The sequence below is a fragment of the Lontra canadensis genome, unplaced genomic scaffold (genome assembly GCF_010015895.1).
Source record: "Lontra canadensis isolate GAN:19392208 unplaced genomic scaffold, GSC_riverotter_1.0 scaffold134, whole genome shotgun sequence".
In the NCBI taxonomy this organism is placed as follows: domain Eukaryota; kingdom Metazoa; phylum Chordata; class Mammalia; order Carnivora; family Mustelidae; genus Lontra; species Lontra canadensis.
Window position 1 is genome coordinate 473,165 of NW_022631128.1, and position 288,358 is coordinate 761,522.

General features: G+C 43.6%; 3 protein-coding genes, 2 long non-coding RNA genes, 1 other non-coding gene and 1 pseudogene across 8 annotated transcripts; 3 read left to right on the forward strand and 4 right to left on the reverse strand.

Moving 5' to 3' along the window:
* The first annotated feature begins 21,075 nt into the window (after positions 1 to 21,075).
* On the forward strand, positions 21,076 to 42,047 carry LOC116858255. Its single transcript, XR_004380883.1, has 3 exons — positions 21,076 to 21,629; positions 31,974 to 31,979; positions 42,030 to 42,047. It is a non-coding gene; the product is annotated as an uncharacterized LOC116858255 (long non-coding RNA).
* A 20,173-nt stretch (positions 42,048 to 62,220) lies between these two features.
* On the forward strand, positions 62,221 to 89,067 carry CHST7 (carbohydrate sulfotransferase 7). 2 transcript variants are annotated; one of them, XM_032842917.1, is made up of 2 exons: positions 62,221 to 63,842; positions 88,630 to 89,067. In XM_032842917.1, the coding sequence occupies exon 1, from the start codon at positions 62,343 to 62,345 to the stop codon at positions 63,804 to 63,806; it is 1,464 nt and encodes a 487-aa protein (XP_032698808.1). In that variant the 5' UTR covers positions 62,221 to 62,342; the 3' UTR covers positions 63,807 to 63,842; positions 88,630 to 89,067. The 2 variants fall into 2 exon arrangements, with proteins under 2 accessions (XP_032698808.1, XP_032698809.1); XM_032842918.1 differs by lacking the exon at positions 88,630 to 89,067 and adding an exon at positions 70,446 to 71,225.
* LOC116858244 lies at positions 85,313 to 85,484 on the reverse strand (annotated as a pseudogene).
* A 5,489-nt stretch (positions 89,068 to 94,556) lies between the features above and the next one.
* Positions 94,557 to 228,220, reverse strand: SLC9A7 (solute carrier family 9 member A7). 2 transcript variants are annotated; one of them, XM_032842965.1, is made up of 17 exons: positions 227,833 to 228,220; positions 164,958 to 165,157; positions 161,965 to 162,042; positions 156,556 to 156,632; positions 153,661 to 153,773; positions 144,391 to 144,496; positions 143,957 to 144,098; positions 142,132 to 142,237; positions 140,760 to 140,848; positions 140,554 to 140,667; positions 137,622 to 137,733; positions 133,583 to 133,736; positions 124,001 to 124,060; positions 119,855 to 119,918; positions 111,278 to 111,360; positions 100,149 to 100,254; positions 94,557 to 96,160 (listed from the first exon to the last, which is right to left on the reverse strand). In XM_032842965.1, exons 1-17 carry the CDS (start codon positions 228,155 to 228,157, stop codon positions 95,909 to 95,911), a joined length of 2,181 nt encoding a protein of 726 aa, XP_032698856.1. In that variant the 5' UTR covers positions 228,158 to 228,220; the 3' UTR covers positions 94,557 to 95,908. The 2 variants fall into 2 exon arrangements, with proteins under 2 accessions (XP_032698856.1, XP_032698857.1); XM_032842966.1 differs by lacking the exon at positions 124,001 to 124,060 and having other exon boundaries at positions 227,833 to 228,219.
* A 15,477-nt stretch (positions 228,221 to 243,697) lies between these two features.
* On the forward strand, positions 243,698 to 247,343 carry LOC116858264. Its single transcript, XR_004380884.1, has 3 exons — positions 243,698 to 243,851; positions 245,314 to 245,447; positions 247,224 to 247,343. It is a non-coding gene; the product is annotated as an uncharacterized LOC116858264 (long non-coding RNA).
* Positions 247,344 to 249,878: 2,535 nt separating this feature from the next.
* LOC116858263 (methylsterol monooxygenase 1-like) lies at positions 249,879 to 251,629 on the reverse strand. Its single transcript, XM_032842967.1, has one exon. The coding sequence runs from the start codon at positions 251,574 to 251,576 to the stop codon at positions 250,695 to 250,697; it is 882 nt and encodes a 293-aa protein (XP_032698858.1). The 5' UTR covers positions 251,577 to 251,629; the 3' UTR covers positions 249,879 to 250,694.
* Positions 251,630 to 277,465: 25,836 nt separating this feature from the next.
* On the reverse strand, positions 277,466 to 277,569 carry LOC116858334. Its single transcript, XR_004380893.1, has one exon. It is a non-coding gene; the product is annotated as a U6 spliceosomal RNA (small nuclear RNA).
* Positions 277,570 to 288,358: the final 10,789 nt, after the last annotated feature.

Genomic DNA, 288,358 nt, shown 5'->3' on the forward strand with positions numbered 1-288,358 from the left:
TTGGCTCAGATCTGGGAACTGAGCAAGGGACCCTTACTTTTTAATAAAGCAATTGCCCTTGGACTCCTGCTCTTTGAATTTTGCCCTTTTCTGATCATAATGTTAAACAACATTCCTACTGACTGTTTTACGCCTAGGGATTCCAGGCTTATCAGCAGAGTCAATGCAGACGAGGAGAACTTAATGAGCTTGAGGGAACGTGTTTAGGTTTTTGCCATTTAATAGGATGTTGGCTGTGGGTTTTTGTAGATGTCTATTTAAAGATTTTATTTTTAAATTATCTCTACACCCAGTGTGGGGCTGGAACCTGCAACCCCAAGATCAAGAGTCATATGTTCCACTGCCTGAGCCAGCCAGGCCCCTCTGGAGATGTCTTTTAATAGATTGGGGAAGTTCCTTTCTACTTCTAGTTTACTGAGGGTTGTTTTTTTTTTTATCATGACTGTGTATTAATTTTACCATGTTATTTTCCTATAACCACTGAGATGATGTCTTCCCTCTATTGTTAATGTATTTAGTTAAATTGAATTCTGAATGTTAAACTTGCGTTCATTTTCATGTTTTCTTGGATTCCAGCTGCTAATATTTTAAGTGTTTTTGCACCAGTCTTCATGAGGGTTATTAGTCTTTCTTTTCCTGTAATTTCTTGGTCTGATTCTGGTGTCAGAGTAATGCTGGTGTGAAAAATTCACTGGGAATTATTTCTTCCTTATTTTTCTTCAAGAGTTTGTATAGGATTGATACTCTATCACTATAAAGGTCTTGGAGGACAGTCTTCATGAGACCACCCTTACTTCTGATGCTAGTTGAAAGATCAGGGGTCCCCAGAGTCATTGAACACCGAAGTTCAATAATTATCTAGAAGGACTCACAGAATTCACTAAAGTTATTATACTTACGACTATGGTTTAGCATAGCTAAGGGAAACAGACTAAGATCAGCCGAGGGAAGAGATACAGAGGGCAAAGTCCAGGGAAGTACAAAATGTGGGGCTTCCAGTTGTCTCCCCATGGAGTCCTGGACAGTGTTTCTTTCTTGGCATTGACACCTAGCAATGCGCACAGAGTACCGCCATCCAGGGGACTTCCCTGAGCCTTGGTGTCCACAGCTCTACTGGGGCTCTGTCACATGAGCTTAGTTCACTGTCCACATGGCCAGTGTCCAGGCCCTCAGGAGGTTTAGCTTATACATGACCCAAAGGCCACACCCTAAAACATGTTGTTGGTGTGACCCAAAGCTCCTACCCTAAATCATGGTGTTACTATCTGCCTGGCCCAAGGTACCCAAACAAATGAAAGCAGGCCTATCGGGCATGACAAGCCAAGAGCTTAGAGATTACCTCCCAGGAGGCAAGGGCACAGCCTAGACCTTTCTTTGGGCAAGATTCAATTATTTACTGTATGATCATCCTTAAATGTGAGCTAAGATTCACCACAGAAATTACCTGGGCCCTGAAGTTTTCCTAGTAGGAAGATTTAAACTTACAAAGCCAAATTCTTTACTAGATATAGGGCTATTCAGATTTCCTATTTCTTTTTGGGAAAATCTGATACTTTATATCTTCTTGATAACTTGTCCATTTCTTATAAATTGTCTAATTTATTGACACAATTGTTCACATTTCATGGTTTTCTTATACATTTAGTATGTCTCTAAGATGTGTGTACTTCTTTCATTTGTTATATTGGTAACTTGTATCTTTCCCCCTTTTTCATCAGCCATCCGGCTAGAAGTTTATGAAGTTTACTGCATCAGGACGCCTGGGTGGCTCAGCTGATTAAATGTCTGCCTTCAACTCAGGTCATGATGCCGGAGTCCTGGGATCGAGTCCCGCATTGCATCGAGCTCCTTGCTCAGCGGGAGCCTGCTTCTCCCTCTGCCCGCCACTCCCACAGCTTGTACTCTCACGTGCGCTCTCTCTGGCAAAGAAACAAATAAAATCTTTTTAAAGAAAGTTTACTGCATCATTTCCAACATATTTATCTTCCATTCCTTACATCATCATGTTTCCTTTCAGTCCTCGAGTATGTTTGTAATATTTTAACAGGTGTTTTAAAGTCTACATATTTGTCCTTTCTTGGTCTGCTTCCATTATCTGATTATTTTTCTTGGCTATGAATCACATTTTCCTGTATCTTCGCATCTTAATATTTGATTGGGTGCTGGACATAGTAAACTTACACTGCCGAAGGCTAGATTTTGTTATATTGCTTTAAAGGATGCTGGACTTCATTTTGGCCAGCTGTTCAGAGACTTGGAGATCAAATTAATTCTTTCAAGGGTTGTTTTTTTAGCTTTGTTAGGGTAGGTTTATGGTACCCTTTACTCTAGGGCTAATTATCCCCACTGCTAAGACTTGCCCCTGAATCCCCATGTCTCCACTGATTGCTTATTTAACTGGAATTGTCTATTCTGACCTGCCAGAACTCACATATTCCAATCCTGTGTGGCCTGGGAACCCCTCAGCTTCCTAGTTCCCCAGTTGTTCTTTTCCTGGCCTTGTGGGGTTTATATATATTATATATGTGTGTGTGTGTGTGTGTGTGTGTGTGTGTGTGAGAGAGAGAGAGAGAGATAGTATATATTATATATAACATGTTATTATTATATATTATGTTATATTGCATGTATTTTATACATACATATATATTATATATATTATACACACAGCTTAATATCCAGTTAAAACCTGATAGGAACTCCCTATTCCTTCTTTTTTTTAAACAGGAGAAAATGCAATTTAACAGGCCTTAGAATGGGGAATCCACACAGACAGAAAATTCCAAAGATGATGTGGCAACAAGAAGCTTCTATGAGCTAAGGAGAAAGGTAGGGGCCCGAGGACATGAAGGAAAAGAAAGTCATTAGCAAGAAGGTGAAAGGAGATGTCTGGAAAAACAAGATTGTTCTACTATGCAGATGAGTTCCCTCGGTAAAGGGGGCCTCTGTTACTACTCCTTTTCCTGTTGTAGGCTCTCCTCTCCAGCGTAGTTAGGCCATTCTGGGGGAGGCAGAGCACCTTCCCTGACCTGCTGAGTTTTTATTACTTTTAACTGGCACCAAGCTTTATGCCAAAGTGGCACATTTTGGCCTGTCTCATCCTGTACCCAATCAGCTCCCCCATCTGGAACTTTCCAGGAAGTTCACATACAAAGCTAAGCTAGGAAATGGCTGGTCTCATTGAGGCCGTCTCAGTCCTGACAACAGGTCCGTTTAAATTCATTCTGAGAGGGGCACCTGGGTGGTTCAGATGATTAAAGTCTGCCTTCAGCTCAGGTCATGATCCCGGGGTCCTGGGATCAAGCCCCATGTCAGGCTCCTGGCTCAGTGGGGAGCCTGCTTTTGCCCTCTGCTCATTCTCTCTCTCTGGGTGTATCTCTCTTTGTCAAATGAATAAATAAAATCTTTTAAAAAAATTCATTCTGAGAGATGATAATGCAGATATGTTTTCAAAGTTAGGCCTCTGGTTCAAGAAATCAGGAATTAGGGGTGCCTGGCTGGCTCAGTGGGTTAAAGCCTCTGCCTTCGGCTCAGGTCACGATCCCAGGGTCCTGGGATCAAGCCCCGCATCGGGCTCTCTGCTCAGCAAGGAGCCTGCCTCCCCCTCTCTCCCTGCCCGCCTCTCTGCCTACTTGTGATCTCTGTCAAATAAATAAATAAAATCTTTAAAGAAAAAAAAAGAAATCAGGAATTAAACAAGAGGCACTTCTACGGAAACAAAAGAAAACCAATGGTTAATGATCAGTCATAATATAAGTCAGTCTCTGAGTCCTGAGGACAGCTGGTGAAAAAGATTTCTAGCTGTCAAGTTGAAACTTCTTCAGATATACTGAGAGCGGCAGTGGCAAGTCTGACCCATTTCCTGGTTTGCAGTTAAAATGTCTCGAGATCTCTAGATGTCCCACACAGCAACAGGCATGGAGATCGCCCACACACGGACGGTCGTGGTGATTCCTCTTAAGCTTATATCCAGTTGTTCATGTTTCGTTTGCAAGGTTCCAGGAAAAGCCTTCAGCTTTCGTTTTCAAATGAATCCAACTCAAAGGTGGGAGAAAAATAAAAAATGTTGGTTTGGAGAGTTGCAGTCAGGCACTAGAAGAAATCAGGATCTAGTCCAGTCTATAATAAACAGTATTAGTGGGCACCTGGGTGGCTCAGTAGGTCATGATTTCAAAATCGACCCCCTCCTCAGGCTCTGCACTCAGCACAGTCTTGTCACTCTCCCTCTGCTCTCCCCCCGACCCCCTGCATGCCCACTCACTCACTCTCAAATAAATAAATAAGATCTTCGTTAAAAATATATCAGAATCAATTATCATATGGTTTCACTTATTTGTGGAGCAAAACAAATAGCATGGAGGACAAGGGGAGTTAGAGAGGAGAAGGGAGTTGAGGGAAATTGGAAGGGGAGGTGAACCATGAGAGACTATGGACTCTGAAAAACAATCTGAGGGTTTGGAAGGGGCGGGGGGTGGGAGGTTGGGGGGAACCAGGTGGTGGGTATTGGAGAGGGCACGGATTGCATGGAGCACTGGGTGTGGTGCCAAAACAATGAATACTGTTACGCTGAAAATAAATTTGAAAAATTAAATTAAAAAATATATCAGAATCTAATATTTACTCGGGTATGTTACTGAAACATTTTTTTCTCTATAATCACCCTCATTTTTACCAAAGACAGCCAAATTAACATTTGTTTGTAAAATAAGTCTAGTTTTAACAACTTGGCCGAATTATTTACAGAACCTCGGCAGGAATAGTGATTGGCCATATAGGTTCTTTTAAATCTGCTTTGCTGGCATTTTTCATAAGGAATTTCTAGATTGAACTTTGAATAGCCTCTTGAGGCCAGAAGCCAAGCCAAAACATGTACCAAATGCTTGCCAGACTGCCTGCAACACCTACAGATTTGGGTGAATTCCTCTCTTCTCGAGGAGGGGGACTCCCCACTTCTGTTGCTCTTTCTTGTGTGTACTATTATGCCCTGAAACTTTGAGTTGCCTCAGCCTTCTTGAGCACTCATCTCTTTCTCCTCAACTCCATGAACCACCAAACTCTTCTTGGGATCCTCTCCCTACATCGTATTTTGCTAAGTGTCTCCCAGCAGAAAGCCAAGGTGATCCAAGGGCCCACCTCGAGAGTCTTTTCGTTCTCAGCTTTACAATCCTGCATGGCCTTTGCTCACCATATGAAAACTGTTAGCCTTGTAAACTGTATCTAAGATACCTAGTTGTTTATAGTAGGTGGGGAAGGTTAGTCCTGGGTACTCCACCGTACCATTCCATTTCCGGCCATGACGGAGTAACCAGGACTGAACTTCCCCACATGCTGTAAACAACTAGATATCACAGATACACTATACAGGGCTGACAGTTTTCAAATGGTGTGATTTTATTACTCTTCCTTGGGATACCTAGACATTCTTAACTCCATGGCTTGATCTGTTTCATTGGCTTTTGAAAAATTTAACCGCTGTTTCATAAACATTCCTGCTCTAGTTATATGTGTTTTACCTTTTGGCTGTTTCCCAAATGCCTCTCACAATTTACTTACAGTTGTTTGCACTTTTTCCCTCTCTTTGGGACAAGTCTATGGTCCTCGAAGTCACTAATCATGTCTTCTGCTGTGTCTAATCTGCTGTTAAACCCATACACAGTGAGTTCTTAGTTACTGTATTTTTTTTCAGTTGTAGCATACATATTTATCCCTTTTTAAAGATTCCAACAATTTAAATCCTCTTTCACCCATTTTGTCTTCTCCTTGATTTCTGTTACAGTAATGGTCAAAGTGCTTTTTGCTGAGTCCAATATCAAACTCATCTGAATTTTGTGTGTCAGTTCTCTATCGCTACTGAAACAAATTAGCACAAATGGTGGCTTAGAGCAGCACCCATTTATCAATTCATAGTTCTGCAGGTCAGATATCCTGGTGGGCTTAGCTACTTTCCATCTCAGAAAGTGGGACTCAAGGTATAGGCTGGGATGAGTTCTTATCTGGAGGCTGTGGGGAAGAACCTACTTTCGAGTTCATTCGGCTGTTGGCCAAATTCAGTTCCTTAGGGCTGCCGGACCAAGGCCCTCATTTCCTGGCTGGCTGTCAGTCAGGGGCTGCTCTCAGATCCTGCATAATGCTCACAGATCCTTCCCCATGTCAGCAATGGAGAATCTCTCGCGTTGAACCCCTTCCATGACTTCAAATATCTGCCACCCAGCTGGAGGAACCGCCTTTCAAAAGCGCCTATGAAAAGATGAGACCTACTCAAATCATCTCCCTTTGGCCACAGAATGTAACAATACCAGAGAAATGGGATCTCATCACATTCACAGGTCTTACCCACAGTCAAAGGGCCGGGAGGAGGCGGATCACAAAACAGAGGCCATGGGGGTCATTCTTAGAAGCACGCCAACCACAGTCGTTCACTTTAACAACCCCATCTTTCTGCTTTGTCTCATGCCTAGTAATATGTATCAGACACTGTGTATTTAAAAAATGACTGCAGAGTTTGCCTTTTCCTCTATGCAGCAGATAAAGCCTGGGACTGTCACCTCAAACGAATGAGGGTTATACTGCAGTGTGAAGATAGCGCTGTTCCTCAGGCTAGCCCTCCTGCCCTTCTGCCTGAGAGCCTGTCGGGTCTCTCTCTGCCCAGGCCTGAGACTGCTTGAGATTTAGTTCCCCTTCATAGGTACTGAGCTGAGCTCTTCAGCCTCCTTCTCCACCATCGTGCAGGCCTCTGGTTCAGTCTAGACTGTTTCCAAAAGCCATGTGACACCGCACAAGGGCTCACTTTGCCTTCCTGGCCCGGGCCGCTAACCCCCCTACACCAACACAAACTCAGCAAACATCCTATGGACAAAACTCGTCATGCTCCTGGGGCTCTTTTCATTTCCAAGTCAACCCTATATAACCTCTAAAAGCTCTTCCGGACCTCTTTCCCCTTGTAAAGTCTGTCAGCTTGGGCCAAGCCCCATCTTCCACTCATACCCAGAATCGGCAAATGCCTCCAGATAACGGACAGAAGTTGTCTGGTCACCTAGAAAACGCACTTCACTCTCTAGAACTTTAATTCATCTAGTCCTCATTGTTTCCACAGCTCTGCAACAGCTCCAAAATATTTCTTGTACCATTTATCCCCCTTCCCCTCCTAGTTGTTGTGATTGCTAGCCTGGCCAGACCAACTACAATGTCCATGGAAATGCAAGTCTGCTCATTACTTTCTATCAAACATCTAAATCCAAGACAAAAGGGAGACAGTAGTAAATAACCACATACGATGTTCCCACCTTTATTCTGTCGGGTGAGGTCTGGAGGGATGAAGGGCCTCGTGGAAAAGCACACAAATGGGCTTCACAAAGGAGCCACAGACTGTGACTCGGAGTAGGGGGCTAATGCCTGCTATACTGCTTAGTATCTCTGCGTCTTAAACACACTCCTTATGACTGTTTCCTCAAGCTGTAAAACACTAGGATATGTGGTTGGTTGGGGGATGTGGGACTGTCGTTATCCTCCTTGCTTAAGAGTGTTGCTGAGAAGCAGAAAAATCCATTAATGTAACATTTTTATCAAACAAAAAAGCCTTTACTTACGTGGAGAAAGTTTAAATTATGTTTGAACACCTTCCCCACGAGTAATATTTATTTTTTTTAATTTTTTTTAAAAGAATTTATTTATTCATTTGACAGAGAGAGATCACAAGTAGGCAGAGAGGCAGGCAGAGAGAGAGAGAGAGAGAGAGGAGGAAGCAGGCTCCCTGCCAAGTAGAAAGCCCGATGCGGGACTCGATCCCAGGACCCTGAGATCATGACCTGAGCAGAAGGCAGAGGCTTAACCCACTGAGCCACCCAGGCGCCCTCCACGAGTAATATTTAGAGAGTCTTTGCCTTATAGAAACAAAGTCTGAGCCTGGAAAAATGATTTTTCTGAAGGTTGTGAATTCTTGGCCACTTTGATCCTTCCGTGCTTCCTTGTCTGCTAATGCAGTTTGCCACTGAGGTTGGTCTTGGCTTTCCTTGTGGTTGTCTATCCGGTCTCCAACTTGCCGGAATTCTAGGGAAACAAATGCAATCAAACATCATTTCTACTCTATATCGTATTATGGGATAAAATTAATTCATAAAAGCCCTGTTGTGAACCCCTGTCACTAGGGCTTGGCCTGATGCGGATGGGCTGTCCCTGTGCTCCACCACTGCCACCTCCTCCGGCTGCAAATACCGAGAAATGCTGGCTAATATTTAATGAAAATAATTAACACTCAGTCAAGGGCGCCTGGGTAGCTCAGTCGTTAAGCGTCTTGTCTTCCACTCAGGTTAAGATCCCAGGATCCTAGGATCAAGTCCCTCACCAGGCTCCCTCCTTGGCGGGGAGCCTACTTTTCCCTCTCCCTCTGCTGTTCCCCATGCTTGTGCTCTCTCAGTCCTTTTATAAAGTAAATAAATAAATAAAATCTTTTAAAAAAACATCCAGTCAAGCTGGAGATCAATGAAGAATACTGTGACAAAAATCAAGAGGAGATTTAAAGTCAGGAGTGAACAGGAACTGATGCTGTGTGGCTTTGCAGTTGGAGGATTTAAGGCTCTAATTTGTGAGCAGAGTGGGTTCTAGGCCACAGGACACAAATGTACAAAGTACTAGAACTGAGCTACCTCATAAAAGCTAGAAGTCATAAAGCACATTGAAGCTTTTGAAATAGGAACTGGAAAGAGGTCACCCCTCAGGTGATGAAAACAGAAGAATCAGGAGTTACTTACAAGAAATCAGAACCCTGGTCCTGTACCACAGATAGGCATGCATTCTAAATGGACATGTGAAGTATAATATGAAACCTAGAAGCTGAAAAATTCCCCTAACAGTTGGTCCTGTGATATAGCAGCAGAGCACAGAATTAGTATTGTGGAAGTCTGCTCCTATGAGGGATATCCCTGTCAGAATTGTGCTCAGGCGGCCAAGCGGGACAGAATCCTACATAGGACATTGTGATCTCAGGATCCCTAGGGTCACGAAAAGGACAGGGGTGCCTGAGTGCTACAGAGTTTCCAGGCACTGCAGCAGGGAAGCTGGATGCAATCAGCGAACTGAGGAGTGGGCGTTCAGCTTGGTGTTGCCATAAACTGCAGACCATGGCACAGCTGGGAGACTGCTCCCCAGGCAGGGGCCCAGCAAGCAGGAGAATCGCGGTGACACCCCCACGTCCCCCCCTCCCAGGAGTGGGTACACGCCACAGAAGTCTACGGGGTTTGGAGACTCGAAGTGGGGAAGTATGCCTGAGATAGACACGCTCGGTCACAGGCCGGGTGAGCATGGAGTGCGGACACAGACCAGGGAGACAGGAGTGATTCACTGCTTTTCCCTGAGGGTGCCCTCAGGAGTGGGGGGTGCGAACTTTCCTGGGGCTGGAGACTGGGAGGCCGCCATTTTCATTCTCATCCTTTAAGCGGTGTGGAAAAGCAGAAAGCCTTCAGGGAACAAAAATCACAAAGCAGTTCAGAACCCCTTCCTTAGCCCGGATCCCTGGCAAGGGCGGTGCAATTCCACCTGTGGCAAAGACACCTGAGAATCAGCACCTGAGGCCCCTTCCCCAGAAGATCAGCAAAAACATTCAGCTAAGACCAAGTTTACCAGTCACACAGAACTGCAAAACTCAAGCGCTAGAGGAAAATAGTATATAGAATTCATGGGAGTTTTTTTCTCATTATTCTTTAGTCTTTCAATTTTAATTTTTTTCTCTTTCCCTTTGAACCTGTTTCTTTTTTTTTTTTAAGATTTTATTTATTTATTTATTTGACAGACAGAGATCACAAATAGGTAGAGAGGCAGGCAGAGAGAGAGGGGGAAGCAGTCTCCCCGCAGAGCAGAGAACCCATGTGGGGCTCGATCCCAGGACCCTGGGATCATGACCCAAGCCGAAGGCAGAGGCTTAACCCGCTGAGCCACCCAGGTGCCCTGAACCTGTTTCTTATTTTATCAACTCTTTAAGTCTTTTTCAATTTTCATTTTTACAGTTACATTCTATCATTTCCTTGTATTTTATTTTTGTATATATAAATTTTTCTTTCTTTACAATTTTGGGATGCAGTTTCTTCTAGTAAACAGACTAAAATACACCCAGGATCTAGTGTATTATTCTGTTCTCTTCACTTGTCTGATATTCTTTTTTCTTTTTTTTAAGTCTTTTTAAAATTTCATCTTTACAGTTACATTCTATCCTTTCGTTGTATTTAATTTTCTTTTTGTACACATCTAAGTATTGCATCTGTTATAATTTTGGGATACAGTTTTCTAACAACCAGACCAAAATACACACAGGATCCACTGTACTGCCCTGTTGTGTTCACTTGTCTGATTATATTCTCTTTTTTAATTTTAATTTTTTTTTCAGTATCAGGTGTCTTCTGATTTATTACTGTATATTCCTCTGGAGTGGTTGTTGCCATTTTAGTATTTTGTTCTCCTGCTCATCAATTCTTCTCTGGACAGAATGACAAGACAGAAAAACTCACCTCAAAAGAGAGAACAAGAGGTAGTATTGATTGCCAGGGACCTAATCAATATGGAAATCAGTAAGATGCTGGAACTAGAGTTCAGACTAACGATTATAAAGATACAAGTTGGGCTTGAAAAAAACATAGAAGACACTAGGGAATCCATTTCCGGAGAAATAGAAGAACTAAAATCTAATCAAGTTGAAATTTAAAAAGGCTATTAATGAGATGCAATAAAAAATGGAGGCTCTGACTGCTAGGATAAATGAGGCAGAAGAGAGAATTAGTGATACAGAAGACCAAATAATGGAAAATAAAGAAGCCGAGAAAAAGAGAGATAAACAACTACTGGATCACAAGGGAAGAATGTAAGAGATAAGTGATACCACAAAGCAAAACAGTATTAGAGTAACTGGGATCCCAGAAGAAGGAGAGAGAGAGAGAGAAGGTATAATGGAGCAAATTATACTTGTGAACTTCCCTAATCTGGGGATGGAAACAGGCATTCAAGTTTAGGAGGCACAGAAAACCCCCCTCAAAATCAATAAAAATAGGTCAACACCTTGACATATAATAGTGAAGTGTGCAAATCTCAGAGACAAAGAGAAAATCTTGAAAGCAGCTCAGGACAAGAGATCTGTAACCTCCAACAGCAGAACATTAGACTGGTAGCAGACCTATCCACAGAAACCTGGCAGGCCAGAAAAGACTGGCATGATATATTCAGGGTGCTAAATGAGAAAAATATGCAGCCAAGAATACTCTATCCAGCAAGGCTGTCATTCAAAATAGAAGAGATAAAAAGCTTCTAGGATGAACAGAAAATAAAAGAATTTGTGATCACTACACCAGCCCTGCATGAAATATTAAAGAGGATCCTCTAAGCAAAGAGAGAGCCCAAAAGTAACATAGACCAGAAAGGAACAGAGACAATATATAGAAACAGTGACTTTACAGGTAATACAATGGCACTAAATTAGTATCTTTCAATAGTTACTCTAAATTTAAATGGGCTAAATGCACAAATCAAAAGACACAGGGCATCAGACTGGATAAAAAAGCAAGACCCATTGATATGGTGTCTACAAAGGACTCATTTTAGACCAAAGATACCTCCAGATTTAAAGTGAGGGGGTGGAAAACCATTTATCATGCTAATGGACATCCAAAGAAAGCTGGGGTAGCAATCCTCTTATCAGACAAATTAGATTTTAAGCCAAATACTGTCATAAGAGATGAGGAAGGATACTATATGGTAATTAAAGGGTCTATCCAACAAGAAGATCTAATTATAAATATTTATGCCCCTAACATGGGAGCAGCCAATTATACAAGACAATAACAAAATTAAAAACACGTTGATAATAATATAAGAAGAGTACACACCCCACTCACAGCAATGGACAGATCATCTAAGCAGAGATCAACAAGGAAACAAGGGCTTTGAATGACACACTGGCTCAGATGGACTTCACAGATATAGCCGAAGCCCAAGATATAGCCCAAGCCAAGCCCAAAGCAACAGAATACACATTCTTCTCAAGTGCACACGGAGCATTCTCCAGAACAGATCATATACTGGGTCACAAATCAGGTCTCAACTGGTACATAGATTGAGATCATTGCCTGCATATTTTCAGACCACAATGCTTGGAAACTTGAACTCAATCACAGGAGAAAATTTGGAAAGAACTCAAATACATTGAGGCTAGAGAGCATCCTACTAAAGAATAAATGGGTCAACCAGTAAATTAAAGAAGAATTTTAAAAATTCATAGAAACACATGAAAATAAAAACACAATTGTTCAAAACCTTTGGGATGTAGCAAAGGTGATCCGAAGAGGGAAGTATATAGCAATACAGGCATTTCTCAAGAAACAAGAAAGGTCTCAAATATACAACCTAACCTTACACCTAAAGGAGCTGGAGAAAGAACAGGAGATAAAGCCTAAACCAAGCAGGAGATGAGAAATAATAAAGATTAGAGCAGAAACCAATGAAATAGAAACCAAAAAAACAGTAGAACAGATCAATGAAACTAGGAGCTGGTTCTTTGAAAGAATTAATAAGATCAATAAACCCCTGGTCAGACTCACCAAAAAGAAAAGAGAAAGGACCCAAATAAACAAAATCATGAATAAAAGAGGAGAGATCACAACCAATACCAAAGAAATACAAACAATTATAAGAACATATTTTGAGCAACTATATGCCAACAGATTAGGCAATCTGGAAGAAATGGATGCATTCCCAGAAAACACATAAATGACCAAAACTGAACTAGGAAGAAATAGAAAACTCAAACAGACCCTTAATCAGTGAGGAAATGGAAGCAGTAATCAAAAATCTCCCAAAAAATAAGACTCCAGGACCAGATGGCTTCCCAGGGCAATTCTACTAAACATTTAAAGAAGAATTAATAACTATTCTTCTGGAGCTGTTTCAAAAAATTGAAATGGAAGGAAAGGTTTCAAACTCTTTCTATGAGGCCAGCATTACCTTGATCCCCAAACCAGACAAAGACCCCACCAAAATCCCTGATGAACAAAATGAAAAAATTCTCACCAAGACACCAGCCAGTAGGATCCAACAGTACATTAAAAGGATTATTCACTGACCAAGTGGGATTTATTCCCGGACTGCAAGGTTGGTTCAATATCCACAAATCAATCAATGTGATATGCCACATTGATAAAAGACAAGACAAGAGCCATACGATCTCCTTAACAGATGCAGAAAAAGCATTTGACAAAGTACAGCATCCTTTCTTGATTAAAACTCTTCACAGTGTAGGGATAGAGGGAACATACCTCAATATCATAAAAGCCATCCACCAAAAGCCCAGAACGAATATCATTCTCAATGGGGAAAAACTGAGAGCTTTTCCTCTAAGGTCAGGAACACAACAGGGATGTTCACTATCACCACTGTTGTTCAACATAGTACTAGAAGTCACAACCTCAGCAATCGGATAACAACAACAAGAACAAAAAATAAAAGGCATTGAAATTGGCAAAGAAGAAGTTAAATTCTCAATCTTCACAGATGACATGATACTCTATGTGGAAAACACAAAAGACTCTACCCCAAAATTGCTAGAACTCATACAAGAATTCAGCAGAGTGGCAGGATATAAGATCAATACACAATCAGTTGCATTTCTATACACTAACAATGAGAGAGAAGAAAGAGAAATTAAGGAGTCAATCCCACTTACAATTGTACCCAAAACCATAAGATACCTAGGAATAAACCTAACCAAAGAGGCAAAGTACCTATACTCAGAAGACTATAAAACACTCATGAAAGAAACTGAGGAAGACACAAAGAAATGGAAAAACGTTCCATGCTCATGGATTGGAAGAACAAATGTCTATGCTACCTAGAGTAACCTATATATTCAAAGCAATCCCTATCAAAATACCATCAACTTTTTTCACAGAACTGGAACAAATGATCCTAAAATTTGTACGGAACCACAAAAGACCCCAAAGAGCCAGAGGAATGTTGAAAAAGAAAACCAAAGTTGGTGGCATCACAATTCTGGACTTCAAGCTCTATTACAAAGCTGTAATCATCAAGACAGAATGGTCTTGGCACAAAAACACACCCACAGATCAGTGGAACAGAATGGAGATCCCAGAAATGGACCTCAAATATATGATCAACTAAACTTCAACAAAACAGGAAAGAATATCCAATGAAAAAAAGACAGTCGCTTCAACAAAGGGTCTTAGGAAAATTGGACAGCCACATGCAGAAGAATGAAACCAGACCATTTTCTTACACCATACACAAAAAATAGACTCAAAATGGATGAAAGACCTAAATGTGAGACGGGAATCGATCAAAATCCTAGAGGACACAGGCAACAACCTGTGCGTCCTCGGCCGCAGCAACTTCTTGCTAGACATGTCTCCAATGGCAAGGGAAACAAAGGCAAAAGTCAACTATTAGGACTTCAACAAGATAAAAAGCTTTTGCACAGCAAAGGAAACAGTCGACAAAACCAAAAGACAGCTGAGAGAATGGGAGAAGATATTTGCAAGTGACATATCAGATAAATGCCCAGTATCACTATAAAGAACTTATCAAACTGAACACCCAAAGAATAAATAATCCAACCAAGAAATGGGCAGAAGACATGAACAGATATTTCTCCAAAGAAGACCTACAAATGGCCAAAAGATACATAATAAAATGCTCAACATCATTCGGCATCCGGGAAATCAAAACCACAATGTGATACCACCTGACACCAGTCAGAATGGTTAAAATTAACAAATCGGGAAGCAACAGATGTTGTCGAGGATGCGGAGAAAAGGGAACCCTCTTACACTGTTGGTGGAAACACAAGGTGGTGCAGCCACTCTGGAAAACAATATGGAGGATAAAAATTGGAAAACAGACCTACCCTATGACCCAGCAATTGCACTACTGGGTATTTACCACAAAGATACAAATGTAGTGATCTCAAGTAACACCTGCACCCGAAGGTTTATAACAGCAAAGTCCACAATAGCCAAACTATGGAAAGAGCCCAGATGTCCACGGACAGATGAATAAAGAAGATGTGGTATATATATACAGTGGAATAATACTCAGGCATCAAAAAAATGAAATCTTGCCATTTGCAACAACATGGATACAACTAGAGGGCATTAGGCAAAGCAAAATAAGTCAATCAGAGAAAGACAATGATCATATGATCTCACTGATATGAGGAATTTGAGAAACAAGACAGAGGATCATAGAGGAAGGGAGGGAAAAATAAAATAAGATGAAATCAGAGGGAGAGACAAACCATAAGAGACTCTTAATCACAGGAAACAAACTGAGGGTTGCTGGGGGGTAAGGGGGTTGGGGAGGAATGGAGTAACTAGGTGACAGTCATTAAGGAGGAGGGTATCTGATGTAATGAGTACCGGGTATTACATAAGACTGGTGAATCACTGAACTCTACCTCTGAAACTAATAATATGCTATATGTTAATTAATTAAATTGAAATAAAAAATAAACATAAACCTTTACTGAATATGTTTAAAAAACCTTATCATCAAAACAAGTTACTGAAACAAATGGAATTGAGTTTGAAAAAATAGTAATAATAAAAGAATGTTGACCCTTAACTCACAACAGATATAAAAGTTAACTCATTATCAGTCTTAGCTTTATTTTTATTATTATTATTTTTAAAAGAGTCTACCCATTTCTTTGTCAGAGAGAGAGAGAGAGAGAGAGCACAGCAGGGGGAGCAGCAGGCAGAGGAGGAAGCTGGTTCCCTGCCAAGGAAGGAGCCCAACGTGAGTCTCAATCCCAGGACCCAGGGATCATGACCTGAGCTGAAGGCAGACATTCAACCAACTGAGCCATCCAGGCCTCCTTCAGTCATAGCTTTAACTATAAGAACCAAATTATAATCTTCTGTTAGAAAACATATGAGAAAAATCTTTCTTACCATGGTTTAGAAAGAAATTTGATAAATGGGCCACAAATGCATGAGCCATAAGAGAAAAACCTGGTAAATTGGACTTTATCAAAAATAAAACTGTCTTCAAAAGACACAAACAATCCACAACTTGGGAGTAAATGCTGGAAAATGCATAGAAGATAAAGAACTTGCAAATAAAATATATAAAGAAAACAGAGAGACTTATTTAAAGATCTATGTATTTATATATGTATAAAATGATAACAATTATATTATAAAACTGGCAAAAGATTACAATAGACACCTCACCAAAGAGAAACAGATTGCAGACAAGCACATGAAAAGATGCTCAGGATCAACAGTCATTACAAAAATGCAAATTTAAGGGGCACCTGGGTGGCTCAGTCAGTTAAGCATCTGCCTTCAGCTCAGGTCATGATCCCAGGGTCCTGGAATTGAGCCCACATTCGACTCCTTGCTTAGCAGGAGGTCTGCTTCCACCTCTCCATCTCCCCCTCCCACCAGCTCATGCTGTCTCTCAAATAAATAAACAAAATCTTTTAAAAAATGCAAATTTAAGTCACAGTGAGCTACCCATACACACCTACATGAAAAGTGTGTTGTTAGTAGGAAAACAAAATGGTATAGCCATGTTGGAGAACAGTTTTGCAATGTCTTATAAAGTTAAACGTATGCTTACCATATGACCAAGCAACCTCACTACAGATATTTACCCAAAAAATATAAAAGCATATATCCACATAAATAGCTGTACAGAATTTCACAAGTTTCACTGATAATGACCAAAAACCATGAACAATTCAAATGGGAATTAACTGCTCCTAGGATAAACCAAACCGAGGCAGCAGAACCAGAAGACAGCGTACCTCCAGACTACTTGCACATTTTACCAAGGCGAAAAGAAAACAATACAAAAATGTTCTGCACTTTACTCAGACCAGGGGGAGTGTCAAGATTTGTGTAGAGGTGGGTGGGAGGTTCACACTCTAGGGCTGACACAAATCCAGAAACAGCGAATTGGAAAAAAAGGGGCCGTTATGCTGTGCACACAGGCATGTCAGCAGAGAAGACAGTCCTGCGAGGCTGGCAGTGTCACTCGTCACCCTGATCCTGCCCTTGCAGGACGGGGGCAGGCCCCCGGCCTCATGGCACCGTCCCTCCATCCACCTGAACATTTCATCTCTCTCCTCCGATGGGGTCCAACTGCCCACCGTCACAAGGCGGGCATGCTCTCCCTCAGCTGGAGGAGGGACAGAGGCCACTGCAGGTCCAGCTCTTCTTGGACCTGCTCATCCTCTAAGCCTCCACCCCCTGCCCTAGGTCCCCGGTCTGTCCCGGAAGCCTACACCCCCTGCACTGGGTTCTGGCTCTGTCTTGAGTCCCTGCCATTCGGCCCTGAGCTCTGGGATTGTGCTCTGAGGCTCCTCCCTCTGCCCTGGGCTCTGGGTCTGGGCTGAGGCTCCTCCTCTCAGGCCCCTCAGAAGAACTCTCTTGTTCCTAAGGATGCAGGACCTAAGGATTCAGAGACAAACGCGTTTCAGCTGGGACCATCCCTGCCGCACCACATCTGTGCCTCTGACCCAGGCGGACTCACCTTCTGAGGCCTCAGACTGGCTCTTCTGTAGACTCGGAAGCCCAGGTGCAGGTGAGCTGGGACCCGCAGTCCGTGAGCCGTGGTCCCAGTGACGCACCCCGCTCCTGGAAAGAAGGACCACAGAGGAGATGCAATCGGCAACCCCTGGGATGGACTGAAGCTGAGGAAAACTCCGGTGTTTTACTTTATGCGAGGAAGCCCAAGGCCTCATCTGAGTTTGAAGAGCGATGTTTAGTAGGACCCTATTAACACCAGACAAGGAGCTGAGCACTGCCTCTGCAATCAACTCACTGCCTGCTCTGTCGCTTTTATTCGTCCAGTGAAAATGGGGAGGGCCCGCTATGTGCCTAAACTACGCGCTGCAGATCCACCAGGGAACAAACTCGTCAGAGGTCCCCGACCTTGTGGAGCTCTCTTCGAGCAGGGGAGGCAGACAGCAACCACAAACTTGGTCAATTTCGGAAACGTTAGTCAGAAAGGCCAAGCGCTAGGCGGGGGGGGAGGGACAGGCAGAAGGATTCCCCCGGGGTTGCGTAGCTGTGTGACTTGGGACAGGTGTCTGAGCCTTTCTGTTCTTGCTTCCTCGCACTAAAACGAAGATAATCGTAGCACCTGCTCACAGGCCGTCAGGAAGATGAGTGGGGACCGCAAAGGTGCCTCGCACTTTAGGCACTCAGCAAACTCACTGACTGTATCACTCGCCTCCGCCCGCAACCGGATGCCCGCACTCGGCCCGTCGCCCAGTGCCGCGAGCCCGCAGAGGCGCGAACCCACCAACCCCCGCCCTCCCCTGCAGCCCGTGTCCGCTCCGCCTTCCCGTACTTGACTTCCACAACCCGACGGTCGCGGCGGCGAACAACAACCGGCGCGACGGCGCGCCGCCCTCGCGCCAGCGGAGCACTTCCGCTCTTGTCGCCCCGCAGCCCGGGGTCGAAACGCGCGCGGCGCACGCGCACGGAGACGGGGCGAGGGGGCCGGGTCCGCAGTGTCGATGGGCAAGATGGGCCGTGTCGCGGACAGTGATTCTGTCGGGGTTCCTCTGCGGCGCGAAGCGGCGACCAGAGCGTGCGAACATTTTCCGGGACGAGTCGCACATTCAGGCGCGAGACGGGCGGGGACGGGGAGGGAATGGCGCCTCTGGGCGGCGAGGCGCCTGCGGAGGGGTTCAGGGGCTCCACTCCCGCTGCCTCGGAGGCCGAGGCGCTGTGTCCCGCGCCGTTCTGCTGCGCACCGGCCACCCCGCAAAGCCACGCTCTCCGCTTCCTTCAGCTCGTCGGAATAAGAAACGGTAGCGGCTCCCGCGGCCGTCGTCAGCGGCACAGGGGCGCGGCCATCTTGGGGGCGGGGCCGTTCCCCGGGAGCAGTGCGGGTCCCGGGTCCGAAGGAGTTAGAGGGCCGGGGTCAGGCCCTGTCGGGGGTAGAGTCCCGGAGGAGAGCCTGGGCGCGGGGCTGGAGGGCAGCCACACCCACAGACGCGGACGCCTCTGCCCGATTCTCCTGAAAGAAATCGTGCTGCTCCAGTTTCAGGGACCTGTTTCAGGGACCTCCAGTTTCGGGCGTCCTGGGAGAGTGTGGTTTTGCTGACAGCACCGCCTAAAGAAGCAGAGAGTTTTGGTCTCTGGCAGTGGCAGCCACTGGTAGCGTGGCCGCTAATAAGGCCTGTCAGTGCCGTTGAGGAAAGTTTGCTGTTTCCGTCAGGGTGTGGGGAAAAGAGGCCAAGTGTGGGGCGCCCTTGTAGCTGCCTGGGCCCCGAGCAGAACCCTGGGCCGTGCGTGGTCGGGTCTCAGGTCAGATGTGCCCGATTCCTTGTGAGCTCGAGCCACAGGTGCCACGCACTGTGAGGGAAGCCTGTGGCAAAAACCGTCACGCAGTCCCGCGTGCACGTAGGTAAGCTTCCACGGGAACATACTGCTTTCTCCCGGTCTTTCCTTTTGCCTTCGAGGAGCGAACTAAGGTTCCCCGGTGGTTTGGGGGATTCCTAGCCCGGATCTACAGCGCAGAGTTCTGGGAAGTGACGGCCCAAGCCTTTAGGATCCCAGGGGAAGAGCCCGCTGTCCCTGAGGCGCGTGAGTGGGTACTGCTGCCCGCTGTGAGTGCATTCCGTGTGCGTTTGTAAGTGACGGCCGGGCTTGGAGACGCCGCCTGTTTATTTCTAGAGAAGAGACCTGCTGTCCTTCTTTTGGGCCGTCACCGTGGGGAGGCAGGAAAGGTTTAGCAGAGTTGGTATGCTAGTGCCCCGAGCACAGCTGAGAAAGCCCCAGCTGCAGAAGTCCCTGGTGCTGGGCCCTGGTCAGACTCTCCCGGATCCTCGTAAGACACGGGCAGGTGCTCGCACAGAAAGACTAGACCGAGCGGTTGGCGGGGGGCCTGGGGAAGGACACGTGTGTGTTACTCAGGCAACGGTAGCATTTCTAGTGTGGCTTCGCCATTTCAGACCCGGGAAGCATGCAAGGTGTTCCTCCGGTGGGGCCTCTGCCCGGGATATTCGGATAGATCAGTCCATAGGGGAATAGGCTCGTCTCCAGCACTTTCTGGCCCCTTGGGTCACAGCTGAGGACCACCTGCCTCAAGGGCTGTTGTGACTGACGTAGGGCGCATCTTAGAGCCCCAAGCCCAGGATTGAGCCCACGTCAGGCTCCTGGTTTGTGCTGGCGGTTTACGTCCTCTCGCACACACTCGGTAGCCTGTTGGTGCCGTTGCTGTACCTTCCCATAGCGTGGGCTTCCCCTTTGCTGCCTTCTTGCACAGTCGTGCCCGTGCCCGGTTCCATCCTTACCCAGGGTCACCACTCATACTCACCTGAAAACATTTTTTCCTGTCGGCCACTAGACTTCTAATGAAGTGAAAATTAATTGTAAGGGGTAAACCCAGGAGGCCCGGATTGCTCGAGGCCCGTACATTCCACAGAAAATCCTGTTGCAGGAGCACTGGTCGTTGTCTGGCTCCTGGGAGACCACCGCTAAGCCCCTGTCACATTCTGCCTAGTGAGACTGTTTGTAGTGTGAGCATCGCCGTTCCATGGTGGCCCGAGAGCGTGTGCAGACAGTGTGACTCAGGCTGAGGGTCTGGGTTTGCCTGCGTGAGGCCCTGGGCCGTGCTGTATTAGTTTGGCCTCTGAGGGCGGTAGCCTGAGTAGCTACCCTCAGTCACAGGAATGCCGCCTGCCAGCACAACCTCCTGGCAAGGCTCCGGCCCCCAAGGCTGGAGCGAGCTTCCCTGGCTGGCCGTGCGTGGCAGGTTTTGTCACACACATCGTTCCTGGGAGAATGAATCGGTGACCTTGGGACTCCTTTGGGGGGCAATCACTGCCATGTCATGCCTGGCTGCTAATGGGCCTCACCCCTACCCCTTTTCCCTTTGCTCTTCTACTCCGCACGCTTTCCCTGCAGTAAGTTCTAACCACGCATCAAACAGCTCAGGAGGCCTTGCAGGCTTCTGAGAAGCAGAACAGCGTTTCTGAGTCCCGAGTTCTAGGGCATCATGGGGCCTGAGGGGGGCCTTGGAGACCCGTGTCACACCGTTGCTGCAAATGTTCGGATGGGTACTCTTTAGTGTGTTTTTGCCATCCCAGGACGTGGACCTTCTGAACCCAGTTTGAGTCTGCCCTCAGCAACACGCGGGTCGCAGCAGCGGCATCTGGAAGGCCTGGAAGGTGCGGCAGTGCTTTTCCATGGCTGAGGAGCAGAGGGCCTGGTGCCGTGTTCTGCCGAGAGTCCCTGGTACCTTCCTCTTCCTGGTGTTCTTCCCCACAATGGCCAAGGTGACGGGCCCATCATACAATGCTTTGATGGTACTCTGCTCTTTGAACTGCATGAGTTTCTGTCAAGAATGGAAGGCCAATGTCAGGTTTCTCTTGGCTGGACCGCACTGCCCTCTCTCCGGCCGACCCTATGGATTGCCACAGGCAGGAGCGGACAGGAGTGAGGGGCGCTACTATAGTCAGAAATGAAGGTCTTTGGGGCCAGTCCCTGCAGTAACCTGTGCTTTAGAGTCCCCTCCTCCGTTGAAGTCACTGTCTTCTGTGACTTTATCAGTTATTTTGGCCAGTTATCTTTTCAGTAGGTAACTTTTGGTGTATTACTGGTTCATACAAGAAAATTATTGTCTACAATCAAAGAGATTTTAACATTTCTGCCCACTTTGGTTATCTCTATATGGATTTCCTATTGGTTAATTATGTTGAAGCACAAAACAAAATTCTTTTTTTTTTTTTTAAGATTTTATTTATTTGTCAGAGAGAGAGAGAGCGAGCACAGGCAGACAGAATGGCAGGCAGAGGCAGAGGGAGAAGCAGGCTCCCCGCCGAGCAAGGAGCCCGATGTGGGACTCGATCCCAGGACGCTGGGATCATGACCTGAGCCGAAGGCAGCTGCTTAACCAACTGAGCCACCCAGGTGTCCCACAAAACAAAATTCTTAATGTCCATCTCTACAATGAATTTCCCATATCTAAGCCAGGGATGACCCATGAATTACAATTATTTAAATTTCATTTTGTTGTCTATAGTAAATTATCTGATGATGAATAAAGTATGAGCTGTGGGTAAAAGAATGTACCCTAGGTTCGTATTATCTCTATTTTATATGAATTCGCTGATGCTGAGTAGGAGTTGAACACATTCCTTCCTATCTTCATTCATTACATTCATAGGGATTTCTCTGAGATGAATTGTCTCATGCTTGCCAACAGTGCAGCCATATCTGTATTTGGGATTTCCCAAATATAATACATTTGCAGGGTTCTCCCCAGGAAGAATTATGTCACATTGACAAGGGTAAAGTCATGTCTAAAGGCCTTTCCTCATTCAGATCATTTATATGTTTATATATATTTATTTCATTTATATTCATTTCAGTATGAATGCTGTGATGTTGAGTAAGATGTGAGGATTGGTGAATTCAACACATTTGCAGGATTTCTCTCCAATATGAATTCTCTTATGTTGAGTAATGTGTAGGTATTGGCTAAGGTTTTTCCATGTTCCTAACGTTTTTTTAAAAGATTTTATTTATTTATTTGACAGAGAGAGTGAGCAGAAGCAGGGGGAGTGGCAGGTGGAGGGAGAAGCAGAGCTCGAACCCAGGACCTGAGGACCGTGACCCAAGCTGAAGGCAGACCCCCAACCAACTGAGCCACCCAGGCACCCCTCCGTGTTCCTAACTTTAACAAGGTTTCTATTCAGTATGAATTTTCTAATGCTGAATAAGTTATAATCCAGAGCTAAATGCATTTGCAAATTGATTTAAATTGTAGGCTTTTCTCTGCACTTTCTGCATTCTCTGATATTACATAAAGTCTAAGCATTACATAAAAGTCTGTCTTTTTTTTTTTCCAAAAGACAGCCTCTGTCCTTGAACAAATGAGTAGAATTCTTTTCATGTCCATTTCATTTCATGGGGTTTCTTTTGCGTAAGCAACTTGCTTTATTGTAACTAAATTTATTTGGAAATTTTTAATCATACATATAATATTGTGGTTCTCTAATTTCTTTTGTGAAAGTGCTCTTGTTCAACAACCACTGACTTCAAATGGAAACCTTGACCAGTTACATTTGTTTCTTCTTTTGTGTGTTTTTCTTTGGTATAGATAACACTCTTTTACTTGAAATGCCTCCCCTTTCCCCTCTGCATCTCAAAGCAACCTTTGCATTGTCACTTTATTTTCTGAAATGAAAATTGTATCATTCTCAGTATGCAGGGACCTCCTAGCTGGATACCAACTAGGGACTTTATAGAATCTAGCTTAGCCACCATGTGTGTGTCAGTGATAACTAGTAAAATACATAACCTAGGAAGAATGATACACATCAAAAAGCAAAAATACAACTCTAAATAAAGCTAAGACGATTGCACATTATCTGTATAAAAGAAAATAAACTGTATTCCCGAATATAAATGCAGTACTATAAAAACCCAATTGCACATAAACCTAATCCACGAACTTCAGGCAATTGGACTCATTATATTTTTAAAAAAATTTTTATTTTAATTAACATATAATGTATTATTTGTTTCACAGGTACAGGTCTGTGATTCTTCAGTCTTACGCAATTCACAGCACTCACCATAGCACATACCCTCCCCAATGTCCATCATCCAGCCACCCCATCCCTCCCACCCCTCCCCTCCAGCAACCTTCTGTTTCCTGAGATTAAGAGACTCTTAAGGTTTGTCTCCCTCTCTGGTTTCTTCTTGTTTCATTTTTCCCTCCCTTCCCCTATGATCCTCTGTCTTATATCTCAAATTCCTCACATCAGTGAGATCATATGATAATTGTCTTTCTCTGATTGACATATTTCACTTAGCATTAATATACTCTAGTTCCAGCCACGTCATTGCAAATGGCAAAAATTGGGGGGGTTTTGAAGGCTGCATAATATTCCATTGTATATATACACCATATCATCTTTATCCATTCATCTGTTGATGGACATCTAGGCTCTTTCCATAGTTTGGTGATTATGGACATCGCTGCTATAAACATTGGGGTGCACGGGCCCCTTCGGATCACTACATTTGTATCTTTGGGGTAAATCCCCAGTAGTGCAATTGCTGGGTCATAGGAATATCTCTATTTTCAACTTTCTGAGGAACCTTCATTCTGTTTTCCAGAGTGGCTGCACCAGCTTGCATTCCCAACAGCAGTGTAGGAGGGTGAATCATTATCTTCAGTAGGCTCAGGGGCCTGTAGTTCAATTCTTCATTTTAATTGGCAGGGAAAAAATATATATGAAAACAGCCAAGGGTATTCTGATGATAGTTGTAATAAGTGAGGACTTATACTCCATTATAAACTTCACTAAATAAAACGTGGCACACACAAAATTTAAAAAAATAATAAAATATGGTATAGAGCAGTTTTAAAAGAGATCACTAAAACAGAGTAAGAAATCAGAATCAAGGGTGCCTGGGTAGCTCAGTCATTAAGTGTCTGCCTTCGGCTCAGGTCATGATTCCAGGGTCCTGGGATCGAGCCCTGCATTGGGCTCCCTGCTTGGTGGGAAGCCTGCTTTACCCTCTCCCACTCCACCTGCTTGTGTTCCCTCTCTCATGATCTCTCTTTGTCAAATAAATAAAAGCTTTAAAAAAATCGGAATCAAGTATATGAAACACTAAATGTCTAAAGTTTCGTCAAAAGAGTATGAAAAAATTGAGAGGGGAATTTGATTTACTGTATATTAAGTTTCTATAAATTTAATGCTAGGTTATAATGGTTGACGAAAAAGTAGAAGTGGTCTAGTATATATTCATGCATATATGGAAAATAATATATAATAAAAGTGTTGTGTAAACAAAACCAACCCGGAAGCCATAAAGTAAATCCTAGACTTCATTAAAACATCTTTAAGGGATGCTTGGGTGGTTAGTTGGTTAAGCGTCTGCCTTTGGCTCAGGTCATGATCCCGGGGTCCTGGGATCAAGCCCCGCATTGGGCTCCTTGCTCAGCGGGGAGTCTGCTTCTCCCTCTGCCTGCTACTTCCCCTGCTTGTGCGTGCTCTCTCTCTCTCTGACAAATAAATAAAACCTTTTAAGAAATAAATAAAAATAAAACATCTATAAAATCCAAAAGAGGCACCTAGCAGGTTTAGGAGAACATCTGACTCTTGATCTTGGGGTCGTGAGTTTGAGCACCATGTTAAGTGTAGAGATTACTTAAAAAAAGTTTTAAAAATAGACATGGATATTTCTGATATCCCAGTAGAATAAACATTATAAAAATACAAAAGAGAATATATGCCATGAAAAAATCAAGAGACAAACTGTACATCTGGGAAAATATTTGCAATATTTGTGACAAAGAGTTAATATCCCTGATAAATAATGTCCCCACAAACTCTTATGTAAAAGAGAATGTACAAATAGAAAAATGGATGAAAAATGTGAAGACCAAATCACAGAACAAGAAAAAAGTTGTCATTATTTTGAAATTAATTTTGTTTTTCTTTTGAATGGTACACTGTGTGGTTATAGTTTCAAAGGTGGAAGAAAGGAAATTCATGTTGAGGGGGAAGTGTGAAGAATCTCATATCCGTATCTATAACTCTGACTTTTTTCTAAGCTCTAATTCTACATTTCCAGCTACCTACTGCCCTTAATGCTTGGAAATCAAATTCACCTCAAATCTATTAAGACCCAAACTCGTCATCATACTTTTAATCCCACGGTAACATACAATCATTGCATTAAAATTACTGAGAAGAGGGCACCTGGGTGGCTCATTCGGTTAAGTGTCTGCCTTCAGCTCAGGTCATGATCCCAGGGTCCTGGGATCAAGTCTTCAATTGGGCTCCCTGCTTGCGGGGAGGGAGTCTGCTTCTCCCTCTACCCCTCCCCCTGCTTGTGCTCTCTCTCTCATACTCTTTCTCACATTTTCTTTCAAATAAATAAAATTACTGAGAAGAAACTGGAACCCTCCTATTTCGCTGGTGGGAATGTCAAAAGATACAGCCATGTTGGAAAACAGTTTGGCAGTTCCTCAAAAAGTTAAACATAGAGATACCATAGGGCCCAGCAGTTTCACTCCCAGGTGTATACCCAGAGAATTGAAAACATATATTCAGGGACGCCTGGGTGGCTCAGTTGGTTAAGCAGCTGCCTTCGGCTCAGGTCATGATCCCAGCGTCCTGGGATCGAGTCCCACATCGGGCTCCTTGCTCATCAGGGAGCCTGCTTCTCCCTCTGCCTCTGCCTGCCATTCTGTCTGCCTGTGCTCGCTCTCTCTCCCTCTCTCTGACAAATAAATAAATAAAATCTTTAAAAAAAAAAAAAAAAAGAAAACATATATTCACACAAAGAAAAAAAACTTGTACATGAATGTCCATAGCTGCATTATTCCTGATAACCAAAAGTGGAAATAAGCCAAATGTCAGTCAAGTGATGAATAAACAAATTGTGGTATATCCATACAATAAAATAGTACTTAACCATAAAAAGGAATGAAGTACTGATAAAATAAACAGTTGTGGATGAACCTTGAAAACATTGCAAGCAAAAAAAGGCTGACACAAGAAGCCATGTATTCTGATTCCATTTATAAGAAATATCCAGAATAAGGGTGCCTGGGTGGCTCAGTCCATTGAGCGCCCTACTCTTTGTTTTGGCTCAGGTCATGATTTCATGGATCACGGAGTCCAGCCCCACATTGGGCTTTATGCTCAGCAGGGAGTCTGCTTGAAGACTCTCTCCCTGTGCCCCACCCCCAACACTCGAATGCAAGCACATGTGCTCACTCGCTCGCTCGCTCTCTCTCAAATAAATCTTAAAGAAATACCCAGAATAGACAAATCCTTAAAGACATGGTGTAGATGAGTGGTTGCCTGTGGCTGAGGGGAAGGGGAAATGGAGTAACTGTTAATGGTTGATTAGCTTGCTAAGGCTGCCATAACAAATTGTCACAACTAGATGGCTTAAACAACAGAAATGTATTGTCTCACACACACACAAAAATATTGTCTCATGGTTCTGAAGACTAGAAATCTGAGATCAAGGTGTCACCAGGGCCCATGCTCCCTCTGAAGGTACTAGGGAAGGATTCGTTCCAGACTTCTCTCCTAGTTTCTGGTAGTTCCTTGGCTTGTAGCAACATAAATATAATCTTCACTAGTGTTCTCCCTGTGTGTGTGTGTGTCTGTTTCAGTGTCCAAATTTCCCTTTTTAGAAGGGTATCAGTCATATTGTCTTGGAGACCCACCCTACTCCTGTGTGACTTCATCTTAACTAGTTCCATCTGCGTGACCCTATTTCCAAGTAAGGTTGAATTCGGGGGGTTGGGGCCTTAAACATGAAATCTGGGGGACAGACACAATTCAGCATGTAACAGATGGGTGTGGAGTTTCTTTTGAGAGTGATGAAAATTTTCTCAGAGTTAAAAGAGTGGTGATGGTTGCACAACATTGTGAATATATTAAAAACCACTGAGTTGGAGACTTTGTAATGACAAACTTCATGTTATGTGAATTAAATTTTAATTTAACAATTACAAAAACGCACCTTAAATCCTCTGGTAAGGTCATCTTTTGCAAGCATGGATATGCTGTTATTCACCACTTCTATAAATATAAGCTCCCATGAGGACAGGGATTTTTGTATATTTTTGTACCTCAGTGCCTAGAATACTGTTGGGAACATAATAGATGCTCAAAATGTGTTTGTTGAATGACTAGATAAATGAATGGGAGGTTTTGTACCTTGTCTTAAGTTTGTGCATTTGAGAGATAATATCTTAAATATGTAACCCTTAAAATTAATCTGCTTTCAAACCGATACTTTGTCTTCTCACAGCAGAAATCTGATTATGACCTTAATAGACAGGGGTGACAGGTCTAATTCAGACTAATAACTGCACAGATAGCCTTTTTAATGAAAAATAGGAGAAAAGTAGCAGAACTCATCATCCCTAAAAAATTTCTCCAAGATGGAATTTCTGACTATCTTACGTGTTCCTACTCTAATACTTGTTTTTGGATTCCCACTTTCTCAACTGCTCTCCTGCCTTCCATGTAACCTCTCTGGATGGTTCCCCCATTGGCTGAATCCAACTAGAAGCGAGAAGGCAAGAGAGCCTGGTAGATGTAGAGGCCAGCCTCCTAAGACACAGAGGCAGGATAGAGAAGGTGGTGAGTGGGTCTGTAGAAGCAAAGAGAAATATCCAACTCTGACATAAGGGGATAAAATTTTCTGAATTGAATTGTCAAGATTTGGAACCCTGTGTTAATTGGTGAATTGTGCAAAGTCTTCATGGATTTGGAAATGCCCTTCAGTATTATCCCTAACTGAGGCAAAGGTGCCAGGACTTGAACTCCATATCTACCAGTTACTGGATACGGACTGCCCTTGGAGATGGGGCATAACTTTGGTCAGTAACTTTCTTCATCCTAGGGCAATGCCTGGACAGAGATTCGCATGAGTTATTAGCTGCCAAACCTCTAAGCAGCCGAGAGAACGAGTTACTTCGTTCTCAAGGGGGAGACATCTAAGAGGCACACTGCTGCGTATACTGTGTTTTATTACGTTTCTTATCAAGGCTGTATGATACTTTCAAAACAGAGGGAATGGATGACGGTAGGAAGTAATAAAACTTGAACTGGAGTGAGGGCCAAGGGAATGATGGAAAAGGGAAGGCAAGAAGAGTCAAAGACTAAAGAACAAATGACGGGTTCTGCCGGGGTCCAGCCTCGGCAGGTCCAGAGGTCCCCAAAGGATGGATGGTGTTGGCAAAAGGAATGAGAGAGCCGCTCGACAGGTTCAGCAATCGGGCATCTCTAGTTTATTTGATCGGTACGCTTCCTATGTAGGTAGTGTCTAGGGTTACATCAGTTCAGAAGGTTTTTTACAGTGAGTAATGGAATAAAAGGGAACAAACAGATTAGTAATAAGTAGTTATATATAGAGGAAGGGTAGCACTAATCAATTGTTTTTAACCTTTAGTAGTACAATAGGAAATAATTTATATCTAAGGCACACTACATTCTGATGTGGCCATAAAATGGGTAAGGACTCAGTGGTCTGATTACAAGATACGAGTAAGTCCTTGGGGTCCTGAGAAGGCAGAAACATGATGTTTTTCTTTGAGGTTTTCTAGTCTTTGTTGTGTGCAGTCCGGAGACTCCACGTCTCTGGACGTGGGAAGATAGGGAGCCCCCTATCTCCAGTCCGGAGATAACTGATGATTTTTTCCAGGCTTGTTCATGCGGAGCCATTGCCCTGCAGTTTTTAATGCCCCCAAGTCTCTAGCCCAGGACAGTGGGTCAGAAGTATCTAGTCTAAGGGAGAGATATCATCAGGTCAGCAGAGATGGCAGGAGCTGTGCAAACCATGCCGTAACCCTGAGAGGCTTGGCCATCTATCAGGGCCTCAGTGGCCCCCAACAGGGTTCTTTAGATTTTCAGTGATCAATGAGATCTTTCCCTTACAGTAACCTCCTATGAGTGAAAACGGTGTGTTCCTATCCTTCACTGGAGTACATGGGCTCTGTTGTGAGTCTGGATAAACATATAAGAAGAAAATCCTGTGAAAAGAACTTGAAGGAGAGTTTTCTCCTAAGGCAAGTTTTGTTTTATTTTGTTTTGTTGTGTTCTCGTCAATCCCTGTCATATCATTGTCAAATGCCTCCTTCATCTAACACAAGTCAAGCCCTGGTCAAAAGGATGAGTTCCTAAAAAAAAAAAAAAAAAAAAAAAAGATGAATTCCTAGTTTGCTAAGAACTTTTATCATAAATGGATGTTGAGTGTTTTCAAATTTGTTTTGCATCAATTGATCGTATCAAGTCATTTTTTTAAGAATGTTAATAGGACACATTACATTGCCAGATTTCTCCAAATATCAAACCTTCCTTGCATTCCTGGAATAAGACATTTGTTTATATATTATTGGATTCAGTTTGCTAATATTTAGTTGTGGGTTTCTGCATCCCTTGTTCATGAGAGATACTGGTCTGTACTTTTCTTTCTTTTTAAAGATTTTTTTAAAGATTTTATTTGAGAGAGTGAGCACAAGTGTAAATGAGGGGAGAGGCAGAGGGGGAAGAAGAGGGAAAGAGAGAATCTTGAGCAGACTACCAGCTGAGTGCAGAGCCTGATGTGGGGCTCAATTTCACAACCCTGAGATCATGACCCGAGCCAAAATCAAGAGTCAGGCACTTAACTGACTGAGCCACCCAGGTGCCCCTGAAGATTTTATTTTTAAGTAATCTCTGTACCTGATATGGGGCACAAACTTACAACTGCAAGATCAAGAGTCACCAGCCAGGCACCCCTGTACTTTATTTATAATTAATTCAATTGCCTGGGTTGTAGCACTCACATCTTATATTTCCTTTCTAGGAGTTCCCAACATCCTTGCAGTGTTATCTCAAAGCAACTTCACGTCTCTTGCCCAGTTCCAAAGCTGTTAGACCAACAAAATATACCTGTCTCTAGATTTCCATGACAATTAGCCTTGTGAAAAGGGAAAGCTAATTAAATGCTTCACTCAAAATGAATTTTCTCAAAACCAATACATAAAAAGTAGGAAATACTTTCCACTAGATTTTTTAAAATTTTTATTTGACAGACAGAGATCACAAGTAGGCAAAGAGGCAGGCAGAGAGAGAGGAGGAAGCAGGCTCCCTGTTGAGCAGAGAGCCCAATGTGGGGCTCGATCCCAGGACCCTGGGATCATGACCTGAGCCGAAGGCAGAGGGTGAACCCACTGAGCCACCCAGGCGCCCCTCAACTAGATTTATAAAAGATCTATCTGACCCATATTCCCTTTTCTCCCTATCACGTGTGTATAATCAGTAAACAAAGCATTTATAAGGACCATATTAACAATGCTTATTCATGACACTGACAATATCTAGCCCAACTACCAACCTCACTGGTATACAGGCAAGGATTGTATTCATTTTCTTCTTCCATCAGTCTCTGTATTTCTCAGATCTGAGGGGTATTCTTCCATCGTGGTGATCTGGTCCTGTCTCAGTCAGACTGCAGTGAGTTCCTTGTCTTCCTGAAAGTCATCGTGGCACAGTGTTTAAAAACATGTGTTCTGGGGGTGCCTGGGTGGCTCAGTTGGTTAAGCGGCTGCCTTCAGCTCGGGTCGTGATTCCAGGGTCCTGGGATCGAGCCCCGCATCGGGCTCCCTGATCAGCAGAGAGCCTGCTTCTCTCTCTCCCCCTCTCCCTGCCGCTCTGCTTACTTGTGCTCTCTCTCTAGCTCTCTGTCAAATAAACAAAATATTAAAAAAAAAAAAAAAAGACATGTGCTCTGGAGACGAACTGCCTGAGTTCGAAGCCTGCCTCTGCTACTTACTAGCTGTGTGGTCTTAGGCAAGTTAATTAAACTATCTGGGCTTCAGCTTTCTCATTTGTACTCTTATAGGAATAATAAGTATACCTACTTAGCGCTACTGAGGGGACTAACTGGAACGAATACCAAGAAAGTATTTAGAACAGTGCCTTATCTGTATTTAGATATTTATCTAAATAAATCAGTGCCTATTTGTATTCATGTACAGAATAAGCACCATATAAATGTTAGCTATTATTGTCAGTATTTCAAAGTGCATTTGTCTATGATGTTCACTGACATTTTCCAGTTCTGGTTTCTCTTCATAGTAAACTTTTCTTCTGCCTTCCCAGTCCCCTGCCAAAAACAAAATTGTTGGGACAGGCAGTATCATCTTTCAGTCTTTTGACTCCCACGTGGCCATGTAAGGATGGGTCTTGGGCCTGGACTACTGCCTTACCAAGAGATGAAGAGCCCATGCAGCCTGTGCTCATGTGACTATCTTTCCCTGTTGCAAGTTCAATGTATGTGCCTTTGTTCTGCTTAAGTGTGTATGTCATATGACACCTGGCCAACCCCACTGCTGGCCAACGAGGGGAAGGGACAGGGTTCTTCTACTGTGGCAGAAGAAGGGTGTGCCTAGGCAAATTGCCCTGGTTCAGCCGTGGAGATATGGCCAAGATTTGGGTGGGACCAGCACCCGCTATTGAAGATGATCTTACTCTGTCTTTTATCTATGGAAATAACATGCTGTTCCATCCAGTGGTTGACTGCATTGTGATTTCTTTTCCTTGGTGACTCCAGTACCAAGATGTGGTGGGCAGAAGTATTGGATTCTCTCCTGAGGTGCTAACTGGTGCACAGTGTTCTGCTCGACAAAAGCAAAGCAAAACAAAACAAAGCAGCCCTCTCAGGAAGTTCATTTTCAAGAAAGACAGGTAGGCCTTGGAGACTCTGGTGTCATCAACTCCAGGCTTTAGTTCTAGCCCATGCCAACAGGAATTAAGTCACCCTGTCTGTCACTGACTCTCCTTAAAGGTACTCTCTGGTGTGGGAAAACCTAAAGAGCAAAGGTAGGAATACATGTCTCTGGGTCTGAACAAATGTTAACTCACAAAACAAGCAAAAATTCATACACCCATGTCCTTTTTGGAAATGTTTCTTTGGAAATGAGGATTTTCTGCAGAGTTATTGAGAGTTTTCTGGCTGGTATCTTGAATCCAGCCAGAGTCCTTGTAGGATTGACCCTCACAACTGCAGTAGGAGAGGAATTCTGTTATATTTTCTTGGTGGTTAGCTCAGGGTATTGAATTAATATTTATTGAGTGAGCATACACCTCTACTACACTACTGGGCCAGGTACTAGGACAGACATTAAATGGGGGGCGCCTGGGTGGCTCAGTAGGTTAAGCCTCTGCCTTCAGCTCAGGTCATGATCCCCGGGTCCTGGGATCGAGCCCTGCATTGGGCTCTCTGCTCAGCGGGGAGCCTGCTTCCCCCTCTCTCTCTGCCTGCTGCTCTGCCTACTTGTGATCTCTGTCTGTCAAATAAATAAATAAAATCTTAAAAAAAAAAAAAAACAGACCATGGGCTGTTAAGCATAAGACAACACTCTTGGCACAGAGAGGCTTTCAGTAGAGCCGAGGGACTGGAACCTGTCTAATTTCAACAATGCTACATAAGCAGGAGGATAATAAATGCATTTCGGGGACTTTAGAAGAACTAGAGAGAATTTCCAAATGACAATGGAAAAGGCTTCCTAGAGGAAGTGGCATTTGAGCGGGTCATTGAAGAGTGGCCAAGGTTTAGCATTCAGAGATGGAAACAAAGGTAAGAGGAGAGAAAGATACTGCAGGCAAAGGAAATAGCTTAACCAAAGTACAGAGACAGAAAATGAATAAAGGGCATATGTGTAGGAAACACTGAATTCGTATCAAAGGAATGGGTATTAAAGGGATAGGATGGAAGATGCCTTTGACCAGCCAGATTTGACAGTACTTAAATGCTGGACTAACGTGGATTTTGGTTTTAAGATATTGGCTACAGGGTTGTCTGGGTGGCTCGGTTGGTAGAGTGTCTGCTGCTTTCTCGAGTCGTGATCCCAGGATCCTGGGATCGAGTCCCACATCGGGTTCCTTGCTCAGGAGGGAGCCTGCTTCTCCTTCTGCCTGCTCTGCCTGCTACTCCCCCTGCTCATGCGCTTTCTCTCACACACACATAAATAAATAGATAAAATCTTTTTTAAAATATTGGCTACAACCAATGGATTAAGAAATGGCAGGCCAGGTTGAGTGTTGCACTTTAAAAAGTTAATAAGCTGGGGCGCCTGGGTGGCTCAGTGGGTTAAGCCGCTGCCTTCGGCTCAGGTCATGATCTCAGGGTCCTGGGATCGAGCCCCACATCGGGCTCTCTGCTCAGCAGGGAGCCTGCTTCCCTCTCTCTGTCTCTGCCTGCCTCTCTGTCTGCTTGTGATCTCTCTCTGTCAAATAAATAAATAAAATCTTTAAAAAAAAAAGTTAATAAGCTGACAAGGGATTCATTTTAGACCTAAAGACATCTGCAGTTTGAAAGTGAGGGGATGGAGAACCATCTGTCATGCTAATGGACATCAGAACAAAGCTAGAATAGCCACACTTAAATCAGACAAACTAGATTTTAAAACAAAGACTATAACAAGAGATGAAGAAGGGCACTATATCATAATTAAGGGGTTTATCTATCAAGATGATGTAACAATTATGAATATGCCCCCAACTTGGGAGCACCCAGTTATATAAATCAATTAATAATAAACATAGGGGTGCCTGGGTGGCTCAGTGGGTTAAAGCCTCTGCCTTCAGCTCGGGTCATGATCCCAGGGTCCTGGGATTGAGCCCCATATCGGGCTCTCTGCTCAGCAGGGAGCCTGCCTCCCCCTCTGTCTGTGCCTGCCTCTCTGCCTACTTGTGATTTCTGTCAAATAAATAAAATCTTTAAAAATAATAATAAACATAAACTCATTGATAATAATATAGTAACAGTAGACTTTAACACCCAATTACAGCAATGGACAGGTCCTCTATGCAGAAAATCAACAAGGAAAGAAGGGTTTTGAATGGCACACTGGACCAGAAGGACTTAAAAGATAATGTCAGAGGAGCCTGCATGCTGTTTTCCAGAGTGGCTGCACCAGTTTGCATTCCCACCAACAATATAAGAAGGTTCATAGGCAGCCTATGAAATGGAAGAAGATATTTGCAAAGGACATATCTGATAAAGAGTTAATATCCAAAATCTATAAAGAACTTACCAAACTCAACACCCAAAAAACAAATAGTCCAGTTAAGAAATGGACAGAAGACATGAATAGACACTTTTCCAAAGAAGACATCCAGATGGCCAACAAACACTTGAAAAGATGCTCAACATCACTCATCATCAGGGAAATATGAATCAAAACCACAATGAGACACCACCTCACACCTGTGAGAATGGCTAAAATTGACCACACAAGAGGATGCTAAGAAAGCAGAATGCAAACTGGTGCAGCCACTCTGGAAAACAGCATGGAGTTTCCCCAAAAAGTTGAAAATAGAGCTACCCTACAATCTAGCAATTGCACTACTAGGTATTTACCCAAAGGATACAATAATACAGATCTGAAGAGGCACATGCACCCCAATGTTTATAGCAGCATTATCAACAATAGCCAAACTATGGAGAGAGCCCAAATGTCCTTTGATGAATGGATAAAGGAGATGTGGTATATATTTACAATGGAATATTACCCAGCCACCAGAAAAAATGAAATCTTGCCATTTGCAATGATGTGGATATAGCTAGAGTGTATTATGCTAAGTGAAATATGTCAGAGCAAGATGAATACCATATGATCTCACTCATGTGGAATTTAAGAAAGAAAACATGAATATATGAGAAGGTGGAAAGAAAAAAAGGAGAGGGAAACAAGCCATAAGAGACTCTTAATGATAGAGAATAAACTGAGGGTTGATGGGGGAGGTAGGTATGGGATGAGCTAGATGGGTGATGGGCACTTGTTGTGATGAGCACTGGGTGTTTTATGTAAGTGATGAATCACTGAATTGTATTCCAGAAACCAATACTGCACTGTATGTTAACTAAAATTTAAATTAAAAAGAAAAGAAAAAATCAGCTGACATGTAGACCAATGGAATAAAGAATCCAGAAATAACCATTTACATTTATGGTTAGTTGATTATCAACAAAGTTTCCAAGACAAGCCAAAGGGGAAAGGAAACTATTCTGAACAAATGGTGCTGGGAAAACTTGTTATCCACATGTGAAAGAATGAAATTGGGTTTGTATCTTATACTATAAACAAAACTCAAAATGATCAAAGCTGAAACATAAAACATAAAATCTTAGAAGAAAACACAATGGGAAAGCTTCATGACATTGAATTTGTCAATGATTTTTGGATATGATGTCAAAAGCACAGGCAGCAAGAAAAATTAATTAGACTACAGCAAATTTTTAAAAAGCTTTTGGGCATCAAAGGACACTCTTTTTTAAAAATTTTTTATTTTTTAATTAACATATAATGTATTATTAGCCCCAAGGGTACAGGTCTGTGTATTACCAGGTTTACACACTTCCCAACACTCACCATAGCACATACCTTCCCCAATGTCCATAACCCAGCCACCCTCTCCCTACCCCCCTCCCCTCGGCAACCCTGAGTTCGTTTTGTGAGATTAAGAGTCTCTTATGGTTTGTCTCCCTCCTCATCCCATCTTGTTTCATTTATTCTTTTCCTACCCCCAAACCCCCCACGTTGCCTCTCAACTTCCTCAAATCAGGGAGATCACATGATAATTGTCTTTCTCTAACTGACTTATTTTGCTTAGCATAATACCATCTAGTTCCATCCACATCGTTGCAAATGGCAAGATTTCATCTTTCTTGATGGCTACATTGTATTCCATTATATTTATATACCCCACATCTCCTTTATCCATTCATCTGTTGATGGACATCTAGTCTCTTTCCATAGTTTGGCTATTGTGGACATTGCTGCTATAAACATTTGGGTGCATGTGCCCCTTCAGATCACTACACTTTTATCTTTAGGGTAAATATCCAGTAGTGCAATTGCTGGGTCATAAGGTAGCTCTATTTTCAACTTTTTGAGGAACCTCCATACTGTTTTCCAGAGTGGCCGCACCAGCTTGCATTCCCACCAGCAGTGTAGGAGCATTCCCCTTTCTCCGCATCCTCGCCAGCATCTGTCATTTCCTGACTTGTTAATTTTAGCCATTCTGACTGGTGTGAGGTGGTATCTCATTGTGGTTTTGATTTGTATCTCCCTGATGCCAAGTGATGTGGAGCACTTTTTCATGTGTCTGTTGGCCATCTGGATGTCTTCTTTGCAGAAATGTCTGTTCATGTCCTCTGCCCATTTCTTGATTGGATTATTTCTTCTTTGGGTGTTGAGTTTGGTAAGTTCTTCATAGATTTTGGATACTAGCCCTTTATCTGGTATGTTGTTTGCAAATATCTTCTCTCATTCTGTCAGTTGTCTTTTGGTTTTGTTAACTGTTTCCTTTGCTGTGCAAAATTCATTTTTGCCCTTGCTTTCAAAGGCCACTATTAACAGAGCAAAAAGACAACCCACAGAATGGAAGAAAATCATTGCAAACAACCCAGTTAATAAATGGACAAGCAGGGCGCCTGGGTGGCTCAGTGGGTTAAGCCACTGCCTTCGGCTCAGGTCATGATCTCGGGGTCCTGGGATCGAGTCCCGCATCGGGCTCTCTGCTAAGCAGGGAGCCTGCTTCCCTCTCTCTCTCTGCCTGCCTCTCTGTCTACTTATGATCTCTCTCTGTCAAATAAATAAATAAAATCTTTAAAAAAAAATAAAAAAAAAATAAATGGACAAGCAGGAGCGCTTAGGTGGCTCAGATAGTTAAGTGGCTGCCTTTGGCTCAGGTCATGATCCTAGGGTCCTGGGATCAAGCCCCACATTGGGCTCCCTGCTCAACAGAGAGCCTACTTCTCCCTCCGCCTCTGCCTGCTGCCCTGCCTACTTGTGCTCTCTATCTCTGTCAAATAAATAAATAAAAATCTTTAAAAAAAAAAAATGGGCAAGGAACTCGAATAGACATTTCTGTAAAGAGGATATACAGAATGTCAATAAGTACATGAAAGTATACTCAATATCCGCAATCAGGTAAATAGAAATCAAAACAAACTACAATGAGATACCACATCATACCTATTAGAATGGCCATTATAAACAAACAAACGAACAAAAAAACAGAAAATAACAAGCATTTGCCAAGAATGTGGAGAAATCAGAACGCTTGTGCATTGTTGATGGGAATCTAAAGTGTTGTGGTTGCTATGGAAAACAGCATGGTGATTTCTCATAAAAAATTAAACATAGAATTACCACATGATCTAGCAGTCCCACTTCTTGGTGTATACACAAAAGAATTGAAAGCAGGGACTCAAACAGACATTTGTATGCCATTGTTCATGACAGCATTATCCACAATAGCCAAAAGGTAGAAACAACCCAAATGTCCCATGAGTAAACAAAATGTGGTATTACACATAATGAAATATTATTCAGCCTTAAAAAGAAATGAAATTCCAGGGTGCCTGGGTGGCTTGGTCATTTAAGCATCTGCCTTTGACTCAGGGTTGGGGGAATCGAGCTCCAGTTCGGGCTCCCTGCTCAGTGGAGAGCCTGTTTCTCCCTCTCTCTCTTCCCCTCCCTGCCCTGCTGGTGCTCGCTCTCTCTCTCTCTCTCTCTCTCCCATTCTCTCTCAAGTAAATAAGTAAAATCTTTAAAAAAATTAAAATTAATGAAATTCTGTCATGTGCTACAATATGGATGAATTTTGAGGACATGATGTTAAGTGGAATAAGCCTGACACAAAAGGATAAATGCTGTATGAATCCACTTATATGAGGCACCTAGAGTAGTCAAATTCATGGAGACACAAAATAGAGAAGTGGTTTCCTAGGACTGAAGGGAGGGCGAAATGAGAAGTTATTGTTTAAGAGGTACAGCATTTCAATTTGGGAAGGTGAACATTTTCTGGAGATGGATGGTTGTGATGGCTGCATAGCAGTGTGAATGTACTTAATGCCCCTAACAATGTACTTAAAATGGTAAATGTTATGTATATTTGAACATAATAAAAAAGTTCAGCAGGCAACAGTGCAGAGAGAAACTTGAGACAAGTAGTTCTGCCAGGAGGAAATGGCCATGCTCCAGATTTGACACAATGCAATCTGGACCAATACTATCTGAAAGCAGAGGGGAACCCTGCAGGCCTGATGGATCAGACTCAGAAGTTCTGTGTTGGCAGATTTTCACTCCCTGTCTCAATCTGAAAACATTTAGACCTGTAATATTTGATCAGTGCCGTCTAGTGAAGAAATAGTCTGAAGTCAACCCACGCATGATTACTTATGCTTCCTGGACTGGGTCTACTTTTTATTTAAACAACTTTGACTCAAAATTCTAAGTGTTATCACTGCAGTAGCAAAAATGTGTTAAGCAGCTTCACTGAGGATGATGTACATACTGTAAAATTCACCTGTGTTAAGTTTACTTCTTCCTTTCCAATCAATATGCCATTTATTTCTTTTTCTTGTCTTATTGCCTTAGCTAAAACATCCAGTACAATGTGGAATGGAAGTGACAAAAGTGAACATCCTTGGGGTGCCTGGGTGGCTCAGTGGGTTAAGCTTCTGCCTTTGGCTCAGGTCATGATCTCAGGGTCCTGAGATGGAGCCCCACATTGGGGGGGGGTCTCTGCTCAGCAGGGAGTCTGCTTCCCTCTCTCTCTCTGCCTGCCTCTCTGCCTACTTCTGATCTCTCTCTCTCTCTCTCTCTGTGTGTGTGTGTGTGTGTCAAATAAATTAAAATAAAAAGAGTGAACATCCTTGTCTTGTTCCCATTTAGGGAGAAAACTCTCAGTCTTTCACCATTGATTTGATGTTCGTTATGGGTTTTTTGTAGATACTTTTTTATCAGGTTGAGGAAGATTCCTTCCATTCCCAGTGTGTTGAATGGTTTTATCATGAAAGGGTGTTGACTGTTGTCAATTTGTATCTACATCTATGGAGATAATCATGTGGTTGTTGGCCTTTTATGGTGTATTCCATTGATTAATTATTGTATGTTAAATCACAAACTTACATTTCTGGGATAAATTCCCACTTGGTCATGACATGTAATCCTCTTTACATGTTGCTTGATTTGCTTTGCTAGTATTTTGTTCCAGGTTTTTGTGTGTGCCTGTGTTTATAAAGAATATTGGTCTATAGTTTTCTTATGTCTCTGTCTGCTTCGGGTATCAGGGTAAAACGAGCCCCATAAAATAAGTTGGGAAGTATACCCTACCCTTCTATTTTTTGGAAGAGTTTGTGAGCTGTTCATTCGCTAAGTGGCAGAATTCACCAGAGAAGCCATTTGGTCCTAGGATTTTCTTTGTGAGAAGTTTTTTATATTAATGTTACTAATTTAATCTCCTTGCCTTTTATAGGTCCCTTCACATTTTCTATTTTTTCTTGAGAAAGTTTCAGAAGGTTGTATCAAAGAATTTATCCATTTCGTATCAGTTATCTAATTTGTTGGCATGTAATTGTTCATATATTCCTTTAAAACCTTCTGTTTCTGTAGGACCAATAGTAAAGTCCCACTTCAATTCCTGATTCAATAATTGAGTTTTCTTTCTTATTTTCTACCTAAAGTTTTGTCACTTTATCGATCATTTCCACAAAGTAACTTTTGGTTTTGTTGCTTTTCTGTAATATGTTTCTGATCTCTATTTTATTTATTCCCCTATTAATGTTTATCATTTCCTTCCTTTTGCTTGCTTTGGGTTTCATGTACTCTTCTTTTTTTAGTTTCTCAAGGTGGAAGGTTAGGTTGCTGATTTGACATTTCTCTGGAGACTTTTTCTCTGACTCATGTGTTATTTAGAAGTGGGTCATTTCATCTACAAATATTTTAGGATTTCCTAGCTATCTCTGTTTTTGGCTTCTAGTTTAATTCCACTATAATCAGAGAGCATGCTTTGCATGATTTCTATTCTTTCCAATAGAGTAGAGTGTGTCTTGAGCCCAGTATATAGTCTATAATGCTGAATGTTCCATGTGAGCTTGAGAAGAGTGTGTATCCTGCTGTTGTTGGATAAATGTCAATTAGATCCAGTTGCTTGATGATGCCATTCATTTCAGTTATATCCTTACTGATTTTTATACTGGCTGGACCTGTCATGTCAAGTATTGATACAGGAGTGTTACAGTCTTCAGTGATAATAGCATATTTATCATTTTCTTGCAGTTTTATCCCTTTTTGCCTCAGGTATTTTGATACTGTGTTGTTAGGTGCATACACATTAAGTATTCTCATTTCTCATTGTTCTGAAGTCCACCTTGTATGAAATGTATATAGCTACTCCAGCTTTCTTTAATTACTCTTAGTGTAGTATATAGTTATTGATTGATTAATTGATTGATTGATTATGTTCAATTAGCCAGCATATAGTATATCATTAGCTTTTGATGTAGTGTTCAACATATCCCTTTATTTTTTAGAAATTTTTTTTTGTGGTAAAATACACAGAACATGTAACACTTGTAACACTTTAACCATTTAAAAGTGTACAAGTGTACAAGTAACTTTTAGTACATTGACAATATGCAAACATCACCACTATCTACTTCCAGAACATTTTCATCACCCAAAAAAGGAAATCCCGTACACACTAATCAGTCACACTCCACTCCACTTTTCTCCCCAGTTCCTAGCAACATCTAATCTTCTTTCTGTCTCTATGGATTTGCCCGTTCTGAGCATTTCATCTAAATGGAACCATATGACATGTGGCATTTTTGTGTCTGGTTCTTTTCGCCTGTTTTCAGTTCTTTTGGGTATGTACTGGTCTTTTCTGCTCAGCTGCCATAACAAAATACTACAAGTGAGATGGCTTAAATAAGAGAAATTTATTTCCTTGCAGTTCTGAAGGCTGAAAGTCTGAGATCAAGGTGTCGACATAGTCATTTTCCGGTGAGAGCTCTTTTCCTGGCTTGTAGATGGCCACCTTCTTACTATATCATCACATGGCCTTTCCTCAGTGCATGAGTATGGGGAGAGAGAGAGCTCTCTGGTTTCTCTTCTTATAAGGTCCCGAATTGTGTCCGATCCCACCCTTATGACCTCATTCAATGCTAATTACCTTCTTAGGGGCCTCATCTCCAAATACAGTGATATGATGGGAGGGGGGTAAGGTTAAAACTTCAACATATTAATTGGTCGGGAGGGAGGTAGGACATGAAGATTCAGTTCAAAACAATGCTCAAGAGTAGAATTGCTGAGTGGTATGGTAATTGTATGTTTAACTTATTGAGAAGCCACCAGACTATTTTTCACAGCAGCCGTAACATTTTCTTTTCTTTTTTTTTTTTTTTTAAAGATTGCATTTATTTATTCAACAGACAGAGATCACAAGTAGGCAGAGAGAGAGAGAGAGAGGAGGAAGCAGGCTCCCCGCAGAGCAGAGAGCCTGATATGGGGCTCGATCCCAGAACCCTGGGATCATGACCTGAGCCAAAGGCAGAGGCCTTAACCCACTGAGCCACCCAGGCGCCCCGTAACATTTTCTATTCCACCAGCAATATATAAGGGTCCCAATTTCTCCACATCCTTACCAGCACTCACTATGTTGTGTTTTTGGTTTTTTTTTAAACTATTAGGGGCACCTGGGTGGCTCAGTGGGTTAAAGCCTCTGCCTTTGGTTCAGGTCATGATCTCAGGCTCCTGGGATCGAGCCCCACATCCGCTCTCTGCTCAGCAGGGGGCCTGTTTCTCTCTCTCTCTCTGCCTACTTGTGATCTCTCTCTGTGTCTAATAAATAATAAAATCTTAAAAAAAAACTATTAGCCATCCTAGTGGATGCTAAGTGGTATCTCATTGTGGTATTTATTTATACTTGCCTAATGACTAATCATGTTGGCATCTATTCAATTGCTTATTGGGAATTTATATATCTTCTTTGAGATATATCTGTTCAGGTACTTTGCCCATTTTTAAAAATATTTTATTTATTTATTTGACAGAGAGAGAGAGAGATATCACAAGTAGGCAGAGAGGCAGGAAGAGAGAGAGGAAGGTAAGCGGTTCTCCAGTGAGCAGAGAGCCCGATGGGGGGCTCAATCCCAGGACCCTGGAACCATGACCTGAGCCAAAAGCAGAGGCTTTAACCCACTGAGCCACCCAGGTGCCCCTCCTTTGCCCATTTTTAATTGGGTTATCTCTTTTTGGCAAAGTTGTAGGAGTTTATATATGTATATAGTGGGTAGGAAAAGTTTATCAGACATATGATTTGAAGTATTTAAAAATATATTCTCCCATTCTGGGGGTTGTCTTTACACTTTCTTGACTGTGTCCTTTGATGCATGAAAGTTTCAAATTTTGATGAAGTCCAATTTATTTTTTGTTTTGTTGCTGTGCTTTGCTATCATACTTATGAAACCGTTACCAAACTGTGATGAGGATTTGCCCCTATGTTTACTTCTAAGAGTTTTATGATTTTACCTCTAATATTTAGGGTTTTTTAAAAAATCCATTTTGAGTTAGTTTTTGTATATGGTGTGAGGCAGAGGCACAGTTTCATTCTTTTGCATGTCAATATCCAGTTGTCCCAGCGCAATTTGTTGAAAAGCCTATTCTTTTCCCCATTGAATGCTCTTGGCACACTTGTCAAAACTCAGTTGGCCAAACAGACACATGAAAAAGTGCTCAACAGCACTCAGCATCAGGGAAATACAAATCAAAACCACAGTGAGATACCACATCACACCAGTCAGGATGGTTAAAACTAACAAGTCAGGAAATGACAGATGCTGGCAAGGATGCAGAGAAAGGGGAACCCTCCTACACTGCTGGTGGGAATGCAAGCTGGTGTGGCCACTCTGGAAAACAGTATGGAGGTTCCTCATAAAGTTGGAAATAGAGCTACACTACGACCCAGCAATCTCACTACTGGGTATTTATCCTAAAGATACAATGTAGTGATCCGAAGGGGCACATGCACCCGAATGTTTATAGCAGCAATGTCCACAATAGCCAAACTATGGAAAGAGCCCAGATGTCCATCAACAAATGAATGGATAAAGAAGATGTGGTATATATATATATATATATATATATATATATATATATTATACAGCCATCAAAAGAAATGAAATCTTGCCATTTGCAACGACATGGATGGAACTAGAGGGTATCATGCTAAGCGAAATAAGGCCATCAGAGAAAGACAATTATCATATGATCTCTCTGATATGAGGAATTTGAGAGGCAGGGTGGGGGAGGGGGTCATGGGGGGTCGGGAAGGGAAAAAAATGAAACAAGATGGGAGTGGGGAGGGAGACAAACCGTAAGAGACTCTTAATCTCAGGAAACAAACTGAGGGTTGCTGGGGGTGGGGTGGGGAGTAGGGATAGGGTGGCTGGGTTATGGACATTGGGAAGGGTATGTTCTATGGTGAGTGCTATGAAATGTGTAAGCCTGATGATTCATAGAACTGTACCCCTGGGGCAAATAATACATTATATATTAATTTAAAAATTCAATTGGCCATAGATGTATGGATTTATTTTGGACTCTCAACCTCATTCTGTTGATCTGTATGTCTATCCTTATCCATAATGTTTTTATTATCATGGCTTTATAGTAAGTTTTGACAGCAGGAAATGTTAGTCCTTCTATATTGTTTCTCTTTTTCAATACTATTTTGGCCATTCATGGTCCCTTCAAATTCCATAAGAATTTTAGGATCAGATTAAAAAGGCCATTGGGATTTTGATAGGGACTGTATTGAATCTATACAAATCTTTGGTTGACTGTTGCCATCTTAACAATATTAAGTCTTTCAAGCCAGGACACGAGACATTTTTCCATTTATTTAGGTCTTCTTTTTTTTTAAGATTTTATTTGTTTGAGAGAGAGAGAGCGAGACATGAGAGAGTATGAATGGGGAGAGTGGCAGAGGCAGAAGGAGAAGCAGACTCCCCACTTATCAGGGAGCCTCACATGGGGCTTGATCCCAGGACCCCAGGAGCACAACCTGAGCAGAAGGCAGATGTTTAACTGACTGAACCACCCAGGTGCTCCTATTGAGGACTTCTTTAATTACTTAAAATGTTTTGTAGTTTTCAGTGTACAAGTCTTTCACCTTTTTGATTAAATTTATTCCTGAGTATTTTATTCTTTTGATGCTACTATAAATGGAATCCTTTGATTTCCTTTTTGTATTCTTCACTGCTAGTATATAAAAATACAACTGATTTTTGCATGCTGATAATGTGCCCTACAGCCTTGCTGATTTTGTTTCTTAGCTCTAATAGCTTTTTTTGTGTGGGGATTCTTTAAGATTTTCTTTATTATAGGCTGATGTCATCTATGATTAGAGATAGTTTTACTTTTTCCTTCCTAATTTAGATGCCTTTTATTTCTTTTTCTTGCCTAATTGCTCTGGCTAGAATTTCCAGGACAGTGTCGAATTGCAGTGACAAAAGGAGACATCCTTGTTTGGTTCCTAATCCTAGAGGGAAAGCTTTTAATATTTCACCATTGAAGATGATGTCAGTTGTGAGTTTTTCATAAATGTTTTTTATTATGTTAAGGAAGTTTTCTTCTATTCCTGGCTTACCATTTTTTTTTTAATCATAAGAGGGTGTTGGGTGATTTAAAATGCTTTTCTGCATCCATTGAGATTATCATGTAGTTTTTCCTTCATTCTATTATTGTGTTGTATTACATTGATTGATTTTCATATGTTGAACCATCCTTACGTCCCTGGGATAAATCCCACTTAGTCATGGTGTATAACCCTTTTAATATGTTGCTGGATTTGGTTTGCTAGTATTTTGTTGAGAATTTTTAATCTATATTCATAAAGGATAATAGTTTATAATTTTCTCTTCTTAGAGTTTCTTATCAGGGTGAATTAGGAGCGTCATGTCCTCTTCTATTTTTGGAAAATTTGGAGAAGGAGTAGCATTAATTCTTTAAATGTTTGGTAGCACTCATCAATGAAGCCATCTGGTCTTTGACTTTTCTTTGATGGAACTTTTTGATTACTGATTCAATCAGCTTACTTGCTATACATCTGTTCAGATTTTTTTTTCTTCTTGAAACCGTTTTGTTAATTTCCGTCACTAGGAATTTGTGCTTTTCATCTAGGTTATCTAACTTTTTGGTACAATTATTTATAGCATTGTTTTATAAAACTTTTTATTTCTGTAAGGTCAGTAGGAATGTCCTCATTTTCATTTCTAATTTTAGTTATTTTCATCTTCTCTCTTTTTTTCTTAAAGTCTAGCTAAAGGTTTGTTAATTTTGTTATTTTCAATGAAACAATCTTTAGTTTTTTTCTCTACTGTTTTCTATTCTTTATTTTATTTATCTCTGATCTAATCTCTAGTATTTCCTTTCTTCTACTAGTTTTGGATTTCACTTGGGGTTTTTTAATGTTTTTATTTAAATGCCACTTAGTTAATATACAGTGTAATATCAATTTCAGGTGTACAATTTAGTGATTCAGCACTTCAGTACAACACCCAGTGCTCATCACAAGTGCACTCCTTAATCCCTATCACCTGTTTCACCCATCCCCCCACCCACCTCCCCTCTGGTAACCATCAGTTTGTTCTGTATATTTAAGAGTCTGTTTCATGGTTTACCTCTCTCTTTTCCCCCTTCACTCATTTGTTTTGTTTCTTAAATTTCACATGTGACTGAAGTCACATGGTATTTGTCTTTAACTAACTTACTTCATTTAGCATAATACTCTCTAGCTCCATCCACATCATTGCAAATGGCAAGATTTTGTTCTTTTTTATGGCTCAGTAATATTCCATTGTGTATATATACCACACCTTCTTTATCCATTCATCAGCCAATGGACACTTGGGCTGTTTCCATAGTTTGGGTGTTGTAGATAATGCTGCTATAAACATTGGGGTGTGGGTATCCCTTTGAATTATTTTCTGTATTCTTTGGGTAATACCTAGTAATGCAATTGCTGGATCATCAGGTAGTTCTATTTTTCACTTTTTGAGGAACCGCCATACTATTTTCCAGAGTGACTGCACCGGTCTGCATTCCCACCAACAGTATAAGTGGGTTCCCCTTTCTCTGCATCCTCACCAACACCTGTTGTGTGTTGTGCTGTTGATTTTAGCCATTCTGACTGGTGTGAGGTGGTAGCTCATTGTAGTTTTGGTATGTATTTCCCTGATGATCAGTGATGTTGAGCATCTTTTCATGTATCTATAGCCATCTGGATGCCTTCCTTGGAAAAATGTCTATTCAAGTCCTCTGCCCATTTTTAATTAGATTATTCTTTTTGGGGTGTTGAGTTTTATAAGTTCATTGTATATTTTAGATACTAACCCTTTATCAGATGTATCATTTACAAATATCTTCTCCCATTCTGCAGGTTGCTTTTTAGTTTGTTTATTGTTTCCTTTGCTGTGCAGAAGCTTTTAGTTTGAAAAGGCATCCAAATTGGCAAGGAAGAAGTAAAACTTTCACTATTTGCAGATGACATGATACTATATAGAAGCCCCAAAAAAGTCCACCAAAAAATTGCTAGAACTGATACACAAATTCAGTAAAGTCATAGGATACATAGTCAATGTACAGAAATCTGTTGTGTTTCTATACACCAATAATGAAGCAGCAGAAAGGGAAATTAAGGAATCAAGCCCATTTACAATTACACCAAAAACCATAAGATACCTAGGAAAAATTTAACCAAAGAGGTGAAAGACTTGTACCCTGAAAACTATAAAACACTGATGAAAATAATTGAAGAGGACACAAAGAAATGGAAAGACATTTCATACTTATGGATCAGATGAAAAAATATTGTTAAAATGTCTATACTACCCAAAGCAATCTACACATTTAATGCTATCCCTAACAAATTACCACAAGCATTTTTCACTGAGCTAGAACAAACAATCCTAACATTTGCATGGAACCACAAAAGACCCTGAATAACCAGAGCAACCTTGAAAAAGAAAAGCAAAGCTGGAGGCATCACAATCCTGGACTTCAAGCTCTATTACAAAGCTGTAATGATCAAGACAGCATGGTACTGGTACAAAAATGGACACATAGATCAATGGAACAGAATAGAAATCCCAGAAATAAACACACAACTAAGCAGGAAAGAATATTCAATGGGAAAAAGGTAGTCTCTTCAACCAATGATGCTGGGAAAATTGGACAGCAACATGCTAAAGCATGAAACTGGACCAACTTTCTTACACCACCCACAAATATAAATTCAGAATGGATGAAAGACCTAACTGTGACACCCGAAACCACAAAAATCCTAGAGGAGAACCCAGGAAGTAACCTCTTTGACATCGACCATAGCAACTTCTTACTAGATCTGTCTCCTGGGGCAAGGGAAACAAAAGGAAAAATAAACTACTGGGACTTCCTCACTTGCTTTTTTTTTTTTTTCCTGGTTTGTTAAGGTATGACGCTCAGTTGATTTGAGATATTTCTTTTTAAATGTAATCATTTACAGGTATAAATTTCCCTCTGAGCCCTGCTTTTGTTGTATCTCATAAAGTTTGAAATGATGTGTTTTTAGCTTCATTTAGCTCAAAATATGTCCTAGTTTTTCTTGTTATTTCTTCTTTGATACATTGGTTGTTAAATTTCCACACATTTGTGAGTTTTTTCAGTTTTCCTTCTGTTATTAATTTCTAGTTTCCTTGTCTTGTGGTTATAAACGATATTTGTATTATTTTAATCTTTTTAAATGTATTGAGATTTGTTTTGTGGCTTAGAATATGGTTTACCCTGGAAAATGTTCCATGGACACTTGAGAAGAATGTGTACTCTGCTGTCAGACGGACTGTTCTTTAGATGTCTGTTGGATCTAGTTGGTTTAAAATGTTAAGTCTCTGTCCTTGCTCCCCATTCTTCTGGCACTTTGAATACATCGTACTTTTGCCTTTGGCCTCCACCGTTGAGAAGTCACTGCGAACCCTCTGTATGTGATGTGGTTTCCTTGTACGTGGTGAGTCATTTTCTCTTGTGGCTTCCAGGATTTTAGCTTTGGCTTTTAATGGTTTGAATATGATGTTTAGGTTCAAAGCTCTTTGTGTTTATCCTACAGGGAATTCATTGAACTTCTTGTGTGTGTAGATGAATGATTTTCATCAAATTTAGCGTGGTTTTAGCCACTATTTCTGAAATGTTATTTCTGCCCCCCTCTCTCTTTCCTCTCCTTCTAGTCAGTGTCCAGAGTCCTGAAGTGGTTGTTTTTGCACCTTTGTCAGTTTTATTCATTGCTTTTTGAGGAAGGGATTTGTTGAGTTTCTCACTAAGGCATTCTGGAAGTCCTGCCTCTACAGTAGCTGATTTTTTTTTCTTTTTATTAACATATGATGTATTATTTGCTCCAGAGGTACAGGTCTGTGAATCATCAGTCTTACACAATTCACAGCACTCACCATAGCACATGCCTTCCCCAATGTCCATCACCCAGCCACCCCATCCCTCCCACCCCCCTACAGTAGCTGATTTTAATACCTAATACTTCCATATTAAGTGCTAACTACAAACACCTCAAAATAGAAGGCAAGTGGTCCTGAGAAATAGTTGTTTGTTAAAGCATTTTAAAGGATACTTGGTCTGAATTGCCTATTGGAGAAAGCATATCTTCGAATACAGTGGTGAGTAATATTTGTCTACGTGATCTGGTAATTCTTCACTGGCTGAACTAGTATAATCATCTTGCTGAAAAAAAAGTTATATAGTTCTAAGTAGTTAATCATGTTGACTAGAAGTAACAGTCACACAACGAAGTTGAATTTTACATATTTTCTTCCTCCAGCAGATGGTGACATTTTATAGAGTATGGATAAATTGTCCGGACGAACCAGAGAGCTAAGTGAGTAAAATAGAATTGTCTTTGTTTCATTTCTCTTTTCTCTATATCTTGAACTCCTTTACCAAAAAAAAGCATTAATCAAGAAGTAACATCTATAAAAGGAAACCAAGAACAATAGAAAAATCATGACTAATACAGACAGTAAAAATTTTCAACTTCTTCAACGCCTAGTAGCATAGTGTTTTTACTAGATATTTTCTCATTTGGCACCAGGTCACATCAACCTGCCTATATGCAAAAAATAGAACAGTGAGAACAAAATTATAAAGAGGGAAGATCTGTCTCTACATAATGTCTCTTTGATTTCTCATCATTCCTTTCTTCCACGTAGCCCACTCATTCTTCTCTGTCCCAAATTAGATCTTTTTTTTAAAAAGATTTTCTTTATCTATTTGACAGACAGAGATCACAAGTAGGTGGAGAGACAGGCAGAGAAGAGGAAGCAGGCTCCCCGCTGAGCAGAAAGCCCGATGCGGGACTCAATCCCAGGACCCCAGGACCACTACCTGAGCTGAAGGCAGAGGCTTTAACCCACTGAGCCACCCAGGCACCCCCCCAAATTAGATCTTTAGAATCATTTCTCCCTTCTTTTAAGTTCAACACATTAATGTTTGCTTCCCTAGTTTCCAACCTAGAATACAGCATCCAATTTAAATTCATTCTTTGGTGTATGTAATCAGTAGTCTCCACTTAATGTGCTAGCTAGACCAGGACTATTAAATTCATGAGTTCAAACCAAACATCAGTTGAACATCTATTATATTTCAAGTTTAATTGCAGAGCTCAGAGTCTGTCTAGTAAGGGAAACAAACTCGGATGATATGGAAGAGGTAGTTCAGTGCAGGTTTGCACAAGGTTCCATGGGAACCCAGAAAATGAACGATTAATTCTGTTGAAGGAACTTTATATGGGGGGCTTCAGCTCTGAGTGGGCTATCACACTGAGATGTGCACAAAGGACGTTTCAGGTAGAAGGAACAACTTGAGTTCAGATTTGGAAGCATCAAACTCTTAGGCATTTTTGCTGAAACTGGAATAGTGCAGCATAAAACACACAGCATGCCAACAGAGCTGGAATGGAGGATGGAAGAGAATAAGGAACGATGTGGGGGGAAGTGAAAACATAGAGATAGGCTGAGGCCAGCCTGAGACCCTTAGAAGGCAAGCTAAGTAGGGACAGCACTATGAAAACCCTTATGAGGTGTGCTGAGTATGGACTTGGTCTTGTGGGCCTCAGAGAGTTGTCTTATAAAGGTATGGAGGTACTAAACATTGGAAATGGAGAGTCCAGTTAAGAGCTAATGGGTCATAGGGCACTTGGGAGGCTCAGTCTTAACCGTCTGCTTTCGGCTCAAGTCATGATTCCAGGGTCCTGGGACTGAGTCCCACATGTGGCTCCTTGTTCAGTGGGGAGCCTGCTTCTCTCTCTGCCTGCTGCTCTGCCTACCTAACTATGTGCTCTCTAGCTCTCTCTCTGTTAGATGGATAAATAAAATCTTTAAAAAAGAGAGAAATGGTGGATCACACAAACCTAGAGAGGAAAACACAGTGTGGATTCATGAATGGTGACATCTTGCAGAAGGAAAAGGCTAATGACGGAGGCATAGTTAAGAGAAATTCACATGGTCGACTGTACAGGCCAGGGTGAATGAATGGATGTGGTGCCGGAGAAGAGGGGAGGCTTGCGCAACGGCCTGTGAGCTGTCTAATGCTGGCACCTAGGTGCGTAATGACTGGATTACTCAAAACAGGAAATTCACGAGGATAGTAGATTTATGGAGGGTTGTAAAGAATTTGGCTTGGGATGAAATGAATTTGAGATGCCTGGGAGGCATCCAGGTGAAGGGGCTGAGACAGAAATGGAAATATAAGATGAGCTGGAACTCAAGAAAGAAATCTGAGGGGCTCGTGGGTGGCTCAGTCAGTTAAGCATCTGACTCTTGGTTTCGGCTCAGGTCGTGATCTCAAGGTCATGAGATCGAGCATGGAATCTGCTTGAGAGTCTCTCTCTGCCCTTCCCCTACTTGCTCTCTCTCTCTCAGATAAATAAATCTTAAAAAAAAGAAGCAACACAGTGTCCAGAAAATGTTTGTTTGCTGATTTATGTTTCTATTAGAAAATACAAAGGGACCGTGAGTCATAATTGGATTTCAACAGAAGTCTCCATTTCTGCCCTTTGGGAGATAGTAAAGAGGACTGAAAACTCTGGTTGTCCCTGCTGTCTGGATGGTGTTGCCCTCCCTTGCCCCTGTCTCTGGGGTTGGCTTGTCTGCCTTTTCACTGTTTTTTGTTTTTTTGTTTTTTGTCTATAGTAAAGCACCTTGTACACTGCCCACCCTCATCCCCACCCTGCAGTCAATTTATCTGTCACTGAAAACGAGGGTGCTCAGGGGCACTTGGGTGGCTCAGTCGGTTAAGCATCTGACTCTTGATTTTGGCTCAGGCCACGATCTCAGGGTCGTGAGATCGAGCCCCAGTCGGGCTCTGTGCTCAGCAGGGAGACTGCTCGAGATTCTCTCTCTCCCTCTGCCCCCCAAGTAAAGAAATAAATCTTAAAAAAAAAAAAAACAACATCAACAAGGCTGCTCTGTTCCAGCCTCTTCTTCTGCCATATCCCTAATGAAATGTGGGGGACCTCCCTGAAAAAAAAAAATCTTTGAAAATGTCAGAGTGTGGTGGATACTGTCCAGATTCTCCTTCAGGAATAAAGGAAATGTTCCCCAGCTGCTGGGAGTGGTGCCCACAGAAAGCCCTCAGCTGTCAGCCTCCTCAGGGATTGCCTTACCTGAAGAGAGCAGCGTCACCCAAAGTTCTTTCCCTCTATGGGTCAGCCCGCTTCTAATAACTGAATGACATGGGGCCTGTTCCCTCAACTTGGGACAACTCTGAATAACCATTACCTCTGCAAAGGTCCCCATGTGGTAAACCAAAAGTGTTGCTGGGGTCCTGTTGCAACCCAGCTTCTCCCTCTGCCCATTCCTGCGTCCTTCCCTTCCTTTAACAGGTGTTGATCTCAAGAGCCCTGGCTGCTAATCTCCATCCCAGAGTCTGCTTCCATGGAGACATCAGCCTATAAGATAAAAAAGGGGGGGGAGGGGATTCCCTCAGTATCTCTTCAGACAGGAGGGCCCCTGGATTTTGTGATATGTATGAGGAAAAAATCTTCACTACACCCAGGCAAGACACAGTGCAAACAGCCACTCTCCACTATGGTCTTTGGGGATAGTAACATAATTCACCTCAGACAACTGCTTCCGAGGGTTGAGCACTGGCTCGAGCATTTAGTTTCTCAAGGTAGTGGTGGGGGCGGGGGCCAGGGCTGCGATGATTCTCTGCATTATTCACAGCCCTCTGGACTCTTCACGGCAGATGATCATGTGGCAGACTCTGAAATGGATTTCATCCTGCTGGCGTTTTATGAAGGATCCCCTCTTAGGACCAGCACCTGTGGAAGGAAGGGGATGGGAAGGTAGTCGGTTTGGGCCAAGACACAGGTGGAGCCATGATGCTGTCTCAGGGGAGGCCTTGGCTGATCCTGAAGGGCGCTCTGAAGATGGGATGGCCATTTAGAGCTGTCTGAAGCGGAAGGGAGAGGCCTGGGGTCTTGCAAGCCTGCATTCATCAGTCACTGGGTGTGGGCCTCCCTGAGCGGAAGCGTGACTTTAGGCAAGGCAGGTCCTTCAACGTAGGCAATCCCAACACGGGCTGATACCTGAGGGCACTCCTAGCAGCTGAAGTAAAAAGTGGCCTGAAGGGGGGATCTGAGTGCCTCCTTATTATACCCACCACACTGTTTAAAAAGGGAGTAACCACAGCAATCCCCTTTATAAAGCAAAAGTTGCAAGAGATGCAAAGAGAAATTGGTGTCGATACATTAATGATAGGAAGCTTTGAACATACCACTTTCAACACAAGACAGATCAAATGGACAGGAAGTAAATAAGAATACAAAGGACCTAAGTGGCAAATTAATAAGGTATATAATTACAGATACATCAAGCTTTGCACCATGATAACTGAGAACACAACTTCTCCAGTGCACATGACAGTCACAGACATTGATCGTACAGTAAGTCACAAAGGGAGTACCAGTAAGTTGCATAAGGTAGAACTATTACAACCGACGCTCTCTGATCATAATGCAATAAAACCAAAAATTCTACCTGGAAATTTAAAAATCTGTTAAAGAATTCTTGGGAGGAAGGGAAATAAAAATGAAATTAGGCAATTTAAAAAAATAATGCTAATGAAAACACTACATATCAGAAATTATTGGATATAAATAAAGAAGTGATTAGACACTGAAAAAAAATTTTTTTAAAAGAAAAAAAGATTTAAAAAAGAGGTGATTGGAGGAAACTCCATACCTTTAGGCATTGTCAACAAATGTCAATAAATAAATAATATCAGTAAAGATGAAAAAATAACAAAATAAAATTGTATGAACTAAATTCCCAACTCAACGCCAGAAAGAACAACAGAGTAAATAAAAGCATGGAGAGGAAAGAATAAAGTTAAAAGCAGAAATTAATGAGATAAAAAAGAAAAAAACTGTACATGTTTTTACACTGAATTAGTAAATCAGAGTCCTGTTTTCCTGAAAAAATTAATGAAATAGAGAAACCACTATTGTACTGACTACTATCCCCAGTTTAACATTAAGTAGTTGTGGAGATAATGGATGTACTTACCTTGTTCCTGATCTTAGCAGAAATTTCTCTAATGTTTTAAGAATTAAAAAGGGTGACAGGCATATACAAAATCATAAATGACATGAGGGAAAGAATCATTGAGACACAAGAAAAATCTCAAGTCATGAGACCTTTTGTAGACTTCGATGCAAATAAATTTGAAAACATAGATGAAATGGACAATTCCCTAGGAAAACACACTTGCTAAAATTGACCCATTAGAGAGAAACAAATCAATTTCTTTGAAGTTATAAAAGGATTATCTCACAAAAAAGCAGTTGGCCCATATGGTTCCACAGGAGAAATTTGCCAAACATTTACAGACAAGATTGTCCAAATAGTATATAAGTTATTCCACGGCATGGAAAATTAAGGAAAACCTTTATTTTCTTTTAAGGGAACAAGTATAATCTTGAAAACAAATCTTTAAACCTTAAAAAGACAGCCTGAGGGGTGTCTGGGTGGCTCAGTTGGTTAAGCCTCTGAGTCCTGATTTCTGGTCATGATCTCAGGGTTGCAAGGCTGAGCCCCATGTCAGGCTCTGCGCTCAGTGGGGCGTCTTCCTGAGATTCTCTCTCCCTCTCCCTCTGCCCCTGTCCCACTTGCATACTTTCTCTCTCTCAAATAAATAAATAAATACATCTCAAAACCAAAACGAAAACAAAGATAGCACAAAAAAGGAAATTGCAAACTATGCCCCTCTGCCCCTCTCCCATTGTGAATAGTGGTGCAAAAATACTAAATACAAAGTAAGCAGACAGAATCCAGCAATACATTAAGTAAATGATACTCCACAACTAATTGGGATTTGCTCCTGAAATGGAAGGTTGGCTCAATATTATGAAATTTGTTAACATAATATACCGTATTAATATATCTGAGGAGAAAAATCATATGATTATCTTAAAACACAACTTCTCCAGTGCACATGACAGTCACAGACATTGATCGTACAGTAAGTGCTTAAAAAAAAGGCTTTGACAAAATTTAACTCTCTTCACTAATGTTAAAAACATGCAAGAAGGGAGGGCACCTGGGTGGCTCAGTGGGTTAAGCCTCTGCCTTCAGCTCAGGTCATGATCTCGGGGTCCTGGGATCGAGCCCCACATCGGGCTCTCTGCTCAGCAGGGAGCCTCTTTCCTCCTCTCTCTCTGCCTGCCTCTCTGTCTACTTGTGATCTCTCTCTGTCAAATAAATAAATAAAATCTTTTTAAAAATGCAAGAAAATAGAAATTGATGGATACTTCCTTCATGTGATAAAATATGTGTCTGTGTGTGTGTGTGTGTGTGTGTGTGTGCATGTGAGTGTATACACCTTAATCCTAACCCTAGCCTCTGCCATAATGAGAATCACTAGGAGAATTTTTGCTAAGATCAGGAACAAGGTAAGGATACCCATTTTGTCAGTGACTATTTACCATTAAACTGAAGGTATTAGCCAATAGAATGAGACAAAAGAGATTAATTCGTGACATAAGAACTTGAAAAACAGAAGTAAAACCATTTCTATTTGCAGGTGACATGATAATACACCTGGAGACCCTTACAGTCGATATTAAAAACTAACTCAAACAATGAAAGAATTCAATAAGTTAGCAGGATACAAAATTAACATACAGGAATCAACTGCCTTATGTATACAATAACCAGGTAGCAGACATGATCTTAGAGAAAAATCCATTTATAATAGCAACCAAGAAGATAAAATACTTAAGAATAAATTGGGGGCGCCTTGGTGGCTCAGTGGGTTGAAGCCGCTGCCTTCGACTCAGGTCATGACCTCAGGGTCCTGGGATCGAGCCCTGCATCGGGCTCTCTGCTCAGCAGGGAGCCTGCTTCTCCCTCTCCCTCCACCTGCCTCTCTGTCTACTTGTGATCTGTCCTGTCAAATAAATAAATAAAATCTTTAAAAAAAAAATAAATTGAACAAGAAATATCCTCATCAAAACCATGAACACCCCTGAAAGGCACAGAAGTAGCCTTAAACTAATGGAAAGGTATTCTTTTATCATGGATAGGGCAAACCAATGTCTTAAAGATAATTCTCCTCCCTAAGTTATTTTAAAAATTTACCATGTTCTCAATAAAAAGACCTATAAGCTCCTATTCTGGATCTAGACAACTTGATACTCAAGTTATATGGAAATGTTAATTGCCAACAATAGCTAACTGGCCTAAGTTTCTTGAACTGGTTAAAGCTGGTCTCCTCTCTTAGGCTGGAAAAGTCTTGAGAGCAGGGACAGGGACTAGTTTTTGTCCCCATGTATCTCCTCAGCCTAGCCCAACCGTAGCACATGATTGCATCTGATGCATATTTTTGAATAAATATCAAGATAAGAAAAAAAATGCAAAGGAAAGTTCCAGCCCCTTTTGAGGAAGTTCGTTGTCCAAGCCCAGGGTTTTTAAAGTATTAAAGATGTGACTTTGTTTATAATGTTCGAAACCTCATGAAAAACAGAAAAGGTACCAGAATAGACGAATCAAACGGAATATTTTTTTTTTCTTTTTCGCAGCCCAAACCCTCACTTTTTTCCCTCAGCCGAGCCTGCAGATCTTGTTTCCCAGGCTCTGTCCATCGCTTCTTTCCTACTGCTGCTGTCCACTTCCGATTCTCTTCTCCATCTGTCCCAAGAGGTCTTCCTGCCTCAAGCCCCATCCACCAGATCACAGCAAGATGGTTTGTGCAAAGTCATTGCTGCTGATATTACTTACTCCCTCAATAAAAATTGTCAGTGGTTTGCTTTCAAAGACCAGAGGTTTAAAAAGGCGCTTTCTCTCAGCAGTCAAACAGGCAACGGATACCTATTGAACATCTACCAGGTGCTCAACACCATCATAAGCTCTTCCATTCAAGATCCCTAATGACTCAATTTATAAGCCTTCATGATTGTCTTTAAGACCAGTTGGAAGCCATGACAGATTCCAAGCCGAGGAGTGACATGACTGAAATAAACCACTGATTCAAAATCAGAGGAGGACAGGGGCGCCTGGGTGGCTCTGTCAGTTAAGTGCCTGGCTTTCGATTTTGGTTCAGGTCCTGACCTCAGGGTCCTGAGATCGAGTTCCGCTCAGCATGGGGCTCCCAGCTCAGCGCAGAGCCTTCTTGAGAGTCTCTCTGCCCCTCCCCACCTCACTCTCTCTCTTCCTAAAATCAATACATAAATTTCAAAATAAAGTCAGAGGAGGGCAGGGTGGAAACAGAGACAGGCTAAGCAGTTTTTAGAGACAGGACAGAGGACGGTCACCTGGGCTAGGGTGGAAATACTGGCGACGGAGGATAAATGAATGGATAAAGGGGACATGATAAGGTAAAACCAAACTGACCAACCTGGGTTGGATTGAGGGAAGGGGGCGGAGGAAGAGGGAGGCGCCAAAACCATTTCCTACATTTCCGAATGCGTAATAGGAGAGATGATGTCCCCCCCCATTCACGCATTAACACTGAAATGACCTTGAGGCCTCCAAGAAGGAATGCCAAGTAGGCAACTGGATTTGGAGGTTCGGAACTCCAAGGAGTGGTCCGGGCAGGAAATGTGAATCTGGGCTTGTTGAAGACACCACAGAGCGAGGAGCAAAAGGGCCGAGGGCTGAACTGGAAGAAATACTTATATTTTAATATCCAGTGCCCGGGGGAGGAGGACGAGCTTGCCACGACAGCAACACTGACAGTAACTCACACTTGAAGTTTACTTCGTCTCATGCACTGTTGTTGGCTCTATCTATCTATACATCTTATAAAATGTAATTCTTCCAATAACCCTACAATAACCCTACTACTAAGATCGCGGTTTTACAGAGCTTGGTCTCCCAAACGCTTTGCTCTGAAGGTGCAGCTCTAAAATGGGAGGAGAACGGGCCCAGTGTGATGTCCCAGAAACTGAAAGAAGAGAATTTGGAGGCGGGAGCTGTCAAGCGTTGGATTCTACTGGAAGGTCAAGTGAGATGAGACAGGAAAACGTCCTCTGGATTCAATAACATGGAAGCCATTGAGAAGCTTAGAAGGGGCTGTTCATGTAGCAATACGGGGCCGGAGTCTAGGCTGGAGCGTGCTGAGTTTGGAGTAGGAGATGAGGGCAGGGAGAGAACGAGTGGAAACAGCCCCAGCAAGAAGCTGGACTGTGAGGTTCCGGCAGAGGGATCCGCGGTCGCAGGGCAGGGGCGCGGCGAAGGGCGGGGCAGAAGGAGGTGAGCCCAGGAGGGAGCCCTGCAGGGCTCCCTCCTGGGCTCCGCATCTGAGCTGTACACTTTGGCCTGGGGATGTGGCCCGAAGGTGGGGGTCCTTTCTTTCAAGGTGGTCAGCCCGTTTTTGAACTTCCTGTGCCTGGAGAGGGCACCTTCTGATTTCTGATTGCATGTGTCAGTAGCAGTTGTATCAAAGGAGGCTGTGATTTTTTTTTTTTTTTTTTAAGAGAGAGGGACATTTAGGGGCGCTTGGGTGGCTCAATCAGTTAAGCGTCTGCCTTGGGCTCAGGTCATGATCTCTGGGTCCTGGGATCAAGCCCTGCATGGGGCCCCCGGCTCAGAACCCAGCTCTGCGGAGGAGTGAGCTTCTCCCTCTCCCTCTGCCTCTCCTCCTGCTTGTGCTCTCTCTCTCTTTCTCAAATGAATAAATTTTAAAAAGTCTTTTAAAAAAAGAGAGAGGGATATTTAACTATGTTTAATTCTCGCATTGGTGAGGATACTCTGGTTGAGAGTGTGTGATTGAATTAACAGGAAGGAGTCATGGTGATGGATAGCAGGGGCCGGGGGCGTACTCTGTTGTCCCAGAAAGTCGGAAAGGGGTAGCAGATCTACTAAATTAGGTGTGATAAAAACCACTTTACAGAAAACACCTTTTTTTCTTTAACTGAAGTACAGATGACACCCAATGTTACATTAGTTTCGGGTGTATGATGTAGTGATTGACAACTTTTATGGTGTGCTATGCTCCCCACAAATGCAGCTACCCTGTGTCACCATACAACGCTGTTACAATACCATTGACTATATCCCCTGTGCTGTGCCTTTCCTCCCCGTGATTGATTCATTCCCAAACTGGAAGCCTTGACCTCTTAGAAAACAACTTTGTGTCTTTTTTTCTTTTCTTTTTTAAAGATTTTATTTATTTATTTGACAGAGAGAGAGACAGTGAGAGAGGGATTACAAGCAGGGGGAGTGGGAGAGGGAGAAGTAAGCTCCCCGCTGAGCAGGGAGCCCAATGGGGGGCTCAATCCCAGGACCCTGAGATCATGACCCGAGCCAAAGGCAGACACTGAACAACAGAGCCACCCAGGCACCCCAGCAGCTTTATTTCTGAGTGAGCTTTCTGCTGGGCTGGCAATTTGCCTAGGTAATTCCTAGGGTTTCTCTACAATTAGGGTTGTATCATAGATCTGGGGTCTTGGGATCATTGGGTTTTGGTCCACATAGCTGCCTCTGAGATGTCACCAACACCGTCTCTGCGACCCTTCTGCTGCCTCCAAGTTGTGTCTGGAGCCAAGGTACGTTTGGGTTAGTGCCTCTGTCAAGGCACCATCTGTCAGATAAACCATATAGCCACTTCTTGAATTCTGCTCTTCCCTGACTCATTGCCAGGAAGAAGTGCTCAGGTGCCCTCTGCTGTGGGGCCCATAGCTTTCACTTTCTCCTCAGCCACCCCCAGCCTGGGGGAGGAGCCAGTGGAGTGCCGCTCTTTCCCCCAGCTTCCCCAGGACACTTCTTCTAAGCCCTAACACCTTCTTTGCATCAGCTAGCTTTTGCTGCGTAACAACCCCCCAACTTAGTATCTTACAGTGCACATCTATTATTGCTCACAATCCTGTGGGTCAGCTGGGCTGGGGTGGGAGAGTGTAGCATCTTTCTGTTCCAAGTGTGGTCCTCAGAAAAGCAGCGTCCAGGAGCTAGTTAGAAATGTAGGTTCTCCGGCCCCACGCTGGGCCTAATGAATGCGTTTCTGCATTTTCACAAGATCCCCAGGTGGTTTGTGTATACATTAATGTTTGAGAAACACTGGTCCTGGCTACCCTCTCTCACCTGCCTGCCAGTTGGCAGCCTGTGTGGTCTGGGGGGGGCCTCAGCTAGGACAGCTTATTCCTGGAGCCACGTGGCTAGCCCAGGCTTCTTCAGCTCGTGATTTCCCGGTTCCCAAGGGCAGCTGGAGGGAATCCCCGTGGTGGAAGCATTTTTCAAGCCCCTGTTTGTGTCATGTTTACTGCTGTCCCACTGGCCCATGCAAGTCACAAGGCCGTCCCAGAGTTAGTGTGGGTAGGCAAACCAAAGGGTGGGGAGAGAGGAGGGGAAAACTTTGCGGTTATTTGAAAAACCAACCACACCCTCCACGACTGGAGTTTTGGCTTTTGGAAAGAAACACCAGCAACTTTTTGCATTCTGCTCAGCCACATCCCCTCCCTTCAGGTGCACAGAGAGCCATCTACTTGCTTTAAAAGAGGACAGGAGGGAAAAGTAAAAACACGGTTTTTAAAGTCATAGCTTTAATACCGGAAAATAATATCCCGGCCCAAAGGAGAAGATGGGTACAGAGGTAAGTGGATATATGGCTCTGACAGTGGAAAGTGAGAAATTGCCTAACAGTTTCATTTTGTCTATGAAGTAGGAGGTAAGTTCATCTGTTGAAAACAGGGAGGCGGATGCAGAGAGGGTTGTCAGAGGTCTGGGGAGAGCAGAGCGGGTTTGAAATTGTCATAATGGAACCCCAGACCGGGAATTGACAGGAAAAGTATAGGATTTCAGGGGCCATTTGAGGTGGATGATGATAACTTTATCTGTCCTGCGGGGAAACTTCCTGCAACAGTGTTTGCAGGCAGGGAGAAACCCCAAAGCAGGGTTTAACAGGGGGATGTTGCCAAATGACTACTGAGAAGACAGAAAGTCAGGGAGTTTAGGTTATTGGCCGAACTGTTATTAAAATAACGGTCTGGGGTCCTTTAGCCAAATATGAAAAATTAAGAACAAAGTGGAGGAAGTGGTCAATAAGGTTGGAGAATAGAGAGGATTTGAACAAATGGCTGAAAGGCCAGGGAATTGTGGACAGAAGGCAGGAGGCTGCAGTGAGTGCTTTCAGGGGTGGGGTAGTTTCTGTGATGAAAAAGACCAGAGATCTTTGGGGTGATGTTCTCACTTTTCCTATTTGAACACCTTCCCCTGGTGGAGATGAGTAGATTTGCTTTCTAGCTTTCGATAACCTTACAACACCTTCTTCCAAGGGGCTGTTCATTATCCTGCTGAAACAGCAACAATTATCCTTTTTCATTCTCTTTTGTATTTCAGGAACTTTATGTTTCATCTGCCTCTATGACTTCCTGTCACTTTTTCATCCATCCTCCAGGACAGATCCCTACTTATGGGTACTTTTCTTTAAACATTGGTCCTGAGAAAGTCCACCATCCTACCACTCTAGTTCTATAAATGTCTCTCTGCTCACGTGTCAGAACAGGCTAGGTTATGCGGTGGTGACAAATGACACCCCCCTCCAAATCTCACAACAAGAGGTACGGAGGTGCTAAAAATTATCTGCATTTTACAAAGGAGTGAAGGGATCTTCACGGTGTCTAGAAATGTGCATAGCCCTCGGCGGGCAAAAACCCTGAAGAACACAACACTTAAAAGTTCGCAAAAGCTGCGTCTTAACGACTAATGGCCCTGCGTGAACGCGTTAGCTCTTCCCATCCCTCCGGTCCACCGCGCAGTGTGCGATTGCGTTATCTTTGTCTTAGCGGAGTTCTCCCATCCAGAGCTCAGTAACACCCACCCCGGGGCTGATGGGGGCGCTGGATGTGGATAGAGGCCAGGAGCCCCGCTCTCAATAGTATGGAGGGCAGTCGGCCAACGACAGAGATGACCGGGCAGGGGACATAAAAACCGGAGAGGCGGTGGAGTTCTCCGGGTGGGGTCCGTGTCCAGTCACTGGGTACATTCCGTCCACACGAGCCCCTCCCTTGCCTGAAGTCAATTCGGGAAGACTTGACTTCACGACGGAGGGGTTGGGGAAAGGTGGGGTCTGGCTCGGTGCGCCCCAGCCATCGTCCCCACCCCGCGGGAACCCCGCCCAGATCTGGCAGAGCTGTGGGCGATCCCGGGCGGGTGAAGAGGCGGGGAGAAGCTGCGAGGCTGAAGGCGGGGCGGGCGGCAGCGGGACCAGCCAATAGGCGGCTTTCCAGCCGCTGAGCCACGAGAGGGCAGGGGCGCCGCCACCGGCACCACCGCCTCCTAAGTTCCCCCTTCTGGATGCGCGGCCCCGGTTGGTTGGTCGCTCCGGTCCGCGCCCCCCCCCCCCCAGCCCCCAGCCGGCGCAGAGGGGCCCAAAGAGGCCGGAGGAGCGGGCAAGGGACGGGATTTCCTAGGAAGGGGAGAGGACGGGCGCCCCACCCGCTCGGAGGGTGGGGGGCTCGGTGAACCATGAAGGGCCGGCGGCGGCGGCGCCGGGAGTACTGCAAGTTCGCGCTGCTGTTGGTGCTGTACACGCTGGTGCTGCTGCTCATCCCCTCCGTGCTGGACGGCGGCCGCGATGGTGACAAGGGCGCTGGGCACTGCCCAGGCGTGCAGCGCAGCCTGGGAGTCTGGAGCTTGGAGGCGGCGGCGGCGGGCGAGCGCGAGCAGGGCGGGGAGGCGCGGCCGGCTGAGGAGGGCGGCGACGCGGGCCGGTCCCCCGGGGTCCCGGGCAACCTCAGCGGCGCCGTCGGGGAGGCGGTGTCGCGCGAGAAGCAGCACATCTACGTGCATGCCACCTGGCGCACCGGCTCGTCGTTCCTGGGCGAGCTCTTTAACCAGCACCCGGACGTTTTCTACTTGTATGAGCCCATGTGGCATCTGTGGCAGGCGCTGTATCCGGGCGACGCCGAAAGCCTGCAGGGCGCGCTGCGCGACATGCTGCGCTCGCTCTTCCGCTGCGACTTCTCGGTGCTGCGGCTGTACGCGCCACCGGGGGACCCGGCCGCGCGCGCCCCGGGCGCGGCCAATCTCACCACGGCCGCCCTCTTTCGCTGGCGGACCAACAAGGTCATCTGCTCGCCGCCGCTGTGCCCCGGCGCCCCGCGTGCCCGCGCTGAGGTCGGCCTCGTCGAGGATGCCGCCTGCGAGCGCAGCTGTCCGCCCGTGGCTCTGCGCGCCCTGGAGGCCGAGTGCCGCAAGTACCCGGTGGTGGTCATCAAGGACGTGCGCCTCCTCGACCTGGGCGTGCTGGTGCCTCTGCTGCGTGACCCCGGCCTCAATCTGAAGGTGGTGCAACTTTTCCGCGACCCGCGGGCCGTGCACAACTCGCGCCTCAAGTCCAGGCAGGGGCTGCTGCGCGAGAGCATCCAGGTGCTGCGCACCCGCCAGCGGGGCGACCGCTTCCACCGCGTGCTACTGGCGCACGGCGTGGGCGCTCGGCCCGGGGGCCAGTCCCGCGCCCTGCCAGCCGCGCCGCGCGCGGACTTCTTCCTGACCGGCGCGCTCGAGGTGATCTGCGAAGCCTGGCTGCGCGACCTGCTGTTCGCGCGCGGCGCGCCCGCCTGGCTGCGGCGCCGCTACCTGAGGCTGCGCTACGAGGACCTGGTGCGGCAACCCCGTACCCAGCTGCGCCGCCTGCTGCGCTTCTCGGGGCTGCGCGCGCTCGCCGCCCTCGACGCCTTTGCGCTCAACATGACGCGGGGCGCGGCCTACGGCGCCGACCGACCTTTCCACCTGTCCGCGAGGGACGCCCGCGAGGCCGTGCACGCCTGGCGCGAGCGCCTGAGCCGAGAACAGGTTCGCCAGGTGGAGGCGGCCTGCGCTCCAGCCATGCGCCTGCTGGCCTACCCTCGCAGTGGAGAGGAGGGCGACCTGGAGCCGCCCGTGGACGAGGAGGGGCCGCCTGACACCGAGGCCGACGGCGCCACATAGGCTGCTCCCTCACACGCGCCCGCGGGACGGATCCGGGTAAGGTGGCCCCGGGCGGGTTAGGGGCAGGGGAGGGTCTTTGGGGGAGCTCAGACCAGCCTGCAGGGGAAAGGGGCGGTGGTGGGGCGGGGGAAGTGAATGCTGTCGTCCCTGAATAAATCTGAGCGGGTGGGAAAGCACGGCTGGTAGAATTTGGAAGAGACTCTTCGGGGTCTTCAGCTTAGCCACCTGCCCCCTCAGAGGAGGGCCCTGAGACGAGAGGGGTTACGTTTGGCTGAGGCAGAGCCCAGGTCTCCGCACTCTCGGCCCCCGCTATGAAGTAGGAGTTAAGGTTGGTCACCTGTTGAGGTTGGGGCGAGGAGAGGGCGAGAGAAGAGGGCTGGAGGAGGGAAGAGGCCTGGGGAGAGTAAAGAAGGTTTGCAACCGTCATAATGGAACTTGAGACTGGAAATTGACATGAAAACTATCTGATTTCGGGGACTGTTTGAGGTTGATTGATTTTATCTTGACACCAATATGTTCCTTCGGGGAAACATTGCAGCAGTGTTTGCAGGCACGGAGTAAACCCAAAGTGGGGTTTGGTGCAAAGTTATCGACTCTGATCCTCCCTACCCCAACTCTCTTTCATACTTACTCTCTACCTCTGTCTCGGTAAAGCGCAGCTCCGGGCCTTGCCTTCTAAGTTAGCAAGTGTTAGGTGTAGACAAGGCCTTACTCTCAACAGTTTTTGCATACATGTGTGTCTCATGCTGTGGTATAGCCGCCAAGAATGGACTTTGCTTTCCCCTGGCTGGTGGAGCATCTCCCTGCCCACCCCCTCCATGGCTGGCGTTGGCAGGATATTTGACCATACCCCATTCACATCAGGTCACCAAAGCTGCCTAGTCAGCTTCCTCTAGTGCCGACAAGACCTGAGGGCTGGGCTTTCTGCACCCAGCCCTGTCCCTCTGAGAGAGGGAATCTTAGAGTGCCAGTAGCAGCTTTGGCTGTAGAAATACACACCCCCAGGTCCCAGTTTTTTGTGTTCTTTCTCTAAAGATGCTAAGATGAGGAGTAAATGACCTTGGCATGTGTTCAGTGTCTGGGTCCGTGTCTGGCCTGTACATTGTTGGGCCGAGGAAAGAGTTTTGTTCTGCACCATGCTGACCTTAGGAGTCTAGTTGGCGGGATGGGAACGCGTTTCCCCAAACTCTGTGTGACTTGGAAGGGGGCAGGCCTCTGCCCTGTGTAGTCCGGAGGAGGAGGAAAAAAAGCCGGGCCTGGTGGGCGGAAGTGACTTAAGTTTCCATTCATTATTTTATAGTGTAATTCAGTATTCCCCTGAGATGAAGCTCTGAGGAGGAAGTTGAAGATGTTAATGAGGATGGATTTGGTGGTTGTTTCGTAGCCCAGGGTTGCCTGTGCTTACGGAAACTGACTGACTTTTCTCCCAGTAATCAAGGGGTTTTCTCCGTCAGTTTCTGTAATTGGTAGGAAGTCTGTGTTCTTTCCTGATTTCCAGAGCAAAGGAAGGTAAGGCACAGGGTGACTTGTCGCATCTTAACAAAAACATCCTTTCATCTGTTAATCCTGTTTTTGCAGATGTAAGTAACATAATGGCCCCTCCCCTTCCCTCCCAGACCTAGGGAAAGCCTCTCCAGAACTAATTCTGCAGCATTTTATGGCTTTAAGAACTGACGGTTGATCATTGTTTTCATTTTTTACTAGCATTGACTGAGCTCAGACGGGCCGGGCCGAGGTAAGAAAGAGAATAGAGAGGAGGGTAGAGGGTACAATCTGCATCCTTCCTCCAGGAAGTTAGAATCTGGGTGGGGGACGTTGGTGCTGCCTTCCCCTCCCGAAGGCCAGGGAGGCTTCCTTTGTAGGGCTGCAGGGACATCTGGGAGCAAGCTCTAGGCTCCTCCATACTTTGGTGACTGAGCCCTTCTTCCCACACTTCTGCTAGAATTATTGGGCTCTTACCACATCGCCACCAACCAGTGGATTCGTTATAATGTGTGTATTCCTGATTCCTAGAAAGATAACCTTCCTGATCCACCGAGAAGTTGCCAGAAAATCTGCCCCACTCTCCTCTGGGGAAGGGGATGGACCCCCTCCCCGCCCCCCCCCACCATGCCGTGCATCAAGCTAGGCTTTGTACAGGTGTCATTATTTTGACTGATTTATCAGTTTTACAGATGAGGAATCTGGGACTCAGAGCTCTAAGTCAGGTAACCGGCCCAAAGTCACACCTGGCCTGGCGAGCGTGAGGGGAAACCGCATGGGAGTTAGAGCCCCAAGCTCAGCGTCACTCCTTACCTGGCCCCCTTAGAGTCCCCTGGCAGCACCTGTGGCACCTGGGCCAGGCTAAGAGGCTAGGCTGGGGTGGGAAACACACTTAGCCTTTTTTTTTTTTGAAGATTTTATTTATTTATTTGACAGAGAGAAAGCTAGAGAGAGAGAGCACAAGCAGGGTGAGTGGGAGAGGGAGAAACAGGCTTTCCGAGGAGCAGGGAGCCCGACGTGGAGCTCCATCCCAGGACCCTGGGATCACGACCTGAGACGAAAGCGGCCGTTTAAGGACTAAACCACCCAGACGCCCCACACTTAGCTTTATTATGAATAAGTTCAAGCTGCTGAACAACTCCTATAAAATACCCCTGAGCTGCCGACAGCACCTGCACAGGAAAGCCGGCGACTCTACAGCCACCCTCCCCCTGGCTGGCCTCCCGCGGGGCATCATCCACATGCGTGTAACTGAGCCAACCTGGAGCTGGACCCTTGGTGAATCACAGATACACCAGGTGGAGTTGTTGCACAAAGGAAACTTTGCACAGATACACCAGGTGGAGTTGTTGCACAAAGGAAACTTTGCATCAAATAACCTGCAAATCCGTGATTCCCCGAGCAAGGGTGAACGGTGAATGGGTTCCTTTTATTTAGGGTTAGGATGAACATTGGGATCACCTGTGGGCCTCCCCCACCAAAACCGCCATAAGGCCGCGCATGCGCTTTAAGGCAACCTGCCGATACGTCTGCTCTGTAAAGGAGGCTTGCGGTCCTCCTTGGACGGAGATTTTAGCGTCACAACGAGGTAAAGGTAGCTGTCGATCATTCTAGAGGTCACTCAGTTGTCTATCTCCACATCGGTGAGTGGGGCTCGGGGGTTATGCTCAAAGTAGTCTGGGCTGGCTGGAGGTCACGTCCAGGTGGTCGCTTTAGTTCGAGGGCGTATTTTAGTTTCCATTTGCCTTAAGAGAAGCTGGGAAGAAGAGCTTAAGGAAAAACCTGGGACAAAGGGTCAGTGAGTACAAGCAGGTGGTAGTAAAGGTCAGGCGTGGGGGTCTAGGTGGTGACAGCCCCTAGCCCAGCAGTGAAGGGGGCTACCGGTGAATTAACCTGAGCAACTTCTGGACGGTCCATACCAGATGGCCAGGATATGGCAGGGAGGCAGGGAGGCAGGGCACCATTTCTCGGGGCTGGGTGGGGACCGCAGCACCCGAAACCAAGGACTTGGGCCCTTTCCTGTCTTTTCTACCTTCTTACCTTTCACTCACCAGCGTCTTCTCTGGCTGTCAAAGATGGTGGCCTCAGCAGCAAGCGTCACTTCCACACACAACTATGCAGGGTTGTTAACATGAAGGGAGGAAGGAAGCTGGTTAGTGAGTGAGGAAGGGGTGGAGGAGTTTTTCCCTCCTGTGTCTTTCCTTCAATCTGGTGATAAAACCTTCCCAAAACACTCACCCTGCGTCCCAGCCGAGGTCCTTTTATGATTCCGCACTGGCTAGCACTTGTTCACCTGCTCGGGCATTGGGGTGGTCTAAAAGCTCCTGAGCTGATTGTGCCTGGACAGCTAAAGTCAAGAACTGTGGACTGGACCCTGGGTCCTGGCCCATCACCCCGGGCCAGGCTGTTTCCCCTGGAACAATATCCAGATGGGGGGCTGGGGGGCTGCGGATGAGCAGCAGAGTGTCTAGCATAGCAATTTATGTAAAGGAACTTGGAGCTGTGAGGCTCCAGGCAGCTGGAGGGTGTAAATATGAAAAGAGAAAAACTGTCTTCAGTTATTCACAGCTCCATTTATCACCCTCTCACATGCCTTCAAATGCTTTGTTGTTCTAGCTTCTTACTAGTAATCCATCAGTGTGCCCACTATCCGCTACTGATCCAAACAGACAGATGACCTGTCCTGTCTTTTTCAGCATGTCTCCCTTTGACCTCTGCCCTGGGGAGGCCCCAAGATTTCATTCCGGTAGGCATTTAAGACACCTTGGTCTTTGTTCTAGACAAGATAGATGGACACTTTGGACACATTCAGGAAAGGAGGTTAAGTTCACTGTAGACTAGTAACCCAATGATCAGAAAGCTTGCTTTCTAAGGAAACCATCCAAACAGAAAAAGACAGGACCAGCTACTACCCTATCCCCACCAAAGCATTTTCAGAGTCATTTCATCTTCATCAGTATACTGTGCCCCAAAGGGCTTAGGCATAAATATCACTCAAAGCCTAAACACAGAACAGGCATTCGTCAAATACTGTCCCCACATAGAATTTCTCATTCAACAAAATCCATTTAACCTCGAAGTCAGGGGCGCCTGGGCGGCTCAGTCAGTTAAGCAACTGCCTTCAGCTCATGATCTCAGGGTCTTGGAATTGAGTTGCGCGTGGGGCTCCCTGCTCACTGGGGAGCCGGCTTCTCCCTCTCCCTCTGCCCCTCCTCCTGCTCACGCGCTCTTGCGCACGTGTGCTCTCCCTCTCTCAAATAAATCTTTAAAAAAACAAACTCACTCCTGATCTAAGTCAAGGCAGGAGCTGTATTCAAGTCAGAGGGCTGGAAATTAGGATGGGGTGTGTGTATGGGCGGGGTACACATGGATGGATATCTGGGTAGCTGACCTGCACAGTAAGATGGAACAGTCTTTCTTAAAACACACCCACATCCAAATCCTTATTTTCTCCTTGCGGGGTTAGTGCTGCCTTTGATTGAGACATAATTGGAGCTCCCCTATGGGGCTGTCTTCCCAGGCAGGACCCCCTCAGTTACTGGTGGATTTGGTGTTTGGGGAAAAATCCAGACTCCTCCAGTCTGGTGTAGGAGGCAGGGGAGGAGGCTGGTCCTACGAAAGTGAGGTGTGGCCACGGGGTAGTTCCAGAGTCATTGCTTCGTGTGTATGAAATCAGCTTTTATGTTAGGGTACGGGAACACAGGTTTGAGGGCCTGGCTCTCCTGGTTACTTCTGATTGACCTGGGGTGAGCCCCTAAACCTTTTTGGCTTTAGTGTTCTTGCCGGTAAGAATGGAGGTTAAGAGGATCTCCAGGGTTCCTCAGAGCTAAGGGGAGGTGACGTTTATTGCATGCCTATCTTGGGCACGGTGTTCCTCACTTCATGTGTGTTGTTAGTCCTCGGGGGCACTTTACGAGGTACGTGGCATCCCCATCTGTGGACAGCGAAACAAGCCCAGAGAGGTTGGATAATTGACAAGGATAACACAGCAGATTGAAATCAGGTGCTATGTTGAGACTAACACCCCCAAGTTTTTTCGAAATCCTATAAGCACATGGTGAAAAAGAGTTCAACAATGCTATCATAGAAAGATATGAAATACCACCCACGAGTCTTACTTTCTAGAAGCAACCACATGTATTTCCTAGAAGAAATACATTTCTTGTGGTATTTGTCTAGAAAACGTTTTCTGCAAGTTCAAACATATTTTGCCCTTTTGGGGGGTAGTTAAGTCTTTTCAATTTTAATTCCTTAAATGTTTTCCATTGAGATAGAACTGACTTAGAACATCATGTTAGTTTCAGGTGCACGGTGTGGTGATTCTGTATTTGTGTATATTGTGAAAGGATCACAGCCTAGTTAACCATGTTTTTCCTTGGGATGAGAACTTTTAAGATCTGTTCTCTTACCAACCTTGAAATATGCCTTATATGTATTATCCTCAAGGTCCATCCAGACTCTCACAAGTGACAAGTTTCCTTCTGGTTTATGGCTGCGTGATATGCCACTGTATAGCGACAAGACACGTTGTCTTTGTGCATTCACACGTTGATGGGTGCTTAGGTGGCTGCTCAGGCCGGGCTCCTGTGAATGACGCTGCAGTGAACATGGGGGAGCAGATATCTTACTGAGTTAGTGTTTATCTTTCCTCTGCATAAGTACCCAGCAGTGGAATTCCCAGATCACAGGGCAGCTCTATTTTTCTTTTCTTTTCTTTTTTTTTTGAGGAACCGCCACACCTTTTTCCATTAAGTGGCCGCACCAACGTCCATTCCCACCATTTGTGGGCAGTTAGCGGTGCCTGGCCGAAACGGGTTTCTGCTCAAGTTCAGAAACCTGACAGCAACGGTGAGATTTTGCAAAACGTGACTTTGAAGAAGACAGTGAAGAGAATTCACAAATTCCAGATTCTCAATCACTATTCGGTTTTTAAAAATATTTTATTTATTTATTTGCCTGAGAGAGAGAGAGAGAGAGAGAGCGCGCGAGCGCTGTGTGCACAAGCAGGGGGAGCAGCCAAAGGAGTGGGAGAAGCAGGCTCCCCGCCCCGACCAACGCAGGGCTGAATCCCAGGACCCTGGGATCATGACCTGAGCCGAAGGCAGATGCTTAGCCGACTGAGCCACCCAGGCGTTCCTAAATCTCTATTTTGGACAGGTACCTGAAGTCAATCAGGCGCTGGAGAAAACACATCTGGGGAACTTGTTTGCTGCTTTCCGCCCACCCTCCCAGCTCCTGGCCAGCAGCCGAGGGCCCGAGCAGCACCCATGTTTGAAGAGTCTGTGGGTGGACTGCATTTAATAACTAATAAGGGCATGTTTTTCTTTCTGTAAACTATGTAGCTGGATTTTTAGGAACTTTTTCCAGTATCTCTGTGCCTGTTAAAGAGGGGAGGGGAGGGGAGGTTGCTTTTCATTCTAAAACTTTAATTTTCAAAAAAAAATGTGGACTTTTTCTAGACTAAAATTGTATATGCTCTTTGGTAATTTGAAAGCCTGAGAATACTGGCTGCTGTTTGTTGCCATCGTCTTCTCACACAATTGTTTTCCATTTTTCTATGGAATGTTCCAGCAGCTAGCAGCGTCTAAAGTGCTGCTGAGTTCATGCATTTATCCTTTAGACGATCCGTAATGTTTTTGGAAAGATGTATGGGCTTGAGCAAGGAGCTTAATGCCAGCTCACTGTAATAAATCTGTACCTATTCATATTAAACATAATGATGAATTATTTAGCTTTTGCTTAGGGGCTTTTCTGATGGTCTTTTATGAATCATCTTTTCTAAGGCATCATTCCCTGGCCTTTTTTGTACCAGTGTTGCAGAAAATCGTGGACTTGATTCCTCTGCTTCCACTAAATCCAGCTGTGACAAAATCTTATTTGTGAGGTACGATCTAAAGGTTACAGAAATAGAGGTGCCTGGGTGGCTCAGTCAGTTAAGCGTCCAACTCTTGATTTTGGCTCAGGTCATGATCTCTGGGTCATGAGATCAAGCCCAACATTGGGCTTCGTGCTTAGCGAGGACTCTGCCTGAGATTCTCTCCCTCTTCCTTCTGCCGTTCCCCGCCCTCCAAAAAATATAAATTAAATAAAACGTACTTAGGTTTTTTTTTTTTTTACATAGAGGTTACAGAAATAAAATAACAAAGCCTAGTTAAACATCATAGGAGTGTATTATAACATATTCAGCTAGTTCCCAGTCCCAACAGTTCATTGCTACATTTTCTGTAGTGTCATGTGCACACATGTAAGTATATCTCTAAGAAAAACATCTACAGTAGGGTGACCTTATGTAGCAAAGGGTGTACACAGTTTGCATTTGGAGAGGTAAAGTTCTTCAAACTTGCACCAGTGTTCACTCCCACCAGCTGTTTCTGGGAGTGTCTGTGTCCCAGATTTTCACCAACATGGATTTTGCCGAATGTTTTCATTCTGGCTAGTGTGGTGGGTGGAAAAACGCTTCCTGCCTGAACCCTGGCTCTCTCTGACCCCACAGTGCATCTCAGATGGTGAAGGAGTGCCTGTCCCTTGGGTTGTGGTGACCTAGATGCCCAGACGAAATCTCCTTCTTAGCCCTCCTGCAGCCCCCATGTATTTGGCAGGCGGCATTTCTGGGATCCTTTGGAAGGACTGGAAATGCTTTGAAATAAAACTGATCACCTTTTGGGGTGCCTGGGTGGCACAGTGGGTTAAGCCTTTGCCTTCGGCTCAGGTCCTGATCTCAGGGTCCTGGGATCGAGCCCCCGCATCGGGCTCTCTGCTCAGTGGGGAGTCTGCTCGCCCCCCAACTTTCTGCCTACTTGTGATCTCTGTCAAATAAACAAAAAAATCTTTAAAAAAACCTGATCACTTTCCTTTAAAAACTGTGTGCAATACTTGACAGAGTGGGAGAGGGAGAAGCCGGCTCCCCCTGCCCAGCAGGGAACCAGATGCTGAGGGGCTTGATCCCAGAGCCCTGGGGTCATGACCTGAGCCGAAGGCAGCTGCTTAACCGACTGAGCCACCCAGACACCCCGGATTTGGCTGATTTCTAAATAAGATTTAACCCTTGCTATGTTTTCTCTGTGCTCCTGAGAGCCCTGTTTGTAGTCTGGGTTGTGGGGGGAGGGGAGAAGTGCCCATTTGCAGTTGTCCAGACAGGATTCAGAGGGTTTTCAAAGAGGTTTTTTTTAGTCTGGGCAGAGATTCTCTTCCCATGAATACAAATGTAATATAAATAGTCCGAGCAATGCTTTTAAAAAACATTTATAAGCAGCTGGCTTAAAATTCCTCAGTCCGCTTTTTCTCAGGCTGCCCTCCGCGTGAACAGCCCAGAGAAGAATAGAAAGTAAAAAAGCCAATCTGGTCTCATTTTTCTGGCCCCACTGTTCCAGCTGAACAAGGTGACTTAGAAATGAACCTCTGTCTGTGAGGTCTCCTGGCTCCTCAGTCTCTTAGTGGAGCTGAAGGAATTTTCTGTTGAAAGAAGCATTTCTGCCTAGGTGCGGTATAGAATAAGAACAGTAAGGACTAAGAACTAGCCCTGGCCCAAGTTCAAGAACACTGGGAAGTGGAGAACCATTTGGGAGCTGAACAGGAAGCAGTTTCAATTGGAGAAAAGTTGCAGAGCTCAGTGATGTCTCCGTGAGAACTGGAACCCTTCAGATTTGCTCCCTGCCCCCCTCCCCAGCCTGCAGGCACCTTGCCAGCAACCCGGTGTGACCTCTGCAGCTGGCCTCGTTCACATTAAAGACCCGTCGGATGCATCAGCTGACAGTGGCTATTTCTCAGGGGTTGAGAGGCGATAAGCACAACCACCATGTTTGCCTTCAAGGATGAATGACCGTGTTCAGAGGGAACAGACTCCGCCCCCCCCCCCCGAAATCAACGTGAGAGGCAAGGAGCTTTGCCACAGAACGACATTCTGGAAACAGTCACTGAGGCAGACGGGGTTGAGGGGGGCAGTTTGTGTGTGGAATGGAAGCGCTTTCTGTTAAGCCCTTAAAGCAGGTGTTAAAAGCCCCAGAAGGCACAGGGAAGTCCCTGGGCCCTGCCAGCAAGAGGCCTCAAATCTGGTCTGACACGCCAGTGTCTCAAGGGCCAGCTTGGAGAGATGAACATTGTGCGATGGGTGTCCTTGGGTCATGGTAACCAGCAGGCGGGAAGCAGAGAAACCAGCCTGAACCGAAAGCCGAAAATAGAACCGGACAGTCACTTGGGAGGTATGGGGAGCTGGTAGGGGCTTGAGACCGTGAGTTCTTTTGTAAAGATGACAAACTGAGGGACGTTAGGAGCAGCCCCCAGCATGAACTTGGGGGGCTAACTGAAGCAGTTCTTCTAGAGCATAGAGATCAGGGTAGCAGTAGGGAAAAAGACCCCAGCGCTTTTGGGGTCACTCCCCGGCCCCATGACTGAGACCAGGCTTTACAAGAAAGGACTCGTCAGTGCTTCAGAGAAATTATGGGAACAGTAAGCGAAAAAGACTAAAACCAAGATAATTTTTTAAAAATAGGACTTCCAGGACTCTAAACTCTAGGAAAGAGAGGGCTGCTGGAGGGGAGGGGGGTGGGGGGATGGGGTAACAGTGGGATGGGCATTAAGGAGCACACAGGTTGGGGTGAGCACCGGGTGTGATTCACAACTGATCATTTAGCGAACACTACACCCGAAAACTAGTGATGTACTATCAGTTGGCTAATTGAATTTAAATTAAAAGAAAAAAGTAAACAAAATAGGACTTCCTTTCACACAGCCTAGAGCTGGCATCTGTTGAATATACGGACTGTAGGAGCAATAAAGTAGAAGCTGTTTCTTGCTCTAGAAAAGGGTATCGCCAACACGGAGGTAATAAAGGAAAATAACGCATTTTTTCAGGTTCTGCAAACAGTTCTTGCCCTCCTGTGCGCTCTGCCCCCTCCCCCCACTTTCCCCAGCTAGGGATGGCAAAGAGGACATGGTTGGCTGAAAATAAACCCACACGAACACACCCTGCCAAAGAACAACAGAATTCCCAGCATTGCTGAGTGCCTTTTAAATTCATTTTATTGGGCGCCTGGGTGGCTCAGTGGGTTAAAGCCTCTGCCTTCAGCTCAGGCCATGGTCCCAGGGTCCTGGGATTGAGGCCCACATCGGGCTCTCTGCTCCGCAGGGAGCCTGCTTCCTCCTCTCTCTCTGCCTGCCTCTCTGCCTACTTGAGATCTCTCTGTCAAATAAATAAATAATAAAAAAAAATCTTTAAAAAAATTCATTTTATTTTTTATTTCTCAACAAAGGGAAAATGAAATAGTTCTGAGCTCAGGAAAAATTTGCATCCTGCTCCTAAATATGGCAGTCTCTGGCAGTCTCTGGCAGTCCTGCGGGCCCGGGGGAGGGCTGGTTTAGCTGCTCCCACATCCTGTGCCAACATGAACCTGCTCTCTGCTGTTAAGCCCTTTGCTTTTATTTTCTTTTTAACTTTTTAAAAGATTTAATTTATTTATTTGACAGAGATCACAAGTAGGCAGAGAGGCAGGCGGAGAAAGAGAGGGAAGTAGGCTCCCCGCTGAGCAGAGAGCCCGATGCGGGGCTCTATCCCAGGACCCCCGAGATCAAGACCTGAGTGGAAGGCAGAGGCTTAACCCACTGAGCCACCCAGGCGCCCCAAGCCCTTTGCTTTTAAAGATTTATTTATTTGGGAGAGAGAGAATGAGCAAATGAACCAGGGGCTGGGAGGGGGGTGGCACGGGCAAAGGGAGATAGAGGGAATCTGGAGCAGACTTCCCAGCTGAATGTGGAGGCCGACCCCCGTGACACCCCCACCCCCACCTTCATCCACTCCATTAACCAATAGCCCCTGTGGAGGCCAGAGGGTTGCCTGAATGACGGACGCCAGCTCCCGTCACTTCCCAGCCCTCGAGCCCCCACTAACCCGGGCTGCCCCCCACTTGGTAGATGACGAACGTGCAGGTGGGCAATCAAATGCTTATTCTAAGCTAATGACTCAGTTCCTTTATTTGAGTCGGGAACGACTTTACTCACAAAAGCAATTATGTATGCCAATTAAAATTATACCTCTGAGCAGCTCAATGAAGGAAAAAAACAAAAGCCGACTAAGCAGACTCAGCTGTTTCCAAGTTTCATAAATACTGGTTTGGAGCGCATTCATTTTGCTCTCCAGTGAGCTCAGAAACGGGACATTTTTCTCTGGGCGTGTGTGGTGGGGGAGCATGATCAAACTAGAAGCACGTTATTATTTTATCCTGTCACTGGTGAGGAAATATAGTGGCCGTTTAGTTCTGCCCTGGCTGACTCTGGGGCTTGACCAGTGAATGCCTCGCATGGCTTGAGGTTTTCCTTGGAATTCTGGAGCGGAGAATGGAGTCTTGTGCTCACTGAGCCACAAGGGGCTGGGGGGCAGCTCATCTCCACCTGTGCTCCCAGCAAGGTGGCTTCTCCCTTAGTTTCTCCCTCTGCTCCCCAGGCAAGAAAGTTTTGTCTGTCTGTCTGTCTGGGTTATGGTTTTGTTTTGTTTGACTCCGTTTTAACCTGAAGTGAGAGTTGTTTAGTATTAAGTATGACTTAGCGCAAATGTACTGGCAACAGCCCCCTCTCCCTGCCACTTTATTTTTCACACTGGAAGTCTGGAAATACTTTATACCATTTAGGCTATTTAAGTACATTTCTAGGCAATTTGGGGGGTGCGGTTGCCTGAGCAAACTAAATGTTTCCTATTACATTTCGCCTGAGAGTCACAGTGAGGGAATGCTTGCACTTTGACATTTCTGGGTTTTCAAGTATTTTCACGTTATCCCCAAGCAACTCCCTTAAACAACAACAACAACAACAACAAAACAAAACACCCCCAACAACTTAATGGCCCTATTGTCGTAAACATTGTCAGTCATTTCCGTTTTCCTTAGCCCTGCATATCACTGATTTGAGGTGAAAACAGGAAGGTTAAGAAAGCTTGGTGGTCGGGGGTGACAGATGATCTTGGGCAGTAACCTCATCCCGAGAGGCGGGGCCCGGGGTGGGATGTTGGCAGAAGCCCCCGCGAGGACCCGTGGCCCCCGAAAAGGATACTAACGCCCGTTCGCGACCCATTTGTCCTGGAGTGGGTCCAGGAGGAAGGCTGTCACAATGGGCTGGAAAGTCATTCGCCTGTGATAACGGCCCGGCTGAATGCCCGGAAATCTGAGCCCAGGCACCAGGGCCCGGCACCGACTCGGAGCATCTGTGAAGCAGCTTGTGGTCGTCCCCCCAGGGTGCCTCACCTGGCACAAGTGTGTGGGCGGGGACGGGAGGCTGGGGGGTGGGGGTGGGGTACCTCCGGAGGCGACGACGCCCAGAAACGCTTGGAAGAAGGGCGGCTGAAAATCTAGAAGTGCAGTTGGAGGAGGGAAGTGAGACGTTCGCGCAAAGCTCGCAGATGTCCTTGGGGGGGCGGGCAGGGGGGCGCGGGTACCTGCCTCCCCGCGGGGTGAGGAGCGCCGCCCAGAGCGGCGGGGCTGCACGATCCTCTGGTTGACTCTTCTCAAACTTGAACGCCAGCAGGAAGTCCGTTCTTCCTCCCTCCCCCTTCCCGGCCTCGAAGGTCGACAAAACTGTGATTAAAATGCTAAGAGCGTCTTCCGTCTTCCTGAGTTGCTCCTCCGCAGCGCCGGGAGCCCCGCCGAGCCAACTGCCCGCCGGACGCGGTCGGGCTCCGCTGCTCCCCTCGATGGCCGCGGGGCCCGTGGGGCAGCCCGCCGCAAGCAGGGCCCGGCTGGTCATTTATAAGACCAGGGCAGCTGCAGCAAAGGAGGTCAAATACACCCAGGTCTTTGGAGTGTGACTTTGAATCTTTAAGCACATGATCTTTCTTTTCTTTCTTTCTTTTCTTCTTTCTTCTTTTTAAGTGCAAGCGAATTTGTGAATTGAGTGGTAAGGAAAGATTTCACACCTCGGTGCAACATATTTTGAGAGCAACCCTATTCGAGTGCTTCACACAATCCAGTATATCACATAGTGATATACTGGAATCTCTAGAATTCTGTAAATTGCACTAAGACAGTTTTACTGTTTTCTGTTATCATACAGGATAGGTCTTTTAAAATATTTTTATTTACTTAGCACAAGCAGGGGGAGGGACAGAGGGAGAGGGTGAAGCAGGCTCCCCTCGGAGCAGAGAGCCCAATGCTTGGCTTGATCCCAGGACCTTGAGATCATGACCTGAGCCCAAGGCAACCATTTAACCCAGAGTCACCCAGGCGCCCCTAATCTTGAGATTCTTGGAGTCTCAGTAGTGTGAAGGGTAAGCCTCCTTCCGTGTCTTGGCTGTTAATGATGCTGCCGTGAACATGGGGATGCGTATGTCTTTGAGTTAGTATTTTCATTTTCTCTGGCTAAATACCCAGAAATGGAACTGTTGGATCATAGGGTTGTTTTTTTAACTTTCTGAGGAACCTCCATACTGTTTTCCACAGTGGCTGCACCTGCTTGCATTCCCACCCACAGTGCACAAGGCTTCCCCTTTCTCTACATCCTCGCCAACACTTACTATTTCTTGTCTTTCGGATACGAGCCAATCTGACCGGTGTGCGGTAGTATCTTCATTGTGGCTTTGTTGCATTTTCCTGGTGGTTGGTGATGTTGAACATCTTTTTTTTTAAAGATTCATTTGTTTATTAGAGAGAGAGAGAGTTTGCAGGGGAGGGGCAAACAGGGAGGGAAAGTCTTAATCCAACTCTGCGCTGAGTGCAAAACCAGACTCGGAGCTTGATCTCAGGACCTAAGAAACCATGACCTGAGTGGAAACCGAGAGTCGCATGCTTAACGGACTGCACCACCCAATCGTCCTTGGAGCATCTTTTCACGTGTCTGTTGGCCATCTTTATGTCTTCTTGGACAAATAGCACTTTTCACAAAACTAGAACAAATAGTCCTGATATCTGTACGGAACTTGAAGAGACCCTGCCGGAACAGTGAGAGCAATCTTGAAGAAGAGTGTACTGCAAAGGGATAGTCATCAAAGAGGTGTGGCTCTGGCACAGAAGCAGACACGCAGATCGGCAGAACAGGACAGAGAGCCCACGAGAGGTCTTGAAATACTTTCATCTTCAGAATATCCAGAAGGGTCTAAACTCATTTCAGGTGCTGGAGGCCGCAGTAAACATTTTTATTTTCCCCAGATTCTAGGTAAATGGGAATCCTTTGAACTAAGAAGTTCAGTAGCTTCAAACTGAATTCTTCATTGTCAAACATCCAACAGGTGAAAAAAAGGGGGGAAGGCAATGCTAGGTACTTGGTCACTGTAGCTTGCTGATAAACCAAGGGTTTGGTTTTTAAATGAGCACATAAAGTTGAATACTTTGTAGCTTCAAATGAATAGGGCCCCAAAGTATTATGAAGAATGAGATCTGGAGTGAATTAAAACCTTAGTCTTTTATCTAGACACCGGGGCTTAAGAATTCGGGAGAAAAGCACATTAAGAATTCATGGAGGGCGCCTGGGTGGCTCAGTGAGTTAGGCCTCTGCCTTCAGCTCAGGTCATGATCTCAGGGTCTTGGGATCGAGGCCCACATCGGGCTCTCTGCTCAGCGGGGAGCCTGCTTCCCCCTCTCTCTCTGCCTCTTCTCTGCCTTCTTGTGATCTCTGTTAAATAAATAAATAAAATCTTTAAAAAAAAAAAGAATTCATGGATATGTTTATGTTTTCAACACAACCCAATGGGCACCTGGGTGGCTTAGGCGGTTAAGCGTCCAACTCTTGATTTCCGGCTCAGGTCATGATCTCAGGGTCGTGAGATTGAGCCCTGCCTCCAGCTTCATGCTCAGCTGGGAGTCTGTTTAAATTCTCTCTCTCTCTCTCCCACGCCCCACTTTGTGCTCGTACTCTCTCTCTCTTTCAAAAACAAGCAAAACATTGGGGCGCCTGGGTGGCTCAGTGGGTTAAAGCCTCTGCCTTCGGCTCAGGTCATGATCCCGGGGTCCTGGGATCGAGCCCCACATCGGGCTCCCTTTTTAGCGGGGAGCCTGCTTCCCTTCCTTTCTCTCTGCCTGCCTCTCTGCCTACTTGTGCTCTCTGTCTGTCAAATAAATAAATAAAATCTTTAAAAAAAGGCAAAACAAAACAACAACAAAGACCCACAACCCAAAATAATGGGAAAATGTTAGGAAATTAACTGAGAGGGGTTTTTTTTAGGTTCTGCTTGGAGGCCGTAGGCTACATGGAGGTAGACGTCAGAACTGGAAGGTGTCTGAGCATCCCTGCCCGGGTTCAGTGACGTTGAGGAACTGTAGGAGGATAGGAACCCATTTGCAGCGCAGAGAAGGAAGGGGCCTCATCAGATTGCTATGGGCACAAAGTGCACTGCCAGCTCAGACTGGCTGGACTCTGGCACAGTTCTTCACGAACCCCAGAGGGGCAGTCACAGAGCTCTCAGAGCTCTTCTCCTCCCACACTATCTGGCCAGTGATTTGATACATTTGATCTTAGCCAAAACGCCGAGAAGTGATGGCCAGTGATTTGATAAAAAAAAAAAAAATCTGAACGTGAGTGGAAAGCAGCTTTCAGGGAGATAAAATGAATTTTTAAAAAATATTTTTAGTTAAAGGATTTAAAGAGTGCTTTGGGGTCCAGGGGTCAGGCCGGTAGTACCTCCATAAATGGGACATTGGTCGGGACATGGGCTCTGACCAGGCAACATTTCGCACTTGGCGAGTGAGTCATTGACAGAAAATTGTCCTGAGTTACTGCCACGTTGTTGCTGGGTCTTTAAAACAACCCAAACAGAGAACTGAACACATTGCACAAAGAAACAGGGGCAGAGGAACTTTTTTTTTAAATTAATAATTACGGACCCCTAGGAAGCTGCAAAACCATTACAGGGAGGTCCGCTGTACCCTTCACCCAGCTTTACCCAGAGTTAACATCTTTTGCGTAGGTCACTATCAGTACCAGGAAGTTGACGTTGGTCTGATCTACAGACCTCAGTTTTAGACAGTTTTTACATGCACTCATTTTGTGTGTGTGTGTGTGTGTGCCCACAGACTGTGTAATCTGGTCACGTATAGATATGTGTGAACACTACCGCAGTCAACATACAGAAGTGTTCTATCAGCATAAAGAAAATCTTCTGGGCCACCCCTTTATAATCATAGACCCCCACCCCATCCCACCTTTCTCTGGCAAACATTAATCTCTTCACCATCTCTATAACTGTGTTACTTCAAGATTGTTAGATAAGTGGAACCATGCACTGTGTGACCTTTTCAGATCGTCTGTTCTCAGCAGAATTCTCTGGAGGGTCACCAGTTGTCCCATGTATCAGTAGTTCATTCCTTTTCGTTGCTGAGTAGTACTCCATGGTGTGGATGTACCACAGTTTGTGTAACCATTAATCCACCGAAGGACATTTGCATTGCTTCCAGTTTTTAACTATTACAAATAAAGCTGCTATGAATATTGGTGCATAGATTTTTGTGCAGACATAACATTTCCTCTCCCTGGATGAATGCCCAGAAGTACAATTGCTAGATCATATGGTAAACACGTGTTTAGTTTTTACAATGAACTACCCCACTGTTTTTGAGAGTGGCTGTACCATTTGACATTCCCACCAGCAGCGTATGAGAGATCAGATTTCTGTGCAGCCTCACCAGCATTTGGTGTTGTTGCTGTGTTGTATTTTAGCCATTCTATTAGGTGTATAGTGATATGTCCTTGTAGTTTCCATTTGCATTTTCCCAACACCTAGTGATACTGAACATCTTTTGGTGTGCGTATTTGCCATCCCTGTCTCCTTTTGGTGAAATGTTGGTTCAGGTGTTTTGCCTGTTTCCTAATTGGATTGTTTATTTTTTACTCTTGAATTTTGAGAGTTATTTATATATTCTAGATAAAAGCCCTTTGGTAGATATGTGGTTGCAAATATTTTCTCCCAGCCTGTGTCTTGTCATGTGTTTTCATCTTCTTAACAAGATCTTTTGCAAATCAAAGGTTCGTAAATTTTGATGAGGTCCAACTTTGCAATTTTTTCTTTTGTGGATTGTGCATTTTCTGCTGTGTCTAAGAACTCTTTGCCTAGCCCCAGGGTCCTGAGGATTATCTCCTATGTTTTCTGATAAACATTTTGTATTTTTTATCCTTCCTTATAAATTTTAGGATAAATTTATATCTACATTTAATTCTATGATTCATTTTGGGTTAGTTTTTGTTTAAAGTGTGAGGTTTAAGTAAAGGGTTAGTTTTTTGCCTGTGGATGTCTAACTGCTCCTGCACCATTTGCTGAAAAGACTATCATTCCTCCAGTAGATTGCTTTTTCCTTTTTTTGGGGGGGGGGTCAAAAATCAGTTTGCCATAAACATATGTAGGTCTGTTTCTGGGCTTTTACTGCTCCATTGACCTATGAGTCTGTCCTTCTACCAATACCACACTGTTCTGATTAATACAGTTATATGTATCTTAACACTGAATAGAATGATTATTCCAACTTTATTCTTTTCCAGAAAGGCTTTAGCTGTTCTAGTTTCTTTGCCTTACTGCATAAATTTTAGAATAAGCTTGTCTAGGGGCACCTGGGTGGCTCAGTGGGTTAAGCCTCTGCCTTCAGCTCAGGTCATGATCTCAGGGTCCTGGGATCGAGCCCCTCATCAGGCTCTCTGCTCAGCGGGGAGCCTGCTTCCTTCTCTCTCTCTGCCTGCCTCTCTGCCTACTTGTGATCTCTGTCTGTCAAATAAATAAACAAAATCTTTATAAAAAAAAAAAGAATAAGATAGTCTATATCTACAAAAAGCATTGATGGAATTTGACAGGAATTTTCTAAAATCTCTATACAGATCAATTTGGGGGGAAATTGACATCTTTTCCTGTTGAGTCCTCTGATAACATGAACATGGTCATGTGTCTCTACTGATTCAGATCTTGTCTGATTTCTTTTACTGGTGTTTTCTAGTTTTCAGCATACAAGTCCTTTACTTATTTTGTTAGATTTATATCTAAGTTTTTCATTTGTTTCAAGTGATTGTATATAGTATGAGTTTTAAAATTCGGTTTTAAAATGTTCATTTCTGGTGTATATAAATCAAATATTTAATATTGATCTTGCATCCTGCAGACTTGCTGAATTCACTTGTTGGGTGTGTGTGTGTGTGTGTGTGTGTGTGTTCCCTGGGATTTTCTATGTATATAATCCCATCACCTGCAAATAGGGACAGTTTTATATCTTTCTTTCTAGTCACTATGGCTTTTATTTCCTTTTCTTGCCTTATTTCATTGGCTAGGACTTCTAGTATTCTGTTGAATAAGAGTGGCAAGTGCAGAGGTCTTTGCCTTGTTCCTGAGGGGGAAGGCATTAAGTCTTTCACCATAAAGAATGAGGTTAGATGTAGTTTTATGTAGAATTTTTTTAAAAAATCAAGTTAAGGTAGTTTCCTTCTATTCCTGGTTTCCTGAACATCATGAAGAGATGTTAAATGCCTTTAATGGATGGTACTGCCTTTTCTGCATCAATTAATGTGATTGTCTGATTTTTCTTCCTTAGTTTGTTAACATGGTGGATTACATGATTGATTATTGAAACTGAACCAGCATCCTGGAATAAACCCCACTCTGTCATGATATATAAATTTTTTCACATCTTATTGGATTTGATTTATTAATACTTCATTGAGGATTTTACATCTAAGTTCATGAGAGATACTGTTTTCTTTTTTGGGTATTTGTCTAGTTTTGGTATCAGGTAATACGGGCCTCATAATTTTGTGGAAGAGGTTGTGTGGAATTAGTGTTAATTCTACTTCAAATATTTGGTAGGATTCTCCATTGAAAGTATATAGGCCTGGAGATTTCTTCTTTGGGAGTCCTTTAATGATTAATTCAATTTTTAAGGTCTGTATAACTTCAAATTATCTACTTCATATTGGATGAATTTTGGTAGTTTGTGCTTTCTGAGGAACTGGTCCATTTCATCTTAGTTGTCAAATTTATGTATGTAGAATTTTTCTTAATGTTTTTTATCCTTTTAATGTCTGTGAGTTCTATAGTGGGATCTCCTATTTCATTGATGATATTAGTAATCTGTGTCTTGTCTTTTTTTTGTTTTTAAACTTGGTAGAGATTTATCCAATTCTTAATCTTTTCAAAGAATCAGTTTTTTGTTTTGTGATTTTTCTCTATTGTTTTTCTGTTTTCAGTTTTACTGACTTCTGCTCTTATTTCCCTCTGCTTGATTTGTGTTTATTTTTATCTTCCCCTAGTTTCTGGAGGTGGGTGTTTAGGTTATTGATTTGAGACCTTACATCATTTATAGTGTAAGCATCTAATACTATAAATTTCCCTCTCAACACTGCTTTGGCTGTGTCTCATAAATTTTGATATGTTGCATATTCATTTAATTCAATGTATTGTTTAATATTCCATGGATTATTTAGAATTCTGTGTGTTCTTTAATTTCCAAGGATCTAGAGAATTTCCTCTTTTTAGATATAGATTCTTAGTTTGATTCCATCATTAGCAAACATATTCTCTCTCTGTTATTATTTCATTATTCAAATCTGTTGAGATTTCATGAAATTTTGTTTCATGAAAAACAGGATATGGCCTATGTTGTGAATGTTTCATGCATGCTTAAAAAAAATGTGTTTCGGGGCGCCTGGGTGGTGCAGTCATTAAGTGCCTTTAGCTCAGGTCATAATCCCAGGGTCCTGGGATTGAGCCCCATGATGGGCTCCCTGCTCAGTGGAGAGCCTGCTTCTCCCTCTCCCTCTGCTGCTCCCCCTGCTTATGTGCTTGCACATGCTCGCTCTCTCTCTCTCTCTCTCTCTCACTGTCTCTCTGTGTCAAATAAATAAATAAATAAATCTTTAAAAAAATCTGTCTTCAGCTCAGGTCATGATCTCAGGGTCCTGGGATTGAGCCCCATTTCAGGCTCATGCTCAGTGGGGGGCCTGCTTCTCCCTCTGCCCCTCCCACCAGTCTGCTTTCTCTGTGTGTCTCTCAAATAAATACAATTTTTTTTTAAGAACGTGTTTCTATTGTTATTAGGTGGAGTGTTGTATAAATGTCAGTTGAGTCTTGTTTGGTTGATGGCATTATTTAGTTCCTTATATCGTTGTTGATTTTCTGTCTAGTCATTCTATCAATTGTTGAGAGAGCGGTATTGAAGTTTCCAAGTATAAACGTGGACAGGTCTGCTTCTCCTTTCTGTTCCTTCAGGTTTGCTTCAGGAAACTGGAAGTTCTGTTGTTTGCTGCATATGTAGACCTTTAGATTACTATGGCTTGTTGGTGGGTTGAACCTTTCACTATTATGTACTGTCTTTTGTTGTTACTGGAAATTTTCTTTTCTCCAAAGTCTATTTTATCTGATAAAACTTATTATTATTATTATTATTATTATTATTATTATTTTAGAGAAAGAGCATGAGGGGTGGGAAGGGGCAGAGTGAGAGGGAGCTCAAGAATCTTAGGTAGGTTTCATGCCCAGCATGGAGCCTGATGCAGGGCTTGATCTCATGACTCTGAGATCATGACCTGAGCCAAAATCAGGAGTTGGATACTCAACTGACTGAGCCCCCCAGGCACCCCTTTTTATCTGATTTTTTTTATTGCAATATATATTCACATACATAGAGTTCACCCTTTAAAGTGTTTGATTCAGTGGCTTTTAGTACATTCAGAAAGTTGTACATTGATCACCACTAATTCCTGTTTTTCTGATTAATATTTTAAGGGAAACCATATAAACCATATAAATATGGTTTCCCTTAAAAATAAAAAAATATATAGTTTACATATATATTGTTTAAATATATATATAGTTTATATATATTATATATATAATGTTCAGCTAGCTAACATATAGTACATCATTAGTTTTTTATGTAGTGTTCCATTCATTAGTTGCATGTAACACCCAGTGCTCATCATAACATGGTGCCCTCCTTCTGCTTATTATCTTAAAATTGGAAAAAACAAAATGCAGTTTTCATTCCATAAATATACTTTGGTCTTTATGAAGTTTTGTTGCAGAAAGTGAAGCCTGTGATTTTAGAATGATGATAGCAATTTATCAACCAAGTAATCAGTTTTTACATAGTCTCAATAATTGTAGCAATTCCTTTGAACTGCCTGTAGAAATTCTGAAATTGTCATTTCAAAGGACTTGTTCTTTATTTACTTGGCCTGAATGATCTGCCACTGTTAGCATCACTGCAACATAAGGACACTTAGTGATCTGCAACTGTTTGAGCTTACAGCCATACCCAGTTTCAATTGCAAACCTGTAAGCTGGTTGTTGACCTCAGACTTAACATATGTCCACAGCTCATTAGACCCGTTCATGGCAAGTGTCCAGGGCTCACACCACCTACTCCTCTTTCAGTTCACGTTTCTATGGTGTATCCTTTTCATCCTTTTACTTTCAACCCACCTATATCGTATTTGAAATGAATTTCTTGTAGACAGCATGTTGTTGGGTCATGTTTTAAAGCCATTCTGCTGGTCTCTTTTTTGTATATTTGTGAATTTAGACCATTTATATTTAATGTAATTATTGATACTATAGGGCTTAAATTTGCCATTTTTAACACTTGATTTCTTTTTTCCCTCTGTTTATTATTCCCATTTCCCTGTTTGTGTTTTCCCGTGAGTTACGTGAATACGTTTAAGAACTTCATTTTATCTGCAGTGTTTTAAAGTTTTTTTCTTTGTATGCTTGTTTTAGTGCTTTCTTTAGATCATCCATATGCAACTAATCACAACCTACTGGTCTCAACATTTCACTACCTCAAGTGAAAGTATACAAACTTCATGTCCATTTAGGTTCCTTTATCCTGTCCCTTTTGTAATTCTCTCTCTCTCTCTATGTATATATAGAAATGCATCATTCAGTGTTATAATTTTTGCTTCAACTATCAAAATAATTCTTTAAACTCAAGAGAATAGTCTGTTAAATTTAGTCCCATTTTCTGCTGTTCTTTCTTCATTTGTGATGCTTCTTTTCCTTCTTTTATCATTTTCTTTCTTTTGGAGGAACTTCCTGTAGTGGTTCTTCTACAGCAGTTCTGTTAGAACACATTCTCTTAGTTTTCCTTCATCTGAGATTGTCTTTATTTCACCTTCATTCCTGAAAGATATTCTCATGGGACACAGACCTCTGCATTGACAGTCATTTTCTTTCAGCCCTTGCACACTATTGTACCACTTCCTCTGGCCTCCATGTTTTCAGATATGAAATCCACTGACATTCGAATCATTGCTTCTGTGAGTAATGCATCAGTTCTCTCTAGCTGCCCTCAAGATTTTTTTATCTTCCTGAACTTGGATTATGCTGTATCTTGGTGTAGCTTTCTTTGTGTTTTGGGGTTCACTCAACTCCTTGAATCTGTAGGTTTACACCTTTTGCCAAATTTGGGCAATTTTCAGCCCCATTTCTTCAAGTACTTTTTTTTGCTTCAATCTCTTGTCCTCCTCTTTCTGGAACCCTGATGAAATGAGTAGGTCAGTTATTGTCATACCACAGGTCCCTGAGGCTCTGTTCATCCTTTTTTGCCCTATTTTCTCTCTGCTGTTCATATTAGATAATTTCTACAGCTCTCTTTTCAGATTTACTAATTCTTTACTCTGTCATCTCTATTCTGCTACTGAGCTCATCCAGTGAGGTTGTAAAATTTTGGTTATTGTACTTCACAGTTCTAAAAATTCCATTTGGTGCTTTCTTTATATATTTCTTTGCCAAGACTTTTTTTTTTTTTAAAGATTTTTTATTTATTTATTTGACAGAGAGAGATCACAAGTAGACAGAGAGGCAGGCAGAGACAGAGAGAGGGAAGCAGGCTCCCTGCTGAACAGAGAGCCCGATGTGGGGCTCGATCCCAGGACCCTGAGATCATGACCTGAGCCGAAGGCAGCGGCTTAACCCACTGAGCCACCCAGGCGCCCCAAGACTTTATTTTTTTATTTGTTTCAAGTGTGTTCCTAATGGCTAACTGAAGCGTACTGATGAGAGAGGATAATTTCAGAATGTGTGTTGTTTCAGTGTTGGCATCTATCACTCATCTTTTCTCATTCAAGCTGAAATTTCCCTGGTTCTTGGTTTGACAAGTGATTTTTTAATGGTGTCCCAAATATTTGGGATACATTTGAATCTCTGAATTTTATTTAGATCTTCTGGTTTAGCAGGCCTCCCCCGACACTGCTGGTGGAGGAGGGGGTGCACCTCCTGGTTACTGGTGGGTGGGGGTGGGATTCTAGAAGTCCTCGCCTCCCACTAGGACTCTGCTGACAGGAAGGGGGGATTTTGTGTGTCTGGCGCTCAGTTTCCGCTTCTAGGCTGACCCTTTCCCTGTCCTCTAGCTAGCGATAACAGGCTTTTCTTGGCGCTTTTTGGTCTGGGACCATGTGCATTTCTGGCCTGCTGGTGTCTTCGGTGTCTATTCCACCGTATGGGGGAAGCAGAAAGAAAATGGAGGGAACTCACTGCTCTGTGTCCCTCATTGCCCGAGGTCTGCAGTCAGTTGCCCTTCTTCTCCCCACCCTTTAGAGTCTTATCTTTGCCATCTGTATCATGTTAGGGGATTTTAGTTACTCTTTGTGGAAGGGATAAGGAGAAAGGCATTTGCTCTGTTTTATCTGGAACCAGAGTTAGCCCTTCTGGAAACTGGTTTTTATTAAACTAAATTATACTGAAATCTGACAATGGCCGGACTTGCCGCTTATATGCAGCTTCCGCTTTACCGAAGAGCTGTCATTGGTGTGATTTCCTTGGCACGTGTGAACCAGTACACAAGTGAAGGAGGGCTGGTTACGCAGTCAGTGCCTGAAGGTACAGCTTCGATCCCAGCTCTTCCCCACCCCCACTCCTCCCCAACTCTGCCCAGCAGGTCTCAGAACGTTCTGTTCACCTCACCGGGTGCCCCCTTCCACCCCCTGGCAGTCATTGCAGAGAGCACAGTCATACTGGCAGAGTTGCCCCCCCTTTCTCCCCATCTTCATCCTCACCAAACCCCTCTTGGGTCACATTTTCTCCCAGCCTGTCCCCAGAGCAGAAATGATAGTTCCTGATTTGGGCTGGATTTCCAGCCCTGGAAGATGCGGCTTAGAGAAGATTATAGGCTTCATGGGGCACCTGGGTGGCTCAGTTGGTTAAGCGTCTGCCTTTGGCTCAGGTCATGATCCCAGGGTCCTGGGATCGAGTCCTGCGTTGGGCTCCTTGCTCAGTGGGAAGTCTGTTTCTCCCACTCCTGCTCCCCCTGCTTGTGTTCCCTCTCTCGCTGTGTCTCTGTCAAAACCTTTAAAAATTTTTAAAAAATGAAGAGGCCTTTTTATCAGCAGAGCTCAACAGGCTTTCTGTCTGGAGCTTTCTGAGTTCTGAGGTTCAAAGTGTCCTTTGTTCCTTCCCTTCTAGGTCAGTCAGCACAAACCGGGGCACTCAGCGTGTCACCCTAGCCCTGGAGGAGCTGCACGGGGGAGGCAGCCTTGCACGCTCCAGAGATGGGGGGACTCAGCCCGTGACCAACTGCCGTGTGGCTGGCAGAGCAGGACTGTCGCAAGCTGTTCCGTGACGACTGACACACTAGTGGAAAGGAAGTTTCCAGTAAAGAAATGACAGTACAGTGTGGGTAATGATGGCCATCCAGTAGGAAGAGCTCTCGTTCCCAGCCGAAACCTGCCTGCCTCTGCTGGAGGTGTTCTCAGAACAGAAGAGACACGATCGAGTACCATTTCCCATCAGCAGCGGGTGTCTGGACAAGATGTCAATGTGAATAAGGGCCCAGTGCAGCCCTGTGTATCTTGATTAAATTACTTGATAGTAAATAAAAGGTCTGAGTGCCGTTGGTTTAAATCTGACTTGTTCAGCTGTTTTTCAAAGAGCTCCCCCTACACTTGCCCCTAAACCAATTTCATAAGAAGTACTTTCTCTCCCGGGGCACCTGGGTGCCTCAGTGCATTAAGCCTCTGCCATCGGCTCAGTTCATGATCCCAGCGTCCTGGCATCGGGCTGTCTGCTCAGCGGGGAGCCTGCTTCCCCCCCCCCCCCCCCCCCCCCCGCCTGCCTCTCTGCCTACTTGTTATCTCTCTCTCTGTCAAATAAATAAATAAAACTTTTTTAAAAAAGAACTTTCTCTCCTTGTGGTGGGAGAACCCTCATGAGCTGAGAGATTTTCTCTTGCTAGTTTTTCTGTCTGGTGGTTTCGTAATTCTACTACGAAATGACTCCGGAGTCAATGTTAACGACAAGACTTGTTTTGTTTTGCCAGGATGCAGATTTTTTGATGAAGTTCAGTTGTTTGTTTTGGGGAAAAGCTAGTCTACATACAAAGGAATTCATGAAGACTATCAAGGAAGCTGTATTGAGTTCTGGGATCGTAGCAGTTATCCAACACTCAGAGTCTGTTTACGACTGTTGTAGCCCAGGAGAAGTCCCAACACAGACCAGATTTAAAGTGTTTCTTTAGGCACATTTAAATCATCTCAGAAGTCTGCTGCTGCGATTTTTAGACCCTATTTTGAAACTCAAGTTTTTCAAGCACCTGAATCAGGGGTTGGCAAAATCCTCTGCTGTAGGAAGTCAGATAGTAAATGCTCCAGGCTTAATGCACAAATCCCTGCTCACTCCTGTCACATACAGCTTTCTGCATGAAAGCTGTCACAGACATTATGCAAATGAAGGAGCCTAGTGTATTCCAATAAAACTTTATTTACAAAAACGGGGGGGGCGATTTGATCCAGAGGGTCTAGCTAGCCTTAATTTGTCAATCCTGGGTCTAGGGGACCTGGAGAGGAATAGCTTCCACCCAGAAAAGAACCCCCCCCCCGCCATGAGGCCAAGAAACAGACTTAAGGATCACACGATACTTTTAAAATGCAAAAGAAGATTAGCTCAGCCAGTTAATCTTTTTATTTTGAGTTTTGTAAAAAAAAAAAAAAAAAAAGCTTTGAGAAAAATGTGTTAAATGTCAGTCAAGGGCAGGAAAACATATAGCTAGCTTTACAATATCAATCTAAACATATATACAAAGGCAAACAAAGTAAAATGCTAGGGAAGGGTAGCACTTTGGGGGCCTAACTGCGGGTTTTCCTTAGCGCACATAAAGGTTGCCGATAACTCCAAGTCTTTACTTTTTCACAGTTCAACATACTTTTATTTCATATAACATGTTTATATAGCATACTATAATGTTAATTTTATAAAAACCACCGGTTTGCTACTGTGAATGGAAACAGAAGACAAAATTCTCCCCAATTACATATGTAAGCTCTCTATAAAAAAGTTCCCCAGAAGGTCATATCCCATGTTAAATTCATCCTATCCTATTTTTAAAAATTGCTTTTCACCTATTAAATGAATCTTGGTGGCCTTACCATGTAATCATTTTATGGGACAGAGTGAAACTTCCTAAGTGAGAAGGACCAGATGTAGTTTATGTAAAAAATAAAAAAACAGCCTAGGCGGAGGGGCTCCTGCTCGGAAGTTGCTCTTTGAACAAGTGATTTCAGGGATAAATTCCAAATCCACAGACTTAACACCCCCCACACCCAGAAATCATTCCTCCACTTCCCCAAAGCCCACCCCCAGATGTCCAAGTGGTGGGACAGACACCCAGTTGCCCTGGGGCCTTACCCGCTTTCCACGCGGTCAACAGCACGGCTCGAGTTCCTCTTCCCATGTACAAGGCCCCTTCAGTCTGAGTTCCTCCCACATCCACAGGCCCCCGACCGCTGACCCTGACCTGTGGCAATTCCGTTAACCCTTATTTCAAAGGCGGCCGTCCTAAAGAGAAGGTGGCCTCTCTCAGGGGCTCCCTGTGCGTTTCAGGGCTTTTCAAAATCTGGCCAGACAGGGGGGTCTGCCTTCTCTTCTCCCAGACTCATGTGGCAGACAACTGGCTGCCTGGGTGTTCCGTGTGGGTCCTGGCTCTACCCTGCCTTACAAAAATACAACGAACATCAAAAACTTTGGTTTTTGTGAGTTCTGCTCACAATGGGCGGCGAGACATGTTTGTTAGCTTAAAAACAAAATAAAAGCCCTACTTAGGAGCATTGAAACTGGGAAAAAGGGGCTGATTCCTAGGTTTGGTTTTGAAAAGATTGTCAAAGAGCCTACTTGCTTTTCCTAGTTAGAGACTAGCAAAGCTTTCTGTATATTGTCCTTATTGGGTTTTAGAAAGGCGGAAGGGCCCTTCCGGGTACCAGAGTGAAAGCAGCATTCGGATGGGTTGTTTCTAACTCTTGGCCATTAGATTTCCTTCAGCGCTACTGTAGCAGAGAACCGCATCTGACACTTGAACAGAGACCAACAGAAGGGACGGGAGCTCAGCAGTGTCCCTTTAACGCAAGTGACAGACTCCCTCCTACACGAGCTCATCCACAGAATCAGCATCAAGAGGCCTGCATGAAACTCAAGTTCCCCATTTCCCTCGCGGGTGAGAAGTCACGCACTTATTGAATCAGCAAGCTGGCTTTCCCGAAGCCCTCATTCCGGATGACCTCTTACAACAGATGGGGAAAGCAGCGTGCCGAGACACCTCTCAGAACTCACGATGGGTACCAAGCTCGGGGCCTGAGGGGTTGAGTCTCCCCTCTGTTGAGCGGCTCAGCAGCCCTGTCTGCCAGTCCGTCTCCCCTCAGGGCATCAGTGGTGTTTCTACATTTGGAAACTGTTCTGTTCATATTAAAGTATCTGACACCTTAATATGACCTTGATTTCCCCAGCAGACACAGAGGAGGAGCAAGAGAACTGGGGGTGGGGGTTGTGAACGTGTGTGTCATGAAACAGCCCCTCTACTTTGGAAGGAAATCGCCCTCGACTGAAATGCTCGTGGCCAGCTGAGAGAACGTTTCTTGCGTTTTTTTAAGAGACTTCATTTGTCCCCCCAACCACAGAGGACAAATGTCCTCTGGTCTAGAGAGCACAGCACAACCTGAAAGCTCCTTGCTGTTTGCCTGATGAGACATGTGATGTCGCAGTGAGGGTTTGGGGCTGCAGGGCGTGGGGGCTGGTTCGGCTGCGCCAGGGATGGGCAGAGGCCATGTGATCCCATCTGCCCTCCTCCTGCACGGCAGCCTCATTTCAAGGGCAGATTTCCTTCTCCGGGAGACAAAGCTCAGGTCTCCTCTAGTCCCCAAAGCGAGTACAACCAGGCACCGCTGGAGTGCACAGCCCCTGTCTGCCGGCGCGGACAGGAGTCCGCCGACACCATGGCCTCGTGACTTCCAGGCCGTCCCGAGCTTCCCCCCACCCCGCGGCCTGCACTCTGCGCATGAAATGGGCCCACGCCTCTGCTGAGGAGTCCAGCAGGGATTTGGGCCTGGGGACAAGCCAGGTGTGACAAGAAAGCAAGCTGACTAGACTGCAAAGGGGACTCCGAGTAATCGCAGGCTATACTGAAGAGACGACTTCTCCAAAGCCTTCACACCTGATAGCTACTCTGTGAAGACCGAACCCCTTTCTTTCCACGGAAGGGGGCAAAGACGACAGGTTTTTAACCACCCCCACCCACCCAGTCCATCCGCTCAAGTCCCCCATCACTCCTTTCCCTGCACTAAGGTGTTCAAAGGTGACATTTAGCGTTGTGCTTCACGGAGTGCATTCAGGAGTTCGGCACAGACAATGTGCACAAAATCCCTTTGCACCTGTCTGGGCTGTATTAATTGATCGACACTAGGTTTGTTCCAGAGGACTAGCAACAAGAGGAAACTCAGTCTGCTAGACCATTCTTCAAGGTTCCAAAAAGGTGCCGCGGCAAGTTCTCGACTAAAAGGCTCTCAAGCCTGGCTGCCCAGGAGAACCCCTGAAGATCTACACTAAGCACGGAAGCCAGGCCCTGCTCCAAGCCTGCTGGCTATGAATCTCTGAGCACAGGGCCCTTGCACTGATACTTAAAAAAAGAAAAAAAAACTAGCCAGATAATTCTGCATGTGCAGCCAGGGTTGAGAACCTGTGCTCTAGGACACCCAGCTCTGTGGAACTGTCACACCCCCCCCAACCCAGAACAAATATGTTTATAAGAGGTTAAACCAGATGCACTCAGCAGTTTCAATCTGATTTATGCCAGACTGGCAGCAGAGAGTCGGTCTTGAGCTAGATGGTTTTGGGGCTTTGTGGCACCCACTTTTCTCCTCTCGGCATAGGCATAAAGCTTCTAGAAGGTGGAAGCATTTTGATGAACAGGCTCCTTTCCCAGGACCCCTGATAAGGTCAGGATTATTCTCCACATCTTGCAAACAAAAATTAGGGCCACAGGTCATTGACTTACTCTAATCCACTGAATAAAAAATCCAACCAAATAACTACAACCCTAGCAAAATTTTGATCTTGGCAAATCTCCATTTACTTATAGTAGGTCCAAATAAAACGTTTGCAGTCAAGACTATAAGACCTTTTTTGGGGGAAACACAACAATCTATGGATTGACTTAGAACTAGGCTGGAGAACTCTGGTTACCTTCCCTCCTTATGAGGGCAATTTCTTATTGATTTGCTGAAAGCTTCCTGGAAAACCAGAATGACAACAAAGGCTTGACTTGAATGAACAGAGAAGGAGTTCTACCTGGTTGGCTCTTTTCAAGAACCTTATCAGGGTTTTTCCGGTAGCTTCTTCCCTCCAAAATGAAATAAGTAAGCAACGTAAGAGGCAAGCAAGGCTTTATAAAGACCCGTCCAAAGAGCGGACCAGCCTCTCTCTCCACCTCCACAAACAACACACACACAGGAAAGCCTCCTCACCTTCCGAGTTTATAGGCATGACTGGTCGTTACTGAGATAACTACTGAATAAAACCTGTGCTGGGTTTGGGCACACAAGCCAAGCCTGGGAGCTGCTTCCAACACTCTGACCCCACGACACAGATGACCTCCAGGGGCTCTGGAAAAAACCTGTTTCTCTGACTCTGACGCAGAGGTTTTCTCAAATCCTTCACTAGCGTGGGTACTTTGGAGCCTTACAGGGTTAGATGGTTTAGCTCGTTTTTTAAGCCCATGGAGGCATGAGAAAACCAAAATGGACTGTAAGGTACATAGAAAGGAAGGAGGGGAATAAAAATCATTTAACTCTATTATATCGAACCATATGAAACTGCCACTTCTGACTTTGAAAAATGGGTCAATATCAGCAACTTCATATGGCTCAACTTAGTAATTTTTTGCCTGTTTTGCACAAATTATCAATTCAAAAAGCAAAGCATTAATGTCTTATCTAAATATTAGCCATTAAAAATGTGAGTTAAGAAGATTAAATGGCTGGTTTCATTATGGGTGTACTTGACTGGGCTGCCATTTTGTCTGCCACAATAAGAAAAATGGCCACATTTTATGAAAGCATTTTTTAAAGAGACTGGATTTTCTTTCTAAGAGACCAGCACTGAAGCATAGAGACCCAGGGAAAATCTCAAATGTGGTTTCCAAGAGCTCTTTCAGTATTTTAGTTACCACGCAGAACAGCTCATCCACAAAGAACCCAAACTAAACACTTAGATTTCAAACCATACTCACACATTAAGCTGGTACAAGCCTCCCCAGATACCAAGAAGATGACCCTTCTCTACATGGCACTCGGTGTTAAGACATCTAGATTCTTAACCTTAAAGCAGACTAAGTGTCCACTGGACTGAATGATGCTCAATTTTCCATTGACTTGCCTCTCATTCTTCACCCAGCCACTGACATCCCATGCATTTAGTAGCTCAAAGTTTGGACTTCTACTCTGTCTTTAGAACAGCATCTTGTCTTTTATGGTCAACTTTTCTCGCAGTGTGTTCCCCCTGCCCCAACTCTGAAGACTAGCCTATTGCCTCCTAGGCTCCTTGCTGCTCTCTCGTCCCCAGAGAGAAGCATCCCACACATTTTGGTGTTATTCCTAAACCCCACAGTAGACACCTCGGTGGTGGCCCTGAAGAAGTGACTGATTTTCGTTCATCAGTCTCTAAACAGTTTCTTCTGTCCTCGGATTAATTCCAAAAACCCAACAGTACAACACAATTTTGCCTTTGGTTTTCAACATTTCAGTAGCTACTTCTTTCTGGAGATTTCCAGAGAAGGAATTCCAATTCTTTCCCCATGTTGAAATGTTCACGGATAGAGTTCCGATCTTCAGTCTACAGGAAACCCAGGTAGCACAAAAAGTACAGAAGCCTGACATGAGTTCACAGTCCCGCAGCCATCCGCGCTAGGGCTGCCGCACCGACTGCTTCCTCCTGAGCTCTGTCCCATTGACCACTGGCTTCCCATGACCTTTAGAGGTCCGGTCTCGGTGGCCTTCCTTCGGGACCGTTCTTCCAGCCTGCTCTCACCCTGCCTGGCTACTCCTGCAGCCAGCTCACCTTGCGCTGCTGCGTACGGACCCAAAGCCTCTCCTGGGAGGCCTCCCCACACCTGCCGCGCCTGGCTTGGATTCCGCAGGTGAATGAGTTGGACCGTTAAAGCATGCTATTTGTTTGACTCGGAACAGCACACTACTATGTGAGAAAGTGGGAATGGGTCTGCATTTGTCTTGATGTAGACACACTTAAGCCCCACTGTCTGCATCTTGGGTTAAATTTTAAATGTTAAGAGAGCTTCAGACCTCAATAAAACAGAAGCATTAGTTCCACTGAGTCAGTGCCCTGGCTCAGACAAGCCTGGGCTTGCAGCCATCCTCACCGCACGGGTGGGCTGCCCCATCGCTGCAGGCTGGGGGTGGGGGGGCAGTCACGCATTATCTTCCAGGGGGAACACTAGGCGCGTGCCCCGACTGGACACCGGCTGGTCTCCTATTCCCAGGGCTCGGTCCAGTACCTCCTCCGAGCTGCTCTTGGTTCTCCGACTGCCCTCGAGGCTCGTGGAGGCTGTGTGGGAGCCCGAGGAGCCATTTGCAGTCACTGTGCTGTCCCCATACGTCAAGGTGAGGTCACCCTCGGTCAGGATGAAATCTGAGTCTTCCTCTCTCAGCGGCTCTTGGTTCTGAAAAGTGCAACGAATGAAAACAGCAAATGGGAGACTGATCTCTGCTCGGGTTGGAGCCAACCTCAACCACTCTTCTGAAAACTGGGGCTTGTGAAACTTGCCTGCCTTGAGCCTCTGGTGTGGCTACTGGATGCCAACTGTCGAGTGCTATTCAAGGTAGGGCACCATTGCCCGAACCAGGGCTTTTTTTTTTTTAAACAGACTCTTTTTTTTTTTAAGATTTTATTTATTTATTTGACAGACGGAGATCACAAGTAGGCAGAGAAGCAGGGAGAGAGAGAGGAGGAAGCAGGCTCCCTGCTGAGCAGAGAGCCCAATGCAGGGCTCGATCCCAAGGCCCTGGGATCATGACCTGAGCTGAAGGCAGAGGCTTTAACCCACTGAGCCACCCAGGTGCCCCCCGAACGAGGGCTTTGAAGCCTAGGAAGCACTTCCAATTTTTAAACGCCTGACAGCTCAGGGTTAGTGCCAAAAGGGAAAAAAAGGAGGCCAGCCTGGGCCTTCAGCTTCCCAACCCACAAAAAAAAGGAGGGCGAAAGTCACTGGGCAAAGGTGCAAAGAGGTTTGGGGGTCCCTCTCTTCTCTGGACAGGTCTTCTGAGGGGGCTTCCCGCCCCACACAAACCACCCTAAATGTACCTGGTTTGCATCTGAACTACTCTTTGTCTTAGCCACTGAGGGGCCTAGACAGAGCCCAACTAGGATTGTCTTCCAGTCCCCATAGAAGAACCCCTTCCCCACAGCCCACCCCCTTCCAGCCCTGACAGGAAGGCCTCTGATGGATGCGGTGGAGATGGAAGGAGCATTTTCTTGAGCATGTATTTCAGGCCTGCCAGGGAGGCCACTTGAGCTCTCCTCCGACCCTTACCCCTCCCTGCCTGGGAAGGGCAGGAACACTCCTGTCTCCAAGGAGACCGGAGCTAAGAGAACCTATGGAATTAACCCCAGGTGGTCCAGCTGATAGGAAGCAGGGGTGGGATTTCTGAGGCCTCCAGACTGGCTCGGGGGCCCCCAGAGAGGATGGGTCTGTCCGGAAGCGGCCCCGCCGGTAGCTGATGCTGAGCTGCTGTCGCTGCAGAGCAGATCAGGACGCCAGACTGGGCAGGAGACAAATGGCAGCCTCTCAGAACTCCCAGCCCACGGGGAGGGCTCGGGAAGCAGCGCCGGGTCAGACACAATCCTTCACCCTCTAATGGGTTTCACCAGCAAAAGGAGGGGCGCTTCGGTCCCCTGCTGCCCCCATGGCACATCTGTCAAACACAGTTCTGGAATGCTTTGGCTAAACTGTTCTCGCTCTCTTAGTTCCCAACTGTTCTTCAAAGGGCATCTGGAGCCCCTGCATTGTCTCAGCCACAGGGTGTCCTGGATGCAGGACATGGGACCCGCATCCCTGACAGACTCCTGTGGGGATCCCCAGGACGCTCCCCCACCAGTCACGCTGCCCAAGGCCATGGGCACATTCTCCCTGGCAAGCCTGCACTCCCCCACCCTTCTTGGTGCCCTTCCCTGAGGCACAGAAGCCACAGCAGGAGCTAGAGGAGCACCTGGTTAATGCATTCCGCCCCCAGGAGTGCCGGCTGCCTCCTCCAGTCCCAGCGTCTGCGTGCGCTCGCTGGGGACAAGCACAAGCCAGCTTTCCGCATTGCACCCCAGTGATGTCAACTTCTCCGACTTCTCCACGCTCCACAGCATGACTCCACTAAAATCAATGCTTCGGCTTTGACAGGCAAGCATGCGACTCTTCTTGCTTGCAGCCCCAAATGCTCACGGAATGAGGCAGAGTGCAAATGTGCAACCGAGTAAGAATCCTCTACTCAGGCAGAACGTACTCCCAAAACTCACTCCAAACTCCCCATATTCCTCCTCGCCATCAGGGTTTAGAAAGTCCCAAAGCTCCATCTGTCCTGCCATAGTCTTCCTAACAAGAAATGAGCTCACGCTCCCTGTTTTAGCACGTTCCATTCCTCCCATGCCTGTGAGTGCTAAGTAATATTTTCATTCATCTCTGTCAAAATACTGCAGCCGAAGCTCTTGGCTCCCCGTTTTCAGGGGGAGCCTCTCCTGGCACGCATTTTACTCTTTCGAGGACAGAGAGGAATGCCAAGCAACAGTACGGAGGGAAATGCCACAAATGCAGCCTCGCCCCCTACCACAGCCCGGGCCAAGCACGCCTGCCCCCAGACACCAGCCCCTGTGTGGCCCCATGCTGACCCCTGGCAGGGGGAAGCTGTGCTTAGATTCACCAACAGGAGAAAGCAAGATTGGCTGTTGACCCATTCCATTACGGAACTCACAAGCCTGGACAAAGAGTACCCAAAACAAGGACATTGTAAAACCCAGTGGACAGGGATTTCCAAATCAGAGCTTTAATGAACGTGATGCGTGGATGATGAAACCAATCCACTTCCTTGAATTCTAGATGTTAAACTGGAGGTCTGTATAACCACGCAACCAGCTGTCTACTGCAGGCTGCCATGAGAATGCTGTTGAAGAACCCTGCAAACACTTGTGCTACAGGATCATGCCCATTTTAAACCATCAGCGGTCAACTTCATGAACGGCAGAACCCTGTTTTCTAGGTGGATATCCAACCTGAGTGGTTTAGAGTAAGTGCAAATAGTGAATGAGGGATGTCTTCAACACCCCCCAATGAAACCAAAAGTACCAACGCTCTGTAGGTGACAGGTGAGGACTACGGTGTGTCAAACAGCCACTCGAGAGCGGCCCTGCCCGAGACCCTCACTGGGCTCCAAACTCCACAGAGGGCCCTTCCCCTCTCTCGCCTTGGACTTCCTCAATTAATTTTCAAAGACTCTATGCTCCCACTTTCGACAATAGCAAGCCTCACTGTGTGTGCAGCTGAGAACCGCTCGGGACCCCAGCCCCAAGCAGCAGGGACAGTATGGGGGATTCTTGCTTCTTGACCAAGTTGCTCCATCTCTGAGGAGGCTGCTCCTTAGCATACCAGACCCCAGCGCCCCCCACCACCCAGCTATGCCTCCCAACTCTCTGTAGCACCCGAATGCCAACAATCATTCCCAAGCCCACTGCCCCACCCCATTAGAACCGACCTGGTCAGGGGCCTTCTCTCTCAGATCTGAGCTTTGCATTCTGCTTTCTCAACGCTAATCAAGTCAATTGCAGGTTATTTACAAATTCTCTGAAACCTGCATTAGGGTCTCAGCTGGGCCAATTACTAATCCTGGGACCTGTAACCCTGTAGTAGCAGCTTACTTACAGTATGGCCAAGAGAATAAACTTGGCCTTTGTGAGCTATAAAGTTCTACACAAACTTAAGGAGTCCTTCTCTCCTAGGGTAGAATGGTTGTGTTCATGACCAGCTGATTGGGGAGGCAGAGTAGAGAGGAAGAAGGGCCTGTCCCCTCTCCTCTAGTCCTTTTATGTGGAGAGCTGCTTGCTCTCCCCACCTCTCTGCCCAGCAACCCACAGGAAGAGCTCACAAGTCAGCCCCAGAGCTCAGATGTCCACCAGTGTGGATATTCTTTTTGTACTGTGCTAAGTCTGAATCTGAAAACGAAAAGGACCTAACCACATCAATGTAAATAAAGCATACACAAAAAAGAATCCTCACATCTGCTAAAGACTTTGTGGTTCACAGTGTTTTTCTGTATCTTAGCCTTTAATCTCACAGCCAGCCTGTGCAACTGGGCCCACTTTATGGATAGGAAAACCAAGGCACAGAATATTTAAATGGCCTCGGGGCTTGGCTTCAAATCTAGTTGTTCTGATTCCAGATTGAGTGCTCTTTCTACTACACCATGGCTGTGACGTGATGGGGCCCCATGGCCCAGGTAAAAGATTTCTCTGTTACTGTGCAAAACAGATCAACATAAGTTGGCCATTTCTAATCATCTTATTTAGAGAAGCAAAACCAGTGGATCTGGAGGCAAGAGATTTCCTCTTCTTGGAGAAAACACTCCCCGGGGGCAGCGAACAGGAAAACCCGCTTCACGTGCTGTACTTACGTCGTACACCTGGGGACTGGTCAGACACCGAGCAAGCAGGCCACACCAGGCTGGGAGCGTGGTGGTCAGTGGGGGGCCGCTGTGTGTGAGGATGGGCTTCAGATAACTTTAAAAAGAGAATTAAGGAAAAAATGTCTGCAAAGAAGACCCACACCCCACACAACGTGTTTAGAAATCCCCCAGAGAAAATCATCTGGATTTCTACCCACAAAAGGCCTCTCCCCACCCTCCTATGCCCCATTTAACCAGTACGCTCAGAAAATCCTTGGCATCTACAATAGTCTGAATCAAAGATTAAACCATCCTCTGTCAGCCCGAAGCGTTCACTGGTAACTCTCGGGTTGGCAGTTCCTGCTTCTCAAGCAATAAGAATATTTGAGGTTCATTCAAGCATCCTTCTCACTTCCTTGTTATGTTGAATGAGAATTTTGGTTTCAATCAGCATTCCAGCTTTGGACACACCACCAGCTCATGCCTTGGAAACAGGAGACAGTGTATCAGCTTCTCCACCCGGACACTAGGGGGCCGTCCCACCCTGTAGAACACCAGGCCGCACCCCTGGCCTCTACCTACTACTACCCTTCTCCTAGGCACGACAACAAAAGTATCTCTAGACGTGGCTGAATGTCCCGAGAGCTCCGGGTTGGTCAGTCCAATGGACATCTGTGCCACCAAACGTGTGAGCCCATGTGGGGAGCCCCACGAAGCACGCGTCATCTCATGACAGTGCCTGGGCTGTTTCTGGTATCCACAGCCCCAGCACTCTGGAGAAGGCAGAGACTCACATGGCCACGGCCATGGCCACAGCAGGAATGGCCGAGAGAACTCAAAGGAAGGCGAGGAGGTATCCTAGTCGTCTGTACCCCAGGATCTGGGGGATCCTTCTCGGAGAGAGTCACTCCCAGGAGGACAAGGTGTGGGCTCTGCTACAGCTTTTCAAGAAACCAAACCAGCCCCATCTGACCACTGCCCTCCAACCACGTTTCTGGGAATGGCCCCTGCTGGCCTGTCAGCTACTTTGAGTCTGGCTGCAAAGCTGACAGCAGGGCTGGACTGTGGAAGGAGTAATGGAGACACACACAGGAACCCCAAGGCTACCTTTCAGTCTCCTGCCTGGGGTAGTTCAAAGCCAACTTCTCACGTCCCCAAATATAAAAGGCCCTCTAACAACTTCTTTAAAAGAGGAAAAAAAGCTATTTACATATAGATTTTTAAATATGCAGATTCTTTGAAGGGCAAAAATGAAATATCAAGTCTCTGTCCCCACCAGTTTTTCTGGTAATTACCATTACAACTTCACCGAAGACCTTTTTTTTTTTTTTTTAAACTGAGGTATAACTGACATACAATATTATTTTCATTTCAGGTATATAATATGGTGATTTGGCCTTTGTATCTGTTGTAAAATTATCACCTCAATAAATGTGGTTACCATCTGTCACCATAGTCATCATACAAAATACAATATTATTGACTATATTCCCCATGCTGTACATTATATCCCTTTGACTTTATTTTGCAACTGGAAGTTTGTATTTCTTTTTTAAGATTTTATTTATTTGAGAGAGAGAGAGAGAGCATAAGGGGGAGTACAGAGGGAAAGGGAGAAGCAGACTTGCTGTGGAGCAGGGAGCACGACACAGGCCTCAATCTGAGGACCCTGGGATTCTGACTTGAGCCAGAGGGCAGACACTTAACTGACTGAGCCACCCAGGCGCCTGAAGACATTTGTACTTCTTGATCCCCCTTCACCCATTTCATTCCACCAACCTCCTTCCCCTCTGGCAGCCACCAATCTGTTCTATCTATGAATCTGGATTTTTGTTTGTTTTGTTTTTTAGACTCCACATTTAAGTGAAATCAATGTAGCATTTGTTTTTCTCTGATTTATTTCACCTAGCAAGATAACTTCAAGATCCACCCATGTTGTCACAAATGGCAAGATTTCATTCTTTTTAATAGCTGAGTAGTGTTCCACCCTGTGTGTGTGTACACCACTAGAATGTTTTTTCTCCTATTTCTTGATTTAAAAAATTTAATCAGAGGTTTTAAACTCTCTCCTACAAAGGATGGTACATTTAATTCATTTATACTCCTGCCTCTTCAAGTTTTTCCTAATTTTGATTATAATTAATTTTATACAGCAGATATATATATAACATTTACATTCTATTTTATAATTGATAAGCAAATCTTCTATACTTTGTCCATGGACTGAGTCTAAATGTTAAAAGCCACTAAACAGCATTTGAAATATTATTATTATATAAATATTATTCACTGTAACCAAGCAGAGTGGTTACAACACTTTTTTTTTTTTAAAGCAGACTCCATGCCTAGTGTGGAGCCCAGTGTGGGGCTTGAACTCACAACACCTGAGATCAAGACCTGAGCTGAGATCAAAAGCCAGACACTAGGGGTGCCTGAGTGGCTCAGTCGGTTAAGCGTCTCACTCTTCATCTCAGCTCAGGTCTTGATTTCAGGGTTGTGAGTTTAGGCCCTGTGCTGGGCATGGAGCCCACCTAAAAAAGAAAAAAAAAGAAAGAGTCAGACACTTAACCAAATGAGCCACCCAGGTGCCCCATGGTTAGAACACCAGTAAAGGAAATGTAATACAGTGTCATTTAAACTTTGTTAGTGAGAAGAGAACATTTTGAGTGTCTTGCGAAATACAAGATTTTCTTTTAATTTCATTTTGATCTTATTCACTTCTGGGTTATAAAACAATCACTACTTCTTCAATGTTGTCCCGTTAGTTGAATCTGATTTTGGTTTTATTTGAACCTTATGTTGTTGTTGGTTTTCTCCCCCTTCTTAAAGAGTCTGCACAGCGCTAACCTTTCTCAACTCTTGGATGTCTGAAAGCCACTCTACTTCCTTCCCCCCACTCAGTTTGGGGGTAGAATTCTAGGCTCAGGCTTTTTCTTTTCAACCTAGAACTCTGACAATGCTAGAGGGTATTCTAACATTCAATTTTGCTAATGCCTCATCTGATTCTTTCTCTTTAAAGGCTTCCAGTCTTTCTCTTTGGAAGCCTCATGAGTCCTGCTTTTCCTCCTTAGTTATGGAATGCTCCAATGTATCCATTCATGCCACTCACACCAGCCGGCCCCCCCACTCTGGAGACAAGAATCTTCCCTTAGCCAAGGGATTTTTTTTTTCTTCCCTTATTTCTTTGGTTCTTCTTTTCCTCCACCATCTCTATCTTCTTTTAGATTCTGTTAAAGGACTCTGGACCATGTGGCTCTGACCTCTTGATCTCGAAACTCTTCTCTCGCACATCTCTGACTTTGTGCTCAAATTCTCACATATTTTTTTCTTCCTCAGCTTCATCTCCCAGATCGACAGTTTGGTCTCCACCATGTAATTAAACTATCCATTACATTTTGGGGTTCATTTCAGAAACCTTATTTCCAAGAGTTTCTTCTTGTTTTCTTGCTTCTTTTTCTAATAGCTTGTTCTTACATCATGACTGGAAAAGCCTTTCAACTCTAAGGCTTTTATCAGAAAAATTTAAAAAATAAATATGAGGGGGGCTGCCTGGCTGGCTCAGCTGGTAGAACAGACATCTCCTGATCTCAGGGTCATGAGTTAGAGCCCCGTGTTGGGTGGAGAGTTTACACACACACACACACACACACACACACACACACACACACGTATATATTTAAGACATACATGTAGATATATAGGAATTAATTACTTTGACATGTCCCCCCATGTCTTTACTTAGTTTCTCAAGCAGGTGGGGAATCTGACCATGTCAAAATTGGGTGGCAGGGGAGGTTACTCCAGGGAGAAAAATCTTTGGTGGCCTCAAGATCTGTTTCTCTACCAAGCTGTTCCCAAGCAGTATTTCTACTTTCTTTAGAGAGCTATGGCTTGAAGAGAAAATTAACAGCTACCGGTTGATCTGTGGACACAGGAAATGCCTGTTGGAGCTGTTACTAAAAACATTCTTCAATAAATCACCTAGACAAACTGGCCTGAGCCTCACTTTGGTCTCGGGCTATGGTTTTCTCTGCTACAATTCTATCTTTGGTCTTGCAAGTAGTCCAAAATATTTCTTCTGCGATTCCAAGGAGTTCCTGGAATAAGGAGGGAGCTGGTGTGTGTGCTGAGCCTCTCATCTTACGTTGGAAGCTGGTCTATTCCATTGTCAGGATTATTCAGTGAAGGAGGTACCACACCTGCTCCTGCTGGCTTGTGGGACTCATTCCCATCCAGGGAAACCCTCTTTTGATGCAGCCAAAGCCCACGTTTTCTTGTTTGGTCATCTGTGGAGCTATAGAATGAACCACGGGCCCCTTCCTCATTGAATTCTTCAGACACTCTGTGTCTGCTTCTGTTCCTAGTTTCTCTCCTCCAAACTAAACAAGCACAAATCCTAGCCACTAAGCTTTACATTCAGAGACTTTAGAGATCACTCCTGTTGCTCTTCAAAGAATCAAAGAATCAAAGCCCCACTCGGCTTCACTGAAGTATGACTCACACAAAACTACATGTATTAAAGACCAGGAGATGTTTAGATAGGTATATATTGTGAAACGATTACCACAATCAAGCTAATTAACATATCCATCACTTCACATACTTACCACTTTTCTGTGCGTCTGGTGTGAAGACTTTAACATCTACCCCCTTAGAAAATTTTTAGTATAGATCATTAACTACTCACCATGTTGTACATTAAGTTTCCAGAACTTATTCATCTTATAACTGAAAGTTTGTTCCCTTTGACCAACATCTCTCCACTTCCTCCACTCCCCAGCCCCTGGAAACCACCACTCTTTGCTCTATTACTATGAGTTAGATTTTTCTAGATTCCACCCATAAGTAAGATCATGCAGTATTTTTCTTTCTGTGCCTGGCTTATTTCATAGCCTAATGTCCTCCAGGTTCCACCACGTTGTCCCAAATGGCCGAATTTTCTTCATCTTAAGGCTGAACAATGTTCCACTATATATATGTGGACTCACACACATCATCTTTATCCATTCGTGCACTGATGGACACTTAGGCTGTTTCCAGATCTTCATCACTGAGAATGATGCTGCTATGAACATGGGAGTGCAGATACCTCTGAGATAGTGACGTTATCTCCTCTGGATATATACCCATAGGTGGGACTGCCTGATCATATGGTAGTTCTGTTTTTAATTTTTTTGAGGACACTCCACACTGTTTTCCATGGTGGCTGCATCAATTTACCTCCCATCAATACCATACAAGGGTTTCCTTTTCTCCACATCCTCCCAACACTTGTTATCTTTTTGGCATTTTGATAACAGCCATCCTAACAGATGTGAGGTGAGATCTCATTATGGTTTCAATTTGCATTTCCCTGATGGTTAGTGATGTTGAACAACTTTCCATGTATTTGCCGGCCAAGTGTATGTCTTCTTTGGAAAAAATGTCTATTCAGGTCCTTTGCCTATTTTTTAATTGGGGTCTTTGGGCTTTTGTTATTGAGTTGTAGGAGTTCCTTATATAATTTGGATATGAATCCCTTATCAAATATATGGTTTGCAAATATTTTCTCCCATCCCCCAGGATGTCATTCCATGTTGCTGATGGTTTCCTTTTCTGTGCAGAAATTTTTTAGTTTGATGTAGGCCCATTTGTTTATTTTGCTTTTGTTGCCTATATTTCTGGTATCAAATCCACAAATTCATTGTCAGGACCAATGTCAGGAGTTTTCCCCTATGTTTTCTTCTAGGAGTTCTATGGTTTCAGGTCTTGCATTTAAGTTCTTTAAACCATTTTGAGTTGATTTTTGTGAGTGGTGTAAGATGGGTTCCAATTTCATTTTTTTGCAAATGGATATCCAGTTTCCCCAGAGCTGTTTATTAAAGAGACTGTCCTTTCCCTATTACGTATTCTCAGCACCTTAGCTGAAGATTAGTTGATTGAATATGTGAGGGTATATTTTTGGGCTCCGTTTTCTGTTCCACAGGTCTGTGTATCTGTTTTAATGCTAATACTGTACTATTTTGACTACTATGCCTTTGTAATATAATTTGAAATCAGGAAGTGTGATGCCTCCAGCTCTGTTCTTTTTGCTCCATGGTACTTTAGCTATTTAGGGTATTTTGTGGTTCCATACAAATTTTATGATTTTGTTTTTATTTTAATTAAAAAAAAATCATTAGGGGCACCTGGGTGGCTCAGTCATTAAGTGTCTGCCTTCAGTACAGGTCATGATCCCAGGGCCCTGGGCTGGAGCCCCACATTGGGCTCCCTGCTCTGTGAGCCTGCTTCTCCCTCTCCCTCTCCCTCTCCCTGCTGTTCCCCCCCATTGTGGGTGCTCTCTTTCTCTCTCTCAAATAAATAAATAAAATCTTTTTAAAAAACCCACCATTAGAATTTTGGTAGAGATGCACTGAATCTGTAGATTGCTTTAGGTAATATGGGAATTTCAACAATATTAATTCTTCCAATCTATGAACACAGATATCTTTCCATTTATTTGTATGTGTTCAACTTCTTTCATCAGTGTTTTTTAGTTTTCAGTGTATAAATCTTCACCTAATTGGCTACATTTATTCCTAAGTATTTGATTGTTTTTGATGGTATCATAATGGGATTGTTTTCTTTTTTTTAAGATTTTATTTATTAGAGAGAGAGAGAGAGAGAGAGAGAGCATGAGCAGTAGGGGAGGAGGCAGAGGGAAAGGAAGAAGCAGACTTCCCTCGGAGCAGGGAGCCTGACGCAGGGTTCAATCCCAGGACCTTGGGATCATGACCAGAGCTGAAGGCAGACGCTTAACCCACTGAGCCACCCAGGTGCCGTGGGATTGTTTGCTTAATATCTGTTTTGGAAAGTTCTTTGTTAATATATGGAAATGCAACAGGTTTTTGTATGTTGACTTTATATCCTCTGACTTTACCGAGTTTATTAGTTTTCAAAGAGTTTTTGGTGGAGTCTTTAGGGGTTTCTATATATAAGGTCATGTCATCTTTAGAGGTGCCTGGGTGGCTCAGTAGGTTAAGCGTCTGACTCTTGGTTTCAGCTCAGATCATAATTTTATGACTCCTGAGATCAAGACCCATGTCAGGCTCCACACTCAGCAGGGAATCTACTTGAGAATCTCTCCTCTCCCTCTGCCCCTATCTCCCCCCTAAAAAATTGCTTTGCTTTTTCTGTATCTGTTGAGATGATCACATAATTTTTACTTTGTTAATGTGGTGTATATCACATTTATTGATTTGGACCACTGTTACATTTGAGGGATCAATCCCACTTGATCATGGTGTATGATCCTTTTAATACGCCACTGGATTCTGTTTGTTAATATTTTGTTGAGATTTTTTACATCTATGCTCATCAGGGATACTGGCTTGTAAATTTCTTTTCTTGTAGTGTCCTTGGACTTTGATATCAGGGTAATGCAGGCCTCATAAAATGAGTCTAGGAGCATTCCTGCCTCTTCAATTTTTTGAAAGAGTTTGAGAAGGTATTAATTCTTTAAATGTTGGGTGGAATTCATCAGTGAGGCCATTCAGTCCTGGGATTTTCTTTGTTGGGAGTTTTTTGATTAATGATTCAGTATCTTGTTGTTACTGGTCTATTCAGATTTTCTATTTCTTCTTCATTTAGTCTTGGTAAGTTGCATGTTTCTACAAATTTATCCATTTTTTTCTAAGTTATCCAATTTTTAGTGTATAATTGTTCATAGCAGTCTCTTATGACCCTTTGTATTTACGTGGTATCATTTGTAATGTCTCCTTTCCCATTTCTGATTTTATTTATCTCAGTCCTCTCTTTTTTTCTTACTCTAACTAAAGGTTTGTCAATTTTTTTTATCTTTTCAATAAAACAACTCTCGGGGCGCCTGGGTGGCTCAGTGGGTTAAGCCGCTGCCTTCGGCTCAGGTCATGATCTCGGAGTCCTGGGATCGAGCCCCGCATCGGGCTCTCTGCTCAGCAGGGAGCCTGCTTCCTCCTCTCTCTCTGCCTGCCTCTCTGCCTGCTTGTGATCTCTCTATCAAATAAATAAATAAAATCTTTAAAAAAAAAATAAAAAAAAATAAAACAACTCTCAGTTTTATTGATCTTTTCTATTGTTTTTCTAGACTCTATTTTATTTCTGCTCTGATGTATGTTTTTTCCCTCCTCCTTCTAACTTTTGGCTTCGTTTGTTCTTTTTCTAGTTCCTTGAGGTATAAAGTTACGTTGTTCATTTGAGATCTTTCTCTCTTCTTAATGGAGGCATTTATCACTATATCCCTTCTTAGAACTGCTTTTACTGCATGCCGTAAGTTTTGGAATGCTGTTTTTCCATTTTTATTTGTCTCAAGATATTTTCTGATTTCCCTTTCAATTTCTTCATTGGTCCACTGATCATTCAGAAGTGTACTGTTTATTGTCGACACATTTGTGAACTTTCCAGTTTCCCTAGCTTCGTACCACTGTGGCTGGAAAAGATCCTTGATGTAATTTCAGTCTTCTTAAATTTGCTAAGACGTGTTTTGTCACCTAACATATGATCTTTCCTGGGACTGTTCCATGTGTACTTGGGAAGAATGTGTATTCTGCTGTCGGATGGAATGTTCTACAGATCTTTTAGGTCCATTTGGTCTAAAATGTAGTTCAAGTCCAATGTTTCCTTATTGATCTTGTGTCTGAACAATCTATCAACAATGGATAGATTGTTCAGAGTGGAGTACTGAATGCCCATAAGAATCAACTTCTTATCACTAGCATTTTGCCTCTCTTCGGTGAACTCCCTCCAATTTTCTCCACGTCCTTTCCAAGCCCAGGGCATAACATACATTCGAATGACAATGTATACAAAGTACATATGGCTTTTAAAAATCCCTGGGGGTTCTATTTCAGTTAATAGCAAATGAAGTAATTTGAACCATCATTTCCACTGAGAACAGCTAGAAAAGCTGAGCAAAGTAAAACACAACAAAATCGTCTGCTTAATGGCACAAGATGCCATGGCAGCAAAAAGGGCCAGAATCTGGAGGAAGAAACCCAAGAGGTGAGCCTGGCACTTGGTGAGCCATAGTTCCCCAAAAGGTACCTGAGAAGTTGAGCAGAGCATGTGGCAGACCCACAAAGACAGACTGAATGTGATGAAAACTGGAGTGCCGTCCTTCTGAGGAAGGCTATGTCAACACCTTAGGCTCTATGTTAGAACCCTAGAAAATAAGACCAGCAGAAAACAGACTAATCATCACAGGAACTGACTCCCATCTTTAAGTTACCTTTATTTCTGATTGGGTTATGGTGATCTGAAATTGCTAATGCCCCTAGTGCCTAGTCACTGATCAGATGTAAGGTAATCTGCTCTGAAGGACAAAAGCCTCATCCAGAACATATCAATGATCTCTACACTTTTTCATTGCACATGTCCATCACTCAGTAAAAAAATAATAGATGTACAGAAGATAAACAATAAAGTTTCTAGAAGATAAACAGGAACTGGCTTCATGAATTTGGGGTAGACAAAGATCTTTATAAGAAGACATAAAAACTACTGATCAGAAAAGATCAATAAATTGGGTTAAGACCTTTTGTTTATCAAAAGATTCTATTTAAAAGTGAAAAGGCAAAAAAAAATCCTGTAGTAAATTATGTTGGAAAAAAACCCTGTAGCAAATTATGTTGAAACTAAAAAAAAAAAAAGTGAAAAGGCATGTCACAAGGAGAGATGATATTTTGATCATATATAATTAGCAAAATACTCCTACCCAGAATACCTAATGAATACTTAAAAACAGTAAGAGAAAGACAGACAACCCAATAGAAAAATGGGCAAGAGACTTGAACAGGTACTTCATAAAGGAACACACCAATGGCCAATAAATATATGGAAAGATGCTCAACCTTATTAGTCATCAGATAAATGCAAATTAAAACCACAATACACCACCACCACAAACCCAACAGAATGGCTACAATTCACAACTCCAATAGTCAGTGAGGACACAGAGCAACTAGAACAGTCATACACGAAAGGAGAGTATGTAAAGTGGTACCACCGTTTTTGTAAAACTGTTTGGCACTAACTCCTAAAGTTGAACCTATGCATGTCCTATGACCCAGCAATTTCACTCCTGGATATATTCCCAGCAAAAATGTATGTACAGATTGTACCAAAAGACATATACAAAAATGTTCATAACAGTATTTTTCATACTAGCTCCAAATTAGAAACAATCTACATGTTCATCAATAATCAATGATAAATAAATGACGGTATATTCACACAGCCAGATTCTATATAGCAATGAAAAGAGATGAACTCGAGCTACATGTGACAACATAGAAGAGTCGCACAAAAGATGTCAAGCCAAATAAACCAGACGCTAAAATATATATATTCTGTAGTCTCATTCATACAAAGTTCAAAAAACAGATAAAACTATTAAGTGTTACTAGAGGTCAGGAGTGTGATTACATCTAGAGAGAAGGGTTGGTAATTGGGTTATAGCATGTGGGGAACTGAAGACTTTGGTTTTTTACCTTCTTGGTGTTCAGTGTTTATTTTGTGAAATTCATCGAGCACCCAAGATTTGTATACTTTTCTATATGGATCTTAAGACTTCAAAAATTTTTTTAACACTTTCAAAGTTTCCCGACTTTGTACTGCCTATCCGTTTGATCGCTATGTCAGCTTAAATTATGGAGGTTTAACTTCTGGATTTTTAATTTCCACTGGAGAGCAGGTGAATCTACTAGAAGAGTCTGCCCTGCAAGTGGTCCAGCTGAGACATGGCTCAGACTTGTCTTCCAATCAGCCAATAGGAATTCTCTTCCCCACATGGATTAACTGTCCAAGTTCTACTGCCCTTCCTGACCACAGCCTGGTTCACTGTGTAAATTTAACTAATTCACTTACACAGGCTTATTTCCCTCAGACATAATGTTCTTAAGAGCCACATGAGTCTACCGGCCTGTGGGTTAGCCACCCTAATGACATAAAACATTCCTCTTGGCCAGAGTGCTGCTCGCCAGGACTACCTGTGATTGAATGATCATTGCCTCTGGCCCAAGAGACGACTGACTATACCTGTACCAAGCACACATCTTCCTTACTCATCAGAATTCATTCACGGACAACAAGAGAACTTCATCATTGGTGTTTCACAAATACAGGGAAGCCACTGAAAAGGATACTTGTGGTCAAAGCTATACCACAGCCTGAAGAGCCATGCACTCTCCTGCTTTGTCCGGTTTCCTCTGGCAGAATCTGGACCGTCCTAAGAACGAACAAGAAAACAGATGCTTAGTTGCAGAAAAGGGATTGAAATTGGGTGTGTGTATATTGGGAGGAGGGGAAGCTTCTTTACCAACCAATAACTTTTAGAGATTCTGAGCTCAGAGTCAAACACCCTATATCACCGAAGTTTCAGATATACTAGGAGGTAATACCTTGAAAGAAACTGAATAAATCCAAAAGGCAGACATATCAACCCTCGAAGTAAAAAGGCCTGTTTATGTCTGTGGGCAGATCAACTCAGTGTGGTACAAAATTTCTTTTGGCATTCTTACTGTAATTTTCTCCAAGTGCCTTTTAGCAGATTGATTACGCTAACATAGTGTTGATCCTAATGGGCTGAAACTGATCTATAGGGAATATTGAAGAAAGCCTCCATAAAACCAACTTCCCAAGTCTCCCCAAAGCTGGCCTGGGAAAGTCACGCTTGACTGTTCCCTGACGGATCAGCCCCGGGCTCGTGGTCGTCCTTAACGGAGGCATCTACACTGCCTTCCAGCTGGGTCAGTGACCTGTTGCCCTGGCAGCCTTAGGATGATGGGGGCAGCAAGCAAGGGAAATGGGGCCATAACTATTTCTATTATTTTAAAGGTTATTTATTTATTTGAGAGCGAGAAAGAGAGAGCACATGAGTGGGAGGGGCACAGGGAGGGGGAGGGAGAGAATCTCAAGCAGACTTCATGCTGAGCATGGAGCCTGACATGGGGCTTGACCTCATGACCCTGAGATCAGGACTGGAGCCGAAACCAAGAGTCGGGCAATAAACCAACTCTGCCAGCCAGGCAACCACGCACTTCTGTTATTTCAGCTGCCCTCGAGTGGTTACTCCTCTTGTCCCTTTCCAACTCAAACATCCCTGTCATTTAATTTGCAAAATGACTTACAATATTGAACATTCATTTGAGGCTTGGGCCATCTGCTGTGTGCAAATATTACTATTCAAGGGCAGACTAACCACGGCCATGGGAGGCCACTGCTGGCATTCTGTGTTGTTAGGTGACAAGCTCTGGAAGTAGGGACCGCTTGGGAGGTACAGCCATCTTTGTCGTCACCCCTGGAACGTTACAGGGAGAGGCAACTCTAAGGCGGCTGACAACAGCCAAATGCACGATGAGCCACAATTCCCAGAAGCTCTACGTTGCAGCGCATGTGAGCTCCCCCTGTGACTGAGATAGTATGGGTCAGAGATCTCTGAGAATGGAGAGCACGAGGACAAGCCAAGGGAGGGAAATCAGCAAGCACTATTTAATTTCCTAATGTTTCCCATAACAAAGGTTATTTTTTACAAAAAGAGGCCCTAGGGGACCTGAAGAATGTTTAGGGACACATGTGGAAATGGCTTGGTTAAATGAGCCCTTCTGGAGATGAAGAAATTTTTAAAAAAGAGAGAGAGAGAGAGAGCGCAAGCGCATTCCCAGAGACCAACTATATTTCCCATTTTTAGAAATCATGTGGAAGAAAGAGGGCAGAGAAATGTTTCCATTTGCAGATCATGGTCATTCCTTCAGGTAATTAGGTGCTGGCCTAATGACAACTCAAGGGAGGTTTCAGAATGCCGCTCGACTGACTGGGAAAAAAATAAATGGTTTTTTTAAAGTGATAGGCTCTAAGCTCGTGGTTCTAAATGCCTGCAGAATCAAACTAAAGAAGAGACTAACACAGAGACATACACGATCAGGAAGGGTACCATAAGCCAACAGGCACAAGACAAGTCCCCCCGAGTCAGGTGCATCCGCCCCTCCCCTAAAACAGCAATAAAAATGACAAACCCTGCCTCTGTCCTCCTAAGCTCCGTCAAACCACAATGGGGTGTCATCACCTGGAACGCCTCCGTTTCTACCACCTCATCCCTACAAAGCTACAGGAGACTTCAATAAGCCCCCAGAAGGACCATTACCGTGAGGAAAGCAAAGGAATGTCTCTTTTCGAAGGCAAACTAACAGAAGGTTTTCACAGGCGACAGAGAGCTATGCCTGTGCTCCACAAATAAGATCAAGGGGCCTTAGAAAGGTAGGAAACAAAAAGACTTCGCCCAAAGGTTACCAGGGGTAAATTTTGAGCAAATAAAAAGTGTAGTTTCATAGCAGGGGTGCTAAACAGCTTCTTATTCTAAGAGATGGTGCCAGAAGCAGGACTAGGTACAGGAAGAACATAGGTAAACCTGCATATGGTGGCTTTGGAGAAATCAGGGAGTGTCTGTGGAATGGGACTAATTTTTTAAGCTGGCCCAGAAAACAACCAATAGCTGTTGGCAGACGGGATCTAGGGGCCCCCTTGCTCCAAGCAGTCTAGGGCTGAGCAGGGATCAGTGTGGGTGCAGGCAGATCCTGTAATAGGCAGCCCCCTCCCCAGGCTGCGTGTATAGAACAACTTGCCTTGCATTTCCATTCAAGCGCTGCCTGTGGAAAAGGTGGGGACCCTGCCCCCCCAAACCTGCATTCCTATAGGAGGGTTTTATGCCTCAGCCCAGGCTGCTTTTAGAACCTGAAGCATCCTTTCAGATGGTCATCTTCTTCCACCTATAACAGCTACCTGGCTGATCTATTCATTTTTCGAGGCTGGGTCCAAGGCTGGCTTCTCTGAGAATGTTTCAAAGGCAACAGAACACACCAACATGTATAGATATGAATATCACAGGCTTTCTCAACAAACGACATGGGTCCAGATCCTAGCTCTACTCCTGGCTGTGCTACTGTCTTGCTGTATGACTCTGGGCAAGTTTAAATTGACGTGTAACTGACATCCGACATTGGGTCAATTTACAGTGTACAGATGTGTTGGTTTGATACGTTCATCTGTTGCAGTAGGATTACCACATTAGCATGAGCTGCCATCTGTGCCCTTTCACATAATTCTCTTTTCCGTTTGTCCATGAGAACAACTAAGACCTACTCTCTCAGCAACTTTGCAGTTTTTAAGAGTACTGTGGACTATACTCACTACGGTGTGCATTAGATCTCCAGAACTTATCTATTAGCCGCAGAACTGTACCCTTAAACATTTCCCCAACTCTCCCAACCCCCACTTCCTGGTCACCCCCATTCTACTCTCTGTTCTTATGAGTAACACAAGGGATTTTTAAACTTTTTGTTGACATTATTAATAGAGAAACCCCTTTAAGCAAATATCACTGACTCTCCCTATCCCCATTTTTCGAGGATGTAACAATGAGTGTATATATATTTGTTGCATTCATTAAGCACCTAAAGGTGTGCCAGGCACCATGCTGGGTGCCAGAAACACAAAGAAGAATGACATTAGCACTTGCTTCTCCAAGAGCCCTTTTCCAGAGGGGAAGACACACAGACATATGGTGACAAATGCGATGAAGAAAAAGAAGGCAGATTAAAAAACTGAGGAGTGACAAAGGTCCTATTTTTGAAATTTTTTTTCTAGAACTAATAAATAATGATTTCTGGACAGAGTTATATTTATTTCCATTCTTACTGTTAAAAGATACAAATTTTCCAAGTTAAGGTCATTACAGTAATGAGAACAGCTTATGGTTTTTTTCAGAGATGGAACAGAATACTTCCCTTCTCACCCCATCCCCCACCACAAAGATGTCTATGTCCTAACCCCAGGAGCCCGTATGTTATGCTATATAGCCAAAGGGGCTTTGGAGATGGGCTTAAGGTATTCCAGGGGGCTGATGCAATCACACAGGCCCTTAAAAGTAGACAAGGGCAAAAGAGTCAGAGAGTTGCAGTGGAAGAAAAGGCAGGAAAGATACAAAGTGTGATAAGGACTTGCCCCGCTGTTGCTGACTTTGAAGACAGAGGGGGCCATGAACCAGCACATGCAGGTGCTGCTAGGATGGGATCTTGACCCAGGGCCAATGGTCCTAGCAAGGAAATGGGGCTTTAGTCCTACAACCACATAACTGAATTCTACCAGCAATCGGAATGACCCTGGCAGTGGGTTCTCCCCCAGAGTCCAACCCCGCCGACACCTTAATTTCGGTCTTGAAACAGAGAAACCAGCGGAGCCCGCCAAACTTTTAACCTACAGAATATAAGACCAGTGTCTTAAGCCCCTGAGTCTGCGGGAATTTATTGCAGTGGCCTTAGAAATCCAATGCAGAGCAAAAAAGCAAGGAAGTGATGTGACCCAATTTGGGCCTTTCCTTTTCTTGTCCCTGGGATGGTGGAGCCAACGACTCTCACAAGGGAGTAATAACAGGTTTTAAAAACAGGGAATCGAGAGCTACACAATGCCCACTCCAGGGTTTTTCAAAGTAGGAATGGGCACACGACCCTCCTGGGAACCCTGTTAAAATGTGGGTTCAGAGTCAGTGGGTCTAGGTGGGGCCTGATGGTCAGCATTTTAATAAGCTCTCTGGGGATACCCAGGCTTCTGGTCCACGGGGACACTCAGAGCAGCAAGGACAGATCTACGGACCTCACCTTTGGCACTCTCCACCCTTACCGTCCCCTTCATCACACTGTCACCACACCCTTAAGAATGGAGGTTCATGTGCATGGTCTGCAGATGTATCCCAAGGGCCTGAAAGATTGTCCGGAACATAACAGGTGCTCAGTAAGTATTTGTCAAATGCATGACTAAATTAATGTGAATTCTGCACTTCTAAGAAAAAAAAAAAAAGAAAGGCCAAAAGGGAAGTCTGGGACAAAGGGGTGGGGGTGGGGGGATGAGGTGAGGGATCAGAAGAACAAAAAAGAAAAGCATGGTGTTGGTAGGGACAAAGAGGAGGAATTTGAGAAAAGGCCCTTCCGCAACTGTTTGAAGTCAAAGATTTAAGTAACTGGGTATCAGGTTTCAGCCTAGAGGAAAACTGGGGAAGGACCCAGAAAGCTACATGTCAATTTCTGTGTGCTCGTGTGCACTTGTGAGCGCACGCACACGCGCACCACAAGCCAGTAGTTCCCTTTCCTTCACACGCCACTCATATCCTGCTTGTGGCCTGGTCCTGCTGAGATGATAAAGCTAGGATAAATTCGAATTCACGCTCCTAGCTACTCCAAAGCAGCCCCATCAATGTGTGCTCTTCTGTTAACTTGGGGAAGGAAGTGAATGAGGTCTCTGTCTGGCATGAAAAGGTCCCCCTCGAATGGGGTGGGAGGTCACCCCCAAGCCCAGGCAGCTTGCCTCCAGCTGGGCTTGTTTTTGTTTTGGTTGCAGAGTCACCAAGACCTCTGGAGAAACAAAGCAACTGAGGTTTTTTTGTTTTGTTTTGTTCTAATGAGTCAAACTTGCCAGGGACGTGAAGCAGAAGTCTGCCCACAATATTCTTATGCTTCCCTCACACAAAGCCAGAAGTTCTAGCCAAAAGCTCCTTTCCTTCTCCCACATGAGCTAATATTCTGTAGTTCTGTAGCCAGAACTCTTGGGCTTCTAGAACCAGTGAGGAAAATCACGTTGTCCTAAGAAATTCATTTCCATCAAAATGTCACTTTCCTCTTTGTTTTTAGGAAGATCATTTAGATAATGAGGTAACGAGAACTGCCCTTTCTTTTCTGATGGGGAACAAACATCTGGACTTTCCCCATTTATGACTGCAGTTTCATGACATCACTAAGCGTGTGACCTGGATCCATTTCAGGGGAAACTGCAAGAACCCAGGATTTTACCCAAAAATGAGAAGCCCATTTATTTCTCTGTTTTATTGTTGCTCATGACCACTAAGTGCTCCCAGCCCGGCTGTTAGTGGCTCACTGGACTGAGAAGGTCAGGTCAGGAGGTCTGAGAGATGTAAGGCCTGTTAAGTACAAGGACATGAGTCCTATTTAAGAAGGTGCCCTGGGAAACCAAGCTTGAAGTCGCCTTTTTTCCCCCCAGTCTGACAGCAATCTTGAAAGACTTCCACAACGCCAGTGGAATGGATTCTGAGGGCCCTCGGCATGACTATGTTTGAGGCTCGGAAGGAGAGAGATTAAGGGAAAGCCATGACACCAGCTCCTGGCTAGGGCGGGCCACCGGGTGCCACTGGGAGTCCAGCAGAAGTCACCACTAAGGGCACATTCACAACTGGCCCAAAGGTCCCCCCAGGGAGCCATCGAGGACACTGAAGACCCAGGCCCACCAAGGGAGGTTTCTGAAACACACTCCGCCTGGGGCAGGGAGCAGTCACTGCCCCACACTAAATGCACTGCCCCAACCCTTAACACTCAGGACCCACTGCTTTCTCCAACATTTCCATGGAACAGTGACAGCAAGCTTGTGACTTAGTTATAAGCCCAGTGTCTCCATTGAAGTTCTTATGAGATGGAAGGTGAGTTCGGCTACAGGAAAGCAACCAAAACATTTCATGCTTTTCCTTTCACAGATGCTTAAATCCAGAGGCAGGAGCAATGAAAAACAAACAGCAAAAGGGCTGGGGGTGTCTGACGAGTCTGGAACCAACAAGATGAAATCTGTCCAAACCCTGGCTATCCAGCTGGAATTAGCCTGTTTTCTTTCAAAATTCATCTGGACCAGCTGTGGTCCTGGGGAGGAAGCTTTGGAGCAGGCCATTTTTATCCTTGCAGAGCCCTTCTTCTCCTTCCAGTGAAAGAAAGACACTTCACCCAGGTTTCCTCAGGGTGAGTTTCAAGATCTCCCTGTTAGACTCTAAATTAGCTTCCAGGTACACAATTCCCAAACCCTCGGTTTCTAAACTCCTTAATCCAAGGTAGGGACCAATGGCAACCTTTCAAGAAGAATTTCTCTGGAGCACCATTCAAGTGGGTGTCCTATCATTCTCCATGAAGCTCACTGAAAACTCTTCCTAAAATGTCCCGCCCTTTCAGAGGTTGTGGCTTTGAGACCCTGAATGGGCACTGCCACCAAGACATGACCACCCTCAAAGAGAAAGAAATCAGGAAAAGCCACAGCGGCACTCCCAGGCCCCACAGGGCACCACCGTAGGCAACACTTGTTTAATGGGCTTCAAGGGCTGGAGTCATTTAGAAGGTCCTCTGGCGTCTGAAATATAGAGAGTAGGTTTAGGATGGAGTGTGATTCCACTGACTGGAGAGAAAGCGACACCCAATACGGTCACAGACGGAGCATGCGTGTGGTTGGGTAAGGCTTTCTGCCATGCTGCACAAAAGAGTTCTGGACCCGGTGGGGAGGGGGGCATTGGTAACATTTTGGTAACACGTTTTTGCTCTTAGCATAGCCTGTCTCTACCTAGCCCGGCCAGCCCAGGAAACGCCGGCCCTGGGAGGAAGCAAACCCCGGGGACACAGCAAGGGTCCTGTGGCAGCCCGCACTCACGTCTGCCACTTCGCTGATGCTCTTCCCATGAAGAGGTTATGATCTCTCTCCCCTCCCGTTGCATCTGGGCTGGCTTGAGCAACTCAAGTGCGACCACCAGTGAGTCCCAGAGGTGACCAGAAGGTCCTGAGACCTTTAGGATCAGGTCAGAAAAGGCGGTGCCCAGCTGCGGGAACCCTGAGTCATTGGGGAAGGGGCCCAGTGCCCCCAGGCCACGTGCAGGCACCACGTGTGGGCACTGCAGTGGGCTGTCCTCCTCTTCGGGTCCTCCCAGCCCAGGCGCCACACAGATGAGCGAATGAGTCTCTGGCCGATTCTGGCCCCCAGCTTCCTGCTCGAGCAAGGACAAGCTGCCCCTGTTATGCCCTTTCCAAAGTGCCGACTAGAGCATCCGTGAGTGAAAGAAACTGTCGCTCCCTTTCCTCTGCATGATGCAGCTGGTTACGTAGCAACAGTAACTGGAACAGATGGCCAAACCGCAGGCCAGGAGTTCCTCTCGGCCACGCGGACTCTGTCAGAATTCTCCGTGGCAGCGGGTACATGTCCCTGCTCGTCACACTCAATGTTGCCACGGGGCTCCTCTGATCCCAGCCTCGACAGCTTCCCTCCCCGGCATGCTGTCCCAGGCTGTCACTGCTGCCACCACCCTGCCTAAGCCCTAATGGTCCACCTGGGGGTGACCTTCTGTCCTAGGCGGTCGGGGTGAGGGTCCCTGCTCAGCCATTCCTGGGCTTGTGGGGAACTCAGCAGGAGAGGATCCCGGGCCTGGAGGAGTGGGAGGGCCTGAAATCACCCACGTCCTTCCTCTCCTCCTCAGATTCCTGGGCTGCAGAGTCAGACCCCATCCCCTGCCTTCCCCTGCCTGGGCACTACAGACAGACTCTGACCCGGGGACAGTGAGCCAGTCACCAGTGTACCCAGTCTATCCATTCTCAGAAGGCAGGCAGTCAGGGACTTAGCTGGAATGCTCTTCCTGGCTGGCATACCACCCCCATATGGTGTTTTAAAAATGCCGACCCTAGGGTCTAACCCCGGCTTCATCACTTTCTAATCCTCTGACTGTTGATGACTCACTGAGACTCTCAAACTTCAGCTTCTAATCTGCAAAATGGGGACAACAGGACCTCCCTCATAAGGCTGCCATCAAGGTCATGGTGAGGAAATCTATGTAAAGAGAACCCGGCCTATAGTAAGTGCTCACTACATTGTAGCTCTTTAGAACAGTGTCTTCCCTTGAAGAAGCACCTCTTGTGACTTACCCCTTGTAAGACTTGAAAGCTGTCGTTGTTGGGTGGTGGGTCTTGATCTGGGTCAACACCAACTCTGTAAGTCACCAGGGAGAGAGACAAGGAGAAAAAGGGAAAGCATTAGCTTGGACCACGGCAGCCATGCTGGCTGGAAGTAGCCAAGAGGCCAGCCATCTTCCGGAAGCGGAAGGAGTAGTTAGCTAGAAGAGGAAGGCTGTCATGCAAAAGTCGGGAGAAAGAGGTCATGTTCCATGTCAGATCCCGGGGGCAGGAGAGGCAAGTGGTACTATGTGCTTATAGCCTACATGAGGCCACTGGGGAAGGGCACCCAACTGTCCCTCTGTCTTCCTGCACCAGAGGGTCCATTATCCAAACATGGGGCTCATTGCCCCATGTCTTTTCCCTTCTGCTGCTCCCTCACGTCTGCCCTGACCTGCTTTCCATTCCCTAAATTTCTGTTCCACCATTTTTCATACATCCAGGGTGGTGCCAGAAGAATTTATGGTGAACACCTATATATCTACCATGGAGACTCTACTGTTAACATACTGCTAGAGTTTCTTTATTGCATTCTCTCCACTTCTCTATCATCCATCTTAATTTTTAGATGCATTCAAATAAAGTTGCAGACATCAGTACACGTCCCCTAAATACTTGGGCATACATTTCATTAACGTCTTATCCTGCTGCCCCCATGTCCTCCCACAGCTGAGATGACCTGAGAAGTGACTCTTTTAAGATCAACAACTGAAGACAGAAAGAAAAAGCAAAGTGGCAAAATCCACTTACAACAGATCCCATGCTTTGACTAGGGTAGTCATCTTGGCTTAGTAACACACCAGCTGTTGTCTTGTGCACCTGTTAATTTTTCATCCCTGTACCTTCCACACCCTGAGGCGGAGGACTGTGACCTCGATCACAGGGGGAGGGTGGAGAAAACAAAGAGGACAGGAAAATTCTCTGCCTTCCCATGCTCCCTCCAGTGTTGCAAAGAACTATAAACCAAGAACATGGTTTCTGGCAGGTCTGACTCAAGCTTGAAGGGAGGTGCTGAATAGCTTCACCCAAGGGTCTTGGCAGTCCAGTACTGGGGTGCTGGCTCCAGTGAGTGGACAGCAGACTACAAAAACCCACGTGTGTGCACCTTACTTATCTTCCTCTCCCTCCCTCTTTCCTACCTATGATGTCCAGGTTATTTCTTGAAAATGAAAACAGAAGACAACAGAGATGTGCCCACCTCTGAAAGCCAATGTCTACCCTGTCTTAGCACAGCTCTGTTAAGCACTAACCCGAGGTGTGTGTCCCTGGAAAGGGGGAACTATGGAGGGAAAGGGAACAGAGAGCCCGTATGTTGCTGAAGGCGAAGTTTAAAACCACAAGATGAATTCGTGTATTCGGCAAATCTTTACTGAGTGCCCGTGACACCAGGTTCTGCTCTATTTAAACTCTAGGGTACCTGACACCAGATTTCCTACCTACAGGCCTGGGCTTTGGTAGAATTTTTGCAGTGAGTTCGATGGACTTTGCTATGTGTCTAGGGGCTGCTTTGAGGCTGGAGAGTCTGAGATTTGGAGGCTTGTCCTCCTAACTGGATGTTATTTGAGGACTTTTGAACAACAAGTCTCACAGAGATTTTCTGACACGAGACCCATGCAATTCAGGGCTGTCCCCCAAAAGTCCTCCCACCAGAGCCTCAATGTACCTGATGTGTCTAGTGTATCAAAGTGTTAGCCGAGAGGTCACATATGGAATTCCTAGCTCCTGATTTTGAGACCTCACCTGTTTCAGACACTCTTAACACACAATCCCCCAGAGAAGAGTCCTGTCTGGTAGCTCGGTCTGCACTTGTGGTATCGACAGCTAGGAATCCAACGTTAGGCCCTGCTTTGTGGCCTACAGCAGCACAAAGCCACTTCACGGCAGACTTGTTTACTCAGATGAGCTCCCCAGTGCAGACTCAGAGGGGCGGAGTGCCGGTTCCCCTGCTCTTTCTCCGACAGCCTCCCGGAATGCCAGGTGACACAGCAGCCCTCGGCCTAACCACCAGCTCTGACCAGACTGTGGGGCAGGAGCAATGAGATTATCTGATCTGAAGGGTATGAGGCACAGTTTGGCCAAGAATGTGGCAGTCCAGGTCTGCCACTAATAATCTCTCCTTTCTATACTGTGAATTGTGAAATATGTGAAATAAAGGCCTTCGTAAATGGCCTCCGCGTCAGCAAAGATAAAACACGTTGACGTTACTGTCCTAGGTAAAATAGGTTGAGGACGCCCTGTATTACAGTAACGAAAATAAAACCCAATATAATAGAAGCTGCTGAATGAAATTTTGCCCCCTCTAGGCCTTTAACTAATGTCTATTAAAAGGAAAAAAACTTGGTTAACAAGAATTAAATTCTATTCACCAAGAACTGCTTATGAAGACTAGGTTGTGACTATTTTCATTCAAGTTCTGGCAGTGTTGGTGGGACCCATCTATTTATCCTGGGCCCATGTGGTCAGGTCAGAATTCAACATAACAAAGCACAAAATGGTGAAATAACTTGATAACATCACAAAAGTAGGGTCACCCTGAACTCATCGCAAACTCGTGATGTTCAGTGTTTTTTTCTTCGGGGGAACTCGGGAATGATTCTAGATCCATGCTGTCCAACAGAACTTACTGCAGCTTTCTAGATCTGCACTGTCCAATGTGCTAGCCACCAGCCACATGTGGCCAGCCCCTAAGCAGTTGAAAAGTGGCTTACAGGACTACTGCTGCACTTTACATGTCGTTCAGTGTCACGCCAAGTGAGAAAATAGAGCAATCAAACTAATGTGCTCATTCTGGAATGAAAACAAGAACATGAATAATTTCCTTTCTGGTATGAGTGTAAGTACATTCTGACGAGCTGCCATCTAAAATGCCAGGAAATCCCAGGAATTTTAGAGGTGTTCTACTTTAACCGGTGATTTTTCAAAAATGTGAATGGCTGAGGCTCTAAATCATTGCAGGACTAGGAGACACATGCCTTCCTGTAAAACCTTGAACTCCAGATCACAGTCTGAATGCTCTCATGTCCCAAGTGTAATAACTTGCGCTTTGCCCAAAGGACCTTCCTTCCTGAAGGTGGGATATTTCAAAAGAAAGGGTTTCCTCTGTACCTTAAGTGCTACCTAAAGTCAGGCCTCCAAAAAGTGAACATGTGTGTGTGTGTGTGTGTGTGTGTGTGTGTGTGTGTTTTAAACAGCAGAAAGAAAGTGTGAACCCAGGGATCTTAACAGCTTCCATTACTTATATACACATCGTTACGGCCCATCCGGAGCGCTGTGATTTCACAGCGTCCATGGCCGGTGATGAGCAGGGCTGTTGTCTCCACTGCCCTCAGAGGGTGACGTCCTTTCACAGTGGGAGGAACAGAGCTCAAGCCTACTGTGCCCTGATTTACGTACTGGCACTGAGAACCAGGTTGGGAAGAACACACGCTGATAAAGACGCAGCAAGGGCAAAGGAAACATTAAAGTCTTTGTTCTGTTTGCCCCACATGGCTCCCTCCCTGAAGCCTAATCGGATCATGAACTTGGGTGGACACTGAGAACCTAACTGCATTACCAGAGTCTTTATCTTTTGGGTTTCTAAAAAATAAAACAAAACTGCTTTTGTATCTTCAGATTCCCCATAAGGTACGAGTACATACTTACATACTTTAAAAACTACTCAAAAGCACTGGTACTTCATTCCGATGGTGTAAGCCCTACCCCAGTCATGGCAGACATACCAAATCCTAATTCTCTTCATGAGTGAACAGCCTTGTTTTACTAAGACTTTGTGTAAGATGTGTCTGCGGCTCTGAGAATGGACCGCTCTGGCCACTAAGCTCAGTTGTGTAAGAGGGGAGACCGTTGCCAACTCCGGCTTTGGTGGGGACACACACTGCCTAGTATGCAGGGACAGAGAACGGAACCTCAGGAACACCGAGCCAGCAAGCAACCCAGAGACAGGGTGGAAAAGGGGTTAGACTTGACCCGACCTCTTGCCCCTTGGCTGAAAGGGGCAGAGGGTGGGCGCACACAGGAAGGAAGAAAGAGACAAAACGGCATCAAGAGAAACACGTCAGGTTAGAAGGAAGAGAAAAGCCAGGCGCAGTTAATTTGTTTCTGAGGATTTCTTCATGTCACCTGAAGTACTGCCGGCGCAGTTCATTCTGGTCCTCTTCGGACGGCTCCTCGACGCCAACTCTGGGCAGCAGCAGAAGGGAACGTGAGTGTGATGTGGGGAGCACAATGGAGCCAGGAGCTCTGGGCACAGGACCCGGACCATGCCCATCAAGGAACAGGCGGACTCACTCTGAAGAGAGATCCGTACCCTCTCTGAAACTGTACCCATTCTCGCAAACCCAGAGAGGCTGCTAAATTTAAATTTAAAGCAACAATGTTAGGAGCTAGGCCCAATCAGGATCAATTGGGAAGGAGGGGAAGCCTCTCAAAAGATCATGTAAGGAAACCAGAGGAATGCGTGCAGCTCGTGGAAAATGAATTTATACAAGTTTTCAGGAATTCACCTGTTCCATAGCGCAAGGTACATCCATAGGAAAAACAGAAAACAAAGTTGTTACGAAACACGTATTTGAAGTGTTTACACATATTTTGACACATATTCGACAGAAAGAGCAAAAAGCACCATATTGTTGAAAACAGCAACAATACTTAAAAAGACAAAGATGGCTTTTTTTTTTTTCTTTTTTTGGACACAAGTAAACTGCGTTGTCCAAGGGTTCCTGAAGGTCAGGAACTCAACTTCTGCTCTTCTCTTTCTCTTGTGCCTTAGAGTTGACATGGTCCCTTTGTACCTGTTTTAACAATTTCTGGGTTGTATTCAGGGTACATCTGAACCTTGCCATCAGACTAACACCAGTGTTTCACGATCTTGGCACTATTGACATTTCAGGCCCTGGCCTTTACCTCCCAAGATACCAGTAGCAGCCCCCAACGCAGTTGAGGCAACTCAAAATTTTATCTCCAGACATTGCCAAATGGCCCCTGGGTGGCAAATTGCCCTCAATCGAGAACCACTGCACTAAATCATGTATTATCAGTTGGGGGTGGCACTGTCCCCATGGGTGTGAATATTGGTTCTTATGAGACCAAAAGTTTTAGACATTACAATGCTTTATACCCTCTAAAGCATGATCCTACATAAAAAGTCTATAGCAGATCTGTGCTATTTTTTTTTCCAGATCTGTGGTATTAAGATTTCACTGGAAGAGGTAATCGGGAGAAAAACATTTTTGAAGGGTTCCTTGTAGGGGAACAACAATGAAAACAATGTGGAAAAACACTGTGCTAGACAATGCCCAACTTCTTACGCTACTGAAATCCCTGGGAATCTGCAAGTGAGAATGAGCTATGCTTCCTAAGGGGTACCTGAACAAGTCACCTGCTCAGAATATGACTTAGAGCAGATTCTCTATTTTACTATACTACTGAAAAATTGTAACCAATTCCAGAAAAGCAAACTGGTCTCCATTAAGGTAAGATTCACTGATAATAATAATAGCAATGGGAGTAGTACTGATGTTATGATTTGTAATGATAACATAATAAAGTTATATATAACATACATAATATATAATAATTAATAGTTAAAAGATACTAAATGCTTACTATATGCCAGATGGTACCTTTATTTCTTTTTCAGATGGTACACTTCATGAGAGAATTCTTTATCACATTTATTTTATCCTTGCACTACTGTCCCCATCTAAACAGGTGAGGAAACTGAGTCAAAGAGGTAAATAAGTTGCCCAAGGTCACAAAGGTAGAAAATGGTGGAACCAAGACTGTGGCTGAGGCTCTTAGACCCCAGAGCCCCAGTTCTTCACCTCACAGTATCCACCCTTTAAAAAAAAAAGATTTAGGGCACCTGGGTGGCTCAGTGGGTTAAGCCGCTGCCTTCGGCTCAGGTCATGATCTCAGGGTCCTGGGATCGAGTCCCGCATCGGGCTCTCTGCTCAGCAGGGAGCCTGCTTCCCTCTCTCTCTCTCTCTCTCTCTGCCTGCCTCTCCGTCTACTTGTGATCTCTCTCTGTCAAATAAATAAATAAAAAATCTTAAAAAAAATTTATTTATTTGAGAGGGGGGTAGGGGGTAGGGGCGGAGGGAAAGGAAGAGAGAAACCCAAGCAGACTTAACGCTGAGCCCAACATGGGGCTCCATCCACGACCTTGAAATCATGACCTAAGCCAAAACCAAGAGTCGGGACACCCAACCAACTGAGCCACCCAGACGCCCCGGGATCCATCCTACGATTACACGTTGGCGTCCTTAAAAACGCTTTTCAAATATCCAGTTACAAATGCTATTACATAAAGAGCTCAGGGCTTCTCCCTGCCTTTACTCTTCACAGTATCTGGCAAATCGTAAATTCTCAGTCTAATAGGATTATACTGAGCAGAGTGTCCTTCCTTGTCCTGGAGTGTCTGCATGGCTGCGCTGTGGGGTGTGAGGGCTACCCGGATGCCTGGGCGTGTGCCACTCCGACCCCACCTTCACCACCATCTCATGTGTGTGTCACCTGAAGCTGGCGGCTCCAAAGAGCCACCACGCTGCCCAAATGTGCTCTGCACACATACCAGGCTCCTTTGCTGAAACAGTCCTGTGGTCACCTTGTTAAATTGCCAACATTACATCCCGTGTGAATAACAATATCTGCTCAAGGGACTAAGAAAAATATGTAGTTTGTGCATTACCAGAAAACAATTTGAGCGTCTCGCCATCATGTTTTAAAGTATCAATCACCACATACTGATTTTAAAAAGATAAGTTGGATTTCTGGAAAGCAGTAACCTGGCTCTGGATTTGGGTCACGTTCATTTTTATTTTACACACAGACTAGAACTTAGCCATGGTAAAAAATCACAACTAACTCCTCATTATTTATGGTGGAACTCGGAATCCCACCCTGGGCTTCTGACTTCTGAGCAGCCACTTAACACCTCATAAGGGCCTCTGTCCGTAGCCTGGAGAAATAAGGAATGGGTAGGTGTTGATTTTACTTAGGTCATAGAGCTCAAAACACCACACTGAACTTCAGGGGGTTTCTGAAGAATTTTAGAATAAGAACCTGGTTCACATAAATGATTCATATTCACGAAGTAACATCAGAAACCACAGGCCAGAGAAACCAATGAATCTCATTATTTCTTTATTTCTGAGGGAATTTCTTTTCATGTAATCTCTATATCTGTCAGTTTCTATACTCAGACAATCATTATTTAAACAAATCTGGAAAATGCAAAGTACTGACACCAAACATATTGTTTACCTATTTGCTTCATTATGCTGTCTGGGCAGAGCTGGACAGAAAGAAGGAAAGAATAAAGATAGGAGCAGAAGTCAAAGAAATGGAGAGAAGAAAAACAATATAGGAAATCAATGAAACAAAAAGCTGGTTCTTTGAAAAGATCAATAACATTGACAAACCTCTAGCAAGACTGAAAGAAAAAAAGAGAGGAGATATAAATGTCCAATATCAGGAATGAAACAAGGAGTCATATAGATGACACTATAGATGTCACAGATGTGAAAAGAATAATAAGGTAATGCTACAAACAACATAAATTTGACAACTTATATGAAACAGGACCAATTTCACAAACTACTACAGTTCACCCAATATGAAACAGATAATCTTTTTTTTTAAGATTAATTTATTTGAGAGAGAGAGAGCAAGCATGAGAGTGGGGGGAGAGAGAGAGGGAATCTCGAGCAGACTCCCCACTGAGTATGGAGCCCAATGTGGGACTCAAACCCATGACCCTGAGACCATGACGTGAGCTGAAATCATGAGCTGGATGCTTTATCAACTGAGCCCAGGTGCCCCATGAAAGAGATCATCTTAACAGCCCTATAACTATTAAAGAAATTGCCTTCACAATTTGAAAACTCTGGAAAAAGAAGTCTCCAGGACCAGATGGTTTTACTGGAGAATTCCATTAAGCTTTCAAGATGAGTTAACACAAATTCTACATGATGTCTTCCAGAAAACAGAAGAGTAAGGAACACATCGCAGCTCGTTTTGTGAGGCCAGATTACTCTGATACCAATATCAGATTGGTAAAATAGAAAAAGGCAGTACAAAATACAATAGAAAAAGGAAAATAGAAAAATAGAAAAAGGCAGTACCAAAAAAAGAGAAAATGGTAAACCAATATCCCTCATGAACACAGAGCATAGAAATCTTTAAGAAAATAATAGCTAATAGAATTCAGCAATATATAAAAAATTTATACACTGTAACCAACTGGGGTTTGTTTTAGGGAAGTAAGGCTGGTTAAATATTTGAAAATTACTTTAGAAAAAGGGGGGTGCCTTGGTGGCTCAGTCAGTTACGCACCTGACTCCTGATTTCAGCTCAGGTCATGATCTCAGGGTCTTGAGATCAAGTCTTGTATTGGACTCCACGCTGGGTGTAGAGCCTGCTTAAGATTCTCTCTCTCTCTCTGCCCCTCCCCCACTCATGTATCTACTCTCTCTCTTAAAAAAAAGAAAATTAATCAATGTAACCTACCATATTAACAAGCTAAACAAGAAAAATATGACCACATCAATAGATACAGAAAAAGCATTTGACAAAATTCAACACCTGTTCATGATAAGAACAAAAAACGCTCAAAAACCTAGCAACAGATAGAAATTCCCTCAACTTAATGATGATAAACATCTACAAAAACCCGACAGCTAATGTTACACTTATTGGTGAAAGACTGAATGCTTTCTCCTTAAGACTGGAAACAAGGCAAGGATGTCCGCTCATGGCACTGTTACTCAACGTCATACTAGAAGTCCTAGCCAGAGCAGTGAGTCAAGAAAAGGAAACAGAAGGTACACTGGTTGGAAAAAAAGGAATAAAAGTGCCTCTGTTTGCAAATGATGTGATGGCCTATGTAGAAAATCTCAAGTAAGTTACAAAACCAAACCAAACCCTCCTAGAACTAATAAATGAGTTCAACGTGGTCACAGGATACAAGATCAACATAGAAAAACCAGGCTGCCTGTGTGGTGCAGTCGGTTAAGCATCTAACTCTTGGGTTCAGCTCAGGTCATGATCTCAGGGTCGTGGGATCCATCCCCACATCTGGCTCCATGCTGGGCGTGGAGCCTGTTGGAGATTATCTCTCTCCCTCCCTCTACTCTTCTCCCCCTCTCCCTCTCTAAAAAACAAACAAAAAACAAAAACCAATTGTATTTCTATATCCTAGCAGTGAACACGTGGAAACTGGAAAGATAGAATAGTGGGGCGCCTGGGTGGCTCAGTCCGTAAAGCATCTGCCTTTAGCTCGGCTCATGATCCCAGGGTTCTGGGGTCAAGCCCCGCAACAGGCTCTCTGCTCAGAGGGGAGCCTACTTCTCTCTCTCTTCTCTCTCTGCCTACTGCTCTGCCTACTTGTGCTCTGTCAAATAAATAAATAAAACCTTTGGGGCGCCTAGGTGGCTCAGTGGGTTAAGCCTCTGGCTTTAGTTCAGGTCATGATCTCAGGATCCTGGGATCGAGCCCCGCATCGGGCTCTCTGCTCAGCGGGGAGCCTGCTTCCTCCTCTCTCTCTGCCTGCCTCTCTGCCTACTTGTGATCTCTGTCAAATAAATAAATAAAATCTTTCATTTAAAAAAAATCACAAGGGGGGCACCTGGGTGGCTCGGTGGGTTAAGGCCTCTGCCTTCGGCTCAGGTCATGATCCCAGGGTCCTGGGATCGAGCCCCACATCGGGGTCTCTGCTCCACGGGGAGCCTGCTTCCTCTTCTCTCTCTCTCTGCCTGCCTTTCTGCCTACTTGTGATTTCTCCCTCTGTATGTCAAATAAATAAATAAAATCTTTAAAAAAACAATCTAACAAACCACGGACAGGCGCTGTATGCTGAAAACCATACAATCTAAATAAATGAAGAAACATGACACATTCATGAATTGGAAGAGTCAACATAATAAAGATGGCAATTCTCCCCAAACTGATATATAGGTTTAACACAATTCCTGTGAAAATTTCAGTGACATTTTTTTTAGAGATAGACAAGGTTATTCTAAAATATATATGGAAAGGAACTAGAACAGCTATGACAATTTTGAAAAAAGAATAACGTGGGAAGCTTCGCCTCACATGATGCTAAAGTTTATTACATAACAATAGTTATCAGGACAATGTGGTCCCGTTGGAGGGTTGAATGCATACGTCAGTGGAGCAGAACATAAACAGACCCACGTGTATACAGCCAACTGATTTTTGGCAAAGGAGAAAAAGTAATTCAATGGAGTAGGACTAGTTTTGTTTTGTTTTTTTAAGATTTTATTTATTTATTTGAGAGAGAGCGGGAGCACAAGCAGGGGGAGCAGCAAAGGGAGAGGGAGAAGCAGTTTGCCTGCAGATCAGAGAGTCTGATGTGGGGCTCGATCCCACTGGGATCATGACCTGAGCCGAAGGCAGATGCTTAATGACTGAGCCACCCAGGTGCCCCAAGACCAGTCTTTTTAACATATTGCCAGAACGACTGAATGGTCTTAGGCAAATAAGATAAAATCTCAACCTAAACCTTGTATCTTATATAAAAATCAACGGAAAATGGACCACACACTTAAATGTCAAGCAGAACACTAAAAGGAAAAAAATTATAAATGGCACTCCCTCAAAACTGAAACTTGTGTTGTATGGTAGACTCTACTAAAAGGATTAAAAGACAAGCCACAACCTCAAAGAAAATACTTACAAACCACATCTCTGACAGGAGATTAGTATCTATAATAAATAAATAACTCAAAACTCAATTAAAAAAACCCAAACAATCTGATTAGAAAACAAAGAGTTTGAGCAGGTGTTTCATCAGAGAAGATACAAGAATGGCCAATAAGCACACGAAGAGATGCTTGATATCATTAGTCATTAGAGAAATGCAAAGTGAGGCCACAGGGAGGTACATCCACACACCTATTAGACCTACAATGAAGGAGAGTCACCTGGGTGGCTCACTGGGTTAAAGCCTCTGCCTTCGGCTCAGGTCATGATCCCAGGGTCCAGGGATCAAGCCCTGCATTGGGCTCTCTACTCAGCAGGGAGCCTGCTTCCTCCTCTCTCTCTGTCTGCCTCTCTGCCTACTTGTGCTCTCTGTCTGTCAAATAAATAAATAAAATCTTAAAAAAAAAAAGAAGAGTGGTAACACCAAATGCTGGTGAGGATGTGGAGAAATGAGATCTCTCCTATGCCCAGTCATACATATCATCATTTCCCGATTCCTCTCTGGGCACTAGCTGCTATGTTCTAGGTGCTATCTGTACGTTACATGGATATTTCCATGATGATAAAGTTATTATATTTGTATATATAGCTTATGTGCCTCAGGGAAAGCTACACACACTCTCAGTTCTGGAAAGGACAATGTGAGTGGCCCAATTTGGAAAAGGGTTACCGGAAGTGCAAAATGTCACAAGTCAACTCTCCTATTGGTGGGAAATTATTTGCCTATACATGTGTGTAGTGTGTGGGAGGGCCTATAAATCAGGATGAAAAACCAACGTGATTTAATCAGGCTCTGAGCATCCAGGTACCTGCTGAGTGACCAGAAAAACAGGAGCAGAAAGTAATCTCAGAGGCCAATCTTGAGATTCTTGTTTCTTAAAAAGATTTAATTTATTTGAGGGGCACCTGGGTGGCTCAGTGGGTTAAGCCTCTGCCTTCGGTTCAGGTCATGATCTCGGGGTCCTGGGATCGAGCCCCACATTGGGCTCTCTGCTCGGCGGGGAGCCTGCTTCCCTCTCTCTCTGTGCCTGCCTCTCTGCCTACTTGTGATCTCTGTCAAATAAATAAATAAATACAACCTTTGAAAAAAAAGATTTATTTGAGAGAATGATAGAGTGAGAGAGCAGGGGAGTAGTAGAGGGAGAAGTAGGCTTCCCACTGAGCAGGGAGCCCAGTGTGGGGCTCTGTCCCAGGACCCTAGCTAGGATCATGACCCAAGCCGAAGGCAGATACCCAACCAACTGAGCCACCCAGGCGCCCTTAATCTTGAGATTCTTAAAGATTCTCAACTGTGTGCAGAGTAAACCTCCTTTCTTACCTTTATTCTAACACAGAACAAAAATGGTACCATTACATGTGTCAGGTTTAGAGCCAAAAAGCTGTCCATTTTCTTCTTTAGGTTCATATTCCCATGATGAATTATTTTCCTTAATACAACTCTTGAGATTCATACCAGGAACTCAAAGTTCTGGTCATCCCAAATTTCACAACACAGAGGTGCCCAACACCATCCACCTTCTCACAGGTGGTAGAACACAGCAGTTCAGCCTGTGGACTGGGTGCCAAGACTGCCAGGGCCCAAATCCCGGCCCATCCCCCTAAAGCTCTGTGACCTGGACAAGTTATTTCTCTGGGCCTCAGTTCTATCAACTCTAAAATGAAGAGCATATTCGTAGCTTCTCTACCGAATGTTGTGAAGATTGTCTTAACACAGGCGCAGCATCTTGTACAATGCCTGCATCACACAAGTGTTAGCTATTACGGGACTGCCGCTGATCAGCCCCGAGTAGCTTCTGCAGACCCATGAGGATGTGAGGCTGAGACTTGCTAGGCCAGAAACGGTGCAGCTGGCAGAGGCCAAGCCCAGGAATCCCTGCCTGCCATCAAGACAAAAGTCTTGATGGGGCTACGGAGGTCTCTCCAATTCCAGTTTTCTCCCAAATTCCAGCACACCTCCCCCCCAACTAAGGTAGGCTCTGCAGCTGTTGTCTGGGCATTCTATATTCCAGAGAAGGGAATGTGAACTAAAAGCTGGCAGAAGAAAAACAGAAAAACATCGCCACCTTGTGGCTTTCCAGAGAATTCCTCTTCACACCCACGCCTTGTCTCCTGATCACATTCACCCTCCGCAGACTGCAAATGGATGGAGGTGGTGGGGGTGCCTCCCATGAGCAGAGCACACCCACTGAGAGCTGAAGGGACTGCGGAAGGTCTGCTGGCATGCTTTCACTTAGCATTTGGGGAAACTGAGGCCCAAAGACATGTGAAGGGCTTGCCGTGAACCAGAGCCAGAGCTAGGCTCTGGGACGCCTGACCTCTGTTCCAGTGCCCTCCTTACCCTAACGTGCTGGAGCTTGCAGCCCCTCTGGTCTTCAAACACTCTTAAAAAACAAAAAATCAAATTCTGGTCAGGGCTTTCAGTCCTGACCGAGTTGCAAAACCACAGGCAGGGGATATGCATGAGGCTGCAACAGAGGATGGTGACACAGGAAATATCACCTCTTTGGTACGCTTCAGCAAGAAACAGATCAATTTCCTCCTAGAAACAAAACTCAAATTGCCTCTTTTTGTTTCTGGTGGATGAGGTAGCTCTGAAGGCCAGAGGTGTGATTTCACAGGAATGTGCACTGCCTGACTTTGCCGGCAGTGATATCCATTCTCCTGCCTGCAGCTTTAAGACTTTGGAATTCTTGCCCTAGTGTCACTGTTCTAGGAAGGTCCAAGTGTTTCTAAGGCCTCGTGTTGTCATACTAACAGAACTTTTCATGCCCACCTTCTTTTTTTCTCGTGGAAAAGTCAATATTCTGAATTTTTACTCATTGCTTTTTATTTTCAATCCCTCCCCCAAACCCAACCCAACACAACCCTGTTAAGAACCTTCTACCCACTAAGCTGTCTCCCCTGCCACACACACACCTGCACCAGGGTGGACACAAGTGACCCAGTTAGACACAAAACTGACCATGGTTTCAAACTGACCTTATGTTAAGCCACGACAACATGGGCGTCGTGCCTCCACCAATGACCCAAACGGTGAAGAAGACAATGAGGAGCGTGGTCGTGAACATCATCTGGCGGGCATAGGATGCTGTGTCTCGGATGGCCAGTGCAAATGCCATGGCCCCCCTGAGGCCTGCAGGGACAGGAGAAAAAGATTTGGTTACAAGGCCAAATGACAGTGTATCCTCAAATGCACTGTTGCCACTTGGGGCTAATGGCTGGACCCCACGTGCTGTCTCATTTGGAAAGAAGAAACTTAAGGGCACGTGGTTTTTCTCCTGTTGGATTTTTTTTTTTTTTTCAAAATGCCCGTAATGTAAGGAGAAGAACACTGCACTATTTTGTATGGCCCATTCTAGGACAACAACATGCTCTTATTGCTGAAATAGTTCTGCTAGGAACATGAAGTAAAAAGAAATTTAAATAAAAACATAAGCTCTCTAGGTCTGTGATCCCAGCACTATACGGTCATCATAAATGGAAGTAGCAGGCTAGGTATGAATGTGGCAAATGCCTATTTGTGGCTTCTGTGCCACGAACCACAGAGCAGGTCAGCATTTCCTTAGCAAAGCCACACAGAGAAGCAACGATATAACTTGATCTACATCAGGGGCTGGCAAACTTTTTCTGTAAATGGTCAGATATTAGAGATCTTAGGCTTTATGGGGTAAGGGGGAAAAATTAAGAATACTGTGCAGGTACTGATGTATAAGAGAAAAAACAGATTCCCACAAAATCTTATTGACAAAAACCAAGAATGGACTCATAATAACTGAGTACAGTTTGTTGTAATATAGGTGCGTTAATGCAAACAGTGGGATTCTCTTGGAGGATGAGATTTCACCTGATTGGATTTCAAAGTCAGTGTCTCCTCTCATGACGCGGACTGTAGATGTCCATTGGTAAAAGCCATTCTGAGCCGTGGCGTGTATGACAACAGACAGCAGCCAGACTGGACCCCAGGACTACAGTTCGCTGACCCTTCACCCACATTAACGGGCATTAAGATTAGGCACCAAATACTTAGAGTGAGTACAGCACAACCCGTAGGGAAGTTGAATCACTATGTTTACATCTGAAACTAACATAAACATTGTGTCAACTTGACTAAAAACAAAACAAAAAACCCTGCCAAATAGAAATTAACTTTATGTAGTTAAGTTACATTCTTACCTTTAATTTTAAAAGCATATGTTTTGATCTACACAGTGCAACACTCACAGAGGAATTGAAACAATTGTGAATATTCTTAATATATATTCACAAATATGTTCTTTTATGTGAGTTCTCATATTTTTATTTTGCATTAGATTTTACTTATGTTATATTTAATAAAATATTTTCGGTTTTTTGGTTTTTAAGATTTTATTTATTTGTTTGACAGACAGAGATCACAAGTAGGCAGAGAGGCAGGCAGAGAGAGAGAGGGGGAAGCAGGCTCCCCACGGAGCAGTGAGCCCAATGCGGGGCTCGGTCCCAGGACTCTGGGATCATGACCTGAGCTGAAGGCAGAGGCTTTAACCCACTGAGCCACCCAGGCGCCCCAATATTGTTTGTTTTTTTAAAAAAAAGATTAAACACCCACATTTTAATGTTTGCCATTCTAAGCTCTTTTGTTCCTTCTTCAAAGCACACTCCTCATTTGTTTTAAAGTAAAGAGTGACTCCATGGTCTTCAATAGATACCTGGCATGAGCTCCTGTTCACCAGCAGTGGAAGAGGGGGCACACGACAACTGTGTATGTTGTATGAGAGCAAGAAAAGTTATCCGCACTGTATCTGTTTGTGTAGTTTCCTACCTTTCCTGATAATTTTGCAAATTCGCTAATCTGAGAACTTCACAATTCACTGCAGAACGACTCCCCAAAAATGACATGAAAAAACAAAGTTAATGTTTTCTGTTAATCTGTCCTAGGGAGACACTTACGCACATCTAGAACGCCGACAGCCACCACTGTCAACAATCAATATTTAAGCCTCTAAAAGGATGCTGTCTCTAAGAACAAAGCGTGGGGGTCAGAGAGAGACAACGTGTGCTACAGTAGTCTTGATTTTATCAGGTAAACACTGTATGCTGTACGATAGAGAAGCCTTGGATTTTTTCATCACTTTAAAGAACTGAGTTCCTTTCAATTGTTGAGATTGCTCCCGGCAGGAAGTAACTTTTACAGGAGACGGTATCTTTAAACAGCATTGTGTACGTCACAGTCTTGTAGTACAGAAAATAATGAACATACTTTAAATTTATCCAGGTGCTGAATTATCTACAGCTGGCCTCGCTCTTTCCCAGCAGCCCCTTCTTGATATGGAAGGAGGACCCTGGTGTGCCCTTCTCAGAAACCTCTAAAGTTGCCCGGCTGCTCTCGAGTCAAGCCCAACCTCTTGGGCACAGCAATGGGGCTTCCTTGGGGTCCAGACTCCAACAGTGGTTCTCAAAGTGTGGTCCTCAAACCAGTAGCAGCAGCAGCAGCAGAAGCAGCCAAGAGTACGTGAGAAGTGCCCATTCCTGGGGCCCTGTACCTGCGGAAGCACTCTGGTGGTGGGGCCCCGAAAGGGCCTCTAACCAGCCCAAAAAGGTGGTTCTGATGCCACCTGAGCTCCCAGCAGCCTAGATGCAATTTCCCCCATCCAACCTGACCCTCCTTCTGCATTAGCCCCTGTGTCTTACAGCGAAAGCACACTGCTGCCCTTCCTGGAAAAAGCCTGGCAACGCTCTCCTGATTGTCCAACCTGCTGCCTCACGAGACTCATTTCTGGCAAACCCAGGACGAAGGCTGCCCCCTCGGTAAAGATGGCCCCAGGCCCTCCTCTTCCCCATCTTGATTGCAGTGTGTCACGCTCCCTCCAGAGGAAGTTAGCTCTTTGCTCACCTGCCTCCCCCACAGCAGACTGGGAGTCTGGCAAGGAGGCGGTCTTTGTCCCCTCCAGAACCCAGAGTGCTGCATTACAAAGAGGATGCTGTGTGGACAGCTGTCAGAGTGAAAGGCATTCACTGCAGCAGGTGGCCTGTTTCAGTGCAGAGGTAATCAAGTACCACACAGAGCAACTGCTTCGTGGTGGTGCGGTGCCTGTTGCCGAGAGTTCCAGAAGACTCTGACACCCCCCTCCCCAACGAGAACCACCATGTTGCAGTCAAGGGCTGCTACTCACTTTGCCTTTTGCGTAGTTCCTCCCCATCCCCCACAGAGGACAGAGGTACCTTTAAGGATCCCTGTGGCCTCCGGCGGCCCCACCATCTCCTCCCTCTGCTCTACAAAGACCCTCTAACTTGGATCTCATCTATGATGCCTGACGCTTACTGCGTGCTTACTGCACCATCAGCTCAGGCCAGCTGCTCTCTCCTTCCTTTACCTCCACGCATTTTACTGTCCTTTGTTCCCTTGGTGGCTTCTGCACACTTCTGAGCTTTATGGGGTGGCGGGGGAGGGTGGTGGATGTGGGAGACAGTGTAGATCAAACAGCACTATCACAGCTGTTAATTTCCAGTGTGGGGCTCATCTTGCTTATGCAAGTGGTTTTTCGGTTTGGTTGGTTTTGTGTTGTTTTATGCTTCAGAGAAAGTTGGGACTGGGAGGAACCTCAACTAAGTAGCTCAATTTCATTATTTTACAAGACTGGATACTGCAGCTGGGAGGTACTGAGCAACCTGGCCTGTATTCTTTCTCATTAAAGACCTAGAAATTTTAAGTCTGGAGCCCTTCTGGAAGATTAAGCATTATGAATGCCGACCAGAAAATAATCAAGCACTTTAAATACTTGTATACCTATAGGTCCCATGGGTGGTAGAGATAAAAATGAAGATGTGGCTATTTTGGGGGAAAACGTTCACATTTGGTAGTACAGCTTGCAAAACCAGAGTTAACTCTAGCATGGATGTCAGCCTACCCAGCAGGGCAGGGACACAAAAGAACCAGGCGTCTGAACTTCTGGCTCTTCATGGACCTTATTGATGCTATTTTAATCATGCTAGCATTCCTGCCGAATAAAACTCATTTTTCTTGACAAGTACAGTTTTTTACCTGAAAACATCATCATGTGTTGAAAGTTCCAGCCAATCTTGTGCCTTCTGCCCAAGTTGAGGAAGAAGGAGAGCGGGTAGATGTGTGCAGCTCTGCCCAGGAAGATGGCGACCTGAGCACCAGGTGGAGGTTAAGGAACCAACAGCTTTCTAGAAAGGCATCTTCCCAGAGCCTCTGGCAGAGCAGAGAATGTTAGTGATGCTGTGATCCCTCATGACCAGGAGATAACTGCACAAAGACCAGGATGGTCGCACGAGGCAGCCAAGCTGTCCAGCCTCCCCTGAAACAAGTCTCCGCAGCAAGTGGGGATTCAGTTAGACAGCTTTCCCAGCCTTCTGGCTCCCATCAGAGTTCATTTCAAACCTTTTAAATGGGCTGTTGTAACTTCTTTTTAAAGATTTTATTTATTTGAGAGAGAGACTATGAGAGCAAGAGCACAAGCAGCGGGGAGGAGGCAGAGGGAGAGGGAGAGGCAGGCTCCCCTCTGAGCAGAGAGCCTGATGTGGGACTTGATCCCAGGACCCCAGGATTGTGACCCGAGATGAAGGCAGACCCTTAACCGATTGAACCACCCAGGCATCTCTGTTATAACTTCTTGATTTAATCACACTGATGTGGACCAAGTTTCCCATCTCCTAAAAATGAGTCCAGAAAAAAGCTCAGGCACCACGGCAGGGGTTGGGGGGTGCGTTGAGAGGAGCGAATCGTGGCTTGGGCTCCATGAGAAGGAAAGTCACAAGAAGAGCAAACGCCTACCCTCCAGGTCAAACGGTAAAGAGCAAATGTCCTGGGTAAGAGCGCATATGCTTCAGTCAGAAGTAGAGAGCAGGGGCCCGAAAGGACCAGGAAGATGCTACAAGTGAGACACTTTGTGCAGACAAAAAAAGGACTCAGGCCACTGAAGGAGCACTCCTAACCCTCCTAAGACTCAACGGGAGGGGGAGATTTTTCTACCTAAGTGGCTTAAAAGTCTTCCAGAGGGGAGAGCCATGGAAATGGGGGAGTGTGGAAGGGGAGCTCTGCTGTGGACAGCGAAGAATTCAGGGAAGCGGGTCATCCATCACTTGCTGAGTTTAGACTAGAGTCTGGCAGAGAGCCACATGCTGCCCTGGTCGCAGAAGGAAACCGCTGTGGGAGCCTCGGGGACAGGGAGTTTCTGGGCCAGCCGAGCACTGGCTGCCTGAGCTGCAGCTGTTTCAGACACAAGCCAGGGCGGAACTGTCTTCTGCCTCTTCCAGGGTAAAGGAGTGACTGTTTTTCTGCTTTTAGCTGTTTTTTTTTTTTTTTCAATCTGTGCCCCTCCCAACCCCTCTGGTTCTGTGTTGTGTTGTTTGGTTTCGAACAGAAGGAAACAGGTAGTGCTTAGAAAGCACATTTTATCCCAGAAGCCACGCAAAGGTCCTCAAGTGGTAAGGGGCCTTCGGGACTCCCAGGGGGCTCCCCCCACCCCCGGCTCGCCCTCCCAGCAAGGCCCTCCTCTGTAAACAAGGGCTGCTGCTCTCACTCTCTCTCCCCAGATGCTATGCTCCGAATACAGATCTAGAGGACATGTGACGTCTTTCTGGAGCAAGAATGAGAACGCTGATCCCCCAGATTTTTAGCTGTCAGTCTTGGCGAGTATGTAAATCCATCCAATAGAGCCCCAGGTGAAGGAGATCACACTTTAAACAGAAGGACCCCGCACAGCAACAGGCCAGCCACAGTCACTATCCAGCTGCTTGGTGAGTATCCCTTGGTCTTCAAGCCCAGAAGAGAAAAACACTTTTTTTTTTTTTTTAAGGTTACCCATGAGGCCTCAGAAAAAGCAAGCATAAATGCCCGGCAATGGGGGATGCTGGCTCAGTGTTTACAAATCTAGGCTGAGCTGAACTGCTACCATTCCAAGGCCCAGAGGAGTTCACGTCAATGAAAACCATAGGATCAGAGGCCAAGCGAGCAAAGCTCTGAGCTGTCCACCCACAGCTGGGCATTCACATCCCTCCTTTCTTCAGAGATGCCAATCCCTAAAACAGTGTCTCTCTGCCAAAAACTGCATTCACCATGGAACTAAGTCAAGGAACCAAGTATTTTTCCATTTTGTCTTTTCTTCCTCTCCTTTTTCTTTTCTTTTCTTTTTTTTGGGAAAAAAATAAAGGGAGTCTTCTCCACTGTGATCTATCACAGCAGGTATGCTCCAGGGAAAGCGGATTCATTGCCGGCAGGCCTCTCTGGGCAGCCTGAGGAAGGGCTGCCTGTTCAGTTGGGAACAAGAGTAACAGAACCTTCAGGTCTTCCAAACTGGGAACCTTCTGGATTGGAATTCAGGTAGCAATGAAATAAAAATGATTCTGGGACTGACACAGTGGCCAACTTGCAGATCTGCTAAGAAGGGTGCTTTATGGGGCACCTGGATGGCTCAGTCAGTTGAGCATCTGACTCTTCATTTCAGCTCAGGTCATGGTCTCGGGGTCCCACATCCCACGTGCCATGTCGGGACTCAGCGCAGAGTCTGCTTCCCCCTCTTCCTCCCCCTCTGCCCCTCCCCCTGCATGCAGAGGCACATGCGTGCTCTTCTCTCTCTCTAAAATAAATGACTAAATAAAATCTTTATAAATAAATAAATACATAAGATAAATAAGAAAATAAATAAATAAAATAAATAAGAAGAAGGGTGTTCTATAAAACAAGCTACCACCTAATACGCACTAGGCTAACAGGAAAACTGTCTTACACAGAACACGCAGAAAGGACAGCCTCAGATGAATGCCGATCTTTCCGTTGAATCCGCTGAGTTTTATGAACCTCGTAAGCCGCCTTTTTCTCAGCAGGAAAACACCATCATGAACCAGCGCTGGCTCAGTCACCCACCCCAAACAGAAATTCTTCTTATTATAGCTTCCCCAGCAGTGGTCACTTGTCCACAGACAAAACAGTAGAACCAAAAAAAGGATACAAAAGCTCCAATGATGAACACAGGGCTGAAAACGTGCTTCTGGAAGGTAAACAGCGCCAGGCCCATGTAGGAGAAGATGAAATTCTCTGCCAGGAAGTGTAACACCTCAAAGAGCTGCATGGGATGGGAAAAGGAAGCCGTAAACCTTGTGGGGCGCCTCCCTTGTATGCACAACTAACTCGTGAAGACCCAGGGCTTGCTCTCACCTGCTTCGTTCGACTTCGTGACTCCACCGACAGGTTGTTGTAGGTGTAATGAGCCTGCGTGATTCCGCAGAAAAGGACAGCTACAACGCCTGGTGAGAGATTTTTTAAAAAAGAAAGAAAAAAAAATCAATGGGAAAAAATATGGAGCAGGAAAAAAATCCCCACTGAAACAAAAACTTCAGGTGGGCAAGCCCAATATATCCAGCTTCCTGAACAGTTTGGAAAGTTTCCTATTACTGAAAGTTTGGAATAGTTTGGGAAGTTTTCCTATAGTCTGCCCCCACCACTCATACCAACCTTCCCTTCTTCTGACTGTCTTCCTTCAAAGCCAAGGGGCCTGAATTCCCTCCTTGCTCCAGTTTTAAGGGCATTCTCTCTCCTCTAAACTCCCACTGAATTTGGCATTTAGCATTCACTCTTTCCAAGAGGCTGTGGGGCGCCTCATATCCATGGGACCCATCGTATCCTTTTGTCATGTTCTGCTCTGTTCTTAGAAGCAGTGAATTTAATTGCAAGCAAATGCTTTCTGTTTGTGCATGGTCTAGGGTTTCAGACAAAGTAGATCCGGAGTACTGTGCCATTTTTTTTCCAAGGCGTGGTTACCTTGCTTTAGGATTAATGGTAACCATTTTGTTGTGCAAGACAACTGATGCATCTGGACCATGCCTTGACCTTTACAGATAATTGCCAAAGTTTAAAGAAGTGGGGTATATTATAAGGCTGCCTATAAAGACATGTTGCATTATTTTGAAAAGAGAATTAAAAGGGCTTCCCAACTACCTGGATTATGTATAGCAATTGTACTTGAGTGTTCTAGTGGAAAAATTCAGTGATTTTTTTTTTTTTATGAGAGAATGGGAAGAACTACAACCACAAGGTTACTTATACTAATACATGAAACTGGCATCATAAACACATAGTATTGAAAAATAATGATTAAATAAACCAGAGCCAAAACAAGGATGAACTGTGTTCACATTCATCAGAGTAGATACAAAGTTACCCTTACAAGGATACAGATTTTGTCTGTTGCTTGTTACTGTTTGTGAAAGAAGCAGCAATCTAAGGGATGATAACAGCGAAGAGGTTAATATGTTCATTAACCTCTGCAGCTAAACATCTGCTTGCAACTGGAACCAGTAGTCAGAGACAGCTGAGCTTGAAGCAATAAATTTCATCCTTTAAAAATGTGTAGCTCTGGGAAACAAAACTATTCCTCAGGCAGAACACCAGCCTCGCTCAGCAACCCTCCATGCAGACGCTATGGGAGCGCTGAATGAACTCCACCGGGCGGCTCCGCGAGTTCCCCTCCAGTTTGCACAGCCCTGGCTGCCAGGAGGGGAAGGGTAGCCCACGGGTAGTGAAAACCCACCTGTGAAGCCACAGGCTTCCGCCAAAAGGAAGGTGCTCCAGGACATCAAAAAGAAGAGTGCCGTCTCCAGGAGGGGGAAGCAGTGCAGCTTGGTAAACTTGGTCACGTGGGCCTCTGTCAAGGAATTTGGCTCCGGGAACAAGATATGGGGGCCACCAAGAACCACACCTGGTAAGCCCAGAACCCCCTTCCCTAAGGGCTATCCTTTCCCTACAACTCTTCTTTTGGGGGCCCCAAAGCTGCTGCTCGGTTTTTAAAGCAAGAAAAAGTAAGTTTTCCGGTAGAAAAGAGGTTATCAAGGGCTGGGAAAGAGGAGAGAGGGGGGTATTGTTTCTGTCTACGATGATGACAAAGATCTGGAAACAGTGGGGACGGTGGCACGAACAATGTGGATGTACTTAATGCCACTGAATTATACACCTAAAATGCTTCAAATGGTCAATTGCGTTATACGTATTTTACCACAATTTAAAAAGATAGTAATGTAACATACCCAAAGCCATTTAACTGTACACTTCAAAAGGGTGAATTGTATGGTATGCAAATTTTACCTCCATAAAGCAGTCTTTAAAAAAATGGAGCTTTCTAAAGCAACGGGAAATAGGTTCTCTGTGCTCCTTAAAATGCCCAGGGCTCTGAGGGGCTTGGTCTTGGCCTGAGGGGTGACTGGCAGGGAGTTCTAACAGCACTGGTGGTACCCCAGGCAGGGCCTGGGGAGGGAGATGAGGACAGTGAGACTCTGACCTCTGTGGGCCGCTATGACCTGAGGCCAACAGCCGGTGCCTCACGAATGCGTGAGAAATGAAGAAATAAAACACACAACTCTGGGTACTGGTGTCACTTTCGGGGACAAAGAAAGAGTCCCCTCGTAACACTGCCCTTCCAGTGGGCTAGCATGGAAGGCTTTCCTGAGGCGCTCACAGAGCAGCCTGAGTCCCCAGGGCATCACGGGGGCCTCTGGGAAGGAAGCGATGGATCTGGGCCATCCAGTAGGGTAGCCGCTAGCCACGAGGGGCTCCTGAACACCGGAAGTGGGGCTAGTCTGAGTTGGGAGATGCTGCAAGAGCAAAATGCGAGTGCCACATTGCAGAGGTTTATTATAGAAATTGCACGTATGAAATCTCAGTGACAATCTGGATTTTGACTGCAGGCTGAGATGACGTGGCTGGCAGCTGTGGCTCCTGTGGCATCGTACTGGACAGTGGGGATCTAAATGCCACCAAAAGAACATTTGACGAAGTACTCCGCACACCTGTCGAGGGGTGGTCTGCTCAGCCCATGCTTTGCTTTACTGTTGCTTGGCTGGTTTTTGAAGTGAATAGGATACAATCCTTCACTTACGGGAGGCCACCTTGCAGTAACAGCCACTGACGGCCCCAGGCAGTTACAGCCACGGTAGCCCATGTGACCCACAACAGCTGAGGGCAAGCTCCAGGCTCCAGTACTTTCCGGCCTGCTCCCTCCCGGCCTCCTGGCTCTCCTCCCGACTCCAAAACCAATGTCCTCCCCAAACTCCTATCTCCAGCTGCTCTGCCGGAGGGAGAGAATGCAGGGGTAGGGATGGAGCTAAGGCTAGAGTCACACTCCCAGACATTTTCTCAGAGGCCTAGCTAGCTACATACTTGACTGTCACATTTCACCAAAGGGACACATTTCAGGAGCCCCCACCCCTACCCCCTGACCCCAGTGGAAGCATCGATTAAAGATTCATTTCTGGAAGAAAAAAAAGAAACCATTTCTGAGAGGAAGAACCGAGACCTTGCTCTTGCGAGTGTCCTAGCACGCGATCCTACCCAGGCAGGGGCGGAAAGCACAGAAAGGATATTAGAGCAGTCACAACGCCCGTCACAGCTCCCATGGTGAAAGAGCCACTAAATATGCCTAGAAAAATGCCCACTGATTTAAAAAAGGCAGCAGCGTCAAAGGCATGCGTGTTCAGCCCCGCCGGCTGGTAGGCAACAATAGACCTGGGGTTTAAAAAGAAGAGAGAATTAAAACAGAGCACGCCCACCTTACACAATGGTATCCACACTCTGCCCAGCACTCCCCCTGCTGTATGCCTTTAACCCACAGCCCTCGTGTCATGCTGCCATCAGCATTTGGATCACTGCCAAGTGGACAAAGCAGCGTAATTTTATCAGTGGAGAAAAACACCTGGTTCAATCTTTAACATTTTTAAGATAAGTGTCTGAATTGAGCCCAGAGCCTTCCGGAAGCTGGAGGCTCTCTTCCCTGGGGCAGAGTAATATTGTTACTTACGAGGACAGGACAATGGCAACAGCATCATTTAGGACGCTTTCCCCGAACAGAAGTGCGTAAAGGTCCACGTCTGCGTGCAATTCATTAAATATTGCCAGTACAGTCACTAAAAATGGGCAGGAAGCATATCAGTGAGTTGCAGCTTAAGCCACCGGTGACAAATGTATAGAGCTAATTCCTACCTTTGGTGGAACAGGGCAGTTTGGGAGACAAATGAAACAAAATGAAAATGACAGTCATCCTGATCTGAGTGAGGTCTGATAGGAGGCTCCATTCTAAGAACACCACCTCATCACCCTGCGCTCTCCAGTGCAATCCCACCACACTTGGAAATGACCTCTGTTACAGAACTTTAAGAAATAATCACAGTGAATGTGTTTGGCTCCACTGGTAAGGTGAAATCTCTCTAAAGGCAGAAACCCTTTTCCTACTGACCACTGCATTCCCAAAACCCAAAATTTAAATATTTTAAAAAATATTTATGCATTTAAAACTAGGAATAGACCCCATCGTATGTTAATGTACTTATTTTTAAAAAGATTTTATGTATTTATCTGAGCGAAAAAGAGAGAGCGCCAGTGAGCACGAGTGGGGGGAGGGACAGAGGGAGAAGCAGGCTCCCCGCTGAGCAGGGACCCGACTCGGGGCTTGATCCCAGGACCCCGGAATCATGACCCGAGCCAAAAGCAGATGCTTAACCAACTCAGCCACCCAGGCACCCCTTAACGTACATATTTTTGATGAAAAATAATTATATTTTCCAAAACAAAAAAAAAATCAGTGAGGAGAGAGCCATTTGTTTTAGAGTTTTTCAGATCTCTTCCGTATCTAGACTGGAAGACAGATGGTTCTCTTATCTCTTTCCGCACTTGACCACCAGATAGTCACCAGCGCATGTTATGCAGCCTCTGGAAAGCCCTACTCCACTAGACACACGTGAAAAAATGAAAGTAAAAAGACAAATAATGAGGGCGCCTGGGTGCCTCAGTCAGTTGAGCATCTGACACTTGATTCCGGCTCAGGTCCAGATGCTCTGCGCTCAGCGGGGGTTGGCCTGGATATTCTCCCCCTGCCCCTTCCCCAACTCGCTCTCTCCCTCACCGTCTCTCTCACCCTCTTAAAAATAAATAAATAAATCTCTTTAAAAAAGAAAAACAATGTGTTAGTATTATTAATGTAATGATTTACATCAGTCTGGACCGCCCTGTCCCCGTGAAGGCATTCTGGAGTCCCGCAACCGCAGCACGATGGCCATTTGGGGCCAGTGGATTCTGGATTGTGGGCGGCTGCCCTGTGCCCTGTAGGATGTGCAGAAGCACTTTTGGCCTCCACCCACTAGATACCAGGAGCATCGCACGCTCCCGGCTGACTGGGACAGCCAGATGTGTCTACAGACGTTGCCAATGTCTCCTGAGGGGCACAAATCACCCACCCCGGTGAAGAACCACTGTTCCAGAGAAATGCAGGCAGGCAGGCAGGCAGGCTCCTCTCCACTCTCGCGCCCAACCACCTTCTGCTTCATTCGTTTCTACCATAAGGACTTTAAAAACTAAAAATTCGCCTCCCCAGCTTCTCCTGCAGTGAGTGTCACCTCTTCTTGCCTGGAGGAGAGTGGACAGATGGATGTATCACAGTCACCTCGCCTCCAGTGGGCAACAAATGTGCATCTGAAACACAAGGGCAGTGCCCTGGAGAGACGGGGTGCCCGGACACCTGACTGTCGCGGGAGCCGAGGCACCAGCTGAGGGACGTAAGCTAAAAGAGACAGCTCTCTGTTTAAGCTCCTATGAGCCAGCTTGTTCCGCTATTTGCAACCAAAGGCATTACTAACAGACACAATTAGAAAACAAAACCAAATGAATATTTACCTTTGTGAGTTATTACAAGCTAACCCCTCTTTGTAGCCATCACCCAGTGCAGGCAATGGAATTTTGCCAGCCCCCACCGGAAGCCCACCTCTATGTTGCATCCTAATTTCAAGCCCCTTCTCCCACTTAAACGTAACCACCAACCTCATTTTATAGTAATTGTTTTCCTACATTTCCTTACAGTTTGATTACCCAAGGTTATTCCCCGACACTACTGCTTAGGTTTTGTCCATTTTTAAATTGAGTTTTTGAAATTTTTTTTTACATCTTGTTTACTGCCTGGGCTCCTCATCTGCTCCTTTCTGTCAACTCTATCCACGATGCCTATTGTTTACTCCTCTCAGTTCTGAATTTTCCAATCCTGATGTTCACAGTGCTTTCATAACTTGTATCATTTTCCAAATTTCCTTTTTTAAAAAAAAAAAGATTTTATTTATTTGAGAGAGAGAGAGTGAGAGAGCACAAGCAAGTTACCAGGGCAGGGGAGAGCAGAGGGAGAGGGACAAGCAGACCCAGTGCTGAATGTGGAGCCGATGTGGGGCTCGATCCCATGATTCTGAAATCACGACCGAAGCAGAAAGCAAGAGTCCGATGTTCAACCAACTGAGCCACCCAGGTACCCCCTGAATTTCCTTTAGCTTCTATTAATATTAGTAATATTCTCCTTTGGTACCCTATTTTGCTGATATTACTTAATTATCTGCAACTTTATTATTCAGAGGGGCTATCCTCATTTTTTCTTACAGTATGGTTGCATGAAGTAGGATCTCAATCCACTTCAAGCTGCTCATTTTAAGGAAGGTGGGGAGGGGAAGACCCAGACTAGCTTTCCTCGTTTCATGGCTCTAGGGCTCCCTCTGCTGGTTTTACATTGAAATACTGAAAATGCGGCCTCCAAGCATAGCCACCCCCTTAATACTCATGAAATACTTCCTCTGGTCTCCTTTCTCGATGGGTGTCTGAGCTTTCTTTCTCCTTTGATGCCCTGTCACGCTGGGTCTGTGGTCCTTAGCAGTTCCTTTTCAGGGAGTGGCTCTATCCTTCCAGAGAGATTTTCACTGGGTATTTTTCGAGAGCCCTGAGGGCTCGGGTCACCTCAGCAGCTTCACACCTCCTCCAGTGTCCTCGCTGTCACCCACAGATTGGAGCCTGTGTAGTGCATCCCAGCTTTCACTGTTGCTATCTGATATACCTACCAAGTTCTTTACTCCGAGTGGGGACCCTTCCTTTTGAGTGTGAATACTTGGGGGAAAGTTCCCCGTTTCCTCCTGCACAGCTGCAGTTCCGACCCGAGTCTCGCCGCTGCTGGTGGTCTGACCCTAGCAGATAATATCTGGGGACCCATATGTACTATGTCAACCAGCTGTATCCCTGTGTTTTTATTTTTGCTGTCCTGCTTCCTCCTTTTCTATTAGGGATTAAGGAATATTCTAAAACTACACTGTCCCCGTCATTCTCTCCTTTTCAGAAAGTTTCATTCATTTATTGAGAGGAAGCAAAGAACAGCTTGGATAGGACAGATGTGGACTCTGTCACGAGGCTGCTCCAGGTAATTATACATCCACATGCTCGAATCACTATGGGGGGCATCGCCAGAAGGCATACTTCCTGGAGGACATGTCATCTTCATAACACAAGACACAAGGTCAGTCTCTTTTATCCATCCTTAAATACAGTTTATCAAGTAACACAAAAGGAAAAATCTTTGGGGATTTGGCTAAAAAATTCTTATTTTCTGGAGTATCTATTATATGAACAGTATCTGTGGGTCCTTCCAGAAAACCTGTGGGGGGTGAATTTTATCGGTCAACTTGACTAGGCAATGAGGCCTCAGATATTTGATTAAACATGATTCTGGGTTTGTCTGTGAGGTTTTGGATAAGATTAACATTTGAGTCAGAAGACTTAGTAAAGCAGATTGCCCGCCCCGTTGTTGGTGGGACTCATCCAGTTGGCTGAAGGCTGAGTGAGGAAAACTTTGCTCTTGCTTCCCGTGTTTCAGCTGGGATAATGGTCTCCTCCTGTCTTTGGACCAGACTGGAAGGACAGCATTGGCTTTCCCAGTTTTCAGGCCTTCAGACAACAGATCTGAGGACTTCTCAGCCTCCACAGTCACATGGCCAATTCTTCATATTCACTTGATCTCTTTTCTTACTTTCTTGCTCACTCTCTCTCTCCACACACGTGCGTGCACGCACGTGCGCGCGCACATACACACCCACACCCTATTAATTCTGTTTCTCTGAAGAACCCGGACTAATATAAAACCTTTATTCTACTAGTTTAGCATTATGTGACATAAGAATTATCTTGTTTTGGGGCACCTGGGTGGCCTAATTGGTTAAGTATCTGACTTTGGCTCAGGTCATGATCTTGAGGAGTCCTAGGATCGAGCCCCTCACTGGGCTCCTAGCTCAGCGGGGAGTCTTCTTGGCTCTCTCCTTCTTCCTCTGCCCCTCCCCCTGCTCGTGCTTGCTCTTTCAAATAAATACAATCTTAAAGAATTATAATGTTTTAACCCAATGTTGATGAAATATTGGTAAGGCTAATAAAAACAATTATTACTAAGGACTAACCAAGAAGCAGGCACTATGACAAACGTTTTATAATCTCTTTTAGTCCGTACCCCTAGGTGGGTAGTACTATCATTTCCCTAATTCAGAGAAGAGAAAACAGGCCCTGTCTGATGGGCTGCTTTCTGCTGCAGAAACTCCCAAAATCTCAGTAGTTGAACCCAAGCTAAGTTTTAGCCATTGCTCATATGACATGTCCACCCAAACTTGGTACTGGAGCCTCTGGTCACACCAGTCACTCGGGGACTCAAGACTGGTGGAGGCTAATCTCAATGAACAGAACACAGGGCTGGCAACCCAGGAGACCTGGGACCCAGGACTTTATCAATCAGGGACCTGGCAGGAGAGAGAGAAGACCCTTAAACTGAGCAAATTGAGAAGTATGTATTGAAGGGAGTGTTTATGGAAATGTGGGCAGAGTATGGGAAAAACCACAAGAGAGAGACAGTATGTTTTGCTGAAAACAGGGACTATCCTATACTATGCCTGGGCCCAGGAGCCGTGTAGAGAGGGTCCCCTGATGGGATCAGTGTCCCCTGATCAAGGAACACAACCAGCCCACAGGACCCTGCATCTCCACCCTCTTTCCAGTTGCCCACTGGTGCTCCCCTCTGGACAAATCCAATGGGAAACCAGACAGCAAAGGAAACTTTGGAATCTTCCATACAAATCAGCCTCCTGGTACCCAAAGGAGGGTGGTGAAGGGTGGTGAGTTAATCTGGAGGGGAAAACAGAAGCCATTTCACATAGCCACCAACAGGCTATGAGAACTTAGCTCACAGCCAAGTCCAAAGATTTAGTGAAGCAGGGGAGCTTGAGCGCCATGATTTTCAAGAGCCCTTTTGACATTAAACACCATTTTCCTGCAATTCTACAGTTAGCAATAGTAAAACAAAACAAAGATGTACAGCTAGCTCACTTACTTGTGACAAGAAAGGCTTGCTTACAGCTTACAGAGTTAATACTCATAGCAATGAACAATTACACGGTCCCGGTCTTAATTTGGCTGCTCTGATTTTCAATTTCTCATTCTCCCTGCCCATCCCTTCATAGAACAATGCAGGGACTGCCGTGTGCCCCTCCTGAGCCAGGCTGTGCCTGAGCAAGAAGAGCAGTGTAGGTGGGGACAACCGGAAGATGATGGAGGGGGTGACAGATACTGGGTGAGTGGCTTCTCAAGGTGGAGAGTAAAGGGGCTGCTCCCCCCACAGAGGGACCCTTGAAATCAGACAGAGTTGTCACCAGGGCTGTCTCTAGCCAGACAGGGACTAAGAAATGCCAGGTAATTGCCTGAAGATCTCTGATAAAGGCATTTTCTGAGAAGTAGTGAGAAAAAAATAAGAGGGCAGATGTAGGACGAAGGAAAATTCAAGAACCTGAATCTGCTCATTCAATGCATTGAAGTTGTCCCCGAGCACTTCATCTGTGTACTGAAGAGCACTTAGCACCTGCCAACGCTCAGTAACGAGTGGCGAGTATCGTTACATACAAACCAGGCTTGACTCAAGAGCGGTGGGAGCGAGCAGCTGAAGGAGTAAGGGCAGAGCGTGTAGGCAGGTGGCATATTGGAACAGAGTCACAAAGGATAAGCAAGAGACTGAGCAGCCCCGGTGACACAACTAGAGAATTACTCTCTGACAAGCCCGTGAGCAGGCCTGGGCAAGTCGAGGGGCGTAAAAGTGACAGAATCAAAATGAGAGGAACCGCTTCCTTGTGATGCACAGCAAGGAGGAGCGAGTCATTTTCTCTGGTGGCTGTTGGAGATGTGCTCTGGGTGGGAAACGTACATTGTCCTCTGCCAAGCTGTGGTCTGTCTAAAATAACAGTCCATGTGGCCCCCCGACACAAAACCACACAAGAGAGATGCCTGCAGTTCACAGAGCCACCTACACAACCACACACATGTGATGTCCCCTTCCACAGGAAGACCGGAAGACTGGTGTCTCGAGCTCAGTGTGATGTACTCAGGGACAAGGACTCGGATTTCTTCGTTATCAGTCAACACCACTACGTATACCGATATCGGAATTTTGGTCTGATGTAGCAGACACAAGGAGTCAATCTGGTCTTTTGGCCCCTTCTAACTCTGTACTCAAGTTTTTATTTCTTTTATGGCCCAAGTTTTCAAATGATAGATTTTTAGGAAGTTGGTAAAAGGCTTTTAATTTATAAAAACAGTCCACATTTCAGAAAGATTTCCATTAAAAAGCAGTTAAAGTTAATGTCCTGGTGTTTAATAAGCTTAAACTTTCAACCTTCTAGAACTTTCATTTATATAAAACCCTTACTGTACCAATCTTCACAGACCAAATAACAACGCTGTGTCATGGTGATGCCTTCCATTAATTTCTACCACAGCATGGACACATTAAAGGGAAGGAAACAATTAAGAAGATAATCTGGAAAAAAAATAAGCCTTTCTATCCAATTAAATGAAGCAATACTAATAGGTCAGAAAACAACATCAGTGAACTTTATATGACAGTAACTTCCCTTTGCTTATTGGTGGTACTAGTGTAAGAAGTTAGGGATAAAGTTACAGACAAGGGGGCACCTGGGTGGCTCAGGTGGTTAAGCATCTGACTCTTGGTTTCGGCTCAGGTTGTGATCTCAGGGTAGCAAGATCGCGCCCCACATTGAGCTCCTTGCTCTGCGGGGAGTCTGCTTAAGATTCTCTTCCTCTCCCTTTGCCCCTCTACCCCTGTTCTCTCAAATAAATTAAAAAAAAAAAACATTTTTTTTAAGTTACAGACGAGTATAGTTAGTAGTATATTTTCAGAGAGACTAAACACCTGTCTTAGAAATCTCTGCCTGAGCCAGATGTGGATAGAGACCGACGTGATTAGCAGATGCTATGGTCAATGGTTTACATGTGTTCGTTCATTTAATGTTCATTATAGCCCTGGGAAATAGGTATCATTATTCCTACTTCTTGAATGAGGAAACTGACACGGAGGAGAGAAGGTGTGCACAGGCCCACCTGGTCAGTGGCTGGAGGGTCTCGGACTCAAACTTCCACCTGCGACTCTACCTCCCGGCACTCTTTTTCCAAACCCAGGGTGCTTCAACCAGCCAAGTCTTCTATACCAGTTTACTTAGTGTTTGGAATAAAGTATGGCAGTAAGAGTTCAATGGTTTTTGGAACAGTGGCAGTTTTCAGAGCCACACAACTGTGAGCCCTAGCACATGTAGCTATCTAAATTCAAATTACTTAACACAAAATAAATTTTAAAGTCAGTTCTTCAGGTGCACCACCCCTCATTTCGAGGGTTCAGTGGCCGTATGTGGCTACTGGCTGCCATACCAGACTGGGCGCAGAACACAGACCATGTCTATCATCGCACTGATCTAGAGGACTCCCCACGAGGCATGGTACAGTTGTGTGGTGGGGAGATTCTTAGTATCTTTAAAACCATTACTGTCCAGAATGTTAGAGGGCACCCCGATGGTGAGAAGGCCTTTGCACCTCCATTACCAGGACAGTGCCATCTTTTTCTCTGTACGTTCTTTGCCTACAATGTCCTCTCAGTGGTTGACATCAGAGGAAAGACTAGCTAGAACTGCTTTATGTGAACTGATTTAACTGTAGGTTCCAACTTGGAGAAAGGAGGTTTTTTGTTTGTTTGTTCTGGAGCTGCAGAGCGGGGCAGGCATATAATGATTCCACTTTGAAGAAATAGTTCGACTGACACTCGGAAAGTACAAGGTCAGAGAGTTATGAATTGGAACCAGGCCACAGTGTGCTGTTATGCAGGAACACTGAGCAAAAAAGGAGTTTACAAAAGACAGTACAGTCACTGCAGGTATTGGTGTGCACGCCCATTAAGAAAAGGTCTTATTCAAATGAAAATGATATGAAATGATATGATTTCCTCAACGAAGATGAAAGCACAATACTGAGGAAGAAGACAGTCAAAGTGTAAAAATTACGGCCATATTAGACATTCAAAAATGAAAGACAAAAGGGAGATACAGGCAGAAGCAACCCAAGTGTCTGCTGTGGACAGATGCATAAAGAGAATGTGGTACAGACACGCAGCAGAATATTATTGGGTCTGGAAAAGGAAGGAAGTCCCGACACGTGCTACTGCACAGATGAACCGTGAAGACATTATGCGGAGTCAAACATGCCAGACACACACAGACAAGCGTCGTACGGTTCCACCTTCTATAAAGTAGCTACCGTAGTCACACTCACAGAGACAGGAAGAAGAATGGTGCTTGCTGGGGACTGGAGGGAGGTGGAAATGGGGGAGTTACTGTTTAATGCATACCAAGTTCCAGTTTTCAAAATGAAAAGGTTCTGGAGGTTGAATGCACGACGGTGTGAACAGACTTGACACTACTGAACTGTACACACTTAAGAATGATGAAGATGGTAAAATTCGTTATGTATTTTTTAGCACAACACAAAAATAATAAAGGGGCACCTGGGTGGCTCAGTGGGTTAAGCCTCTACCTTTGGCTCAGGTCATGATCTCAGGGTCCTGGGATGGAGCCTCACATCCAGCTTGCCGCTCAGCGGGGAGTCTGCTTCTCCCTCTCTGACTCTCCCCCCCCACCCCGCCCATGCACATGCGCACACACACGTGGTCTCTCCTCTCAAATAGGTAAAATCTTAATAATAATAATAATAATAAAAACAAAAGGGAAACACACACCCTTCAAAAAGCCATCTAACTCCATTAGACCACTTCCTGATCTCTTCCGCCGCCATTCCATGCTGACTGTACAGTCTCCCTACTGTGACCAAAGCTAGTGGTTGCTCTCAATGGTTTAAGATTGAAATAATGGAACGTCACGATGACAAAGCCAAAAATGCCGAATACCTGGGTCGGTGGCAGAGATAATGGCTCCAAAGAAGAGACAGTCTGTGTAGTAGAATTTGTCCGAGAGCTGCCCCACGAGCTTCATGAGCTTCACCACACCGTACATGAGATTTCTGTGAGGAGGGGAGGGAGAGTGTGTGACAAGAGAAAACGAAAACCCTCCTCACGGAGCACACTGGCCCACATGCGAGCAGAGCAGCCCCCAGTACTGCACTTCTCAGGTGGATCAGGGAAAACCTTGGGCAGCTGCTGTCCTTGGACACTTACCAGGAACGCGTGCAAATAAGACTTTGGCATCAAGTAATGATGCGTCGTTAACGACCTCTTGCTGAAACATGTGAACACCACTCCATTTCTTAAAGCTGGGCTTACTTCCAACTAGCAAGTAGGGCCCTCGATTAGCAACAACCTTAAAGCCTCTGAAGCCTCTGGGTAATCGAGGGGAAGGGAAGGGAAAGCACGCTTCACGGTGTGTACTCGACGGCTTGAACAAAACTGACGGGATTGTAAGGAGGTGTGTTTAAAGCTGTGGAAAGGAATGAGAGCTGGACGAGTTAGGGAGAAAAACAAACATGGGCAGGCCATGAAGGTCCAAGCGACCAAACTTCTCTGCCAAGAATTATTGAAAAAAAAAAAAAAGAAAAGAAAAGAAAGGAAAAAGGAACTAAACGTTGTAAACGTCCTAGTAAAATCTCAGTGCACCCGTCGGCATATCCGGCCTTGCCTTCTCTGCAGGGGTTGGGGCAGGCCAGCGTTGGCCCTTCTCGTGCCATGCAGGATGTGACATGGTCCAAGATAGACTCCTGAGTTAAATATCTCCACTTGGCCGGAGCACATTTCCTACAGGAGAGCTTACAAAAGGGGAGGAGTGATGAGTGTTAAAAGGCCTGGTGCATGTCACTAAGGGTGTGTATGGGGGGCAGCTGCAGGGGTGAGGGGAGTAAAAATAACCCCAGAATGGATTCACTGTACCCTACAGCTAACACTCTAATAATAATATTCTTGCCAGTCAGGGCCACTCTGTGGCTCACCTTTGTATCCTGGGTGCCGAGAGCAACAGACTGACTAAGCTGGGAGCTCAGGAACTATTTCCAGAATGGAATCCTTTCGACAGTACATAGCTATAACTCAATGCTTCCATACTGGGGGCCGGGCACTGTTCCAGACACTTAAACAGTTCAACTTTGATTCCCAGTAACTGTGGGACAGATGTGATTTGCCTTTTATTGCCCGTCGAAGGCTTCTTTCCCCTTCCTTTCAGACTTTCCCTGAAACTACACTTGCCTGTCCATTTCCTTTGACCACAAACAGACTTGGGTGCTGGGCTGCTCTCTGGCAATCTTTCCCCATCTTGCCAGTAATACCAGTCAGCTAATCTGTCATTCTTAAAGGACGAAGTCCAAGCCCCTCCTATTTTGACGACACAAAACGCCCTTGGCCTTTTATCTCCTCCAGCTTTCCAGCTCATTTTTTAAAAAGTAACTAAAGTCCATACTTTATTCTGATTTCCTTGAGCTTTTACCTAATGTCCCTTTTCTATTCCAGGATCCCATCCAGGATTCCACAGGACACTTAGTCATCATGTCTCTGTAGTCTCCTCTTGGCTGGGATGGTCTCTCTGACTTTGTGTGGTTTTGATGACCTTGGCCGTTTTGAAGAATACTGGTAGGGTATTTTGTAGAACGTGTTCCCACTTGGACTTGGCTGATCCTTCCTTCTCATGATTATACTGAGGTGACATGTTTTGGGGAGGGAAAGTGCCACTCTCATCACAAACACCGAGAGTGCAGCATCCCAGCATGATTTGCCACTATGGCTGCTGACCTTCATCATCTAGTTTGTCAGGCTCTCCCCACCAGCCAGCTACGCTCTCTTCCTCCTTTTCCCCTGCTGTCCTTGGTGGGACAAAGTCACTAGGCACAGCCTGCAACCAAAGCAGGAGGGGACGTAAGCTCCCTCTCCGGCAGGGTGGGGGGTCGACATAAATTATTTGGAATTCTTCTGCGCAGGAGATGGGTCACTTCTCTGCCATGTATTTATTCATCCAATCAGTTATTAACATCAGTCAAGACTCGAATGTTTACTTTATAGTCTGGGTCCAGTACAATGTTATTTCTTTTGTCGTTCTTTGGCCACTGGCCTTAGGGGAGCTTTCAGGTTGGCTATGCGCCCTCTTTGACACGTCCCATGTCCTTTTGTTTGTTTTCTGGGCGCTTCCTTATTTCTCGGCCTGACGATATGCTCCATTCTTATCTTGTATATTTGCTGCCCCAGCCCTAGAATCAGCCATTTCTGCAAGGGGCCCCTGGTTCTTTTTACTGTAGGATGTTATCAGGAAACAAGATCTGGGGACTAGGTGTAAATTTTATTTCATTTTAATTTAGCTTAATCTTAATTTGAATAGCTACACAGGGCTAACAGTTACCACACTGCACCACGTGGCTCTGGATCTTAACCGCCATCATCCTAAACATCGAAATCCTGGACTCTGCTGGATGTCAGGGGTTGGAGATGGGGGAAATGGGGAGATGTTGGTCAAAGGATACAAACTTCCAGTTAGAAGAGTAACAAGTTTGGGGACCTGAGGTACATCATGAGGACTATCGGTAACAATACTGTGTCATATACTTGAATTTTGCTAAGACAGTAGGTCTCATCACAAGAAAGAAATGGTAACTATGTGACAGGATGAAGGTGGTAGCGAATATTATGGTGGTAATGATTTTGCAATTTATAAATATATCAATTCAACACACTGTCCACCTGAAACTCACAGCAATGTGATCGGTCAGCTGCATCTCAGTATAGCTGGGGAAAACACCGGGCTCTCGGACCCATGTGGATCTCATCTCTTTGGAAAGTGTGTTAATTTTATTAGACAAAGAGTTAACTTACCCGATAATGAAGCAGGAAACGGCAGTCCCCAAGAAAGCATAAGCCAGAATAGACCCAAGATTTCTGAAAAAGTGTCTCTGAATAAAACAAGAGGCAGGAATCACATTGTGAGTTTTGATACTGAGCATAAGAAACACAACAAAAGTCTCTTAAAAGTGAAATTTTACTTATGGCTTCCACTGTAACAAGTAATAACTGAAGTTACTCTAGAATAATGCTAATAAGCTATAAACATTGTGCTTTTAAAATATCCCTGGTCCTATTAATCCCTGAGTAAGCACGCAAGGGCTTAGTAAATTTCAGAGAAAACCACTGTGATTATATTAAGTTACACTGAGACAGAAAGTGTGTGTGTGTGTGTGTGTGTGTGTGTGTGTGTGTAAGTAGACCATTTTCATAGATCTAACCCAAACTATTTTACTCTTTTACTCTGGTGATTCAGCTAGTTGCTTCCAGGTCTGGTGAACCTTAGAAGATCATAACAGATAGGAGTTTGAAACTGATAAAGTATGAAAGTGATGCCTAAGGGGCTTTCTGCTTCATTCAGTGTCAGAAAACTGTGTCCTAAGTATCTGGTCTCAAGGCATCTTAAGTGTCTCCTGATATTCTTTTGGATTAATCTGTGGAGCCTGGGAAAGAGGGCCAATAGAGATGGAAATGGAGAAATGAAGAATAGTTTCATTTAAGATAGGCAAATTTATAAGTTTATATATATATATGTATATAACTGTAGCTACTTATACCAATATAAGATTTAGCAATCATTCAGAAAGAGATGGCAAAATTGCAATCTTCTCAATGCTTCTGTACATCCACTGGTTACCTTAATACACACACACACATACACACACACACACGGATTTACTTCTCATAAAGTCATTAGGCTTGTGGGATATTGTGATGGGGAAAATCCCTGTTGCTGGGACCCTAAGCCACAGTTCTTACTCCTTAAGGCACAGGCTGTTTTATTTGGCCAATCAGAACCATTTAACAAAACCAGACAAACAAAACCCCCAAAACATCCTAATTTGATGGGGGCCAGGAATACTTTATTTAAAAATTTTAAGAGGCGAGACGCCTGGGTGGCTCAGTCAGTTAAGTGTCTGCCTTCAGCTCAGGTCATGATCCCAGGGTCCCGGAATCGAGCCCTGCATTGGGCTCCCTGCTCAGCAGGGAGCCTGCTTCTCCCTCTCCCACTCCTGCCTGCTTGTGTTCCCTCTCTCTGTGTGTCTCTGTCAAATAAATAAATAAAATCTTTTAAAAAAATAAATAAATAATTTTAAAAGGCAAAAGAGTCCCAGTGTGCCTGCTGACCGACCTCAGGGAAGGACAGGGCCTAGGAAGAACTCAGCCTGGATTAAGCAGCCACCAGGAAGTGTGACTACACGGAGTACTGTGGGTGGCCTCTGGCTTCTAAGCAGATGATATGGGGCCTTGACTTCAGCCTTCCCCAGTGCTTGGCCCTCCCTGCTGCCGTGAAGAAGGTGTCAAGGAATGCCTAGTGCCCCTAAGCCGCCTGCTCAGAAGAGAACCGTTCAAGGGCTTGCCACACCGCCAGTCACCAAGTGAGGGTGCTACCTGTGTATATTTTGGACACATTATGTTTGCCTTTTAAGTGAGTCACTATCCCTAGTCTTTTACTTTAAGTGAATGTATTTAGCCACCCATGTTTTGAAAAAGCTAGATTAAAAAAAAAAAGAATCTACAACTGTGAGCGTAATTGCCTTTAAAAACTCCATCAAGGGCTTAAATCGGGGAGGGCCAGCGGTCCATCAAGACAGAGACGTGAGACCAAGGAAACTCGTGACATATCCAGGGACAGATCTGAATGCCAGAATTGCTTTCCCTCGCCGCCCAGCTCTCGTTTAGGTGAACCATCTCGATGGGTGGTTTGAGTCCATTAAGTGAATTCATATTCATATTTGCCAAAACAAAAAATCAGGAATGTAAGAGCTGCAGATTCTCCTCCTGGAAGGTTGGTTCTCAGGGAGTGTGGGCTGCCGAAGATCTGGTAGTATTTGTGGGGGCCCAGGGATGAAGGGGGTTCAGACTAGAGCCTGGTGGAGACTTTATTATCCCTGTGTATTTGGTGAGAAGGCCCTGGTCCCCGGTGCCATGCTCGAGGGCATCTCAATTTAAGGACATGCTGGATTTGGTCCCCGGGCTGGGTGTGGGAGCAAGGGGCAATGCAGATTGCACCCTTTGGTGCCCTTGTGCAAGCTCCTGGGCTGGAAGGACCTGGGCATGAGGGAGGTCCAGGACCCACCTGGAGAGGATAGTGCACATGTTAGTGGAAAGATGGGTCTGTACTTCAGACTGTTTGCAGGTAGAGCTGAACCTGAGCCCTAGTTCGTGGGCTTGCGGAGAATCTGGATCTTGTGGGTGGTCGAGGGGTGCAGACGCAGGGAGTGGGGGGCAGGATCAGGTGCGCACTACAGCTCTCAGGCCTGCCGGGGGCAGGACTGGCCAGGAGACCATGGGTGCAGGAGGACCAGCATCATTGGGAGGCATTCCTGGCTGCAGTGTGGTTGTGCGGGGGAGCCTAGTGGCCCCAGTGTGCAGGTGGGTACAACTGTTGGCAGCACATGGAGCATGCTGCTTTTAGCATTCATGGTCTGTGTAGCGAGTCCCCATGCTCAGGTCCAGAGGGTCCCACTGGAGAGTGAAGTGGACAACCTGTGCACAGACACCAGACCACGTGGCCGCCATGCCACATGTGTGTCTTTGCCTGGGCCGGCCCGCACTGAAAGGAAGGCTCGGTGTCAGTGCACACGTCTGAGAAGCTGACTCCACACTGCCCAGTGACTCTCTCACGGTCTTGTTCATCTCAGAGATTGTTCCAGGGCACATGTGAGGGTGATTTCCATCACAAATTTATTTGAAAATCAACAAGTGAAAATATTTTAAATGGGCAACGACAGATATTTGAATGATTTGTGATAATGAACTAGAGCCTTTGAAACTGTTATCTTAAATGTGTATTTGTTGACATACAAAGATATCTTTGACCCATATAAATAAAAGCACTTATACATACACACGCACACAAATTAGGAATATAAATCTGCCAGTCCAAATACACCCATAACATATTCTAAAATGACACACACACACATAAGACACATACATACATAATTACCCATCGCCATTCATATTTGTTGATAGGAACTGGAATTTTACGCCTTGGCAAGAAAGATAGACCCTGTCACTTACTTGTGTATTACTACACCTAGCGCTCGACTCTCTGCTTCACAGTGTATGAAGGACTTTCACACAGAGGAGCTCCAATTGTCACAGCTACCCCATCACGAAGGTGCTCGGGGGACCACTGTGCATGAGAGGCATCTAAGGCTCGAAGGTGCAGTGTGAGGCACCCAGAGTCACGCATCCACCAAATGGCAGCACCAGACCTGGAAAGCGGGTCTTTCCAGGGAATCACACTCGCTGCACCGGCCACCCTTCTCGACTCCTACCACACCCTTTTTGGGAGGAAAGTACAGCACTTCCCAGTCCTAAGTCCTGGGTGCTAGTGGAATCCTAGGTCTTTCATCTTCTTTTTAATTGGCCGGTCATGTGCGGCTTCCGTGGCCATGACTGGTTCAGTCTGCCCTACTTTTCCTTCTCCATTTCAGGATGGCAAAAAGAGACAAAGGAGGTGGATGAGCCCTGGCAAAGTCTTCAAGAACACAAGCCCAAAACAGTTCAGGATGAGAGAGTGTACGATTCTAAGACTTGTATTTCTACTCCTCCCGTTCCTCACTGGCGAGTGTTACCATGAGACACAGAGACTCAGAGACAGAGAGACTGAGAGACAGAGACCAAGACAGAGTTTGGTGGGAGAATTTCACAAGACATGAAGGCTTCTATAGGTGAATTCTTTCCCTGACAATGGGCCCTGGAAGCAAACGGAGCGGTAGCACAAAATCGAAGCTGATTCCAATGATATTTTTTCAAGTTTGGAAAAAGAAAAAAAAAAGAAAAAAAGCTCGTGTCCACATGACAACTACACGTGCATAGGTCAAAGGGTCTGAATGTATCTGTTTCCATACCCACAGCGAAGTTGGTGGAATGGTTATTACACGCTTAAATGACAGCAGCCTTAATTACAGATGGCAAAACCCTTTAAGAACCACTATTTCAGTGCCACTGTAAGGACTATTTAAAAAGGAAAGAGACTGAACTAAGAGCAGATAGCCCAAAATACTGGCATTTCAAAAACAGCTTAAATTGCTAACTGGCAAAGCCTGTTATTTGTTTTTCTTCTGGGAAAACAAGGCTGACACAGGGAAGGCTCTGCTGAACCTGAAGTATTTCTCAGCCCTTAGAATGGCTTTCACGACCAGTGATTTGGTTTCATTTTAAAGCAACTATGACCTTGATGATACATTAAGATTAGTTATTTAAGATACCAAACTATTTATCACCCATTCGCCCTGATACGGAGTTCCCAAATTCTTCACTTACATAGAGGATAACATTACTTAAAACCATAAAATCACCTCCTGTCACGTGTCAATCACTGCCATACAGATTTACACACTTCCGGAACCCCCCAGAGTGGTCAGAAAAAGGATACACCCTTTGGTCCAGAAAACCTAAATCTGGAGGGAGAGTAGGATACAGAGGGATAGTCTTTTTTTTTTTTTTTAACTTTCTATCTTGGAGTCGTTACAGATTCACAGAAATTGCAAAGATAGTACGGAGGGGTCCCGTGTACCTTCACCAGGTTTCCTTTACCGGTTAGACCTCATATAGCCATAGTACAAGATCAAAACCAGAAAACCGACATTGGGACAAAGTGTGTGAATGGTTCTGTGTTCTTTTATCATATATGTAGCTTCATGGACCCACCCTTTGTTCTCCATCCCTATACTTTGGTCCTGCCTAGAACACTATATAAATGAAATCATACAGTACGTGACCTTCTGAGGTGAGATTTTTTTTTTTTTTTTTTTGTCCCTCAGCCTAACGCCTTTGAGGTATGGCCATGTATTTCACCATGCACCTATGGCATGACATTTTGGTTGTTTCTGGACTGGGGCGATTATGAATTAAATTGCTCTGAGCAATGAAGTATGGGCTTCTGGGTGAACATGAGTTTTCATTCCTCTGGGAGGAAATCCTCAGGAAAAAAACGATGGGGTCGTGTGGTAGTTTCAACTTCAGTTTTGCAAGAAACCATGAAACTGCTTTCTAGAGTGGCCACGCCAGTTTACATTCCTACCGGCGATGTAGGAGCGCTCCTGATTTTAAAACAGATGAATCATGGATGATGAGACAACTATAGTCTCTGAGTAGGTGCAGAACACAGTAATAAGCAATGTGGGAGAAGGAAAAACTAGAAAATTATGTAGGTACGTTAACATAGAGATTCCCGTGCTTTAAGAAATACTGGCAAAAATCTCTTACCTTCTTTAGACTGTAGCCAGCATGGAAAATTATGGGAGGCAGAAGGATGTTGAAAAAGACCTCCGGATCAAACGTTACCTGAAAGTTTAAAAAGAAAAAAAGTCAAGGGTAGGGGGCTGTCTGGATGGCTCAGTTAGTACAGCATCTGACTCTTGATCTCAGGATCCTGAGTTCAGGCCCAGTGTCAGGCATGGAGCCTGCTTAAAAAAAAAGAGAAAGGGAGAAAAGTCAATTTCTAGTTTAATACCAGTTGGTGCAGGGCAGCTGGGTGGCTCAGTGGGTTAAGCGTCTGCCTTTGGCTCAGGTCATCATCTCAGGGTCCTGGGATCAAGCCCCGCATCGGGCTCTCTGCTCGGCAGGGAGCCTGCTTCCCCCCCTCTCTCTGCCTACTTGTGATCTCTCTGTGTCACGTAAATAAATAAAATCTTTTAAAAAAGATACCAGTTGGTCGTATAATATCTGCTTAATATTTGAAGCCAATGGCTAAAAAGTTTGAATGTTCGAAGCAGATAAGATAAAGATGGCGGACTCGTCACAAGAGCGATGCCGCAGCTGCCCCTGTGGAAGGCCATGTTCTTCTCCCACAGCACTCCGACTCCTACTTAGAAGGAACAGCTCAGTGCAGGTGTGAGGACTCACAGAAAGCTTCCAGCCAATGCTTTTAAAAGGAGAAATAAAAACACCTTGATTCTTTTATGAAGGTTCATATGCAATAAAAGACACTGTTATGATGTTAATTTTCTGGACCGTCCCAAAGAATGGCTTTTGACACCATTCTATTGAATTTAAGTCTCTTTTGAGTGATCAGCCTTTTGGGAGACCTGATATGGCCTGGATCAGTGTTGCCAACAATGCTAGTGGCTTTCTCAACATCACCATGAAAATTCGGCAGCTTAGGGGGACTAAAATTACTTTGTAGGCTTGATACCCAGAAATCACTCTGAAACTATTAAACAGCAAAATCTTACCACATCCAGAAAAGAATTAAGGAGTCTATATTTCCCTCAAACTTTCTAAATAATTTGTTTATGTTGGTAGGTTGATTGGCTCTCACTGAAATTAATTTCAAAACTTCACTCTAATTATTAAAAGTCAAGTTAGGGGGTGCCTGGGTGGCTCAGTCTGTTAAACGTCTGACTCTTGATTTTGGCTCAGGTCGTGATCTCAGGGTTATGAGAGGGAGCCCTGTGGGGGACTTCATGCTGGGCATGGAGCCTGCTTAAGATGCTCTCTCTCCCTTTCCCTCTGCCCCTCCCCACACTGCTCTCGGTCTCTTTAAAAAAAAAAAAAAAAGAGTCAGCATTTCTCTTCAGAAACTGGAAATGTTAACCGAGAAACCACTGGGAGAAATGGTTCTCGCAAATTTCGTTTTATTCCATCTTTTTGCTGAAGACAGGGGTAGTATGAAAAATGGGGACTGTCAGAATGAGAAGGGGCTTTGGACAATACCCAGTATGAGGATGCTGGGGCCACAGTCACATGGGACCAGCACGAGAGCTTCCTGCCAGCTACTCCAGTACTGTGCAGCAAGCCGCCTCAGCATATCTCTTCTCCCCTCAGCTAACAACAATCATCTCAGCCTTGTATGCTCTCCCACCTTTGATTCGTGCAGCCAAAGTTTAAACAGAACGGATGTGAATCAACGTTTTCCTAAAGGTAACAGGAGCAAAAGTCAACATCACCTTCTATTATGATCTAAAAGATGGAAATGGGTTGGGTTCTTTTCCCTTTTCTCCCCCATCCTATCCACTACAGACTCAAGCTGCCATTTCAAAACAGCCATGAGCATGGTGATTACACTGAGTATCTTTCTCGGTGGCATTTAATTTCACAGATGTTTATGAAAATCCCAGGCATTCTTATGAGGGGTTGAGGGCAAAGAGTTCACTAGGACTGCCTTTAAGGACACAGACAAGATGGACATGTTTAATGCTCCAGGTTGAGAATAATTTTCTTAAGGACTAGGGTAGATCCTAAAAACAATAAGAATTTAATTTGTGGAGCACAGGCTACATCCTGCCTTTGACCGCAAGCCTTTGCACACATTAGCCTTGTTCTTTATGAAAGAGGCTCCCTAAGGCCTGGACTGCCCAGAGCTTAGACAGAAGTCTCCCTGCTGATAAGCCTGGGTCTATACAGTTAGAGAGTATATGTGGATAAATACAGATATCTTGCTTCTCTTGGAAATCACCTGAGTGAAGAGATATATGATCCTTTTGTTGTGTATTCTAGCTACTCTCAACATCAAATGAGAAACAGTTACTGGACTCAAATTCTAAGACAACAAGGTATTCCCCTCCAAAGATTCATTAAGCCTTTGGCATCACTCACCCATGAGAATGGGCACTAAATAAATATTTGTAGAATACGGCAAAAGAACCAGGAAGAACTAAGACTTACAATTGGGAACACTGAATAAATGAGCTTAAAGTGAAACCAATCTTTTTAAAATTTTAATTTATTTATTTGAGAGAGGGAAAGACTAATAGAGCAGGAGTGGGGGAAGAGGCAGAGGGAGAGGGAAAAGCAGACTCCCCACTGAGAAAGGAGCCCGATGCAGGACTCAATCCCAGGACCCTGGGATCACGACCTGAGCCAAAGGCAGATGCTTAACTGACCGAGCCACTCAGGCGCCCAGAGTGAAACCCATCTTATTTTAAGAAAGAAACAACCCCATCCTTAAACCATAGCAAGAGACATAGTAAAGGAGCGATGGGGGTGGAGAGACAGGCTGAGTGGTGATGTACAAACCCCATTACATAACATGGCAGGCCACATCAGCTCCTGATCCTAACAAGGCTCACAGGCTCAAGTTTCCATCTGGTTCTTTCTTCTCATCATCATAGCCCCAGAACTTCCTAGCAAAACTGGGAGCCGGGAACATTTACCCATGCTCCAGGAGTTTGAAAGGATTTCTCTCCATGACACTGACATGGAATCAGAAAGTCAAAAACCATGTCAGGACCCCAATGGCTGAGTGTGCCCCAGCTCACCTTCCTCAGCATATCATTTTGCTCCACACTGTTGATCTTGCCAGGGCTGATTTCTCCTTTCAGGGTGTATTCGAAGAACTTCCCGCTGACGTTCACTAATAACGTGCTGAAGGCCCTGTCTTCCTGAGTACAGCTGAGTGACTTGTCATGACCGCTGGTGGCAGGGGTGCCGTACCTCAAGATCACCCCAACGATGAGCCCTGAAACAATGCAGGAAAAAAAAAAAAACCACCATCAGGCCTACGGAAGGACAGAAAGAGAACATAATGACACGGTCGATTTGCAACAAGTAAGAAACGCAAAGGTCATCTTAGAGCCAGCTGCACACTCCCTCCAAAGGGTTAACATCGTCCAGCATGAGTCCCTCCTGCACCAGGAGAATGAGGCTGGACAGCACCTTTCCTGGTTATTGTGGCACTGAGTATTTTCTCCAAGAGATAGTGTCTCTCGTTTCTTGGGCTTCTGGTGGAGGAAGATGGAATGATAAGAAGCAAAGCCTTTCTTGCCAAGGACAGCACAAAGCAGAACTGCCAAGCTTTGATCTGTACCAACAACAGCTCTCAGGCCAGGCCTGTGGCCATCTGTCAGCAAGGACCAGGCCACAGGAATTTCTCGCTCCTAAAAACGCAACTTGCTTTTTCCACACACCAGAGGAAGGGGTGGTGGTGGGGAGACAGAAAGAAAAGAAATGCTTTTGTTTAGGTCATTTCAACTACTGGGTGTCATGAAGGAAGTAATTCTGTCTCTCGGGGAGCTCCACACTACAGTGCAAATTTTTATGATCCCGATCTGAGGACTGTAGAGCTGTCTTCTTGGAGCTGTGGGCTAGGATACAGCTAAAATAATGAGCTACAAGTCTTGAGGTCTCATTCCATTCGTAGGTGGGGTTTCCCATTAGGGGGGGAAAAAACCCCAGCAAACCTGTTGCTAAGCATGGGATTCCACAGCAAAGGAGTGTGGCTCCCTTGGTCCTGAACAGGAGTCCCACATGCTGCAGTAAAAGTGAGTGATATGTGAAGAAAACATAAATTGCCATGAGACACTTTCTATGGTTCTTTTAGGAAAAAGATTTCTGACTTCCTTCTATCTTCTGTTGTTTGCTAGCGGTATTAAAAGACAGAATGGTAAACATGCTCCCCATCTCGTTTTGCCACTAATGGAGGAAGTTCCATGAGAAAAAGAAAGTTCTATATTTACTATATTCTGTGCATAATGTTCTATAATCTCTCTTATCACCAAGACATATGAGAACTCACAAGACATTGTAGAAGAACAAACAATATGTGAAATCTGGAAAAACAGATTTAAAAAAAAAAAGGTCTTATTTATTTATTTGAGATAGAGGGAGAGCACAAGCTTGGGGGGGTGGGCAGATGGAGAGGGAAAAGCAGGCTCTCGGCTGAGCGGGGAGACTGATGTGGGGCTAGATCTCAAGATGCTGGGATCATGACCCAAGCTGAAGGCAGATGCTGTTAACAGACTGAGTCACCCAGGCGCCCCTAGAAAAATATGGTTCTTTAAGCCAAACTCTTTGTCAGTACTGCATTATTATTATCATCATCATTTTTTAAAAAGATTTTATTTATTTATTTGACAGAGAGAGATAGAAAGAGAGATCACAAGTAGGCAGAGAGACAGGCGGGGTGGGGGGGAAGGAGACTCCCCTTTGAGCATACAGCCAGATGTCGGGCTCGATCCCAGGACCCTGAGATCATGACCTGGGCTGAAGGCAGAGGCTTAACCTACTGAGCCACCCAGGCGCCCCTATCATCATCGTTATTATTAAAGATCTGCATTAATACTTGCAGCTTGTTGACCTTCGTGAAAAAATCAAATTATAAAAGTTTATTACAAATTAAAAACAAGGTTCTTAACAGTCTCAACCAGATATAAAACAGTTTCAAAACCTTTAAAGGTGTAGGAGAAAAAGCCAGCCTTTAAAGAAAAACATGTTGGTCACTACCATAAAAAAAAAAAAAAAAAAAAAAAAAAAGCTTCAGCGAACAAAAAAAAAAAACCCAAAATGCAAAAAGTTCTGGTTATCGGGAAAAAAAAAAAAAAAAAAAAAAAAAAGATGTTGTCTTCAGCGAACAAATAACAAAACCCCATAATGCAGATCGTTCTGGTCATCGGGTCACAGGGCAAGCACTTGAGGCCTTCAGCACCAATCTTTGGTTCAGGTCTTCCTGCTGCCATTTCATACTCATTTCTCCTTTCTTGTTGGGTGACTAACCGGGATGACATGGGAGATGGCAAGCCAGCACTTAGTCTCCCCTGCTCAGCCTCTGAATGGACTTCCCAGCTGCGGTCTCTCAGCCAGCTTTCGGGGCAGGGTTTCCTGGGTGTCTGTGCTGCTAACTGGAGTTGGGGAGGTCCCTACACCGAGGTGGCTGCTGGCCGTGGGTCCCTCCTTGAGGTTTCCTGCTCCCCTTCATGGCTGTCCCAGAGAATCGCAGTCTCTATAACCCTGAGGGATCCTGTGTGTCCCCATCTACCCTGTTCTCCTGTACCCTGGTTCTCAACGCCCTTCTCGCTTCTCCCTACACAGGAGGCCTGGAAGACCCTGGTCAACACTCAGAGGGTCTCTGTATGGCGTAAGGTGTGCGCGGCTAGGCCTGGCGTCCTCTTCCTTTCCCCCCATTCTCTACATTTGCTGCCTCCACACCCTTTTCTCCGTCAAGAACATCGAACCCCATGGTTTCTTCACCCTCTGCGCCCGGAAGGTGCTTCCTGGGGCTTCTTTATCTTTATGGCAGTCTCATGTACAAGTATGTATCACTTCATGTCATTCCTGCGGATGAAACCAGACCTGTTTCTGATACTGAACGATTTTACCATTCTTGACACTTTTGTCACGATGCCCTTTTTGTCCCTGCCGGTGGGCCCTCACTCCCTCCATCCTGCCCACAGAGCCATGTTGGGTGGTGGCACGGCTGCTCAGGGTCACAACGCTGGGCCTGGTGCCCGGGGCCGGCTGTGGCAGCCGCGGCTCCTCGCTGGGGATGACGGTGATGAGGTCGCCAGAGTGTGGCTCTGCTCAAGGTTCTCTGGGTTGCTCTCCACTCCACATGAAGCTCCTATCAGTTTTTATTGTTGTTGTTGTTTCTTCACTCCCTGGTCAGGCAGTGATTTTCTGAGCAAGTTTTACAGGACAAGAGACGATTCCATGGCCCTTCAACACTCATCATAACACAGGGTCTAAAAGCTACCTGTTACACAATTTAACTGCAGCGTCTTCATCAGGAAACCAAAGCAAATCATTTACAGCAGACTGTCCTCCTCCCAGATCAATGGCTGTTTCCCATAACTCCCTGTTTCTTCACCGGTTAGCCTCATTATCCATGCAGGTAACTAGAAGGTAAGCCATGCTAGCCCAGGGCCTTCACGATGGCTGCTACTCTAATGAAAGAGGAGGCGTGATACTGTCATTTACAATAGGAAATGTATATTTGGCCTCTGTCCCAATTTCCTGATACACAGCTTCTACAGCCCTTGGAATCCTCAGGGAGAGATAAGTGTCTTTTTGTATGCTAATAAGATAACTGGTGGCTGGGGGCTCCTGGACTGCCCTTAGGATGGGAGTCGGTTGCCAAAGTAACAACCTTATGATTACAGAGTTGAAAAACTAAAGCCCAAGTCAAAACTCCAGGGAGGGGAGGGGGCAAGCCGTAGAGTTAATCACTAATGGCCAATGATTTAATTCACCATGCCGAAGTAACGAAGTAACAGGAGTCTCCATAAAAATCCACAAAGGACGCGGGCTCAGAGAACTTCTGGCTGGTGAAGGTGTGGAGACGCGGGGAAGGGTGGTGCACCCACACGGGCCGGAAGCTCCACACTCCCTCCTTCATGACTTGCCCTAGGCATCTCTTCCATCTGGCTGTTCCTGAGTTATATCCGTTTATAATAAGCCTGCAATAAAATAAGTAAACTATTTTCCTGAGTTCTTCGAATCATTCTACAAATGACTGAACCTGAGGAGGGTGTCATGGGAACCTCTGATGTGTAGCTGGTCGGCCAGAAGCACAGGTGACCACCTGGGACTTGTGATTGACATCTGAAGTTGGGTGGGGGGGCTCCTGTGGGACTGAGCCCTTACCCTGTGGGAGTTGATGCCGTCTCCAGGTAGTGTGAGAATTTAGTTGAATCATAGGCCACTCAGTGACTACCCACGTGAGAGCTGGAGAACTGCCTGGTGTGGGAAAATCCCCACACATCTGGTTACAGAAGTGTTGGGTGTAAGTATTGTGTAAAGGGGAAACAGGAGTTTTTTTTTCCTTATAGGAGTTTTATATTTGCAGACAAATTCCTCAGTTACAGGAAATGCCCTCGCAGTCTCTCCCAGTAACCATCACTATCATACTAGGAGTGCTATTAACTGATGAATATTGTTTGTATAGACAGATAAAACGTTTACCTCCCTACCTGGGCCCAATGCGCCCATTTTAAAGATGGAAGACAGTGAAGGTGATGCTGCTGTTCCCTTGTGGGAAAACATGGCAACATAAACCACCACAGCAAAGACGACAAGGACAACAATGAAGACAACAACAAGGACAACACCATCCTGATAGTTTTGACCGAAATGATACCAAGCAACAGGATACACTGCTAACTCATGGTAGACTTTGAGTTACTTCTCAAGCATTTTAGAATCATATTTATGATCACTGTAGTTCATGGCACAAAGGAACAGAGTCATTGCTATGATATTAAGTTCATGTTTATTGTCTTCCACTTCAAAAAAGAATAAGATATTAGGACTGCAGAGGAGCATTTTGGTAAGAAAAGGATAAAGGTGTAGAAGAAACATGAACGGCATATTTTCATCTGCTAGATCTGGAAGACATCCTCTGATAGGGAACTGTAAAAAGGTCCTAGTTACAAGGAATTAAAATACAACATTAAGTTTTTTTTAAAGCTCAAAAAAAGTCAGTATCCACAAAAAGAATGATGTAGATCAACAGAGGCATTAAAGATTTTACTGGATGAACACCATAGTGTTCTGGATTACAAAGAGAAATGACCTATTATGTATGTGGCCCAGAAACGTAGCATGTAAGATGTCAGCTCCCGAAGAAAAACAATCACTGACTTCATAGGTATATGACGAATATCAGGGAAGAATGTGGTTTCAAACTTTTACAGAAAGCAAAGATGGATGAAATTCCTTTGACACCTGACAGGGCTTAAAACAAGATGGCAGACTCCAAAGACGCAAAAATTAAAGACTTTTTCAGAAAACAACAACAACAACAACAAAAAACCCTGAAGACTATTTCACCTTGGAGGTATGAAAACAACTCCTTCACAACTGTATTAGCATATTCTACTAATGGCGTACAGCTACCAACTTTTCTAATTTTTTTTGTTGTATTTTTTTAAAGATATTTTTTTTAATTTATTTGACAGAGAGAGAGAGAGATCACAAGTAGGCAGAGAGGCAGACAGAGAGAGAGGGGTAAGCAGGCTCCCTGCCGAGCAGAGAGAGCATGATGCGGGGCTCGATCCCAGGACCCCGGGATCATGACCTGAGCCGAAGGCAGAGGCTCAACCCACTGAGCCACCCAGGCACCCTGAACTTTTCTAATTTTTAAAAAGGAAGACTGGGCGCCTGGGTGGCTCAGTGGGTTAAGCCGCTGCCTTTGGCTCAGGTCATGATCTCAGGGTCCTGGGATCAAGCCCCACATTGGGCTCTCTGCTCTGCGGGGACCCTGACTCCCCCTCTTTCTCTGCCTGCCTCTCTGCCTACTACTTGTGATCTCTCTGTCAAATAAATAAATAAAATCTTTAAAAAAAAAAAAAGGAAGACTAACCCCCACCCCCAACATACAGCAGATATACGTGCCCATCCAAAAACTGGTGGTATGAGGAAGGAATCTAATTTTGGACAAAGTGTGGTTCAAAAACCCCCTGTGGCCATTAAAGAAACTAGGCCCCATGAGTCAGGTGCCAGTTCCTGCTTTTGTGACTGAAGCTGTTGGGAGGACAGTTGAACAAGTCAACGCTCGGCTAGCTGTAATTCTAGACCGCCATCCACCTGCTGTAATATTTAGATGTCTCTATTAATAAGCCTTTGTTAAGGAGTTGGGGAACAGGTACATGGACGCACTGTTTTCTAAGGAGGTCTCACTTCCACTGTATGAGCAGCTGGGAGTAGATGATCACCAGTTCGGTCTGGCTACCCCTGTGGGCTTGTTTAGAGCACACGGGGATTGTTCTGAGCTCGAAAGCTTCATCTGAAATTCTGAGAAAAGAAAGCACCTTGTTCCACACCCAGTTACACAGTGTATGAAGAAAGTAAATATAATTTTGAAACATTTCCATTTGTAATCACTTCCTCCTTCCTACTCTCAGCCTCAGGCAACTACTGATCTACTTCCCGCCTCTATAGATTTGCCTTTTCTGGACATTCCTTCTAAACAGAATCATAATGTATGTAGTCTTTTGTGTCTGGCTTCTTTCAGTAAGTGTAATGTTTACAAGGTTCATCTGGGTGGAAAGTAGCAGTACTTCACTACTTTTGACTCCTGAATAGTATTCCACTGTATGAATAGACCATATTTTGCTTATCCATTCACCAAATAAGCATTTGGGTTGTTTCCACTTTTTTGCTATTATGAATAATGCTGCTCTGGATATTACCATACAAGTTTCCATGGAGATACGTTTTCATTTCTCTAGGGTAGATATGCAGGAGTGGAACTTCCGGGTCATATGGTAAATCTGTGTTTATTATTATTATTTATTTTTTATGTTTATTATTTTTAAAAACTGCCAAATTTTTTTCCCACTTGGGAAACTGTGTACCTTGAGATTCACCCAAGTAGTGAATTAACACTCCTTCTGACTGTTGACTCGTACTCCACTGTATGAATATACAAGAGTTTCTTTATGCATTCACCTGCTGAGGGATAGCTGGCTTGTTTCCAGCTTTTGGCTAGCACAAGTTAAGCTGCTTTGAACATCCATGAACAAGGTTTTACGTGAATGGACTTTCATTTCTTTAGAGTAGATACCCAGAGTGGGGATGTTCAGTCACAGGGCAAGTGTGTGTTTATTAGAATCTGCCAAACCATTTCTCAGAGTTAACTATGCCATTTTGTGACAACCTCTTCCCCTAAAGCAGTGAGTGAGAGTTCCAGTTGCTCCACAGCTGATAACTCTTGCTAATATACCAGAAAATCTGTGACTCACCAAATAGCCAGCTTGGGAGTAATGCTACCCTGATAGAGGATGACTGATGAAAGAAAGAAACTGAGTCCATAGCTCATTAAGACACAAGTTCTGTCTTGTCCTGACCAGTGTATGAGACACTGAAATAGTGAAAATCAAGCCCATCAGTCAAGAGTTTGACCTCCAATCCAATGCCCCTCTCCTCCAGAAGGTGACATTCCAGAGAGATTTGACTGAGACCAAGATGGAACACATTTTTGTGATTCAAGACGACCATCAATTACAAGTAGTTTCCCAAATATGGAATGTCACAGTTAGGAATAAAAAAAAGAAAATGATTTTAGGTCTTTGATATCTGCTTAACAAAACCAGATATGGGAAAAATCATTGTATTGTCCCATGAAGCTCCTGGGTAAGCCATCCCAAAACCTTCCCATCCTTACTGTGCCATACAGCACTTTTCCACACGTGACCATATACCATATACCCTTCTGACAATCTTTATAAAATGAAGATCCTCATTCTAGTGTTGAATGAAAGAGTAGAAGAGCCTTTCAGTGAAATCTAGGACCAGGGAGGCAGACTTAGGCTCCATGACTGAACTTTCAACTAGAGGAGTCCAACATGGTACCCAAGTGTAGGATGATTACACTTGCCTCATTCTAGGTGGGGCCTATGCTGGTTCAACATTTCCAGGGCTGGAGGGATTCTTTCTGCCTGATCTAGGGTTACAGTCTCAGGAATCCCATTATTGCCACACCCCTAAACCTCACTCTCCAAGCTCTGCCACTAATCAATGAGACATTTTGACCTGGTTCCTTTGTCTCCCAATTGGTTCAAAATTTTGGTAGGGAATAGAGTATCACCAATTAAACCCCTCGAACAACAACGGTATAGATGACCATCCATATTCTTAAACACATTTTCTTCAAAATGCTTTTAAAATGAAATTCATAGATATGTCTGAGTGGAAGATAATGGGAAGCCAGGAAAATCATGGATTAGGTCTAAGGACCTTTCAAATTATAGTATTGTTTTTCTGTTTTAGGTCAGGTAAATGATTTATTTGTTTCTGCTTCATACTCTGCCATTTTCCAAAATCAAGGACAGTACCTCTGGCTAAGTCATCACTCAACATATTTTAATTGCTGTTTGGCGTATTTCCCCTTCAATTAAGCACATTAATCAAATTCAAGTCAACTGCCAAAGGCCTACAAAGGTTACTACAGTGGACTGTCACCCGTTTTCCTGACCTGTTTGCTGCTCTTTAAAGGCTAAGCCAACTTTCAGATGAACACCAGCTACTCTTTGACATAAATTCATCAATCTTTCCTCTGAGCTTCTGCCTGGAATTCTCTCCCCACGCTGTCTTTCCTAATCATCCTCACAGGGTTAAGCTCTACTTAACCTTCAAGTCACAATATAGTTGTCACTTCTTCCGGGCAGGGAAGCCCTTCCTGATACCTCAGGACTGGACTGAATTCTCCACAATCAGGGCTGCCCTCATAGAATTCCACATGAAAGATGCTCCCTGGAATTGTTCAGTGCACAACCTACACAACTGTATGTGACTGCCCTGCTCACCAGGCATTTCCAGAACATAGTCTCTCATAGTGACCATGTTGTCAGAGCGATGACTGCACTGCACTGTGAAGTTGTTTTAACTACCCCCCCAAATACCCAGGGCTAATTCTCACAAGGGCAAGGCTCAGTGAGCACTCATTAGCCATTCCTGCATCTGACCCACCACAGCCACACAATAAATGACAGTAGACTAGGGGGACATTAGACAGTAGTCACCTGTTAACAAAGAATTACCTTATATGAATTATAGGAAAAGATACTTAGTTCTGAACCTCAAGAAAGCAACTACTTATTTTCAGTCTCTTACCTGCCATAAAATCCAAGGGTACTCACATTTATTAGCCTTTAGAATTTGGCACAAATTAATGAATACAATTCAAGTACTCTCACAGGTTAAAAAAAAATCTTCCAATGGTTTTTATGAGGCATATTATAGAATCTACGTTCCTAGAGGCTCTGAAAGTTAAGGAATATTGCAAATAAACGAACGCACTAAGCATAGTTATCTTTGAGAGCCATGAAACTGGAGTACACAACAACAACTACGTTTGCTGCTCTAGTGACTGAAGTAACTGAGGGAGGGCTGAGCCTTAAACTGAAATAAGTGCAAATATACAGACACACGCAAGTGAGAAGGTGGGGTTTTGATAAATGAGCAGAACCATACTCACCAAAGTTTTAATTGATGAAGGTATATTTTTCAAATTAAAGAAAACAAAACCTACTTAAAATTCACCTGAATTCAAAGACTATTAACCAAAATAAATTATCTGCTATGGGCTGAACTGTGTTCTCTCAAACTTCCTATGTTGAAGCCCTAACCAACCCCCCCACCCCCCAACCACGGGACTGAAATTTGGAGAAAAGGCCGTTGAGGAGGAAATAGAGGTTAAGTGAGGTCATAAGGGGGACCATCATCTGATAGTATGGGTGGCCTTATAAGAAGAGGAAGAGACACCTGCTCCATCTTCCCATGAATACATGCACAGAGGAAAGGCCACATGAGGACACAGCGAGAAGGTGGCCATCTGTGAGCCAGGAAGAGAGGCCTCACCAGAACTCAGCTATGCTGGTACCCTGATCTTAGACTCACAGCCTTCAGAACTATGAGAAATAAATTTCTCTTAAGCCACCCAGTCTGTGGTATTTTGTTAATAGCAGCCCCGAGCTGATTAATATACTACCTTTCTGAGAAATCACAGGGGGCTTCTCTAGACTACCAATAATAGCCTTGCAGCTAACTCACAACTGACCTCACAACTAGGAAGCCTTTCTTTTTACAGATGAGAAGTTAAGGTCCCACTGCTCTAACACAGGGTCCTTAACCACCACTTCACAGATGGTTTCTGTTTGTCTTCCCTTTTCCTATACCACCATCATGATGACTCTTCTTAATCTTCCAAAGGAGACTTTCACCATATTGCCCTCCCGGCATGAACTCAGACTTCTGTAGAAAGTATTTTTGGGGCATCTGGGTGGCTCAGATGGTTGAGCGTCTCCCTTCGGCTCAGGTCATGATCTCCAGGTTCTGGGATCGAGCCACAAGTCGGGCTGTCGGTTCAGCGGGGAGTCTGCTTCTCCCTCTCCCTCTGCCTCTACCCACTACTTGTGCTCTCTCCCTCCTCTCTCAAGTGAATAAATAAATTCTTTAAAAAAAATTATTTTCCTAGGGCACTAGCCAAGAAACTACCACACCTCTGTTCTCTCTGATCAGAACTGATGGAGCCAGACAAAAGATTAATTTTCATTAATGCTTTTAAAACAGTACCTACTCGGGAAAATGCCGAAATGTATTGTGTTTAGAAATTTAATCAGAGGCACACAATACATAATTTTTTAACTCAGATGATTGATACAATTCAAAAAAAGAAGGACAAAGATTTAAATTTAAATTGATGATGACCTATATTAGTAAGTGAACTAGAGTAAGACTACAAATTCTATTTTGTAGACTATTCCACTTTTTCAGTTTTATACACTATTTTGTGTATTTAATATGCTTCACAAGATTTTATAAGGCTAAGAGTGGTCTACCAGACCTCTAGGGGGCTATCACTGAGTTTAATCAACAGTGCCTTACCAAGAGAGCTAAGCACCATTTATATTCTTTCCAATCAAGATCTGAACTTGCTCTCATCATCCCACCCTCTGGAAACTACTACCCTGAACGGGGTGTTTACTTTGCCCTTAGAGTGTAATTGTGGATCTACGTTGTTTCATTCTGTAGGTCTTCGAATTATGTGTGATGTGGATTATTCGGTGACTTGTTTTTATCACTCCAGAATGCACTTATGAGAGCCATCCACGTTCACATGTGGCTCTGGTCATCGTGTGTCACCGCGGTGTCACGTTTGAGCATGTGGGTGTCGTTTCCTTCCACTTTGCTGTACCACTGTCGGGATAATTGCTTCAGATCCATCTGTCTGGTTTGCCAGTTCTCTCTTCGGCTCGTTACCCTATCCACTGAGTCTGCAATGTCAATGACTGGTTTTCGCTTCTTGAAATTCTATTTGGTTCTTTCACAAATATGCTAGACTTTTTGTTTGCTAACAGAATCTGAACAAAGAGGTGAATATGTTTAGGACTGTCAGCTCTGCACTCTGGGACTATTGCTCACTTATTCCAATCAGCTTCACGAGATGGGTAACGGCACATTGTTATAAGAGGCCTAATGCCTCTTCCAAAGGGTACTGGCTGAATACATTGTGGTCCCTTCACATAATGGAGTCTGTAGCCATTATCCTAAAAAGAAGGCAGCAGTGCTATATCCAATGCTTTAAGTAAAAAAAAAAAAAGTAAGGTGTAGAATGAGTTGTATAGCATGCTACCTTTCACATGGGAAATGAAAAAGAAAATCTATCTCAGGTTTGTAAATGCAGCAAAATTCCCTAAAAGGATAGACACATGAAGGTGTTAACACTGATATCTCTGAGGAGGGGAACTGAGTTAGCTCAGTTCCAGAGGAAAGGTAGCATTTAATTTTCACTCTGGAGATATTTGAATTTTCTACCAGGTACAGAATATGTATCTCCTATTAAAAATCAAAATGAGGGGCGCCTGGGTGGCTCAGTGGGTTAATCCTCTACCTTCGGCTCAGGTCATGGTCTCAGGGTCCTGGGATCGAGCCCCACATGGGGCTCTCTGCTCAGCAGGGAGCCTGCTTCCCCCTTTCTCTCTGCTTGCTTATGATCTCTCTCTCTGTATCAAATAAGAAAAATAAAATCTTTTTAAAAAATCAAAATGATAGGGGTACCTGAGTGGCTCAGTCGTTAAGCGTCTGCCTTCAGCTCAGTTCATGATCCCAGCGTCCTGGGATCAAGCCCCACATTGGGCTTCCTGCTTGGTGGGAAGCCTGCTTCTCCTTCTCCCACTCCCACTGCTTGTATTCCCTCTGTCACTATGTCTCTGTCAAATAAATAAAATCTTAAAAGAAATCAAAATGATAGCTAATACTGAAGTAAGGCAGGCCATTTCCGACCTCTCTGCTCTCGGGACATGCTGTCCACACTACTAGGCCTGTCTCCCAGTTCCCACCGTGCCCTCCCCTGTGCACCTGGCCAGTTCCCAATCACCTGTGGGACTCATCTGGAACTGCACCAGCTTTGGCACACAGTTAGCCACTTTCCTCCAGGCTGCTGGTGCCTACCTAAGTGTTACTGCAAGTCTGTCCTCCCCACGAGACCACAAGCTCCACTGAACCCAGCACGATGTCTGGAACATGGTCATCATTCAAGACATGTTTGCTTGAAAGAATGAGATCATGAAAATCAAAAACGATAACCTGATGACAAATAAAATGAATAGATTATACACGTACAGAAGCATCAGTTCCCCAAACTGTGAATGTAATGCCCTTTGCCCCCTGCACCTTATGTCTAAGTTTCGGCAGGCAGCAAAGCAGCATCTGCAAAGATGACTTTTGTATTTTTGTTGCAATCTCTTGAGTCATGAAATTGGTGTCTGGGAAGTATCCAAAGTCAACAACCAGAGTCGACATTAATGACACATCAAGAAACACTTCACACCATATTCCCAGAAAAATCTTTTAGGTGCTTATGAGAGCAGAGTAAAATGTAATTATTCCCTGGTTTAAGTTCGACCCAGCTCAAGACTATACCATATCTAATGGCCTACTTGATAAAATTAGTTTAAAACAAAACACACAGTGGGAAAGCTATAATAGAAAATCTGGGGGTGCCTGCCCGGCTCAGTCAGAGGAGCATGCAACTCTTAACCTCAGGGTCATGACTTTAAGCCCCAGGTTGGGTGTAGAGTTTATTTCAATAAATAAATTTTGTTAAAAAAGAAAATCTGTCGTTGGCCCTTCCAAGAGTTGGTACTGAACAGGTGTATGCTGCCTTCCAGGAGGAGAGGGCTTTGGGTGAGCCCCTACCGGCACCACACCCACCCCCACCAGCCTGGGAACACGTAACTAATGATAAAGCCAGTCCAGCTGGGACAAACACCATAATACAGAGGCATCAATGGGTGACATAGTAGGGAACAGGATGAATCATTCTTTTGGGTGAAAAAGTAGTTGAGGTAAACTTCACAGAAAAGGTGACTTCTCAGGTGGGCCTTCCAGGATGAGTCAGACTTTCGCAGGTGAAAGAAGAGAGAGGTATATTTCAGAGAAATCCCTCAGCATGATGTGGGGAAGGGAACATTAACCAGAGCAGCATGGCCGAAGCATAGACCACACTGAGAGAAAGAGGAAGGGCCGACACCAAGTGTCAAGGAGTGAGATTGGCTCAAGGAAGATGGAGAAGCTTCTCTGGAAACCAGGCTCTCGAGTGCAGACTTTATCCCACAGGAAGCAGAGGCCAGAGACTTCAGAGCTAAGAAGGGGCCTGCAGTAGAAGGGTGGAAAATGAACTGCAGGAGAGAGGTTACAAATACGAGAATGTTCTCAAGCTTTCCTAAAAGTGTCATGCCTCTCAGGGGGGAAAAAAACATAAAAATCATTCCTCCAACTAAGAGAAACACTACATTATCTCATATTCCTCCACCTCTTTGTTTTGTTCAAGTGCTAGTTATTGTTTGGGTTCACACAAATAGGACCGAGAATGCTCTGGGAAGTTACCCATCCAAAACTACAGATTAAGACAGATTAATGAGGGGCGCCTGGGTGGCTCAGTGGTTAAAGCCTCTGCCTTCGGCTCGGGTCATGATCCCAGGGTCCTGGGATTGAGCCCCGCATCGGGCTCTCTGCTCAGTGCAGAGCCTGCTTCTCTCTCTCTCTCTCTGCCTGCTTCTCTGCCTACTTGTGTTCTCTGTCTGTCAAATAAATAAATAAAATCTTTAAAAAAAAAAAGACAGATTAATGAGACATAGAGGCATAATAACCAGTTGTAGGGACTTTAGTTGCATCTTAAATCAAACTAAAAACAAACAAACTGGGGAAATGTGAACTCACTGGACAGATATGAAATTACTATCATTTTTGAGGGATAATAAAGTATTGTGGTTTTTAAAAAATTTTTCAGTGATCTATAATTCATTGTTTATGCACCACACCCAGTGCTCCATGCAATACGTGCCCTCCATAATACCCACCACGAGCCTCACCCAGCCCCCCTCCCCTCTCCCCTCCCAAACCCTCAGTTTGTTTTTCAGAGTCCACAGTCTCTCGTGGTTCATCTCCCCCTCCAATTTCCCCCAACTCCCTTCACCTCTCCTTTTCCCAATGTCCTCCATGTTATTCTGTTTCAAAGAGCTGGAACAAACAATCCTAAAATCTGTATGGAACCAGAAGAGACCCCGAATTGCTAAGGAAATACTGTAAAAGAAAAATAAAACTAGGGGCATCACGTTGCCTGATTTCAAGCTTTACAACAAAGTTGTGATCACCAAGACAGTATGGTGTTGGCACAAAAACAGACACATAGACCAGTGAAACAGAGTAGAGAGCCCAGATATGGACCCTCAACTCTACAGTCAAATAATCTTCAACAAAGCAGGAAAAAATATACAGTGGAAAAAAGACAGTCTCTTCAATAAATGGTGCTGGGAAAATTGGACAGCTATATGTAGAAGAATGAAACTCGACCGTTCTCTTACACCATACTCAAAGATAAACTTCTGCACAGCAAAGGAAACACTCAACAAAACAAAGAGGCAACCCATGGAATGGGAGAAAATATTCCCAAATGACACTACAGACAAAGGGCTGATATTCAAGATCTATAAAGAACTTCTCAAACTCAACACACACAGGACAGATAATCACATCAACAAAAAGAAGACATGAACTGACACTTCTCCAAAGAAGACATACAACTGGCTAACAGACACATGAAACAATGTTCATCATCACTAGCCATCAGGGAGATTCAAATCAAAACCACATTGAGATACCACCTTACACCAGTTAGAATGGCCAAAATTAACAAGACAGTAAACAATGTGTGTTGGAGAGGATGTGGAGAAAGGGAACCCTCTTACACTGTTGGTGGGAATGCAAACTGATACAGCCACTTTGGAAAACAGGGTGGAGATTCCTTAAGAAACTAAAAATAGAGCTTCCCTATGACCCTACAATTGCACTACTGGGTATTTACCCCAAAGATACAGATGTAGTGAAAAGAAGGGCCATCTGTACCCTAATGTTCATAGCAGCAATGGCCACAGTTGCCGAACTGTGGAAAGAACCAAGATGCCCTTCAACAGACGAATGGATAAAGAAGATGTGGCTATATATTTTTTAAAGATTCTTTATCTTGGGGCACCTGGGTGGCTCAGTCAGTTGAGCGTCTGACTCTTGGTTTCAGCTCAGGTCATGATCTCATGAGTCATGAGATGGAGCTGCACGCTGGGCTCCATGCTCAGTGGGGAGCCTGCTTGAAGAGTCTCTCCCTCTGCCCCCCACCACTCTCTCTCATTCTCAAATAAATAAATCTTAGAAAAAGATTATCTTTTAGAAATAAATACTGAAATATTTACAAATAAAAGTTGGGATTTTGTACCAGTGTTGTGGAGAGTAGCTGTGGGGAGTATGGATTAATAAACAAGATTGACCAGAAGCTGCTAATTAATGAAACTGGATAATGGGTAAATGGATTGTGGTTTACTATACTTCTGTGTGAGGGTTTTTTTTTTTTCACACCATGAAGCAATTCTCTGACACTAGCTACGTGTCCTATATTTCAGTTCAGTTCTGATACGATCTACCTGGATATGGCGTCAGATCCCACTGATTATGGACTCATTCCCACAAGACTGCCCCCCTTCCCTCCACCACCAGCCCACTTCAGATGCCAATCACAAGCCCAGGTTGTCACTTAACGTTTCTAACCAACCAGATGTAGATCAGAACTACAGAGCAGAGGTTCCTATAACCCTCCCCTTGGGTTCAGTTAATTTGCTAGAGCAGCTCACAGAACTCAAGAGAAACTTCTTACTCACTAGATCACCAGTTTATTATAAAAGGATAGGACTCAGGAACAGTCGGATGGAAGAGATACAGAGGGCAGTGTGGGTAAGGGTCTAGGAGCTTCCAGACTCTCTCCAAGTGAGCCATTCTTCCTATATCTCCTCTCCAAGTGGGCCACTCTCCCTCCATCTCCATGTGTTCACAGCCCAGAAGCTCTCTGAGCCCCAGCCTTTTAGATTTCTATGAAGGCTTCATTACACAGGCACAGTTGATTAAATCATTGCCCTTCGGTGACTGATTCAAACTCCTGCCCCTCTTTCCCTCTCCCCCTCCCCTGAGGTTAGGGGGTGGGACCTAAGTTCCAGCCCTCTAATCACAAGGTCAGTTCCCCGACAACCAGCCCTCAAGCCCAGGTGCTCTCCTAAAGTCCCTTGATTAACATAAAGTGGGGTGTGGTTGGAAGGGATTTGTTAGGAAAGGTCCAAACACCTTTACAGCTCCTTCCACTTAGGAAATTCCAAGGCTTTCAGGGGCTCTGTGCCAGAAATGAACAGCAAATATGTATTTATTACAAATCACAATACCATAATAGTACTGTCCCAACTTCCATGTATATGACATTTTCCATAATAAACAATTTTTCGGTAAAAGACTTTATCCGCCCAACATGAAGATTGAGTAGGGATTCCGGCAACTGTAGGTCCAGCGCAATCTTCCCATCCCCACTCCGGAAACTTAGCTCCAAATGTCCCCAACACCCCTCACTCCACTGGTGCAAGAGGTAATTGTCAGTCCTCCCTGTGAGCACTGTTCCTCTCCCCATCCCTGTCCCCGGGAAAGCTGTCTCCCTGTGAGTCAGCCCCATGTCAGTCGCCCACAGGTAGACACCGAGGTCTGCACAGTGGCAATAATTCTTCTCACATGGGTTGTTTTTCTCTTTTTTAGAGAGCCTCCTAGGCCTCCTCCGTGGCCACCTCACGCTCCTCGGTGAGCCACCACAAAACCACTGGGAGGCCAGTAACTCTAAAATAAACCTCCCTGCCCAGCTTAACTGTCTTCCAGTGGCTCCTCGCCATCTAGGCAACAAAAGCCTCTACTCTTTGGCAAGGCACAATCTGTTGATCTCTTTGTGTCCCTTCAAAAAGGTCCTGAGGTTTTCCTGATACTATCTTAGTGCTTTCAGTTCTCACAAAGGACATAAACCTCATTTTGGAGCTAATTATCTGACTATCAAGGGGCACAGCCGCCCCCCAGCCCCATCACAGCAGGGGTTCTCCTGAGGCAGGGAGGCCAGGCAGCCCCTCCTGGAAAGCCAGGGTCAACATTCAGCCAGCACCCTCTCAGCTCTGCCTTCCTGCCAAGGCCTTCCTGACTGTCCCCAAAGGGGATGGGACCCGCTGCTCCAATAGTCACAGCAGCTGGCTGACTAGATGGGCAAGATGTGGCCACAAAACAGAAGTTTTCTCTATGAGATGAAATGACTCAAGGCTCAAACTCAAGCCCAGTCAGCAGGCCTCCTTTATGTCTGAGTGACAGCTCCTGAGCAGAGGAATCCAAACAGACACAAACCATAAGAGGAGAATTTAAGTCACACAAAAAAGACCTAATCTGCGGTAAGAATAACAAATAGGGACAAGAATCACCTTTACTGAAGGCACTCGAAAGTGCTTAGCCAAATGCAAGTGGGGAGTTTGGAGAATAAGCCGGCCTCCGCTGGGAAGCCGAGCCCAGCACCTTCTCCCAGCACCATCAACTACCTTGTCTGTTTCTTCCCTTCCAAGAGCAGCTCAGTCACTCAGTCCCAAACTACAGCTTTTGCTTGCAGAGAGACAAAAAATGTCATTCTGGCCTCGAGTCATCACCGCTGAGCTGAGCAGAACACAGAAATCTAGGATGGCCGATTGCAATCAGCTTAAGGACAATACACCAGGCCGGCACCTCAGCGGGTTACGCGTTCAACAAATATTTATTGAGGAGCTTGCCACATGCCAGGCCCTGGGAATACAGCAATCAACATGAATGAAAAAAGTCCTGCCCTCATAGGGCTTAGATTCTAGTAGGGCCAAGAATGCTTTAAGCTTACTTTGTAAAGATTGTATTTTTCTTTAAGTAATCTCTACACCAAGCGTGGGGCTTAAACTTACAACCCCGAGATCAAGAGTCTCATGCTCCACTGACTGAGCAGGCCAGGCGCCCCTGAACTTACATTCTAGTAGGGGAAAGATGTTTTCAAAGCAAGGTGAATAAATTAACTAGTGAGGAAAATAAAAGAGGGGAGGAGCACAGCTAGTGTCGTGGGAGGTCCTGGGATAGAACAGTGGTGCACTATCCCAGAGCAAGAAAAGATAAAAGGTCAAGTAAAAGAAAAGGTAACATTTGTTACCTAAAATAAACCTCCCTGCCCAGCTTAACTGTCTTCCAGTGGCTCCTCGCCATCTAGGCAACAAAAGCCTCTACTCTTTGGCAAGGCACAATCTGTTGATCTCTTTGTGTCCCTTCAAAAAGGTCCTGAGGTTTTCCTGATACTATCTTAGTGCTTTCAGTTCTCACAAAGGACATAAACCTCATTTGGAGCTAATTTGTCCCATTTGTTCAAAAATATAGCTAGCTATCTTCTCAACCTCTTGCCACTACATTCCATGCCACTTACTTTTTTCCATTTTTTTTAAAGATTTTTATTTATTTGTCAGAGATCACAAGTAGGCAGAGAGGCAGGCACAGAGTGAGGGGGAGGCAGGCTCCCTGCCAAGCAGAGAGCCTGATGCAGGGCTCGATCCCAGGTCTCTCGGATCATGACCTGAGCCGAAGGCAGAGGCTTAAACCACTGAGCCACCCAGGCACCCATCCATGTTTTTTTTAAAGGTTTTATTTATTTACTTTTGAGAGAGAGAGAGGGAGCCAGCGAGCGCACGAGCTTGGGGGGGGGGGGCAGAGGGAGAAGAAGCAGACTCTTCACTTAGCAGAGAGCCTGACACAAGGCTCTATCCCAGGACCCTGAGATCATGACCCGAGCCGAAAGCAGATGGTTAACCAACTGAGCCACCCAGGTGCCACATTTCCCCCCACATTTTTAAAAACAAACTGCCCACATCTACTTAAATCAACAAAAAATAGTGTTCAGCTCATCTTGCCAAATATATATTGAGAGCGGGCTCTATGTATAAGACTATGTAAAGTGCTAAAAGGAATACACCAGAAATAGCACACAGTGTTTCCTGTCCTGAGAGCCTATGATCCAGCTGAAGGTGAGCTGTGCAAACAAAAAGCATCGTGTAGACAATCCATCAAGCATTCCTCTAGTGACAATACAGTAGTGGACATTCACATTCTCAGGGGAATCATTGGACAGTCAAATATTGCGTGAGCAGGGAGGTTCCAAGTTGGTTGCTATTGACAGGACAGTATAACAGAAAGGAAAAGTCTGTGGCAAAATACACTATGAAGAATAAGGCAGCAGAATATAGTGAATAAAAAGATATAAATGACACAAAAGGGTAAAAACAAGTAAAAGAAAACACCAAGGCTTTGAGATGAGGTGGCTGGTAAAGTATGGACAGCATTTACAGAAGTGAGAACATCCAGTGGGAAAGCCGGGGCTACAAATGGAAGGTGCTGGGGCGCCTGGGTGCTGCAGTGGATTGAGTGTCTACCTCTTGATTTCGGCTCGGGTTGCCATCTCAGGGTCCCAGGATCGAGCCTTGTGTCGGGCTCTGCACTTGGCATGAAGTCTGCTTGAGAGTCTCTCCCTCTGGCCCTCCCCCCGCCGCTCTTGTGCGTGCGTGCATTGTCTCTCTCTCAAATAAATAAGTAAATAAAAATCTTAAAAAAAAAAAACCCAGAAGGTGCTAACTCTCCCATCACATAAACTGATTTCAGAGTATCGCACATTCGAGGGGAAATGGCCCAAATGATGGGAACATTTGCCTCCAAGGAAGAAAATGGGATAAATTTCTATCCAAGGACAGAGGCCTCTTTTCAGTTGTCTCTTCTTGGAACTTTTACATTTTGTACTACGATACCTATTATCTTATCAAAAATTCATTTAAATAAATTATGAGTTTCAGGACCGTGTTACAGAAATTCCAGTCAAGACTAAACACAAACACCTGCGAGCCGGCTGTGTAAAGCAGGTATCTGAAGCCACGGGCAAGAGGGCGAAAGAGACTTACCAGGTCAAGGGACTGGATTTTGGGTAACTCTACACTTAGGCAAACAGAATGAAAGCCGGAACAGCTGAGTTGACAGAAGACCCTCCTATGTGCCAGGAAGAAATTCATCCAAAAATACCACCAAAAGCATCATGGAATGCACCTGCAATGAGGGTGGGGGCAGCAGTGAGGGTCCCCGAAACTTTAAGGTAAGAGAATGAAGGTTTTCCTCAGACAGCCAATGAAAGTGCCAGATGGCAGATGGGACAGGTAAATTAGGGGAATAAGCCAGGAGATGAGCAGTTCGTGAGCCTCGAAAGGTCTGGGAATCCCCAAACCGCAAAGTACCTGTGTTGGAATGCACTTTCGATTCATCTGGGGAGAACCCGGTACACTGTGTGGAAAACACTGGAAAAATTGGAAAAATACTGTGAAAAGAAGAAGAAAAGCAGATCTCCAAAGGTCAGATGGTAAGATGACCCACATGACCACTGGCTGACAGCTGTGTGGGGGGAAGGGACAAGGCTGTCCCCACGAAGGAGATGGAACCATTGGCCTTTTCCAGTCTAGATACAAGCACATCACAACCAATTGCGTCTGTCCTTACTCTGTCCTCTAAGTCACCTTCTGACAGCTTGAAGTCACCTTCTGACAGCTTGAGGTCTACAAAGAGGAGTCTGCTGCTTGTCTACACAGGGAAAACAGTCTACTTTGTCCAAACGCTGCACTCTGGTTAGGTTCAGATTCTCTGAGGCTGATGAACTTGAGCTTGGCCCTGAGAGACAGAGTCACTCAGGCTGTTGGCTTCTGAGCAGATGACATCATTGTCTAGAGTGTGGGCCAAGGTACATGCTACCTGTGTGGGCTCTTGTAACCTGCCAGCCTTCTGGCAACATCTGTGCCACAGGCCTTAACAGAAAACTGCAAAAGCAACTATTTTCCCAATTCCATCTCATGGCTCACTCTTGTGATGACAACCATGGCTGTGTCCTTGGTGTCTGTTTGACGGGGGAACCAGATAATACCAATTTGTCCTCCAAAGGCAGTCACTTACTTCAGACAGGGACCAAAGTCACTGTTAAAAGCCAGCAAGAAACAGCTTTGGCATGAGAACTCACAAAAATCTCACACGTGTGGACATCATTGATTGACTGTCCTGCTCGGACACAAATGACAGGGCAGGACACAGAGAGAGGGAAAGCCGGCTGTAGTCTTGCTCTCCCTCATTCCGTCCCCTCCCTCTGCCTCTGTGGCACCCACCACTCATGTCAGCCTCTGGCCAGGCCAAGCCTTGCTAAAATATACATATCCACAAATACAGAATAGTCTTTTGCTTCTTTTAACTTCCAGAAATAGTATCACGGGGCATGAGGAAACAGGTTCAGCTGCTGGGACCCAGACCAGAATACCAGTGGCTTACCTGAGACAGGAGCTCATTTTTTTCTTTCATGTACAAGTCAGAGCAGAAGGGTTCCCAGGATGAGACGGTGGCACCCCTGTCCTCCTGCTCGACCGCCCCCAGGCGTGGCCCTCCCCATCAGACCCACATTGCAGGGAAAGCGAACTGAGAAGGTGACAAGGAAAGGCTCTCCCCTTCCCTTTACTGGGAGCGCCTCTACACTGTGCACACGACCCCCACTCACACCCCAGCCTGGTCAGGACCTGGTCACACGGTTGCATCCGACGGCAAGAGTGGAGAGAGAAGAAAAGTCTTCTTTCTGGGAAGACATTCCTCCTTCTAAAAGCCCATTCCCGTGGAAGAAATGGAAAGCAGATACTGCGGGACAAGTGGCCTTCTGTGCCACCATTCCTGGGTGGACTGGGCTGCCTCCCCTTTTGCTCCCCGGACTCAATGTTACGTTTTTGAGAGCTACCCACGTTCCAAACCTATGTGTATGTGCGTTCACTGCCGGTCAGGGGCGTGTTGTGCCTCTTGTAAGGGTTTCTACGAGCAATTTCCTTTCCAATTTAGCATCTTCATTCTCAGTGGGGTGTATGCATGTACGACATTTATTAAACGGGTCCCCTACCATTAGACACCTGGGTCTTTTGAAGACAGTCTATTTACAAAGTGTTTGGATGGCATCGGGAGCAACAGGTCAGCCCGTGAAATGCTAAGCTGTATGCATCATCAGTCTCAGGTACGGGCCGGTTGTCTGGCAAAGCCTTTCACGTCCCGTACAGCAAGCCAGTTAAAAGAGAAAGGGATAATGTTAATGGAGAAAGAGGAATGAAATGTATGATCCTCCCGGACTTTCTGTGATTGTAATAAAAGCATTACACAGCCTGTGCTGGGTTTCCTGACAACTGAAAGAAAGCCTTGGGTGCTGTTTGAATCACATCATCTGATAGAAGGAAATAAACCAGTTGAGGGAAATCAATGTTTGCTTGATCCTCATTCTAAAACAAATTTGTCTCAAGGCTCACTTAGCCAAAAAAAAAAAAAAAAAGAAGAAAAAAGGATAACAATGTCTTTAACAACCAGTATATAGAAAATGTCCAAGGCTTCTCCAGGAGGATGTTTTCCTTGGTTGACCCTTAATGAGGAGAGGACTTAACGTTAAAATATTTTCTTTAGAGGGTCAGGTTAGCGCCCGGGCTAACATTGGCATGGGATTCATCCCCAGAAGGAGACACCCAGGAGGATGTCAGGAAAGGCTGATTTTCCCCAGAGCCTGGTACCTTCCGGATGGTTCGGTACTTTTGGAGGCATTATTATTAGTGACTGGTTTTATTAGGGGATTTTCCTCTCTTCTGTAGTTAACTGAAGGTTCCAAACCATTTTGGAGAAGTGAAAAGATACTGGTTATTTCTGTGGGTTTTTTTTTTTCATGGCTCTGAACTATACAAACATAGTATCTTAGTATCATAGTACTCGTATTTGGTAGTTGTTTTTTTTCTAAACCACAGTTACAATACACCACCCCAGTGTTGTCTGCTTCCTCCTACTACTCTAAGTAATTTCCCTCAAACAGAAAAAGTATGTTTTAGTATGTTAAAATAGTTTCAAATCAATTCATGCAGAATAAGAAATACTTATTGAATATCCACTTTATTCGAAAGGTTTTATTTATAACATTATCTCTTAATTTTTCACCATAACTTTATGAGGTAACTTTATTTTACCATACTTAACAGTTGAGAAAACAAGATCTTTAAGAGTAAATAACCTGCCTTGGGTCATATAGATGATCTGGTCAGAGAAACTATAGGATTTAAACTCATGTGCTTTAATTCCAAAGCAAGAGTTCTTTCTGCTATTTCCTGATGCCTCCCGGATGATAAGTGAATTATAAGATTTTGCTCAGCTTTATAAATAATATGTGTGTCTATTGTAGTGAACCCCTAAACCTTCCATATAAAACATGCTACCCTCTGTAATCTGGCCATAATGAATACATTTCACCCCCCCCACTTTATTTTCTAGTATGTTCTACAAGGACCTCCCCCCTCGATCTAACCTGCTAGGTTTCATCATTGTTTCCACACTTAAAAACCACACATCTGTTCAACAAATGAGTTTTCAGCTTTTACTATGTACCAAACACTGTACTAATCTTTGGGGCTATGTATCCGTGAACAAAACGAGCAGAAATTCCTGCTCTCGTGGAACTTCTTTATATTCTATTGGGAAGGGGGGAGGAGAAACAAAAGAAATGCAATAAGTAAATTACATAAGAAAAGAACATGTTAAATGCTATGGCAAAAAAAATATATAGCAGAAAAAGTGTTAAGAAGAATAGCGTGGGAAGGAAAGTTGAGATTTTAGAAAGAACTGACAGAAACTCTAGAACACAAAAACATGATCTTAGAATCTTATTTCATTTTCAAGTTCAACAGTAGACTAGATATAGTGGAAGAGAGAATTGTAAAACTGGAAGGTAAGTTTGATGAAGTAGAGATTCATTCACCAAGCAAATTAGTATTTGCATCCAGTATATATATTAGACATGTAGATGCATTTACACTACTCCTATACTTTCACAAAATTTCTTTTCCCTTGGATTAACCTCAGTTCTCTAAAGCCTACCCAAGTTCCTTGTTCACATTGGTATCTCATTTCTCCAATACTCTACATATTAAAATAATCAATATTCATTTTCATCACAGATTAGCCCAGTTCTTACCTTATTCCACATGCCTACCTAGGCTGCAAACTCCTTGAGAACTGGGTCTATAGATTTCTTTCATATTGTATTCCCACATGCAATAGCACCGTACCAGACATACAATAAACACCTGAATGCCCCAACCACTGCTAACTAGCTAATGAACCTTGGGCAAAATTGCTTGAGCCCTCCTGGACCTCAATTTTCCCTCCTGGCAGCCAAGGTTAAATGAGCTCTATTGGCAAAGCCAGAATTGACAGGTCTGCTTCAGTGAAATTAAATAGATGAATTCCAGTGGGATCAAATGTCTAACGGTATTGAGTATGTGTAAAATGCCCTATCAGAATAACTAGAAGTGCCTCCCACTATCTATGTTCTTCTCATCCTCTAATTAATCCTACCTGTCATCAAAAAAGTCAAGAAAAAAATTCCTTTACATTATCTGAAAATTACTGTCACTACAACCATCTAATTTTGTACAGTTTAATTGAATATTATACTAAGTATGTCATGGACTAATGGCATTGGGGGGGTGATTGGGGCTTAACCACAGTACACATTATTTCCTGGTTCTCATTTTTGTCAAAGGATAAATTTCAAAGAGTCAAAAACAAGAGTCTCATAAAAATAGTGAGCAGATGTCAAAGCTATTTACTGCTTAATTAGGAAACAAGCAGAATGGTAAAGCTGGTTCCAAGGAGGAAAGGAAAGACCAGTATATATGGTCAATGGAAGAAAGCATGCTGAAAAAAGATTGCTAAGTTAGATTTTAAAATACTGATTTCTATGGTCTGAATGTTTGTGTCCCCCTACCCCAAATTCATATGTTGAAATCCTAATCCCCAAAGATGATATCATAGGAAATGGGGCCTTTGGCAGGTGCTTCAGTCGTGAGGGCAGAATCCATCATGAATTGGATTAGTACTTAATAAAAGAGGCTCTAGAGACACCCCGAGCCCCTTCCTCCACATAAGGATATTACAACAACGACAACACCAAACCAACTTGACAGGTTCGGTATATTTATAGCTAAACAGCTTTTTCTCTATAATGGTTAGAGGGCACTTAGTGCCTAGAAACGGTCACAATGTTGTTAATATCATGATCACTGATGTCAAAATATGAGTCCAGTGATAGAAGGTTTGGTTCCGGATTGAATCCAAATTTGTGAAGGTGCCATCACTCTTTGTTAGTTAAGAATGACAAAATGTCACATAGAGTGTATTTTTTAGTCTTGAGAAGTCTGTATATGTACGTTATTTATTCTTTTCTGGCAAAAAGCCCTCTAAAGCAGGCAGGGCACGTCTGAGCATTATTTTGTGAATCAAGCTGGTGAAATCTAGAGCTAGTCAGCGGTCTGCTCAAGTACAGGTGGGCAGGCAGACTTCAGCAGTGACTCTGAGCCAGCCCACACATGCACGGACCTGGCCAGCCACACAGCCTGCGGCTGACTGGTAGACCAAACAATGTACGTGTGTGCGTACGTGCGTGTGTGTGTGACACCTTGGAGCACGCTGCCTTCCTATCACACCTGGTAAAGAGGTTTGTTTTTAGAGCACCTGAGCTTATCACCGGTGGAAATGATCCAAGAAAGGGCTCTCTGTTGCCTGCATTACTCAGCCACCAGATGCTGAGAGCCCTGTGATGACTAAGAAAGGATCCTGCTTGGGAAGACAAAAAGCTCTAACTCAGAGCAGGAGGTGCTAGTGTAGAGGCAGGTGCTATGAAAGCCTAGAGGGGAGGAAGTAATTACTTTGCCCAAATCTGCTCTGGAACTCCCCACTGACTCACCCTGAAAAACACTTTAAATACAGAGCTCTGAGGACCCTAAGCCTATGTGAAAGCACTAACTTCTGGTTCAAAATACCCAGCAGCAGCAGCAAACTGGAGAGCTAAATGATTTACGCCCAAACAGGAAGGGATGACTCTGATAATCCACAAGAAAATAATTCCCAAGTGACTTTCAAATCCTATTTGAAACTATTTCGATAATCTAGTTTTTCAAAATTCATTTTTCTATTTCTTTCTCTCTCTCTCTCACTCTCTCTCTTTGTTTTGTTTCTGATTCCAGTTTCTTGATGTTTTGGTAAAGGGAAAATCACCTTGTCCTAAAGTCAGTTGGCTTCCAGATAAAGCCAGAAGCGTGATCAAAAGGACAAGGGCTGCCCAGGACAGAAACAAAACAAAAACCCTAGGCTTTGTTCTCATCCTGGACATCTGGTCACATGAGCTATGCAAAAACACATTCACCACAATAATTGCATTTTCCCAAAGAAATAATGAAATAATTGGGAGGGGGGTGTCATATTCTTCAGTGCTGTGAAAAGGAGCTATGTATAAAATAACTGCAGTCTATATTCCTGGAAAATGCTCGAATGGTTCTCCAAGTCCTATAAAATGGACACATATATTATCGATATGAATTATACCAGGGGCCAAATGAGTATAAGTTCCATATAGTACCACAAAATCACTTTAGTATTTTTAATTTTTAAAAAATTTTTAAAGTTTAATTTAAATTTTTGTTAATTTAAATTTTGCTAATTTCTATTATGTTTGGGTAATAAAGATTCATTAAGAAAAGAACTGCTGTTCAAGGAAATCTAAGCAGTCCTCTTAAATATCCTAATAAATACTGATGTAGGGGCATCCCAAATTTTCATTCTCCTTAAAAACACACTTTGAATATTACTCCGATTAAAGTACAAACACAAATCCAGCTAAAACATCAATGAACACAGTAAGACAAAGGACAGAAGAAAAGCCTAATAAAAACGTTATCTGAGGGAAACCATAGAAAATAAGCTTAAAGCTTTGTGTATTTTTCTGACAGGAGCAAAATGGAAAACACGAGAATAAAGACGTGTTTCCTATTCTAGCCTAAGTGTTGATAAATCACAAAGTTATTTCACTGCTCTAAGAAGATTCTATCTCGGTTTTTGTAGAAACTGGGGAGAGGGGAGCCAAGAAGGTCAACAATAGCTTTAAGAACATTTTTCTCAAAATGCAAAGGCATTCCACAAATAAGTAAACCTCAGAAAAAACTAAAGGCGTGATGTTCTTTTGGTTCTATACAAGCAATTCTGTGGATGGCATACTGGAGGGCAATATTATATAGTCCAATCTGTCATTTCCTGACGTTTTGGCTAAAATTACTTTTTGAAGACACAGCAAGTAAAATATTCTCTAAGAACATTACTTTTGCAAATACCAGTATTTTCAGCTGCTTTTGACCTGAGCAAGATGAATAACATGACTATGGTCATTACTGAGGACTTCAATAGCTGGTCATTTTGAAGCTCTACAAAGCTACAGTTTCCAGGTGTGTCAGTTGTAAAGCTATTTGCTACAAAAAAATCAATCAACCAATCAATCTTGCCTGCTGAAGAGAGGTTCTAAAATCACAAACAAGACTTTCCTCAGAAAACAGCTCCGGTTCAAGCATTCCCATGATTACCTCATTCTAGCACAAAGGCTTGGCACCACCGAGTGGCACATCCTTTCCTTTCCCGGTCCTGCCAACCCTAGTGCTCTCCCTGCTCATCCCCAACCCAATTTACCATCTCTCCTCTGGTTCAAGTCTCCTGCCTGGACTTTCCACAATAATTTCTTACCAGGTTTCCTAATCATCCATTCTCCAACAACTATCTGACTAATTTCTCTGACTCACATAAATAAGGCTAGTCGTGCCACAGCCCTGCTTAAAATTCTGAGATCACTGCCCATGGAAACATGGCGTCCAAGGACCAAAAAGACCTAGCATCTGCCCCTCTCTCCAATTTTACTTCCTACCACATAAACACTCATCATCTTAAACACTTCAGTGCTCCTTGTGCACACCTTACTATCATCCTGGCAACACTGTCATCCAATACCTCCCTCACAGCACTGGCAGAGAATAGTAAAGAAAAATGAAGACAAAAGAGGAAAAGAGAAGAGAACCTCATCTACTGGAGCACATCATCAAAATAAACCCAGGAATCTCTGAGATGTTCTGGCAAAGACGAAACCACCTATACGTTTAGACTGCCAAGTCTATACCCTGAATTCTCACAGCAAAATCTCTCCAAAAAAGGTGGTAGAAAGCATCACATGAGTAGACAGATGGTGAAGGTGAACTCTCCTGGTACAAGGAAATCCAAACTTAAGAACAAATAGCCTGAACAAAGGACTTCAAATCACCATTCCCACAAGACTGATCACCCCTGGTCCAAATTCACACCATGATATTAAGAAAGGTTCAAGAATATATCTTCTGGCTGTACTGATGATCTCTGTGATCTTATCTGAAGACAGAGTTTGATTTAACTTTGAGTTGGTCTTACAAAATTCCAGGAAACAGTTTTTATTCTTAATAGAGTTTTAATAGAGTAATCTGCTTAAATTCAAGTGCTCCAATAGACAAGGCTCTTTCCATTTCTAAAATTAAGTCATTTAAAGAGAATTGCCAGAAAGAGACTTTACTGGTAATTCTCCAGAATGACAGAGAACACACAAGGCATGTTTCCACTTTACCACTCTAATCAGCCAGAACAGTGGAATTTTCAAAGATGCAAAATGTCGATGTTGTCCTGGATAGAAATCAGAGCTGCAAGAGAAGAGACTGAGGGACAAGGGCACATCCATCAGCCTCTGGTTTCTCTGGCTTCCAAGCTAGAAGTAAATGATTCTCTTTTTTTAAAAGTCCCCCATTAAGCTTCTAAGACATAAATTAAGTTTGCTTCGAAATTCAATTTCCTGCAGAGTCATCTTCAGATGCTGCACAGTTTTAAGTGATTATAATTATCACAACACAGCTTGGCTTCCAAAGCAAAGGCCCAGGATTGAGAGAAGACCGTCCTCTCCACACCTCACCACCAGCCCACCGAAGACTATAGAGACTCTCATGCAACCAGTATTCGAGCAATCAGGAACAAAGCAATCAAGGGGATTGCCTTTATGGATGTTGTGATCTAGTGAAGGTAGGGAGGAGAAGAGACGATGATGTATTGTGGCAAGTGTAGTTAGTGAAGGCAGTTAGTGACATTCACCAGTGAAAAGCATTTTTTTTTTGACTTTGCTTCCCACATCCTCAGTCAATATATAACTTCATGGTTTAAACTATTAATTGTCCAAACACTAGATTAAACATGGGTTTACATTCTAGTCTAGGAGTTGATAAACCAAAAATCTATTCTTTTAAAGATTTATTTATTTATGGAGAGAGAGAAAGAGAGAGAGCACGAGCAGGGGGAGGAGTCCAAGCAGACTCCCTACTGAGCGAGAAGCCCCATGTGGGGCTCAGTCCCACATCCGAGGAGATCAGACCTGAGCTGAAACCAAGAGTCAGACGCCTAACTGACTGTGCCACCCAGGTGCCCCCTAAAAATCTATTTTGATGATGCTGGGCTCTAAAAAAAATTTGCCTCGGGTTTGTTTTTTTCCGGAGGCGGTAGGGGGTAACTGCGTACCAGAGTAAACAGCTTTAATCGCACTTGGCCCCAAAATGCAAAGGTCTTCCCCTTGCATAGAAGTACTCTATGAATACGGGTTTTGAAACAACCATAAAGCCTTACCTTGGATTTTCATTATGTTTTAGAATTGTCACTGCCGTAATGTTTAAACATTTGTTTAAACCCTCCTATTAAGGGAGAAATGCCTGCTTATGGTTTTTGTAAATGTAAAAGCAGTAATCTATGGCTTTTAAAGAAACACTTTGTTTCTGCAATGATGCTTGTTAATCCAGCTAATAGTCACTTCCAGAAAAATGGAGAACAGCGCAGAGCAATAGAGAGTTTCTCGTGCACAAGTGAGAAATGTTTCCTCCCCAAACCGTAGTTACTTAAATTGTTCTAAGATTAATTGTAAAAGCTAAAATTCCATGCAGAAAACAGAAAGAGTTTTATCAACCCCATCTGTGACGCTTGGTTTAGGCATTACTCATGAAGAACCAGACAGAAGACAGCAACCAGGTTAAGAGACAGGTGCTGATCCCAGTCTTCCCAGGCACGCATTCCAATAAAGCCACGAAACATGACCAGAGGCAGATGATTCGAGAGCTCCAAAATTTTCCTGTGTGACGAAGTTAGTCCTTCTTTGTGCTTGCGGGCCACTGCGACAGTGGGGTTGTAAGTTACTAGATGCCACACCCAAGTTCTGCTGTGGGCTGCAAGCGGAGGGGTGGAGGGAACCTCCAGAAGATTGGTCCCTAGTAAGCAGGGTAAGCTTCTATCATTTTCGGCCACTGCATGGAAACAACGGATACTCACAGCATGGGTCACAGAGTGGGACCTGTCATTGCTTCATTGGATACAAAGTAGGACAAAATACCAACATCTTGATCAATGTATTTCAGCCGTCTCCACTCAGCCAGCAGTGTGAGCAAGCTGGTGCGCTGGGATAAAACACCAGGCTGCTGACAACGCCGACCTAGAAACCAAATCACTGCTTTGTAGCAAAGAATAAAAATCATGATGAGAAAGCTATTTTGATCCACCCATCCAGCAAAAGAAGGAAGAATAAAATACACAAATCGTGACCACACGTAACTGGGAGCCTTCGCATAAGAGGTAATGTGATAATTCATGCATTATAAGGCTCATCTTCAAAACGGAACAATTTGCTTTGCTATGAATAAAGGGCCTGGGTGGGAGAGCCCGTGTGTTAACATTGGGAGATGCTTCCAAGAAAGGGCAAAAAACCATGACCAAGCAACGTCTGAACCCCTGAGCGAGCCCCAAGTTCACACCCATTGCTCAGATCTTTGCCTGGGTTTCCTCACAAAGCAAACTCGCTCACTCCCCTCCACAAAGGCAAAGCAGGAGACTGCGGGGGCATCCCAGCTGTGAGCCCTGCAAAGGCTCTAAGGATCCAAGAAGAGGGAGAAATTCTGATCCCAGGAATTTTGAAGGTGGGGCTGTCACAATAGCAAAGGAGGGGTCAACAGATGAGAAGTGGGGCCCTACGACTATAATGCAGGGCTTCCCTGGTAGTGGGACACAGAGGGGTACAAGCCAAAAGGATAGGTGCTCTCCTCACCCAGACACTGTGTTAGGAATCCGTGCTCTCAGCCACTGTCCAAGGACATGACCCTGGGTGGCTGTCTCCTGTATCAACGATCTCAGTGACCAAGAACAACATTTTTGAAAAAGAAACTACTCCACTCCTGTCTTCTGAGGAAGAATGCGGACAGAAGCTACACGAACTGGAAGGGCTCAGAGCAGGGCCACTGGAGCCAGAGTGCCTGAGTTCACATCACAACTCCACCACTGACTAGCTACTCCACTTCTTTGGGCTTCACCATTCTCGTCAGGAGACTATAACCAGCAGTGCATTGATATGAGGCATTAAATGAGGCAAGAGTTATAAAGTACCTGGAATAGTACTTGGTACATATCCAGCACTATTAAATTTTTAAAATTAAATTAAATTAAAATGTTTACGCAATTAGGAAGAGCCCCTGGCCCCATGCGGACCTCTCACCAGAGCTACAGCTGGAATTCTGGTCTCCCTTCTGTGCTAGACTACCTGCTAGAAGAGCTAGCAGGAGTCTCAGCGCTGCTTTCCTCACCTTCTCGTCGCTATAGCCCTGATTCCGGTCCCCGTTCTCCTCAACCGCAATCACTCTAAAGCCATCTCCCCAGCTTGTACTGCTAACCTTTCGTTCCAAGCTGTGATGGGTTCAAGCCAGCAACCAGGCTCCCGGGACCCAAAGAGGTTTTCAGGAGAACATGTGCTCACCTTTAGAGGACATAGGACTGGAAATACATCGGGGACAGAGACTCTGTCTCCAATGGGGGGGCACAGTAGCCCCCCAGGTATGCTGCTGCTTCTGTCCCCTCCCCCACACAGCTTGTTGATACAGAGAAGTCACAGCCTCTTTTCCCACAAGTTCTGTATACCAGCCTCACGCAGGCCCCCAGTCCACACACCAGTGCATAGCTCCCCAAGCCAGGTTACCTTAACTCTACTGTCTTCACGGGCACAGAGTATGGGAGGCCAAGGTCATTCTCAGGCGGGCCTAAATCCACCCAAGCCTCCACTAGCTAATGTTAACCCAGTTCTTAATGAAATGGAGCCTCAGGGCTCCAAAAGGGCAACTAAGGCCCACAGTCTGTTCTCTGAACAGGTTTCCTGTATTACACTGCACAGTTGATCCCCACATGCTCTAATGTCAGCCACACAGCCGGACCTGGATTTTGGTGCACTGTATGTACTTGGAATCCACTCAGTCTATCAGCTCTATTAGGGGTAGAAACCTCTCCTTTATATCTTCTTCCCATACCTGGTATCCTAGCACAGTCACTTAAATACTAAAAAAAACTCAGCAAAACATTAACTGCATTTAAGCAACAATAAAGCTGAGTCACAATTATACTGCTGCGGTGAAGGAAAGTTCTGCAATATTCCAAATCTCAATTATCTGAATGACAGTGAGGACACACAAGAAATGTTAAAGACAACAAGCCTCATCCAAAACCCTCTCTCACTTCCCAGAGGAGGAAGCAGCAGCCCGGGAGGGATCAGAAGGCTAATTTCTTAATAATCCCCTCCACATCGCATTCCCATAGCAGTCGCTGTGAGTAAGGTCTGGATCCCTGTACAGTAAATAGTCACAAAGACTTGAGTATTCAATACTCAATTTTGTGAAAATCATGATTAGGCTCACTTGGGTCTTTTATGGGAAGAATGAAATCCACAAATAATAGACAATACCAAAATAAACACACACACATACACACACACACAATCAATGGGGGTGGTGGGCAAAACAGGTGAAAGTGGGAGGGAGATACAGGCTTCTAGTCATGGAATGAATGAGTCATGGGGGATGAAAGGTATAGCACAGGGAATACAGTCACTGGTATGGTACTAGCATGTATGGTGACAGAGGGTAGCCACCCTTGTGGGGAGCACAGCACAACATCTAGACTTGTCCAATCGCTATGTCGTATACCTGAAATGAATGTAACATTGTGTGTCAACCATACTTCAATTAAAAAAGCAATCAATATAAATTAGGGATATCCCAAAGTTTGACTTAGACAAAAATCAGCCTTGGTCTTCAGAAGTAACTGAATGTCTCCTCCAATGTCATGTTCGGTATTCCTTAACTGTTCGTGACCAATGGCCACGCGATGGTATCACACGGGATCAGCAGAACATGAGTACTATTAACAAGGCATGCCATTTGCCCTTACTACCCAGTCTACTTGTAACTTGGAGTGCAGATCGCCGTATGTGTTTTATGTGTAGAAATTCTACCAGTCTCTCGAACAGTAGATCCTTTATTATTCTAAGAAGAAAGTACTGCTTAATGATTGCGAGTGCTGCTAATTTTCCATACAAAACAGTTAACTTATTAAGAATGTATTAAGATTGACACAAAAAGTACAAACCATAAAGGAAAAAACAGATAAACTGGACCTTATTAAAATCTAAAACTTCTTCTCTTCCAAAGACAGTGTTAAGGAAATGAAAAGACAAGCCACAGGGAGAAAATACTGTGAACCACTTATCTGATAAAAGATTTGTACCCAGAAAAATATAAAAAATGCAGCCCAATAAGACAAAAAAAAAAGATTAAAAATGGACCAGAAGTATGAACAGAGTACTATACAGGTATACAGAGAGCAAATAGGCATAAGGGGAGGGGTGTGGGGGATGGGTGAAGTAGGTGATGGGGATTAAGGAGTGCACTGGTCGTGATGAGCCTTGGGTGATGTATGAAAGTGCTGAATCACTATACTGTACATGTGGAACTAATATAACACTGTATGTTAACTATACTGGAATTTAAGATACAATTTAATTTTTATTTTTTTAGAGAGGGAGAGGTGGGGCAGGACAGAGGGAGAGGGTAAGGGAGAAGGAGAATCTTAAGCGCTGGGCTTCATCTCCACTGGGTGCAGAGCCTGACACAGGACTCAACCTCCTGACCCTGAGATCATGACCTGAGCCGAAATCAAGAGTCAGATGCCTAATGGACTGAGCCACCCAGGCGACCCCAAAAATACAATTTTAAAAAAAGAAAGAAAAGACACTCCACATCATTAATCATTAGGGAAGTGCAAATTAAAACAATAATAAAAATACTATTTCACACTAGAATTGCTAAAATTAAAAATTTCTAAATAACGAAAGTTGGTAAGAATATAGAGCAATTAGAAATGTATGCACTGCTGTTGGGAATGCAAAAATGTTCAGTCCCTTTGCAAAAAGGTTGCCAGGTTTTTATAAAATTAAACATACACTTACCATGCAACCCAGAAATCTCTCTTGGGTATTTATCCAACAGAAATGAAAACACATGCCCACACAAAGATGTGTAGGCAAATGTTCACAGCAGCTTTATTTATAATACCCCAAACTGAAAACAACCCAAATGTTCAACGGATGGGGAATGTGTAAGTCAGCTGTGATACGGCCACCCGGTGGAACACGGCTCAGCAATACAAAAGGGACTGACTACTGACACACATCACATGGATGAATCGCAAAAGTACCACGCTGACAGAGGCTAGCCACAAAAAGTTACCTAAGATATAATTTCATTTACGTGAGGTTCTAGAAAAGGCAAAAATGTAGTAACAGAAGACAGATGAGTAGTTACCAAGGGCTAGAGTAAGAAGAGGGCATGAAGACTTTTCCGGGGGATAGAAACGTTCCAGATCTTGATGTTGGGGGTGGACATACAAGCGTACATGGATGCCAAAACTTATCAAACTGTATGCTTACAAGGAATGAATTTGTGTGTGTGTGTGTGTGTGTGTGTGTGTGTGTATTATACCTCAATAAGCCTGGCTTTTAAAAAGGAATATGTCAAGAAATAAGTAAAAAGACAGTGAATATTTGAATGAATTAATGAATTAAGAGTGCAATCACTAAGTTAGGAAAAACAATATATCTGTTATTTAGATATCAACAAATGTCTAAAACTTCAAGTAACAATACAAGATAGAATAACAGATATTTGATCATAACATAATTCTAATCTCTGTAGAATTCTCTGGCACAATATCATTCACTGTGACAAAACAAACTTTTTGAGTTGCATTTAACTTGTAATTATCTCTTTGGTACCATACTCACATGACCTTAGGAACTCCCATGCAATCTAGCACTGATAGTGCTGAGAAATTTTGCTCTGTAGTGTCACACTTTAAAAATATGGCTACTGTGGCACCTGACTGGCTCAGTCAGTAGAGCACAGGACTCTCAATCTCATGGTTGTGAGTTTGAGCCCCATGTTGGGTGTAGAGATTACTTAAAAAGTAAAATTAAAAAAAAAACAATTAAAAAATAAAAATACAACTGAAATTTATTTTAAAGATTTTATTTTTTTAAGTACTCTCTATACCCAACATGGGGCTTCAATCCACAATCCTGAGATCAAGAATCGCATGCTCCACCAAGTCAGCCAGGTGCCACACTGACATTTTAAATAAAATTGCAATTAATTATGTATTTCTGAATAAAATTACAACTTTATTTAACTCAGAGGTTCACTCTAAGCTGGTGATATTTTGGTTTGGTCTTGGACAATACTGATTTTTAACACTTGCCATCCAACAATTAGACAAAATAGTTATTCAGTGTATCCTTAATACAAGTGATCGGTCTGCTAACTTTCAGGGTTTCAAATTCTGGTTCATGATCAGCCAACCTCTACCAAACCAATGTCAAAATACACTCTGGGTTCAGCCTTCTCTGCCTGCAAGCTCCTATGATAAATCCCACCATTACCAACATGTACACTAGAAACCCTAATTCATTTTCAGTACTTTGATTTTTTTACATTAATTTTCAAGCTACTTCATAAGGCAGAAATACAGTAAAAAGCATTTGGCAATCTTCAGGAAATATCCAGGGCTATTAAAAGGAGATTAAAGCAAATAAAAAATTATATGGCTAAGCAAATTTAAGAGAAAAGAAACCCAGAACAATACAGTTTAAAGATATAAAGAACAAGAAAACCTCATTTGTAAGAGTAACAAAACCATAAAATATCTAGGAGTAAGGCTTACCAGAAATATGTAAAACTTAAGAGGAAGACTCAAAAACACTCCTGAAGAACACAAAAGTCTTGAAAAATGGAAAGGCACAGGAAGCCCTTGAATAGGTAGAATCAACATTATAAAATTTTTTTTCCCACATTGATTCCTAAATCTAATGCTATTCCAATAAAAATACCAATAGGCCTTTGGGCAGGAACCAGACAAGCTGATTATAGAGTCACCTGTAAAACTAAACAGGTAAGAAGAACCAAGAAAACTCGGGGTGGGGGCTGGAGAGAATAGCCATGGGTGGCATTAGCCCTACCAGATTTTAAAATAGTCTAAAGGTCTCAACCATTGGTACTAATTAATATTGGCACAATATTAATATCAGTGGCATTAATTCACGAATAGAGGCATACCAATGGACCAGGAGAGAAAGTCCAGAAATGCATACAGAGGTTCAGGATGTGATAGAGAAGTCATCTCCAACCAGCAGGCTCAATATGGACTTTTTAGTCATTGGTGTTGGGACAACTGGGTAGGCATCTGGGGAGTACCTTTCTCATGATGAAGTCCAGATATCTTAAAAGAAAAATTTGAAAACTTCAACTACTTTAAAGCCAACAGCAAACTTGTAAGAGGGAGAAACACATAACCAAAGTTTTTTTTTGAAAAGACAAACTGAAAAAAAATTGCAACTCATCACAAATAAAGGGCTAATCTCCTTAAGCATTAAAAGTATAAAAAGCTCCTAGAATCAAGAAAAAAAACCCACAAGTCTATAGAAAAAATTCAGCCAAAAATACAAATACACAATTCACAGAAAAATACAAATGGCTCTTAAGCTTTTGAAAAGATACTATTTATAAGAGCAATACAAATTAAATCAACACTGAGACCACATTCTTATCTCTCGAATTGACAAAAATCCAAAAGTTGGACAACGGACCTTGTTGGCAAGACATTGTTGGTAAGAGTGAAAAATGGTACAACTTCTAATAAGATACCTGGCATATCATCCAAAACTGCAAATGCATTTTACCTTTTCATCCAGCAATCCTACTTCTAGGAATCTATGCCACAGAAACAACCACACATGGATAAAATGTTCAAGGTTATCTGGTGCAGTACTGTTTGCTTACATAAAGACTGGAAACAACCCTAGAGCCCACCAACAAAGGACTAAATCATGATACCTGCACACAACAGAATACCTTGCAACTATAAAAGAAAAAAAATGAAGATGTCTTTGACCTGATATGGCAACATTTCCAGGACAACGTAAGTGAAAATCACAGGTACAGTACAGGACACATGGTGTACTCCCTTACACAGAGGAAGGTGAAATTAGCACATATATTTGTATTTGCTTTTATTTATGAAAAGAAACACAAAATCAAATGGTTAACTAACAAAAGTGGTCACTACAACGTCAAGAAGGAATAGGTAGAAGAGGATAGATAGGGTATGCCTTTTTCTATGTGTCTCTTTTAAATTTGCTTTTATACTTATACCGTGTATTCAAAAAGAAAAAAAAATATATATATATGACTCAGGAAGGGCAAAAACAGGCAAGACTAAACAAATTATTAAGGGCTATATATACATGTTATAAAACTATAAAGACTATTCTGGTATTTACCAAATTTCTTTGGTTGTTGCTGAGTCTAATTTTAATTCTTTTGAGGTCAGAGAACATTCTCTGTATGATTTTAATCTTTTAAAATTTAATAAGGACATGTTTTATGGCCACATGTAGAATCTATTCTGCAGAATATTCCATGTGTGCTTAAAAAGGATGTGTATTTTGCTGTTTTGTTCTATAAATGCCAGTTAGGTCCCACACGTTGATGATGATGTTCAAATCTTTCATAAACTTCCTGACTTTTTAATCTAGTTGTTCTTTCAATTATTGGGAAAAGGGTATAGAAGTCCCTACCCATTATTGTTGAACTGCATATTTATCTTGTCAAGACTGTCAGTTTTTGCTTTATGTGTTTGGGGGCTCTGTTTTTAGGTGTGCATACCTTCACTTTTTCACTATTTTTCTATCTTTCTGATGGCATTATAAAGTGTCCCTCTTTGACTATAACAATATTTCTTGTCTTCAAGTCTGTCCTGATATTAATATAGTTACTCCAGTGCTTTTATGATTAGTGTTAGTGGGCATGTATTTTTCTATACATGTGTGTGTTTTAACCTAAAGCACTGCTCCCAGCACTGCTGGGAGCAATTCCCCCCACCATGAGACATCTGCAACAGCTGGAAAATTTTCTGGTTATCACAAGGGTATGGTTACCACTGACGTGTACCATAAAAAGGCCAGGAATGCTACGAAATTGCCAACAACGCACAGGACACCCCCCTCAACAGAAAATGACCCAGTCCGAAATTTCAGCAGTACCAAGGCTGAGAAATGCTTATCTATAAAGCTTGTGTCTTTTAGACAGCACATAGCTGGGGGTTTTTTTTGGAGCGTGACCATTCCTGCCTTTTGACTGCAGTGTTTCATCCAGTCACATTTAATGGTTGCATTTATGACCACCATATTTTCTATATGTTTCATGTCACTTTGGATCTTTGCTACTTTTTCATCCAGCCTCATGTGCACACGCACGTGCCTGTACCTTCTGTGTGTGCACCTATGTGCATACGTATGTATGTACATATATTTATTTGGTTGTATGTATAATCTTAATTGCTTTGGGGTTTTTTTCACTCTAGTTTTTTAGTTTTGTTTTTTTTTTCATTTTCATAGCGGTTGCTCTAGGATTATAATAGTCCTCTTTACTCCAGTCTACTTCAGTGTGATGCTAATTTAATCCCAGTAAGGAATTACTGAAATTGGGGCACCTGGGTGGCTCAGTCAGTTAAGTGTCTGCCTTCAGCTCAGGTCATGATCCTGGGGTCCTGGGACCTTCCCCACTGAGCAGGGAGCCCGCTTCTCCCTCTCCTTCTGCCCCTCCTCCCCAGTCATGCTTTCTCTCTCTCTTGCTTGCTCTCTCTCACGTAAATATATATAATCTTTTTAAAAAAAGAATTATTGAAATTGAATCTTTCTTTGATCCTAGCTCCATTTTCATATACTTCCTTCATGCTAGTATCTTAAAATGTCATATGTATTTGCTACAAACTTAACAACATAGCATTTGTTTAGTTCAATTCTATGTCTCTTTGAAAGTTTAGAGAACAAGAGAAAATATATATATTTATGCAATTTTTATAGTTACTAATATATTTACATTTTTTCAGTAGTCTTTATTTCCTTGTGTGCATTTGAGTTGTTGTCCGATATCATTTCCTTTGAGCCTAAAAGACTTATTTTAGTACTTCTTTTAAGGCAGATATGTCAGAAACAAATTATTTCAGTCTTTATCTGGGAATATATATTCACCTTCATTTATTTTTTAAAGATTTTATTATTAGGTAAGCTCCACACTCAATGTGGGGCTCAAACTCACAACCCTGAGATCAAGAGTCACACGCTCCACAGACTGAGCCAGCCAGGCACCCCATCGTCTTCATTTTCAAGAAAAAACAACTTTGATTCCATAAACTTCACCCAATTTAAGTGTGCAATTCAATCTTTTTTAGTAAATTTACCAAGTCATGCAAATATCACCACCATTAACCTAATAAGATTCCCTGGTACCCACTTACAGTTAATATCAGTTTCCACTTCTAGCCCCAGGCAACCGCTAATTTGTTTCTATACATTTGCTTTTTCTAAATATTTCACATAAATGGAATCACACAGTAGGTGTCCTTTTGTGTATGACTTCTTTCATTGAGCATGACGTTATTGAGGTTCGTCCATGTTTTAACATGAATCAGCACTTCATTCTTTTTAATTTCTTTTCAGCGTAACAGTATTCATTGTTTTTGCACCACACCAGTGCTCCATGCAATCCGTGCCCTCTCTAGTACCAACCACCTGGTTCTCCCAACATCCCACCCCCCGCCCCTTCAAAACCCTCAGATTGTTTTTCAGAGTCCATAGTCTCTCATGGTTCACCTCCCGTTCCAATTTCCCTCAACTCCCTTCTCTTTTTAATTGCTGAATAGTGTAGACAGTCCTGCATGGTACTGGGAACCACAGAAGTGACTACACACGCTGAAAGCACAAAAAGCAATTTTGGGGCGCCTGGATGGCTCAGTCTCTTGGTTTGGGCTCAGGTCATGATCTCAGGGTTGTGAGACTGAGCCCTGTGTTGGGCTCCATGCTGAGTAGCTTAAGATTCTCTCTCTCCGCTCCCTTTACTCCTCCCCACACTGCCTCTGTGTGTGTGTGTGTGTGTGCGTGTGTGCATGTGCATACTCTCTCTCTCTCTCTCTCTATATATATATATATGTATATATATATATATATATATGTATATATATATAAAGAAAGGAAGAAAAGCAATCCAAATAATCAATGGGAAAAAAATATAATTGTCCTGTGGTCTTTAAAAAATGTTGCCAAAACATTAGGGATTCTTCCTCTTGGCTATAAATGTAAAGAGAAAATGAAAAGATAGTAAAACTAATATTTATTTATTGCACCATAATTTAAAACTTCAGAAATATTGAGAACTAGAGCTATCTCTTCAGGAAAAAAAAAGTTATTGAGTGTTTTGAACAGTGCTTGCTTTCTTTTTCTTATCCTATAACTTACAATACAGAGCAAGCATCTTTTCTATGCCATAACAAATGGTCACACTTCTTCCTAGGTCAGGATCAGCTTCCACATTATATCCTTAGCACTTACAATGTCTTGAAATAGCTCCAAGAGTTCCTTCAATCTGAAGAACTCTTTTGCTGGCACCACTTCCTTTGAAACCTTCATGCCTTTCATCACAATCACTTTGCTCATTTACATCAGTAAGATCCCCTTCTCTGAGTTCTTCTGGCTGTAATCTAGAGTCTCTCAAATGGTGGCAGAGTCAACGTTTCTGCTATCGGCTGTTTCGTCTCAACAGTTGACCGTTGAACAACATAGGCATTGGGGCACTGACGCCCCATGCAGTCAAAAATCCAGGTATAACCTCTGACTCCCCCAAAACATAACGAATAGCCTACCGTTGACCAGAAGCCTTACTAATAATGTAGTCTATTAACATATTTTGTAGGCATTATATACTAGATTCTCACAACAAAGTAAACTAGAGAACTGAAAATATTGTAAGGAAATCATAAGAGGGTGCCTGGATGGCTCAGTTGGTTAAGCGTCTGCCTTCAGCTCAGGTCATGAGCCCTGGGTCCTGGGATCGAGCCCCACATCAGGCTCCCTGCTCAGCAGGGAGTCTGCTTCTCCCTCCGTCTGCCACTGCCCCCGCTTGTGCTCTGTCAAATGGATAAATAAAATCCTTTAAAGAGAGAAAATCACAAAGAAAATGTATTTATAGTATTGTACTTATTGAAAAAAAAATCCACATGTAAGTGGACCTGTGCAGTTCAAAACTATGTTGTTCAAGGGTCAACTACAACTCCATTTACATTTGATATAAATTTTTCTTCCAGTGTTATCACTTTTTCTTGCTTCTTTGTTGGCCAATCTCCTCTCTGTTAGGCATTTTTATAAAATGTCACAGGGGTTTATCACTGGGGAATAAGGAGGCAACCCAACTACATGCTTTACTGTCTACCAATGACAGACAGACTTTGAAAGAAAGGACATGATTGGTCACTGATCCTGATGTGCATTTGTTATTTATATAGTGATTTCTGGAGTGAAGTAAAGCTTGTACTTTGTGCAGTTAACAGAGAATGGTACCAGAAATGTGAGTCACGTTGTCAGGAGACTGGTGTTATATAACTAAACCACAGTAACTGCAATTCATACAGACCAGACTGACGCAAAGCAGGACTACCTAAATTCTGGAGGTATTGCTTCTTCGAACTTGCTTCTAACCAAAAGAATAAGGCAAAGGTGACGGGATATCATTTCTGTAATTACGTTATGTTATGCAGTAAAGGTAAAATGATTTTATAGGTATAAAGTACCTAATATTCCTTATTATGAAGTATACTTCATTTGAAATTAATATAGCTACTCCAACTCTCTTTTGTTTAGTGTTACATAATGTGTCTTTATCCTTCTTTTGACTTTTAATCTATCCACATCTTTATATTTTTTTTGTAATTTCATTTTTTTTCAGTTTAAAGTCGGTTTTTTATAAGTAGCATGCAGTTGTATTCTTTTTTAAATCCAGTCTGATGCTCTCTTTTAGGCCACTCACATTTTCACACTTAAAGTGAATGCTGCTATGGTGGGATTAAAATCTACCATCTTGCCAGCTATTTTTCAATTTGTTCCATTTGTCCTGTTTCTTTTTTCCTCTTTTCCTGCTTTCTCTATGTTTTATTGAGCATTTTTTGGTGTGTGCTTTCATTTTATCATGTCTATTATCACTTAATATTAACAATTCATCATATCATGCTATTTTTACTTAATGCACGTAGTAGTGCTTTGATGCTTAGCTCAGTGGTGGGGAGGTGGGAGATGGGGGCATTCTTTTATGTTCCAATTAATCCTCAATATTGGAAGGCACTGTGACCCTAGAGTATTAGGGTTGTGGCCTTCATAAGCATTCCTGATTGGCCTCAAAACATGATTCTGAGACTAGTAGGTATTCCTTTCCTCTCACCAAAAGTAGACTTTTTTTGTTTTTCCTGTTCTCCCTCCCCAGCTACAGGAGGCTTCCACCAATGCTATCACTTTTGTCACCCTTCCTCCTACAGATTAAGACTTTTGCTCCTTGGGGAGATGGAGAGACATGTCTGGGCAGATTTTGGCATTGACTATTGTTCCCCTATCCCAGCCAGTGTATGGGAGAAACTTTCTCCATAATCTTCCCCATGAGCATCTGATGGGGATCTTGGAGGAAAAGTGTGCAGGAGCGGGAGAATCTCCTCTACCTCTGGCCACCAGCCTTTAGCAATTCATTAAAAATAATAATCTTATTGGCTTGGGGCGTCTGGGTGGCTCAGTCCCTTAATCATCTGCCTTCAGCCCAGGCAGGTCATGATCCCGGGATCCTGGGATCAAGCCTATGTAGGGCTCCCTGCTCAGTGGAGAGCCTGCTTCTCCCTCTCCCTCCTTCTTGTGTGCACTCTCTCTCTCTCAAATAAATAAATAAATAAACAAATAAATACATAAAATCTTTTTAAAAATCTTATTGGCTTGTATGACATCCAGCAGTGTCCATCCTGGGTAAGCAAATGTTCAAGTCCTATTTCTCCCTGCAGTGGCTCCTGTAGCTCTCTTGATGTGGGGTTAGTTGTATGCTCTGAAATCTCAGTTTTCTGTTGCATTCAAGAGAAGTCACGGGTTTCCAATCTGTCCAGCTTTTTTCTTGTTGAAAGGGTGGGAGCTCTACAGTCTGTATCTCTGAGGTGAAAGCAGAAGGCTGTTGATTCACTTTTCAAGTGCACTTATATCTTATATGCAGCCCTTTCCCACAAAGATTAGGTATTTGAAATACTTAAAGACCGTGTCAAGCAAATTATAACGCACTATAACAATTCATTGAAGTTAATGAATTAATTAATCAGATAAACATAGAAAGAGGGGGAAGTCCTATAGTATTGACATCTAATCACGGATTCTGATCACTTTGATATAACTGATTTTCTTACCTGACTTGCTATAATTCCAATGAAAGAACTTGTTTTCATAAACTTGTATGTTTTTGTAACACATAAATGCTTGATGCCCATTTGGCCTTCTGAGGTAGAGGAAAATGCTCAAACCTGCCTCGCATGTTTGCCCTTATGGCACTGGCCCAAGCAGGCCCTCTATACTAGCAGAGGGGACAGAACACAGCAGGTGCTTCAGTGACCTACTCCCCAAAGCTGTCCTCTTTTACAGAAACCCAACTCTAATTAGGAATTTTCCAAACACTACCTGAATTGTAGAAATTGAAGAGATATTGCTATAAAACTAAATAACACGATTCAGAGAGAGGAGTACCCTCGACAGGCACAGCCTCCCTGGCTGAACTCATCAAAAAGGGGCTTAGATATCCTAGGGTATCACTGTTAGGGTGGCCCATGAAAAAATGATACTGTCCCAGAAATACCTACCACCTTGCCTACAAATATTAATGTGTATGTTAAGTCATAATGTTAATTATACTATACAAAGGGCACTGATAGGTAAGTGTACAGAATAGTCAATGTGGGTTTTTTTTTAAAGATTTTATTTATTGATTTGACAGAGAGAGATCACAAGTAGACAGAGAGGCAGGCAGAGAGAGAGAGAGAGAGGGAAGCAGGCTCCCTGCTGAGCAGAGAGCCCGACGCAGAACTCGAACCCAGGACCCTGAGATCATGACCTGAGCCGAAGGCAGCGGCTTAACCCACTGAGCCACCCAGGTGCCCCAATGTGGGTTTTTTTTAATGCATATCCCTAACATTTCAAATGTGAATGATTGTTTATCATAATTACATCATCCCATCCTTTAGGCATATGTTACCACAGCAAATCCACCTAGCTTCCTTCCCTCCAGCGTCTACTGAGAGGGACAGTGGTTCTTTTGAGCCTGACCATGCAACTTTTCTCCTCCCTTCCGGCCATATCCAGGGATTAGATATACCACACTCCAGAAGAGGCCTTTAATTTGAGCCAGGGCCATCATGCCAGCCCTGGGCTTCTGTGCCCTCAGATCCATTTTCTGCCCTTCCCTGCTCTGCTACATTTGCAGGGGACAGGGCAGGGAGGGGAAGGGGTGACCCCAGGAAACTGCATTTCCAGGCTCCCTTCCAAGTGGCTTCCAGTGAGATTTGTCCAATGGCCAGCACGGTGAGAGACTAGAGTGGGAGAGGAAAGAAGCCAGGATATCGCCATCTCTTTACTGTAGAAGCATATGCTTGAGCTCTCTCCGTCTCTCCTTCTTTCCCCTCTGTCCCTCTCCCTCCCTCAAGTAATGGCCATGTGATCTCCATAGCTGAAGCCTCCACCAGACAGCCCTCTCTCCAGGTCCCATGTCTCACTGGGCAGCCCCCACAGTGGTCCCCGTTCCTGCCAGGCGACCTTATTCCTGGGCTCCGGGAATGCTACCTTCTCCCTATGTCAGCCCTAGGGGTGACAGTGGCTGCCTGCTCTTGCTGACCTCCAGGTTGCTTCAGTGCACCCTGTTTGGCTTCTCAGGTCTTCCAATGCCTTGGTTCACAGTTGCCCCCTACTGAACTACTTGCCTCTTTTTTCCTGAGTGGACTGGGAGGACTTCATCTGCGACACCAGAGCTCCACCCTTTACCAGATTTCCCCACAATAGATAAAAATCACTACAGATTACCATCTTGACCGTGTCTCTCTTCGGTGCCATCACAAACACTCCATAGAACACTGCCACTGAAAATAGACAATTCTCTCATTCATACCACTGAAGAGAATCACTCTGGCTCATTCACAGCCTACTCTGCTAATGAATGCAACTGTTTCTCTCCCCAGTTCTCTCAACAGCAAGAATGTACAGTAGCCAACATATTCCTAGACTAGAATATGATAGTTCATGGTAGACTTGTTTTAAATGTGTCTGTGGGTACACAAACCCATGTAACTGCATATACACACAGACATACATATAAAGTCCACAGTTCAAAAAAAATAAATACCAAAAGACAAAGTGTATATCTATGGGTGTTACAAGGACCAAAACAACAACAACAACAACAACAACAAAAACAAAACTCCTTTATGAAATGAAGGCTTCCACTTTCAGACAAGACGGAGAAACAGGGACTGGATTTATCTTCACGCCTGAAACAAAAACAAAGAAATACACGAGATGATGGCTTTCAAGACACCAGACATCAGGCAACGAATAACTGATCCCTGAGAGATGGGGGGGAAATGGGGTCAGTGCTATGATTGCTCCAACTTACTGCCTTAAGAAAATTTCTAAGCCACAAAGCAGAGAGGGGAAACTGAGACAAAGCCTAGGCGACCCCCTAAACTGACAACACTGAGAGTCTACAGACAAAGGCGGTTGGAGTTCATGGGACAGACGACCAGCAAGGAGACCTAGAGAGAGAATCCTGAAGATCCACAGAGGGTCTCTCCCTCAGGTATTCAGGAGAAATCAGCATATGCAGATGCGGCAAGAACAATCTGAAAGGATTAGGGAGAATGATACCAGGTTACAGGGACAGTACCTGTCCCCACTAGCCAGGCTGGAAAAACTCACAGTTCACGGGACATTTGGGTAGAATAACCAGGATGGTCTTGCCTCGGTCGTGAGAATAACCAGCGCTGCTCCAGACGTACCTAACAAATCATGAAAGCAAGACCAACCCCAAAAGGTCAAACTACATCTAGGAACAAAGTGCAAGATGATTTTTAGGAACACAAACATGTCCAGCATCTATCAAGGTAAAATTTACAATGTCTGGCATCCAACTAAAGATTAGCAGGCATACAAAGAGGCAGGAAAACGCAAACCATAATTGGGATGCTAATCAAGCAATCAAATGAAACTGACCCAAATTTTAGAAGCAGCAGATAAGGGCATTAAAACAATTATTGTAACATATTACATATGTTCAAAAAGTTAAGCAGAGATATGGAAGAACTGAGCACAAAAACTATAATCTCTAAGATGAAAAATATGCTAGATGGGGGTTGCCTGGGTGGCTCAGTCAGTTAAGCCTCTGACTCTTGGTTTTAGCTCAGGTCATCATCTCAGGGTCATGAGATGGAGCCCCACTTAAGGTTCCACACTCAGAGCCAAATCTGCTTAAGACTCTCTCTCCCTCTGGACCTCCCCGCTCAAATAAATAAATAAATCTTTAAAACAATACACTGGATGTAATTAATGGCAGATTAGATATTACAGGGGAAAAAAAGATGAGTCAAGGGCATGGCGAAAGAACTATCCAAAATGAAACTCATGGAAAAAAATATGCTGAAAATATGAAAAGGCACCAGTGAGCTATGTAACAACTCAGAAGGAGTCTAATATACAGGTAACTGGAGCCCCTGAAGGGGAAACGGAAAGGGCAGAAAAACCATTTGAAGAAATAACGGCCAAAATTTTTACAAACTTAATGAGAACTATAAAAACACACACCAAAAAAAACAAATGAATCCTAAGTGCACGGAACACAAAGAAAACTACACCAACGTAAGTTATAATCAAATTGCTCAAAACCAGTGATAAACAGAAACTCTAAAAAGCAACCAGAGGAGAAAGACATGTTACACACACAGGAATAAAGACAAAGCTGACATCACATTTCTCATCAGAAATGATAAAAGCAAAAAGATGATGGAGCAGGAAATGGAGACAGGAGAAAAACAAAAATGAATCTAGAATGCTACACTCGGCAAAAACATCTTTCAAAATGAAGGTGAATAAAGACATTTACACATATGCACACACAAAAATAAAATTAATAAATCTAAAAATACTAATGCTTTTAAAAATAAAAGAGTGTGTTGGGACGCCTGGGTGGCTCAGTTGGTTAAGCAGCTGCCTTCGGCTCAGGTCATGATGCCAGGGTCCTGGGATCGAGTCCCACATCAGGCTCCTTGCTCGGCAGGGAGCCTGCTTCTCCCTCTACCTCTGCCTGACACTCTGTCTGCCTGTGCTCCCACGTGCTCTCTCTCTCTAACAAATAAATAAAATCTTTAAAAAAAATAAAATAAAATAAGAGTGTGGATGAAGCTAAAGAAACGTCAGGAACACGAAAAGCTACAGTCACTTGATGTCACATGTTTTTCTGCAGGATAATGTTAACATAACAGGCCTGATGTTGTGATCTCTAGGAGGGCCTGCTTGCATGAATGATCCTTGCAATAGCCCGTTTGAACTTGGTGTACAGAATACTCCCTACGTCGACTGATAAGGTTGTTTTGTGTGCCTAGGACACTGAATTCTGCCATACCAGCCTGGCTAAGTTGTTTTTGCGAATGTGATTTATGGCAAACACCTGCTTTCCTTCTGGGAGTCAGATATTTCAGTAAGAGTCCTGATCAGCCCTTAATGAAAAAGTCAGAGTCCTAAGCAAGCTTCCCTAGGCAGAAACCCAGTACATGTGTTGCTGTATTTACTTGTTGGAGGAAGAAGCTTGTTCTGTGAAACCTTACCCCGAATCCTCTAAGGGAGAACTTTGGAAGCCCACATGTAGACTCTTCCAGACTCCACTCATTACATCTTTTTCCCTTGTTGATCCTGCTGTTTATGCTCTGTTATAAATCATAGCTCTGACTATATATGCCCCAAATCCCATTAGTCTTTCTAGCAAATCACTAAATGTGTGGTCAGTCATCAGATGCCCAAGCAGTTACCAAATATAAATGGGACTTTCAATCTTAACTTTTTCCTCAAACCCTTTCTCTGGACCTGTACTGCCTATTCTTTGGCCTCCCCTAGAATCCCAAGCAGTGCCTTATCTATTGTAGTCATGAACATCTTCATCAGGTCCAGGGGCAAAACAGCCGAGTATAACACACTCGAGTTTTCAAGTGTAACTCAGAGCCTGGTGTAAAAGTTAGAGTTAGATTCGGCAGCAAATAACCAACTGGACCTAACAGACACAGAGAGCACCCTGCCCAACAAGAGTAGAGTACACAGTCTTCTCAAGTACATATGGAACATTCTCCAGGATAAACCATAACTTAGGTCACAAAACAAGTCCTAATAAACTTAAAAAGACTAAAAATATACAAAGTATCTTTTCCAGTCACAATGGGATGAACTAGAAATCTCTAACAGAAGGAAAACTGGAAAACTCACAAATGTGTGGAAATTAAACAATGCACTCTTAGCCAATAAGTCAAAGGAGAAATCACAAAGGAAATTGGAAAATACCTTGGGAAAAATGAAAACAACATAATGACCAAAAGTTATCAGATGCAGCAAAAACAGTGCTGAGAGAAATTCTTAGCTGTTAAGTGTCTACATTAAAAAAGAAGAAGGATCTCAAATCAGTAACTTAATTGTATGCCTGAAGGAACTTAAAAAAAAGGCAAATCAAACCCAAAGCTAGAATAAGGAAGAAAATGAAAAGAGATAAAGAGATAAAATAAAAAAGATAAAAAAGAGACAAATAGGGATGCCTGGGTGGCTCAGTTGGTTAAGCAGCTGCCTTCAGCTCAGGTCATGATCCCAGCGTCCTGGGATAGAGCCCCACATCGGGCTCCTTGCTCAGCAGGGAGCCTGCTTCTCCCTCTGCCTCTGCCTGCCATTCTGTCTGCCTGTGCTTGCTCTCTCTCCCTCTCTCTCTGACAAATAAATAAAATCTTAAAAAAAAAAGACAAATAAAATAAAGAATAGAAGAAAAAAATCAAGAAAACCAAAAGTTGGTTCTTTGAAAAGATCAAAAATATTGACAACCTGTAGCTAGGGTAACTAAGAAAAAAGACAACTCAAATCACTAATATCAGACATGAAAAAGGGGACATGACTATCAACTTTACAGAAGTTAAAATGATTATAAGAGAATAATATGAATAACTGTACACCAACAAATTAGGTAACCTAAATGAAATTCACACATTCCTACAAATACACGAACTATCAAAACTGACTCAAGAAGAAATTCTGAACAGACCCATAACAATAAGGAGAGTGAATCAGTAATCAAGAACTTTCCAACAGCGAAAAGCCCAGGACCATATAGCTTTATTGGTTAATTTTTATCAAATGTTTAAAGAACTAACAACAACCTTTCTCAAACTCTTCCAAAAAATTGAAGAAGAACAAATATTTCCTGACTCTATGAAGCCAGCATTACCCTGACAGCAAGACCAAATAGGTGACAAGAACAGAAAACTACAGACCAATAGTCCTTTTAAATACAGATGCAAAAATCTTCCACAAAATACTGGCTGACCAGATTCAGCAGCACTTTAAAAGAATTATACACCATAACCAAATGTAATTTATCCCAGGAATGCAAGGGTGGCTCAATATATGAAAGTCAATCAATGTAATATACCACATCAATAGAATGAAGAAAAAAAAACCCACATAATCACCTCAACTGATGTAGAAAAAGTGACAAAAATAATACCTTTTCATGGAAAAGGTTTTGGTTTGGGTCATGATCCCAGAGTCCTGGGATCAAGTCCTTCATCTGGCTCCTTGCTCAGCCTGCTACTCTCCCTGCTTGTGCATACATGCTCATTCTCTCTCTCTCTCTGACAAATAAATTAAATCTTTAAAAAAAAAAGGAACTTCCTCAAAGTGATAAAGGCCATATGTGAAAAACCCACATGTAATATCATACTCAATGGTGAAAAACTGAAACTTTTTCCCCTAAGATCAGGATAAAGACAAGGATGCCCACTTTCACACTTCTATTCAACACAGGACTGGAAGTTCTAACCAGAACAATTAGGCAAGAAAGGGAAATAAAAGCCATCCAAATTAGAAAAGAAGAAGTAAAACTATCTCCATTTGCAGATGACATGATCTTATACATATAAAACTCTAAAGAATCCAAAAGACCGTTAGAGAAAACAAATTCAACAAAGTTGTAGGATACAAAGTCAACAACAACAAAAAATCAGTCATATTTCTAGTATTTCTATACACTAGGAATGAACAATCCAAAAAGGAACTTAAGAAAACAAATTCATTTACAATAGCATAAAAAGGAATATTTAAAAATAAATTTAACCAAGGAGGTGCGAGAGTTGTACACTGAACTACAAAATGTTGCTGAAAGAAATTAAAGACCCAAATAAATGAAAAGATATCCATGTTCATGTACTAGAAAACATAAAATCATTAAGATAATGATACTACCCAAAGCAATATATAGACTCAAAGCAATCCCTATCAAAATCTCAATAGCAGGTACCTGGGTGGCTCAGTCAGTTAAGCATCTGCCTTTGGCTCAGGTCATGATCCCAGAGTCCCAGGATCGAGTCCTGCATTGGGCTCCCTGCTCAGCAGAGAGCCCGCTTCTCCCTCTGCCCTTTACCTGCTCGTGCTCTCTCTCTCTCACTCACTCTCTCTCTCTCTTTCTCTCTCTCTCAAATAAATAAAATACTTTTTTAAAAATCTCAGTGGGAGGGTGCCTGGGTGGCTCAGTCAATTGTCTCCTTTCGGCTCAGGTCATGATCCCAGGGTCCTGGGATCGAGTCCTGCATCAGGCTTCCCACAGGCTCCCTGCTCTGTGGGGAGTTTGCTTCTCTCTCTGCCTCCCTCTTTCTCTCTCTGTGTCTCTCATAAATAAATAAACAGAATATTTTGAAAAAAAATCTCAATGGCAGAAATGTAAAAACCCATCCTGAAATTTTATTGAAAATTAAGGAACTTCAAAGAGCCAAAATAATCCTGAAAAAGAACAAAGTTGGAGGACCCATATTTCCCAATTTTAAAACCTGTTACAAAGCCACAATAATCAAAATGGTGTGATACTGGTATAAGGACAGAGATATAGACCAACGGAATAGAACGAAGAGCCTAGAAATATGCCTTCACATCTATGGTCTATTGATTTTTTCCAAGGGTGACAAAACCATTCAATGAGGAAGGGACATTCAACAAGTGGCGCTGGTATAACTGAATATCCACATACAAAGAAAATAAATTTTAGACCCTTACCTTATACCATATATAAAAGTTAACTCAATAGAGACCAAACCCCCAAATTTAAGAGCTAAAACTATAAAACTCTTCAGAGAAAACTTTGTGGCATTGGATTCAGCAAAGATTTCTTGGATAGGATACCAAAAGCATAGGCACCAAAAGAAAAAAAATAAAGTGAACTTCATCAAAATTAAAGCCTTTTGTGCATCAAAGGACACTATCATAGAGTAAAAAGGCAACATGAACTAGGAGAAAGTATTTACAAATCATATATCTAATAAGAGGTTAACATCTAGAATATATAAAGAGCTCCTACAACTCAACAAGAGACAGCCCAATTTAAAATGGGCAGATGACTTGAATGAACATTTCTCCAAAGAAGATGTACGAACAGCCAATAAGCACATGAAAAGATGTTCCACATCATTAGTCAACTGGAAAATGAAAACCAAAACCATAATGAGCTACCATTTCACAAGTACTGGGATGACTACAAAAACCAAGAACAACAGAAAATAAGTATTGGAGAGGATGTAGAGAGACTGGAACTCTGGTAGTGGGAATGTAAAATGGTGCAGCTGCTATGGAAAATAGTTTGGCAGTTCCTGAGAAAGCTGAACACAGAATCACCATATATGACCCAGCAATTTTACTCCCCAGTATATACTCAAAAGAACTGAAAAACAGGGGCCCAAACGGACACTTGCATGTCATGACAGCATTAGTCATAATAGCCAAAAGGTGGAAACAACCCAAGTGTCCACGAACTGATAAATGAATCAACAAAATGCAGAATGGAATATTATTCAGCCACAGAAAGGAGTGAAGTTCATATACAGGCAATGACACAGATGAACCTTGAAAATATTGTGCCAAGTCAAAGAGTCAGATTCAAGTGAGCCAGGACTAAAAGTGTATGAATTCACTTGTACGAAAGATCTAGAAGAGGCAAATTCGCAGAGATAGAAACTAGAGGACATCAGGGAGTGGAGGGAAGGAAGGAATGGAGCATTATTGTTTAATGGGTACAGAGTTTCTGCTTGAGGTGATAAATTTTTTTTGGTCACTCAAGTTTACAAATGCCATTAATGATAGTGAATTGTACAGCTGAAAATGGTAAAAACAGAAAATTTTGCTGTATTATCTTGCCACAATAAAAAATGTAAAAACCATGTGGCTAATCAGCTAAATACACAATTTTCTGGTGAACATATACTCATCTATCTTCCGTTGTCCTGCCCGAAACAGCTTGCTGTGATTCAGGCAGATGTTTTCACACATACCGTTTTCCTTCTCAGAAACTTTACTGTCAGTGTGAATCTGAGGCATGAGAACCTGAAGGAAGGACCTTTAATTCTAAGAAGCGTTAACAGCACCTTATTTTTGTTAGACAAAATAGAATCCATTTAGTAAATATTTCCACGGCACCTACTATGTGTCTGGCACTATGCTAGGGACAGAAGAGACATCAGTAAACAGAAGATGACTGCCTATGCGGTCATTCAGGCTTCTGTTCCCTTGTCTTTTGGAAGCGCTCTCGAGGAGACTATGATACGCCTGGGAGAACCAGCATAGGAAGAGCAGGGAGACCTGGGAGCTCGATGGACCACACTTCACCTGCCTCCCCACCTCTGCGATAGTGGCGTCTAGAGGGGAGAAAGCTTTTAAGCACCTGCTCCCACCTGAGAAGGCCTGGCACAGCCACTCTGAACAACTGCTGATGGTTTTTCTGGGTTCTCCCCTGTAACAACTGGCAGCCTTCAGCCATGTTGTCTTGCTCAGGGCAGCCCTAACAAGGTACCATAGACTGGGTGACGTATACACCAGAACAATTTCTTTTTCTCACAGTTCTGGAGGCTGGAAGTCCAAGATCAGGGTCAGGTCTGCTAAAGGTCTCCTGGGCCACAGACTGCTCATCATATATGCACACTTGGGAGAGAGAGCTCTTGGGGTCTCTTCTGTAAGGGCATGGATCTCGTTCATGAGAGTTCCAACTTCAGGACGTAATTACCTCCCAACGGCCATAGCTCCTAACACTATCATACTAGGGGTTAGGATTTCAATATATGAATCAGGAGGGCCCACACAATCAGGGCATAACACCTGTGGGGTGAAAACAGGCATTTTGGCTCTACTTGGATCCAAGGGCCCGAGGCCAACCTAGCCTAAGAAAATCCAGTCTTCCAAATTGGCCAGCCTCACTCAATGTACCAGCAGTGGTACATTGGAGTTTGGAGCCAAAACCCTGATTTTAAGAAGGAAGACTTCGCTTTATTTTATACTCTGGGCATAGATTTCCTTCCTAGACCCCCCAGAACCAGGTCATTGGGGCGAGATTCAGGTTCGGCTCTCTTCTGGCCAAACACATCCTGAACCACATCCTGAACTACATCCTGAACCACATCCTGAACTACATCCTGAACCATCTCAGACTCCTTCAGTAGACTCCCACTTACCGATCTCCAACATATGGCCCTAAACAAATGGGCTCCTAGAACAAACGTTCAATTTCTTCATTTGGCAAATTGTTGGGACCAACAATACCATCTTCATACGTCTGATGTGAAAGCTAAATGGCTTAAAGTACACAAAATACTTAACACAGTGCGTGGTGATCACAGCAGGTACTCAAAAAACAGCTGCTGTTTTTCTACAATTATTTCCTTATGAGCAACATGGTGCATGTATTTAAAGGCTGAAAATAAATATTCTACGGCAGTGAGTTTCAAACATAAACTTAAAAAACAAAAACCAAAAACCAACCAAACAAAACCCTGCTAGGGGGGTTCTGGCCGGCTCAGCCGGTTAAGCATCTGACTCTTGATTTCAGCTCCGGTCATGATCCCAGGGTCGTGAGCTCAGGCCCCACCTCGGGCTCCTCATTCAGCAGAGTCTGCTAGATATTCTCTCACGCGCTCTCCCTCTGCGCCTTTCCCTGTTCATGCTCCCTCTCTCTAAATAAATAAATATCAAAAAAAAACCTGTCAATGTACTGAAAGACTGATATCTGAGTCCCACCCTGAGACACTCTAAGTAAGTCTGGGGCCAGACCTGCTAGTTCTAACAAGCTCCAGAATAATGTTGATAAAGTATATTGAAACAACTTCATAAACTCCAGGAGAATATACTCTCTTCTGGGTGCCTGAGTGGCTCAGCTGGTTAAGCGACTGCCTTTGGCTCAAGTCATGATTCTGGAGTCCCGGGATTGAGTTCCGCATTGGGCTCCCTGCTCACAGGAACTCTGCTTCTCCCTGTGCTCCTCCCCCTTCTCATGCTCTCTCTCTCTCTCTCTCTCATTGTCTCTCAAATAAATAAACAAAATCTTAAAAAAATACTCTCTTCAAACTGGACTACTTGAAAAATTTAGTTTATCATCAACAACAACACAACCGCATGCAAACGCTGTACTACAACTTCCCTTTTCTGGGTTATGTGTGACAAAGTGCTCAGCACATACTCCATCAGAGACTGGCTAGCTTCTTTCCAAACCTGCTCCTCTTCCTCCAGATACACTCTATCTCCCTGCCTCCCTTCCAGTTACATGTGGCCTCCTGGCCAAGTTCTGTCCAACGGAAGCAGGCAAAGCGATGTCCAGCACTTTTAGGCTTAGCACAAACTCTTCCCCATGTGATCCTCTTTTTTCTTTTCTCATTCACTGGCTGGAGAGGGACGGTTCCAAGGCCTCAAGGGATGTGGAAAGCACAGGACGGAAGACACCTGGTCCTTGAATGACCACATTGAGAGCCACCTGCCAGACTCTCCCACTGGCCCATGACATGGGTTAAAAATGAACTGTTCTTATGGTGGGCCACTGGAATTTGGGGTCGATCTGTTCTGTCAGCTAGCATTCCCTTAATGCAAATATCCACACTGATGAAGAGCCAGGTAGCATGCTTTAATAAAAAGCCTCCTCACACCTACTATCTTACAAGTGGAACAGAGGCAATTTTTCAAAAGATATGTGACCCTTAAAATCAAACAAAAAAATTAAACTTAAGAAGTTGTTACTGATTCTCAAGTCATGAAAGTCTAACATCATCTCCTATAAACTAATGTCAAACAGCATTACTCAATGTCAGAGTTTAATGAGAGTAACAGGTCGTATCCTGCCTCACCTGTACGTCCTTTCAGGGAGCCAGGTTAACAGGTTACCAGCTAACAGATTAACAGGGACGTTAACATCTTCCCCCATCTTCTATTTTAACAAAATTTTCAAAATATACAAAAAGTTGAAAGACGAATATAAAACACACTTTTTCACCCACCACCCAGATATATGTGGTATGTGTATTTTTTTTTACTGAACTTTTTGAAAGTAAGTTGCATGCGTTAGGACTCATACACTTGACCCCTGAATACTTCAGCTTACAACTCCAATTAATATGCATGTTCTCCTGTATAACCTCAATTATCTCACCTAAGAAAAATAACGTAATTCCCTAATGTCATCTAACACCAAGCCCATATTCAGACATCCCTGACTGTCCCCAAAACATCTTATATCTTATTTTCATGAACCAGGAGTCAATCAAGTTTCCTGTGCAATGACTGCTTATACCTTTTGGTCTCCATTAACTTAGAACACTGTCTTAGTCTACTCAGGCTGCTAGAACAAAAGACCATAGTTAAACATGTTTAAACAACCAACATTTATTTCTCACAGTTCTGGAGGCTGGGAAGTTCATGATCAAGACGCTGGCAGATTCAGTTTCTGATTAGAGCCCTCTTCCTGGCTTGTGGATGGCTGTCCCCTCAATGTATCCTCACATGGTAGAGAGACAGAGAGCTCTGGTCTCCTCCTCTTCTTATAATCCCATCATAGAAGCTCTACCCTCATGACCTCATCTAAACCTAATTACCTCCCCAAAACCCGACTTCCAAATAGCATCACCTTAGAGGTTAGGACTTCAACATTACGTATCTTAGGGGAGGGGGAATACAATTCAGTCCATAACAGACACTTATCCTGTCTTTTTGTTTCCCTTTACATGGACATCTTGAAGAAACATGAACAATGGTCTTATAGGTTACCCTGTGCCTGGGATATGTCTAATTATTTTCACATGGTATTTGATAACTTGTTTCTCTATCTCCTATATTTCCTGTAAACCAGAAGATGTGCCTAAAACCTCAATTTGATTCAGATAAAACATTTGGAGGATGAATACTACATAGGTAAAGCTATATGGTTCTTACTGCCTCTCATCAGGAGGCAGGTACTACTAGATAGTTCCACAAGGAGCAAGGATAAATTTGATGACTTAGATCGAAAATGGTGACTGCTAGACTTCTCTGCCGTAAAGATACCTTCTTTCCTCTGTGAGAGGCAAGAGGTCTGTGGTATGATCCTTGGCACCATGTAAGTACCACATTCCCCAACCACCTCTCACCTATGGCTTTGGAATTCACTGAAAATCATTGTCTACATCACTGAGGGTTGTGAAATGATGATTTTCTAATTACATCATTCCAAAAAGGTTACCTTCTGAAAGTTCTAAGAAACACTTTCAGGAAATGTCACTTTCTCATTTTAAGATATATTTTACCTCCATTTATTACTTTTAAATAACTACAAGTTTTCTTTACACCTAGACATTCCTTTAAAAAGAACATCTCAATATCCAAGGAGAATGCTAACCAACTGCATAACTGTGTTCTCTTAGTTCTAATGTGCTTTTTGCTATATTAAAGTTATTTGCTTTATTTTTTTAAGATTTTATTTATTTATTTGACAGAGAGAGATCATGAGTAGGCAGAGAGGCAGGCAGGGAGGGACGGGAAGCAGGCTCTCTGCTGAGCAGAGAGCCCAATGCGGGACTCGATCCCACTACCCTGAGATCACGACCTGAGACGAAGGCAGAGGCTTTAACCCACTGAGCCACCCAGGCGCCCCTATTTGCTTTATTTTTTTTTAAGATTTTATTTATTTTTTTGTCAGAGAGAGAGAGAGAGCATGAGAGTGAGCACAGGCAGATAGAGTGGCAGGCAGAGGCAGAGCGAGAAGCAGGCTCCCTGCTGAGCAAGGAGTCCGATGTGGGACTCGATCCCAGGACTTTGGGATCATGACCTGAGCCGAAGGCAGCTGCTTAACCAACTGAGCCACCCAGGCGTCCCTATTTGCTTTATTTTTAAACAAAGTTCCCATTGCAAAAATAATGTGTCAGTGTCATAGAAATTTCAGGCCATTCAGAAGAGTACAAAGGGAAAAAAGTAACACCTCCCCTCCCACTCTCCCAGCAACTGGTTCTACAACCTTAGGATAACCAGGGCTAAGTAAGTTTGCACCACCTTCCAGAGAAGCACACATCATATGTAAATGTTATGTGCATACATTACATAATTTCTAAACAATAAATGAGATGATATTATACAGACTATTCTGTGCCTTGTTTTTTCCCACAATGGTACGTGTGGGTGGCTACACAACACTTCCTTTTTACCAGCGGCATAGTGTTCCTCAGCAGGAATGGGCTGTAACTTAACCAGTGCCTTCTTGAAGATTGCCATTTGCTTCTGCGACAAGAAATATGGCCATCTATGTAACATGATAGTGCAGGTATTTCTGAAGGACAAAGTCCAAGAATTGAGACTGCTGGCTACAAGAGTAGAGTAGGTATGTTGTAAATTTTCCCTAGGTATTAACAAAGAGCTCATCCCCCCTCCAAAAAGTCATTGTCTCTCATCCCCACTAACTGAATGCTGATGCACTTTTAAACTACAACAGGTGTCCACGGAATGAGCCTCGAGTAGTGAAGCTGGCCAAAGAATCACACAGTCTGAACTGAGAATGAGAACTAGTGCTGACCAAGTGTGTAAGTATCAGACACTGCACTTGACCTTTACAACATCTCAATAATACAATAATCCTGTGAGGTGAAGGACGCTGTCTCCATTTTTGAAAAGAGGAAACGGGGGCTCAGAGAGCTTACCCAGTCTTATGGAGTTTTTTCAGTAACGGAGGCAGCATCTGAACCCAAGGGATGTGGTGCCAAAATGAGACCATATGGAGCCGCCCCGAACTGGGGCCAAGGTGAGGGGCTCTTAAGAACAAAACCAAAAACAAACGAGGGCTCCCAATTAGCCAAGAATAGGGTGGCTCCGAAATGTTCCCTCACACACAGGCTCAAACGTTCACTGTACGCTACATCACAGTGTCCTCCTTCCCCTTGCAGACTTTGCCTGTAAACCCCTCTCGGGCTGCACTTAGCCATTCAGCTCCGAAGAGCAATGAGGAGCCCGTGGTCCACAGGACCTGGCGGGGGCGGGGGGCTGACCAACACATACTTGGAAAGTTGATAGGCGTGGAGGAAGCAAGAAGCAGGTGGTGGGCTGCCAGGGCCAAGCTAGATATTTTGGACCTGTATCAGCTGTCACGAACAGTACAAGGGAAGTGGAACCAGCATCCACATGAGAAAGAACCACAGTTAACGGACACAGTCCATTGATACCACCTTTCCCCACCTCCAACACTTGCCATGTCCGGGAACTTTCAGAGGGCCCTTAGCAACGTGCAGGGGCAAAGAGCTGGGAGCTCCCTGCCTTGACAAAACAGGTTAGACGGGTGCCAGGTTCTGGCTTCTGGTCCACGGCCTCTCGCAGTTCCCAGCACAGGGCCTGGGGGGCAGCGGGGAGCGGGGGTGCTTCTTTCACGTTCCTGGAGGGTCTGGTCTGTGGTCACCGGCCCTTACAGCTACCTGGGTCTGTTGTCAGGGAGCAGTGCTTCTAACTGTCCCCTGCCAGTTAAATGTTGAGCATTCACAGTGTGTCTGGTATTGTCCTTGGATCCTCTGCATCAGACTAAGCAAGGGCTTAAGATGGGAACTCTCGGTGCACGCCACTCCTAGTAAAACATGACTCTTCGTCAGGGATAGTGAAATAAAAAGGAGAGAGGGAAAGGAAGGAAATCTCTTTCCCCTTTCCCGTTTGGTCTGCATTCCAGGCACAGGGCTCCAGAAGTTCCATGGGTACAATCAACAGTTGAAAGGTCACAGAAAGGAGGATATAATCATTAAAAAAAAAAAAGTCACAGAAAACAGATAACAATATAGTTTAAAATGCGGAGAAGTGGGCATCAAACTGGATGATTTGAGGAGCATCTTAAAATGCCATCAAAATGCCACAGAATGGAGGCAAGAACACACAGAGAGGTAATTCGGCTTCCGTAATTCAAAAATTGAAAAGCAGAAAAGAATATACGGTGATGTTTCCCTCCCACCTCACGTCACAGCCACCTACTTCCTTTCCAGCAAAAAAAGCCAACGTTACTAGTCTACTGACTGTCCTTCCAGAAATATTTTATACCAGCAAACTCATATAATCACAATTTATTTTGATACGGATATATATAAATATATAATTATTTATCATAACTTATAAATATTAAAGCTTTCCCTTGCAGATTAAAGTGCCACTTAAATATTTTTAAAGGGGCAGAAATTAACTTTTTTTTTTAAGTTTCAAAGAGTTCTGAAACTTGCAGTTGAACACTTTTCACTCATAAAAACTTACCAACATTTGAAAATTACCTCCAGAAATTAAGCTGGGCACCGGACACACAGCAGATACTTAAAAAATGTTTTCTTACGTCTTTTTGTCCTTTATTACTCAGAGGCAATGGGACAATTACTCACTTCCTCTACTGATATCAAGAAATGAAATGTTTTCTCACTATGATTAACAAAGAGAAGTCCTGAAAATCTGTACTATATTCACTTAAGCGTTCAAAGACTTTCATACTGAATTTTTAAAAATCAGAATCCCTATCCCAGAAGCCTTCAGAAAATAATGAATAATTAGATAATCAAATGACATTAGAATTCTGATGGAGGGCGTGTGTGTGCTAAAACACAAGACTAAATATCCATGAGACAGAGAACTGTTTTCTCACAGTTACAGGCTAAATATTCACATCAAAATATTAGTATTTGGCAGAACCTAGGACATCGCATATTGACAAACTAAATTTCTTAGTATATTTCAGAGTAACATGAAAATCCAAAGACAGAGCAAAATGACACAGAATGTTATGAGATGATGTTGCCTCTTCAGAACTATCATCAATTGAACCAGATCTCAGTACCACAAAATGACAAGGTACACTGCAGCAGGGCCCCAATGACTAAAAGATTGAGATGAGTTTAAAAAGTACGTATAAGCGGAGGAAAATTCCACTATTGCTTGTAGGCCTTAAGATGAAGGTGACTGACCTCCTAAAAACATGGAGTACTCCCTCAAAGAAAAATATTTTTAAATCCTCATTTTCCATGTGCTCGAACGTGTATTTATGAGCCTGTCCAATCTACCTTCTAGAAATATTTCACACTGTGCTTTAATGGGTTGGATCTAGAGGCTATAAAATAAAAATATGTTCATGGTTCTCTATAGACATAGAAGGGCAAATCTTCATTTGCATTATCTCTCAGAGTCGAGCACCTGAAATGACAACATGCTTCAGCTCCCACCCTGTTATCTGCGCAGTACACCTCCTAACTTACCTGCGGCCCTGGCATTAGTCATTTGTCACCCACTGACACAAACCGCAGAGCTCAAGAGTGGCCAGGTATCCAGGCCGACGTTTGAGTTCAGGTCTGTAATTTGCAACAACCGAACTCAGTCTTAGACCTGGTCCTGTTTCAATGACAGATCTGTTTAGGCCTCTACCTCTTTAAAATTAGAGGGCTCCTGACAGCACTTTGTAACCTTGGTGGCCATGAGCCTGGGCTGTCAACGACTGATCAAGGGTCCTGAGAAGCAAGGCCCAGGGCCAAGGGTAATTTTCACATTAAAGATTCAGGTGTCAGCTTTCCATGCTTTATCACGGAACCCCAAATGGAAATTGCATGGAGAGATCCCTCCAGTAAAAGTGATGAAGTAAAATGTTCCTTTACTGGGAAGAGTCAGAGGTGGGCTCATCTATTTCCCATGAAGATGCCCCCCTGGGCCTTAACCCCACTAAATTCAATTCAAAAAGAGAACACTTGTTTCTCCTTTGGAATCATAATGAGGGGCGGGGTGTGGTGAGAGGGATGATTCAGATGAGAGCTAACTGACATCCATGTAATCACCACAGATTTCTGCTGACCACTCTGCGCCTAACACAGCATGTGTCATTAAATCCAGAAAAGGATGGTGGCATCAGCCCACCCTTTACAACAAAAGACGGCTGACCCCAGAGTTAAAACCACTACTTTTCCTCTTCATCCACTTATAAACGTATCTTCAAAGTCAAGTCCATGTTACAATCTGAAGAACACAAAAGCTCCTCTTTCCTTGGAGAAGTCAAGTACCTGGGTATAACGTCCCACCTGGACATAAGAGTGGGAGGTGTGCCCATACACCCGACTAGGCCCGACCATGGCAGTGCACCACTCTGGATCCTGGACCACGCTCACCTTTCACGGCACTCCAGGCTCCGACTTTATTAACAAGAGACCCGGGAACACAGCTCTCCGAAGTGGGCGCTCACCCCAAGCTGACCACGGATGTGTGGAATCCCTCAGGCCCCGGCCACCCATACCCAAACCCAGAAACCCTCAGCCCTCGCCCCCACCCTCACTGGGGCCTGCCTCTTGGGGTGACTCTGTCCCCAGGGTAGTCACCCACCTCCTGCCGCGGCACACATACCCCGTTGGGCTGAACTGGGGTGGAGGTGGGGGGGAGGGGGGCGGGTGCGGAAGCGCGATGCGGAAAGAGGGGGGCGCAAAACAGAAGCCGGAGGACAGAACCAGGCCACCTCCGTCCTTTTCATTTTCCTGGTTCCCCGATGAAGAAACATCGAAATGGGCTGGAATTCTTTTTAACGGTAACAGAAAGCCAGAAAATGCAGACAGTTGACCTTGGGAACCAACCCCGTCGCAGCGAGAAACGGAAAAGAAACACGTTGGCAAGTGAAGGAGGAGGGCGGGGTCGGGGGGAGCGCAGCGGCCCGGCCGCGAAAGGGGTGTCGGGGTGGTGGGCGCGGTGGGGGGCGGGGGGTTGCTCACCGTAGATCATGGCCAGCCCCGTCTCGTGCAGAAAGCGCACCCGGCGGTGCTTGAAGAGCCAGATGGTGAGGATGGTGAGCGTGAGCAGCAGGATGAAGGTGAGCAGGCTCACGCTGTCTTGCCGGTGGCTCTCCTCCGCCTCCTTCTCCGTGGCGAGCTCCTCCATGGCGCTGCTGTCCACAGCCGCCGCCCCAGAGGAGGCCGAGGCCGCGGCGCGCAGCCCCCGACCCAGCAGCAGCGGGAGCAGGGGCAGCAGCAGCAGCCGCGGTGGCAGCGCCCAAGCCGCCCGTCCCGGGCCGAGGCGCGCCGCGTCACCAGGCTCCATGGACCGTGGGCCGCCCGCGCCTCCTGCGCGCGGGGACCAACAGCCCGCGCCGTCGGCGGCTTCCCGCGGCGCCGCCGACCTGGCCGAGTCGCCGCCGCCGCCGCAGCTCCTCCCCCCCGCGCGCGCCGGGCCGGGGCTGCGCCGGGAGGCGCGTGGGGGAGGGGCGCGCGCAGTGCGCAGGATCGCCAAGCACCGCCCCCCGCCCGCGCACCTGTTCGGCCCCCAGCAGCGCCGCGCTGCGCCGTGCCGAGCGCTCTCGCCGCGGCCTAAGCTCACTGGGCTGGGGCGCTCCAACTCAGGGGAGCGGCCGTCGGCCCCCGGCCTGCCTGCGCTCCTCACCGGGTCTCGGCGTACCTGGCCAGGCCGTCTGGGGTCGCGGGGCCGTTCCTGGGCAGTCGCCGCCGCGCTTCCTAAACGCGACGCCAGAGGTCGCCGGTGCCTGGCAGGAGCGGCAGCTTGGTTTCGCGCGCTGTGCGATCTTGGGTCCTGTTTCTGGGGCCCCCCCGCGAAGTGGTCCGTCTCAGGCCAGGGTGCGGCTGTCCTGAGCCCAGTCAAGGGGCGGGGGTTGGGGAGCACCCTGGGGGTAGAGAAGATTCGCGAAGCCACGTTGCCCGCTCCACCCCTCTTTCCACAACTCTCACAGTACCTTCCAGCTTTCAGGGCTTCCCAGACTCAACCAGGCTTCGTCAAACCTCTGCTCTAAGTCTGTCCCAAAGTGGGGACTGATAAGGGGTTGGAATGGGAAGCAAGCGTTCAAATACCTCTTTCACCACTTGGGGAATAGACTGACTTCTTATTCTGGACTGTGTAACCAGCCCTCTTGGGGAACAGGGTTGAACCAGAAGGAACCGAGCACTTGCCATTGCTCCTAGATGAGCAGCAGGGGGGTGAGGGTGGAGATTACACTGGTGGCCCTTTTATGTTGACCTTACGGTAGCCCGGGGAGTCTTTGGATGATTCTTGGGACAGCTCCGGGGAAAAAAATTATAAAGCGGACTCTGGAGGATAAAGTCTCTTGGAAAAATTCTTCAGGAACTAGAATTTTCATTCCACCTTGTTCCTATGATCAAGGAAGAAAAGAGATTGCATTCTCTTTTTTTAAGATTTTTTTAAAGTAATCTCTACACCCAACATGGGGCGCGAACCCATAACCCCAACATCGATAGTTGCATGTTCTACCTACTGAGCCAGCCAGGCACCCCTGGAGGGATGGAATTCTTAATCACTGGATTCCCAGTGCCTAACCCTGTGCTCATAAGTGTTTATTGAACTGCTCTGAAATCCACACCAACAGTTCATGTTTTCTCTCCTAGGGGGTTTCCATTTTTAAGAGAATTTCTTGAAGAAAGTGGAGCTTAACTAAAAAGAATAAAGAGTAATAAGAATAAGGTAGGGATGACATTAGGTAGGAAGGATATTTGCAACACTGAAGACTGCCAGGTTCCTCTGTAGGTGAACACTCCGCCAAGCTGCTTAGTACCTTCATTAAAGCACAGGACTGTCTTCAAGATTTTAGCTAGCGTTGTTCCCTATTCGTCCAGACTGCCCCCAGCCCCTGCAAAAATCCATATATCTTGAAGCTCCATGCAGGTTCCCAATGAAATTGCAAACACCAAAAACCCAGAGAGCCACAGAGAAAATTATACAACAGGAAAACTATCCAATTTCTGGAGATTTACTAAAATCCACATTTGCTGAAAACTGATGATGTTGATCATAATATTTAATATTACAAGCTCTTGGGTTCCTGTAAGTTTAGGACAGAATGTCTCTCTGCAGACTTCTTAGTACTTACAGCAGATCGTATTTTCAAAAACTCCCCATAATCATATTTCCAATTGCACCTGTTCTTCCAGAACTTGCCACTCCCTCATCAAAGGGTGGCATCTGTGTTCCCCTGCCTTGAACCTCATTGGACCCTTGTGACTACCTTAAAGAATACAATGTGGCAATAAAGACTGCAAAACTTGTGAAACCCTGTCATAAAAGACAATCTAGTTCCTGCCTGACTCGCTCGCACACTCTTGCTGTCCACTCATTTTGGAGCCCTGAGCTGCCATGTAAAAAATCTAGACCACAGTGAGATATCACATCACACCTGTTAGAAAGGCTATCGTCAGAAAGACATGAGACAACAAATGCAGACGAGCCTGTGGAAAAAAAGGAGCCCTCATGCACTGTTGGTGGGAATGTAAATTGATACCACCACTATGGAAAACAGTGTGGAGGTCCGTCAGAAAATTAAAAATAGAACTACCACATGATCCAGAGGTTCTACTTGTGGGTATTTATCCAAAGAAAGTGAAAACAGGATCTCAAAGATATATCTTCATTCCCATATTTATTGCAGCATTATTCACAATAGCCAAGGTAGGGAAACAACTTAAGTGTCTGTCAACAAATAACTAGATAAAGAAAATATGATATACATATATACAGAGAGAGAGACTGAGATATATAGATATAGCTATACACACACACACAATGGGCCATCCAGCCATGAGAAAGAAGGAAATCCTGCCATTTGCAACAGCATTGATGGATCTCGAGATCCCATAAGTCAGTGAAATAAGTCAGGCAGAGAAAGACAAATACCATATGACCTCACTTACATGTGGGATCTAAAACAGCTGAACTTGTAGAAACAGAGAGTAGAATGTTGGCTACCAGGAGCTGAGCGGTGAGGGCAATAGGGATGTGCTGGTACACAAACTTGCAGTTACAAGACGAATACATTCTGGGACTCTAATGCACAGTGTTGTCATTAGCGTAATAATTCTGTACCATATATTTGAAAGTTGCTAAGAGAGTAGATCTTAAATGAGGTCACCACGAAGAGAGGAATGGTGATTATGTGACATGATGGAGGTATCAGTTAACACTAAGGTGTTAATCATATTGCAGGATCAAATCAACACAGCATATACCTTAAGCTTACATCATGTTATATGTCAATCATATCGCAATAAAGCTGAGCCAGTCTTTTTTTTTAAAGATTTTATTTATTTGACAGACAGAAATCACAGGTAGGCAGAGAGGCAGGCGGGGGCGGGGGAAGCAGGCTCCCTGCTGAGCAGAGAGCCCTGATGCTGGGCTTAATCCAAGGACCCTGGTATCATGACCTGAGCTGAAGGCAGAAGCTTTAACCCAATGAGCCACCTAGGCACCCCAAGCTGAGCCATTCTTAAAAAGAAATCCATCTACCTTGAAGCTGCCATGCTGGAGAAACCATAGAGACACACATAGCCATAGAGACAAATACCAGAGGAGCCGCAGGTTTGTTTTTTGTTTGTTTTTTTTTTAGTGTTCCCGGCCCAAATACCATGCACCTGAATGAATGAGTCTTCCAGTTATTTTATTCCCAGCCACCATCTTACGCTAAGCACGCGAGACACTACCAAAGAAGAACCACCTAGCTGAGCCTGATCAATGCCTGAATCTATGAGATAACAACACAGTGATTTATATTACTTTAAGCTACTAAGTTTAAGTGTGATTTCTTCCATAGCAGGAGATAACCAGAAGAATATTTATGCTATAAAGTGATTGCCTTAGGTAGAGTATGAAAAGATGTGTCCCAAGTATTCACAAATCTACACCCAAAAAAATGCTCAGTTATTATACATGTTTGTATATGAAAACAAGCCTTACAATGCAAGCATTCTGACTCCATTTAACACAAAAGGATCACACTCAACCCATTCGCTTCCACTGAACAGAATGTGTGGATCAGTCATTGGAGGACTCTAAAAAAATCAATTATACCAGGTAAATTGAGGAAGAGCACCAGATTTTGAAGTAAAACAACAGGCAATGTGTTTACAATTTTTTCCCTCAGTAGCCACTGGACTGAACTCAAGGCAGTCCAAACCCGGAAGGGGACAGTGACATGGACAGGGAAGGCACCAGGAAAAGCAGAAAATAGACCTCCTAAGGTTCAGAGAGAGTAGGGAAGTACACCAATTTTTCTTTTTTCCATTCTCTCACACCCTAGCTAATAGGCAATCCCCCATTACAGCTGAGTCAACAGTAACAATGGAGGGAGCAGCGCCGTCGAGGACCTAAAATGCTGAGGGAAGCGGTGTGTGGGGGGGAACCTTCCTTTCTGGTTTAGAATAGTCATGGTCCCAAGTCAGTGAGGGCAGATGCCCATTGATGTATGGTTTTTTCTCTCTGTTCCTCCGGCTGCTTGGCTCCAGACATAGGTGAAGTTGCAGGAAGTGGATGGGAGAGAGAAGTAAATACTCGGATTTTGGGGCGCCTGGGTGGCTTAGTGGGTTAAGCCTCTGCCTTTGGCTCAGGTCATGATCTCAGGGTCCTGGGATGGAGCCCGAATCAGGCTCTCTGCTCAGCAGGGAGCCTGCTCCCCTCCCCCACCCCGTCTGCCTCTCTGCCTACTTGTGATCTTTCTCTCTGTCAAATAAATAAATAAAATCTTAAAAAAAAAAAAACCCTCAGATTTCTTGCCAAAGGATTGAAAGGGGAACTCCAAGGAACTGCAAAGTCCCAGGGAGATCTTGGAGAGGGAACAACTTGGGAAAACAACCTTGTAGAGTTGTTTATGAGCTCCTAGGTTCACCCTAACCTGCATGTGCATTTGCAGTGTCATCATAAACTTGACTGGAAAAAGATCCACTACTAAATGCATTCAGGTTTAGACAAACTTCATTTCCTTGCAGCAGTATCACCAAGGGCCCTGGATTTTTGCTGGCTGTCCATTGGAGGCCACCCTCGGGTATAAGAAGCCATCTTTAATTTCTAGAAGCTGACTGAAGTTCTTTGCCATGTGGGCTTCTTCAACATGGCCGCTTACTTTATCAGTCCAACAAAGATGATCTCTCATGCTGATCTGCTAAGAGAGACTTACATAATGTGACATAATTACGGAAGCGGCATTTCATTATCTTTGCCAAAAACATAACTTAATGGAAATCATGACGTCCCATCACCTTTGCCATATTCTACTGGTTAAAAGCAAGTCCCAGGTCTTGACTCCATTCAATGGGAGATGATTACAGAAAAGCATGAGCATCAAGGGTTGTGTTCACTGGGACTCACCTTCTCAGGGACCGCCCACCACACAATCCTGGATGCATCTAATAACAGAGCTTTAAAATACATGAAGCAAAAGCTGACAGGAATGAAAGGAAAAATAAGTATTATCCACAATTAGAGTTGGAGACTTTAATACTCTTCAAGTAAGAGCTAGAACTAACAGACAGAAAATCAATAAGGATATAGAAGATCTGAACAACACCATCAACCAGCTGGATCTAATTGACATTTATATAACATTTCACTCAACAACAGCAGGATACACGTTGTCTTTAAGTGCACATGAAACAAAAGTCTGAAATCAGTTTCACTGGGCTAAAGTCAAGGTGTCTGCAGAGCTGGCTCCTTTTGGAGGCTCTAGAAAAGAATCCATTTCCTTGCCTTTTCCACTTACGGAGCTGTATTACTTGCCTTATGGCTCCTTCCTCCATCTTTTTTTTTAAGATTTTATTTATTTATTTGAGAGAGAGAACAAGAGAGAGCATGAGCAGGTGGTGGTGGAGAGGGACGGGGAGGGGCAGAGGTAGAGGGAGAAGTAGACTCCCCACTGAGCAAGGAGCCCAATGCAGAGCTCGATCTCAGGACTTGATCCCAGGACCCTGAGATCATCATCGGAGCTGAAGACAGATGCTTAACTAATTGAGAGCCACCCAGGTGCAACCCCTCCCTTTTTTTTTTAAGCCTCCATCTATTTTTTTAAAGACTTTTATTTATTTATTTATTTATTTGACAGAACGAGAGAGAGAAAGAGAAATCACACAAGCAGGGGGTGCTTCAGGCAGAGGGAGAAGGAGAAGCAGGCTCCCCACTGAGCAGGGAGCCTGATTCGGGGCTCAGTCCCTGGATCCCGGGATCGTGACCTGAGCCAAAGACAGACTACTTAACCAACTGAGCCACCCAGGCATCCCAGCCTCCCTCTCTTATTTAAGACTTTATTTATTTGAGGGGGGATAAGGGGCAGAGGGAGAGGAAGAGAATCTCAAGCAGACTCCTCACTGAGCACTGAGCCTGATGCAGGGCTTGATCGTGTGACTGAGATCATGACCTGAGCTGAAACCAAGAATGGGATGCTTAACCAGCTGAGCCATCAAGGTGACCTTTCTTCTTCCATCTTCAAAACCAGCAGTGTAGCCACTTGCTTCCATTGTCACATCTCCTAATTTCTCCTTTGACCTTTTTGCCTCCTTCTTTTAAGGACTCTTGTGATTACATTTAGGTCCTACTCAGACAATCCAAGTAATCGCCCCATCTCAAGATCTTTAACTTAATCACATTTGCAAGGTACCTTTTACCATTAAAATAATATAATCACAGATTCTGGAATTTAGGATATAGTTGTCTTTTGAGAGGCCGTAATTCAGCATACTACATATACTTATTGCAGAAATTGGGGCACTTAATTTCAGCTCAGGTCATGCTCTCAGGGTCTTGAGATCATGAGATCTTGAGATCAAGACCCCATTTGGCTCCATGCTCAGCACGCAATCTGCTTTTCCCTCTCCCTCTCCCTCTTCTCCTCCTAATGCTCTTTCTCACTCTTTCATAGATATATAGGTGAATAAATAAATAAATAAATAAGTAAAATCTTTTAAACAAAAGAAAAGAAATTGAACTTGTCAGAAACATTACAAAAAAGAATTCTACAGGCCCAGGTGGTTTCACTGGCGTATCCCACCAAACATGTTATGAAGAAATAACACCAATTCCACACAAGCCCTTCTAGAAAATACAAGAGAGTGAGCCATTATTTTATGAGGTTAATACTACCCTGATATCAAAACCCAGGATTTCAAGAAAAGAAAGCTACAAGCCAATATCTCTCATGAATTTAGACATAAAAATCCTCAACAAAATATTAGCAGATTGAATCTAACAACGTATCAAAAGAAGTATGGAGGGCCTGGGTGGCTCAGTTGGTTAATTAAGCATCTGACTCTTGGTTTCAGCTCAGGTCATAATCTCAGCACTGTCAGGTTGAGCCGCCTGTCAGGCTCCATGCTCAGGGGAAGTCTGCTTCAGATTCTCTCCATCTGCTGCTCCCCCTACTTGCATGTGCATGCGTTCTCTCTCTCTCTCTCTGTCTCTGTCTCTCAAATAAATAAAATCTTGGGGGAAAAAAAGAGGTATACACCACAACTGAGTGGTGTTCATCCTGAGACTGCAAGTCTGGTTCAATGTGAGGCAATCAGTCAATGCAATCAACCATACTAACTGTCTAAAGAAACAAACAAACAAAAAGCACATGATTGTGTTAATGCAGAGAAAACATTTGACAAAATTCAACATCTACTCATGATAATACCTATGAACAAAATAAGAATAAAAGGGACTTCTTTAACCTGATAAAGAGCTCATAAAAAAACACTGCAGCTAATATCATTCTTAAGATTAAAGACTGAATTCTTTCCCCTAAGATGAGGGAAAAAAGCAGGAAAGTCCACTATCATCACTCCTATTCAACACTGTATTAGAACTCCAAGCCAGTGCAATAAGGCAGGAAAGATCAATAAAAGGCACACATGTAGCAAAAATCACAGTATGTAAATTTAAATGGAATATTGGGGCAGGTGAAAAAAAAATCAGAAGGAACAAAAAGGAAAGGAAGGAAAAAGGAATTTTCAAATGATATTAGAAAATTTCTCCTATTTATAGGAGATATAATCATACATGACATGATTTCCTACTTAGAAAATCCCAAGGAATCTATAAAATCCTAGAACTAACTAAGTGAAGTTAAGCGAGGTCTCAGGATCCAATGTCAGCACACAAAAATCAATCATATTTTATATATTAGCAATGTACAATTTGAGATGAAAATCTTTTAAATATGTAATTCACAATAGTAGACAAGGAAATACTTAGACATAAATTTGACAAAACATGTACTATATGCTGAAAACTACAAAATGCTCATGAAAGAAATCAAAGAAGACCTAGATAAATGGAGAGACCTACCACGTTCATGGACTGGAAGACTAACCCTAGAAAACGTGTTAATTTTCTCCAAAGTGATATACAGATTTAATGCAACTCCTATAAAAATCCCAGCAGAATTTTTTGTAAATCTAGACAAGGAAAATCGAACATGAATAGGAAAGTCAAAGTAACTAGGATAGCCAGAACAATTTTTAAAAAGAAGAGTAAAATTGAAGACCTCATACTACTCAATTTAAGACTCACTGTAAAGCTACAAAGTGTGAAGCAATCAAGACAGGATGGTATTGGTGAAGGAATAGATACATAGATCAATGTAACAGAAGAGAGTCCAGAGATTGGTGTACTCACAAATACGGTCAGTTGATTTTTGACAAAAGTGCAAAAGCAATTCAATGGGGGAAAGTACATATTTTTTTAAAAAATAGAATAATTGGAGGTTTATATGCAAAAAATAAACTCAATTGAAAAATGAACAAAGGACTTGCACAGACAAGAGGATATGTGGATGACAAATAATGATGTGAAAAGAGTTAACATCATTAGCCACTTAGGGGAAGAAAGAAAAATCAATACCATGGTTACAACCTACTAGAATGTCTTAAATGAAAATATTGACAATACCAAGCACAGGTCAGAATGCAGACTATTCTAGCCACTGTGGAGAATAGTTGGGCAGTTCCTTATAAAATTAACATGCATTTACCCATAAGAGCAAGCACGCCCCACTCATAGGTATATATCCAAGAGAAATGGCCTGTTTATACAAAAACCCGCATATGAGTGTTAATAGTGGCTTTATTTACACAGGTTTCCCCTGCTATCCAAAACTAGAGCATTTCTATGAGAACTTTATAAGCTGAAATGACATGAAGTGAACAAACAGCTGTCATTAATTTATATGGAAAAATTTTTTGAGCATTCTCAGACACAAAGAAATAACCTCTCTTAGGCTTTTCTGGTATCTTGCAACACATTTCACTAATGGATGTACAGAATAAATCGAGATCAAGCACAGATGCTCATAGATCCAGTTCAAAGGTCCAGTGGCTGGATGCTGAGATGCTGAGTGTAGTTCCCAGGGAAGGACTTTGGTGGGGCCATTCTTGCTGCTCCTCGGGGGGAGGGCATGAGTTTCCTCGATAATGGCTCCCTCCAAAACAAACCCTGAATGCTATTTTTTGCTTTTCATTTTTTCCCCATAAAAGTGAAAATCCTCTTTGGATTTCTTTCTGTTAGCCAAAACAGGCACTATTGTAGGCCTGCCATTAAAGTGAAGTCGCCTGACGAGAACTTTGGAAAAGCAGGGGATACCTGTACTGACCCCAAACTGGAAGCAACCCAGATGTCCTTCAATGGGTGAAAGAATAAACAAACTCCAGCACATCCTTACGATAGAATGTTATTCCACCATGAAAAGGAATGAGCAGTTGACATAATAACAATTTGAGTGAATCACAAAGGTGTGATGTGGAGTGGAAGTTAGTCTCGAAGCTTGTATGCCGTATGATTCCATTTATATGACATTCTGGGAAAGACAAAACAAAAGTCATGGAAAACAGATCAGTAATTGCCGGGGGTGAGTGAGAGAGGGAGGGTGTAATTAGAAAGGGAGAGCACAAGGGAGGTTTTGGGGGTGACAAAACTGTGCTGCTTCCTGATTGTGGTGGTCGTTAAGGGACTCTGTGCATGTGTGAAATTCAGACCGCTGTACAAGACTGGTGCTCTAACCGCTGAGCTATGGAGCCTCAGCCAGATAACTGCACATTTAAAAAATACATTTTACTGGATGTTAATTTGAGTGATTTCTCCCCAAAATATTTTTTCAAGATTTTCTTTGTTTAATTTTGGGGGGCGGGTGCACGAGCACACAAAAGCTCTGAGAGGAGCAGAGGGTGAGGGCATAAGTAGAACTCCATGCTGAGCATGCAGCCCAATGTGGAGCTCGATCTCGTGACCCTGAGATCATGACCTGAGCTGAAATCAAGAATCGAACGCTTAACCAACTGAGCCCCTTGGGCGCCCCTCCCAATGTATCTGCAACATAACCCAGATAGTTGGGGATGCGGGTGATAGAAGAATGGGACACCAACTAGGGAGCATGGTGTACCCCAGGGAGTGGAAGATCATAGGCTGGATAGACAGAGAATGAGGGGTTTGCTAAATGACCAGGGGGCCAGGGGTGTGGAAGCTGGAACCGTGGTGGGGTATCCTTTTCGGTTCTACCGATGGGAGGCTGTTATGGGAGAGTGGAAGGCAACAGGAGGGGCTGAGGGCTTCCTTCCAGACTCCTGCTATTTCTAACTGCTTTGCCCCACCAGCAGTGGTTTGCTCCAGCCTCCAGTTACATTTAGATCCTTCTAGAAGCTGCTTCAGCAGCAGCAACCTAGCCTCTTAGAATGCCCCAAAATCAATTTCACTGGGCCTCTCCTCTGACTGCTCAGGTTCCGGTAACCCCACCTCTTCCCTATTGTGTTCCTAGCCCTAGCAATAGTGGCTGCTTCTTGCTAGTATTCTCTCTGGATTAGCTCACAGTTGCCCCCACTCCCCCCACCCTCAAGTAAATAAATCTTTAAAAAAAATAATAAAAATAAATAAAACCAGAGGACAACCAGGGGTATGGCTGAGTTCCTTGTGTTTGTTTTGCCTCTGTTTGGAATTGTGCCTGCATTTTGAGGATAAAATAAAAATTCTTAAGTGTGGTGCCTAAGGCCTCTGGTAGATGTTGCTAGTGATCTGTCATATGTCCAATTCCCTTCTCCTTCTGAACACAGGGACTTTTTCAGTTTTTGTTTCCCTGAAGCTTGTGGTGGTTCTACGACACGTGTTGGCCAGTGAAATGAAGGAAGTAATGAGCATCACTTCTGAGCAGAAGTATTTAAGAGCAGGTGCATGATTTTCTGTGTTGTCTTCCCCTGCAGGGGTGAATCCTGAAGCCTCAGGTTGAGATGGGAATATTATAATACAGAAGAGCCCGTGTATGACATATAGTCTAGAGGCAGATTTTTTTTTAACTTTGGGATTGTTGCCACAGTAAAACCTCACCTGTCATTAAAATCAAAATGACAAGAAATACCAAGTGTTGGTGAGGATGTGGAGAAACAGAAACCCCAGTGGGCTGTTGGAGGGAATGTAAACTGGTGCAACCATGGTGGAAAAGAGTATGGAGGTTCCACACAAAATTAAAAGTGGAAATACCGTATGATCTAAAAATCCCTCTACTGGGTATTTACCCAAAGAAAACAAAAACACTAATTCGAAACGATATATGCATCCCTAAGGAAGCAGCCCAAGTGTGCACCCATAGATGAATGGATAAAGAAAACACACACACACACACACACACACACACACACACACACACACACAGGAATATTATGCAGCCATAAAAAGGATGAGATCATGCCATTTGAGACAACATGGATGGAGTCAGAGAATATAATGGTAAGTGAAATAAACCAGAATGAGAAACACAACTACCATTTGAGTCCACTTCTAAGTGGACTCTTTAAAAAAAAAAATGAATAGGCAAACAAAAAGCAGAATCAGATCTGTAACAAATTGACGATTGCCAGAGGGGAGGAAGGTGGGGGTGGGCAAAATGGGTGAAGGGGAGAGGGAGCTCCAGGCCTCCAGTTATGGAATGAGTAAGTCAAAGGGATAAGAGGCACAGAGTAAGGAATATGGTCAGTTGCCTTAATAGTGTCATAACAGGACAGAGGGTAGCTATGATGTCTACACTTGGATGAACTTGTCAAGTCACTAAGTTGTACACCTGAAACTAATGTAACATCGTGTATCAACTATACTCAAAAAAATTTTTAAAAACCTAAGCTTGTCCTGACTAGTACACTTGTGATTTGCCCCCTGCCTGCCTCTCTCGATTCATCTCTGGTGACGGCCCCTACTCTCTCACCTTCCCTGAAAGTGTGAAGAAATCCTAATACCTCTGGGCTATTGCGTAGGCCTCCTCTTTTTGTAGTACTGATCGTTTTGCCCGGCACCTGCTGTTAGTTGTTGAAAGCCCAGTTCAGACACTACCCACTCCAGAAAGCCTCCTTAATCTGGGTAATGTCTGTTTTCTGATATTTTCCTCCAAATACCCTGAGTGTACTTACATATGGGACCCTTCCCACATTGCATCATGTTACCTGATTATTTGCTGATGTCCCCACTTTTCATTACGCTCTTTGGAAGCAGGGGATGAGTCTTTCTATTGTTCTTGTTGCTGTTGTATTTTTTAAAATATATTTATTTATTTGACAGAGAGAGGGATCACAATTAGGCAGAGAGGCAGGCAGAGAGAGAGGGGAAAGCAGGCTCCCTGCTGGGCAGGGAGCCCGATGTGGGGCTCGATCCCAGGACCCTGAGACCATGACCCGAGCTGAAGGCAGAGACTTAACCCACTGAGCCACGCAGGTGCCCTTGTTGTATTTTTTTTTTAATTGTTGCTTTTTGTGTTTGTCTTAGGTCCTATGAACCAATATGTTGAGCACAACACTTGGTCCATAGTGGATGTTCAAAGACATCTGTTGAATAAATGTTTCAACGTATATAAATAAAACAGAGGTCATTTTTTGTAATGTTTAGCTAGATACCTGCAATGCCATTTAACTGGAAGTTGTTTTGTGACTTCTGTATGTTTCTAAGGTGCCTCTTGTAGATTCTTGATCATCAACTTTGCTTTGAATTCATATCTTCTTATTTATCATTTGTTTTATCTACTGTCTTTTCTGCCCCGTCTTTTGCAGCTCTGTTTCTATGGACTATCAGTTGCCAAGAACCACTTACAATCTTTGTTGGTAAATATATATAGTTAAATTTCAGTCCAGTCCTGGAAAACGGAAAGGGTTTAAAAATCTTTTATATATTTAATGCTACAATAATCCTGTAATATGTTCCAAATTAAATAAAATATACATTTAAATATAACATAATAGGTTTGGGCTTTTTTTTCCCCCAGCTATTTTATCATCTTCAAATCAGAGTGCTTCATTCTTTATTCTATTTCCCAGGACCAAAAATCCCTCCCAATTCAATTTCAAAATGAAGATTCTCTGGAACAAAAGCAAAGTCATTTCTAGGCACTCCTAGTTTTGTTTTATGTTTCTCATTATCCACACTGAGATTCCCCTAAATGTGAGTCATTTAAGCAATGCGTTGGGAAACCTCGAGATTCCTTTTTAATTATCTTCAAGTAATCTGAAAATATTTAAGCACATACTGGAGAAAATGCCCTTATTAGCAAGATGTTTTAAAATCACAAAGACCTTGTTAGGAGCGCAAGACAGTCTTTAAAGCATTTATTAACAGCTCAGGTTTGTCCCTTCTAGCTGTCTGCTTCCGTCTCACACCATTAAGCAAAATGTAGGTATTGCATTTTTTTAAGTTCTTTTTTAGCGTCCACGTTGACCATGGGGATGAAGAGATGATCCTTTTCTTTAAGCAAGAGGGGCAGAAAGACCCGGGAAGACCCAGGCGTTCTTGCTTTCATGCCTGTATGAAGTTGAACAGATTGTATTTCTGATTCGGGAACCATGTTAGAAAGGTGCTGTCTTAGACTCTAGTTGGAGGTTGGCCACAATCTAGCCCCCTGCAGAAGCATCCTCCTTCTCTCCATGGCAGCTGTAACTTTTGCCTCTGATGGGTCTCGGGACACTGATCACTGAAAAGGAGCACAGCGGGTTCATTAGACATACTTTTGCTGGAAGTAGCGGAACACCTGTCTCCCCGTGGCTGAAACAAATAGGCGTTTCTCTTTCTCGAATGAAGAAGAGGCTAGGGTAGACTTGAGGCTGTCAAGGATGTAAGGACTGGATTGCTGCACGGCTGAGCATTTGTGATGGCAAGACAGGTACTGCAGCTCCAACCATCAGGCCTACCATCAGAGCAAGAAAAGGTGGAAGGACCCCTTGTGCCCAGCAGTTTCTGCTTACATCTCATGGCCCGGAGCTTGGGCAGCTACAAGAGAGGCTGGGAAGATAAGGGACAGGTTTGTCATGGTTGGCTGAGGGCAGTTATGAGCCTCAGCAGGGCACCTTGCTGCTTCAAAGAAAATAGAGGCTACGTTAGCTATGGGGAAGGATACGTAGACCAAGGTCTTGGTACTCATACCAACGTCTGTCTCAGCAAGAATACTCAGAACACCATAGACCCAAGTACAAGGCATCCGATTTTTGCTGGGGCCTTGGCTCAGAAGGTGGTATGGAGTGGGGGTGGGGGGCCGGGGACTGCACCTGCTAAGAAGATTCTCCTCTTGCATTCAGCCACAAAAAGGAACGAGTGCAAACACGTGCTACAGTGTGGATGGACTTTGAAAACACAATGCTAAGTGTGAGAAGCCAGACACATGTGGTACAATTTCATTCATATGAATTATGCAGAATAGATGAATTTATAGAGACAGAACCACACATCAGTGGTTACCAGGGACTGGGGGAAACGGGGACTAGAGAGTAACTGCTTAACGAATTCAGGGTTTCCTTTTGGGGGTGATGAAAATGTTTTGGAACCAGAGAGAGGTGATGGATGCCCAACATTCTGAACACACTGAATGCCCCTGGATTGTCCACTTGAAAACGGTTCACTATAAATAAATAAATAAAGGTTAATTTGATATTTTGTGCATTTCTCTCGACTTCTGGAAAAAATGAGGACCAACTTTGTGCAAATAATCTTTATACAGGGTTTATTCTTCAGCTCCCACAAGCAGAGTAGTTTCAGTAAGTGCCACTTACTTGCAACGAAGGCAGAGATAATTAACTAGTCAGCCTGCAATATTTCCTTCTATCCTTTTCTTTCTTAGTAACTGAAACCTTGTCAATGTGCCCAGCTTAAAAAAGGAAAGACAAAAACAAAAACAAACAAAAAAACAAACAAAAACCCCTACATTTCCCAGCCTCCCTTGCAGCAAGCTATGGCCATGGGACTAAGGTCTGTTCAGTGAAATGTGAGTGGGAGCATTGGATGGGTCTTCCAAGTGGGATCCTTAACAATGTATGGCATTTCGTCCTTCCTCTTTTACTTTCTTTCTTCTGGCCTGGAAAACAGACTTGAGGGCTGGAGCACCACCTGTCATCTTGGACCATGAGGTGACCTCGAAGATGGAAGCTATACGCTGAGTACAGTAGGACAAAAAGAGAAGAGACCGTGTCCCCAGTGACAATCCAAAGATCCTATACCATTCATGGACAGCCTACTTTCAGATTTCCTCTACCTGAGAGAAATGGGAGAGAAAATTCTAACTTGTTATTTGTTAGGGAGGAGGAGGTTGTTGTTTGCAGCCAAACTTACTTGTAACTGATACAACAGCATAAATTCCTTCAGATAATTCTTCACTCTTTAACTTATTTAAGATAGCACAGCTCAGAGAGTGAGTAACACAGTCCATCCAAGGTAAGAATGGGCCCAATTGCGGGCCATCACCTGTTCTGTAACAGGTGCTGCTGCCAGTTACCTGGTCTGTCCAATGGGCACACCAAGTGTACATTTCTATCGACAGACCTCAGAGGTCACTGATTAGGCAACCCGATTTCATAAGCACGTTTTGTTTAGCCAGCACTTTTGTTTATTTTATTATTAATACTGTTGTCACTATTTTTGGCTATTTACTTGGTATATTTGAATTATGGTGAAGGGGCATGGACTCTCCAGCTCCCCATGATCCACCCGCTCTGTGTTTTCTCAGACTGAGGGCTTCACGCAGGTACAGAAGCTATTGGGCTCCTGAAGGCATTAATGAGACAAACCTTTTGAAATGATTCTTTCAACCTGGGACTTTACAAATAATGGAAGCGGAGAGGATTCATTGAGAATGTTTCAGCATGCATGATGAAATGACTCACTAACAATGAGCCAAAATATGAATGTATTGATAACAGACAATGAATAATATACCCCAGGGCTCCAATGTTCATTTCTAATTTCTCTCCATTAAGGGAAAGCCTTAGGATATGATTAGGAAGTGGTTCTCAGTCCCATTGGACGTCAATTGCAATTGGGTTAGAGTCAGTGTTTTCCTGTATCTGGACTTCAAGGATTTTCAGTCTGTCTTTATCAACTCTAGACTGTTCACTTATTGGGGTGTCTGGGTGGCTCAGTCAGTTAAGTGTCAGACTCTTTATTTTGGCTCAGGTCATGATCTTGGGGGTTGTGAGTTCCATCCCCATGTGGGGCTCCGCACTGAGCATGGAGCCTCCTTGGGATTCTCTCTCTCTCTCTCTCTTTCCCTTTCTCCCTCTATCTCTGCACCCCCACCCCACTGTTTGCACATGCATTTCCTCTCTCTAAAGATAGATAGACAGGTAGGTAGGTAGATAGATAGATATAGATAGATAGACTGTTCACTTAACAACTCTAAGTCCTGAATTCTAACTACTGTTATATCCAAGTTGCCGCTGATTGTACAACCTATAATAGAAGTTGGTCCCACTTGAACACAGGCTCTTTGAGGCCAGAAATCACGACTGTCTTTCTCACCACCATCTCACCAACACCAAGCACACAGGGCCTGGAGCAGAGCATTCTCCCAGGGCCTCAGGCATGCTTGTGTGGTCAAGAGTGCTAGCTCAGGGGAGAGCAGGGTCACTGGGATGAAACTGTGGGAACTCCTGCTCACCAAGGGTATGCCCTAGTGGGGGCTACTTCCATTTGGAAAAGGGTACCTTTTCTAAGTTGTACAAAGATCTGAGGGTGAGCATTTTTGTGTTCATTCGAGAGTGGCAACCACTCCAAAAGGCTCTCAAAATAGTTGTAAAACACACACACATTCTGTGAGCAACATGTCATTCAGGCCATAGCCTCAGGCAGTCCCCGGAAAGACGACTTTGTCCCCTGCTTCATTGTGTTTCCACTCATTCCTCTGTGTTCTGCTTAGCTGTGGGGCAATTTTTAGACTACCTCATGTGGATCTGCAGTTGACCCATTTGTGAGATTAAAAAAGAAAGCTACCAAAAAATCTATGTCCCCGGGGAACTTTCTGAGGTGATAACAGTGTTCTGTATCTAGAGTACAGTTTGGGATACACAGGTATACGCATTTCTCAAGACTCAGGGAATGGTCCATTTCAGATTTGTGCATTGTTATATTTTATGTAAATGTTACCTCAAGGGAACAAATTGAACTGCAAGCGATATTATAGGTAACTTTATGCATACTTAAATATTTAGGAGGAAATGCACCGATGTGCGCGAGCTGCGTTGAAACGCATCAAAAATAAGATTGAGTGATGAAGGGGTGAAGAAATAGATGGCCAATGTCATCCATAAAGTGGCAGTGAACCATTCATTATAGAATCTAGGTGGTGAGTATATGGGTGTTTCCCATAAAATTCCTTCACATTTTCTGTGTTTGAACTTTTTCATAATAAAATATTGGGGAGAAAAATGCAGAGAAGAGTATTGTCCCCACTCTTTACTCCTTCCCTTTATTGAAATTAGATCTTCAGGGTTCCTGGGTGGCTCAGTGGGTTAGGCCTCTGCTTTCAGCTCAGGTCGTGATCTCAGGGTCCTGGGATCAAGGCCCACATCCGGCTCCCTGCTCAGCGGGGAGCCTGCTTCCCCTTCTCTCTCTCTGCCTGCCTCTCTGCCTACTTGTGATCTCTGTCTGTCAAATAAATAAATAAAATCTTAAAAAAAAAGAAATTAGATCTTCATACCCTTTGCTATGTGACTTTGCGGGGACCCCCAGTAAGGGGTGGGGGAGAGTAGATTTCCTTGTGTCACGGGCTTTGGACTTGGTCATGTGACTCACTTCCCTCGATGGACCTGAGCAGAGGTGCCAAATGTGCTCATTCGGCTTAGGGCCTCTTGGGCCTCTGCCATCACCATGAAAAGAAAATGTGACCCATGTAGCTGCTGTTATCAGAATTAAACAGTGGATCTGCACTTGACCTGCAGCCTAAAGCAGAGCTGCCCAAACTAACCCTGGAGCCCGCAAGTGAGAAATAAAGACTTGTGCGCCACCACTCAGTCTGGGTTTGTTTGTTATACAGCATTACCACAGCCGAAACACAATTACCCATTACATTAATTCTGGCATAGAGGCCAAAAATTTTGAATGGAGAAATGGTTGTCCTTATCAAAATTCAAGGTCCTAAATCAGTGTCTGAAGGACCTATGGCCTCTGTCTGAGGGACCAGTGGTATCATGGTGAGAGGCTGGGCATGGAGGGATTAAGGTTGACATGGAAGAGTTCTGGAAAGGACTGAGCCTGGGGCAGGTCCTTCTAACTGAGGCAACGAAGCAGGAGGGCAAGCCAGAGTCCCTCAGAAATGCTATACTGTCTCTTTGGTTACATTTTGGGGACAAACACACACTTTCAGTGAAACGAGTGTAACTGCTCTCTAAAACTGTGGGTTGTGGAGGGAGTTTGACCCGAAAGAGACCTTGGGGAAGATTGGCATTTATGTAATTTTCCAGATCTGAAAATTAAGGGCTACAGGTCATTTACCTATGCTTGCCCAGGTAATTGGTGGTAAAGCTAGAATTAGAGTCTGGGCCTCACTGTGTGACCCAGTCCCAGGCTGTCCAGGACAAGCTTTTAGCGAAATGACAGACTGCTTAAGAAAACCATAGGTTCTTCCTAAAAACTTAAGTGTTATTTCTGTGCTCAGTTCCTGAGTCTGGTATTTTGATCTTTTTATTGGAAGAGGTGAGTGCTTTCTTTCTAACAACTTTTTAAAAAAAGATTTTTATTTATTTATTTATTTTGGATAACAAAATGCAAAAACTTTATTAATAATAAGTAATATGTATACCAGACACACTTGATTTTCAGCAGAAAGAGGGTTAGTTGTCCTAGTTCTTAAATAATGTCAAAACAGGCACATCCAGTGACTGCATCAAACTGTTAGATATCCTGCTAGAAAGGTGTAAACCAGAGCTAGCATTTGATAGAGTAGGATTTTACACAAATTTCTTCTCTTTCCTTTGAAGATGGCACACTATGCTGGAGTCACTTCAGAATTTTGATGGCATCAAAGGCAAAGCATTAATTGAGAAAGGTATACACTTTCACAAAAAAGTAGAGGTTCACATTGTGCAATTTAATAAAAATTTCTCATCTGTGTTTTATTTAGGAAAACAGTGACATTGTGAATGAAAGCCCAGGATGGCAAGAGCAGATTCTTGAAAATGAAGAAGCCATTGCTCTTAGCAGGAAGGACAAAACCATTCAACATGTGGAAGTGTTTTGTTACGCCAGGTATGAAAAGTATTTATTTAGGATACACTGAGTTAATGCCTTCTTACTCACATCTATTCAGAAGAAGCCAATATATGACATTGGTTGCCAACAGTCAATTGATAAGATGGTTTGCCTTTTTAAAAATGTAACTTTCAGTTTTCTCTGCTTAGATGATAATGGTGATAATAACATGCTACATTAATGACTTGATTCTTCACAACCATCGTATGCTAGGGTAGAGCGGATAGTACTCAGTTGCAGTTTTTATAGAATCTTCATTATAGAGATTAATTTGTTGAAAGTCACATGGCTTGAAAAATGTCAAGACCACGTGTAGCCTAGATAGTGGTGGCGCCCAAGATCAAAACCCAGGATTATTTAATTCTACTCCAGTGTTCTTCTAACTCTTCTTAGATAATATTCAGTGTACCAAGTAGAAAATTATAATTTTGAAATAAAAATAATTGCTCACAACCTTTGGGGATATATTTTCCAAAAATCAGGAGAGAATATTGGGAAGTAATATTTTAAGTGTCTCTAAGTGAGAAAATTCATTTTTTAAAAAAGTTTTTATTTTCCAGTTAACATACACTTTTATATTAGTTTCAGGTATACCATATAGTGATTCAGCAATTCTCTACATAATTTAGCAGGTGCTCATCACAAGCACACTCCTATTTAAGTGAGCGAGTGAGAGAGAGAGAGAGAGAGCACAGAGGGAGAGGGAGAAGCACACTTCCCACCGAGCAGAGAGCCTGACGTGAGGCTTGGTCCCAGGACCCTGGGATCATGACCTGAGCCGAAGGTAGACGCTTAACCAACTGAGCCTCCCAGGGGCCCCTCTAATAACTTTTTATTACCTACTACACACACACTCACAAAGGCAGCAAGGACTGGACTCTGAATGACTATGCTTGGTTGGGAGCAGTTAAAAGACACAGCTGACCACCTTGAGATTTGAATCCTCTTACACCCTTGCTACTCAAAGTGTTGCCCAAGGAGCAGTAGCATTGGTATCCCCCTGTGGAATATTGGGTTCTATTCCAGATTTGGGGTGTTGTCACTGTTGTTATTTACAGTGTTATATTAGTTTCAGGTGTACAATACAGGGATTCAACAATTCTGTACATCACCCACTGCTCATCACGACAGGTGCCCTCCTTAATCCCTATCCCCTGTTTCACCCCTCCCCCCACCCCCTCCCTTCTGGTAACCATCAGTTTGTTCTCTATAGTCTGTTTCTTGATTTGTCTCTCTCTCTTTTTTTTCCCTTTGTTCATTTGTTTTGTTTCTTCAGTTCCACACAGGAGTGAGATCATACAGTACTTGTCTTTCTCTGCCTCATTTTACTTAGAATTATACTCTCTAGCTCCTTCCATGTTGTTGCAAATGGCAGGATTTCATTCTTTTTTATGGATGAATAATATTCCATTCTCTCTATAAACCACCTCTTTTTTATCCATTCATCAATCAATAGACATTTGGGCTGCTTCCGTATTTTGGCTAATGTAAACAATACTGCTGTAAACATAGAGGTGTATGTATTCCTTTGAATTAGTGTTTTTGTACTTTTTAGGTAAATACCTAGTAGTGTAGTTAATGGATCATAGGGTATTCTATTGGGAACTTTTTGAGGACTCTCCATACTGTTTTGCACAGTAACTGCATCAGTATGCATTCCCACCAACAGTGCACGAGGGTTCTTTTTCTCCACACCTTTGCCACCACCTGTTGTTTCTTGTGTTTTGAATGTATTTTTTGAATGATTTTGAATGTATTTCCCTGATGGGAAGTGACGAACATCTTTTCACGTGTCTGTTGAACCCCTGGATGTTTTCTTTGGAGAAGTGTCCCCTCATGTCTTCTGCCTGTTTTTGTTTTTTTGTTTTTTTGTTTTTAATTTGGATTATTTGGGTTTGGGCTGTTGAGTTTTATAAGTTATTTATATTTTGAATACTAATGCTTTATTGGGTGTTTCATTTGCAAACCTCTTCTCCCTTTCTGTAGGTTGCCTTTTAGTTTTGTTGATTGTTTCCTTCACTGTGCAGAAGCTTTTTATTTTGATGTAGTCCCAATAGCTTCTTTTTGTTTTTGTTTCCCTTGCCTCAGGAGACAGATCTGGAAAGAAGTTGCTACCTGTTAGTGCCTGTGTTCTCGTCTAGGATTTTTTGGTTTCGGGTCTCATGTTTAGGTCTTTCATCCACTTTGAATTTATTTTTGTGTATGGTATCAGAAAGTCATCCATTTTCATTCTTTTGCATGTTGCTTTCCAGTTTTCCAAACAGCATTTGTTGGAGAGAATATTCTTTTCCCATTGGGTAGTCTTTTCTGCTTTATCAAAGATTCATTGACCATATAGTTGCTAGTTAATTTCTGGGTTTTCTATTCTGTTCCATTGATCTATGTGGCTATTTTTATGCCAGCACCATACTGTTTTGTAATAATAACTTGAAGTCCAGAATTGTGATGTCTCCAGCTTTGCTTTTCTTTCTCAAGATTGCTTTGGCTAGTCAGGGTCTTTTTTTTTTTTTTTTTTTTTTTTTAATCAGACAAAAAAATCACATTTATTTCAATAGTTCAAAGTGCAAATACAGCAAGTCAGTTCACGTTTCAAGATACAGTTTTAAGTATAATGAAAACTTGATATACAAAAATGAAAGGGTAAATAGCAGAAATAAAGCTCAATTTTTTAAAAATTTCAAGTAACCCGAAAACCTTAAGACTAAAATATTCCACTTACAATTCAGAAATGCCTTAATTTATAAACACCAGTAGTACAGTGCAATCCCAAAGGACTTCTCAAAGAAAGAGAATCACCCCAAACCAGTCGGCTCAGGACAAGAGTGAAGTTCTCCGTGCTGGCTCTTCCTGCTTTGGCAGCCTCACTCACGCTGTCAATTGATAGGGTTCAACCCATGATACTTTGATGTTTAGGCAATTCCAAAAAATGTTTAAAGTTCAATACGAGGCCAACACCCTACTAAGAGAGTTTCTGAAATGGCCACTATATATTTAGAAGATTTTAAAGACCAATTTCAACTTCAGGCCTATGATATTACTGGGGAAAGACACAGATTAATACTTCTTCCATTACTTAAACCTTTTTGTAAGGTTAGCAACATGGCCTTTACCACTCCCTCATGAAAAATCGTACTTAAATACATATTTATTTATTTCTACACATACAGAGCTTTTATGTAAAGTAGAAAAAGTTCCCACTAGGAAGATAATTAAAGGTTGTTAATGTTCTCTGTATCACTTAGCAGCCAAGACACATGTTTATTTCTGCTCTGCAGAAGCAATGTTAGCTACTTGCTTCAATTCAGGAAAAGTGTGTACCTTCAGGAAGGTATAGATGAGATACTTATTCAGTCTTTTTCTCAATCTTCTTCATCTTTTCATTGTAAGCAACAAATTGAGAGTCTGTTCCGAAAATTCTATCCCACCATGTAAACGTTGAAGCGTAGTTTCCGATGAAGTTCATATGGTGGAAATCATGATGCCGAGAACCAGCATAGAAAGGGATCAGATTTAAAGGGTTGAGAGGAATGTCATAACCACTATGGACGTCAATAGTTTCTATCAAACGAATAGTCACCCATGCCCAAAGGAGAATGACGTGATCACATAAAAGCATGATTCCGATGAAAAATCCAGTTCCAAGAATCAGAGTTTCCAAGGGATGTGCATATTCAGCTTCCATTCCAAATGGAGCCTGAAACTCATGATGAATTTTATGAATATATTTATATATTCTTTTGTGGTGTAAGAGCCTATGCAGGAAATAGTGCCAGGTATCCTCAATCACCGCACAGCCAAAGCATTTTGCCAAAAGCAGGTACCATCTTGGCATTCTTTCCCAATCATAAGGTATATTAAAATACTCTTTAAAATAATAAGTTCCACAGATCAAAGGAAGCTGGATAAAAAAGTGATTAAAGAGAAGTACTTTAAAACATTTCCACTGGTTTTCCCATGTTTCTGGTTTGTCCTTTTGAATTTTGTACTTTTTCATGTAAGGTATAAATTGAAACAAAAATCCAGGTAAACAGAACAAGAAATAAAGGACCTCATGAACTATCAAGGATCCCCATGTTGCAATCTGGAACTTTGTATAATTATCCAACATATAGTTCCATGCATTTTTAAATGGTTCTTGTAGAGGGTTCTCAGGTAAAAGTGAATCTACATACTCCACAGCCAAGGATGCTGAACTAAAGATGCTGACACTTTCATTTGTTGCCATTTTTCAAATCTCTGCAGAAAGCCTTAGAATTCTGGACGACCGCGCGGAAACTGCCGGACCTAGTCAGGGTCTTTTGTGGTTCCACACACATTTTAGAATGGTTTGTTATAGCTCTTTTAAAGATGCCATTGGTATTTTGATAGGGATCACATTAAATGTGTAGATTACTTTAATAGTGTAGACATTTTAACATTATCTATTCTTCCAATCCATAAACATGGAATGTCTTTCCATTTGTTTGTTTCATCTTCAATTTCTTTCATCAGTGTTTTATAGTTTTCAGAGTACAGGTCGTCCACTTCTTTGATTAGGTTGATTCCTAGGTATCTTATTACTCTTGGTGCAATCGTAAATGGGCTTGATTCCTTAACTTCCCTTTCTACTGCTTCATTATTGATGTATAGAAACACAACAGACTTCTGTACATTGGCTTTGTATCCTATGACTTTACTGAATTTGTGTATCTGTTCTAGCAGTTTTTGGGTGGAGTCTTTTGGGTTTTCTATATAGAGTATCATGTCATCTGCAAAGGGTGAAAGTTTTACTTCTTCCCTACCACTTTGGATGTCTTTATTTCTTTTTGCTCTCTGATTGTTGTGGTTAAGACTTCCAGTACTATGTTGAATAGAAATGGTGAGAGTGGACATCATTGTCTTGCTCCTGACCTTAGAGGAAAAGCTCTGTTTTTCCCATGAGGATGATATTAGCTATGGGTTTTTTCATAGATGACCTTTATTATGTTGAGGTACGTTCCATATGCACTTGAAAAGAATGTGTATTCTGCTCTCTTAGGATGGAATGTTCTGAATGTATCTGTTAAGTCCATCTATACCCCATGTGTCATTCAAAGCCATTGTTTCTTTGTTGATTTTCTGTCCATTGATGTGATTAAGGTGATAAAGTCCCCTACTATTATTGTATTGTTATCAATTAGTTCCTTTATGTTTGTTATTAACTGTTTTATGCATGTGGGTTCCTCCCGTGTGTGGTACATATTTACAATTGTGATATATTCTTGATGGATTGTCCCCTATATTATTATGTAGTATCCTTCTTTGTCTCTTGTTAGAGTCTTTGTTTTAAAGTCTATCTTTTTCTGAAATAAGTATTACTACTCCAGCTTTCTTTTGACATCTATTTGCATGACATATTCCTCCATGCCCTCACTTCCAATCTGCAGGTGTCTTTAGGTCTAAAATGAGCCTTTTATAGGCAGCGTATAGACGGGTCTTGGTTTTTTATCCATTCTGTTACCTTGTGTCATTGGATTGGACTGTTCAGTCAATTTACATTCAAAGTAATTATTGAAAGATATGTATTTAGTGCCATTTTATTACTTGTTTTGTGGTTGTTTCTGAAGATTTTCTCCGATCCTTTCTTTTCCCATCTTGTCTCTTTCACGTTTTGCTGATTTTCTTTAGTGATATGGTTGGAATTCTTTCTCTTTACTCTTTGCATGCCTTTTACTGGTTTTTGATTAGTAGTTATCATTAGGTTTGTACATAACCTCTTTTACTTATAGCAGTCTATATTAAGCTGATGGTTGTTTAAATTTGAACCCATTCTTTTCTCCTCTCCTCCTCCTCTTTAGGTACATGTTATTATATTTTGTATCCTTTTTTGTGAGTTCCTTGACTGATTTTCTTGCAGATATATTCATTTTTACTGTTTTTGTGTTTCCTACCCTTATATTGCCACTTTCAGTCTCTCCTTTCCACTCCACTTTCAGTCTCTCCTTTCCACTCAAAGAGTCCCCTTCAGTATTTCTCGCCGGGCTGCTTTACTGGTCATGAACTTCTTTAGTTTTTGTTTGTCTGGGAAACTCTTTATCTCTCCTCCTAGGATGAATGACAGCCTTACTGGTCACAGTATTCTTTTTCTCCATTAGCACTTTGAATATGTCATGTCACTCCTTTCTGGCTTGCCAAGTTTCTGCTGAAAAATCTGCTAGCTTTATGGGTTTTCCCTCATAGTTAATGACTTCTTTTGTCTTGTTGTTTCTATAATTTTTTCTTTATCACTATATTTTGCAAGTTTAATTACAATACGTCTTGATGTGAATTTGCTTTTGTCGATTTTGTTGGGGAATCTGTGTCTCATGGATCTGGATATCTGTTTCCTTCCCCAGATTAGGGAGATTTTCAGCTACTATTTCTTCAAATAAATTTTCTGCACCCCCCCCCTTCTTCTGGGACTCCTATAACATGAATGTTATTACATTTGATAGAGTCTTTGAGTTCCCTAAGTCTCTTCTTGTGTTGTTTAATTCTTCTTGGAATATTTTTGTTATGCAGCCACAATGCAGTTCTCAGCCTTAGCTACACTCCAAACACCTCCCCTTGAGGATGAATTAATTAGTCAGGGGTACAGTCTAGGCATTGGGACTTTTTAAACCTCCCCAGGTAATTGCACTCCTCAACCAAGGTTGAGAATCTCTACTCCTTAGGGTATTATCTATGTGATCTTAGATTCATTGCTTCTTTCTGTACTTAAGTCTCTTGGATTTCATAAACTGAAAATGGGCACAGTTACTTTTACACCAGAATCACTGGGGTAGTTTCCAGCTATCTGCCTGTCCCCTTGCCAGCCAGCTACCTAATCAGTTCTTTTTATTTAAGTGCATATTTAGTTTCTCTGTAATCCATGAGGGTCTTATAAATTTTGAAGTTGAGACAGACATTATAGGTTGGCTGACCCAAACTTGATTTTCTCTTTGCCTACCTCTACTACAGAGGCCATAAAAACTAAGCACTCCGTTTCCCACTCTTTGATTTCTGCGTTTTCCTTCTTCCACTTCCTCCTTTTCCTTCCTGGAAAGCAGATCCAATGGCTGAAGGCACAATGGTCCTTTGCAGCCACGAGGCAAGGAGCATAAGGATCAAAGCCTGCATACTAACGATACTGGGACAGAAACATGTGAAGGACTGCATCTCAATAGTATTACCAGAGGGCTTTATGGCTTTTTGGCTGGCTACCAGTTATGTGATGTAGTAGCCACATGTGACTATTTAAATTTTAATTTGAATTAGTTAAAATAAATTAAATTAAATTTTCAGCCCCTCCATGCACTTAGCCCAATTTCAAGTCCTCAATAGCTACACGTAGCTAGTGGCTAATGTGTTAAACAGCCAGAGTTTTAGAATAGCTCATCAAGACATCTCTAGTTGAAAGCACCAGCCTAAATCGTTCCCAACTTATACAGTGTATTTTGAAAGAAGCTAGGAAAGAAAAAGGTGGTTTTTAAATCACCTTCCAATGGCCAAATTGTGTGCATTTCCCTTTAAGAGCCATGTTTGTTTCGGACTAAAACTGAAACTACAGGGTTTTATTCTGTTCCTCTTTTCACCAAAAAAACAAGCCGTGAAACTAAAGCCATGCTGAATTCTTCCATACCAATTATGTTCCATGATCTCCCAGAGCCAGAAAAGAAAATGTCACAGCAATTATTTGAAGCACTAGGCAGGCCTGGAAAAAGAGCCAGGTGCTGCAGAGATACACGTGAAAATCAGAAAATAATGAACCAGAACAGAATAGAGTTGATCTCTCTACTACTTTCTATTAACCATCTTTGAAAGGCATATAATGGACTTTGGGAGTTACCTGATTTTTGATATAATCAGGTAACTGGAGGATTTTTATGGCTTAGAGCCCTCAGAGAGGTTTCTGTGTAATAGGCATAGTCTCACAAAATTGACTGCTATAGCTTCACATTTTTATGGGCACCTGTCATCTGGATGGTTTTTCTTCCTACAATATTGTAATATAATACTGTAATAAGATATTGTAAAAAATAAATAGATAAAACAGGAACAAAACAAAAAACCGTGTGTCCATCACTTACTTGTTTGAATCTTTACTTCTTTCAGTTTTGTTTGAACTGACCAAGATAAGCTTCCTCTTCTACGATCTGTGCATTAAATTCAATGTATCCAGGGGTGGGATAAAACCGTGTTTATAATCAAACGCATGCACAGTGGTTCGCATAGGACATCTCTCTTTAACATTTCCATGCATCACTCTGTGCTCATCACAATTGCACTCCTTGATCCCCATCACCTACTTAACTATCTGGAATTAAAATTAAAGCTTAAAGTAAAAAAAGAAAGAAAGAAAGAAAGAAAAAAGGAACATTCCTTTCTTCCTGTGTAACCTTCTGCTTGCTTATGCATGGATGAATGTAAGATCAGCCCTGGAAAAAGTGTGTCTTCTGCCCAAGTTTCTTCCTTCTCCATATTCAGCCACACAGATCATGAACGAATTGTTATCAAAGTACTCCTCTTAACTCTTCATTTCACCAAATACTGAACTATCTGGGGTCAATCATATATATGATTAACTCTATATGAAAAACATATATATGATAAACTCTAGTCGATAGGGGTCAGTAAAGTCTAATAGAATCAATTTCAGTAATTAACATCTTTTCTCTAAATATGGAGTGTGTTGAAGGTAAGTGTCCATATATCAAGAAGAATCGATATTGAGAGCTACAAAAAGCTAACACCAATGAGAGCTATAAATAATTTGTTTCTGTATACAATCACTGTCTTTCCATTTAATCAGGAAATATTTCTTCTATTCGTCTTTGTTTTTTTTTTTTTAGTTTCAAGTTTTATTTAAGTTCTAGCTAGTTAACATATATGGTAAAATTGGTTTCATGTGTAGAATTTAGTGGTTCATCTCTTACGTGTAATACCCAGCGCTCATCACAAGTGCCCTCCTTAATGCCCACCCCCATTTAGCTCATGCCCTACCCCCTTCCTCCATCAACCCTCAGTTTGTCTCTGTAGTTCAGAGACTCTTACAGTTTGCCTCCTTCTCACTTTCTTAAACTTCGGGGTCCATGTGCCCCTTCGAATGAATATTTTTGTATCCTTTGGGTAAGTCCCTAGTCATGCAGTTGCTGGATTGTAGTGTAGTTTTATTTTCAACTTTTTGAGGAACCTCCATACTATTTCCCAGAGCGGCTGCACCAGCTTGCATTCCCACCAACAGTGTAGGAGGGTTCTCCTTTCTCTGCATCCTCGCCAACATCTGTTATTTCCCGAGTTGTTAACTGTAGCCATTCTGACAAGTGGGAGGTAAGACCTTACCATTCTTTATAGGTCAGGACCTTTCCTCTCCAGCTACAAATGCCGGCTTTCCATAGAGCCATTGGCAAGGCTGGAATAGCACACTCAGAAAATGAGTAGAGGGCAAGGGAAGCAAGGCAGTCAGAAAAGGCCAAACTGCATCCCCATACCATCTAGCAGGATCACCCCTGCTGCTTCCTGTGACTCCTGGAGGCTGCAGCTGAGACCATGACCATAGGGTCCTGGCGTCTCATTGGCATTGCTGCCTTGGAGACTGGATGTTGCTGTCACCATCACCACCCACAGACAGGTTCCTCACTGTTCTTAATTCTTTACGTTTTCTGTTTTCAGGGTGCCTGGGTGGCTCAGTCAGTTAAGCGTCTGCCTTCGGCTCAGGTCATGATCTTAGGGTCCTGAGATTGAGTCCTGCATTGCTCAGCGGGAAGCCTGCTTCTCCCTCTCCCACTGACTCTCCCCTTCTTGTGTTCCCTTTCTCTGTGTGTGTGTCAGAGAAATAAATAAAATCTTGGAAAAAAATTCTTTACCTTTCCAGCTTCCAATACAAAGTACCAGGCAGATGTGATTTATTGGCTCCAGCCTGGTCACATGCAAGCCTAGCCTCAGGGAAGGCAGGCAAAGCAAGCACCAACTTTTCTGATTTTACAATGGAAAGTGAGCTCTTTCCAAAAATATGGAAGGAGCAACAAAAATAGGGAGTTCAGATATTGGGCAGTGTGACAGCCAAGCATCCATTAAGTGAGCTACATATAAAATAAGGGGCATTCAAAGGAAGGCACAATTACTTCTAGCTGGTGCAGTGGAGAAAATTTGCTCTGAATGATGATTTTTAAGGTGAATCTTATATATGGCTTGGGTTTGGGGAGATGTGCAGAGGAACATTCCAACCAAGGGGGCAGCATGAACAAACAAATACATAGAGTTGAGAAGATGTGGAAGCAGGAGGAGGAGGATTTTGTTCCAACAAGCATTTATTAAACATACGTTGTGTGCCAGGCACTCAGTTTGGCACTGAGGCTAACATGTGAAGGGCACACTCTTTGCCCTTAGGTGTTCACAATCTAGAGGGCAGAGACCACATGAAATTATAATGCTTCTGCACAGAAAAGGTAAAAATTGACAGTGAGCAAGCAAACTATGGAATGGGAGAAGATATTTTCAAACTATCTGAGAAGAGATTAATATCTAAAATGTACAAAGGGGAGCACCTAGGTGGTTCAGTTGGTTAAGCTGTCAACTATTGATTTCAGCTCAGGTCATGATCTCAGTGTCCTGGGATCAAGCCCCCCCCATCTGACTATGCATTCAGCAGGGAGTAGGCTTAAGGATTCTTTCTCTCCCTCTCTCTCTCCTTCTGCCCCTCCCCCTGCTCATGTGTGCTCACTCATACGCTCTCTTTCTCCCTCTCAAATCAATAAATACATCTTTTTTTTTTAAAGAAATATACAAAATGCATAAGGAACGCCTTCAACTGAATAGTAAAAGAGATAAATAAAAGAAAGAAAAGAAACAAATAACCAATTGAAAATGGGGCGCCTGGGTGGCTCAATGGGTTAGGCCTCTGCCTTTGGCTCAGGTCATGATCTCAGGGTCCTGGGATCGAGCCCCTCATTGGGCTCTCTGCTCGGCGGGAAGCCTGCTTCCCCCTCTCTCTCTGCCTGCCTCTCTGCCTACTTGTGATCTCCCTCTCTGTCAAATAAATAAACAAAATCTTTTTTTTTAAATGGACAAAGGACTTGAATAAGCATTTCTCTAAAGAACACACACAAATGACCAATAGGTATATGAAAAGATGTTCAATATCACTCATCATCAGGGAAGTGTAAATCAAAAATCACACAACAAAAGTGGCTATTAACAACAACAACAAAAGATAACATGTGTTGACAAGGATGTAGAGAAATTGGAACACTTATACTCTGTTGGTGGGAATGTAAAATGGTGAAGCCACTCTAGAAAACAGTAAGAAGGTTCCTCAAAAAATAAAAACTAGAACTACCTTATGATCCAGCCATCCCACTTCTGGGTATAAATCCAAAAGAAATGAAAAGAGGATCTCAAAGAGATATCTGCACTTCCGTGTTCACTGAAGAATTATTTACAGTAGCCAAGGTGTGGAAACAATATTAACTGTCCATCAATGGATGAATGGATAAAGAATATGTGATATAAACATACAATGGAATATTACTCAGCCCTAAAAAGGAACTAAACCCTGCCATATGTGACAACATGGATGACCCTGGAGGACATTATGCTAAGTGAAAAAAGCCAGTGACAGAAGGACAACACTGCATGATTCTACTTCTATGAGGTGTCCAAAATAGTCAAACACATAGAAGCAGAGAGTAGAATGGTGGTTTTGGTGGTTGGGGGGAGGCGGAAATGAGGAATTATTTTTCAATGAGTATAAAGTTTCAGTTATACAATATGATTAAGTATAGTGATTTGCTGTACAACATAGGGCTTATGGTTAAAATTACTGTATTATACACTTATAATTTTGTTAAGAGGGTAAATCTCATGTTAAGTATTCTTACCACAAAATTTTTTTAAGGTTTATTTATTTATTTTTAGAGAGAGTGAAAGAGAGAGCACTGCTGGAGGGAAGGAGAGCGGGAGAGAATCTCAAGAAGACTCCCTCCTGAGTGCGGAGTCCAAGGCAGGGCTCGAGCTCACAACCTGAGATCATGATCATGACCCGAGCCAAAACCAACAGTCAGACACCCAAGCAGCTGGGCCACCCAGGCACCACTGCCACACAAAAAAAATTTCAATATGCTTGGTTAAATGCGCTATACAGGGGAGGAATCACAGACCAGAGCCACTGAAGCAGCTTGAAGGGGATTATGGAAGGCTTCCCCTAAGACAGTGTGTTCAGCGTGAAGTCAGAATTAGCCAGCTGAAGAAGCAGAAGGTGTGGGCACCCTGAAGTTTGGAAGAACTTCCTGGGAGAAGGAATGGCATTGTATTAGTTTGTTAAGATGGCCATAACACAATGCCACAGACCTGGGGGCTTAAACAATAGACATTTATTATCCCACAGTTCCAGAGACTCGAAGTCCAAGATCAAGGTGTCAGCAGTGGAGTTTCTCCTGAGACCTCTTTCCTTAGCTTGCAGGTGGCTTCCTTCTTGCTGTGTCCTCACGTGGTCATCCCTCTGTAACTATCTGGATCCTAACATCCTCTTCTTAAAGGACGATAGTCATATTGGACTAGGACACACCCATATGACTTCATTTTACCTTACTTACCTCTTCAAAGTCCCTATCTCCAAATACAGTCACATTCTGGGGTACTGGGAGTTGGACTTCAGTATGTGAATTTAGTGCAGCCCAAACAAGCATTCCCAGAGGCACGGAGGTGGAAAATAAATTTATGCTCGGGCAACTGCAGGAAATTATAGTGAAAGATAAAACATGACCTACAAGTGTGGGTTTTGCACAAAAGCAATAGGAGAATGTTGGGGAGCATCGTAATTGGGTCATGTTTTAGAAAGACCACTCGTTGTGGTAGAGCCCAAACTAGAAGCCAGGGAGTCAGTTTTATCAATTTGCTTCTTGCCGTGGAAAGAATTACCCCAACACTTAATGGCTTAAAGAAACATATTTATTTATCTCACAACTCTGTGGTTTAACGATGTAGACTGGGCTCAGATGGGCAAGTCTGCTGATCTAAGTCAACCTTGTGGGAACATGACAGGGCTCGTGTATTTACTATCAGTGGGTGGGGTGGCTGGGGGCTGGCTGGTCTAGGATAGCTCAGATGAGATGGTTCATTTCCACATGGATTCTCCTCCTCTAGCAGGCTAGCCTGGCTTTACCCACATGGCAGTGGTAGTAAGTAGTCCTAGAGCAAACTCCCTTGAGCCTCACACTTGAAACTCACACAATGTTATATCAACTGCACATCGAGTCTCAAAGCCAGCTCAGGGTCAAGGACTGGAGAAAGAGAGTCCATCTCATGATGGAATGAGCATAAATTATTTGTGGCCACACCCACAATGCACCACACCAGCCAGGAGAGAACTTTTTGTAGTTCCAAAGGAAATAAGTGGTAAGAACTGAACCAAATTAATGACAATGAGGATGCATGAGAGACTGACTTGGGAGAAGTGACCGGACTTGGTGATTGTGTGGGTCCTCTGGCTCTGGCTTCAACAATGAAGTGATTGGTGGCATCATTTGGAAGATGAGTGGGAGAAGCAGCACTGATGGTTAAGTTGACCACATCGTGTCATCAAATGTGTTCAGATCAACCTCGGCTGCGAGTCTAAATTCTTGCTCTTGTACGCACAGTCCTTATAATTTGCTGTAATCATGAAACACTGTTATCTGCTCATGAATAAAATAAAATGACAGAAATAATGGAAAGCAGATCTCTAGGTAGCAGTTTTCTGTTTCACCAGCTAACAATGACTTTCACAGTGTTTTTAAGCAGTGGAGAAATAGAGAAGAGGCATGTTGGCATGTTTTCCTTGTTTCAGCACTTGCATCTAGGTGTTCTCTTTCCTAAAAATGCCTACCACCTGTTCCTTTGCCCACACCTTGTGTCTGTCTACTTATCCTCCCAGTCTCCACTGACGTGTGATTCTCGGGAACAACTTCCCCGATGATGACCCTATATCTAGGTACTACTCCTGCCCTACACTGGCTAGGTATTTTCTATTACAGTGCCTTGTTTCTTTCTGTCTCAGCAAATTTACAATCTATGGCTATCTTGGTTTGGCTTATTTATGCATTTTGTTTCTTCCATTATGATAAAAAATGCAAGATTTGAGATCAGGAATGTTGTTTCTTATTCCTTTCACACAGAGCCTAACACATTCTAGGTGCTCAGTCTGTATTTATTAAATGAAAACATACTATTATCTTCATGGCTGGAGGTAACATTCAAATGAGACTCTCCCTTAGGGGTTCTTCTTTTTTTAAGTTCTGTAATAGAGTTTAGAAACACATATTGAAAAGCTAAGGGGGACGCCTCGGTGGCTCAGGCAGTTAAGCATCTGCCTTTGGCTCAGATCATGATCCTGGGGTCCTGGGATCAAGTCCTACACAGGCTCCTTGCTCAGCAGGGAGCCTGCTTCTCCCTCTGCCCACTGCTCTCCCTGCTTGTGCTGTGTGTGTCTGTGTCTGACAAATAAATAAATAAAATCTTAAAAAAGAGAAAAGCTTACAGAAGTTTTATATATTGAAGGTGTGATTAAACACTGGAGTGATTTACTAATAAGGTAAATATTTACTGAGTGCTTACTATGACTTTGTGTGTGTTTACTCATCTAGGGGATGGGTAGGTAGGTGTTATCACTATCCCCATTTCACAGATGAGGCCACTAAAGCACAAAGAAAGCAAATAATTTGTCTAGGGTCACACAGATAGTTCATAATGTAAACCAGACTTAAAGTCAGGTGGTTTAGCTTTAAAGACCATGTGCTCTTAACCACAATACCATAGCTTCTGTAAGAAAAATCTGCTAGTCTCTTTAAAAGGCCTGCTATCTATTTGTCTGCTTGAATAAGTATAAGTCTGCTTGAAGACGGGAGCTAAATAAAAATTCTATGAAGTTCCCTCCCAACCCTATTAATTAGTAAATGCACTGCCATATGAAATGAATTTTAAACATTAGTTCCTGTTTCTTTATATGGAGAGCCAATTTGAACCAAGCAGTGAAAATTAAAGCTCCAAAAATTTGGCTACACTATCCAACCGCATGTTTGAACCAGTCCAAGCAGTATTCTTGAAATATGTTACATTGGATATGACACCAAAGGCACAAGTAACAAGAGCAAAAATAAATAAGTGAGACTGCCTCAAACTGAAAAGTTTCTGCACAGCCTAAGAAACAATCAACAAAATGAAAAGACAACCTGTGGGGTGGAAGAAAATATTTGTAAACCAATGATCTGATAAGGGATTCATATCCAAAGTACCTGAGGAACGCCTACAACTGAATAGCAAAAAAAAAAAAAAAAAGAGAGAGAGAGAGAGACAATCTGATTCTAAAATGGGCAGAGGACATGAACAGACAGTTTTCAAAGAAGACACACACACGACCAGCAGGTACATGAAAAGTTGCTCTACATTATTAATCAGGGAAATGCAAATCAAAACCACAATGACTTATCACCTGACACCCACTTGAATGGCTGTAATCAAAAAGACAAGAGACACCAAGCGTTGGCAAGAACGTGGAACACTGGGACGCCTGCGTGGCTCAGTTGGTTAAGCGTCTGCCTTCAGCTCAGGTCATCATCCCAGGATCCTGGGATCAAGTTCCACATCGAGCTCCCTACTTGGTGGAAAGCCTGTTTCTCCCTCTCCATCTGCCCCTCCCCACCGCTTGTGCTCTCTCTCTCTCTCTCTCAAATAAATAAATAAAATCTTTGTTAAAAAAACAGTATATGAATATGGAGCACTGTTGTTGGGAATATAAGTTAGTGCAGCCGCTGTGGAAAACAGTGTGGAGGCTCCTCAAAAAATTAGAAGGTGGAACTACCATATGATCCAATAATCCCACTTCTAGGTATGTATTCAAAGGAAATGAAGTCAGAATCTTAGCGATATCTACACTTTCACGTTCACTGCAATATTATTCACAGTAGCCAGGATATAGAAACAACCTAAGTATTTGTCAATGGATGAATGGATAAAGAAATCATATATATATATATATATATATATATTTCAGCCATGAAAAAGAAGGAAATCCTTCCATTTGCAACAACATGGATGGATTTTGAGGGCACTATGCTAACTGAAATAAGTCAGACAAAATATTGTATGATCTCATTTATATGTGGAATCTAAAAAAGTCCTCAGAAACAGAGTTGAATGGTAATTGCCAAGAACTGGAGGGTAGGGTAAGATATTGGTCAAAAGGTACAAACTTACAGTTATAAGATTAAAAATTCTGGGAATCTAATGTACAGCATGGTGGTTATAGTTAATACTATATTATATGTTGAGAGTTGCTAGTATGGAGGTTCCTCGAGATGTTAAAAATAGAGGTATCCTACAACCCAGCAGTTGCACTGTGAAGATACAGATGTAAAGAAAAGAAGGGGCACATACACCCCCAAAGTTCATAGCAGCAATATCCACAACAGCCAAACTGTGGAAGGAGCTGAGATGTCCTTCAGCAGACGAATGGATAATGATGTGGTCCATATATACAATGGAATATTACTCAGCCATCAGAAAGGAGAAACACCTACGGTTTGCATCGACATGGCTGGAACTGGAGGGGATTATGCTAGTGAAATAAGTCAAGCAGAGACAGACAGTTATCATATGGTTTCACTCATATGTGGAACATAAGGAATAGCATGGAGGACCACAGGAGAAGAGCGGGAACACTGAATGGGAAGAAGTCAGAGAGGGAGACAAACCATGAGAGACTCTGGACTCCAGGAAACAAACTGAGAGCTTCAGAGGGGAGGGGGGTGGGGGATGGGGTAACCGGGTGATGGGCATTAAGGAGAGCGCCTGTGGTGATGAGCCCTCGGTGTTATGCGCAACTGTTGAATCAATCGTTGAACCGTACATCAAAAACTAATGATACACTTTATGTTGGCTAACTGAACATAATAACAATAAAAAAGAAATGTGTTATAAACTATCAGCAAAATAAGCTGATTTTCTTAATTCTTTTATAGGTACAATACCTTCAATGGATAAATAAAAATGTTTTTTCCTTCCAGGAAACAAACTTTATCAGATTGGGCCCTTATCAGCCATCTATTATTGCATAACAAATCACCCAAAACTTGGTGGCTTAAAATAATCATTTATTCAGGGGCGCCTGGATGGCTCAGTTAGTTAAGTGTCTGCCTTCGGCTCAGGTCATGATCCCAAGGTCCTGGGATCCAGTCCCGAGTGAGGCTCCCTGCTCAGCAGTGAGTCTGTTTCTCCCTCTTCGTCTGCCTCTCTGCCTCTTTGTGCTCTCTCCCTCTGTCAAACAAATAAATGAAATCCTTTTAAAAATAATTTATGTAGTATAAATAAAGCTGGCAGAGATTATGTGACATGAAATAAGCCAGTCACAAAAAGACAAATACTGGATGATTCCACTTACATGACTACATGACAAGTAGTCAAATTCATAGAAACGGAAAATAGAAGGGTGGTTTGTCAGGGGTGGGAGGAGGGGGAAACAGGGAGTCGTCTAATAGGTAGAGTTTCAGTTCTGCAAAGTGAAAAAGTTTTGGAGAACTATTGTACAATAATATTTAACACTACGGAACTGTATACTTTAAGATGGCAAATTACACATTTTTGTGCGGTTTTTAAAAAAAGATCTTATTTATTTATTTGCCGGAGAGGGCACCTACACATGCAAGGGAGAGCGGTAGGCTGAGGGAAAAGTAGGCCCACATGCAAGGGAGAGTGGCAGGCAGAGGGAGAAGCAGACTCCCAGCTGAGAAGAGAGTCTGATGCAGGGCTCGATCCCAGGACCCTGGAACCATGACCTGAGCCGAAGGCAGATGCTTAACCCACTGAGCCACCCAGGTGCCCCCCGGTCCTCAATGCAGCCCAAAACCCATAAGGGGGCTTTAACACTGACAAAGAAAGTTCCAAAAGAGGTGCTCTAGTGCAGGCTTGAGGGGTGGGAAAGCTCTGAAATTCAAAGCACGGAAATCTTCAGTTATGTTTTTCTTTATCTTCTCTCAGGTCTTTTGCACCCAGCCGGAAAGCAATGCCGCAGTGGCAGTTATAAAGTTGCTACATTTCACTTGAAAGAAAACAATATATTGATTCCAAGTAGTGTGGCGAAAGTGGGCGTTCTTATCCTGTTTCTGATCTTAGGGGAAAGCGTTTAGACTTTCACCATGAGGTGTGATGTTAGCTATACAGTTTCCTCTGTGTGTGTGTGTGTGTGTGTGTGTGTGTGTGTGTGTGTGTCTGTGTGTTTGTGTGTGTATGCCCTTTACCAGATTGTGGAAGCTTCTTGTATTCCTGATTTGCTGAGAGGTTGTTGTTGTTGGTTTTTGTTTTTGTTTTTGTTTTTGATGAACAGATGTTGGATTTTGTCAAATGCCTTTCTGCATAAATTGATATAATCATGTGGGTTTTTTTCTTCTTGTAATATGATGAAATTTGCTGATTGATTTTGAATACTGAATCAGCTTTGCATTTCCAGGATAAATCCCATGTGCTCGTGGTGTGTAGTTCATCATGTTATCTACAAATAGGGTCGGTACTGGAAGTCCTGCCAAAGCAATAGGCAAGATAAATATTTAAAAGGATACAGATTTCAAAGAAAGAAGTGAAACAGTTTCTATTTATAGACAACATGATAGCTATCTGCATAGAAAATCCTGGAGAATCCATAAAGTGACTTATAACTAATCAGTGAGTTTAGCAAAGTGATTCACTACAAGGACAACACACAACAATTAAAAAAAAAACAATGCTGTATTTATATACTAGTAATAAACAATTGCAAATAAAAGTTGAAAAAACAGTACCATTCATCATTCACCATGATCAAGTGGGATTTACCCCTGGATGCAAAGATGGTTCAACATACACATGTGAATCGTTGCGATATACCACATTAATAGTATCCATGAGAGACTCTTGACTCCGGGAATCAAACTGAGGGTTGGTGGAGGGAAGGAGGGGGGCAGGGAGGATGGGTAACTGGGTGATGGGCATTAAGGAGGTCACGTGATGTGATGGGCACTGGGTGTTATATGCAACTGATGAATCATCAAACACACCAAAAACATGATGTACTATATGTTGGCTAATTGAATTTAAATAAAACAAAGACGTTTTCTATTTTAAATATAAGTATCCAAATTGATAAAGAGGTAAAATTGTCTTCCTTTGCAGATGATATGATCTTATATGCAGAAAATCCTAAAGACTCCACCAGAAACCTGCTAGAACTAATGAACAAATTCAATGGAGTTGCAGGATACAAAATCGACATGCAGAAAACTGTTGCATTTCTATGTTCTAACAAAGACACACATGAAAAAGAATTATGGAAAATAATCATATTCATAAGAGCATCAAAAACAATAATATACTTAAGAATAAATCTCATCAAGGAGGGTGCTTAGGCGGCTCAGTCCGTTAAGCAACTGCCTTGGGCTCAGGTCATGATCCTGGAGTGCCAGGATCGAGGCCCAAATCCGGCTCCCTGCTCAGCGGGGAGTCTGTGTCTCCTTTTGACCTCTCCCCTCTCTTGCTTTCTCTCTCTCTCTCTCTCAAATAAATAAAATAAAATAAAACAAAATCTTAAATCTAACCAAGGAGGTGAAAGATCTATACACTGAAAACTATAATACTTTTTTTTAACACCTGAGCAACAAGCAAGTTTATTTGATCACTTTTTTTCGCAGTTGTTTTTCTTCATGTGTGTATTCATTTATAAATATTTGATGATCATCCACCATGTGCCAGGCATTGTTCTGAGTCTGAGAAAGGCAGTGAACTACAACAAAAATATGAACCCCACATTCTACTTAGGGAGACAAACTTTATGATAATACAGGTAGTGATTAGTGTGGCAAAGAGAAGTAAAGCAGGATAAAGGAACAGAAGGGAATGTGGGGCTGGAGGTCGTTAGGTGAAATGGGCAGGGAGGGGCTAAGGAGAGAGCAGACATGTGCAGAGAGGGAATGAGCTATGCCAGGTGTTCCCTGCAGATGCACCAGTAAGTGTGAGGCTCTGAAGTCATATTTGAAGCAGCAAAGAAAACGAGTGTGTCAGGAGGAGAGTGAGCAAAGGGGAGGGTGGTCTGAGAGGAGGCTGGAGAGGTGGGCACACCCCATCATGGTGGGCCCCAAAGGCCCTGGTGAGAACTCCAGGGTTTTTTTTTAACATTTTTAAATTTAAATTCAGTTAATTAGCATTTAATGTATTATTGGTTTCAGAGTTAGAGGTCAGTGATTCATCAGTCTTGCATAATACCCAGTGCTCTTTACATCATGTGCCCTCCTTAATGTCCATCACCCAGTTTCCCCATCTCCCTACCTCCCTCCCCTCCAGTAGTTTGTTTCCTATGATTAAGAGTCTCTTATGGTTTGTCTCCCTCTCTGGTTTCATCTTGTTTTGTTTTTTTCCTCTCGTCCCTTATGATCCTGTTTTGTTTCGTAAATTCCACATATCGGTGAGATCGTATGATAATTGTCTTTCTCTGATTGACTTATTTCACTGAACATAATACCCTCTAATTCCACCCCTGGTGTTGCAAATTGCAAGATTTTATTTTTTTGATTGACTTATTTTTTGATTGCAAATTGCAAGATATTTATTTTTTTTACTTAGGGAGACAAACTTTATGATAATACAGGTAGTGATTAGTATGTCAAAGAGAAGTAAAGCAGGATAAGGGAACAGAAGGGAATGTGGGGCTGGGGCTTTACCCATTCATCTGTTGAAGGACATCTCAGATCCTTCCACAGTTTTGCTATTGTGGACATTTCTGCTATGAACATTGGGGTGCAGGTGCCCCTTCTTTCCTCTACATCTGTATCTTTGGGGTAAATACCCATAGTGCAATTGCTGGGTCGTAGGGTAGCTCTATTTTTAACGTCTTGAGCAACCTCCGTGCTGTTTTCCAGAGGGGTTGTCCCAGCTTGCATTCCCACCAACAGTGTAGGAGGGTTCCCCTTTCTCTACATCCTCGCCAACACTTGGTGTTTCCTGATTTGTTCATTTTTGCCATTCTAACTGGCGTAACGTAGTATCTCATAGTGGTTTTGATTTGTATTTCCCTGATGGCTAGTGATGTTGAGCATTTGTTCATATGTCTGTTAACCATTTGGAAGTCTTCTTTGGAGAAATGTCTGTTCATGTCTTCTGCCCATGTTTTGATCGAATTATTTGTTCTTTGGGTGTTGAGTTTGATAAGTTCTTTATAGATTTATCTGATATGTCATTTGCAAATATCTTCTCCCATTCTGTTAGTCATCTTTTGGTTTTGTTGACTGTTTCCTTTGCTGTGCAAAAAAACCCTTTTCATCTTGATAAAGTCCTAGTAATTCAATTTTGCCTTTGTTTCCCTTGCCTTTGGAGATGTGTCTAGCAAGAAGTTGCTGCAGCTGAGGTCACAGAGCTTGCTGCCTGTGTTCTCCTCTAGGATTTTGATGGTTTCCTGTCTCACATTTAGGTCTTTTCATCCATTTTGAGTCTACTTTTGTGTATGGTGTAAGAAAATGGTTTGGTTTCATCCTTCTGCATGTGGCTGTCCAATTTTCCCAACACCATTTGTTGTAAAGACTATCTTTTTTCCATTGGATATTCTTTCCTGCTTTGTCAAAGATTAGCTGACCATACAGTTGAGGGTCCATTTCTGAGTTTTCTATTATGTTCCATTGATCTATGTGTCTGTTTTTGTGCCAGTACCATATTGTCTTGATGATGAGAGCTTTGTAATAGAGCTTGAAGTCCAGGATGTTGATGCCACCAACTTTGGTTTTCTTTTTCAACATTCCTCTGGCTATTCAGGGTCTTTTCTGGTTCCATACAAATTTTAGGATTATTTGTTCCAGCTCTGTGAAAAAAGTTGATGGCATTTTGATAAGGATTGCTTTGAATTTATAGATTGCTCTAAGTAGCATAGACATTTTCACAATATTTGTTCTTCCAGTCAATGAGCATGGAACATTTTTTCCATTTCTTTGTGTCTTCCTCAGTTTCTTTCATGAGTGTTCTATGGTTTTCCGAGTACAGATCTTTTGCTTCTTTGGTTAGGTTTATTCCTAGATATCTTATGGTTTGGGGTACAATTGTAAGTGGCATTGACTCCTTAATTCCTCTTTCTTCTGTCTCATCATTAGTGTATAGAAACGCATCTGATTTCTGAGTGAGAATTCCTGTATGAGTTCTAGCAATTTGGGAGTGGAATCTTGGGTTTTCCACATCGAGTATCCTGTCATCTGCAAAGAGTAAGAGTTTGACTTCTTCTTTATCTATCCAGATGCCTTTTATTTCTTTATGTTGTCTGATTGCTGAGGTGATGACTTCTAGTTCTATGTTGAATAGCAGTGGTGATTGTGGACATCCCTGCCATGTTCCTGACCTTAGGGAAAAACTCTCAGCTTTTTCCCATTGAGAATGATGTTCTTGTGGGTTTTTCTCTTTTTTTAAAAGATTTTATTTATTTATTTGACAGAGACAGAGACAGCTAGAGAGGGAACACAAGCAGGGAGAGTGGGAGAGGGCGAAGCAGGCTTCCCACTGAGCATGGAGCCCAATGCTGGGCTCGATCCCAGGACTCTGGGATCATAACCTGAGGTGAAGGCAGATGCTTAACGACTGAGCCACCCAGGTGCCCCACTTGTAGGTTTTTCATAGATGGCTTTTATGATATTGAGGTATGTTCCCTCTATCCATACACTGTGAAGAGTTTGAATCAAGAAAGGATGCTGTACTTTGTCAGATGCTTTTTCTGCATCTATTGAGAGTATCATATGGTTCTTGTTCTTCCTTTTATTAACGTGTTGTATCACATTGATTGATTTGCGGATGTTGAACCAACCTGCAGCCCAGGAGTAAATCCCAGTGGGTCCTGGTGAATAACCCTTTTAATGTAGTGTTGGATCCTACTGGCTAGTATTTTAGTGAGAATTTTGGTATTCCTGTTCATCAGGGATATTGGTCTGTAATTCTCCTTTTGGGTGGGGTCTTTGTCTGGTTTGGGGATCAAAGTAATGTTGGAAAGAGTTTGGAAGTTTTCCTTCCATTTCAATTTTTTTTAGGGACGCCTGGGTGGCTCAGTGGGTTAAGCCTCTGCCTTCAGCTCAGGTCATGATCCCAGGGTCCTGGGATCGAGCCCCGCATCGGGCTCTCTGCTCAGCGGGGAGCCTGCTTCCTCCTCTCTCTCTGCCTGACTCTCTGCCTACTTGTGATCTCTCTCTGTCAAATAAATAAAATAAAATCTTAAAAAAAAAAAGACTTGACACCATAAAACTCCTAGAGGAAAATGTAGGGGAAAAGTTCCTTGACATTGGTTTTGGCAGCAGTTTCCTGGATATGACAGTAAAAACACAAGTAAAAAAAGCAAAAATCAATAAGTGGGGCTACATCACACTAAAAATCTTCTGCACAGTGAAAGAAATAATCAACAAAATGAAAAGGCAACCCACGGTATAGGAGAAAATAGTTGCAAATCATACATCTGATAAGGGGTGAATAGCCAAAATAAATAAAGAATGTATACAACTCAATAGAAAAAAAATTAACCCAATTTTAAAAAATAGGCAGAGGAACTAAATAGACAGTTTTCTAAAGAAGATATACACATGGCCACCAGATACATGAAAAGATGCTCTTCATCACCAATCATCAGGTAAATGAATATTAAGGCCACAGTGAGATCCCCCCTCATCCTAGTTAGAATAACTATCATCAAAAAGACAAGAAATAACAAGTGCTGTTGAGGCTGTGGAGAAAAGGAAACCCTGGTACACTGTCAGTGGGAATGTAAATGGGTGCAGCCACTATGGAAAACAGTATGGAGGGTCCTTAAAAAAATTAAAAATAGAGCTACCCTGTGATCCAGGAATCCCATTTCTGAGTATATATCCAAAGGAGTTGAAATCTGGATCTCTTAGAGATATCTGCACTCCCGTGTTCACTGCATTATTCACAATAGCCAAGATATGGAAACAACTTAAATTCCTGTCAACGAACGGATGGATAAAGAAGATATGGTATATATGTGCATACACACATACACACACGGGAACGTTATTCACCCAGTCATTATCTCTTCTGAGAAAGAAGGAAATGCTGCAATTTGCCACAATTTGGATGAACCTTGAGGGAATTAATGCTAAAGTCTTGAGAACCAGGAACACTGGGGACGGAGAACCAGGAACACGGAGGGGTGTCCCACCTCAAGCAATCAGGCAGGAAGGGCCAAATTCTCCCTTCCTCCACTTTTTTGGTCAGTTTAGGCCCTCAATGGATTGGATGATACGTATCCACAGAGGGAAGGGCAAAGCATTTCACTGACTTCACTGATTTAATTGCTGACTTCACACAGAAACATCCTCACAGACACACACAGAAATAATGTTTAGCCAAATATCTGAGCGCCCCATGATCCAGTCAAATGGATGTATAAAATTAACCATCACACACACCCACACATTTTTTTTAATTTTCCTTCCATTAGGAAGTATAGCCTATGTCCCCTTTCTTTGAACTGCCACGAGCTTATGATTGACTTGTAACCACTATGCTGCGGGGCAGCCCAGGTCACATGATAGAATCACATAGCAGAGTTCTCGTTAACATTCTTACCTAAGGAACCAGCCAACAGCCAGCATCAACAAACAGATGTGTGACTGGAGACATCTCCCTACGGTTCCAGCCCCAGCCTTTCAGTCTTCCCAGCCAAGGTCCCAGACATGGCAGAGCAGAGAAAAATGACTCTCACTGTGCAGTGTCTGAATTCCTGACCTATAAAGCTAGGGGCCCTAATAAAATGATTATAATAAGCCACTCAGTTTTGGCAGTAATCTGTTACCAAGCAGTAGTAACTAGAACACATGGATCACAAAGCTTACCGGGCTAAGTTCTCAGAACTGTCTGCACACACTTACAGAATATGCTCTCCTGCATCTTTTGGCTCTGCAGGAACCTGGAAATGGCCTAGAGATATTCTCTCTTTTGGAGAACCAAAAAGAGAATTCCTGGATTAAAAATACAATTTTTAAAAACATTTTGTTTATTTATTTGACAGACAGAGATCACAAGTAGGCAGAGAGGCAGGCGGTGTGTGGGGGAGTGTGTGGGGGGAAGCAGGCTTCCCTCTGAGCAGAGAGCCCGATGCGGGGCTCAATCCCAGGACCCTGGGATCATGACCTGAGCTGAAGGCAGAGGCTTAACCCACTGAGCCACCCAGGCACCGCCTAAAAACACAATTATTACGAGTCCACTATATGCTTTGCTTCAAAAGGCAAGTATATGACAAATGAGTCGAGGTCATCCTTAAAAATCCAAGAGCAAAGGGACGCCTGTTGAGTGGCTGCCTTTGGCTCAGGTCATGATCCCAGGGTCCTGGGACTGAGCCCCACACTGGGCTCCCTGCTCAGCGGAGAGCTTCCTTCTCCCTCTCCCTCTGTCTGCTGCTCTACCTACTTGTGCACTCTCTCTCTATCACTCGGTCAAATAAATAAATAAAATATATATTTTAAAGAATTTATTTATTTATTTGGCAGAGAGAGAGATACAGTGAGAGAGGGAACACAAGCAGGGGGAGTGGGAGAGGGAGAAGCAGCACCCTGCTGAGCAGGGAGCCCGATGCAGGGCTGGATCCCGGGACTCTGGGATCAAGACCTAAGCTGAAGGCAGACACTTAACGACTGAGCCACCCAGGCACCCCTAAATAAATAAAATCTTAAAAAAAAATCCAAGAGCAAAAATATCTCAGAGAAGGTGGGACGTTGGTCGTCAGCCACACAGGTTCAGTTTCTGATCCTAGATGCTGTATGAATGTTCTACAATTTAATCTGGTTGGCGTTAGGTTTTTGTTTATTTTTGCATTGACCGAGCCTAGAATACAGGTTGGTCCAGTTGTGTTAGCCATAAAATATATCAAGTCATCTTAGTTAAATAGTTTTAAAGCTCAGAATTTTCTCCCCAGATAAGATAAACTCCTTTAGTTAATATTTCCAGATACCCTCGAGTGAGCAGTGCATATCAGTGTTTGAGAAATCCAAATGAAGAAAGTTCTTTTATTTTCATAGCAGCTAAAGTAATTGATATTGTTAACAAACAGAAGAAGTGAGGAATTCCACATTAAATTTTCATTCGAACGGACTTGTTGAGTGGAAGGAACTGAACACCCCACCTCCAGCAGGTTAGGATGTACCCAATGTAACAAGCATTGCCTCTTGAAGTGTCAGAGCCACATTTTTCTGGTGTTCAATAGGGCTACAATTCTCTCATTTGAACTAATGAAAATTTCTACCTTTATTAACCAGAATGTCACCCCAGCTAGTGTCATCAAAAACTTTAGGGAAATTGTTGGAGATGGTTGTCAAGAAGCAGCCCTGAAAGTTTCCACCTAACCTTTGAAAAGTTTTGGGAGCCAGCCAACTCCGCACTCACATCAATTGTTTTCTTCCAAACCCTTGAAGTCATCAAGTTTTACCAAACATGAAACCTGTATGTTGCAAATAAGTTCTTTTCCTGCTTGATGCCGTTGGCAATGTTCTCAAGAATAATGTGGCAAGACAAGCTGAGAGAAGGAAAACCTCAATAATAACTATTATTAGAGGGAAAACTAAAGCCAAGAGAGGTAAGCAACCTTCCCAACTTTGAACACAAGCACTTTTAATTATGAACACTTCCTGCTTCTCGGAACAGAACTTATGAAAAATGAGGTGCAGAAATAACAGAAAACACAAGGCTGTAATCACTAACTCTCACATCCAAAGAAAAACAGAGGAATCAAGAAAGATGGTGAACTGATTGTTTTGCCTCTTTCAATTTCCATATCTGCCGCCTGCCCACCTAGTCTATCATGTGTCCCTTTGTTCCATGTTAACCCCTTCACTCCCTGCATTTCCTCCATATAGCCCACCCACGTTCTTTTCTTTCTTTTTTTTTTTTTAAGATTTTATTTATTTTTATTTGGTAGAGAGAGAGAGAGAGTACAAGCAGGGGGAACAAGACGGAGAGGGAGAAGCAGGCTCCTGTGGAGCCTGACATGGAGCTCCATCCCAGGACCCCAGGATCATGACCTGAGCCAAAGGCAGATGCTTAATCACTGAGCCACCCAGGCACCCCCCACCCATTTATTTTTAACCCAGAGATCCACCCCCTTCCACACTAGTTGCTAGGAGGATTTGACAAGGTAAGGTATTTCTGCAGTAGAACTAGGTAAATTACAAAGTGCCACAAAAACAGACACATAGATCAATGGAGCAGAACAGAGAACCCAGAAATGGACCCACAAGTCCATGGTCAACTAACCTTCAACAAAGCCAGAAAGAATATCCAATGGGGAAAAAACCAGTCTCTTCAACACAGGGTGTTGGGAAACCTGGACAGCAACATGCAAAAGAATGAAACTAGACCACTTCCTTATACCATACACAAAATAAATTCAAAATGGATGAAAGACCTAAATGTGAGACAGGAAACCACCAAAAATCCTAGAGGAAAACACAGGCAGCAACCTCTCTGACATCAGCCACAGCAAGTTCTTTCCAGATATGTCTCCTGAGGTAAGGGAAACAAAAGTAAAAATGAACTATTGGGACTTTATCAAGATAAAAAAAAAAAAAAGCTTCTGCACAGCAAGGGAAACAGTCAACAAAATTAAAAGGCAGGCTATGGAATGGAAGAAGATATTTGCAAGTGACATATCTGATAAAGGGTTAGTATCTAAGATCTAAAAAGAACTTAACAAACTCAGGTGCCTGGGTGGCTCAGTGGGTTGAGGCCTCTGCCTTCGGCTCGGGTCGTGATCCCAGGGTTCTAGGATCGAGCCCCGCACCGGGCTCTCTGCTCAGTGGTGAGCGTGCTTCCCTTTCTCTCTGCCTGCCTCTCTGCCTACTTGTGATCTCTGTCTGTCAAATAAATAAATAAAATCTTTAAAAAGAAAAAAAGAACTTAACAAACTCAACACCGGAGAAACAAATAATCCAATTAAGAAATGGGCAGAAGACATGAGTAGACACCTTACTTTTTAAATTTCTTAATTTTTAACATCTTCATCGGTTTAATTGATACAAGATAAGCTGAATGCATTTAAAATACACAACTTGGGGAGCACCTGGGTGGTTCAGTGGGTTAGGCCTCTCTGCCTTTGGCTCAGGTCATGATCTCAGGGTCTTGGGATCGAGCCCCGCATCGGCTTCTCTGCTCAGCAGGGAGTCTGCTTCCCTCTCTCTCTGCCTGCCTCTCTGCCTACTGTGGTCTCTGTCTGTCAAATAAATAAATAAAATCTTTAAAAAAAATAAAATAAAATACACAACTTGGTAAGTTTTCACACATTTATGAGTCTGTTAAAGCATCAGCGCAACAAAACAATTGCTTGCGTCTGCTTCTGCTACAAGACAGTGATTTCATTTCTTTTGATTACACACCAGAGATGGATTGCTAGATCATTCGGTAGTTCTGTTTTTCATTTTTTGAGGAAATTCTGTAGTTTTTTTCCACAGTGAACGTACCAATTGACATTCCCAACTACAGTGCGTTAGGATCTCTTTTCTCTACAACCTCACTAACACTTGTTATCTCTTTTATTATGATGATGATGATCAGTTAGCCAGCATATAGTACATCATTAGTTTTTGATGTAGTGTTCAGTGATTCATCAGTTGCGTGTAACACTGGGGGCTCGTCACCACAGGCGCTCTCCTTAATGCCCATCACCCGGTTACCCCATCCCCCACCCCCCTCCCCTCTGAAGCTCTCAGTTTGTTTCCTGGAGTCCAGAGTCTCTCATGGTTTGACTCCCTCTCTGACTTCTTCCCATTCAGTGTTCCTTCCCTTCTCCTGTGGTCCTCCATGCTATTCCTTATGTTCCACATATGAGTGAAACCATATGATAATTGTCTGTCTCTGCTTGACTTATTTCACTAGCATAATCCCCTCCAGTTCCAGCCATGTCGATGCAAACCGTAGGTGTTTCTCCTTTCTGATGGCTGAGTAATATTCCATTGTATATATGGACCACATCTTCTTTATCCATTCGTCTGTTGAAAGACATTTCAGTTCCTTCCACAGTTTGGCTCTTGTGGACATGGCTGCTATGAACATTGGGGTGCAGGGGCCCCTTCTTTCCTCTACATCTGTATCTTTGGGATAGATACTTTGTAGTGCAATTGCTGGGTCATAAGGTAGCTCTATTTTTAACATCTTGAGGAACCTCCATACTGTTTTCCAAAGTGGCTGCACCAACTTGCATCCCACCAACAGTGTAAGAGGGTTCCCCTTTCTCTGCATCCTTGCCAACACTTGTTATTTCCTGTCTTGTTAATTTTAGCCATTCTAACTGGTGTAAAGTAGTATCTCGTTGTGGTTTTGATTTGTATTTGCCTGATGGCTAGTGATGTTGAGCATTTTTTCATGTGTCTCTTGTACTGTTAGTGAGACAACCAACCTCCAGAACTTTTTCATCTTGCAAAACCAAAATTCTATACCTATTAATCAACAACTTCCCATTCCTTCCTCCCCTCAGTCCCTGGCAACTACCACTCTACTTTCTATCTCTATGAACTCGACTATTCTAGATATTTCATATACGTACAGTCATATAGTATTTGTATTTTTATGGTATATGTGACTGGACTATTTCACCTAGCACAATGTCCTCAAGATTCATCCATGTTGTAATGTGTATCTGAATTTCCTTCCCTCTTTTTTTTTTTTTTTTGTTTAAAGTAGGCTCCGTTCCCAGCATGGAGCCCACCGCAGGGCTTGAACTCATGACACGGAGATGAAGACCTGAGCTGAAATCAAGAGTTGGATGTTTAACCCACTGAGCCACCCAAGCGCCCCAAAATTTCCTCCCCTTTTAAAGCCAAGTAATATTCCACCGTACGTAGACACCGTATTTTGTTTATCCATTCATCCATTGACAAACATTTGGGTTGCTTCCACTTATTCTTAGAGTGTATTAAAATCAGCGCCACAGCCAGGTCACACAAAAAGAAATGATCCCCACCCTTTCTGACCTGCTTCCTACACTCCACTGTCATCTGTATGTCACAGACTTACCCTCCTCCCACTTCTGTGCCTTCATTCCTGTGTTTCCCTTCCCCTCTTCATCTTGCAGACGAAGGCAACCAAGGGCTCTGAGTCCTTCATTGTATCTTTGCATTCAATATGGAACCCTTCATGAGTTTGCGTGTCCTTCTTGTGCAGGGGTCATGCTAAATCTTCTATCATTCCAATTTTCGTACATGTGCTGCAGAAATGAGCACCCTTCATTGTATTTATTCTTTTTTTAAATACTCTTTGAAATATAACTGAAATATACAACATCGTGTCAGTTTAAGGGGTACAACATGTTGATTTGATGCATTTATATACTGCAGTATGATTACTACTGTGGTGTTAGCTAACACCTCTACCCACATAATTATCCTTTCTTTTCTGCAGTGAGGACAATTGGGATCTAGTCTGTTAGCCACGTTGAAGTTTATAATATTGCTGACTGTCATCACTGTGCTATGCCGGCCCTTCATTTTCGAGGCCAGACTCTAACCCTGGGCTTCTGGAAGACTCTGACCCTGGTGTTTTTTTGTTTTGTTTTCTACAGGGAAATGCATCATATCTTCTACCAATTCCCAGTAGATGCCAGTGGCTGGGCCCAAAGGTCCAACTAGGGCTTTTCCATGTGGGTGAATTCTCCCGACGTGGCCCCCTGCTGCCATCTGCTGGCTGTAGTCATCAATGCATCTATGGACCTGGGTCCCTATCCCAAGGGTTAGCTCTTTCTATCCCATCATTCACACTGGGATAAGACTTTCAACTACTTAGCTTTTCTTTCCCCCATATTTTCCCCTCTGTCCTGTTTTCAAAAGAAAGAACTTTTAGTGAACCTGTGTGCAGATTACACCATACTTTCACTTGCCTTGCCCAAATACAGAGAAAAAAAAAATCTCCTCTCCATACTTGGGCACTTCCATTTGCAAAGGGACAAAAGAAAAGTCCCAAAATGTCTAAAGTTCTCATTATCTCCCTGGAGGCTGTTATATTACATTCAAATAAGTTGGATTGTAGGTAATACATAAAATACCAGATGTTCTTTGATACTCAAAATGTTTCTAAAGTGTTTTGAAAACATTCCCACATAAAACAACATCGTTTGTTGTTAACACAGACGTAAAAATGAAATCTGCGTGGTTCAGTTGGTTAAGCATCTGCCTTTGGCTCAGGTTATGATCCCAGGGTCCTAGGATGGAGTCCCACATGGGGGTGGTCCTTGCTCAGCAGGGAGCCTGCTTCTCCCTCCGCCTGCTGCACTCTCTGCTTGTGCACGCTCTCTCTCTCTCTCTCTCCAAATAAATACATTTTTTAAGAAAATAAAATTTATACAAATAAAACAAGAATTAGTTTACAGACTTTTGGGTTATTTTGAAGTGAGGTGAGCCAAGAATGGAGAGTAGATTTTGTGTTTACAGATGAAACTAATTTGTTAGGCAAAAGTGAAAACTCATAAATGTTCAAGCCCACACACTGGAGGTAAAGGATTAAAATTCACTGTTGCTGGGGAGCCTCGGTGGCTCAGTGGGTTAAGCCTCTGTCTTCAGCTCAGGACATGATCTCAGGGTCCTGGGATCGAGCCCCACATCAGGATCTCTGCTCAGCAGGGAGCCTGCTTCCCCCTCCCACTCTGCCTGCCTCTCTGCCTACTTGTGATCTCTCTCTCTGTCAAATAAATAAATAAAAAATCTTAAAAAAAATAAAATGAAATTCACTGTTGCTGACTATATCTTTACACATTATTAAATGTTTCTTTCACCTCCCCTGCCCTGTCCCGGCTTCCTGCTTTGTCCACTTCACATTGGACTTATTGTCTCCAAACCCCATACACTACAGTCACCTGTCCTGTTACGAAGTCCTGTCATGACAGGTGTGGTCAGTGGCACTGGAAATACTATTGTTAAGGGTGATGTAAGAATTGAGAAGATAGGCGTCAAAGTTGATGGAAAAGCACAAGTCATGTTCTGGGAATTTAGCCTTGGGAAAGATAGTCGCTTTCTTGTGATTATGGAGAATCAGATTACACTGTGAACCGAGCAGTACAGAAGGAAGAAGCCAGATTTCAAATGGTGATGATTTCAGGATTTGCCCTGACCATAAAAGGTCTAATCTGAACAAACGGTGGCAATCTGTGGTGAATGAAGGTCTTCTAAGGGATCTGTCTTGGATCCTCATTTGTCTAACAGTTGACATGAATGGATAAAGAAGATATGGTATATACATACAACGGAATACTATGCAGCCATCAAAAGAAATGAAATCTTGCCATTTGCAACAATGTGGATAGAACTAGAGAGTATTATGCTGAGCGAAATAAGTCAATCAGAGAAAGACAATTATCATATGATCTCCCTGATATGAGGAATTTAAGAGGCAGAGTAGGGGGTTTGGGAGGTAGGGAAGGAAAAAAATGAAACAAGATGGGATCGGGAGGGAGACAAACCATAAGAGACTCTTAATCTCACAAAACAAACTGAGGGTTGTGGGGGCGGGTAGGGAGAGGGTGGTTGGGTTGTGGACATTGGGAAGGGTATGTGCTATGGTGAGTTCTCTGAAATTTATAAACCCAGCGACTCACAGACCTGTACCCCTGGGGCAAATAATATGTTATATGTTAATAAAAATAATTAAAGTAAAAATTAAATAAGTAACACTGCTATTAAAAAACAAGAAAACGCTGATCATTGTTTGAAAGAATGGGAGGAGCTGAAGCCGTAGACGAAGGGGAGTGGCTTTGGTCCCCTTGGTGGTCCCTGCATTCTGCTGCATTCTTCTCGGGTCAGAAGTAGAGGGGAGACATTACGCTCAGTTACAGGCAAGGGGTCAGTGAAATATCCACGGGTACGTGGAGACCTCTCTAAATTGAAGAAACAAGTGAAAGTTCCCTAACATTTAAGCTCTGCTGGGACCTAGAGCCTACCCACCCTTGTAAGAGGAGAGTCAAGCTAGAGACGTTGCCCTGAAAAGTGAGGAAAGGAGGTCTTTGGTCAACGTGATCATGAAAATGCTATCATAGGTTTGATCCTTTCCAGTGGTGGAGCTGGGCAGATCAGCCCACGCATTGTCACCTTTCTTGCCACAGGAGTCTGGGGATAGGAATGTTCAGTTGTTCTTACTGACACACATAGATGCCACCAGAGGAGAACATCCGTTAGTCGGCTGGATCGGTGGGAAACATCTCAGGAAATACTATCAGATCCTAACATGATGAAAACGATTATTAATCAAATTCGGTCTCACAAAAGCTCCAGTCATTGGTCAATGAGTTAACGGTGATTCTGAGCCCTTATCCTGTACTCTGCTTTAGTGTCCGTCCTCTCATGTACTCCTCGCAACAATCCCAGGAAATCTGTAGCTTCCCATACTGTCTCCATCATCGTCACCATCATCATTTAACATGATGGGAAAGTGAACATCGAGAACATTGACCACAAGGTTCCTGGGATTCGAACTCTGGCAGTCATGCCTTTAAACGCCGTGCTCTTTTGCCTTCTCAGGTCCCTATATTTACTTATAAAACTGTAAGAACGTTTTAAAAGTTTGTTGCAATAGTGAGTCACATGTGTGACTCATTTTGTGATAAGCATATATGATGTCGCTCTTGGTTACACACCCAGTACCTGTCCCTCGCCCAGCTTCTTGACTTTTTTTTTTTAAAGATTTTATTTATTTATTTTACAGAGAGAGATCACAAGCAGGCAGAGAGGCAGGCAGAGAGAGAGGAGGAAGCAGGCTCCCCGCTGAGCAGAGAGCCCGATGCGGGGCTCGATCCCAGGACCCTGAGATCATGACCTGACCCGAAGGCAGCGGCTTAACCCACTGAGCCACCCAGGCGCCCCAGCTTCTTGACTTTTATTTAGGTATCCTGCCTCTTGTTCTTCAGCCCATGTAATTTGTGTGATGGTGATCCAAGTTGAAGGGTGAGTCCTGAGAAGCCTAGGCCAGTTGTGCTAATCCTTTTGCTCTCTCCAGGGATGTAAAGTCCCCGCTTCAATCAAGCAACCCATCATTTCTCCCTGGAGACTGATTGTTCCAGAAGTGGGCTCATGACCCAATCTGATCTAAAAGGTGTCAAGTAGAGAGCATTTATTCCTTGGTTTGATTGAAGATTCTCTCTCTCTCTCTCTCTCTGCCCCCACCTCTGTTTCACTTTCTCTGTCTCTATCTTATGCTCACACATACACACAGAACTGTCAAACTGAGATTGCCCACTGCATTGACCATCCCAAAAAAGAACTAAAAAGCTGGACCTCTCTCAACTATTCCAATGGAAAGTTTTGCAGCGGTTCCAGAGAAAGAAAATTGCAACCCGAGACAATGCCAAAGTCACATACTCTTTTCCTTGCCCTAGAGCAGTTCCAATCTTGTTTTGAGATGCTTCCTGGGGCACGAGAGCTGTAGAAAGCTTTTAACCTCTATTTGAGTCATTTTCTTTGTTTTTCTGTGACACTACCTAGTTGTCCCAACATAATGTATTAAAGAGCCCATTCAGCAGAATTCCAAAGAAGGTGCAGGTGGGAACAGTCCACCTGGCCACTGGAGTGGAGGGAGAATTTTATTATTTTATCATTGACATTGCTTACAATCAATGATGCCTGATTATGATTTTTTTTAAAAAGCAGGTTGATTAAGTCAATCTTACTATTGTTTTTGGTTCTCTGTAACAAGCAACCCATGAGGGAGGTATCCCAGATCTCCGCCTGGCACCCCACTAAGTCCATCTCTTTTTCTACTGGTTCAAGATATCACTTTCATTATGTATTAATTTCCATTTCTGGATTTTTTTCTTCTATTCCATTGGTTTGTCTCTTGATATGCTAGTTTCACCCTTAAGGCTTTATGTTTTAATATCTTATGGTTCTGGAAAAAAATCTTATGGTTCTGGTCCCCTATTGTTGCTCTTCTTTGTTTTTTGACTTTGTTTTTGTTTTTTCAGATTTTTTAAGCATTTTTAAAAATTTAAATTCAACAAGCCAGCATAGAGTACATAATTCATTTTTGCTGTTGTGTTCAATGACTCATTAGTTGAGTATAACACTCAGTGTTCATCACCACACATGCCCTCTTTAATGCCCATCACCCAGGTACCCCAACCCCCCACCCAACTCCTTTTCTGCAACCCTCAGTTTGCTTCCCAGAGCCAAGAGTCTCTCATGGTTTTTCTCCCTCTCTAATTCCTTCCCATTCAGTTTTCGCTCCCTTTCACCTATGATCTTCTGTGTTATTCCTTATGTTCCACATATGAGTGAAACCATATGATAATTGTCTGTCTCTGCTTGACTTATTTCACTTAGCATAATCCCCTCCAGTCCGGTCCATGTTGATGTAAATGATGGGTATTCATCCTTTCTGATGGCCGAGTGATATTCCATTGTGTATATGGACCACATCTTCTTTTTTTTTTTTAAGATTTTATTTATTTACTTGACACAGAGAGATCACAAGTAGGCAGAGAGGCAGGCAGAGAGAGAGAAGGGGGGAAGCAGTCTCCCTGCTGAGCAGAGAGCCTGATGCAGGACTGGATCCCAGGACCCTGAGATCATGACCCGAGCCAAAGGCAGAGGCTTAACCTACTGAGCCACCCAGGTGCCCCGGACCACATCTTCTTTATCCATTCATCTGTTGAAGGACATTTCAGCTCCTTCCATAGTTTGGCTGTTGTGGACGTAGCTGCTATGAACTTTGGGGTGCAGGTGCCCCTTCTTTTATCTACATCTGTATCTTTAGGGTAAATACACCATAGTGCAATTGCTGAGTCATAGGGTAGCTCTATTTTTAACATCTTAAGGAACCTCCATACCATTTTCCAAAGTGGCAGCACCAGCTTGCATTCCCACCAACAGTGTAGGAGGGTTCCCCTTTCTCTGCATCCTCACCAACATATGTTGTTTCCTGACTGGTTAATTTTAGCTATTCTCAATGGTGTGCGGTGGTATCTCATTGTGGTTTTGATTTGTATTTCCTGATGTCAAGTGATGTGGAGCAGTTTTTCATGTGCCTGTTGGCCATTTGGATGTCTTCTTTGCAGAAATGTCTGTTCATGTCTTCTGTCTGTGTCTTGATCAGGTTATTTGTTCTTTGGGTGTTGAGTTTAAGAAGCTCTTTATAGATTTTGGACACTAGCCCTTTATCTGATATGTCATTTGCAAATATCTTCTCCCATTCTGTTGGTTGTCTTTTGGTTTTGTCAACTGTTTCCTTTGCTGTGCAAAAGCTTTTCATCTTGATGAAGTCCTGATAGTTCATTTTTGCTTTTGTTTCCCTTGCCTTTAGAGATGTATCTTGCAACTTGTTACAGCCAAGGTCAAAGAGGTTACTGCCTGCATTCTCCTCAGGGATTTTGATGGATTCTTGTCTCACATTTAGGTTTTTCTTTTTTTTTCCCCAGATTTTCTGGCTGCTTTTTACCATATGAATTTTGGGATCAACTTGTTTAATTCCAATCCTCAACTTCTTTATTTATAGTTTTTTTCTTGGGGTTTTTTTCTTTAGTTGATAATTGAGACATGTGGTTTCTTGGCTTTAATATAACTTTAACCAAGTTTAATTAGAATACTAGAAGCTGGGGCACCTGGGTGGTTCAGTTGCTTGAGAGTCTGACTCTTGGTTTTGGCTCGGGTCATAGTCTCAGGGTTCTGAGACTGGGGCCGAGTTGAGCTCCACACTTAGCATGAAGTCTGCTTAGTATTCTCTCTCTCTCTCTTTCCCTCTGTTCCTCCCTGCTGCATGTTCTCTCTCTCTCTCTCTCTCATAAATAAGTAAAAACTTTAAAAAAAATATTTGAAGGGGCACCTGAGTGGCTCAGTAGGTTAAGTGGCTGGCTCTTGGTTGTGGCTCAGGTCATAATCTCAGGGACATGAGATCGAGCCCCACATCAGACTCTGCACTCAGCTTGAGTCTGCTTAAGAAAGTCTCCCTCTCCTTCTGCCCCTCTCCCCACTTATCTCTCTCTGAAATAAATTTTAAAAGTCTTTGAAAAAATAAAAAAATATTTGAAGCTTATGGCCTTTTATTTGACATTACAGTCTTCTGCCAAGTTTGGGGGTAATTTCTCAATCATCGTACTTATTATGATTTAAAAATTTTAAATTTTAGTTGTCCTTTGAATAGGTACAAAATTCAAAAGGAACCAAATGATTTTTAGTGAAAAGTCTCCTTCCTACTCCTGTCTTCCAGACACCCAGTTCTCTTCCCATGAAGCAACATGCATTGCCAGCTTTTTTCAGAGATAGTCTATGCACATACAAACAAACATATGGATATTTTTTCTTTATTCTCTTTATATAAATGGCAGTGCACTCTATGCCCTGTTCTGCATATGCCTTTTGCCTTTTCCACCTACCAATAGCTTTAGAAAATCACTCCAAATTAGTACATAAAAAGCTGACTCCCCATTCCCATGGCTACACAGTATTTCATTGAATAAAGTTACCACAAAATACACAATTGCTGTTCATTCAGGTTGTTTAAAGATCCATTGCTATTGTATACTATATGATTTCATTTGTGTAGAAGTCTAAATATTTCAAGATAATATTTATTTAAAGATTTTCTTTCTTTATTACTGAGAAAGAGAGAGAGAGCACTTGTGAGTACATGTGCGAGCAAGGGAGGTGGGGCAGAGGGAGGAGGGGAGAATCTTTAGCAGGCTCCATGCCCAGTGCAGAGCCTGATGCAGGGCTCGATCTCATGACCCTGTTATCATGACCTGAGCCAAAATCAAGAATTGGATGCAAAAGCAAATAGGTGGTTGCTTGGGGATGGGAGACAGAAATAAGGGGATGTGATGTCCATTGAAATTCATGGAATTGTCTACTTTGGATGAGTATAGTTTATTGTACCTAAATTACATTCCAATAAAGTTGCTTTTAACAAATCTATTGCTACTACAAGTAATGCTGTAATAAAGAATCTTCACATATGTGTTCATTCTTTCCATCTCCAGCTGTATTCTCAATTACTCATTAAAATTTCACAGTATTTAATTGTTTTCCTTCTGAAAAGAATGATTTTGGTACAGAATCCACAAAGCTACTCATTTATTTAGCTGTCCATTTAGTTTTTGTCCATCTCTCTTACCTTACTCCCTGCCTTCAGGAGATATCAGGGCCCTTGTCTGTTTCACTCACTACCTTATCCTTGGAGCACAGAATGGTGGTTGCACAAAGCAGGTGTTCAATAAAATACCTGTTGAAGGAAAGAGCATTAAAATGTATATTTTCAGCTTTACACCTAGGGATTCTGATTCAATGTGTCTGTGATAGGTTTGGGGAATCTCTATTTTTAACAAGCTCCTCCAGGCAAATCTGGTCGTCAACCAGGTGAAGAACAGTGCTTTAATTCTGGCCACCCAACTTGTCGTCCAGGTCACTGCAGGACCCTTCTTCCTCCTTCCTGCAAGCAGCACCCCTTCTTAAAACACTGCAGTGTTGGGGCACCTGGGTGGCTCAGTCGTTGAAGCATCTGCCTTCAGCTCAGATCATGATCTCAGGGTCCTGGGATCAAGCCCCCATCAGGCTCCCTGCTCTGTGGGGAATCTGCTTCTCCTTCTCCCTCTGCCCTCCATCCCACTCCTGCTCTCCCTCCCTCTTTCTTTCTCTCTCTCAAATAAAGAAATAAAATCTTAAAAAAAAACAAAACACAGCAGTGTTGTGGTTGACTGTTTCCCAAGATGACCACAACAATTCCTTCCATCCTGAATGCCTGGTTTCAATGCAATTTTTCAACTCCACCCATCAAGAGGGGAAGCACACTTCTCTCCCCTTAAATCTTGTCTGGTTTTGTAACTTGCTTTGACCAATAGAATGTGAAACAAATGGTACTGTGACGGTTCAAGGCCTAGGCCTTAAGAGGACTTGAAGTCTTCAGTTTTGCCCTTTTGGAAGCTATATGGTGGAGAATGGAGGCATCCAGCCGTAGCCTCCACCAAGGTCCCAGACATGCGAGCAAGTGAGGCCATCTGGGATCCTTCAGCCTTTGTGGGACTGCCAGCTGACACCAGGCAGAGAGGAGTCTTGCCCAAATTCCTAACCAACAGAATCATGAGCAATTAAATGGTACTTGTATTAAGCCCCTAAATGACCTCAGGATAAAGTCCTAAATCCTTAAAGGGCTTGATAGGTTATCTCTCTAAAGTCACCTCCTGCTAACACTCCCCAGTCCAGAAAATCTTACCTAAGCCCCTAGGCTTCAGATGCTGTTTTACTGTGCACTTGACATTGGAGTTAAGATAGCCCTGGCATTGTCCAAATTGCATGACTCTGGTTAAGTTACCAAAACTCTCTTGGTTTTATCTTTCTCATGTTTGAAACAGGAATAATAGTAAAACTTAGCTCACAAGGCACAAGACCGTAGTGGGAATTCCCCAAGAGGATGCATGACGAGAATTTAAGATCGCGCCTAGCACATAGACAGCACACAGTCAGTGGTAGTGGTAGTGGAAAAATAATAATTACTATTATTATACTGTCTTGTAATTGTTTGTTTATGCTTTTCCTATTGAAGGTAGTCTCTGTGAGAAGAGCAGAGACCATACTCTGTCCATTCTTGTGACCCCAGTGTCAATAGATAATTGTTGGATACATGAATGGATGAATGAGTCAGCAAGAGAGTAAATAAACTTGCTTGTGGTGGGATATAAATGAACAGAACTGCTAACCACACATGGATTGGTGTCAACCTCTCATTCCTTAAGAACAGAACTTTGGGTATTAACAAACACTACAGCAGTAATCATTTTGCAATACACAAGTGTATCAAATCCACACGTTATACACCTTAAGCAGTATGTCAGTTATATCTCAATAAAACTGGAAAAAAAGGAAAGAAAAGAAAGAACAGTGCCTCGGGCATTCGTTAACTCCATTTACTATGAAAATGTGGTGAAGTCATCCCAGGACCCCGATGAGCTAGAATCACAGAAAGCATTGAACCCGATTCTTCGGTTATGGTTTTTTCGTTTTTGACTCCCCACCTCCCCCAAGATAAATGTTATAGTTGGGATCTCAGTTAATTGGTTTGTTTTTTGTTTTTCGTTTTTTGTTTTTCTGAAAGGGCCATCCGAATCTCTTAGTTCTGCTATTTCTAAGGGCTTTGTCTTTAATGTATATCATTTATTTGTTTGTAACAAATCGTACTGTTGTGATGGGGGGCCTTCCAGTGGGGTTTTTTTGTTTGTTTGTTTGTTTGTTTGTTTTTGCAGAGGAAAGACAATTATCTATTTACCATTCCCGCTTACACTTCTGCAAGTCTCTTCATTTTTATTTTTGACGACAAACATGAACAAGCGCCGGTAGTCAAGGAGATAGGATCATTACTGCCGTCTGAGAGCTGAAAACATTCAGATGTGTCACATTAGTAATTAATCTGCTGCATTATTTTTCCATCTTCTCTTCATACACAGTCCCTCGATGCCGTGGTTGTTAACAAGTAGTATAATTTATCCCTCAGAGGCCCTCAGAGTGACATAATTTTATTTTTAAAAACAGAGCTACAAAACAAGGCAGGAAAACATCATATATTTTACAACACCAGAGCCTACTTACAAAGTTAAATAATCAGGTGTTTTATGAAAATTTAATGGTGACTTAGAATTGATTATGTAACATGAAAACAACTGTGAGAGACAGAAATTACTAAGTTTGGGTTTATTGGTTTGTCTGTTTTTTTTTTTAACAAAAAGAATCTTAACTTTTTTCCACACTATACTCATTGTTTCCACTTCCTTTCTCCCCAAGCTCTCTTACACATACTCTGGTAAGGCTTTTGTCCCTACTTCTCTACAGACATTCTTCTTGTCCGAGTCCTTAGTGGCCTCCATGTAACCACATCCCATGGTCACCTTGTTCTGTCTGAAAGACATCCTTTGGCCTCTGAACTCTTCTCCTACTTTGCTGGTTATTCCTTATCAGTTTCTTTTTAATCTTTTTTATTTTGGAATAATTTAGAATTCACAAGTCACTGCAAAATTCTACAGAGAGTCCCACATCCCCTTCACCCGGTTTT

Bases quoted from the DNA above. Each gene is read 5' to 3' on its own strand.
- LOC116858263 (XM_032842967.1), bottom strand. From the start codon at position 251,576: ATGGCAACAAATGAAAGTGTCAGCATCTTTAGTTCAGCATCCTTGGCT.
- CHST7 (XM_032842917.1), top strand. From the start codon at position 62,343: ATGAAGGGCCGGCGGCGGCGGCGCCGGGAGTACTGCAAGTTCGCGCTG.
- SLC9A7 (XM_032842965.1), bottom strand. From the start codon at position 228,157: ATGGAGCCTGGTGACGCGGCGCGCCTCGGCCCGGGACGGGCGGCTTGG. The intron at 142,238-143,956 runs ATATCCTTTCTG...ACAGAGGCCCAC, and splicing joins CGGGCGTTGTGACTGCTCTA to GTGACCAAGTTTACCAAGCT. The intron at 133,737-137,621 runs GTAAAAAACTGT...CTGTCCCTGCAG, and splicing joins ACACATGATGATGTTTTCAG to GCCTCAGGGGGGCCATGGCA.